The sequence below is a fragment of the Anolis carolinensis genome, chromosome 3 (assembly GCF_035594765.1).
Source record: "Anolis carolinensis isolate JA03-04 chromosome 3, rAnoCar3.1.pri, whole genome shotgun sequence".
Lineage (NCBI taxonomy): Eukaryota > Metazoa > Chordata > Lepidosauria > Squamata > Dactyloidae > Anolis > Anolis carolinensis.
The window spans coordinates 203,317,029-203,605,386 of NC_085843.1; the positions used below are offsets into that span (position 1 = coordinate 203,317,029).

Sequence of the window (288,358 nt, forward strand, 5' to 3'; positions counted from 1 at the left end):
CTATATCTCCCTGATGCTTTCAGATACTAACTGGGCTCTAGTTTGTTGACAAGATCTGCACAGCAGCGATTAAAATCTGGCGGTTGATGACTGATAGCACAGGTTATCACAAGCTAGGACTTCATACTAGCAGAAAATTGGGATTGTTAATTATAGTATGGATGTTTCTCCCTCCTCTGTTTGACTGGACTTCCCTTCCCTGTGCAACCTGAGCACCCCTCCCTATAGATTCCCTTCCCTTTAATTCCATAAATATTGTTGGGTTTTTAATATAATCCTGTATATGGCTTTTAGCTTAGCTTAGCTTATTAAGTTAATTATCTTAGTGACCTAACAACGATACTCTATTTTAAAGTTTTAAATCTCTTAACCCATAACTCTGATATGCTTGTACAGAACTATGTCCCTCTTCTCTCAAACTGGTCATGGACCATAATAAAGTGAACTTGATCTGAGTTCAAACTGTAATAGGCAGGGAACTGGATCCTCATCAATCCCAGTGGCTGCTTACTGGAAAGTTTGGGTTTTTTTGTTTTATTTTTCATGTCAGGAGCAACTTGAGAAACTGCAAGTCGCTTCTGATGTGAGAGAATTGGCTGTCTGCAAGGACGTTGCCCAGGGGACCCCCAGATGTTTTGATGTTTTACCATCCTTGTGGGAGGCTTCTCTCATTTCCCCGCATGGGGAGCTGGAGCTGATAGTGGGAGCTCATCCGTGCTCTCCCCAGGTTGGATTTGAACCTGGCAGCCTTCAGGTCAGCAACCCAACCTTCAAGTCACAAGGCTTTAACCCACTATGCCACCGGGGGCTCCTGGAAAGTGGGACCAGGTTATGCAGGATTTCATCATATTGTTCACATTTCCATGAACAAGAGATCCAAAAAAAGAATTAAAAGAATCCAATTACATTTTCATACAAATTATTCCAAGGTCTGCAACCTTATTCTTCTTTCGACAAATTTCTTTCTCTCCCAGTTGCAATCCCTATCACTATTGGTGGTATTGCATTAATGCATGCAGTCAAATGTGATTGAGATGTACTGGACTTTTGGGATTTTTTAGTAGGTGGGATTTACATGCTGAAAGTCACACAAGCAAGATGTGGTAAATGGACCATGATAAATCATACTGGCAATCAATGCTTACAAAATTGGTTTAGTATATTCAGTTTGAAAAGTTTAACTAGTGTTCATACATCAGAAGACTTGATTATTCATTCTTAAACATTATTCAGATTCTGAGTTGTAAATGTGCTAGCTCTTCACCATTTGAGGACTAAAGCCAATGACTGTTGTGCTCAATATAAGCATTTATTTTAGAATTATTTCTTAAAAACCACAAATCTTTGCAATTACATTTCACAAATACCATATATTACAGTGAAAAGGAAAATACATAGCTCTAGTTGTCAGTAAAGTTAATAGGAACAGGCTTGAAAAATCCATAAATTCTTCATCGAAAAGACTGCGCATCAGATCCTTGATTCTAAAAGGCCTGTGTGCTATTGTATACCACTGGAATGCAGTATTGGTGAAACATGTACAGGGGAAAGAAAATAGCTCATTTCATGTATAATTTTGACTGTATGGAACTGAAACAGACAACAAAGCACCATTCTAGACATTATTCAAGCTAAAGAAGGAAAGTGAATTCACACAGCATGTCCAGTGATACCTATGTAACAAGGGGTTTTTTGGTACTCATAGATCAGAAAGGCAGTCACTGTTCACTTTCAATGACATGTTTATATCCAAAATCATCCCCTGGCAGTGGAGAAATACTAACAATACAATTGAGCACATATTGGATGTAAAATGCCATACCCTACATAATTACAATCACCACAAGACAATCTTGTACGTAGATGACACAAGGCTTATGGTTGTCAGAAACTACCTACAGTGCAGTAGGTGGACAGCCTACCAGACATTTTCTGCCTTCCTTGAAAGAAAACAAGTGATGTTTTTTTATGCATTTCTTCCTATATAAGTGTGTCCTGGTGGACTTACATGCTGGCAGTGGCGGTGCTATAAATCAATGCCAAGCACCTGCCATTTAAATCATCCCAATAGAGCATTGTCAGACATTTAGAAGGCATCCCTCCCAGCAGCCTGATAATGTTATGTGCAAACACAAGATGTACAAATCTGTAGTTGCAAGGAGAGAGTGATGGTTTAGGGAAGGCAATGTTCATCATCATCATTCCCATCTAAAGCAGACCCTTTTCACTCAACAGGATTTATTTATGTGTAGACTTACCTTTCAACAATTGATTCAGTATGTCTACTCTAGTTGAATTAACCAAAGAGGATTCAGGATTTCATTATGGTGAGAATGGAAGCAGGGCTGACCCATGGTACAAAATGTTCCAATAGTAGAATTCACTTTTGGCAAAGCAATTACATCTTATGAAGCCTGGGAGGGTGGAAGAAAATTTGTAGGTAGAATACAGCCTAAATGGGGTATTTTTAGCCCCATTGGCTCCTTGAGAGACTTAAAAGAGATGGGAAAGTTAAGCACAGGCTTAATTTTCCCATTTTTTTATGTCAGGAGCAACTTGGCCATCTGCAATGGCATTCCCCAGGGGATACCTGGATGTTTTACCATACTGTGAGAGACTTCTCTCAGGTCCCTGCTTGGGAAGCTGGAGCTGACAGACGGGAGCTCACCCTACTCCCTGGATTCCAGCTGCCAAACTTTTGGTCAACGGTCCTGTCGGCACAAGGGTTTATCCCATTGCACCACTGGGGGCTCCAATTTTCCCATTGAAATCAATGGATAGTGGCTGAACTGAGATCTGTATGTTTCTTTATTCAGACAATACAGGTGTTAATCAGTTAATGAACCTTTTTTTCTTTCAAAACAATCCTTAGGCTGCCTGCGACTCAGTTCACCAGTAACTACATCTACTGGCTATACCAAGGCAGAAATGAATAGTCATCATCTCTAAATCTAGGACAAACACTCAACACAATGGTAGCTATGGGGAACATTCTTTCCACTTGGAAATACCAGTTGAAAATTCTACATTTTAAATTTGTGTTTGACGAATCTGTCACAGCAGATAAATAAGGGATACGACTGCCAAACCACTTAGGTCTGGGATTAAAGCTGGACTGTTTTTACTGTATAGTCTCTTGTGCTAATGCAACTGAGCAGTATATTCTGTGACCAGCTGGCTGTGTTGGCACTTGGATTCTATAAACATTTCTGCTGGCATGGGTGGCTACGCCTGCAGCGTAACATTTGGGGTTTTGTGCTGCACCAGAACAGCTGCTGGCATAGTGCAACCTAAAACAGTCTTATGTCTGGGTTGTTACATCTGTTTGAGAGATGCTCCATTACAAGTCCAAGGAAATGACAGAACTCTACCAAAATAGAACAGGTTCTACAGCTGAACTGTAGAGTGGACACATCGATTATCTGGCTACAGCCTGTAAATAATGGAATGACTGGTAGGAAAGCTTTGGCATCTTTGTGCCCAACACATTGTGCCTAGCACACCTGAATATCTTTTGTCGTGTGTTGAATGAAATTTTGTTTTAACACTGTATTTTTTTACCAGCCGCCACATAAAACTGTGGAAAGGTAAGCGTGTTTTGGTTGTTGCCCATATAAAACTGTGATAGACCTGTTATGTCATTTGTTGTGTGGGTTGGTATGAAGAGTTGATAGAAATTCCATGCTCATTTTTTCTGTAGCAGCAGAGAAATAGAAAAGATCTTGATACAGCACAGCTACAGAGGTAGTTGTAGCTTGAAAAGTAAGGCTGTAAAGATTCCTGCTTTTAGGTTGACCTTGGTTCAAGCCTGGCACACTGGCTTTGTAGCAGATGCCTCAAAAGGAGAGCAGAAAAAGGGTATCTTGACCCGAAAAGCATGCTAAGTCCACTTTCCATTAGGAAAACACAACAGAGATGCAAACAGGACAGTCTTTTAGACACTTGGTAACAAAACAGTTTGACTGAAAACAATTACAAGCCTTATAATACAAATATTTGCTGTCCTAGAACAGAAAGTTCTAAGTGTTTTAATAGTGACCTGATATCACTCTACAGCAAAGTAAGCCATTAACAATGCAATCCTATGCATATCTACACATAAGGAAATCCCACTAAGTTCAGTGGATCTTACACTCTGGTAACTGTGTGGAGGACAGCCGCCAAAGAGGGAAACAATCATTAAAGGCAATATCCACAGCTGTCACAAACATTAGATTTTTTCCAATTCTTATGCGACAACAGATGCTAGAAATTTATATACAATACTTTAAATTACACTTCGAACAATGTAAACAGAGAGAAGCATCAAGGCATCACTTCCGCCAAAATTAGGGCATCATTATCTAAATATCCTAACTCTACACAGGCAACTTTGTGTCCTACTCCTTCATAAGAACAGAGAAACACTTGTCTGTAGTCACATGCTTGTAATCTACTCAACTCCTTGTAAAGAAGTATAAATTTATGAATAGTTTTGGTCTGCTTAGAAAAGAAATAACCTTTTCTTAGTTAGTTTAGGAAAACACTATGCCATTTTAAATGTTCAGCAGCAAAAAGCCAGAGTTTGGCCCTAGGTTCAAATGCCTTGGAAAACACTTCATAACACCGAAACTAGACTTGTGGAGAGTTAAGCACCAGCAAGATGACACTCAATCTGTCCCTATAGGTGGTTTGCAGCTGTCATGCTCTGCAAGAACGCTCAGATATTCTGAAGCTACTAAGGGACAATCTTGCATGCATCAGATAGAGCACAAGGACAATACCATGAAAATGAATTTTCCATTGTTTTGAACTTTTTCCTGCCCTTGCCATCCCACCTTGCATGCTTTGGATGTATATTCCCTTAGACCTAAACTTGGATCTGGTTACCATCATTCACCACCTGAAAAAATACATTTCAGGCCACTATATGTCCTTACGAAAATAAAAGGAAAAACAAAGGAACGGTTTCCGCCAGTGTGTTGCATAGCAAAATATCAGGTAATAACAGGCAATCTTTCAAAACCATGAGTTCTGTAAGAACTATCTGCCTCTGCTGTGGTTCTACAGTGTTGGTTTTTGTGACTCCTTTCTTTTATTTTATTTTTTTGAATCTCAACTAAAATACTCAATGTACTGTCATCAGCTTGTCAGTACAACCTGAGAATGAATTATTCAGGAGATGTGCAAGTTTCATCTCAGTAGTCCTAGCTGCTGCCTGTGGAAGAACATACTGAGCTACACATATTCAGGTTGGAATTTTCAGATTCTGTTTCAGTCTCAGCTTCATCGGTGGTTTCAGGAGGAGAAATGGACTCATTCACTTGATCTGGACTCTTCTTCAATCTGTATAAAATAGAAGATGATATTGATTATGTCAAAACAGCAATGAAAACAGTGTGTTGTCAAAGGCAGGGAGCTTTCAAATGGATCTGTGGGCAATTAGGATGGTTTTGAATGAAACTCCAAAATCTTCTTTCATCATATTTTCTTCCATACATTTATTTTGTGTGTGCATTTTAGCAGAGGAGTTCAAGCTCCACTGCTGTTTCAAAGATCACACCCTGAATTCTGTTCTTAGTTTTACCTAAAGTATATTCATTGACTCAATGGGATTTGTCTATGTGTTGTTGTACCATTCAAAAATTAATCAGGTTGGCACTAACCAACGTGATTTCAGATACACCATGGTAATGGCATGCCTGTCATATGACAACATTCCAAGTGAGGTTTGGCTGTCACCCTCTGTGGACTTTTGGAGGCATGTGAAAGCCTTTTATTCACCCTATGGCTTTCAAATAACAGTACATGGCATACACTCCATGGTTGGCATTCTGTTAGAGAGTTATGAAGGAGCAGAGTGGACTCAAATCATTATTATTTTTTTTGCCCATTGAGGGGGTTGGAAGTCATTACCAACATCCAATAACCAAATTCCCCAAGCTTCCCTTTTCTCAATGACATTATTATAAACCCAGGCATTTTTTTTGGTCCATGCAGAGTGTTGGCAGCAGCAAACAAGCACCAATCTCATTTCCTTTATCTAAACAATTACATGTTCTGCAGTGACCTCTGGAGAAACCCTGTAAGTCTTTGCAGATGCTGGTGACTGTATGTCCAGCTATAGGAAAATTGTTTAATGTTTGTCTTACTGTCTGAAGGCCCTTCCACACAGCCATATAATTCAGAATATCAAGGCAAAATAACCCACAATATCTGCCTAGTACTGAAATATCGAAGTCCACACTGCCATATATCTCAGTTCAAAGCAGATAATATGGGATTTTATTCAGCTGTGGGGAAGGGGCCTGAGGCTCCTTGTGCACTGCCAAACATCCCAAATTATATCCCAGTTCAATGTGGATTTTATACAGCAGTGTGGAAGGGGCTCTGGTCTAAGGAAACCTTATGAAATTCATGGGGTCAACAGACAATTTGAATACATGTGTACTTTTTTTACTATTAGAATGCTAATCTGTTTTTGAGCAGTTAATCCAAGAGCAGTGAACAGCCTTTCCCTGTGTGACCCCATCCTCTTTCTGTGAATTTGAACTCATTTATCTTAGGAACCAAGCCAATGCAAACATTCACCCCCACCCCTGCATGACTCACATACCCAAACTCACTTCTCTCTGTTAAAGATTACAAAGTCTTGCTGAAGGGCATCAAGGCAGTCCTGGAGGTAGTCATTTTCCTATTAGAAAATACAAAACAATTAACATACTTTAAAAATCTAAACTGCGTTCTGCTTATCTTCATGAATGATATTTATTTGGGCAGTATGAATGTTTGGTATAGAACAGATGTAGAAAAATCATCTTTGAGTCATCCAGAATCATGGTTATTGCATGCTTCATTTTGTTTTGGTTTTCTTTAGATCACTTTAGAAATACATTTCCTGTAATATATTTTAGGAGCATGGTGTAGTACTTAAACCGTCACTCTAGGACAGGACTCTTAGTTCCCAAACTAAGGCCTGCAGGCCATTTACCCAGAGAAGCATTTGGCCATGTGCTGTAGCCAGACACAGAACAACAACAATGCTTCTCTGATACCTCCCACATCCCCTGGTCACTAAATGACTATGGAGCAGTGACTGGAGCAGCCAAAAGCTGAATCATGTAAGGAGTGAGAGAAGAGACATATTGTAGTATGCTATGCAACACTTTTACACTAACTCTCTCTGAAGAAGGCTCTTAACCCATAACAGTATTTCTGGTCTGTCATGTTTGTACTTACCCCTTTGTACATTTATATCATGATGTTTCCCTATAAGAACCTTAGAATCATAGAATCATAGAATCATAGAATAGTAGAGTTGGAAGAGACCTCAAGGGCCATCTAGTCCAACCCCCCGCTAAGAAGCAGGAAATCGCATTCAAAGCACCCCCGACAGATGGCCATCCAGCCTCTGCTTAAAAGCCTCCAAAGAAGGAGCCTCCACCACGGCCCGGGGGAGAGAGTTCCACTGCCGAACAGCCCTCACAGTGAGGAAGTTCTTCCTGATGTTCAGGTGGAATCTCCTTTCCTGTAGTTTGAAGCCATTGTTCCGTGTCCTAGTCTGCAGGGCAGCAGAAAATAAGCTTGCTCCCTCCTCCCTATGACTTCCCCTCACATATTTGTACATGGCTATCATGTCTCCTCTCAGCCTTCTCTTCTGCAGGCTAAACATGCCCAGCTCTTTAAGCCTCTCCTCATAGGGCTTGTTCTCCAGACCCTTAATCATTTTAGTTGCCCTCCTCTGGACGCTTTCCAGCTTGTCAGCATCTCCCTTCATCTGCGGTGCCCAAAACTGGACACAGTATTCCAGGTGTGGTCTGACCAAGGCAGAATAGAGGGGGAGCATGACTTCCCTGGATCTAGACGTTATTCCCCTATTGATGCAGGCCAAAATCCCATTGGCTTTTTTAGCTGCCGCATCACATTGTAGGCTCATGTTTAACTTGTTGTCCACGAGGACTCCAAGATCTTTTTCGCACACACTGCTGTCAAGCCAGGCGTCCCCCATTCTGTATCTTTGATTTCCATTTTTTCTGCCGAAGTGAAGTATCTTGCATTTGTCCCTGTTGAACTTCATTTTGTTAGTTTCGGCCCATCTCTCTAGTCTGTCAAGATCATTTTGAATTCTGCTCCTGTCTTCTGGAGTGTTAGCTATCCCTCCGAGTTTGGTGTCATCTGCAAACTTGATGATCGTGCCTTCTAACCCTTCGTCTAAGTCGTTAATAAAGATGTTGAACAGAACCGGGCCCAGGACGGAGCCCTGCGGCACTCCACTTGTCACTTCTTTCCATGATGAAGACGACGCATTGGTGAGCACCCTTTGGGTTCGTTCGCTTAGCCAATTACAGATCCACCTAACCGTAGTTTTGTCTAGCCCACATTTTACTAGTTTGTTTGCCAGAAGGTCGTGGGGGACTTTGTCGAAGGCCTTACTGAAATCTAGATATGCTACATCCACGGCATTCCCTGTATCGACCCAACTCGTAACTCTATCGAAAAAAGAGATCAGATTAGTCTGGCATGACTTGTTTTTGGTAAATCCGTGTTGACTATTAGCAATGACCGCATTTGTTTCTAAGTGTTTGCAGACCACTTCCTTAATGATCTTTTCCAGAATCTTGCCTGGTATTGATGTGAGGCTGACCGGACGGTAATTGTTTGGGTCGTTCTTTTTTCCCTTCTTGAAGATAGGGACCACATTCGCCCTCCTCCAATCTGCTGGGACTTCTCCTGTTCTCCAAGAACTCTCGAAGATGATTGCCAGTGGTTCTGAAATAACTTCCGCTAGTTCCTTCAATACTCTGGGCTACCTCTCCATTTTTATCATCACAACAGAAAGATAGGTAGGTTAGGGTCAAAGATTATGGACTGTTTAGGATCACTCAGTGTGTAGGACACACAGATATAATATTGCAATACATTAAATGTATCTTATCATATCATAACACTTCAATTTCTAAAATATACTGTTGGATTTGTGGTCAGTGGTTCCCTTGATGTATAGTAAGAATACTTTTCCTCTGGGTGGATCTTTGTTTTTACTCTCATGGCTTGTTCTTTGCCTTACAGCTCTTCTGATGTCTGTGGTGGAGTATCCATTGGCCTGTAGAGCCCAGTTGAAGGACGATTAAAATGTGTCCAGAGAAGGGTGACTAAAATGATCAAGGGTATGGAGAACAAGCCCTATGAGGAGCGGCTTAAACAGCTCAGCATGTTTAGCCTGGAGAAGAGAAGGCTGGGAGGAGACATGATAGCCATGTATAAATATGTGAGGGGAAGTCATAGGGAGGAGGGAGCAAGCTTGTTTTTTTGTATACTATTCACTTGAATTTTTTTCTGGATAAAGCTGAAAATGCAATCTCATAATGGATAGTCAGAATATGAATACATGCTCACAGCTCAATTTGTAAATCATGCTTAGCATTGTATTCATATATATTGGGTTGCTTATAGACTGCAATCCTTATGTAATACACATTTTATAGATAAACTTAAATATCACAAAATCAAGTTTACAGCAATTTAAGAAAGAAGGAAAGAGTTACAAACTGATGAAGATTTCATGAAACAGTCTCTACGTTCAAAGATCTTTGGATTTCTGAGGATTTTATGCCTTACTCTAACAGACCCTTTACCGCATATTCAAATGGGCAGACTTTATGCCTTATATTCTGATGGACTTGTATTTTAATTGACATCTCCATGTGATTCCACCTTTTGTTTAAATATTGGTTGGAGTACACTACACCTCATGTTGTGATTGTGTTCTAGTTATCATTATAATATTATTCTCTTAAAATATATTAGTTTATTAAATCTCTGTCTACTCTTATAAAATCTATGTGATAAAAGTTCATTGTTCTATCAGTTTTACATCCAAGTATTATATATGGTAAAAGGCATTGGCAAATAGATATAATGAATAACAGTAAGAAAATGATTGAATTTCTGCAGATAGATATTTGCCATATTTCTTAGTACCAGACTTTTCTATTTGTCCCTTTATATCAATGCAATTTGGAAATTTTCAATATATGGGCTTCATGCTCTAAATTCTCCTTGGGAAAAAGCAGCAACAGGAGCCGGTAAAACATACTGTTCAACAAAAGACTGGTTCCTTGCAAATGCAAACAATATTCCTTTGACAGTCCAATATGGGAAGGAATGACAGAACAGAAATTGAGATTATTGGAGACAAATGCCCTTCATTTTCATAAAAATTATGGGAAAAACAGAATAGCAAAGTTTGGTTTTCTATAAGAAGGTACAGTAGAGTCTCACTTATCCAAGCTCCGCTTATCCAAGGTTCTGTATTATCCAACGCAGTTTGCCTTTTGTTTTTGTAGTCAATGTTTTTGTAGTCAATTTTTCAATAAATTGCAAAATTTTGATGCTAAATTCATAAATACAGTAATTATTACATAATGTTATCATATAGTGAACTGCTTTTTCTATCCATTTGTTGTAAAGCATGATGTTTTGGTGCTTAATTTGTAAAATCATAACCTAATTTGATGTTTAATAGGCTTTTCCTTAACTCCTCCTTATTATCCAAAATTTTCGCTTATCCAATGTTCTGCCGGCCCGTTTATGTTGGATAAGTGAGACTCTACGGTACACTTATTCAGATACAATATATGCTAAAGGATAGCTGATTTTGCCTAGCTTTGGAAAGCTAAGGAAGGTCAAGCTCGGTGACGACTTAGACAAGAGACCACTGTCTGAAAGTATGAAAACTATTTACTTAGCCTTCAAATAACAACCATAGTTACTACTGTTAAAGACTTTATACATTTTTGGGATATGTTGTATATTCAAAGGCATCACTAGGGGAGTTTATGGAGGGTGTGAGCCATACTGTGTGACACCGTCAGAGGAGGTGACTATCTATAGCATATTTGTACTGTCAGTCAAATTTGGACCAAATTGAATAAGAGTAATTCAGTATAAGGCAGCTCCCTATGTACAAAAGCACAAAACTCAAACATTTTGATTTTTTTTGACAGCTACCAAGAGTCACTTACTGACTGTGAGCTGTCCTTGCTGTTATCCCTGGATTTATTCTTCGCAAGCCTCTTCTTCTTCTTGTGCAGGGGCCTTGACTCCAGGATCATCTCTTCCAGCTCAAAGGTGGGGTCGCAGTGCAGGCGGCCTTTCTATTGTAATCAGAAAAGGACATTGCTTCAAAGCCAAGTGAATGATAAATCAGATAATTCAAGGCACACAGTAAACCCATATAGGTTCACTACAGGAAAACCGTTGGCTTTATATCTTCATTGCAAATAACAGAGATCAAGGAGAAAAACAAACACATTCATTGCTTTGACTTACATTAGGAACAAAACCTGGCTCCACTTTCTTTTCGCAGATTTCATCCCAATCCACATTCGATAAATAGGAGGAAGTTTGGATATTAGCTAGACTTGAAAACCGATGCTCAGGATTGACCGTCAAAAGCTGAAAATAGGAAACAGTGAAGAGCGAGACAAAGCTGATCTTGACAAACTACTTTGGCATGTTTCCACAAAAGATGTGAAAGCGGATACAGACTGGGTTCCTTTCCCACTCATTTTAATTGTAGCATATCTATTTGTTCAATTTTTCCAGTCATTGAAATAGGAATAGAATAGAATTTCATTATTTCATGTTTTATTGGTTGTTTGTTTCTCTCGTTCTTTGAATAGAGGAACCAGCCAAACATCTGTTGTCTGTAACTTAAGTGTTTTCTGTACAAATGATATGAAACTTGGAGACATTCTATTAACAGACCTTAGGCCTGGATAGCCCTAAGATTTCCTAGAATGCTCTCCCTAAATGCCATAGACCTACTGTCAGACTAAAATCTGGAGAAGGCTCCTGCAGCTTTAATGTGTAGAAAAGGGATTTTCAGTAGGTGTTGCTTATTACTTGATTGTATATGAGGCAACACTTATTATAAATCCCTGCTGATATTTTCTGCAAAAATTTAATTATAAGAGCAGTATTTCATTTTATGTCTGGCAACCTTAATTTGGGGAGCTAAAAGAATTAGACCAGCTATGAGGAGGTGAGAGAGTGAACATTTGGGGTTGCACATAGTCATGCACAGTTCACCTTTGTGATAAGAAAATTGAGGTATATTTGAATGTGGCTACTTTCAAGCCACATTGCAAATTCCACTGCAACAAGATCTGTTGGGGATACATTCCCAGACTTCATGTGAATGCATGAAACCATGGATAATAGTGAATCTTATTATAGTGAACAACAAAAATACCGAGAAGAGGGTACAGCATGTACAGGAGGCCGTAAGTGAATAAGTTGAACTGTGAATAAATGAAACCACCACTATTGGTTCTATGTAGCTATACTGTAGTGCTGTGCTCCCACACGGTGCAGGTGTGTGACAGTCATACCACCTGTCAACTAAATATCTGAATCACTTTTAGAACAAAGAATACCACATGCAGAGCCAGTTGCACATTAAAAGCTGCCAGGCTGCTTTCCTTCCAAACACAGTAGCTGCTCTTGGATCTCCTTTACTTTCTCTGTTCTTACATTTGGGAAGAATAAGAAACTAAAGCATCCCAGGGTGGCTTTGACACAATGCCTCTTCTCTAACACAGCGACCTGTCTGCATTCTACCAGTGGGATTGTGCACAAAGGTAACACCATTTTCCTCACACAAGCTCATTCAGTGAGCTATGTGACTGATAAAAAACAAACACATTTGAAGCAACACTTATTAAAAATCCCTGATGATATTTTCTGCAAAAATTAAATTATAAGAGCAGTATTTCATTTTATGTCTGGCAACCTTAATTTGGGGAGCTAAAAGAATTTGACCAACTATGGGGAGGTGAGAGAGTGAACATACTGAATTAAGGCCCTTCCCAAATATTGTAAATTCTGACAAACACCTGAGTCTAACTTTCTGGTCAGTGTATGATTAAGTTTGACAGTAGCACAGCATCAAATGGTATGACACACAATCTGATTGGATCCAGCCTTATTCTTCCCTGCAATCAAGCCACAATTGGATTGCTTTGTCATTGCTGCCAGTATCTCGACCAATATGTAATATTTAACACCCACTTTACTGAAAACATGATCTCAGTGTCGCTGCTCATTTCAGATATGAGAACAACATATATTGGCCAGAAGCATTCAAATAGTCTCTAAAAATGCATGCATGTTTTCTACATGCAGATCCACTAAGGGTATATTATATTCATCTCCATTTACAATGTTCTGGAGCCATATTACTATACTAATCCAGAAGAGGGCATCTGTGCTCTGGCTGAGTAACTTTCCATGACATTGTTTCATAATTGAACTCTACTTTAAAACCAAACTTTAATTATGTATATTGTCCTCCAGACACTTTTGTATATTGGAACCCTTTGGCTATTTCCATTTTTATTAAGGCCCCTTCCACACTGCCCTATATCCAGGATCTGATTCCAGATTATTTGGTTTAAACCATTTGGATTATATGACTCTCCGCTGCCAAATAATCTGGGATAAGAAGATAATCTGGGATCAGATCCCGGGATATAGGGACAGTGTGGAAGGGACCATAGATGCATATCGGTTTACAGAATGCTGACACTTCATATCCAACATTTGCAAAACATAAAATTGCAAATTTCTTGTCTCATGGCAAAACATTACATAACAATACACATCATATTAGGTGACTGTTACCAGAGGCGGTTCAACCACCAGGCCAACTAGGCAGTTGCCTGTGGCGCCATCTTGTTGGGGGCGCCATCGAGGCAACTCCTGTCTCCTGTGGCCTGCCTCCGCAAGGTATTGAACTGCTTTTTCTGTTGATTTGTTGTAAAAACATGATGTTTTCGTGCTTAATTTGTAAAATCTTAATGTAATTTGATGTTTAATAGGCTTTTCCTTAATCCCTCCTTATTATCAAACATTTTCACTTATCCAACGCTTTTATTTTTCAGTTATTGGTTTGGGGGGAGCGCCAAAATTCTGTTCGCCTACACTTGAAAAATACCTAGGGCCGGCTCTGACTGTTACTAAGAAAGAAATGTGTCAAAATATCATGTATTGATCACTCACAGATTTGATTTAAAATATTTATTTTGCAATATCTAGATCAGTCATGGGCAAACTTACCTCAGGCCCTCCTCATTTTCCCTGTCCTCTTGGCATAAGGTCAAGGTGACCTACCACATCCTTATGTCAAAAAATATGTGGGAGGAAAGCACACACCAGCTGAGAGCCCTCTGAAGTGCTCTCAGCCACTATGCGTCTTACCCTCCTCCCGGCATAAGGACGGTACGAGTGACCCCATCCTTATGCCGGGAGGACGGCTCAAGGCAGGCACATGACAGCTGAGAGCCTTTTGGAGCACACTCAGCCTGTCTCTCCCTCTTCCTGGTATAATGCCAAGAGGACAGCCTGAGGAAGATGGGAAAGAGGACTGGGGAAGTTGCCATGTGTCTCATCTTCCTCCCAGAATAAGGATGGGATGAGCAGCCCCGTCCTTATGCTGGGAGGAAAACCTGTGGGTGACCTGGGCCTTGTCCTGCCCCCATCCTTTCCCGGGCCCCCCTCCCTCCTGGCCTGGCCCTCCCGGCTGAGCCCATAATGCAGCCCCAAGGCAAAAAAGTTTGCCCATGCCTGATCTCGATTCTGCAGTTCAACTCTATTGTTAACTTCTGCTTAAAACTGATCACAGAGACATGCTGGAGGACCCAGAGAGAATACCTTTCTAGTAATTTCTAGTTCTTCCAGTACAATCCAGTAGCAATATTTTTCCCACTGCTTTTCATTCTAGTAGATTTTTGGCAAGTGATTGAAATGTGAGACTTTTGATAGGGATATATTTATAGATAGATTCATGGAAATGACAATATTGTTACAGATCTAGCTTTGAGGTTTTAATTGTTTAATTGTATGTGAAATTATAATTTACCAGGGGCTCAGCTGTATCTCTGTTTGAAGTCATGCAATAAATCACTTTGGATTCTTGTATTGAGTAGGAAAGGCAGGATATACATTGTTAATTAAAGAAATACAATATACCTTTCAAAATTAAACCTACCTGTTTCCTTTATTCAGTTCAAGTACTAAAAAGAATCATTGCACATTTTATTTTAATCTCCTGGGGTTTGGGTCCAGGACCCACCATGACTACCAAAATCCATTTTATATACAATCGTTCAGTAAAATAGTGTCCCTTTTATAAAACAGCAAAAACAGGATTCGCTTTTTGGCCTTTTTCTAAAAAAAAAAAAATCAAGTTGGTTGATTCTGTGGATGCAGAATCCATGGATACAGAAGGCCAACTACATACTAGTTTGAGAAGCATGTGAGTAGAGATATTGAATTTGTAGTTCCAAACACTGCACCAATCACTAAGCAATCACTGATTCATGGATGCAAAAACGTGTGGGCAAATCATTGTGTGGTCACATTCCTGGAATAAGGCCCTTCTTGATAGCCTTGTACTAATGGATAATTCAAAGGACAGTCTTTTACCTTTCTCAGTAATGCCACCATGTCTTTTGACCATCCTGTTGTGTACTGGACACTCACGGTGCTGAACAACTGGACTAAAGATTCCACTGGGCTGTTGGAGTGGATGTCATAAGGCCTCTGAAGGGTGTGGGAAGGGGGCAGAAAGAAGAAACAAAAGTTCAGGAAAGCTATGCTTATTCTCATAGCTACTATGCATGTTAAAAATAAAGAACCTGGCACGTACCCATCCACGAAGGAGCTCATATGCCATCACTCCAAGTGACCACCAGTCAACTTCAAAGGAGTAACCAGTTCCACCATTCAGAAAGGAATGAAATATCTCTGGAGCTGAAAACAAAACAAAATGAAAGGTATTATCAAATAAAAGCCAGCATGGTGTAGTGGTTTGAGTGTTGGACTATGAGTCTGGAGATCAGGATTTGAAGTCCCATTTGACCATAAAAAACCCACTGGGTGATCCTGGGCAAGTCATACAGTCTCTGCCACATAAAACAATGTGATAGGTTCACCTTAGGGTCAGCATAAGACAGAAACCCCTTGAAGACACACAACAACACCAATTAATAAATCCCTCTGTTGCTCATGAAGTAAAATAACTTCCAAGTTCACTCAGAAGGAAATCCCATTCATTTCAACAGTTTATTCTCATAAAATATTGACCTAAGTGGGAATGACAGACACAAAATTAACAGCATTTTTAAGTAAGTAAGGGCAAAACTGAAATCCTCCAGAAGTGGGTGGATTATGACTCCAGTGTTCCCCCATTAAAGGCTATGATGGTTGGAGCTGTAGTCTAACCAGATCTAGAAAGTAAAAAACAAAACAAAAAAAAACATCTCATCCTAGAGTCTGTAAAAAGGAGGAAGAGTTGCTCTAGTTTAAAAAGAATAATATCTGAAACCCTAAATAACAGCTCCCTGTTAAAACTGGCCATACTGGGGCTACACATAGGTTCATCCACTATAAGGCAGATTTCAGTCTTCCTATTAAAGACATTTTTCCATATTAAGGTCAAGAGGGTTGGGGTTGGGAGCAAAAATTGAGTATTCTCCCCACCAAATCAGAATTCCAAAGCCTCATAATTTTTCTTCTTCCATCTTCCCTATTTTTAGCACTGTAGAAAGTGAGACATGGAAAATTGTTCTTATTTAGAACACTTATATTTGCTGGGTTTGCATTCCTTTGGTAACTTTCTCCTCCCTTTGGGTGGAAGCCTAAACTGTATTTCTGAATACAGATGAAGTTTTAAGTTATTACTATGTTAGAAATGTGCCCTGTGAAGGAAAAATGTCATTGTGGAGGCAGAATTCTTATCTGAGAGCTACAAACCTGGATAAGGTACATATTTTTATAAAGGTCTAAATCTTTATTTCAGGAGAGAGTGAGACTGAAGCAAACAAGTCCTGGGTGCCAAGATCCTGTCCACCTCCATATAACCATCCTGCTGTGCTATTCTCCCTCAAGTGGGAAAGTGTTTGCCAACAGCTGGAAATACTTTTGGTGCATTTTAATCCTGGAGCAGAATCATCTCACCACTGCTACATAATCTATTATAGACAAGAAGAAACCATGTATGGGCATCTAGCTCCCCTCTCAAAACTCTCAACTTCCAGTTGTGGATTTTGACCAAAATGGAAGGCAGGCTGCAGCTTCTTGAGGCATCCAAGTAGTAGAATCCCTTCCAATATGAACATTAAAAATACCTGTTCTTCAAAACTAGAAACTGACTTCAGGTTTTTTCAGTTTTGATAATTTTTTGGCAGCATCTACAGTCCCTTGAACAGAAAAGTGGTCTAGAAATTGATCCAAGCAAACATTTTATGAATTCATCCATTTCATGGCCTGCAAGATTACAGTATCCATGGAAGATATGTTTCTTAACTTACAGTTGAAATAGGAAACCATGAATAATAGGAAACAACACTTGAAGTTATTATAGGAATACATTGGGGAAATTTAGACCATTCCTTGAGACGACTTATTTTGTCAGATGCAGATATGTAAAACTACAAGTCCTAGTCCTGTGGTTATAGGGTTGTACTGTATTAGCAAAACTATATGCATATCTTCAAGTTTCCTATTATTGGGAAGAAACCATAAGTGGCAGATCCTCTTGTTCTTTTCATATTCAAATTATACATGCTAAAAGTGCACTGCTCCAAATGCATATTTTGATACGCCTTAGTCAACAGGGATAATGCATACCAAAATATATCCCTTGAGAGAAAATGCATTAAAAAGTCTATGCATTAGGAAATGTGCATACTAAAACAAATATCAATGGCAAATGAAAAAAAAAACCACTCTCAACCCAATGTAAAACATGAACAGAAAGAAAATGCAAGTGGTATTAAAAAGACATCATGAAATTAAGACTAAGAGCTTTTCACATCCCTGGTGTATTAATGAAGCTTCATTATATTTTATATTATAGAGGCACCTCCTTTAGAGTGGATTACTATGTATTAATATTTGAATTTATTTGAATACTGAATAATATTTCAAATTAGAAACAGGTAAAATAAAGTATAGGGGCCTTAATGTAGTGTAGTGGTTTGAGACCAGGGTTTAAAAGAGTTCCACTGGCTGCTGATCAGTTTCCAGCCCCAATTTAAGGTACAGGTGATCACCTATAAAGTCCTAAATGGCTCAGGACCTGCCTATCTTTGTGAACACATCTTTCCCTATGAACCCACTTGGGCTCTAAGATCTGCTGGGGAGGCCTTTCTCTCGATCCCACCTCTGTCTCAAGTGCAGTTGGTGGGGACGAGAGAGAGGGCCTTCTCGATGGTGGCCCCCAGGCTCTGGAACTCCCTCCCAAAGGAGATTAGATTAGCTCCCACCCTGGATTCCTTCCGGAAGAATCTGAAAACGTGGATGTTCACAGGTGCCTTTTCGTAATTGCCATGTGCTTTACCTAGGCCTTGGCCATTCCATGAACTTTATTACCTTTAGTAGCTCCCATTCCTAGTCACTGAAGAATATGCACTTTCAGGTTTCCATCTCACCTTAAAATGGCTCATGTCCTATTGTGCTTGACTACTGATTGGGATATTGTCTATGTTTTAAGTTATTTTAACTTCTGTAATATGTGTTATTATACTGTGATTTTATTGTGTTACTGTCACAGAATGAGCTTACTGATCCATGTGAGGCCCCAAAAGCTTCAAGATTCCCCATCCTGTTTTAAACCTTATGTCTTAGATATGTCATTATGTCTACAATTTGGGATGTAGCTATCTGCCACTATGAGCTGTTTTTGCCAAAATTTATTTTTGCATCCATACACTCTCTAGCAAGAATGGGAGCATGTTCATCACATTTCACCTTTCCCCTAGCCATTTTAGGCACTGGGATTCCCTTGTGCCTCTGAGGCAGCTGAGGGAGTCCCAATCCAGCATTCAAGGCCCAAATTAGTGGTGCATGCAGAAGGCCCCTAAGAAACAGAACAATGGGATCCTATTACAGGAGAAGAGATTCCACTTAAAAGTTAGATAGAACTTCCTCATGGTAAGAACTCCTTTAGAGTGTACTAGAGTCTTCTTCTCAAAATTTTTTTAATAGAAACTGGATGGCCATCTGTCAGATCTGCTTTGATTATCTGTTTCTGCATGGCAATTTCTAACTCTATGATTCACTATATAAGGAATATGATCAAATGGCCTATTATGAAAATGTCTGCATAGAAATGTCTTTACAAGAAAAGGGAAATGTTTACTTACCCATATACGGCTTAGTTCCAGCTAAAGCGGTTGCTCTTTCACCATCTCTTACGATTGTTGCAATATTAAAATCTGTTAGGTGTGCATGACCTTAAACAGAAAACAGGGACAATGTAAACTCATAAACCATTCATTATTCATAAAGAAACTACTTGATTAACCACTGATGTGAAGGCATTTTAAGATAGCTGTTCCCATCACCATGTTGGCCGAGAGGATTGGGTTTGGAAAGATTGCATGAAGGATTGCTATGAATGTATAATCTGTCCTCAGAGATAATGTGAAGCAGGTGGCATTATCAAGTTTTCACTGGAATAACAACATTCTGAAGAATGAAACTCTTTGGTACTTTGCAAGATTAAACACTGCTGACTGGACAGTTATCAGAAAAAGTACATTTATTCCTACCTGTATATTGTGCCAGCTGCATGCAGTTTTGTAGCCAGCAAGCAATGTACAAAGCCATAGCTCCCATGAAAATATGTAAAAGAAATTTGGTTATAGGCACTGGATATGGTGTTGGCTATAGAATTCAACAAACTGAAAATCCCAATTTTTGTTTTTAAAATATGAGTTTCTAGCCTTTGTGGGGAGGATGAATGGGTTAGGCAGCGATTAAAACTATCTGGTGAAAGTCATTCCACTGTACAGGAAAAGAAGGTTGCATATCTTTGCTAGTGACTTGGGATGCAGCTACCCTGACTCATATGAAATGCTCACACCACATTTTCACAAGATATTCTGTGAATACAGTATATTTCTACTCTTAGTTCCAGTTAGAAGAGACATATGGAATCTTCAGAATTTATTTATGTTTTGACTTGCGGTTGTGTGTCTTCAAGTCATATATGACTTGCAGTAATCTTATCGCTGAGTTTTCTTGGCAAGTTTGTTCAAAGGGAATCTGCCTTAATCATCCTCTGAAATTTCCTCTGAGAGAATATGATATGCCCAAGTGGGATATCATGATCCCACCAGTAGGGAGTCTATTTATTTATTTATTTATTTACTGTACTTATATCCTGCCCTGGCGGTTTATAAACTATGGCAAGAATTCAATGCCAGATGCAGACAATAAAGAGTCCAATCCTGGTCTCCTGAATGCTAGTCTAACACTCAGAACACTGCATCATGTGCTAACATACAGTAAAATACTACTACTACTACTACTACTACTACTACTACTACTACTACTACTAATAATAATAACAATAATAATAATAATAACTTTATTTATAGCCCACCATCATCTCCCTAAAGGGGCTTGGGGCAGCTCCCATTAGTTTAAATAGGCCTAAATAAATAATAATCCTTGTGATATACTGTGTCCCAATGTTTGCTTCAATAGAATGTCACATCTAATCCCTTTGAAACTGTTATAATGTGGCACCTGTAAAAACTACTCTTTGGTGTCTTTTTTCTCTTTTTCCTTGTATGACTAATAAAAAGGCAGTCTATTCCCAGATATGAGTAGAGCATCACCTCCCCCAAAGGGGAGTAAGGAGCCGTGTTACAGACAAAACCAGATCTGACTTAAATGTCTTCCTGATCAATATCCTGAGGTGCAAGCTATGACACCTTAAATACAAACTTAGCTTACACACAAATTCTTAGGATAAAAGCCTTTCAAGCAATCTGTGGTCAGAAAAAAGCACTGGAGTTTCAAAGTCACTGTTCTAGCAATTATCTCTTGATTATTATTATCTCTACCCTGCTTTGTCTAATGATAAAGCCAGCCTTGTGTGTGAAGTAGAGTATTTAGAAACCATTCAAAGCAGCCAAGGGCATGAGGCCCTGAACCATGCCCTACTTCAATGCTTTTGTACACAGATTCTCTGTTATTTGCTGCAGAGAGTAACTCCTCCGCTTGACCCAAGTGTGACCATGAAATATACTGAGCTTATACACAGTGTTGAATCCCATTCCCAAACTAGGTTGAATACTTTGAGCATTTCCTTTAAAAGTTCAGGCTATAAGTTGGGATAGATTCACCAACCCACTGGCATCGAAGGCCACAGCCATCACTGTTCTGTACTCATGACTAGGCATGGCACCATCATGTGTATTTTTGAGATTTTTGTTGTGGTCTGCAAAATGATGAATAGGAATGTCCTGATGTATGAGTCAGCACCATTGTTCTTTGATCCATTAGCTCAGACCAAAGCTGATCTCTTCTGTAAGTAGTAGTTTTAAAGTTATATTGCCACACAGATGACTATGTCAAATTTCATGCGTTAAGAATAATACCTCACTTAGACTACAATTAGGTGTACTGTATAAATGATGGCCAATCCATCTGCTCCCTCATGAAAGACTGGAACGAAATCCAGCATATGTTGTTTGTAATTGATCAAGAACTACTTTTAGAATTTGCCTGGGGGACAATGGTTTTCAAGCCAAGATAAAAACATCCAAAACAAATTCTTCTATTGCTCTTTGGGCTATTTTACATCTTGAATGTGGATCGCCTAGCTTTGATTTATGCAAGATTATGGAAAAAAAAAACACACTTACTTTGCCTCTTTCACTTTTGTATATATAACAGACAATGTTGATTAATGTTTGGAAACTGGAAGCTAAAAGTCTCAGGGTTATTGGTTCGTCTCATCTATGTTAGATATACTGAATCAGCTGTTCAATGGGAAGTCAGCCCATAGCTAAACCTGCCTGCTTCAATGGGTTTATTCTTGTAGCAGATGATAATAGAAATCAAGACAAAAAATCCTCATTAGGTCTTACTGCTTGCTGTCATTTTTCACCCATCCTCTACTTCCTATTTAATCCCCATTCTCACAAAAAGACACAAATTGTAAAGGACCAGAGAGTCTGGCAAATATCTGGAAGTGACTCATGAAAGTCATGGAGGCACCTCTACTAGGATAGGCCTCTTCAGTGACCCTCACTGGTGGACTGTACTGGGACATTGTTACTCAGTCAGAAATGGCATAACATTACTTCCAGTTCTTATTTCAGCCATCTTTCAGACCTTTGCTTTTGGCTTTTTCTAGTATTTTGGGAAACAGTGAAAGGGGAGCAAAGCTGCCATCTTTTGGAGGTTGATTTTGCAATTAAAACTCTTCGGGAAAAATTACATAATTACCTTTCAAGCTCACCAAAGGACATGGGAGGGATTAACTTCCGCCCTACCTAAAGATGCATGAAAATATGTATTGTGTACATGTGATCTCCTATTAAACTACAGAGTATTATTGGCTTGCTTTAATATACCCACCTTATTCTTGTTTCTTACTACCAAAGCAGGTAAATAAATTCCAGATTTGTGAAAAATGTGTAAATAAGTCTGCTGTACAAGATATCTGTATCAACAAAGACAATGCTTACCCCATAAGGCCTCAATTTTAATTGGTTTTGCAGAAAGCTACATTTATCAAAGGAATGAGCATTTGCAGAATGAATAATAGTAGCTACTAATCAATGTCGATTACCACTAATTCTTCACTGAAATGAGTCTTGACAGCTGATAAACAGAATCAATTCAGTCCCATAACCTTGTGCATCATTCACAGCCATGAAAATTGCCGTATAAAATTGGAACATGTAAATGAATGCCCAAGACACAAAGCACTGGAAAAAAGCAGACTATTCAGATGCAAAGGCAGTACAGCTAATTAGCATTTCCCTCCTTACCTTGTTCATCAAGGAGAATATTGTCTGGTTTCACGTCTCTGGAAAACAGAATGATGTTTTTAAAAAATGTAAAATATATTCTAAAATAGAAAAGGCAATGGTTTCTTATGACAATGTATGTGTATAATGCAACATAATCCAGGAAACCAGGAATCTATTAAATTATAGAATTATTTCTCAGTTCTGCTTTTTTTAAAAAATGTGTGAAACTCACAGACTCTCAAGGAAATTTCATTTAAAAGCAACAGATTAAAGTGACATTAAAATGCCATAATACGAACACAGTTCTGACTAGATCCGATTTTCTTATGGTTCAATTTTAGAAATGAATAGCATAAAGCTGAAAACATTGCCCCATGAAAATCTGAAGAACATAGAGTGTTAGGTCTATGCCATTAAGCAGATGGGTTTTGGTGTTGTTGGCGTTATGACCAAACATGAACAGCTGTCTAATGGCATAAAAAGGTTAATTTGTATTAACAACTAAGTTCAGTACTTTTTTCTATTAGCTTGGTAGTTTGAGGCTGGAAATGCATTGGGAAAACGAATTTTCCCCTCTTGCACAGTTCCCATTGTTGAGGGGGACAGGCAGAAAGGTGGGTTATGCTTGCACACTTTGATTTTCTTTGTTTGCTTCTTCCATCAGGCTTGCCTTCAAGGCATGCACCCTAGTCAAAAGACTCCATATGGACGGTGATGGAGGATTTGACCAGCCATCTGGGTAGGATTAGTTGTTTAGGGGACTAATTCTACCAATGTCTCTGGGGGGATGCTGGACTTTATCAATGGACTGCTCTTCCACTGTGTCCAATTTACTGCATCATTGACCACCAATAAAGCCTACATTACAGCAGTAACATGCTTTAGTGTTTACAGAATCAAATAAACTTTTAGGAAAGCTTAGAATTACACACAGTTCCAGCACAACCAAAGAGTCTGAGGATCTTATCCCATTTGCCAATGGAATCGCCACACTTCGCGGCAAATCACTGGTGCCTTGTGGTGGGTGGAGGGAACCTGCTGCCACACACTCGGCACTGTCCGGCTTCCCCTTACCTCATCCCATGGGGGGAAGCATCTGCCACCTAGCTCCCCCCCCCCCCCCCCATTGACCTCTATGCAACACAGGAATCCTCCCATGTTGCTGCCATGGCGGCATATGCCAGTTCCCCTTCCCTTTTTCTATGGAGCCCCGCCAGAAGTAGCTGTACATCACAGGTTGGGAGCTGGTTGGCACCGGTGTATGCCACCAAATTCAGTGAAGCTTACTTCCAGATAAGTGGGCAGAGGACCATATCCTACTGCAAACAAACAGCATCTTCAAAGAAGGTTTATTTGAGATTTTCATCAGGAAAAACATGGAAGTTGTCATGTCTGTTTGCCCAAACAAAGCAGAGAGTCTCCTCAGTGTAAAGACTGAAGCAAATCTGAAGTAACTCCACTCACAGTAACATCAGTTTGTATAGTTGTGCCAGTTCTCAACAGCAGGAAGGAACAGATTATGATGTTACCTGTGTATGATATGCTGACTGCGCAGATAGTCTAAAGCTGATGCCATCTCACAGATATACAGTTTCACTGTTTCCTCAGTAAACTGCACATTTTGTTGGAGATGATAACGTAGGTCACCACCGAGGAGCAAATCTACTACCATAAACATATCTTCTTCATCCTGAAAAGAGTACCTGCAGAAAAGGAGCAAATGTCACAAAATCCACCCTTTTCCTTGGCTCTTTTTTGCCCATTGACATCACATTCTTAATTATAGAGAAATCCACTTGCCTTATATTATTTTGTTTTTCAATGCTTATTAGATGAGCTGCCCCATTTCATACCTAGCTGGGAGCAGCTGTCCTAGTTAATTTTATCTTACCACAAAAAAAACCTTGCTGCTATATCTGGCACAGTCACATGGCTGCTGTAATATGATTGTTACACAGTCATTTTTTCCAGGCATAATCAATAATATACTGGAATATCAAGCAACCTGTCTCATTTCATTATCGAACAAAAACCAGTGCCATCAATGTGAATGACTCATGAGGAAAATTGTGTTAGCTTGAGCTGCCACTATCTAGTTTTTTAAAAATATAGTAGTATAGAGAAATCTCTAGCTTCATGTAATGTTACAGCCTGTGGATGGACTCCCCTTGAAACAATAGCTGTCAGAGAGATGGAGTAGACAACCAAATGACATTACTTGCAGTATGTTAATTTTGGGGGTAACACCATTATTAACCTTGTTACTGTTGAAATGTAAAACATCAACTGGTAACAGTACTACATTTTTCATACAACACTGTTCCGCATATGTTGTTACATTTGGAGAGATGCTCCCAAAATGCTTGGGGAAATGATTAAACAATTTTAAAAACACAGTGATACTAGTATGTAACATAATGGTTTATTTTTATTTAACTACAACTAGTCGCCATTTTTCCTACTGTGTGATCGCCTTCTGTAGTCCTTTGAAAGAACACACAGTCAATAATGATCTGGGCAGTTTAAAGTGCATATAATAATTATTCATCTCCATGTCTTCTGTTATAATCACAGAGAATTGGAATTTATTATCATTATTCCAACCTTGTCCAATGAACAAACTGAACAAAGAGTTTGACCTCTCTCTTCTAAATTCTCCACATAACTTAATAATTGCTGGTGGTTTCCTTGCCGATGGGGAAGTTACTTCACTCAAGGTTTTTTCTCAAGTTTTAAAGAAGAAATTCAAGATGCTACACCCTAGTCCCTAAACATGATCAGAACACTGGATAGCTTCTTCAGGGTTTCAACTAAATTTAAGTGAATTCAAGGCCCTATTGAACTTCTCCCAGTTACAACTACTGACCTAAAGACTTTCAATAAACTTGGCTAGATTATGTTGGCCTAAAGATCTATCCAGTACACTATATTGCCCTTTTCCCAGAATTTGTAAAGGAGGGTATTCGACTACAAGTCCCAGACTCCGCCAGGCAGTTAGGACAAATTTCTAGTAACTTAATTGGGAGCAAGCCTCACTGACATTCACAGGGGATTTATCTCTGAGCAAATACTTGTATGTGTATAAAACATATCCCAGAATACATCAGTGATGTAGAAAATGAAAACATCAGTTTAAACATGATAAAGCAATTAAATTTAAACTAAGTGCAATACACTGAGATTTACACTGTCATCTTCTTTACATGGTAATTAATTTTCACTGGAGCTCCTATGACATTTCCCATAGTAACCACGAGGAGCAGATGTATATCTGAGCATTATAACATTTCATGTTATGGAGCAATAATGATATACAGTAGAGTCTCACTTATCCAAGCTAAACGGGCTGGCAGAACCTTGGATAAGCGAATATCTTGGGTAATAAGGAAGGATTCAGGAAAAGCCTATTAAACATCAAATTAGGTTATGATTTTACAAATTAAGCACCAAAACATCATGATATACAACAAATTTGACAGAAAAAGTAGTTTAATACACAGTAATGTTATGTTGTAATTACTGTATTTATGAATTTAGCATCAAAATATCACGATATATTGAAAACATTTACTACAAAAATGCATTGGATAATCCAAAACCTTGGATAAGCGAGTCTTGGATAAGTGAGACTCTACTGTAGTTCTTGTTGGACTATGGCTTTAGAAACACAGAAATTGAGTGCATCTCTTGCTCACCACACCCCTTGAATGATAGGAGAGAAGAAAAGAGATTCACCAGAGATTCACCAAGAAGACGTGCTCTATCTCCTGCAGGATCTCCAGTTCTCTGAACACATTCCGAACCTCGTCTCTTTCGATGCACTGCTGCTTATTCATGTACTTCATGGCATACATTTTCTCTGTGTCTCTCTTTTGAACAATGCACACCTTTTGAGGAAGAAATAGAAGAAGAAAATATTGGTTGTGTCAGTCTTGTATGGCCTTCTTATATTGTCATTCAGGTGAGGAGTCCATTTTCATGGTTGCTCCTGAACTTGCCATGCATCTCAAATCAAGCTGCCCATTATGAATCAGATGGGACAACAGGGACAACTAGTCAAGCTAACAAAACCTCCACTCAGTAAATGCAGGTTTCCAGCTACTGCATATACCCTTGTATAAGGCAGCTTTTGAGGGGAACAGTGGATTTTGATATGACCTATGGATAAGCTATGGGTCATTCCATGAAGAAGGGAAAATGTCAACACTGTTTCAGGTGGCCAGCCACCTCTGGACACCAATTCCATCATTTTCCCACCCAGGCATTCAAAAAGGAGAGACGCTGTGCCATAGTGGAGAGAGAAGAAGAGGGTTGTCTGGGTTGACTTATCTACAGTTCAGTGTAAATACTGCTTATAAACTCTTATATAGAGTAGAGTGATGAAAGAGAAGAGCTTAGTGTGTCTGAGGAGAACCTAAAAGAAGTGCCATGAATGCATTCATATTTATTTTATTTATATAGCAGACTTCTCTTGGCATGGGATCTAAGATGGCTTTTGAATGCCTAAATAAAATAAGTTCAACACAATCAAGAAATCAACACACAATGTTGATTGTAAATGTAAACATGTGTTACCAATGGAAATTGTTCTGAAAGTTTGTATAATTTTACGTAGCACTATTTACAATAAAAAATGTTAAAAAAGAAAAAAGAAATCAACACACAATTAAACAATAAGCACATTAAAACATCATTAAAAATTTAAAAGTATAGAACCATATAGAAATCATATTATTAAACTTCAAAAAGAAACACACACACAAAATTTGGATGGACGGGAGAATGCTCTCAGTTTTGCATGTTGAAAGGATGAATATACTTAGATTTTTAAAACAGAATCTGCATCTAATTGTGTCATTTTATCCCAAAGGTAAAAGACTGCCAAAGTCATCACAGAGATGCCTGTTATATTCCAAGGTCCGTTGGGCTCTCCTAGCATCATAACCTTGAAATCAGAAAGTATAAACAAGAAGATAGCACTCATGAGGATGGAAGGGTCTGCATTGGTCTCTAACTGATTTGAAGGTCTTAAAGTGCTGGAGGAACCTCTAAGAAGTGTCACTTCCCTGGCACATTCTATAGATTTACATGGTTAGGAAACTCTAATGTAAGCACACTCTACTGGTACAAATCTATAGAGCACAATGAAGAAACAAAAGCATCAGCATTTCCTGAATATTTCTCCGCACTTGCTGCCAATCAGATAAGTTATGGATGTCCTTGTGTAGCTTCTATTTTGTTTGTACTTGTTTTTAAGAAAGGAGAAAGTAGAAGAGTTTATTTCACTTTTTAAAATTCCTATGTGCTGCTCTGGGGGAAGGATGCGGGATACTTGAAAACAGAATGGGACAAAAGAAAGCATAATCCTAGAAAGTACAATCCTCAAGGAAATGTGTTTATCCTCAGTACAGACAACATTAACAGTTGGCTTGTTATAGCATCACAGTGAGAAGCACAACAGGTTCATTTTCTGTTTGTAATATTCCATTTTATCCATACCAGAAGATTTTCAACATTTCCTTTTGGGTGCCTGAGAAAATATGATTAATCTAAGATCATTTTTAACTATTGACGGTTGAAGCCACTTTTCTACAAAGCAGGTGGACTCCACTTACTGAATGAAGATTCCTCTTATCAGAAAAAGAAAATTTCAAGACAAACACATTATTTCTTCAGAATACATGCAAGTATCCAGAAAGAAGTCAGCCAGCAGGTTTTAAAAAGAATATGTTAGGCTAAACTCTAGCTATACATTGCGTTTCCTAAAACAGCATAACCTTTGAGTCTTCAGTCCTAATAACCAATTAATTCCATTAGTGTCTGGACAACCAGAGTCCAGGTGCACTGCCTTTGAGACATCATTATCTGCACTGAGCTGAAACCAAGCTAGCAGTTGTTGGTATTGAAAAGTTAATTTGGTTCTTTTAAACAAATCTTGTGTTGAGAATAACAGAAAAAGTATATTTCCACTTATTATATTTCCTAACCAATGTATTAACTTTTGGCTGTATTGTATGTCTTCATAGCCTTCTTTCAAACACTTAATTAAAAGGTAACTATTTGGAAATGAGTCCATGGAAATTCTACACCAGCCACAATTACATCTCTCTTCTTTTAATTAGCCGATGTGTTTGAGTTTATGAAACAGAGCATGCATCTGAGAAATTAATCTGACATTTTATTCATCAAGAACAGCAGGCTGAACGTGACCTAAAGGTAACACCAGACAAATAGTTAGAAAATAGTTTCTCATAAGCTCATTGGATGTAAACAAAGAGAACAAGACATGAACAGGCAGGGCAGTGCAGGGGTTTGACCGCTGATTGTTAGTAATGACCATTAAATTGATAACAGCACCTAATAGGAAATCAGTGCAGCTGCATTAGAAATGGAAAGAGTAAATGTAATGGAGAGTTCTAATAAGCTGGATTGGGGAAAATTCATGTCTATTACCAGGGCACAAATGGAAAACATCTGAATTATTATTTTTGTTTTGTATGTGTTAAATAGGGTGCGGGTGTGCTAGCAACAAGTACCGTTTTACAGTGGGTTTTAAACCCTGGAATCTCCGGTTAGAAAACCATTAGACATAGGAAAAGCCCTCCTTTGGAGATAGGAACAGGAGAGGGCAAATCTGGTAGGCTAATTTCATGTCCTGTGAACCTGTCCAGAGTCAGAAGAAACAGCACGACTCAGTTTTAAAACTATGCATGTGCTCTCTATGTGCTTTGAATAAGAGTAAAATGTGGTGGTGATAAAGGTAACTTCCTTTTGCCACTGAATTCGACAGTGTCGAAGGTAGCAACCACACTAAAAAAAATGTAGGGCTGGATGTGTTGTCACCCCTGTTCTGAAGAATTGTTATCAAGAGAGAACAGAATGGCTGTTTTTTCTGATTCACAGCTGAGTGGCCCTGTGATATTTTGAAGATAATCGGGTATGGTCATCAATTCTTAACAATTTTTGCTCCAGTTTCTACTTTGGAGGTATCGGAGACCTGCCATTCTATCATTCAACACAGAGACAATAGCCCCTTCCACACAGCTGAACTGGATTATATGGCAGTGTGGACTCAGATAATCCAGTTCAAAGCAGATATTGTGGATTATCTGCTTTGATATTCTAGGTTATATGACTGTGTGGAAGGACCCTATGTTAGCCAGGCTAAGCATGATGTCATCTGATTTTGGATAAGTCCTATCTGCCCAATGTCTTCCTTTGGAGGAGGAGAATTCGTGAGGGATGATCCTGTGTAAGTGAGCATCATGGTGGAAGAAGTTCAGGCTCTCTCATTTTGGAGGAGAAGGCAGTGAACAGGAGCCTCTTCAACTCACATATGGCCTTCGCCCTTTCTAGCTTCCCATTTCTCACTTCATACATTAATTAACACATCCTGTCTTTCTTCCAAAATCATTGTTCTATACAATGTTATATTTTCCCCTTCCCTAAATCCTTACCACATCTCTGTGCAATAACTAAGCCAGTGGGCAGTGAGTGGCTCAAAGTATGCTTCATCACCAACAACCTCATCAGACGGGCTAAATTTGGAGGCATATAATGGTCCTACTTCACTTGCACCTCAGAGCCCGCCAGCTCCCATCCCACAACATCAAATTACTTCTGGTGGGGCTCCATGGTAAAAGAGGAAGCATTGTAAATCGATGCCACAACAACACGTGAGGCTTCCCATGTTGCATTGGCAACAATGGGGGGGGGGGGGGCGAAGCTGGGCAGCAAACGTTCCCCCCTTTAGTATGGGGTAAGGGGGAAGCCAGGAGATGTGGGGCATGGGGTGATGAGTTCCTCACACCTCACACTGGGCCCTGCTGAATTCATTATGATCCTTGGCAAATCTTGCCGCTAATGTGATGAGATCCCAAGTGAGGATCCAAACTCACATTTTCCCTGACAGTCTTGATAACAGCATTGGTTATCAAGGTTTGGCAAAAAAAAAAAATGCTATTGATGGTAAAGGGCAAAATTGTGCCCTTCTACATTCCATATGCATCAACATACAAATGCTAACTGGAGTGGCAAATATTATGCAAAGTTATTACATTAACTGTTAGTGAATTAGTTCATTACATTAAAAATATTTGGATTTTTTAAAGGTCAGTAATGAGATAAAGTATTGTGAAACATTGATAAATAAAAGTAAAAAAATAAATGATTTTAAAATAATTGTAGTATTTGTTGGGTTAACAAATTAGCTCTGGCTGAGTCTCATTTTGCCTAATGGTATGCAAATGTTTTAAGTTCTTTGTATATCTGGCCTTGGTGACTACACCTGCATCATTTTCTCCTTTTTCTCCAAGTGTTTGTCACTCTCTTTCTTCCTTGATACACACATTCCATATTTCTCGTATGCCCTTTTGTCTTTCAAAAACAACCATTTGATTTCAGTGCATATGCATTAGCTGCATATTTTACAATGGGGTTATCTTACATCTAATGCCCATGGCATGTATTTTATGTTTCATTCTGTAATCTCTGCTAAACAAAACATCCTTCACGATAAAAGAGTGATGATTTCCATGATAACACAATGCACTAGAAATTTATATTTACCTCTTCATAGATGATACCAGTTAATAATAGTTTAACAATTGCTTTTTTGTATCTCTTATTGTGAAGCATGGATAAGCAGCTCTTGAAATCTTAGCATACTTAATTTTTTTTATATATTATTTCTCTTTCAAGAATGATTTTTGAGAATAAGAGAATGAAAACTTGCAACACAGGGTGCATCTCTTGGAAAATACATACTGATATGAGTGAACAGCTAATGCTATAATCGTCATCACAGGTTTTCATGCTGCCTCAGAGTGTGGTGAAGTCTCCTTCTGTAGAGGTTTTTAAACAAAGGCTGGATGCCCATTTGTCAGGAATATCTTGACAGTGTATTACTGCATGGCAGGGGGTTGGACTGGATGGCCCTTTTGGTCTTTTCCAACTCTATGAGTCTGTTATTTAGTTTTTTCAAAAGCAAAGAACTAAAGAAGTTACAAAAATGTATGAAACTTTTTCCACATGAAGATGCCATCAAGATTTATGGCCCCTCAAACAGAATGCTTTGGAGGGCTGTTCTTGGAGGGCTGCCCCTTTGGCGATGCCAAGGGTGTAGGGATAGTCCAGGGAAATGCTATTCATTAAACCTCTACATTGCACCAGATTAAAATATATTATTTGCTACTCTTGAATAGTAGGAAGCTGAACCAAAGTTCTACTTTGAAAGCTGAGCAATCACTAAGGGTAGTAAGAATCTTCTTATGTGGTGAATCTGGCAGTGCTTGGTGGGGGGACCCATTGTGCCACGTCCCTCATCACCAGGCTTCCCCCCACCCCATCCCACAGGTGAGGGGGAAACATCCCCTGTCTGGCTTCCCCCCGTTGCAATGTGACATGGGAAGCCTTCCATGTTGCCATCACAGTGACATATGCTGGTTCCCTTTCCCTTTTGTGACAGCGCCCTGTCAGAAGTAGCTCCGACAGGCTCCGTAGCAAAAGGGAAGATGAATCAGTGTACACCGCCAAAAAGTATCCCCTCTGATGAGGTCAAAAGTGGTATTAGACTGCATTATTTCTGCAGTGTAGATCAGGGGTCCTCAAACCTTTTAAGCAGAGGGCCGGTCCACAATTCTTCAGACTTTCAAATTATCATTTGAAAAAAATACAAACAAGTTCATCTGCACACTGCGCTTGTTCTATTTGTAGTGCAAAAAACAACATCAATACAATATTCAAAAATAAAAACAATTTTAACCTACATAAGCCTATCAGGATTTCAATGGAAAGCGTGGGCCTGCTTCTGGCTAATGAGATAGCCAGGTAATTAGTGTTGTTGTTGTTGTTGTTGTTGTGTGCCTTCAAGTCATTTCAGACTTTAGGCGAGCCTAAGTCTAAAACTGAGGGAGGGCAGGGGCCAGGTAAATGACCTTGGAGGGCCGCATCCGGCCCACAGGCCTTAGTTTGGGGACCCCTGGTGTAGATGCGGGCCGGGCTGTGGCGCAGCTGGCTAGTAACCAGCTGCAATAAATCACTACTGACTGAGAGGTCATGAGTTCGAAGTCCGGGTCGGGTTAAGCCCTCGGCCATTAAATAGCCCGGCTTGCTGTTTACCTAAGCAGCCCGAAAGACAGTTGCATCTGTCAACTAGGAAATTTAGGTACGCTTTATGCGGGAGGCTAATTTAACTAATTTACAACACCATAAAACTGCCAGCAGCATGTGGAACGGGATAAGAAGTACAGCATTCGTTGTCACCTATGGATGATGAACCAACAGCTCCCCCTGTGGCTGGAATCGAGCATACCCTCATGAAGCTGGAAATGTTTAAATTGCTTCTCTGTGTGTCTATACTGTATGTTGTTTGTCTGATGGCATTGAATGTTTGCCATATATATGTTCATTGTAATCTGCCCTAAGTCCCCTTTGGGGTGAGAAGAGCGGAATAGAAATACTGCAAATAAATAAATAAATAAATAAATGCACCCAAGGATACTTCCCTTTAACATAGGATTGTACAAATTTGCTGCCAGTCACGAAATAACTTAGCCACAAACCACAGATCCTGAATCACAATAGTAAAGCCTGAATTGCTTTTTCCATATAAAGATTCTTCTCACCTCACTGGTGACATTTAACACAATATCTACCATATAGATTCTGCCTTTTGCCTGAAGAACTTCCTTAAGATTTCTAATGTGAGTAGCATTTAGCAATAGAATAAATATGCATTTCCTGGTCAAAAATGGAGTTTCCTGAAAGTCAGGGAAGATCAGATTAGCAAGAAATTCAAACAGTTTTCTGGTGATCTTTGAAAATCCAAAGATATTGTGAAGGAATTCTGTGGAGGAAAAAACATGAAAGGGTTTGTTTTCTGCGCAGGAAAAGTACTTTTTGTGCAGAAAACAGGATTTTTTTTTGGGGGGGGGGGGGTTCCAGTGCAGAATAACCCTACCACAGCATTTCAACATATTGGAATATATGGAGAAATATTTTGTTTTCTCTTACACCAGGAGAAAAGCTTGGTTAAAAGCTTGGATGGGTTTGTTGTTTTGTGTTCTGGGAAAAGCATTTAATTTCGTTGTATAATGTACAGTGACAATAAAGTTCTTTTATTCTATTCTACAAGCACGACATGGAGCAATAGGCCTCTCTCCTGTTGTTCTGCAAGTGGTTCAAGGAGGCATGCTTTCACCACACTTCAAAGCCATTCACTGCAAGTCATCACTAATGCACAGAAAACTGCAAACAGATACTGTCCTTTTTTTTACTCTGCTAACATCTAATCTCTTGTTTTGCACAGAAAATCCTTCAAGTAATGAATATCATTATTAGAAAAATTCAGTGTAATGTTGGCAGAATTAAGACTGCACAGACAAGGATAAGCTTCTGTGTCTAAGATCCTGTGTACAATTTAGAGTTAATAGAATGCCAAGTTCCCTTTAGGTTCAGCCTCTGCCAAATGATTTGTGCACATCTGTCTTCTCTTTTATTAAGTTAGATGCATAAAGAGCTTGGAAATTACTTTATTCAGGGTAAAAGCTACCTCCCACTTGTAATCACATTGAGGGACTCCAGCCAGTTTTTACTACTCTTTTATTTTTATCATGAACTGACTCACCAGATTCTATATTTTCCCCCATTTATTTTATTAACCTCATTTGAGGAAAGAATGTGTAATTAAGGCACTTTAGAAATCAGTTTATTTCTTTAAAGATACTGACAGCCCATGGAAGTTTTCTTCCAACTATATTCAATGCTCTTTAAAAGACCTATGCGCTTTTAAAAAAAGAGATGGTTCAAGAAGGCAATTTCTGAGGTTTTTTTATTGTGCCAGAAGTGACTTGAGAACATACTGCAAGTTGCTTCTGGTGTGAGAGAATTGGCCATCTAAAGAGATGTTGCCCAGGGGACGCCTGAATGTGTTACCATCCTGCTAAGAGGCTTCGCTCATGTCCCCGCAAGCTAGAGCTAACAGACGGGAGCTCACCTCATCTGACGGATTCGAACTAGCAACATTTAGGTCAGCAACCCAACCTTCAGATCAGCAGTTCAGCCAGCACAAGGGTTTAACCCACTCCACCACCGCGACTCCTATTTCAGATTAAATTATCTGAAGGGGTACACATATTAGCTCTATAGTCCAAGCACCCCATTCCTATTACCGATGACCACAATTCCAAATTTTAAGCAACTGAATTACTGCATTTCTAATAACATTTAATTAAAAATGAAATGAAAAAGACTAATAAAAAGCACATTTAGAGAGGAGGGAGAAAGTCCATAAAATGGTAGCAGCTGGCATGATAATAAAGCTATTGTTAGTAAAATGATCTCATTATTATTTGGGCTTCATTGTCGGCTACAGAAGCAATATGCAGAATTTAAAACATCGGATCATAAATGACTTGAAAGCAGAATAAAAATTGCTATTACTAGGAAAGAAAGAACAGAATGTCTTTCCCAATTATACTTTCAAAACACGAGCAATAAAAAAATCCTATAGTGTCTTTCTCTTTCTACATGATGAAGAGCTTTCTGTGACTCAAAATATTGTGTGTTTCTAAATCAGAAGGGTTTGATCAAATAAAAGATATTGCTCATCATATTTTATTTTTTTCATTATCTAAAACCAACACTGAAGCAACAGGGCTATATATCAATGTATTATAAAGTGCTCCTTCTTGAGGATATTGGAAGTTACATTGCTGGGAACCCTTTCCTTGCCAGTTCACCTGCTAATTTTGAGCCAACCGTTGTTGTTGTTGTTGTTGTTGTTGTTGTTGTTGTTGTTGTTGTTGTTGTTGTTGTGTAGTTTCAAGTTGTTCCCAACTTACAGTGACCCCTTAGGCCTCTTCTACACTGCCATATAAAATCCAGATTATCTGCTTTGAACTAGATTATATGGCAGTGTAGACTCAAATGATCCCGTTCAAAAGAAATAATGTGGATTACCCACTTTGATAATCTGGATAATCTTGCAGTGCAGAAGGGGCCTAAAATGAACCTATCACAGGATTTTCTGGGGCTAGGATGTATGACTCATCCAAGAGCATCCACTGGGTTTCTATCAAACCATGGTTTCTGTTGTTTAAGACCCCATCTACACTGCCATATAAAATCCAGATTAACTGGATTATATGTCAGTGTAGACTCACATAATCCAGTTCAAAGCAGATAATGTTGATAAAGTTGATAAAATGGATTATATGGCAGTGGGGAAGGAGCCCTAGTCTAACACTTAAACCCATACACCATGCTGGCTCTCCATTAAAGAACCAACCATGCATATTTCAGTGAAGAGTCTATACAGGGGTGGTTCAGCCGTTAGGCAAAGTACGCGGTTGCTGAAGGCACCGTCCTCTAGAGGGTGCAGTTGAGGCGCCTCCAGGAAGTGGAAGAAGGCTCTCTTTCTCTCTCTCTCTCTCTGAGAGGTCTCAGAGAGAGAGAAGCAGGGAGGGAAGGGGAGAGAGAAGGGAAGAAGGAGCCATGCCGGCTGCTTGCCCTTCTCCTCGCCCTGCCTTGGAGCCGGGAGTCGCCCCGCCCTGAGCCAGGTGAGACTCCCCGGTTCCAAGGCAGGGCAGGGCCCTTTCTCCTTTCTGCTGCACCAACATGCATTGGCCATTTTCCCAGTCACTGGTGGGTTTATGACTATGTTCCAGAAGCATTCCCTCCTGGCGTTTTGCTTGCGTCTATGGTAGGCATCCTCAGAGGTTGCGAGGTCTCTTGGAAACTAGGCAAGTGGGGTTTATATGTCTGTGGAATGATGTCCAGGGTGGGAGAAAGAAAGAAAGAACTCTTGTCTGTTGGAGGCAGGTGGTGTGAATGTTGCAATTGGCCACCTTGATTAGCATTAAATAGCCTTGCAGCTTCAAAGCCTGGCTGCTTTCTGCCTGGGGTAATCCTTTGTTGGGAGGTGTTAGCTGGCCCTGATTGAGGATTCCCTGGCGCCCTCCCTCTTCTCCCTCCTTCCTCCTCTCCCTTTCTGCCCTTCCTTCTTCCTTTTCCCCTCCCATCCTTCACTCTTTCCTTCCTTCCTGCCTTCGTCCCTTCTTTCTTTCTTTTCTCCTTCTTTTCTTCCTGCTTCTTTCCTCCTTCCCTCTCTTCCTCATCTCCTTTCTGCTACACTAACATGCATTGGCCATTTTCCCGGTCTCTGGTGGGTTTATGGCTATGTTCCAGAAGCATTCTCTCCTGACATTTCACGCACATCTACGGCAGGCATCCTCAGAGGTTGTGAGGTCTCTAGGAAACTAGGCAAGTGGGGTTTATATATCTGTGGAATGATGTCCAGGGTGGGAGAAAGAAAGAAAGAAAGAAGAAAGAGAGAGAGAGAGAGAGAGAGAGAGAAAGAAGGAAAGAAAGAACTCTTATCTGTTGGAGGCAGGTGGTGTGAATGTTTCAATTGCCCATCTTGATTAGCACTGAATAGCCTTTCAACTTTAAAGCTTGGCTGCTTCCTGTCTGGAGGAATCCTTTGTTGGGATGAATAATAATAATAATAATAATAATAATAATAATAATAATAATAATAATATTTTATGGTTGAATGTGATGGAGTAGCCTCATGGCTTCAAAACCTGGGGGTTTTTCACCAAGGGGAAACCTTGGTTGGCCAGGTTGAATAGCACTGAATAGCCTTGCTGCTTGCAAGCCTGGCCGCTTTCTACCTTGCAGGATCAGTGGTTGGGCAGATTAAATAGCAATTAATAGTCACGGTGTGGCAGGTACAAATGCTGCAATTAGTTACCTTGATTAGCATTTAATGGTCTTGCAGCTTCAAAGCCTGTTTCCTGCCTAGGGGAATCCTTTGTTGGGAGGTGTTAGCTGGCCCTGGTTGTTTCCTTTCTGGAATTCCCGTTTTCAGAGTGTTGCTCTTTGTTTACTGTCCTGATTTTAGAGATTATATTGTTCTGTGTTATTATACCACAGTAATTATTATATTTATAATCTTATATTATCTGCTTAGAATTTGATTATATGAGGCCCCTTCTACACAGTTGTATAAAATCCACACTGAACTGGATTACATGGCAGTATGGACTCAAGATAATCCAGTTCAAATCAAATACTGTGGATTATCTACCTTAGCATTCTGGGTAATATACCTATGTGAAAGGGCCTTGAGTCTACACTGCCATATAATCCAGTTCAAATCTGTATTTTATAGGCAGTGTGGATCAGGCCTAAGTGCACTCTGCCTCTGTCCTGGGTGACATTTTGGCTGAGGGAGTTGCTAGGATATGAAGGGGGCGGGATGACTATGTCTTTTGTGGCCAAATTTGGTGTGATTAAGTTCAGTGGTTTTGTTGGTTACTCCATAGTAAAACACCACATTTCATTTTTTTATATATATAGATATATAATATATGTCCCCGGTGGCGCTGCGGGGGCATATTGAACTTGCTGTTGAACTTGCTGACTGATTGGTTCGAATCTGGGGAGCTCCCACTGTTAGCCCCAGCTTCTGCCCACCTAGCAGTTTGAAAACATGCAAATGTGAGTAAATTAATAGGTATGTTGTCGACCGCGTTTTAGGGGATCGGGCCCTTAAGGAGAGACCCGATCCGGTCCTGAGAGAACGGACCTTGGCGGAGCCAATAGGAAAATATGAGCCGCAATACAACCTGAAGCCGAAATGAAGAAGGTCCGCCAAAGTTGAAGGAAAATCCGCCAAGGAGTCTTTATTGAGCAATTCAGCTGAAGAGGACTCTAGTAGCGATCATTCAGTCTACTAGGGTACCACATAATCAAAATAAAGCCATATTTATACAAAATTTCAGTCTGACAGCCCTTTGAATTTCCCGCCCCGCTCCCCCCGCCCATCTGATCGTTGATAGGCTAGAAGGTTGAACGAGGCGGGCTTTCGTTTCCCGCCTTGCTCCGTTGGCCCAATAGGAAGCTACCTTTTGTCTCTACTCGGGCCAATCAGGAAAGAGAAGGCAGGAGTTATTGGAACAATGGGGTGACAGGGCAGGAACTGTCGGATTAAGACCTGCTAGACCGATTTCTAAAGGGATTAATGGCAGCAATCAAGGGTGTCCGGGTTTCTGTCACGTATACAGATTTCAGATATGCCTTGGGGTGTCAGAGATGGAAGCAAAGATGGGTGGTGATGAGCCATATTGACAGGCTCTGCAGGGCGCCTTCCTGAGGTGTCCTGGTTTTTCCTTTGGGTGAGATATGACAATGTTTGCCTTGGGGCGAATCACCTTTAGGTCAACACTCCGAATTCGGCGACTCAAGCCCTATATTGTCCATGCAATCTGAATTTGATTGGGTTTAGCGGTGGCAGATTATCCTTTTGTTTTTGGGAAGGGAAGCCTGGGTCATAGGAAATGGGATAGGTTCTGGGGTTCAGGTTGAGTTCAAAATATTTCCTATTTGATTTCATGACTTGACAATTATATGAAATAAAATGAAAAAGATAAAATAAAGTTGGAATATAAACCATGCTGGGAAAAATACATATTTTCCGGGGATCCCAAAGAGTACAAATACATATAGGCAGACAGATAGATTTCATGGAAATAAGGGAGAATCCATAAAAGTGAGTTACATTGCCTAAAGGGGAATCATGAATGATATAAACAATTGAAAATATTTGATAAGAACGAAGTTCATAACATCTGGAGAACCCAGCATGGAAATTCATAAAAGTGGAGTTTTAGCAGCATGATTTTACAATTCATGAAGTTGTTATCTCTTGCCTCAGAGTGCAGGGATAATCCACAGTAAACTCCAGTAAAAAGTCTCAATCACCTTCTACTATAAATATATGGAATATAGAACATAAAGTCTTGATTTTTGAACTATCTTTTACAAAGTCCTGGGGGGGAGGGTGGTCACCTCGATCACAGGTACCACTTCTGCAGGAAGGTAACGGCATTCCATGCAGACATGCCAGACACATGACCTTGGAGGTGTCTACGGACAATGCCGGCTCTTCAGCTTAGAAATGGAGATGAGCACCAACCCCTAGAGTCAGACACAACTAGGCTTAATGTCAGGGGAAAACCTGTACCTTTACTATAGCAATATAAAAAGCATTATTGATAGGTGAAATCAAGCCTTGTGAGAAGTCCAAGATGCATTCTTACTACTGCTTGCTGGACAAAACTGAGAAGTTTTTGACATATCGAATTAATATTATTTCGTATTTTGGATATTTTAATAATACAATTTTTGCTTTCTAATCATAAACCCTTCTTCTGTAATAAGCAATATTTTGTGTAGACAAAAGTTTCACAGCAAAGTCATAAATGCAAAGAATCTCACAGCTGCTGATAATTTTCCAATGGTGTGTCTCAATGTTTCATATCAGATGAACAAAGAAGTGGGGGTGGGGGTTGAGTAAAACATCTTTTATAATTAAACATCAGTGAACTTTACCCTTCTGGTACTCATACTGACCTTATGTTGTTGTTGGGATTTTAGGTAATTATCTATTTACTGAAATTCACTTCTTTTAAAGGACATTTCCATCTTAGACATTGAATAACTCTTTACTTGAGAGTTTGGATTAATGCAATAAGCTAAGAACCTCACCAAGATTAAAGATGGTCTAATAATTGGATAACATGTCCTGAGCTATCTCACTGCAACTATACAAGCAGAGCACAGGAATTGAAAAAGAAACTATTTTGTATTCTGAGCAGTAACCACGAGCAGTAGCAAACACTGGAAAATAATTACTTGAGCAGTGCTAAGCCAAGATATCTTTCCTGCTTCTTTTGCAAATGTATCAGTAATTCCAACTTGAAATACATAGCAGTCCTCTTTTCTGTTTAGTGACATTTGTTGCACTTAAAAAAGAGGGATATTTGATCCAAAGTGCAATGAATTTTCTTTGTAGCAAATACAATTTCTCTCAACATGATAGCTCAGCATGGGCAGAACGTCCTTCCTCTTGCAGCTGCTCAGGCTTCTATGAGAGCTCTTCTTGTGTTGAATTTCTGAAAGGAGTAAGGCTCAGCATGCGGATAACCTATTCCAGCTAAGGCTAGTAGCTTCTCGACCCCTGTGGCAATGGATCCACCAGATACCTTGTATCTTGGTAGGAAGGAAAGATTAATCCAGATCATCCCCACTCAATTCATAGATCCCAGTCCCATGCTGTCCAGCTGTCCTAGAGCTCTTCCAAACAGGTCCTATATCCCAGGATCTGATCCCAGGTTTTCTGCTTTAAACTGGATTATGTGAGTCCCCACTGCCAGATAAACTGGGATAAACAGAAAACCTGGGATCAGATCCTGGGATATGGGGCCTGTCTGGAAGGGCCCCTACCAATGCTATGGGATCATGGGAATTGAAGTTTCACAAGGTCTTTAGCCTTCTCTGTGAAAGAGTGCTGGTGCCTTGTTAAACTACAACTCCCTGGATTCCATAGTATTGAGCCAAGGCAGTTTATGAGGCATCAAAGGGCATTAGATGCATCCTTAGTTTGCCAGGAACAGCCTCAGGTTAATCCTCTGGTAATCTATTTGGTCAGCTGCTTTTGAAATGCCCTGGTTTCTTTCCTTTTTCCTCCTTCCATGATTACCTTTTTTTCTTGGTTTGCTTTTGTTGCTTCCAAATGGAGTTCAGAGTGCAGAATAATTTGCACTCAATGTGTTGTTGAAGGCTTTCATGGCCAGAATCACAGAGTTGCTGTGAATTTTCAGGGCTGTATGGCCATGTTCTGGAACAGGCATGGGCAAACTTGGACCCTCCAGGTGTTTTGGACTTCTGGCTGTTAGGAATTGTGGGAGTTGAAGTCCAAAATACCTGGAGGGGAGGGTCCAAGTTTGCCCATGCCTGTTCTAGAAGCATTCTCTCCTGATGTTTCGCCCACATTTATGGCAGGCATCCTCAGAGGTTGTGAGATCTGCTGGAAACTAGGCAAGTGAGGTTTATATATCTGTGGAATGTCCAGGGTGGGAGAAAGAATGTTTTTCTGATTGAGGCAAGTGTGAATGTGGCAATTGGCTGCCTTGATTAGCACTGCATATCCTTGCAGCTTCAAAGCCTGGCTACTTCTTACCTGGGGGAATCTTTTGTTGGGGGTGTTAGCTGGCCCTGATTGTTTCATGTCTGGAATTCCCCTGTTTTATGAGTATTGTTAACTAACACTTTCCAACAAAGGATTCTCCCAGGCAGGAAGTAGCCAGTATACAAATAGATGATGATGATGATGATGATGATGATGATGATGATGATGATGATAATACAGCCCAGAAAACTCACAGCAACCCAGTTTGCACTCGGTTAACTCAGCAGGGAGGGGGGAAATGGGGGAAATCAAGCGCTTCCTAAATGCAGTACATATAAATTCTAGGATTTATCTTCTTAGAAGAGTCATTTTGCATAATTTCCACATTAATAATGTTTACCCCTTCTTTTTGCCAGACCATATCTTTTTGACCACACTTTGAGGTTGTTTTGTCATGCATATCTCAGTTTTCATCTGTAAAATGTTGAAGGGTATAGAATACTCATGATGCTGTTGCTGTTGCATACCTTCAAGTCATTTCCAATTTATGGAAACCCTAGTGTGAATCTATCACAGGATTTTCTGGAGCTGAGAGTGTGTGACTTTCTCAGGGACACCTAGTGGGATTTCGTGGCCAAAAGGGGATTCAAACGCTGGTCTCCAGAATCATAATTCAACATTCAAACTGCTAATTTACCTTCAATCCTGCTATTAGTCCTCTCAGAACTAGTGGGATTAACTGCATCTTGACTCACCCTTCAACAGATTGATTCTAGGTGTGAGAAACCAACAAGATGCCAAGCATAATCCATCTGAATTCAGTGAGGCTTATCTGGACGGACAGCTGACTATTCCTCAAATATAGAAAGCATCTTGAATCTGAATCCAACAAGCTTCCGTGCTTAGTACACCACATCCCAACATAAAAATGGCTCTGAAGTGCTTGACATTTATTTGACAAAAGCAACCAGAATGTCAATAACAACAGCATCTAGACAGCTAGAAAGGAGAATATGGGGGGGGGGGGGGGGGATTTAACAAAAGAAGTATAAAGGTCAAAAGATGAGTGGGGGAAAGTAGCAGTCTTTCTTCCTTTTCCTCTGGGGATGCTGAACCTTTTAAAAAGCTTCGCTGCCAGACAATTAAACAGCCTGGTGCCGATCTGGATTGGACTGTCATAAGAAAATGAAATATTAGTATGCAAGGCAGAATAGATCGCCCAGTGGGCAGAACAAGGGAGAGCTTGAGATAAGCTGATGCCATATTTGAAATGGGGACTCATAGGCCATATATGTGGCCAAGATATAGCACCATCAGCCTGATAAAAAACTGCTAAAACATGTGTTTGGAAAGATCAGAATATGAGGAAGCAGGACAACAATCCAGTAATGATTTTTTTCTTCCTTCTCCAAACCTTCATATGCTCTGGAACATGATCATGGCATAATGTGGGATAAGCCTTGGCTACTTGTATTAGGAGTATCTTTAGGTCTTTGTGAGACAAGTTGCAGCTGAGAAAAGGGTCATTTTAGCTCTGGTATCTCAGATGTGCGAGTTACTGGAGTTACTGGACGCTTTTAATGGTATCTTGGGAATAAGTGAAAACCTTTCTATTCTCGGGTTTCTAAAATGTATTGTTTGTTCTGTTTACTTTTGTATGATTGAATATCACATTTATTTTTCTTGGCTGAAATCCTATTGGGGATGTATCTATGTATGCATAAGCACTGAAGTTACATGGCTATGCAGTGATTCCTGTCATGATCACCGCAGTTCTCAATTACTAAGAAGCATCTGCTGCAATTGATGGGGGTATGTTCTTCTGTTGATCCGGAATCAGCCAGTAGATGATCCCAACCCCTCATGTGAATAATCTCTGGTGAAACATGGAAAGCAGGGTCCCTGTTGTATTTTCACTTGTGCCAGAGATCAATAGTGTGAGAGGAGTTGAACCATTAGCCCACTGGTTTCTGAATGACAAGGAAATAAACCCTCAACTATTGTTATGGCTGCTGCCTGGTAACTGGGGATTGGGGATTTTTATGGTCCTCATGTATCCTCTCAATTGTTTCCCCGAAAATAAGACATACCTATAAAATAAGCCATAGCAGGATTTCTAAGCATTTGCACAATTTAAGCCATATCACAAAAATAAGACATAGTGCTAGGCATGGTTATGCAGCGTACAATGTCGGCTCCCCCTGTCAAGTCCCAGTTGTTCTGTGCATATTGCGAGCTGAGCATAGAGAGAGTGATAGAAAGTGAAAGTATCCTCTGTGAAATGAGGAACAGGATGCTCTGTTTTAGGTATTTGTGTCCTCAGGGGGAAGAAGTAAAGCTGTGGCTGTTGTTTTACTCAGCACTGTGAATCTCTCTCCCCCAGCACCAACCAGAAACAGTCTGTGGATCTCTCTCACCCTCCACAAACACCAGTAAAACTGCTGTTCCCCAACACTGACCAGCAACAGTCTGTGGGTTTCTCTCACCACACACAAACACTAAAGGATAGGGGAAAGGCTTCAGCAAGCAGTCTGCTATTGAGCCCAGAGAGATCATCCCATAAATGCAGATTGTTGTACCATACTTAATAAAAAATGAGACATCCCTTAAATATAAACCATCGTGTGACTTCTTGAGAAAAAATAAATATAAGCCGATGCCTTATTTTTGGGGAAACACGGTATATAGGGATTGCTAATATGAAGCAATCACAGGTTTGTAACTCTAGATTACACTTTCTGCCAAGCAGGATTCTGGACGTAGTTTATTGTTGCAATGTATTTCAACCAACCAATCTAAAGAGATTTGTTAAAGTGAAGGGTAGACATCAAGTGTCTATCCAACCGGCCACTTAAGTGAATATTATAACACCAACAATTTTATACAGCACTAATAATTTTCTCTCATATTGTCCAGCCTAATGATGATAATGATTTTATGATTTTAATTAAACAAAAGTTTCATGGATAGAACCTATAATGCTTAAATTTTGTTTTACATCAAGTTTTCTGAAAAATTGACCAAACCCAGCAATTTTATGGGTTTACAATTAGTCTTGAATTTACAAGAAATTGACTGGGCTGTCAAGTATAAAGCTAATACTAAATGTAAAGGTTTTCCCCTGACATTAATTCTAGTCATGTACAACTCTGGGGATTGGTGCTCATCTCCATTTCTAAGCCGAAGAGCTGGCGTTGTCCGTAGACACCTCCATGGTCATGTGGCCGGCATGACTGCAAGAAGCGCCGTTACCTTCCCGCAAGAACAGTACCTATTGATCTACTCACATTTGAACTGCTAGGTTGGCAGAAGCTTGGGCTAACAGCGGGAGCTCACCCGGCTCCCTAGATTCAAACCATCAACATTTCAGTCAGCAAGTTCAGCAGCTCAGCAGTTTATCCGCTGCGCCACTGGGGCTCATATTTGGTTACAATTAATATTTTAATATTAATATTTTAATATTAGGTTAAAATTAGTTCATAAATGTACATTCTAGAGCAGTGTTTCCCAAATTCTGGTATTTCAGGTAAAAACTTCAGTTCTCACAATTTCTGATCATTGGCTGAGGTAGCTTAGGCTCCTGGGAGTTGGTCCAAACAAATGGAGGATGGATCGCTATTCTAGAATATATAGATGGAATCCAAAGTATTTGTGAGTTACCTGAAGAACCTGATGCATTGGCTTTGGTTCCCAAAACTTACCATGATTTTATTTATTTATTTATTTACTTTATTTATATCCCACCTTTCTCCCTGCAGGGACTTGAGGTGGCTAACAAACACACAACCATGATTCCACAAGAAAACACACTAAACATGGTGTCTCCGTAAACAGGCGTTGAATTTGTATAGCACAATAGACAGACACTTAAACCTTTTACACTTAAGTGTAAAAGAACCATTGGGAACAAAAGAAAAGCTAGGGAAAAATGAAGCCAGACTTTATCCCCTGTACTAAGGCCCGCATTTAAATTCTAATCTAATTGGATTGCATAAAAAGCTAAATGGAAAATGTCACAAATGTTTGGCAAAATTTTGAAGCCAGAGGGAGCAGCATCTTCACTGTAGTTGAAACTAATGTCTCTCTGAAGTACTAGTATCAGTTCTGGATGGCCCATTTTAAGAAGAAACAGACAAATTGGAAAAGGTCAAGAGATGAGAAACAAATTAATACAAGAAAAGCAAAAGGAATTGCATACATTTGATTAGGAGAGAGAAGAGGGAAGCAGAAAAGCATGATTTAAAGGACTGCCATATAGAAAAGGACGCAGAGTTGATCTCAACTGCCCTAGACTGCCATTCTGAATCTAATGGGCTTGTTGCAGGAACATTGCAACTCCATATTTTATTTATTTTATAGACTTGCAGAACTTAAAAGCTGTTTCAGATCAGAGATTTTACAGCTATGTACAAAAGGTCAAAATAACCAAACACTGAAAACTTTATTTATTTCGTGTCAAAAGCATTGTACAACAAATACATTTCAAATAATGGAAATTAAAAAAAAAAAGAAATCACAAGCAACTAAATAGTTTTGGACCAAAAACGGGCAACAGCAACTGCATTGTCTGTAGCTTTAAACAACTCCTCCTCCGTACATGAGGCAGGGCATTGTGGGCAAGCATACATATGCTGAGTTGTTTGTTCAGCTCCACAGTCACACAAGGTGGAGGATTCCTCCAGGTAGTGCCACCTTGCCAAGTTGTCTTTTGATCTGCCCACTCCGCTTCTGAGTCTGTTCAGGGACTTCCAAGTTGCCCATTCTTGGTTTGCCCCTGGAGGAAGACCCTCTTGGGGGGCCATCCAGTTAGAATTGCCAGGTTTAGCTGCCCAGAGAGACACCCTTGCTGTTGCTGGAGGAACATCAAGAGGAGTGGTGGTTCTCATGAAGCCCTTCCTTGATTTGAGTCTGGTGGGAGGAGGGTGATAGCCATGCAGTGGGTGGCTTTCACAATGTTTGACCTTTTTTCTCTCACCGTTAGCAGCAACTTCCCGTCGCACGTCAGGAGGGGCAATGCCAGCTAACTTGTAGAGTTTATCAACAGGTGTAGGTTTAAGGCATCCCGTGATGATTTTGCATGTTTCATTCAGTGCTATGTCCACCTGCTTTGCATGGGCAGACTTGTGCCAAACAGGATAGGCATACTCTGCAGTTGAGAAAGACAAGGCCAGGGCTGAGGTTCTTATTACTTGTGGGTCTGCACCCCATGCGCTGCCAGTCAGTTTCCGCAGGATGTTATTGCGTGCAGCTACTTTGTGCTTGGTGTTCATGCAATGTTTCCTATATGTTAGTGTTCGGTCTAAGGTGACACCAAGGTATTTAGGATGGAAACAGTGTTCGAGCTCTTGTCCTTCCCAAGTAACTTTCAGTTTCCTGTCGGCTTCGCGGTTGCGTAGGTGGAAAGCACACACTTGTGTCTTGGCAGGGTTAGGCTTCAGGTGGTTCTCTTTGTAGTAGCTGGAGAGATCTTTCAAGGCATTGGTGAGTTGCTTTTCAACTGTTTCAAAATCTTTTGCTTGTGTTGTAAGGCCAAGGTCATCAGCATATATAAAGCTCTTTGTGAGTGGTGGTTGTGGCTGATCGTTCGTGAAGATATTAAATAAGGTTGGTGCAAGAACGCTGCCTTGGGGTAAACCATTCTTTTGCCTCCTCCATCTGCTTTTCTGGCCCTGAAACTCCACATAGAAGCTGCGGTTTTCTAAGAGGGTCTGGACAATTTTTGTAAAGTCAAAGTCCCGGGTGATATGGTAGACTTTATGCAGCATTTTTCTATGTTGCACCGTGGATGAACACTGAAAACTGCAATAAATACAATTACAGGCATTCTCACGGTTCCATAGCAGGCATTCAGCCCTCCAGGTGTTTTGGATTTCGCCTCCCACAAATCCTGAAAGCCGATAGGCTGTTAGGAATTGTGGGAGTTGAAGTCCAAAACATCTGGAAGGCTGAGGTTTGCCCATACCTGTTCTATAGGTTTGTTCTTAAGCTGAATTTGTATGTAAGTTGAAACAGGTACATTTTTAAAGTGTAACTCCAGTAAAAATTGTGTTTAGCTTTGGATAGCATAGGGAAGACGTAACACCCCCGTAATGTTTGTTCTGCTGTCTGTGCCCCTGTTTGGAAGGTTTCATCTCACTTTCTGTCCTTGTGACAATTTTGAAGACCGGTGATAAAACTTCAGTGGAAGCACCTTTTTCATGACAACTCTTAAAGAAGTAATTTTCCCGTCATAGGGGTTGATTTTGTATCTAGGGGTCATATGTAAGTTAGATGTTAGTAACTCAGAGACTGTCTCTATATTAAAAAAAAAACTGTGGGGTTGGCAGGAAAGCCTTTTTCTTTGATGGAGATTGAAAAGGATGGTAAGTGTAGACACAAGCCTAAGGACATCAGGGAAAACATCCCATGGAACTGAAGCTGATGACACTAAAGATCCAAGTCATGAGGAGCTCTTGGATGTTGTTTTGTTGCTCCCCGCTTTCTTTTCCTCTTCTCTGTACAAGCAGAAGAAAGGTGCACTATGCCAGCAAAACAAACTGTTATATCAGCACCAGTATTCCAGTCTATGGGTTAACTATATCCCAACAAAAAACCCAAAAACCAATTCTGTAGAAGACTGTCAGTCTTAGTGATAAATTAGATGCATCCTCTATAGCTCTATTTATCCTCATGAGAATGAAGAAGTATCTTCTTTTGTTGTGATTGTACATGAACACGAAGTCCTGGTTGCTTTGATTAAACATCTCATCCAATCGGGGCTTTGTTCCCTTGAACAGTTTTGACAATAGTGTCACCAGCAATGTTATCCTCAAGTATTATCTTCAGCACCTAGAGAGGCATTTAAAATGAATTGGACATCTGTGGCATTGAATTCAGTAATGATCTGCATAACAATAACTACGCTCAGATAATAAAGTGAAGCAAGACATGGTGGTAAAATAGTTCTTATCCCTGGTGTGTCATTGATAAGGAAAGTGTTTTGCTCACTACTGTTTTAGTTGACAAAAGCTCTTAACCTATTAACTGCAGCTTTGAAAAAGAAGATCTGTATTGTGGAACTTGGAAAAATGTCATTGAATTTGTACAGAAAGAAGAAGCATTTCTTTTGCATGGATTTCGTGGTGTTTTTTTGTTGAATGGTGTGACAAGGTGTCTGAAATCTGAATTGAGAATTGGGGAAGGGGCTTCAGTAAATATAATTACTCCAACCAGAAAGGAAGAAGTGAGGAACTGATTACCCAAAACCTCTTTTCTGAGAGAGCTGACTCAGCTCAAAAGTTTATAGTGTCACCCCCCACCCCCCGCCCAAGAGAAAAATGGCAATGCAGGAGTGACGGAGATACAGTAACAAACTATAGATCTTAGACTCATGCAACTTCCTCTTACATAGAACAATTCCCTCCTTCTAGTCTTTGCTTTGTTTGTGGTAAAGTACCTTTCTCCAATGCATCCACATTGAGGTTCTCAAAGTGTTAAATCCACAAAGCCCTTTTTGAAGTAAAATTTTCTCTTGGAGCCCCAATAAACTTTTGGACGGGGGTCGCATTGCATTTTAAAATTTGACATATGGGCCAGGCCAGTGGCAGATAGATGAAGAATGTTTGTTTCCTATGCACACCACACATACCTTTTTTGTAGTGCAAAAGGAAAGAAAGAAAGAAAGAAAGAAAGAAAGAAAGAAAGAAAGAAAGAAAGAAAGAGCAATACAATATTTAAAATGAAGAATAATTTTAACCAACATAAACTTAACAGTATTTCAGTGGATAACCCCAAAGGCCATCCAGCCCTTGCAATAATAATAATAAAATTAATAATAATAATAATAATAATAATAATAATAATAATAATAATAATAATAATAATAATAAAAGGCCAAACAATAAAGTGTCACCAGCCAGAGGCCTATAAATATCTGGGCATACTACAGCTGGACAACATCAAGCATGAACATGTGAAAACTGTGGTCAGCAAAGAATACACACAAAGGGTCAGAAAAATTCTCAAAAGCAAGCTCAATGGAGGCAACACCATCAAGGCCATAAACACCTGGGCCATACCTGTCATAAGATATACTGCTGGCATTATAAATTGGACACAGGTGGAACTGGACAATTTGGACAGAAAAACAAGAAAACTCATGACCATTCATCATTCCCTGCACCCTCGCAGTGATGTTGACCGGCTATATCTGCCTAGAAGATCAGGGGGCAGAGGACTCTTACAAGTAAAACAAGCAGTCAAAGAAGAAGAACATGCCCTGGCAGAATATGTCAAGCAAAGTGAAGAACCTGCTTTGATTGAAGTCAAAAATCAGAAACTCCTCAAAACACAGCAGACAAAAAACCAGTACAAGAAAACCGCACTACAAACTAGAGCTGACAGCTGGCACAACAAAACACTGCAAGGAAAGTTCCTTGACAAAATTGAAGGAAAAGCTGACAAGGAGAAGACCTGGCTCTGGCTCACGAATGGGACACTGAAGAAGGAGACAGAAGGCCTGATCCTTGCAGTCCAGGAGCAAGCCATCAGAACATATGCAATTAAGGCCAAGATTGAAAAATCAGCTGATGACCCAAAATGCAAGGAAACCGACGAAACCATTGATCATATCCTCAGCTGCTGTAAGAAAATTGCACAGACAGACTACAAACAGAGGCACAACTATGTGGCCCAAATGATTCATTGGAACTTATGCCTCAAGTACCACCTCCCAGCAACAAAGAACTGGTGGGATCACAAACCTGCAAGAGTATTGGAAAATGAGCACGCAAAGATACTGTGGGACTTCCGAATCCAGACTGACAAAGTTCTGGAACACAACACACCAGACATCACAGTTGTGGAAAAGAACAAGGTTTGGATCATTGATGTTGCCATCCCAGGTGACAGTCGCATAGATGAAAAACAACAGGAAAAACTCAGCCGCTATCAGGACCTCAAGATTGAACTTCAAAGACTCTGGCAGAAACCAGTGCAGGTGGTCCCGGTGGTGATGGGCACACTGGGTGCCGTGCCAAAAGATCTCAGCCAGCATTTGGAAACAATAGACATTGACAAAATCACCATCTGCCAACTGCAAAAGGCCACCCTACTGGGATCTGCACACATCATCAGAAAATATATCACACAGTCCTAGACACTTGGGAAGTGTTCGACTTGTGGTTTTGCGAAACGAAATCCAGCATATCTATCTTGTTTGCTGTGCCATACAACGTCGTTGTGTTGATAATAATAATAATAATAATAATAATAATAATAATAATAATAATAGGAGCAACCCCAGAGGGCACCCAGCCCAGCCTATTTCTGTCGTGCAGTAACAGCACAAATCATAGCACCCCCAACAGATGACTATCCAACCTTTGAAATAATAATAATAATAATAATAATAACAACTTTGCCCTGGCAGAATGTGTAAAGCAGGGGTCCCCAAACTAAGGCCCGGGGGCCGGATGCGGCCCACTGAGGTCATTTACCTGGCCCCCGCCCTCAGTTTTATAATATAATATATTGTATATAAATATAATATTGATAATAATATTATAATGTAATACAATATAGCACTAATAATAATACCATATAATAATATTAATTATATATTCTATATTACATATAATATTACTAATAATATTACAGTATAGTGGTATAGTTCAATATAGTAATATATAATGCTAATATTGTGCTATGCTAACAATATATATTGTATGTACATATAATTTGTAAGCCACTCTGAGTCCCCTTTGGTGTGAGAAGGGTGTGATACAAATGTAGTAAATAAATGCAGTAAATAAATAATAAATAAATTTTAGACTTAGGCTCGCCCAAAGTCTGAAATGACTTGAAGGCACACAACAATAACAACAACAACAACAACAACAACCCTAATTAACTTGACTATCTCATTGGTCAGAAGCAGGACCACACTTCCCATTGAAATCCTGATCAATGTATGTTGGTTAAAATTGTTTTTATTTTTAAATATTGTATTGTTCTTTCATTGTTCTTGTTGTTCTTGTTGTTGTTGTTTTTGCACTACAAATAAGACATATGCAGTGTGCATCAGAATTTGTTTGTATTTTTTTTTTCCAAATGATAATCCGGCCCCTCAACAGTCTGAAGGATTGTGGACCGGCCCTCGACTTAAAAAGTTTGAGGACCCCTAATGTAAAGCAAAGTGAAGAACCTGCTTTGAATGAAGTCAAAAATCAGAAACTCCTCAAAGCACAGCAGACAAAAAACCAGAACAAGAAAACCACACTACAAACTAGAGCTGACAGCTGGCACAACAAAACATTGCATGGAAAGTTCCTTGACAAAATTGAAGGAAAAGCTGATAAGGAGAAGGCCCGGCTATGGCTCACGAATGGGACACTGAAGAAGGAGACAGAAGGCCTGATCCTTGCAGCCCAGGAGCAAGCCATCAGAACAAATACAATTCAGGCCAAGATCGAAAAATCAGCTGATGACCCAAAATGCAGACTGTGCAAGGAAACCGACGAAACCATTGATCATATCATCAGCTGCTGTAAAAAAATCGCACAGACAGACTACAAACAGAGGCACAACTATGTGGCCCAAATGATTCACTGGAACTTATGCCTCAAGTACTACCTCCCAGCAGTAAAGAACTGGTGGAATCACAAACCTGCAAAAGTATTGGAAAATGAGCATGCAAAGATACTGTGGGACTTTAGGAAAAACTCAGCCACTATCAGGACCTCAAGACTGAACTTCAAAGACTCTGGCAGAAACCAGTCAGGTGGTCCCGGTGGTGATCGGCACATTGGGTGCCATGCCAAAAGATCTCAGCCGGCATTTGGAAACAATAGACATTGACAAAATTATGGTCTGCCAACTGAAAAAGGCCACTCTACTGGGATCTGCACGCATCATCCAAAAATACATCACACAGTCCTAGACACTTGGGAAGTGTTCGACTTGTGGTTTTGTGATACGAAATCCAGCATATCTATCTTGTTTCCTGTGTCATACAATAATAATAATAATAATAATAATAATAATAATAATAATAATAATAATAATAATAATAATAACAGCAATCCCAGGGAGCATCCAGTCCAACCTGGTCCAGGCTATGAGGTCTACGCACCTCTGTTGCTGCTGGTATGGGCTATGGGACCTCTTAGGGCTATGGGAAGGCAGTGGGGCTCCACAGGCTGTGTGATTCCTAGGGAAGAATGAGCAGGGGGCCATGGGGCCCCTATGAAACTCCCGAATGTGCTTCGGAGGGGCCTAAGGGCTCCACCGAGCACAGTTTCAGAACTGCTGGGTTAAATTGTACTTTTCTTTCCAGGATTCCAAACCAAGGTCAAAACTGGTTTGCAGGCAAGTACAACCACACTTTATTCTTTGGACAAAATGGCAACATTTGGTTTGTCACAAACAACGATCTGGAGAAAGAAATTATGAAGCAGGAGGAAACATGTCAATGCAGAGCTTCTCAATGCTTACTTGTACAGCTGAAACCCATAATTTGTGATGGGGGAGAGCAAATGAACTTGATTGAATCCCAGCAAGATACAGTATTATAATTTAACAGTACAGTACAATTTCTGAGTCCACAAGGGTTATGTTCTAAGACACCCCCTGAAACTGCAGATAGCACCCCCCCCCCTTTTTTTTTTTTTTACTATATTTGGGCTGGAAGCATACTGTTGAATAGCACTGGAGGACCTAGGATTTCCTGTAGGTTATTCCTAACAGGTTTTGGTTGAAAATTAGCTGGTGTTGCACTGTAGCCCTGGAACTCAAATAAGAAGTACAAAAAGTACAAAAAGTAATTCCCAAAGAGATCAAGGGTTCATCAGCTTTGTAACAGAAGCATCAAAATGCAATCCACAGAGACTTGAGTTAACACAAAGCAAAAGAATCCTCAAGCAGGATATTGTTCAAAAGTTATATCCATAAACATGAAAACAGGAAGACAAGAAAGGCAAAACCTCCAAGAACATGAAGTCATAAACAGGAATCAAACCAAGAATCTTGAAATACAGGAACCAGGAACTTAGGACTAAAAACCAGGAGCTGTGTCCCCTTTTTACAACGTTGTTCCCACTAAAGGCCTGAGAACTTTAGTGGGAACAAAGGGGCTGGGCTGTGGCGCAGGCTGGTGAGCAGTCAGCTGAAATAAATCACTCTGACCATGAGGTCATGAATTCAAGGCCAGCCCGTGGTGGGGTGAGCACCCGACAATTAAAAATTAAAAATAGCCCCTGCTCGTTGCTGACCTAGCAACCCAAAAGATAGTTGCATCTATCAAGTAGGAAATTAAGGTACCACTTATAAAGTGGGGAGGCTAATTTAACTAATTTACGATTCCATAAAAAAAATAATCCAGCCGACGTTGGAATGAGGAAGTGCCGTCGCAGTGGATGATGAAGCAGCTGCTCCCCCTGTGGCCGGAATCGAACATCTCCTCAGGAGAAGGTTAAATTGCCTCTGCATCTGTCTCTGTCTCGATTCTATGTGTATTTGGGCATTGAATGTTTGCCTTATATGTATACAATGTGATCTGCCCTGTGTCCCCTTCGGGGTGAGAAGGGCGGAATATAAATACTGTAAATAAATAAACTTAGAAACCACTTAAAAGACCTCAATCCCTCCCATGACATCACTTAGCACGCACCTGATTTTTCTCTCTTTAAGTCTCTGAGAAAAACAAGTTTGCCTTCTAATTGATCTGGAAAAACATTCTGCCTTCTAATTGATCTGGAAAAACCTTTTTCTCCCACATTCTCCTCCAAACTCCACTTTGGCCTATTCTCATGGGAACCGATATCATTTTCTCCCGTTGCCTGGGAATGGCCTGGAGATTCCAAAACATCTCTCTCCAGGCCCCTGCTGTCTTCCACAGACCCCTCAGACATTACAGGTTGCAACTCCTCATCCGTGTCCTCATCCTCTGAACACTCAGAAAACTCATCCGATGCTTGCCAGGCTACAACAGCAGGATAGTTTTCTTGCAAATTTCAAAGGCTCTTGCTTTGCAGCTCCAAGTAACTTCACAGCTTGTCAAAGGATTTATCTAGGTAACCACCTTCAGCGTCATTGAGTCTACACTCTTGTTTGTTTACTTGCTTGTTTATTTTTCTAACATATACCAAATATGTCTTTGGGAAAAAAAGTTTAATATGTATATCCTAATAAGATTTCACGGTGATCTCCCAACTCATCCTGTACATTTCAATCAAACTAACATTGATATTCCATTTCCCTGAACCCTGTACACTCCCATCAGTGTCACCCTAAAATGCAATACAGTACTTCTGTTTTCCTGAATTTGTGATCATTCATATGCTTTCAATGTTCCTGAGCCATTTAGATAATTGGAAGTGCATTTTGCTGAATGGTTTTCATAATTCTGTTTTCTTCCCTCACTGAACCTAACATGTGAGGTGCTCTTATGCATCAATATCTCAACACTGCAAAATGGCATATGCTTCTGATGCCAGGAAATCTACCTGAAAAACAATGGGAAGGTGAGACACATCTAAAACAGGACTCTAAGGTAACAATTACAGCAACCTCACCAAATCTGGCTATCATTTCCCCTTGATTGCAAACTGTTGTTTCCATCTCCCAGGGACTGGTAATTAGAAATTGCTTTGCCAACTATTATTGGATTTCTATTTTTGGTACTTGCAAAAAAATTCTGAATACAATATGATGTCTTACGGGAACCGAGGTTGCAATAGCCTCATCTAATATCCAAAAAATGGGTGACTCTGCCAGTGAGATGAAAAGGAATGGGATCAAGATTTTGAAGTCCATAAGTCTACTTCCCCAAGATGCATAATATAAATAATGTATCACAATGTCTTTTAAGTACATCTTTCCAGTCTTAACAGAAATATCATCTATAACAGGACTTTAACTAACATAGATTTGTTTGCAAAAACCATTTGTTTTCTTAGCAGTTTTTTTTCACCGAACAGAATAGATATTCGAAGGGAGCTTCTATTAAAGTGGTTTCAGACAAAACTCTAAGCACTATAGGAATATCTTAACTTCTTGGTTGTTGTTTTTTTTTTTTGGGGGGGGGGGTTGGTTTTGTTTTTTACAAAGTGTCATTTTTACCAGTCCCAAGTTTCAGTTTCTACTAATATATAAATTCAGCCCTGGTTCTCAGTGGGTTCAAGAACCTTCACATTTTTAACAATTTGAATTTAATTCCTCTCTAAATACTTCCATATTCTAGTCTACAACTGGCTAGGATATCTAGAAAATATATCTCTTTGTTAAACCAGAAATGGCCTTATGCTATGTGATAGGAACCAGCAGCCATTACTACAGCACTCCTCCTTTAGATGTCTTCCTCATGTCATTCTACATCATAACAGTCCTGAGTATTTTGGCCAGGGGGACAGGTGACCATAGTCAGCTCTCCTTATTCACTTTGTTCAAGTTAGAGGAACAAGACCCCTGTGAAGGGGGGGGGGGGGAATTCAAAAATTGCTGGTGAGGTATATCTAGGGATCTCATCACATTGAGATTCTGAATCCAGGGGAAAGTGGGGGCATCCATCAGGCAGTGGAGCAAATCCAATGGGCAACATAGGAATCTATCACCCTGCATCGCCTGCATCAGAGTCTGTTGCAGGACAATTTCAATATGGAGCTGGGACGTAGCCCTGTCAGAAGTAGCCCTGTGTCATGTGATGGGCTCCAACTGGCTCTGTCCTAGCTCTGTGTAGAAATCTTCCTATGATGGAGCCATGTGATGAGGTCATAAGTTCTCTACCAGATCTCTATGATTTCTTTATTTACAGTATTTATATTCTGCCCTTCTGACCCCAAAGAGGACTCAGGGGAATCACAGAACACATATAGGGCAAACATTCAATGCCGGTTATACAATGACAAGAAAGACAACAGATAGAGGTATTATATAGGCCAGGGGTCCCCAAACATTTTAAACAGGGGGCCAGTTCATGGCCCCTCAGACCGTTGGAGGGCTGGACTATAGTTTTTTTAAAAAAAAAAAAACTATGAACAAATTCCTATGCAGTGCACACTGCACATATCTTATTTTGAAGTAAAAAAAAAAGCACTAGCAAAGCACCCCTTAATAATTAATTAATTAATTAATAATTAAAATACCATGATAAACCAGCAAAGCTTTGGAAGGCGCGCACCAGGCGAGAGAGGAAGATAGGAAAGGTGCGCGCCTTTCCCTCCTACCCTGCACCGCACGTGCCTTCCTCAGCTGAGGAAGAGGGGCTGCCGCTGCAGGGACCGGATAAATGGCTTCAATGGGCCACATGTGGCCCCCGGGCCTTAGTTTGGGGACCCCTGATATAGGCTTTCCCCCATCTTTTTGGCATCTTTGGCGGCTGTGCTGTTCCGGCCACAAGGAGATGGTGTCGCTCTATCTCCTTGCCAAAGAGCTTTTTCTTTGTTTGTAAACGTTTCCTCCTTTTTTGCTGTGCCTAAAATACCTGCCCACTTTAATGCAGTTCCTGTTTTTCTGCTTACATTGCTGTTTTTGATCCACTAGGTGGGTAGCGGATAGGTAGGGCTCAGGCCCTACCTATCTCTGTGATCGCATTTCCTCCTATGAGCTAGTGCAGACCTTGAGATCATCCGGGGAGGCTCTACTCTCGTTCCACCACCATCTCAAGTGCAGCTGGTGGGGACAAGGGAACGAGCCTTCTCGGCAGTGGCCCCATGGCTCTGGAATGCACTGCCAAAAGAGATCAGGCAATCCCTTACATTATCCAATTTCCATAAGGAACTGAAGACCTGGTGGTGTCGGCAGGTTTTTGAGTAATTACATTGGAATACCGCTGATCTCTGGGCCTGAATATATTGCACAAGATTTATCTAGCCTACAATGATACGTTTAATATATTGGGTTTATAGTTCCTGTCCCCTTGATCAGGTTGTGTAAGTGTTATTTACTGCTATATAATTGTATTGTTTTACCTTGCTTAATAATGTGTTATTATGTTGTTAAGAAATGTAAGTGTGGTTTTTATGATTGGAAACCGCCCTGAGTCCCATCCGGGAGATAGGGTGGTATATAAATAAAGTTTATTTATAAATAAAGTCATCCATACCTCACAACCTCTGAGGATGCCTGCCATAGATGTGGGCGAAACGTCAGGAGAGAATACTTCTGGAACATGGCCACACAGCCCGAAAGACATACAACAACCCTGTGATCCCGGCCATGAAAGCCTTCGACAACATAAAGTTTATTATTATTATTATTATTATTATTATTATTATTATTATTATTATTATTGTTATTATTATTATTATTATTATTATTATTATTATTATTATTATTATTATTAGGAGCTGGGTTGAAGGTCAGGAGCTCACCCTGATCTGGCTTCGAACTGTCAGCCTTTCAGTTGGCAAAATTTACTGCCGCTAAAGCCGGCTTCTGCTGAAAGCTAACCACAAAATTGCTCTGGAGGACCTAGAGATTCCCAGACAGAGGCTCTATTTAGGAGTATCTAGGCCTTCCAGCATAAATCCGTCATCAACCTCTGGAGGAAACTGACTACAAAATAACACTAGAGGACCTACTAATTCATAGGAAGAATCTGTGCATAATCAAGGCCACAAAGTCAAATTCACAAATGTGAAGGCTGGCTGTAGGTCTCATTGGTTCTCTCTATTCCATCAGGGGACTATTATCACTACCCGATGTTGTTATTTGACTTTAAGTGCCATGGCAACATCATATAGAATCCTGAGGTGGGTAGTCCAGTAAGACATTACAGCTCTTAGGCTGAGAATTTTAAATGGTCCTAAACTGCAAATTCCAATATTCCATGGGACAGAACCATGGCAGTTAACATGGAATATCAGCATTATAATTCTGCAGTATAAAAGAGTCACTGGTGCATACAATATCTGTACTTCCATTTAAAATGACATGTTCCAGCTTTCCCATCTTGTCTTGGAAGCTTTTAGCATTAACCAAAAGCTCCCAAGTAGTGTCTCTCTCCAAATGTGCCTGGCATTTCATTTCCCCCTGCAGCATGTTAGTTTCTTTAGTGTGAAGGAACAGAACTATGCTTTGCTCTGGCATCTTGGTTTTACAAAATAGGATTACACTCTAAAACTGTGTGCCTGTGCTCATGTTCCAGTCAATTTTGTGTTAGTAGTTTAGAAGCCAAACATTAAGATGTTTGGCCTAGAAAACAGGAGGGTAAACAGTTCAAGAATGGCCAAAAAAAAAAAAAAAGAACAAATATAAAAGACACCCAGATTAAAGGAACTGAGAAGACAATAGACTTAAAAACCAGAGAGAGAGAAACAGAAGTTTAAAAAGCTAAAAATAGAGCCAAAATTTTGAAGGAAAGAATCCAAATTTCTGGAATTAGATCAAGAACCAAAATCATAGGAAGAGTTGTGTTAAGGATAGTAAGATAAAAGGTTACCTTCCTGCCGGAGCAGTACCTATTGATCTACTCACATTGGCATGTTTTCAAACTGCTAGGTTGGCAGAAGCTGGAGCTAATAGCGGGCGTTCACTCCGCCCCCAGGATTTGAAACTGGGACCTTTTGGTCTGCAAGTTCAGCAGCTCAGTGCTTTAATACACTTCACCACCGGGGCTCCTAAGGATAGTAAGATACCTAAGCTTTAATAAAGTGGGACACCACTTGTGCCAAGGATAGTAAAATCAAATACTAAAGCTTTGGGCCTGGAAAATATAGTAATAAGGTCAACTGGATGCTTTTCTTTTTTGTTGTGCTATAATTCTATTGTGCATGTATGTACATGTGGAAAGTGGCAATCTAGTCATATTCGAAAAATGGTTTACATTGATTATTATTTCTTCTTCCCTGATATTATCTCTACTCATCCTGTACTTAAAAGGCAACCTACCTTTTCTGAAACAGATACTGAGAGATAAGAATTCAAAGTCTGGTTTAGCAGAGGCATAAAATAAGAATGTTCACATGGTAGAAAAAGCCCTAGGAAGGGAAAAGCCAAAAGGACATCTTTTTGCTATTTTTCTTCTTGTCAAGGGGATAGGTGGCCTGTTTTGCAGTACTGTATAAATTGACTGCATAGCATATTCCCTCAGAGTTGGGAATAATATAATAATATAATGATAACTTTATTCTTATATCCTGCCCCATCTCCCCGAAGGGACTCAGGGCTGCTTACAACAGGGACAAGCCCGAACAGTAACACAGCAAAGCATTACATACACAAAATTTAACAGTAAAATTAAAACATTTCAACAGTAAACAAAAACAATATAATAAAACAATACTTTAAAATCTGAGCAGATAAAATCAGAGTAAAGAAGAAGGAACGGGGGGACAGGTTCATTAAAGTGCTGTGTCATATGGAATAAGGAATGGTGATAAAGTGCCATACAGTTTTGTAAACATAGAGAAATAGTCTTATGACAAATCTGATGGGTTTATTCTTTCAAACGCGCTCCCACCACCATTGAAAATACACATCTAAAAATTCCTAGGAAATAATCATCCAATCAATTATCCTTAAGAGCAACGTTTTCCAATGTCAAATAGCTCTAACTATTGGGAACACCTTTCTTGGGTTGAGGTAGAATCTTTTTCATATAATTTGAATCCTTGGTTTTCTGCTACTTTGTGGAGTAACAGAAAATAAGCTTGCTCCATCTTTTGCCAGCTCTTCAGATACCCATTCTTGTACCCTTTCCCATTCCCTATACTTTATCAATAAAAATCATATCACAAAAATATGGATCCAATTTGAAATTGTTGTGTCTCTACAACCACGAAATGCCCATGAATAAAACTCTTACTCCTTGAAAGGGTGGGGCATAGAGTTTCAAATTATTACCACTAGATGCCTCTCCCAGGGCACAAACAGCCCCTAGACTCAGTCATTCACAAAATAGCAATGTAATGGCTAATGAGATATTATCCATTTGCAGAGTTTTTTAAAGATTTGTTTCTGGCTCAAAATGGTTAGTAAAACTTAATAATGTATTACATTTTTGTAATGTTTTGTATAATCGCAACATGTTGCCATTGTGAAATATTCTGCTTTGAAATTGGGCCCATCGTTTTGAGAAAGACAGAGACCTTGGTAAAAGCTTCTCTCTCTCTCTCTCTCTCTCTCTCTCTCTCTCTCTCTCTCTCTCTCTCTCTCTCTCTCTCTCTCTCTCTTCCTCTTACCTTTCAACATGGGCCTAATGATCCCATGATGTATATGTAATTAATTTGGCTTGACTTGTTTTTCAGAAACCCATGCTGGGTTTTAGTCATCACAGCATTCCTTTGTAAGTACTCAAGTAATGTTTAATGATCTGTTCTAGAACCTTTTCTAGTTCTGACGTCAAGCTGATTAGTGGCCTATAGTTGCTTAGGTCCTTTCATTCCTTTCAAAGATGAATATACTATTCAGTTTCTTCCTTTCTGATATGATCTCTCCTATTCTCCAAGAATTCTCAAAGATTATTCACATTGGATCTAAGGCTATATCTACTGATTTCTTTAATACCTTGGAAGACTGTGATCCAGTTCTGGAGACTTTAATTATTGCAGCTAGCTATTCCTGTACTACCTCTTTGCCTTTTATGAACCAGGGTGCTTCCAGACAGCGCCAAAATGCATGTTTTAAATCTGGGACAAAAAATTCCAGGACTGGCCTGTCAGTTCTGGGAAATTGTCCTCTGCTGTCCTCTCATCTTCTTTTGAAGTGGATTAAGATGGAGAGCAGATGGGGGAGATCCAGCAGAAGTATTAATTGCCAAAAAAAAAAAATCACCCTGTTACACACCGGACCTCATATGTGCACATGTGAATATCTTAATAAAAACACGAACAGATTTCCTATCTCTCTGTTCACCCAAATGATAATTCAAACTCTGTTTAATTTTATAAAGTTGAAAAGAAAGAGTTTCAGAGAGTTCTAATTGCTTTCCACTTGTGCTTCCCTTGAGCCACCTGTGTGTCCGTGACTCCATGTTTGACAGCTCAATCAGCTGATTGGCTGTTTTGGGCTTTTTAAAAGTGTGCATGTGCTAGAGCAGTCCACACAGGGGAAAGAGAAAGAAAGCACATATTTTGCTTGACTGCAGTAATATACAGTCATGTGTGCATTTTCCAGGTGGAATCAAGTTTTAAGTGTACTTTTTAAAAGACGTGCTTTTCAGCTGTTAACCCAATGATAACCCTATCATGGTATCATTTGCTCTATTATCACCAGGAGTCCTTTCTTACTACAGAATGATAGAATTATGAGTCCACTTTAACAGTTCTATGATATTGTGGGATTTGTAGTTTGGCGAGGCACTGCAGCCTCACCCACTGAGAAATGGGGATACTCTTTACTATACTGCAAATCCCCAGATTCCATAGCATATTACTATGGCTGTTAAAGTAGAACACCTTTATAGAGTGAAAGGACTCCAAGTTGAACAATGTTTTGCTTTTGGGAAATCCAAAGTATAGTAGGGAAGACAGAAACAAAGTAAAGACTTTCTGTATATATTTCAAATTTCAATATTAATGGCAAAATATGTGGTATGATTTTACATAGGACAGTAAAGACAAAGATCACTTAAATAAAAGAAACATTAATTATTAAATAACCAAGCTGCTTAGCCTTCCCTCTGTCCCCTTATTAACATTTCATCATCTTCCCCATTGAATTAACCTATTCTTTGTTCTGCCCATTGCTCTGATTAAATAAAAAACACCCCCCCCTTTTTTATTTTTTGCACTTTTCTAGCAAGTTTGACCTTGACTTGATCTTTAGCTTTTCTGACATTCTTCATACAACTAAACAAAAATGCCCAACCCTCTCCTAATGCCCAAATGGGACTTATATGCAATGCAAGTGCTTCAGAGTTCAACAGAACTTCTGGAGAACCTGGCCAGGATTTATGTGATTTTTTCCTTTCTTCTATTTGTACCTCCTACATCATAGCTGGTCCAGAGGTATTTATACATGCCCCCTGCATTTTTTAGACACCTCCCACATTTTATTCCTCATTTGAATCACGCACAATTACACAACCTTGCATGTTCAAGATTCTATGTAAGTATGAAGGATTCAGTAGTAGACATATTCTGGAAATAACTTTAAACCTGCTTAATAAGAGGCCACAATACTGAAGCCTGACTTCCTGGATATAATTGGAAAGAAACATTTCCCTATGAGGAAAAGCCATTCAGGGTGAAGAAAGGTTAAAGTATAGCTGATATTTTTTTTCCAATAGATTTAACAAAGTATCTTTGAGCTTTAACAGACTTCCCAAGCATAACTGCCCTTTTTAATTAACCTCATGAGAGGATGGAGGCCGAGTACTAAAGTGATTTGATTTAATGTGAAAACTTCTTAATTCAGAATGAACCGGAATGTTAAATATGTATGCTGAAGTGTTCACATTTTGTTTTATATTCCACCTTGCAAAGGAATGCAAATAGTACTGTTAAGGGACCCCAGCCTTAGATACCCAGATTTTATTAGACGTCAGGTCCAAGAAGTGCATTGTCAGTTATCAGTATTTGATAAGTATACAATTTGATACAGACAGTCCCAATTAACTTTAATTTAATATGTTCCAGTTTCTTTCTCCATCTTCCACTTTCCTCCCTTTGTCCTCAGAGTATTTCAATTGCAGAAAAAAGAGTTCAAAAAGTGCCAAAATAGATTAATTTTAATTAGATCCCCAAAGTGGATTTTTGCTCTTCCCTATAGATTTAAGCAAAAGGAAATGGTTGTGACCTCTCCTGTGTTGAAAACGATTCCCCATTCTTCATCACACTCTGACAGTGCTTGGCCACATTTATCTCAATTTTTATCTGTGAAAAGTTGGCCGGTTTGTGAGAGTTGTAGACTGAGAAGTTCTGCACATCAAAGACTGAAAACATTAATCCACTTACAGATGTAAAAATCTACTAATTTAAAAGATTTTCCCCTTGGTATGCACTTGATTCAATTACTACATCTCAAAACAGGCTTACTGCAATATTATAATACATTAAGTCTTTTACACTTGCTGGAGTTAGGGGCACAGGACCCTCATGAAAGTGAAAACTACAGATAAAGAAAGTACTGAATGCCTCTCTATGAATGTTTAGGTCTTCCAACACAACTTTTTGCTGGAAGCTGATCACAGAATCACATTAGAGATTCTTAGAGATTTAGAAATCTCTAGATCCACTAGTAAGACTGGAGAATGTTGACCATAGGGGAACACATGAAGATCTAGAGATTTATAGAGAGAACATTTTAAATGAAATCATGAATAATCAAATCTGCAAAATTCAAAATTACAAAATTAGGTCCAGGAAGCTTTCTGTTTGATCAGAAACAAGATGGAAAGGTTCTTGAAATAAAACAAGAATCTTACCAACAACGTCTCAGGTAGCTTTTTGCTATTTTCTAGGCCTTTAAAAAACTCTTTTCTTATCATCTATGACAGTTCCTTTCTTCTAATAAGTCCCCCATTTGGAAAGTGGCCAATGGAACTTAGATAACAAGCAAAATTATTCTCCAATGTTCAGACAGTGCAAGGATTTTCAAATATTTTAGCATGAAGATTTTAAGTAGTCTTCTGCATTTCGGGCAAATCTCTATCCATTTCTGCTTGCTGGATACCGGAAGCCCCCATATCCATTTTCCAGTACTTCCCAAAAACGGGTGCACTGCTGAATTGACGTTTTCGATCTGCATATGAAAAAAGTGGCTCTTTTCAGCCCATTGGTGGTAACGGGGAACTTACGAGGCTCTCCTTTCCCCTGGGAGCCTTTCCTTTCTTCCCTTCAAGAGAGCCTAGGTGGGTGTCAGCAAGGTTAAGAAAGCCCATTATAAGAGGACTTTTCACAGACTCCCCTTCCATATCCTTGATTAAGACTAAAAGAATTAGAGTGACCACTATTAATTTTCTGGATCTTTTCCCTTCTGTTTGTAGAAGAGAACTACTCCAGAAGAGAGTTAGGCAAGCACATTTTCTTCTCTCCCAGCAACAGCAACAGCACGCCACACAGCTTTCCAAGATATTTTAAGGAGGCCCAGGGAAGGAGAAGTGATGATAACCTGGACCTCAGTGGAGCTATCCTCCCTGGACTACCTTAAAAATCCTCTCTCTTGTCTGCAAGGCTGAAATCTTCTTTCTTGCTTCCTTAAACTGTTTCTACTTTCTACTCTAGAGAAGAGGTAGGCTTCTCTTTTTGTTTGATGGGATTACTATTAATTGTTATTATCTTTTAAAAGTATTTTCTGAAGGAGAGGAAGGGAAGGAGAAAAAGAAGCTTAAAAAGCTGAAAGTCCCCAAACGCATGCATGTGCATCCCACCCACCATCCCTCAGGTTCCCAAGTCAATAAAAAGTCAGTTCTGCTAAATTAAATGAATCAGGAAAATAAATGAAAATCAAAAAGATTCAACTGTAATGCCAAATAGGGGAGGAGTAGCCAAGACCGGCTCTCGCTTGTTTTCATGTCGGGTGGGTTTTCTTATTGGGAGGGCCCTTACCATTATGGGCTCCTGGAGGTACCGAAGGAAACAGAATCTATGCACAACTCTAATTTTAACCATGTTGTCACGTGTACATTAGGCTACACCTTGCCCAAGGCTACTCAGCTAATTTTATGATGGAGAAAAGATTTGGATCCTAATTTTCTCATACTGTCTTTAAGCCTCATTATAATCTCAGAATTGATTGACCTGAAATATGAATTTCTTTACATGAAAGATATGAATAATCCAATTATATACTCCATGTCTCTAAAATTATTTTTAAAGAAAGACTTTTAAAATGTGTTTTAATTTAAGTTCTTATTAATGTAAAAGTTTTTACCTATTACACAAACACTTTCAAATAAATAAGTAAACACTTAGTCGTCCTGTTCACCAAAAAGCTTTGTACTTCTTTGGAAAGGGTTCAATGTTTAAATTTTGTGTGAATGGATGGCTAGATAGAGGAAAGAACATTCTGTACAGATTTCAGTTTCAAAAGATAGATTTCCTACCGTGGCCTATACAGTTCATTAGCTCTTATCAGAGGTTTCCAGCAATCTCTTCACAGCAGAGCTCCACATTTATATTATTATTTCAAAGAGAGCTATTATGCAGCAAGGGCCAATGCAGTTCAACATTTTGTCCACGTCAGTGTGTTTCACAAAGATTTCCAGGATCCCCAGCCCTTGTCTGTAGCTGCCCTTAAAGCTGTCGTAGTTATTGGAAAGAAATAATGCAGCATTAGATAAACAGCACCAATAGCTGGACAGCTTAAAAGAAACTGTCCTCAATTGCTGTGCAGGGAAGCTAAAGTTATAAATAAAAGCTGGTTTACAGTGCTTGGCAACACAGAGTTCTCCTACAAGGGTCACAATCTGCCAGAGCCATTCTTGCAACTGTTCCTTTTGTTTTTAAGAAGCAAGCTGTCCAGTGGAGAGAGGTGGATGACAAATTAAACATTAAGGTTGCAAGCACTCCAAATGATGATGTTACTGAAACATGCTTTTGAGACTTTGATGAAGTGGCAGCTGAGTAAGAGGTGACGACACTTTTACTCAAGGCAGCTGAGTAAGAGGTGACGACACTTTTACTCTTGACAGCATCCTGTCCTGACAGCTCCCTTGCGGATGATGATGTCAACTGAGAAGTGGAACAACATATTTAATTACTGCCTGTGAAGAAACAAAATTGGGGGGTGGGAAGAAGGAACTTGGAACTACACTATGCCCTTTGGGTCAGAGAAGCAGTTACTTTGTTCTGAATATGAATAATAAAAATTATATAATATTACTCTTCAGATTTCTGCAGTGTTTGCCAGAGAGCTTTACAGAGGTCAATAAGCTGTGCAACAACCTGATTTATAGGGTTGTTGTATGTCTTTCGGACTGAAGTATTCTCTCCTGACGTTTCGCCCACATCTATGGCAGGCATCCTCAGAGGCTGTGAGGCATGGAGGATAATAAATCAGGTGAAGCACCTGATTTATTATCCTCCATATTATAAATGTCAGAAATAGCGCAGAAGATTATTAGCTTCTCAATGTCATTTACCAAAGTGAAATCATGGTGGTGGTAAAAATGCATCTCACACACTTTGTCTTCTAGATCAGCTGCCTAAAGACTGATTGGTAGGATAAAATATTTACTGGGCTAAAAGTGCTCAAAAAGTGCAGAGATGGTTGGCATTCCTTTGGAGCCTTCCCTGTATTCTCATTAAGCTTCACAGTTAACTCAATTATCTGGTTCGTCAGCAATGGAGAACTTCTCATCCATGAGATGATGCAGCATGTCAAGGTTCTCTGTGTAATCTGCATATTTTTTGTTGCTGTTGTTAAATAAGTTAACAAAGATAAGAGACCTTGATAAACTGCTGTTTGGCTGGTTTAAAATATAGAAAGCTGACAAACTGGAGTAAGCTGTGCTTTGTGTTCCTGAAAGCTATTGCACTAATGTTTCCTCCTCCTCCATATCCATGCCAAGTTTGGCCTTGCATACTTTGTTGTTCACTGCCATCAAGCTTGCTTTGACTTATAGTGATCCTATCAAAGTCACCTTGTTATCAAAGGCCCTGTTCATGTCTTGCAAACTCAGGGGGAGAGTTTCCTTTATGGAGCCTATCCACCAGTAACATGGTCATCGTCTTTTCCTACTGCCTTCCACCTTATCAAGCATTATTGTATTTTTGAGTATATCATGTTTTCTCACAATAAGTCCAAAGTACGACAATGTGAACAGAATCATCTTGGTATCTAGGAAGATTTTTCCTTTTCTGAATCCTGATCCTATCACTGGACCTTAATGAGGAGGAATGAATGGTCCATTTAAGCCACTGAAATCCATAAGATAATGTGCATATCTTCCAATTCTATGTTAATCAGCACGTAGTCAGAAGGACAGGCTACATTCACTGTCTCAGTGAATGCAGTTCACTGTAGTTCATTGCCTCAGTAATACTAGAATGGAAAATAGCTTCCCTATAATAAATCAGATGGTTGATCCAAGTACAGGTAGTCCCCGAGTTACAAACATCTGCTTACAAATCACTCATAGTTAAGAACAAGGGTGAGACAACAGAAAGTGAGGGAAATCTACCTACTCTTAAGAAGGGAAATTAACTCCTGAAAGAATTTTTCATGGGGAAAAGGTGTCTCCACTGAAGCTTTAGCACCAATCCTTGTTTCCACAACAAGCCCAGTTTTTCAAAACCCAATTATCACAGGGACTGATAGTGAAGTGAAATCTTCTGAACAGGGGCACAGACAACAAAATAGACCCCACAGGGGTGCTAACCCTTTCCTGTGTGAGCCAAAGTTAAAAGATGTATATTTTTGGCTGGTGTTATACTTGAAAAATGTACCTGTTCCAACTTACATATAAATTCAACTTAAGAACAAACTTACAGAACCTATCATGTTTGTAACTTGGGGATTGTGTACTGTCTCTAGAAACTACCCTGTTTCCCCGAAAATAAGACAGCACCGGAAAATAAGACCTAGTAGAGATTTTGCTGAATTGCTAAATATAAGACATCCCCTGAAAGTAAGACCTAGCAAAGTTTTTGTTTAAAAGCATGCCCGCTGAACAGAACACCAGAGCATGCAGGATCGGTAAATGTACGTACTATAGATTGTTGTACATGGAAATAATGGTAGTAATAAGAAATGCTTGTTAGGATTCACAGTTTGGCTGGTTATGCTGGTTTGTGATGACAACTACTGTACAGTATATAATGTTGGTTTTTTTGTTCAACAATAAATGTGAATTCTTCTTCATGGAAAAATAAGACATCCCCTGAAAATAAGACCTAGCACATATTTGGGAGAAAAAATTAATATAAGACACTGTCTTATTTTCAGGGAAACAGGGTAGTGTGCTTTAGCTTCATTTGTAATGTCAGAGATTGAACTCAGGAGTTTTGTCATTTAAAAAATATGTGATCTACCACTCAGCTAGAAAAGACAGAGATATAACTATGGTTTTTATGCCAACCTTCCTCAATTTGCTGCCAGCAGTCATGCTGGCTAGAGGTAATGGAAAATATAGTCCAACACCTCTGCAGTACACCAGATAGGGGAAGGTTGTTCTACAGCTATGGTCTCCATACTGTCTAGATCTGACATCTGTGGGATATCTCTTGCAGATTTCAGAATATAAATTGTAAACAGCTCAAACATCAGACTTACAGAGGACATCTAACTCTTCCCTGTGGTGTGTTACATAAACTGAAACATTTTAAATTATACATGTTTATACAACTGGCTGAGTTGGTTTATGTGATAATAGAATGTCTGCTGTTGAGTACGGTGCTGCAAAATCTATGTACTTTTCAACGCCTTCATTGTGTGAAGCCATGGGATTGCAAATTTCTATTAACAGAACACTATAAAAGAAGGGATTGGTTCGCAGTTTCCTTCCACTGCATTGTAATGTATAAGCTTTCTTGATACTCTGTAAGCTTTCTTGACATTTATAAGCTTTAATAATTTTTTTAAATCAGAAAAACTATTTACCTTCTACCTTAGAATAAAATAGTTGAAAGAGTTTTTATCTTGTTTGTGTGTGTATAAACAAAATTCAGATTTCTTTTGGAAAGTGAACCAAGTAAATGGCAAAATAGCACCGGAGATGTAAATGTCTTAATGAAAAACTTAAAAATCGTTCCCTGTATAATAAATCTTAATGAAAGAAAGAGAGGCCTGTTTCAACTGCAGGTTTTTGAAATTGAGAAAATGGCAAAAAAATAATCCACGTGTTTAAAAGTGATGAGCACAATAATTTAAGGTGGTAGTTGGTTGCTATGAGTCTTTCTGGCTGTATGGCCATGTTCCAGAAGCATTCTCTTCTGACATTTCACCCACATCTACGGCAGGCATCGTCAGAGGTTGTGAGGTCTGTTTGAAACTAGTGCCTAGTTTCCAACAGACCTCAGAACCTCTGACAATGCCTGCCATAGATTTGGGTGAAATGTCAGGAGAGAATGCTTCTGGAACATGGCCATACACCCAGAAAAACTAACAGCAAACCAGCAAACCATAAAAGGCCTTCGACAACACATTGTGCCATTCACAACCAATTGAGCAGAGATCAGATTTTGGTAGTAGCTCTTTGAAAGCAACAAGTTACAAATAATTGCAATTGATTTATTTCTCTCATTGAGAGTGAAATAAATGAAGTGAAATTAGAAAACCTCATTCCGTTTTTATTTTTTACATATATAACTGCAACATTTAAAGGGGTTTTCTTAGGGCCCTTCCACACAGCCATATAACCCAGAATATCAAGGTAGATATTCCACAGTATCTGCTTTGAACTGGGTTATTTGCATCCAAACTGCCATATAATCCAGTTCAATGTGGATTTTATACAACTGTGGGGAAGGGGCTGTAGTTATGGAGGGGTGGGTTACTAAATGGAAGGAGAGCAATATTACATCTAGGGTTATAACTACAAACATCTCAAATCATATATCATTTAAAACAAGAGAATTTCAAACTAGTGTGATGTTGTGATTTGACTATTGGACTAATGACTTTGAGAGACCAAGGTTTGAATCCCCACTCATAAAATCATAGAGCTGTAAGAAACCACAAGAGTCATTCTGCCAAGACAACCCCCATGATAGGTTTGCTCTAGAGTTGTCATAAGTTAGAAATGACATGTGTGCACACAGTAAAACAATTTGAAATAATATGAACTATGTCACTAAATAATTGCAATGAGCCACCACAATGATTGGTTAAGGTTATCCTTTTTAAATGCACAAGAATGTTTATAAAACGGTCACTATATGTACGTTACAGTCCCCATATCAACTGTGCATCTATATGCACTGTATATTACTATATTGCCTTTGTGATTGCCACTTCTATGTGACTATGTCCCCCTTTTGAAATAAAAACAATGTTAGAGAATAAATAACAGGGGTATTTTATTGCAACATTCATCTCCTCCTAAACAGAAAAATAATCTATTCCAACAGAAAAATAGTAACACAGCAATAGTGCAAAACACTGGAGACACAGTCCTTTTTAACATCAGTGGAAGTCGCTGGAACAGGACTTCAATTTTAAAAATATTTAAACAAAATCTAGAAACCTTCCTTGCATGTTAAAGTAGTCATTGCTCCTTCTCTGAAAATGACTGATTTTTCATATCCTTCTTGGTATTTTTGTCATGTCCATTGTGGTTCGCCAGGTCTCTTGTTTATCATCAGTGTGCAATTGCTTCATTGCCAAGGACAGTTTTGTAGCAGGTGTATGGCATAAAAAACTATATCTCTACTGCCAGCATCTAAATAGCTTGTTGACTGTTTTTACGTGAAATTGGCTTTTAGAAATATGCCCTAAGACAGGGGTCCCCAAACTAAGGCCCGGGGGCCGGATGCGGCCCACTGAAGCCATTTATCCGGCCCCCACGGCACAAAGGCAGAAGGGGGTCAGGCTAAATGACCCAAGGGGTCTCTTCTTCTCTTACAACCATTATTATTATTATTATTATTATTATTATTATTATTATTATTATTATTGACATTAAGGCTGGGTGGCCATCTGTCAGGGGTGCTTTGCTTGTGCTTTTGGTCCACAGAGGCAGAAGGGGTTGGACAAAATGGCCCAAGGGGTCTCTTCCAACCCTCTTTATTATTATTCTTATTATTCTTATTATTATTCTTATTCTTATTATTATTATCATTAATTAACATTGATGCTGGGTGGCCATCTGTCAGGGGTGCTTTGCTTGTGCTTTCGGTGCACAAAGGCAGAAGGGGATTGGACTCAATGGCCCAAAGGGTCTTCCAACATTCTTTATTATTACTATTATTATTATTAAACATTGAGGCTGGGAGGCCATCTGTCAGGGGTACTTTGCTTGTGCTTTCGGTGCACAAAGGCAGAAGGGGATTGGACTCAATGGCCCAAAGGGTCTTCCAACATTCTTTATTATTACTATTATTATTATTACACATTGAGGCTGGGAGGCCATCTGTCAGGGGTACTTTGCTTGTGCTTTCGGTGCACAAAGGCAGAAGGGGATTGGACTCAATGGCCCAAAGGGTCTTCCAACATTCTTTATTATTACTATTATTATTATTAAACATTGATGCTGGGTAGCCATCTGTCAGGGGTGCTTTGCTTGTGCTTTCGGTGCACAAAGGCAGAAGGGGATTGGACTCAATAGCCCAAAGGGTCTCTTCCAACCCTCTTTTTATTATTATTGCTATTATTATTATTATTATTATTATTTATTATTGCTCGGTGGCCAACTATAGTCCGGCCCTCCAATGGTCCGAAGGATTGTGAACTGGCCCCCTGTTTAAAAAGTTTGGAGACCCCTGCCCTAAGAGATGGATCAATGTCATGAACGGCTTGGGGAAACAAACATGTATGCATATATTACAGTTCTACATGGTATATATTCCTACATGGCAGAAGGTTGGACTAGATGGCCCTTGTGAACCACCTAGCTCTAGAACTCCAGGATTCTGTGTTGTACTAGATAGCTAAGTGCAATTGGTAGAGCATATTAACTTAAGTGCTTGCATAAACCACATGTATGGAAGAGCCTGGATGCTTGGAGTGCAACAGGAAGAGTCATGTTTTACATTGAACATGAGCTCTGACTCCATCCATTGACTACACAACTTGACTTCAGACATCATTTCTGTTACATTCCTCCAGAGTTCATCTTGTAACTCCTTTCCTTCAGTGTGATTTTGGAACCAAGGTACTTCAGTCATTCCTTCTTGTTATGTACATGTGTACTTGGATTTGGCTGCAATGTAGAAAGTGGCTGAATGCATGTGAAAAAACTGAGGTTGGATCTACACTGTAGAATTAATATAGTTTGATACCACTTTTAATAGTCCTAGCTCAATGCTATCGAATCATAGGAGTGGTAGTTTTATCAGGTCTTCAGCCTTCTGTCTCAAGCATGCTGGCGTCTCACCAAACTACAAATTCCAGGAACCCACAGCACTGAGCCATGGCAGTTAAAGTGGTGTCAAACAGCATTAATTCAACTATGTACATGCACCCCAAAACCAAATTTAGAAATATTGTCAGTTGTCAGACTTTGTGTCTCTCCATTAGTTACAAAATGCCAAGAATAAGCTGGAAATGTTGAATCTATTTTTACACACATCTTTTAAAAATGTTGTATTTTATGATCCTTTTACTGAACTGTATTTTCACACCTTATTTTTACTTGTTCTGAGTTTTACCCCACCATATATGTAAGTCATGTTTTTAAAAATCCCTTTTTGTTTACTAGTTCCCTCTTTCCCCTTACATAGGAACTCAAAAAACAGAGAGGGAGAAACACTATACAGAAGTTCAGCGGTTTGGAAAGAATTAGTAAACAATAATCCAAAGTAGAAAAAAATCCAAACAACAAGATTGAATATTGGCAGATAATGGAATATAAGTAATTTCTGCAGCTCCAGAAAACTACTTCATCTCAAGCTAGCTAGTGCTTTGAAGATGAAAAATAAAAAGCGGCCATTAAAAAGCAACTCCCTGGTCCATTTCCTCTCATCTTTTTTAAAACGTAGACTCCTCAGGTCAGCTGAAACTGGGATATATATTTTCAAACTGCTAGCTTTAAAGCATTAGCCATCTGTATACCTGAGAACAAAACTTCAACCAAGAAGCAGTTTTGGAAAAGTGGAAAATACCAAATACAGTGAAATAAAGTTACAGTGAACAGATCTCATTGTGGTCCCTTCTACACTACCATATAATCTAAATTATCAAATCAAATAATCCACATTATCTGCTTTGAACTGGATTATATGAGTCTACACTGCTATTTAATCCAGTTCAAATCAGATAGTCTGGATTTTATATGGTAGTGTAGAAGGATCTTGTGACATAATTGAAGGACTAGCTCCCATATTTATGGAAACCATAAATAGGGATGTAGATCCAGCCTGAGAAATATAGCCAAGTTGGTCGTTCTGAAAAATTACAAAAAGTTTTATGAAATCTTTCACAGAGTTACACTGGAAAATAAATGGAAATCTTTTCAGACTTTGATAGCTTGCCCATTCTTTTCCTAGGCAATATACCCGAGCACAATTATGCTCGCAATGCAATTTTTTAATAATTGTATTATATGCCTGTGCACAGCAAGGAGGAGAAACACAGTGGCATTTCTATGGCAACCGGGCTTATTCAATCTTAATAACTGAAATTGGTTAAATAATATTGTTGTCACACTTTAGCCACTTGCTACCACTTCAATCTGTCTAAACAGAAAAACACAGAACACAGGAAAAGAAAAGAAAAAAAAACCCTGCTTGACTATTAGACCATAGGACCAGGCTATAGGTTAAGTTACATTACCAATGATAAAAGCCTAGGTTCTGTAGATGTTTTTAAATAAATATCAAACCATCTTCCATGATAGGTGCCATAGCTTCCAACATTTCACAGATGAAAAGTGGGAGACATGTGGCCATGCAGCATCAGATTGAGATCAAGATGGGAAGAGTTATTAATGAGGAAGAACATACAAGCTTCCTAGCCTGCATAAGGTGGAGTCTTGCCCTTCCCTATAGACTCAGGGCCCTTCCAAACAGGTCCTATATCCCAGGATCCAATCCCAGGTTTTCTGTTTATCCCAGATTATCTGGCAGTGGGGACTCGTGTAATCCAGTTTAAAGAAGGAAACCTGGGATCAGATCCTGGGATATAGGGCCTATCTGCGAGGGCCCTCAGGGATGACCTTGGGCAAGTTATACTCTCCCAGTCTCAGAAGAAGGCAATAGCAGATCCTCTCTGTAAACATTTTGCCAGGAGAACCCTATAATATCTTCAAGTGAGGGTTTCCATAATTTGGAAATGATAGAAAGTACATAATAATAACTAGACATGTTGCAGAAATGTTAGATTTAATGGACTTCTGCTTTGGATCATACCACTAGAAAAGGTACAAAAGATCATGAATGATCTATTAGTTATGGTGGGCAAAATGGTTCTTAAATTTCTCAGACATTTAGTATAGTTGTTTTGTCTTATTTCTTACATTTAAAAAATGTTTTTATTCCAAAATTCATAGGTAAGGTAAAGAAAGGTTTCCCCTGACGTTAAGTCCAGTCATGTCTGACTTGGGGGTTGGTGCTCATCTCCATTTCTAAGCCGAAGAGCCAGCGTTGTCCATAGACACCTCCAAGGTCATGTGGCCAGCATGACTGCATGGAGCGCTGTTACCTTCCCGCCGGAGCGGTGCCTATTGATCTACTCACATTGGCATGTTTTCGAACTGCTAGGTTGGCAAGAGCTGGAGCTAACAGCGGCCGCTCACGCCACTCCCGGGGTTTGAACCTGGGACCATTCGGTCTCCAGCTCAGTGCTTTAGCGCACTTCGCCACCGGGGCTCCTTAAAATTCATAGACATAATGGTAATTAAAGCTTCGGGATTCTTCAGTTGTACACATTGGGGATTTCTCTAAAAAGAAAAAGAAAAACAATTTACTGATCCTATTCAGAAGGTGTAAAATCACAGTAATGGAGTTTAAATTGCTCAAGGAGGGAAAGCCAGTTAGTACTTTTTCTGCTTGTATGCAGCCTTTATAGACATGGTTAAGGTTTAATGAATATATAAGAATAAATGCTGCAACTGCCTGCAACCCTCACCAGCAGAACCAGTAGTAGAAAATGCAGGGAACTGGAGTCCAGAAATATATGGAAGATCGCATTATTTCAGCTCCTGGTTCAACTATATGAATGATGTACTCTGGCTGAGTGAAGAAGATGGGACTCTGGAATGCTGAATGCATTAATAGTTATTTTAGATCCTGTTGTACACCTATTGGGAAGTGGGGAATATTCTGCTTTTGTTAAACAATACTCAGTGTACACTAATGTATTAAAAGTATGGAACAAATACAGGAGAAGGTTAATAGCAGATGGTCCATCCTCCAGGAAATAATGCCCGGCTGCTCACTGGAGGGAAGGATATTAGAGGCAAAGCTGAAGTATTTTGGCCACATCATGAGACAGGAAAGCTTGGAAAAGATCACGATGCTGGGGGAAATGGAAGGAAAAAGGAAGAGAGGCCGACCAAGGGCAAGATGGATGGACGGTATCCTTGAAGTGACTGGGTTGACCTTGAAGGAACTGGGGGCGGTGACAGCCGACAGAGAGCTCTGGCATGGACTGGTCCACGAGGTCACGAAGAGTCAGAGATGACTAAAAGACTGAGCAACAGCAGGTTCAACAATAACCCCAATTATAATGGAAAAGAAATTTCCAATTTTTTAAAATATATAATGGATAAAAAGTTAAAGGAAAAGAACTTAAGACAAAATAGGGGATTGGATAAAGATTGGAATGAAGAAAGAAATGATTATGAAAGAATTTAGAGATCCAGGGTACCTCAGGTATGCTAAGGAAGATGTGTGGAATTTGAAATTTGAAAAACCCTCCTTGCCTTACACATAATGAAGGACTGGCATATAGTAGTCCCAGGCAAAAGGCCGTGCTGGATTTCTTCTACTTCCTTTTCTTAAGTGGCACATGGATTTTAGACAGTACAGAAGAGAAAAGGTGGATGAAGGATTCTTACTTCTAATCTTTCATGGCATTATTTTTGCTATAGGAGTCAGAGACATGATGCAGTTTTGAGGGGCCATATTTTGGTAGAAAGCAAATGGATTGCTATTTTTGTGTCACTTTGTCAAAAATGTTATCTGTTCTGTACAAATATCTGCTATTATCATGGTGTCTAAGGTCTAATTACACTGCAGCAGTTCAGAAACAGTATGACACAGAACAATGGTTGCTGAGAGCAACAGCAGAAGAATACATCCTCCTTAGCATACCTGGCATCCTGGGTCCCATGAAGACCATAGCATGTGGCCTCATTGTTAACAAATAGACCTTTTGCTAATACTACTACATAACTGTCTGAACATTTTTTTAAAGGAGGTCAGGGTAGAGTGTGGTGGAAGAGGCTTATTCTGGGAAGAGCTGAATCCGTAAAATAAATGCATCTATTCTCATGTGGCAGGTGAAGAGTTTCCTTTATTTGTAATTCATGCAACTCAAGCAGCAGACATGCAAGATCTCCCATGGTCTACCACTAATGCACATTTCATCCTGAAAATGCCCTGAAGGGAAATCTTCTTGGGGTAAGTGAGCAATTCAATTTTCATATCCAGTTAATCTGTGGATTTCTGCTGAGACTGCTAAAAGGAGGAGGAAGAGGAAAGCTTCTGGTTCATATCATCTTTGTGATAAAGTGCTTGTGGCTAAACACTTTTGTGCATAGAAGTAGACTGTGATCACAGTCCATTTTACTCAGGCTGCTTACCAGAGGATGGTTGTATTTGGCCAGGGGTGAGAACTGTGGCTTGCCAGATTCTTCACCACTGGCTATGCTGGCTAGGGTTGATGGTAGCTGCAGTCCAACAATATCTGAAGGACAACATAATGGCCACACCAATGCTAGATGGCACTTTCGACTTTCCCCTTCCTTGGAGAAGAGTCATACTTTAATATTGTCAAGGATTGCTTTTTGCATAACAAATATATTTTCTTGTTACTTCAAAACCTTACCTTTGAAGACATTTATGGGGAAATTTGATGTTTTTGTATTTTTAGGTGGTTAAAAGAAAACACAACACTTGTAATGAGTAACAAATTATTACCATCTCTTCCAATGACCCTACAACTCTTCTCCATCGATCCCTACCTTCAGTCTTGGAGATGGCTTCCCCCACTGACATCTATTGAACATGGGAAGCTTCCTGCATTGCAACTGCAGCATCATGCGCTGGTTACTTCATAATTTTACTACAGAGCCCTACCAGAAGTAGTTTTGCATCATGGGATAGAAGCTGGTGAGCTCAGTTGTAAAACTATCGAGGAACCAACTCATGCCATCAAAAACTACCCCATATGAAGTGAGGGGAGGCCAGCAAGGAAAGAGAGAGAAAAGAAGAGTTTGCAGGGAGCAGGAGGAAGTGGGGAAGAAGGAGCCAAACTTAGAGGGTAAGACAACAACCAGCCTTCCTAAATTCCATGTCCTCTTGCAATCTTTTGAAAGATGGATGGCTGGGCAGCTGTGTTGGGGATTGTGGATGATAGATAGATGCTCTTACATGTGCCCATAAGCCCAGAGTCACCCTGCAGAATGATGCACCACTCAGCTTTGCAGAACGAATGACACAGGAACTTTTACTGAATCCAAGAGATCAACAGAACAATGGTACAGTTGAGTCTCACTTATCCAACATAAATGGGCCGGAAGAACGTTGGATACGCAAATATGTTGGATAATAAGGAGAGATTAAGGAGAAGCCTATTAAACACCAAATTAGGTTATGATTTTACAAATTAAGCACCAACACATCATGCTATAAAACAAATTTGGCAGAAAATGTAGTTCAATAGGCAGTAATGCTACGTAGTAATTACTGTATTTACGAATTTAGCACCAAAATATCACGATGTATTGAAAACATTGACTACAAAAATTCGTTGGATAATCCAGAACATTGGATAAGCGAATGTTGGATAAGTGAGACTCTACTGTATTTACAATAGTCCATCTGATTGCTTACAGAAATCAGCACTCATGAGCAGTTCTTTCTTAGTTCATAAATCTCCTTCAGTGAAGGTCAGCAGCAAACAAGGCCTCAGAAATAGTCAGGCCTCTCTGAGTACAGAGCCATCGTCCTTCCAGTCAGTACTCAGAAGAGTCACACACACAGAAACAGAAACCTGTTCAAACCAGTTCTCCAGCAGCAGGACAGCAACAGTTGCAAACCAATTCCCAGGTCCTTGCAAACTCAGCCAATTGGCTTCATGAATTTGATTTTCCAGTTAACGCACATATAGTATCATTGCAAACCATGAAAAGCTGGTAGGCTCTGTTTGGTGCATGTGCTCCCTGGCTCACTGCCTTCTCTCTTCATTCACAACAATTTTCTTATTTATTTCTAAAGGTAAAGGTAAAGGTTCCCCTGACATTAAGTCTAGTTGTGTCCGACTCTGGAGTTGGTGCTCATCTCCATTTCTAAACCAAAGAGCCAGCATTGTCCGTAGACACCTCCAAGGTCATGTGGCCGGCATGACTACATGGAGCTCCGTTACCTTCCCACTAGAGCGGTACCTATTGAACTGCTAGGTTGGCAAAAGCTGGGACTAACAGCAGGAGCTCACCCTGCTTCTCAGATTCGAACCGCTGATCTTTCAGTCAGAAAGTTCAGCATCTCAGTGGTTTAACCCACTGTGCCACCAGGGTATTTATTTATTTCTACACTTCTCTAATTTCTAATTTTTTTCTCCTCCTCCCCCAGATATTCCATTGCTCCAGACACTGGGCCAAGATGTGGCTGGGCTCTGAAGAACCTGCTTCAGGTGCTACATGGTGCTGGGTCCCTGAGACTGTGTATGACAGTTCACAGGCCACGCTGATAAATAAGGAACTTGCTAAAATGCCGGGCTGCCCCTAGAAACCTGTTGAGAAAAAGGGATACTTGCCAGGGCCCATGGTGATGTGGGAGTTCAATCTGCAATAAATTTTGGGTAGCTTTTGGAAGAATCTCAAGCCTTTGTTGCAACAGGTGAAGGCTGTAATTTATGGTTAAGAACTAGAGGGACTCACAGCAGAGGAGGAAATCAAGCTCATAGAAATATCCACAGAAGCTGTTCTGAAATTGCAGGTATTGACTTACACTGGATTTGAACTAATGGCTTTGCAGCAGGCTTTTGCTTGCACTTCACCCCAAGTACTATATTCAAGTCCATCTCAAAACATGTCATGTACAAGTTGGTATTTCACATGGCAACTTTAGGACTGAATAAATTCTTTTTCTTTTCTTAAAAACCAGAAAGCTTTAAAAATGAAAACTTGCAGTACTTTGCCTCCTGCAGTGTTTCATTAAAAATCTGCTCAAAAACTGCTCCCAGTAGAGGCTCTATTTTATTTTATTTTGGATTTTTACTGACTGGCAAACATGAGCAGTGAGACAGAAAGACCTTGTTTCACTTATTACTGTCCAGGGAGAAAACTCAAGCTGGTAAACAGCACAGACATGCTCTTTTCCCCCACTTCTACCAACATTTGTGATGCACAAAAAAAAAGAAAAAAAGATTCAGCAGAACCAAACGAAGAGAGAGGCCATTGTTTCCCTATATAAGAATTCCCTTTCTCATGAATTCTTATAGAGACATGAAATTTTCCTTTTGTGCACAATATTTAACATTACTGTGGCTTAAAACTTCAGGTAAGCATTTAGAAATACAGCTTTGATATACAATGAAAAGGAACAAAGTTACCAAAGGAAATTAAATATGGGGTTTTTTTCGTGTCAGGAGTGACTTGAGAAACTGCAAGTCGCTTCTGGTGTGAGAGAATTGGCCATCTGCAAGGACGTTGCCCAGGGGATGCCCGGATGTTTTTACCATCCTTGTGGGAGGCTTCTCTCATGTCCCTGCATGGAGCTGGAGCTGATAGAGGGAGCTCATCTGCGCTCCCCCCGGGTTGGATTTTAACCTAGCAGCCTTCAGGTCAGCAACCCAACCTTCAAGTTACAAGGCTTTAACCCACTATGCCACCGGGGGTAGTGGTTAAAATACGGTAAATTTAAGCGTTTTAAGTATGTGTGAATTTTCAAGATTTCACCCTCTGCAATGTGAGAAATTTGGGGATGGAAAATGTAACTGGGGGGAGAGGAAGACACAAAGTTACCTTCTTACCTTGCAGTCCCCTTCCCTTGTGTAGAGGAGCTTTCTTTTTTTGCAACTCATTTCAATCCCTTATCCAAGGAATAGAAATCCACTGAGGAGAGGAAAAAATCAGTTTCCATTATCCCCCATTAACATAGACTTGCCAGTTGTGGGATTCTGGAATTTGTAGTTATTCCAATGGGAATAAAGAAATGGTATGGAGTCCTTAAAGTTTTCATCCAGTTGAACCATTTCCTCAGAATGGAGTGTCATTCAAAGTCCTGAATATTTTTGCATCAAAGATCTGGAATTGATACAGCTTACAACAGTCGATCCCAACCGCCGACCACCCGGTTACATCATGATATAACTTCGCTGCCACCAATCTAATTGTATTGGTCTGTGACCACACCATTCGCTCTTCCTTGTCCCACTGGCCCACCGACCACCACCGGAGTCAGTTCACAGAGCCACTCAAAAATGAAGGGAAACTCCGACGTAAAGAGTGATGGCTATTATGCAGACGGGGCCCCCTTCCTATATTGATGCACAGAAAGACACACTGAGTTCTTGTGGTGAAGTATAAACAGACTTGTGAAGTTCATTTGATCTAGAACAAGAAGGTTGCTCAGATATTTGGAGAGGTTCAGAAGCGCAATGGTTTCAGAAGATTACCAAGCAGTTTCCTTAAAAGAAAATGGTTCCTTAACTGGTCTTCCAAAGAACTATGTTCACTCACAGGAGAATTAATCGGGCTTTTCAAAACCCTTCAGTCCTCCCTTCCGGAGGCTCCTAATATAAGCCCTCTGTCCCTTAGAGTCACTCCAAAAATATAAATAGCACTTCTCCCCTGAAGGCTATTTATAATTCCCCCTCCTAGAGGTTCTTTTCTCCCAGCTCCAAACACTTCAATTTTCCTCCTCAGACTCCTCTCTCTGAATCCACTCTCTCTCCCTGGCGCCCTCTACTTTCAGTCGCTAGGCAACACTCTCCAATTCCCCCACCAATCAGGCATCACAACCATATAAGGCAGGGGTCCTCAAACTTTTTAAGTGGAGGGCCGATTCATGGTCCCTCAGATGGTTGAGGGGCCAAATTATCATTTGGAAAAAAAAATAAATTCCTATGCACATGTCTTATTTGTAGTGCAAAAAACCCCCCAACAACAATCATTTACTTATTTATTTATTTACTACATTTATACCCCACCCGCTCTCATCCCGAAGGGGACTCAGAGCGGCTTACAAGTTGTATGTACATACAATATATTATATTATTAGCATAGCACAATATTAGCATTATATATTACTATATTGTACTATACCATTATACCGTAATATTATTAGTAATATTACATTTAATATATAATATATAATTAATATTATTATATTATACAATATTATTATATTGTATTAATATTAGTATCATTATTATTAGCCACCCTGAGTCCCCTATTAGGTGAGAAGGGCGGGGGTAGAAATACTGTAATAAATAAATAAATAAATATTATATTGTACTACATTATATCAATATTATATGCATACACCATATATTATATTATTACCATATCATTCATTTACAGTATTTCATTTACAATATTGGTAAATGAAAAAACAATACAATATTTAAAAATAATTTTAAGCAACATACTGTAAACTTATCAGGATTTCAGTGGGAAGTGTGGGCCTGCTTCTGGCCAATGAGATCATCAAGTAGGATTGTTGTTGTTGTGCCTTCAAGTCATTTTAGACTTTGGGCGAGCCTAAGTCTAAAACTGAGGGCGGGGGCCAGGTAAATGGCCTTGGAGGGCCGCATCCGGCCCCCGGGCCTTAGTTTGGGGACCCCTGATAGAAGGAGTGGGCTGTCCCCTCCTCCTTTAGCTTGGATCGGGCCTTCTCCCCCAGGGCCTAGAACTTTTCCTACACACTGGCCTGGCAAGGTAGGCCCATTCCCTTACACAGCTCATTTTCCAGAAGCTGGTCAGTGCTTAAATACTGTTTCTTTAAAAGGTAGTGCAAGTAGGATTGGTGGGCAGTGATTATAAAGTAGTAGTGGACAGAATAATAAGCGAACGCTTTGTAACTAACCAGGATTTGTGGGTGATGCCATTGTGAAGAGAAGATGTGTTTTGCAGTCTGTGACGGATCTATAGTCAATGTGTGACTAAATTTAGGATTTGCAAATATTTAAATATCACAGCATTTGGCTCACCAGTTACTGCTGGAGTGCACTTTCCTCACTATTAGCTATCCTGACTGGCACTGTAAGGTGTCACAAGCAAACTACATCTGGATGATGTTCCCAATCCATAAACAAGGTAGTAAAACTGATGTGTAGATCTAATTTGGAAAAAAAGTTAGTTCACATAAGTGTCTTACAGATGTGCTTAGATTACAACCCACCAAATCGCATGTTCATAAGGCAGTAATGACTTTGGATAATGGAAGATGCACATTTTATGGACACTGGGTTGGGGAAAACTAGTGGGGAAAGCTATATAAAGCTTCTAAATCAATTAAGTGGGGTTTAATTTATATAAAAAAATCCAAATCACTCTCAGATCAGACTCAGAAGCCCAGAAGCACTTTTGATGCAAAAGCTGTTTTGCTGACTGCTGTACAGTATATCATGCATTGGAGCTGAAGTTTCTCTCTACTTTTCCACTGTAAATTATTCAACGGCATTTTATGCTCCATAATTTTGTGCTTGCTCTCTCTGTTCCAGAGCTAGACAGCAAGTCAATACAAGCCAAATCTTGCCTTTCTTTTCCCCGCCACTTTTATTTATGTTTTAGTCTGCTCTGTTGTACAGTCTCCTCAATCCTGGTATGAACTCATTCCTCTTCTCTCAGGAGAAGCAATGCATTTTGACCCCTTTTTCCTCTCTAGCAGTTTTTCAAAGGGCGAAATAAACATGAAATCACATTTTAAAAGTCATAAATCCATCAGCAGATCTGGAGAAGTCTGGACTGTGGACTATATTACACCTGAACAATGATATGGGCCATAATGAGGTTATTATCCCATATAAGATTGTGCTCAACATCGTCTCAGAAAACTCTTCTCTTTGTCCCATCACTCTCCCAGATACATCAAGTGGGGATTCTGCTCTTAGGCTCTGTAACCTGCATCGTTGAGAACTTCACCCAGCATCTTCTTTGACCATGTCTACATTCATCCAATTAACCCAGGGTATACCTCTCCAGAGACGCCCTGATGCAGCCCAGGAGAATCCTAGGAGCCCTTTGGGCACCAAATGGCCAAGGGTCCACTGGAATCAAGGCTGTGTTGCTGGACACAAGCAGAGACTTGCTGGTAACATTGCATTTCCTGGTCCCATTGCTGGGTGCCCTGGTGTGACCTCACCAAAAGTGACATTGCCAGTCAGCCAAGGATCTGCTTGTGGATGGAGATGTAATGGTGGTGATCTGGAGAGCTGGATTGGGCCAAATTCACTGCAGTCCAGCTGTCCACGTTTCCAAAATTCTGGGATCACTCCAGAGCTTTACTCCTGGAAGCTCTGGAGTAAATTTCATTTCTCTTAAGCTGAATTAACAACCGGATAAAGCACTTCTGCTATGGATCTAGCCATTTCTCATGTGGACACCTCAAAGCAGCTGAGATCTGAGTCCACATTATCTAACCCAGTGGTTCTCAACCTGTGGGTCCTCAGATGTTTTGGTCTTCAACTCCCAGAAATCTTAACAGCTGATAAACTGGCTGGGATTTCTGGGAGTTGTATGTCCCATTTCGACATATTGTTATCACTCTGTAGGCAGGTGAAGACTTCATTTGAAGACTGACTGTTCAAGAAAAAAGACACTACACGACATATTATCTGTTTTTTATATTATTTGTTCTGGTGATGCTTTAACTGGTTTTGATTTATTAATAATTTAATTACATGTTTAATTTTTGTAAGATATGTTTTAGAGAAAAAAGTGGGTAACAACAACAACACATCAGGTGCTAGGTCAGGAATGTTCAATGTGTGGCTCTCCATAGGTTGTTAAACTCTAATTCCCAGTGTTTCCTACCACTGGCTATACTGGTTATAGCTGATAGAAATTACAGTCCAAAAGATTTGGCAAGGTGCAGTTGGCATACTTGTGTACTAGAATGAAGTATTGGCACCAGGATATGGGGATAGAATTATACCTCTGTGAGTCAGAGGAAATAAGTATAGCTTCTCACTCATGATGCAGTATTCTCTCTCTCTCCTCTCATGACAAATAACAGCTGGTGTACAACAGAGAACAAATTAAGAGCCAAAGGGCAGCAGAGGATTAAAATTTCCGCAATATCCTTCTGAACTGGCTTACACATCCCATGCCGGCTATTAGCTTTGAAAATTAACCATGCAAGGACAAATACCCTTATTAAGAGACTTTTGGAAGATTGTGACTGCAAGGATTACCACACCAAGCTTATCAAAAATGATCCAGCAAATGCCGCACTAGCCATATTTGTTTGGAGGTCCTGGGAGTTTGAGATCAAGAAATTAACTCGTGGTAGAATAAATAGTTTGGGTTCTATCGTTTCCTTAAAACTGACTATTATAAAAGGGCAGATTCTCCATAGCAGCCTCAGAGTTGGGGAATGGGAAGATCTTTCAGTATCTTTCCTTATCTTTATCTTCCTACAGTCCCACTGCCATCCTCCTTTCTCATTTTCTGGAGCATACAGAGCATTAATCTTGCCAAATATCATAGGGAAGAGAGGAAGGTGATGTGGATGTCATATGGACTAAACATGTAGGGAGGGAACAAGCTGGAAGATGCAGCTGTGTTGCCCTGTTGCAGCTATTATGTTGTTGTAACCGCACAAGAAAGAAGGAGTTGGTGTGGGTGGGTTCTCCATTAAATGTCCTGTCAACCCAGTCTTCAAATAGTCCAAAACATGTCATATGTCTGAATTGTAGCTTTTACAAGGGACAGGCAGATTTGACCCTCCCTCCCAATGTTCCCTTTCCTCAGACTGATTTTTGCTGCTTTTAAAAACAATAAACAATGGGTCATGGAGATGAATTGACCCTTTACAATAAATAAATAATTTGGCATTTTAAGGTATTTGTATTGCTTTACTTTTTTGAATTTTTACCATTATTATTATCCACCTTTAAAGCAGAGGGTATTAAACGTTGGAACTATTATATGTCTGATGAGAGAAATTTTGAACCTAGCACACATTCACTGGAAAAATGTACTTTGGTAAACTGCAACATATAGCTATGTCAATCTGAATCACACATTCTCACTTTTATTTCTGCAAGATTGACTACGGACTTGCAAAAGCAGGGTACCAATCTGGAAAATACAGCCTCTAAACATGAATATTTCATGTTGGTGACATACTTTTTAGACATGCATCATTTTGCAACACAGAAATTCACATTTACTAGAAAAATAGAGGTTAACTAACCTTTTATAGGAGATACAAACATATACATAAATTAATAATGAAATGTATGGGGCTACAATGTAACTCATAAAAGCCTTTCATTTATATTTTAAAATATATTATTTGTACAATAATAACATACATGTTCAAGATGCATGTAAGTTGGTATTGCTGATTTCAAATAGACTCTGGGGTTACTCATTACGTTCATACAACACACCTACATACTGCAATCAATACACTAATGTGTCGCAACACACAATTTAGAAAGCTCTGCTTAAAATATATTCAATAAAATTGTGATAATCATTGTCTCCAGCACAGGATTTCTGTTCTGTCATCCACTGAAGTATCATGTCAGTGTGATAGCGACAGTCCATGTTAATCCTTTGTCATACCACTTTTTCAGCTGATTTTCTAATGTTCCAGTTTATCTCTTCTCCTTGCTGCATTTTAAGTTCAGAGTGCAAAAAAGTTTGTATTCCATTAACTCAGCAGAGAGGAATCTTGCACTCCTTGTAGCATCAGACAAAAAGCAAACTGCTGCAACCTCTGATAGCCTACTTGTTTTTGTTCATTAATAACTTTGCTCATCTTGACCACATCCTGATGTCAGTGACCACATGCGACCTGATTTTCATCAGTGTAATATTGAAGGATATGAAGCAAGAATGTGAAAGGGAACATTATAGTGTCCCTTCTAATTTCTGACATCTTTTCGACAATGACTCATTTAATATTAGGTCATTCCACCTTACAATTCACATAATTATAGCACTATGGTGCTCCTTTAACTGCCATGGCAAAGAATTCTAGGGGTTTTTAGCTTAAAAGAGGATATTTAGAATAATCAGTCAGAGACCTCTAGTGCCTCATGAAACTATAAACCACAGAATTACTTAAATGAAATCATGACATTTAAAGGGGATCATAATAATGTAGTTATCTAATGTAAACAGGCTCCCTGTCTCTAAGGATTTTCCGTTGATAGGCAAAGAAATTCTTATGTTTTAATTCATGTTAATGGGCTACTTTTACTGATGGTTCCGCTCATTTTTTTTTTGCCTTTTATTGTTTATGGTAGTTCTGTTGGATTTGCATTATTGCTCTCAACTACTTAGAGCACCATTTGGTGGAAATGGGAGGTGGAATACAAGTTTCTTAAACCAACAAATAATTATAAAGGATAGTTTATGTATTTATGTATTCCTCTTTTTAGTGCCTCCAAAATGTATTATTTGCCGTTCTTGCTTCAACCACCTGTGGCACTATTTTTTGTACTGAAAAGGCGCTTCTCCATCCTTCATCTACATGCATGAAGAAAGTTTGCTCCCCAGTATATCTGGATTATATTATGGACTTTATCCCATGGGCAGGAGGGGAAGGGGGGGGGGGGCAAGCGTAGGAAAGCATGGGAAAGCATCCTTAAGAATGGGGACCTGACCTCCCCAGCAAGGTCCATCTTCAGGGACCTTGCCATCCCTTGATATTTCCCCATCTTCTTCCGGCTTTCCTCCACTTCCCAATGCTATCTTCAATCAAGAGTATGGGAACACCTGACTCCTGAAAATGAAGTCTTCTGACTGTCTTTGCACGCTGGCAAGACGGATTTCCACGTACACCCAGCAGAAGTGGCTATGCATCATGTAATGACCTCCGTAGGACTCTGTTTCACCAGCGTACAAAGATGGTAAGATAAGGTCCTAGGAAAAATCCTTACCCAGACTCTGCTACTATGGAGACAAAACTGGGATTGATGGACCAATGATATAAGATAGCTTTCTATATTGCTTACAAAGATGAGCCTGGGATTGAGAGAGGGAAGACTTTTTGGACTCCACTTTCCAGAATCCACCAGATAGCAGTCCGCTGATGTTATTCTGAAAGATGTAATCTAAAAAGCAACATTTCTGAACTCTAAGGGGCCCCAAAAGAAGATTTCATAGGGCTTTTCTATAAAGATTCTTGCATCTGTGCTATTGATTTATAACATTATCTGTCTGGTCATTCATTCATGGCCCATGATTATATTGCACAGTTATTTTGTTTTTAAACAGGCTATTTTTCTGAATTATAATTTAATCACTACACATACCCTATTTACGTCTACTCAGAAGTAAATCTCACTGACTTGAGTGGGGTCAATATTTCAATACCAAGTAAGCTGGTATATACTTTCAGCATTCAGGAACAAAAATAAGGAGAAACAAAGCAAACAATGGGCACAAACATTTTTGAAAAATCAATACTTATCACTCTGAAGATTCTCAAAAGGCATTCATTAAGTACTTCAAGTGCACACTTGTCAGGGACCTGATCTATACAAGAGAAAATATTTTATAATTTATTCAAGGAGTGATACAATGATGGTTGCTAACAATGAGATTTTGTTTATGTACCTTGAAACCTCTATTATAAGTTCTTTCCTCCCTTTTGGTTTTGGTTTGTCTTGACATTTGTGTTTATTCATTTCTAACACATACAGAAACATATAAATAAATATATTAATTTCTGCAATAAAAGATGACACGTAACCTACACAAAAAATATTGGGAATGTAGATGGGGAGGGGAAGATATACTAAGATATGGTATGTTGGTGAGGATGCACTGGCACCAGAAGAAGCCTCTGTAGGAAGTAGCAGATTAACAACAGCACTCTCAGGTTAGCAGATGTTGTTTAACCCTTCCTCTATGATACAAAAATCCTGCATTCCTAATTTATAAAGAGAGAAAATAAGATCCAATGAATATGAGGATGTTGTCCATAGAGATTTGTCCAGTTTAATCTTTTTTGGGATTATACTTGTGCACATATTTTAAAAACAAACAATATGATACTTCAGTAACTCACTGTATTCTCGATAAAAGCCCAAACCACATATTAATTTATATAATCTGCACTCAAACTGAAATTAATACATGTGAGTGACTGTTCTCTGCCTGTTTTTCAAAGAAAACATAAAACATAGATACAGAAGAAACCAGGATATGTCTGCCCAAGCAACAGCAGAGTGCAGTCAAAAGACAAGTTATTAATCAGAATGAAAACATGAAAGCAAGTAGAAGCTCCAGCTGTTTGCTGAACCAACTGGGAAGCTCAAGTGTCAGTCTCCTCTGGAGAATTCATCTTCCTATGAAGTTGAAGACTTACAGAAGTCAGGTTCAATGTAATAGATAGCCAAGGCATCCTCCAGTTCAGCAAGAAGGGAAGCTGGAGGAAAGACATCCAAATTCATGTGAGCAAAGATGAATTTAGTATTCCACGCAGACCCTCAAGTGTAGTGAAAGGTTATATCCCACAGCTGTGATGCACTCTCTCTAAATACTATTGGGCATGTGGGCATGGATTGAGCTGAGTCTTGTTAAAAACAGGCTAGCATCTCTCTAGCTGGCTTTGTTCTGATTTATGGCTTCTAGGCCTCAGAATGTTTATTATTGAAGATTTTGTGCTTCAGCTTCTGAAATCTCATAAGATTCCATTCCTTCTCTCATCTCCTTTGTTCTTTCCCCACTGAGTTAATGGAGTGCAGACTATTGTGCTTTAAACTCAGTATGCAGCAACTGAAGTGAGTTGAAGACAAAGGGACAAGCTGGGAAGAGCACAGTGAAACTGGGATGTTTGAAAAACAGCTGAAAAGGTTGAATGATGGAAGATTAACCAGAAAAATTGAGACAGTCAGAGGGCATTAACTTAAAAAAAGCTTGATTCATGTTGCCAGCCTCAACTGACTATTGTTTGCTTGTACAGTAAGACTGTATCTGCAAGAGAAGTATCTGTGGTTTCTTTTATCTATGTTAGACAAAAATGTCCTCTCTTGGCATTTTCTGGGTCTTCTAGTGTGGTATTCTTGGGACGGAAGTTCTTCATTTCAATAGAGTTTGCTATTATTTTGCATATTCACATAACGTCAAGGGAAACCTTTACCTTTTGTATTCACATGAAGTCGGTGGTGTGTGTGCAGATACGGGGTTTGTACTGTAATCTTGCTAATTTGATTTTGCTTGAAAGTAGAGTTAAAAAATTCCATTCGACCTGTACATTTAGGATCAAAATTAGGTTAAAAATTGATTTTACATGTCTGGTTTGTTGACAAGCTTAAAGTAAAAAGCAATATTTCATCAGAATCAAATCTTAATACCTAACAGTATTACTGTCATACCCCAGCCACCTTTGGCTTCTGAACTTGATCTAGAAATGAACTATGACCAGGATGAAGCTTATTCTGACTTTTTACCTAGTCCACAGAGCTCTTTCCAATTACAGCTGCCGACTGTTGATAGCTCGGATGATTCCTTAATTGGGAGAGAAAGTGAAAATATTACTCCCATGGCGGAACCAGATGTTCTTAGTTCCCTAGAGATTGTGTCCTTCAACAGAAGGGAGTTTCTGCATCGCCAGAGATCTGAGAATCAAGAACTCTGCAGGAGTAACCGCTTGACATCTCGAGGGGATAATGGATAGAAGATTTTCCCTTGGGAACCTTTAAGGAGTTTGGCTTTCCTTGTTTGTGATCAATCTAAGTTCCATAAAAGTGTTTTGCACCGTGGACACTGTGTGGTGTCAACTTTGCTATTTCCTGAGAAAGGTTCACCGACTATAGCTCCTGTTTCTTTCAAGCCAAGTTTCCAGATCCTGGCGACCAAGCCGGGCCGTGACTCCCGAGTAGATCCGGATTAAGTCTACTTCCTTGCCTTGTTCCTGAACCAAGTTTTGCCTCAGCTTCACCACGTCCCTACCTTGATATCAAAGACTTCCTAGTGACTTTGGACTTTGTTATTCAGTCTTCCTTCCTTGTTTTTCCCCGCTCAAGAACTTTCCAACAGTTTTGAGCGTGTTTCGGTTTCTGGACTTTGGACAATAATATTGGACATTTCCCTTCAATTCTTTGGACTAATTCATACCTTTCCATAAAGGACTATTATCTGCTCAACCTTTCCACCTATTCATTCCTGGATTTATAATAGTTTTAATAAAGATATTAAATGTTTATTGGTCTCTGTCTGGTTTTCAGTGCTCACGCTGCCCTGGGGTGCAACAATTACTGATGTTCACTTGTGTGCTTGCTTAGCAAGACCTTTGCACAAACAACATCATGGAGATTTTGAACCCACTCTCCTTGCCCAGTCTAGTTGTCAAAGAGAACCATAGCAACTTGTCTAGCTGATGTCATTGGGATGCAGACCTATCTTGAATGCTCTACCAATATACAGATAAAAGTGTAGGAGGAGGAAAAGGCAGAACCACACAAGTGATTATCTGCATTCCCTATCCAGAATATACAATGAAGAGGATGGAAGGATGAGAGAATAATTTGATCAAGGCAATTTTCTAAGTCCAGCTTGTGTCCCTTCTACTCTGACTATTTAACACAGTTCAAAATGAAGAGGAGATCAAAGATTTGGGGGTCTCCCTGGCAGAGGAGACCCGTGCCAAGCTCAAAGAGTGGGTTCCGCAGCACCTGGCGAGCTTGTGAGAAGCAAAAATGAAGATTTCCCTATTCCCAATAAAAGGCTCACCAAGTTTTGAAGCAGAGGTCACAGGTTTATTCTGGTCCAGCTGGAACAGGGGTTCATGCAGGGAAAGGGAAAAGGGGTCCCTGATACCTAAGAAGTTCATAGGAAGGGGAAATGAATGGCAAGGGAAAGATTACACAGCACAATGTTTTCTCGGCTAACCTTTAGCCTAGATATGTAAATGTTTGTCAGCTCAAAAGGGAGTCCCTTTTGTTTGTGAGTCGTTGACTGAGATGGAAAACAATTAGAAGAGTCATTAATTCTTTGGCCCAGGTGTGGCCCAGATGGAAAAAGTCAAATAACTTTTGTGACATGGTTTCCAATAATAAATATGTTACCTTCTGCTATAAATATGTGAAATATAGGACATAAAGCCTTGATTAAATGTACACACTATCTAACATGGGAAGGGTCCCTTATTATCCAGCCTGATGTCCTTGTCCTTAGCAAAACTATAAGTTACTATCTTTTATTTGGGGGGGGGGGGGGGGGTCACCCTCGACTACAAAAGCTAGTTTCAAACTGCAGCAACCAGAAAACAAATTTGCACGAAAGTGTCCAAAAGAAAGCCCTTAATGTTCGTCAGTGTTCTGTGGTTCATGTAATCATCATCTGGGCCTCAAACTGGTTTCAGGATTTGCTCTGTATTCATCTGCACATCGAAAACACTGTCTTTGAAGCTGTACTAAATGGTCAGTGTGGATGGGGTCTTGCAGTAATACCATTTTAAGGCTAACAAAAAAGATAGCATTATAATAACAACATATTAGTGCTGATTTTTGGGACCAAGCATCTCTTAACAAAAAAACAAAATATTTAGAAAACATGTCAGTGGGGAAAGTGATAATATTAGAGTCTGCTGTATGCACATTAGTAGTCTAAAGAAATACCCCAAAGGTCTGATCCTGGAAACAGATTGTAATCATTAGGTTGTGTACATTTATTCAAAGTACACAATCAAAGGGGAAACAGATTGTAATCATTAGGTTGTGTACATTTATTCAAAGTATTTTCACTCAAAAGTATTTTCTTGCTGATTCCCCAAACCAAAGAACAGGGATAAATGCTATAAAATATTTGCCAGACCTGTTTCTGCCATATGACTGTTTAGAAATACAGTGGAAAGAAAAGCCCTGGTGCAGACACAAAAGGCTACCACTGCTGCAAGAAAAGGACAAGGCAGAAAGTGCAAGCCTTTAATTATGCTATCATCCTCCCTCCCCATATTTGTGCATCTGACAAAGTGCTGGCTCCATTAAAGCATTCCTGTGTAAACTGAAAATAGACATTTCATGTACAGCAATAGAACAACGATTGCTAATAGAAACTACGATACCAGAAGCCAACAAGGACAAAAAAGCAGTCACTACACAAATGAAACATCTCTGAATTTGTTCAACAGAGTGCTGATTCATTAACTGTCATGTACAGTATGGAACATATTAGTCTGTTTAATGGCTCCTTGTTCTCTTTTAATGCTATTTTGCTTGAAAAGATCTTGATGTGTGTGTAAACGTATAAAGGCAGTCCCCAAGTTACAAACAAGATAGGTTCTGTAGGCTTGCTCTTAAGTTGAATTTGTATGTAAGCTGGAACATGTACATTTTTAAATGTAACTCCAGTCATAGATAGATAGATAGATAGATAGATAGATAGATAGATAGCTTTGGATAGCATAGGAAAGGGTTATCACCCTTGTTTTGCTCTCTGTGCCCCTGTTCAGATTTTACCATACTTTCTGTCTATGTGTTGCATCCCAGCCAGAAATCACCTTGGACTCAACACCAGCCAGGAATTCAAAAGCAGTTGTAAAATACAGTAGAGTCTCACTTATCCAAGCTAAACGGGCCCGGCAGAAGCTTGGATAAGTGAATATCTTGGATAATAAGGAGGGATCAAGGAAAAGCCCATTAAACATCAAATGAGGTTATGATTTTACAAATTAAGCACCAAAACATCATGTTACACAACAAATTTGACAGAAAAAGTAGTTCAATACGCAGTAATGCTATGTAGTAATTACTGTATTTACAAATTTAGCACCAAAATATCACGATATATTGAAAACATTGACTATAAAAATGGCTTGGATTACCCAGAGGCTTGGATAAGTGAGACTCTACTGTAGTTTATTGAGAAAAGCACATATAAAAAGGAAAAGTCACCATAAGAAATAAGAAAGCCAAAATCCAATAGGTAATGAGAAAAATAGTCAATAAGTAATAAGCCAAACCAAACTGGCAATAAGAAGAAACACTCCAAAGGTAATAATCCAAACAGTTCAACTCGGTTCCACAAAGTAAGGTACAGAAATGCCAGAATCAAAACATGAACATGAATCCGAAAACCAGACTGTAAAACTTCTCAAACCATGAATCTAAACTCCCAAGACCTTGGACTAAGACATGAACTGAAAACAAGGCTCGAGATCCTCACTGTTATGCAATGTTGCCTGATCTGAATTTTAAAGAAACAATCCTCTGATTAAAGGTCCACAAAACATGAAGTCATGTCTGTGACCTTGACTTCCTTGCCTGTGAGATCTCTCATGCTGCTGTTTCTCACAGAGTCACTGTGACTTTCTTAATTCCCTTGCTTCTTCCCTAAGATGTAGCCTGAGATTTCTGCTGATCGCAGATGTGTTGTCAGGCTAACTTTCTTGCCCATCCAACTTCTTATCTGGAGTTGCCATGAGATGACTAAGTGAATAGCTTTCGCCAACCGGTGTATCCCCCTGTCTGCTGGACTCTGAGGCAGTTTCACTTTCCAGCCCATTCTCACAGACAGGATCTAAACTCCCCTCAGTTCCCTCATTTCCCTCATTGAAAAACCCATCCACTCTCCCAGGTTCTGGAATAACAATCCTCGCATTGTCATCAACTGGCTAAACCACAACACTCTGTGACAATTGCATTTTGAAAAATTTGGCTTGTTTTGAAAACAAGTAGTAGTGATAAAGTTTCAGTGGAGACACCTTTTCCCCATGAAAACTTTATCCGGAGAGGATTTCCCTTCCTAGGGGAAGATTTCCTTTCACTTCCTGTTGTCTCATCTCTGTTTGTAACTACAAGTTGTATGTAAGTCAGATATTTGTAACTCAGGGGCTGTCTGTAGAGATTTTTTTTTCATCTATGGCTTAATTGTAAAGGAGCCTAATTATGACAGTTTGAAAAATATTTTGAAGATGTTATGCTCTACCATATACTCTTTGACAGTACTATTCTGCACCAGGCAAAATCATCAATGTCTCTATTATTTGGATTCATTTCTTAGTATGTGGAAATATGTGTCTCATTTTCCTCTCCTTTGCAAAATGTGAGCTTATTCAAAAATAGAAAAAGAATCCGAAAGTAAATGCAAATTTTGCTGTTATATCGGGGGGGGGGGGATTAATTTGAACTGATGCAAAGGCATTTTTAAACAGATTATACTTAAAATATGTCTACAATGTAGACCTTGGTGACCTTTATCATAAGCAGAAAAAAACCTCCATCATTCTCAGCTGCAAGCTGTGCAAATGGTTAAAGCCATGCAATTGTAAGGTTGAATTACTTCCGAACAGCAAACAACATTAGAAGTATATGTACCTTCTTTAGAAAGGTCATACAGAAGCAGGGCCGGCCCCACCATAGAGGCCAGTGACGCCGCCGCCTCGGGCGCAGGTCCCGGGGGGCGCCGTCAGGCTGGGCGGGAGGCGGGGCACCTCTCTGACGGTGCCCCGCCGCCCGACCAGTGCGCCCTGGCCTTGTGGCTCCCTCTTTCGCCGCCCGGGAAGGGGAGGAGGGATCCCCTCCTCTCCTCCCCGGGCGGCGAAGCCTCCTTCTTTCGCCGCCCGGGAAGGGGAGGAGGGATCCCCTCCTCTCCTCCCCGGGCGGCGAAGCCTCCTTCTTTCGCCGCCCGGGAAGGGGAGGAGGGATCCCCTCCTCTCCTCCCCGGGTGGCAAAGCCTCCCTCTTTCCAACCCTGGCCGCGCCTCCCACGCTGCATGGGAGGCGGGGCCAGGGCAAATAGCATGGGAGGCGGGGCCAACCCTGGCCCCGCCTCCCACCCAGCGTGCCCTGGCCCCGCCTCCCACGCAGCGTGGGAGGCGGGGCCAGGGCACGCTGGGTGGGAGGCGGGGCCAGGGCGCAGGAGGCGGGGCCGGCGGGGGGGCGCTTTTCAGCACCCCCGCTTAATATTTAAATTTATCTCCGACCGGCCCTGTACAGAAGCCATCTTCTGCTGAGCTTAGAGAAAAACACCCTACACTAGAAAATCAGCAGAATTTGGAAAGTGATTCCTACATCAGTCAATTCAGTTGGTATTTCTGAATGTTTAACTCCACTACAATGTTGAAGATGATGTTCAGTGAAAACAAACTATTCTCCCCATGTTGCGTGAGAACTAAAAGTACAAGTTATCTTCTAATATTGTGGCTATTATCTGTGAACCTGACAATAATTATCAGTGCTTTAGTATAAGTTCTTTCCAACATACATTAATGTAGTTGTTTTAAATAAACCTCTAAACAAGAGAAAAAGTTACAGCTAACAAACTAAATATGTCAAGAGAATGAAGATGATAGCATGTCTCCACTACACTGTTGCTTGAATAATCAATTGCCTTCTGATTACTGAACGTTGTTCAAATTGCCACACTCACATTTCAATTAAAATACAATGTCCTATACAACCTATTTTCTCATTAACGAATTAGCAACAGTATTCATTTTCTATGTGAATTTATTATTTTTATGATGCCCCAATCATTAGTGCACAGTGCTCATTAATCCTCACTCTAAAAGGAAAAGAAAGTACGGTAATTCATATTCCTGCAGTAACGTTACAGAGCTACTAAACAGTGGCATCTAATATACAGTACATTACTTAAAAGAGGAAATCAATCAATCAGAGTTACATATTAAGTTTATGACTCAGAACAAGATATTGAAAACAAACCACAAATCTCGCAGCCCTAATTACTGTATTGGACTCCTTCATGATTATTGGTACTGTACCTGTGTTCATTTTAAATTGAACTGCTGTTTTATGATACTGTTTTTATTATGTTTGTTCATTCATGCCGTTGTATGTTGTTTTGACAACTGACTGTTTTGTACATGCTGGAAATCACCCTGAGTCCTCTCAAGGAGATGGAGCAGTATATAAATAAAGGTTTATTATTATATTATATTATTATTAAATCTATTATTGTACCTTCTGGTCTCAATTAGCCTCTGTATAAAATATAAGATTTACAAGTGAAAACTTTGTGAGATTATTGGATGTATGTATTTATGACCAGCTCCAAAATGCCATGATAAGGACAACAGGTCCTTCTCCATTGATGGATCTTGCCTTGCAGTAGTGTAGGGCAGCAAAATCAATTTTCTGGGGAGGAATGTGAAAAATTAATTTAAAAATAATCTGTTGTAATCCCACCTAGTGTAGATGTTTTGAGTTCAAGATGCAAAAACAAAATAGGCTAAAATTTACATTATGGACCTGAGTAGCACTGGGTTGAGGAGTCTAACTGACAATTACATTTCTCACAATAACCCAGAATGATGCTATGCAGAAGAGTAATCAAGTAATATTTAAATATTGATGAGAACTGGTCACTTAGTGAAGTTGAGCAAATGTCATCAGCAGTAGATCATGGGAACTTGTGATCCAGCAATCAAACAAAGTTGTCCAAGTGCTGACACTGGTCTGGCACCTTGATGCTGGGTTCCAAGCTCAGCATTATTCATTTCTCCACCCTCTTTCACTGGCTCATTCTCCTTAATAGTTTTGCCTTTTAATCTTTCCATTCAATAGTAAGGACCTTGGTGGTGCCCTTTACTATGAGAAATAATGGAGAAAATGTAGTATCATCCCTAACTATTAGCCAAGTGCCACTTGGAATTGGGATCAACTATAGCTTTCTTACTAAAGGGAATGAAGGTCAATTCTACAAACAATCTTTTAAATGGCATTATATGCTTTCCAGTGAAATGCCTTCCTTTTAAAAATATTTCTCATATATCTGTGTCTATACATTTATTTCATACTTGTTAATACATTCCCAACAAAACATTCCGTTAATATCATTTTCCATGACTCCTTTAACCCCCATATAACTATTTCCAATAGTCCTCAAGTGCACAGTATGTAAGCAAAAATATTATACATATAAGGCATATATCCAGAAAACAGTTTCCATGACAGGGTTGTTGTATGTCTTTCGGGCTGTGTGGCCATGTTCCAGAAGCATTCTCTCCTGATGTTTCGCCCACATCTATGGCAGGCATCCTCAGAGGTTGTGAGGTATGGATAAACTAAGTCAGGAAAGGAAAGAATAAATATCTGTGTAGAGTCCAAGGTGTGGCAAGAGTTCTTTGTCACTGGGAGCCAGCATTAATGTTTCAGTTAATCACCCTAATTGGCACTGGAAATGTTTTGTCCCTTGCCTGGGGGCATCCTTTGTTCAGTCAAGTCCTCATTGTGTTGGTTCCCATCTACTGTTTTGATTTTGGAGTTTTGTAATACTGGTAGCCAGATTTTGTTCATTTTCATGGTTTCTTCCTTTCTGTTGAAGTTGTCCACATGCTTGTGGATTTCAATGGCAAGAACAAGCCATGAGAGTCAAGACAAAGATCCACCCAGAGGAAAGGTGTTCTTACCATACATCAAGGGAACTACTGACCGCATAGGGAAGCTGATGAAGAAGCACAACCTACAAACTATCTACAGACCCACGAAGAAAATCCAACAAATGCTACGGTCAGCGAAGGACAAGAGGGATCCTCTCTCTTCTGCAGGAGTCTACCGGATACCATGCAGCTGTGGACAAGTCTACATAGGGACCACCAAACGCAGCGCCCAAACAAGAGTCAAAGAACATGAAAGGCACTGCAGACTAATTCAACCAGAGAAATCAGCCATAGCAGAGCATTTGATGAACCAGCCTGGACACAGAATACTATTTGAGAACACAAAAATGCTGGACCATTCTAACAACTATCATGTCAGACTACACAGAGAAGCCATTGAAATCCACAAGCATGTGGACAACTTCAACAGAAAGGAAGAAACCATGAAAATGAACAAAATCTGGCTACCAGTATTACAAAACTCCAAAATCAAAACAGTAGATGGGAACCAACACAATGAGGACTTGACTGAACAAAGGATGCCCCCAGGCAAGGGACAAAACATTTCCAGTGCCAATTAGGGTGATTAACTGAAACATTAATGCTGGCTCCCAGTGACAAAGAACTCTTGCCACACCTTGGACTCTACACAGATATTTATTCTTTCCTTTCCTGACTTAGTTTATCCATACCTCACAACCTCTGAGGATGCCTGCCATAGATGTGGGCGAAACGTCAGGAGAGAATGCTTCTGGAACATGGCCACACAGCCCGAAAGACATACAACAACCCTGTGATTCTGGCCATGAAAGCCTTCGACAACACAGTTTCCATGACAGTGGCATTTATTAAGAGTCATGGTAATTACTGAAAACATTTGCTGAGTGCATACATGTGCCACCACAAACATTTATTTACAAAATGTCATATGCAAAGATGGGTCGTTTAGAGAAAGACTGGAGAAAGTGTGACTCATGGGCAACTGACAGCCCCCATTTTAGTGCCTGAATGCATCTCCACGTCAATTTTGTAATGAAAAAAAACTTTAAATATTTTTACTGAAAATTTCCCCACTAGCTGGGGGATGGAGACGGTGTCATCATATTTTGGGTTTCCAATATTTTGGGGTTACAAGGCAGCCCACTTTGCTGCCAAACAGCTCTTACAGTAATATAAATGTTCTTGTTTAGGTGGAATTACTTTTCTTGTAATTTAAATCCATTTGGTTGGCGTTCTAGTCTATAGAGTAGCAAGGTTGCTCTATCTTCTACAACTGAAGCAGATTCACACACAGAGAGAGAGAAAGGCATTTGGAGGGTTTTTGTTAACATTTTGGGTGATGGGGCACATAGGGTAGCAGCCCTCCAAGATTCAGTGAGCAACAGGAATGTTTAATCCCTAGGTGAACTGAGAGTGAGTTAAATAATCCTCTCTTATGCTCTTGCTCTCTCTCAAACACACACTGTACACAGAGTTAGACTGGAAGAATCAGAGAATGAAATGTGGTAGGGTTTTAACTGGATTAAGGGACTTTCCAATATCTCCGCTAGAGCTCCACAAACTAATACTTATTTGTGAAATCTTTGAGTGCCTAGCACAAGAACAAATCCAGAACAAATCCAAAATAAGCAAAACTGTAGAATATCAAACCATCGCTTTTGCAAGCTGTTCTAGTGATGTCAGTAAAGTCTTATCTATTCATTCGAATTCATTTTATTTTAATAAAACGGATTGTGCTCAAAGCTTCGAATGCCAATTACATTATTCTGGGAGAATGGTTGATGGTTCTCATTACTTTAATGTGTTGCTTGTCATTCTGAGTAATTTCAAATGATTTTCAATTTAACAAATTATTTGATACATTAATTTCCTAAAAATTTCTTTAAGTTATAATAACATTTTAATGTTGCATCATCAGTACTAACATTTTCAAGCTCTAACCATTTCTGAACTCCTCTCTGCTTTCTCGGCTTGAAGAAGTTGACTCAGAACCTGGAACTGGTTTAGATTTTTTTTACACATCCTTATGCTATGCAAAAGCTGGGTTGCAGTTAAACGTCAAGAAAACCAAGATCATGGCAACTACACCTATTGATAACTGGCAAATAGAGGGAGAAAATGTGGAGGCAGTGACAGACTTTATATTTCTAGGCGTGAAGATCACTGCAGATGCAGACTGCAGCCAGGAAATCAGAAGACGTTTACTTCTTGGGAGGAGAGCAATGGCCAACCTTGACAAAATAGTGAAGAGCAGAGACATCACACTGGCAAACTACAGGAAAGGAGATTCCACCTGAACATCAGGAAGAACTTCCTCACTGTGAGGGCTGTTCGACAGTGGAACTCTCTCCCCCGGGCTGTGGTGGAGGCTCCTTCCTTGGAGGCTTTTAAGCAGAGGCTGGATGGCCATCTGTCGGGGGTGCTTTGAATGCGATTTCCTGCTTCTTGGCAGGGGGTTGGACTGGATGGCCCATGAGGTCTCTTCCAACTCTACTATTCTATGATTCTATGATTCTATGAAGGTCCGCATAGTCAAAGCAATGGTATTCCCCATGGATGCGAGAGCTGGACCATAAGGAAGGCTGAGCGAAGGAAGGTAGATGCTTTTGAACTTTGGTGCTGGAGGGAAATCCTGAGAGTGCCTTGGACTGCAAGAAGATCCAACCAGTCCATCCTCCAGGAAATAATGCCTGGCTGCTCACTGGAGGGAAGGATATTAGAGGCAAAGCTGAAGCATTTTGGCCACATCATGAGGAGACAGGAAAGCTTGGAAAAGATCACGATGCTGGGGAAAATGGAAGGAAAAAGGAAGAGAGGCCGACCAAGGGCAAGATGGATGGACAGTATCCTTGAAGTGACTGGCTAGACCTTGAAGGAACTGGGCGCGGTGACGGCCGATAGGGAGCTCTGACGTGGATTGGTCCATGAGGTCACGAAGAGTTGGAGACGACTAAACGACTGAGCAGCAGCAGTAATTAGAGGAATGAAAAATTATCTCTAGCTCAGATTCTCTAGTAAACAGTGTTCTGGGGAATAACCTTTAGGATCCAGGAAAAGAATGATGTAATATATTTAAGTAGGCAATTGATCTAAAGCAGAAAGGCATTTGCAAAACAACCCCTTTCATCTAGCGTAAATCACACTTTCAGTCACAGGCAAAGAATCTGTTACTAATGTTACATTTTCTGGGTTTTGAATAACTCTTATTTAATGCTATTAATCCATTATACATAGGCAAATCTTCTACTCTGTGAAGATGTATTTTTAACCTCTGCTCTGCCATGGGGTTGTGTGGCTTCAGTGACATTTTCACCCAATATCCTTGTTAGATGAGCACCTTGATTCTATGCTTTTTATATATAGATACTTCTTAATGAGATAACACTTTTTTAAAGAAAACACTGCTATTTCAATTACGTGCTAACTGCTGACGAATAAAGGTTTGGTGCCCATTCTGATATACAGCTAAACCCATAGCCTGCATTTCATTAGCTTCATTATCAGTCACTGAATTAAAAGGTTATGCAGTTCATAATGAAAATTGCCACTCATACGTATCAGCCATGATATGAGTCATGGAATAAACTGCATGCACCTCCGCAGATTCCAAGACAGTGAGCACTTTTTAACTTGAACTTCCCAATTATTTTTGGATGGGTAGATGAGTAAGGTATTTTGATCCCAAATATCTAATTAAAGAAGTGAATCTGAATTTGTCAGAACTGAAATTCAAATAATCTACCAGTATATGTCTTAGGTTTTCTATCTGAGATTCCTTCTACACTGTCAAATAATGCAGTTTGAACTTCATTATATAGTCACGGTAGACCCATATCATGCAGTTTGAACTGCATTACATGGGTCTACATTGACCATATAATGCAGCCCGAACTGCATTGTTTGGCAATGTAGATCCAGCCTAAATAAAGCTCTATATAAAATAATTTGGATTTTGACCCAGATTTTGATCTAAGAAGAGAGGAGCAGATAATAATGTCAAATTCAAACACTTGATATGACTCATGAGTTGAATCCATAAAGCATAAATACTTGTTCATAACATACAGTGTAATTTTATTCATGTATCAGCTGAATATTCCTTATCCAAAATGTTTGGGTGTATTTTGTATTTGAGGGAGGGTGGTTAGGATACTTGTATTTGTACATACATTCATCATTAAATATCTTGAAGATGGGACTCAACATAAACATGGAATGCATTCTGTTACGTATATACCTTCTGAACATATACAATATTTTAATAATTGTGTGCATGAAACCAAGGGCCCTTCCACACAACTCAGAATATCAAAGCAGAAAATCCCACAACATTTGCTTTGACCTGGATTATCTGAGTCCACACTGCCATATATTCCAGTTCAAAGCAGAAAATGTGGGATTATTCAGCTGTGTGGAAGGGGGCCATGTCTGTGTACACAGAAGCATTAGAAAGCAAAGGTGTCACTATCTCAGCCACCCATGTGAATAATTTAAGATTTTAAGGTATTTAAGATGTTGGAATTCCAGATAAAGGATGGTCAACTGGTATATGAAAAAGTAAGCTCTATTCTTTGATAATTAGGGAGAAATGTTTATAATTATTACAAAATCATATCGCCTACTTGTTCTCACTGTAGTGCACACCATACTGCCAAACCCATTCCATACTGGCCTCTTACCTTGCCAAAACTTCCTTTTCCAATTGCTCGAAGTATCTGGAAATGATCAAAGTTCACTGCAAAAGAGAGAGAGAGAGAGAGAGAGAGAGAGAGAGAGAGAGAGAGAGAGATAGAGAGAGATTTAAAAACCTTCTGAGCTTGTCACCAATGTATTTCGTAGTAAAAGATTGTGGTAATCATGTCATGTGGTATGTTATAATATTAGAGTGCTGAACTGTAGAGATCTGGGTCCCAATCTACCTTTTGTCATGAACATAGCGTAAGCCTTACGCAACACAGTTTTCCTTATAACAGTGGTTCTCAACCTATGGGTTGTCAGCGGGAATGATGGGTAGCAGAGTGAATTCCAAAAATTCACCATCCCGGTCTTCACCTCCTCCAGACTGTCTCCCCGTGTGGAAAAACAGCACTGGACAAACACACTCCAGCAGATGAGGGCTCGGTTGGAAATCCAACGGCAATAAACTTTTATTTACAAGACTATATACAAAATAGAGTAAATCAGTCCTTCCTCCATGAGTGCTTGACGACGCAACTCATGCACGCACACAGCACACTGCTCAACGCTGTTCTCCGGAAACTCCTCTGCATTCCACAGGAACAGGAAAGAAAATCCCGGTCAAAACAAACTTGACCCCATTGGTCCTGTGATACATCAATCATAGCAGACTCTCATTAACTCCATAATTGCTGAAAATGCCTTGCCGAAAAACAAACACATAAGGCATTTCTAATAACCCAGACTGATTTTAACATTTCACAATACACAATACCCTGACATGGGTCCCCAGATGTTTTGGCCTTCAACTCCCAGAAATCCTAACTACTGGTAAACTGGCTGGGATTTCTGGAAGTTGTAGGCCAAAACACCTGCCCCCTCCCCAGGTTGAGAACCACTGCTTTATAACATCAACAATACAATCCCATGCCTCATGCATACAGTCTCATGAGCCAGTGTTTAAGCCTTAGTAATTGTTTTAGAAAAACATTCAGATTTGAAACTTGTTTTTAATAATAATACCCTGCTTGAAAGTCCTTCTGGTTTTATTAATTATATTGTAACCTTTTTATTTTTATTTTTTTACTGTGTCAAGGAATTAGCCTGGCAATGTCATGGACTAATTTTTTAAACCAAATTCCAATGGATTACTGGGGTTGCAAGTATTAAGTCAATTAACTTGAAAGCTTTAATTTCATTTTCTTTCACTGCAAAATCATGAACAAAACACATTTATATAAATAAAAATATTCTCAGAGAAGATCTCCATTTTTGATATTAATGCAGACTCACAAGTCTTTAGACCTCAAGTAAAATGTATTCTTCTGCCATGTGGGGGTGCTGGTCATGAAACTTCTACAGTGACACTGTCTTTTCAAACTAATGGCAACTGTTTGGGCAAGAACAGGGAACTTCTATGGCTTGAGAGCCACGATGCTCTCCCAAAGGACTGTGGATGGATGTACAGTACTTCCATTGGCAATCTCCCACTGTACCCTATCACCCAAACATTATCAGAGGCTGACTGTGTTGCTTAAAAATGGCTAATATTAGCTTTTCTTGCCTTAGGAGTGCAACAATTCACAACACCAAATTTTTAGGGTTCAACCTTCTCTTAATTTTGTTGAGATCTATATTGGAACTGATTTGATTTCCTGCTTGGGAAAAATGCCTTTGTACTTCCCCAAAGGCATTAAAAAATGATAGCCTCCAACATCCTCAAACATGGCAAAAAAAAACCCCAGCAGGTACCTGTAGTCCATTGTAGTCACAAGTTATAATAAAAGGAAAAAAAGAAGTTTGACAAGTGCATAGGGGAGGTAGCTATGTACTGTAGGCTTCCTTCTACAGATGCCGGCTTCAACATATTCTAATAGGGAGGATGAGCTGACAGTGAACACCACAGGGAAGATGAGGAAAATATTAGTCACCGTTCCATTTTCCTTTTACACAGTTGTGAATTATTAAAAGAAAAATGCCCAACGTTTTTAAAATTACTATTATTTTCCATTTATTTGTTTTTCTACTCTAGAAGCCATTTGGGAGTCATTTCTAAGGTTGAGAGACAAGACACATCTTTTCTTTTAAAAGAATAAATACAAATTGTAGCTTGCAATTTGAATCACCTAGGACCTCATCACATTGAGGTTCTTGATATGGGGGGCAGCAGGGGAACCTGTAGGACAGCGGGACAAATTGTGGGGCAGCGGGGCAAATTTGTTGCCTGGTGCCCCTCATGGCCTGCACCATCCACTTGCCCATCATATGCCAGATGATCTTGCTTGTCTCCATGATTTTCTACCTGAACACGAGTAGCCTCCCATGTTCAGGTTTCCCCTCCTACCATACTTCCTCAATGTAGCCACCATGGAGCCTCACCAGAAGTAGATGTGCGTCATAGGATGAGATCCGATGGGCCCCATGCCAGCTGCATCAAGGAAGTGTCGTATGATAGGGCATTTATCCCATGGGATGAGGCCCCTTGACGAATCCTGTCTCTCATAGTTGTAAAGTTAACATAGGGCCATGTTGCTGATGAAAAAGTATGCTATGGATGTAAAATATAATTTACCAATAACAAGGATCCACAAAAGCATTCACTAGTTTGTCAGTGGTGAGTACAATATGATCCACATATGCATGAGGAATATGTTCCCAGACTTTATGCGGATATATGAAAATGTAGTAATAGCAAACATTATTTTCAATGGGATGAATAATGAGGTAGAAATAATATCTTTAAAAATGTACCAAAATTTATTTTTTACATAAAAATATCCCTGTGGTTATATATAACAACAACAACAACAACAACATCATCATCATCAACAACAACAACAACATTCACTTACATTTACTGCATCAATATACTTACAAGGCTAGAACAAAATGCTAATTTACTTTTTGAACCTTCTAATGCATATGCACTTTGGTCCGAGCTTTAATTATTACCCAATTATAATGATTTTATGAATCATGGTTTTCTCTATATGTGCTACAAACACACAATGTTGTTTTGTTGTTGCTGCTTTTTATAGTCACTGCTTTTTTCAGCTTTTTTTTGGTATTGTAGCTCCAATATTATGGTATGATCTGTTATGCGAACAGGTCCACAGAGATGACACCATGAGTTACCACACAGGGTGATACCAACCGTAGAGACATCACCCCCCCCCCCCACACACACACACACAAACATAAGAAGGTGGTTCACCACCCTTGAGACCTACAATGTTCTTGTCCAGCCATGATGGTACTTCTTGGCAGGGGATTGGACTGGATGGCCCATGAGGTCTCTTCCAACTCTATGATTCTATGATGCTGCTACTACCAGCCAGTGGACATGCTACTGCTAGCCTCCATTCACCCAATATGTGCTAGTAGGCAGGCCTGATATTTGGCTTCAAATCACGGGCTAACATCATCCTAGATTCCCTAACCACAATGTCTGAATTCGGTGGTGCACATAGAAGTATAGCAATTCAAGGATGAATTATTTGAATGCAGGATAGTACCTATCCTAACAAATTTACTCTGCCAATTATGGTATCTAATTATTAAATAATTGTTTCCTTAATGAAATTATAATGAGCCAAGGGATTAAGGAGAACTCACGAAGAGCTGATACGTTGCTTGCAACTGTAATTCCTTTCAACAAAACCCTCCTTCAACTATTGTCCAATACCTTCTTTGTACTGTAGCTACTTCCAGAATTATAATATCAATGCATATTAGATATTCATCTATCATAAAAATAAATAACATTATGCAAGCAATTTTAGAATAATGAGATTATTATTCAATTTGACAGGAAATGGCACCTTCACAGTTATAGTTGAAAGTAGAGACAATTTTGTTTTAAAATACATAAATAATGTGCTCTGAGAAACTAGAAATAAAACAAGTGCTGTTTGTCTTTTTACATGTATATGTTTGTAAATGAAATTACGTATTCACATATATTGACATGTAGATCATGTGGTGTACTGTAATTAACATTTCAACTTAGAACTGCATTAGAGCAGAGCAGAGAAACACGATTCCTTTTAAGCAGAGGCTGGATGGCCATCTGTCGGGGGTGCTTTGAATGCGATTTCCTGCTTCTTAGCGGGGGGTTGGACTGGATGGCCCATGAGGTCTCTTCCAACTCTACTATTCTATGATTCTATATTCCTTATCGGTAAACAATGAAGAGGAACATACATTTTGTTCAAAAATATTGTTTCCAAAATTTAATGAAAATCTATCTTTCTTATTGAATCATTTTTTCTATATTTTACTTCATGTCATAGAGCATAATATGTAAGTGTATATACCTTATAGTGTGTATCCATTGTATTACGAGCTTTCTTACAGCTCCGTATTTTCTAACAAATGCAATATTCGTTTTATCAATTATGATATTTTTTCTCTTTAATATTTCTTAATGGCCAAATTTTAAAATAATATAGATCACACTAAGCTCCTTGTAGGAACAATAGATAAACTCAACTAGCTTTTTGAAAATTTCTGTTTTTGTTCATGTGGGATGCAACAGAATCTTTCCAGATATGAGGCAGCCAACATAGTTGTTATTTCTGCTAGCAGGAAACTAATATTTGAGGAACAGGCCACTGGCATCTGTTCATTTGATTTATGGCTCCATATGAATTTTAGCTCCTAGCAAATTCCAGAGTCATAATGGAAAGTAATGTAGGGAAATGTGTTTATGTATTGCTTTAATTATGTTTAATATGGCCTGGAGCCACAGACAAAGCAACAACTACAAAATTACTGCTATGATCTTTAAAAGCTGCAGTAAGATGCTATATAATTCAGTCATCTAACTAGATAAAAATTATGCATTTAGAATCTTGCTTTAGATGTCAGATTGTATCAACAAAAGAACCCAATTTCAATTAGGCACTGAATTAAAAACAGGGATGTAAGGAATATAGGTAAATGCAATTTTCCATGTTCAATTGCTGTAAAAATTATTTTAAGGCTGTTCTGCAAATAAACAATTTGTACAAAACAAATTCCAAACATTTATCCAAAAAACTGTTTCTGTAAAAACATTTTGTGCAGAAGACACAATATTCTATACAAATTTCTGTTTTTAGCAGAAAAATATGTTTTGGTGCACAACAATGGCTTTGTAAAATAGTGTTCAAACACACTATTCACACAGGAGTCCTGAAATGTGAAATATCATTTTAAAAGGAACAGAAGTACCTAAAACATTCAATTATTTTTCATATATATGAGAACAAAATAAGCCAAGATTTCCAGCAGGTATCTTAAATTTTGATAATGGTGATGGTGATGATGATAATCACACTACTGCAAGGCCACAGTTGAGCACTTTCAGAGTTTGCAGAAAGGAAATATCGCAATCATATTTGGTGAATAAGCAATAGCATAACTTACTGGACAAATGATGACACATCTCTTTGAGCAATGAAACAAATCACTGCAAGCACACTAATGGAGATTTACATACTATTAGTATTTCCTTAGATTAGGCCAAGATCTAGGCTATTTTACAGGCAGTTTTTCCAATAAATACGATTATTATATACAATAAATGTTGCTATGTAGAATGCTGGGTTTTTACCCCCTCCTTCAAAAGGCCTCAGCATAGTCCTCAGTGTGGTGAGTGGTTGCTTTTTGCTCACATATTTTCTCCCCCTAAGCCTTACGTGTGTGGTATTGTCTTGACTGAGTACAGCTCTACACTTGGAGAATGATGATGATGATGATGATGATTATTATTATTATTATTATTATTATTATTATTATTATTATTTTATGCTTTTTATCTATTAAAGTAATGAAAAAGGGTAAAAACAATACAATATACAGATTAAAACCTAAATACTATAAATATTAAAATAGAATTAAACTTAGAATATAAATACTACTGCTACTACTACTACTACTATTCCTCCTCCTCCTCTTCTTCTACTATTGTATTCCATCTTTTCCCCAGTTCCAGTTTGGGATTCAAAGCAGTTTACAAGAGTAAAAACAAACTCAGTAAAAAAAAAATCACAGCACACAAAAGTAAGCAATGTATTGGAGCATGCGGTGGCCTCCCAACTCCAGGGATTATCTAACTTGACAGGGGTAGCATGTCTATGTTGGCCCTCCTGGAACTCTCAGTGGCTTTCAATTCCATTAACTATGGTGTTCTTCTGGGTCATTTCACTGGGTTGGTCAAGGTCATTTGGCTGACCACATCCTGTTGTACAAACTTGCCCAGGCCTTGAGATCTTCAGGAGAGGCCCTTCTTATTCATAGGCCGTTATTCCACATCAGTGATTTGGTTATGAATGGCTTAGTAGGATTTTGTTTAGGCAAGAATGCTGAGAGGCAGTTTTGCCAATTCCTTCCTCTGCAATACAGTCTGCAATATCTAGTATTTGTTTACGCAGATATACTTAACGAAGGACTTCATCAGATTACAATGGGAAGTGTTCAGAAGTGTTCAGAAGAAGAGAGTTCAGTCTAACTCCATGCCGTAATAAAAAGGAGTTTTTTTCCTACCTTACAATCACACTGTTTAGTGCACTCAGTTGTCTTGCATATTTTTCAGTGAAGAGGTTTCCCCGCCCACCATCCCTCTTGGTGCTTTTTGGTACATCAACTCTCACAATTCCCAACAGCCGAGAAGGAGAGAAAGAGAAAAGGGGTGGGAGAGAGGGAATTCCATTTGGATGGGCAGAAGCAGAGGCTCAGCTGGTGTTTTGGACTACAACTCCCATAATTCCCAAAAGCAGAGAGGGAGAGAAAAGGAGTGGGAGGGAATCCCATTTGGAACAGCAACAGCACTGTCCCTCCCAACACAGGACACAAACAAATCATGGAAGGAAGGAAGGAAGGTGCTCTAAAAGGCTTTTTTTTTTTTTTTTTGCAAAGTAAAAGCATTATGAGGTAGCTTACAACCAAACCTTCCTGCTTGGGGAGCAATAGGAAATGCTGGAAATTTCCCCAAAAAGTTTATTTTGACTCCTCCCCCAATTTCTCTTCCCACAAATTGGGTGATTCTAACCTGAGAGCAACAAGTGCTACTTCATTCGAAATTTGGCAAAACATCCGGAGCTTTGAGAAAAACCCATTTTCTCACCTCTTCCTGATACGGTGGAAAAAAATTGCTTCCCTCTACATTTAAAAGACTCAAAAACTGCACTTTAACCAAAACGAATATAGTGGGCCCACAGAATACCAGATTTGAAGTGCAGAACTCAGTGGAATTTAAGTACCTTCTCCTGCCTGGATCTCTCCTCAACCAGATGCAAATGTCATTCACCCATCCTCCAGTCCCTAGCATAATGGACCTCCTTATCCCTTTGCAGCTGATGGCCAGTAAAGTAGATTGGGTGATGAGGTTACAGTCATGTCAGTAGTGTTAGTACTGTAACTAAGTAGTGACCATAAATATGGAACAGTTAGCAAAGTGTTCCATATTTGCAATCACTACTTAATCACAATACTAATTTAACCAGGCATCAAATACAAGCAGAAAAGGAGGTCCATTCTACTAGTCACAACTCCATCCCAACCTATTTCATCAAGCATCAACTGTCATAGAGAGAAGTAGGTCAATTCTGCCTGCAATTGGTGCACAACTGAATGATGTCTCTATCAGGATTAGACCAGGAGAGGTTTCTTGGCTCAACATATCTAATTAAAAAGCTACTTAAAATAACAATAATAAATGAATATCCAGCACATTATGCAATGCCTATTTCACCTTAAAAATCAATTCTCAATGTACTGAGCATGACTGAGAATGAATTTCCTGCCATGCCTCATGACTTTCAAGGGTGGTTTGGCACTAATTGAACTATTCTGATGAAACACAAGGAAAGACGAAAATGGGGAATGATATGTACAATCCTTTACTGCTTTTCCAAGGGGCCCAATAAATCTACTTATTTTATCCTCCTTTCCTCTAAATGCATGATATTGTATTTTGGTAATGATTTTACAGGGCTAGGATTTCAAACTATTAAAAACATTGCTATATAATTGCTGCAAATACATTGGTACGTGTGGAGTTCACTATTATTCACTGTAAAAGAACTTATTCCTAGTGAATATGGGAGCTGCACTGTATTTTTGTTATATGCTTTTACAAATGACTTCACAAGCTACTTTAGGAGGATGAGCATCCTACCCATGGAAATATATATGTTAAAATATATTAGTATGAAGCAGCATTTGTTATTGTTGTTGTTGCTACTGCTGCTACAAGAACTGAAAAAACTGTGTAATGCCAAATTCCACATTTAAATTAAGAATAACTACCCACAATTTTGATTGCAAACTTCTTTTTCTTTAGACTGCGTCAGATGGCCAAGAATACAAGAAGCACCTAACTTGCAGCCTTTCTCTATTTCCTTTTCTAGTAATCACAGTGGTTCAGCATGGCTTTTTATGCCAAATGCACAACGTTTCTAAAATGATAACCTGTCTCTATAAAATATGTAATTATTCCAAAAATAGAAACTCCAAAAGTTGTTTGAAACAATACATAATTTCACTTTTTGGTGTGTGTCAGCGGACAGAGAAATGACTCAGATATCTTATCATTGAGGGAGGACTAGTAATAATCAAGTCACGTACAAAAGAGTACAGTAGTTTCATGACACTCTGTCTTAACAAGCAAAGAGATGACAGCTGTTGCCTATTCAGAGAGGGCCATTTTCACCCACCAATGTGCCTTTAGTGTGACATTGTTTTGACAGTGACAATCCATTCAATACAATAGAGTTTTTGGCATGAGAATTCCATGAAGACATCGGAGGGCATCAAATACTTGAGCGGGGGGGGATCTATAAATTTTAAAAAACATGGAACACAATGTCATATAAAATGAAAGTAATAAATTTAGACAATACTTAATACTGTTCATTTCTCCACTTTACTTTGATAGTTTGTATTCACTTGACAATAGAATCAAACATTTCCATTTGAAAAACATTAAGTGGAAAGCAGACAATAGAAAAAAATCTAGCAAACTGTGTGTACAAGCAAGCTATGCATCTGTAATGTATATTATCAAGAGGCAGGAAAGAAGTATGAGTGGCGCTTGCTTATAATTATTGGATTGGTTCTAGATTTAGTCATCCTTACAGCATAGCCATTAAAACGGCGTTGAAGTAAATGAAGACTAACAAGCCCCACTGATTTCAATGTGTACGTTTGAAGTATGACTACATCCAGAAACACCTCAATGCAACTAGCTTAAACTTTATTAAGTATAAGGAGATTTCAGCATGAGGACTTTTCATTAGATTAGGGCTTAATCTGACCAAATGCAGTATAATAAAAAGAATGAAGAGTAACCTTTTTATGCAAGTATTGTATCCCGTATCAACACTCTTTACAGCTCCAAAGCCCCAGGGGCATATTAACAGCTCTCAAAAACTAGAACAATGCAGATTTGGGGAAGCCAAGAAGAGCCTCAAGAACTAGAGAGGACATTGTAGAGGATGTGTATAATCCATAACTACAGGATTCCTTCACCTACTCTATAGATACAGGAAAAGAATATGTTTAAGTTTCCAAGTCAAAAAGAGAAAACTGAGGATGTGAAAATCTGAAAGGATTGCTATGGGAAGCTTATACCAGAGATGGCAACTTCTAGCTCTCTTAATATTGTGAAACTGCAATCTTCATCTCTCCTTAGTCACCCCGTTTAGTGGTGAGGCATAATGGGAATAGTCAGCAACAACTAGACAGCCAAATTTCCCACACTTTCTTTAGCGGGAAAGGAAACATTAGGCCTTTGTGGAGAAGTGAGTAGAAGACTGGCACACTAAAGGAGTGAGAAACAGTCACACATCTGAAGAGAAGGATTTACAAATTGATATTGGTGTCACAAAAACCTTTAAGAAAATGTTAACACATTTTGACATGAAAACTTATCATGGCTTCACAGTTTCTAAAATCCCCATGAGTCATCCAGTCATCGACACCTTGGAAATGGTGAAAAAAACAGCTATTCAAATATGAATGGATTTTGCGGTTATTTCAGTATATGTATTACACTACCGTTTGCCAACATTAATACTTTCCTTGGGTTATTTTGATGGTGAAGGATTTGTGGATGAAACTGTATATATGGAAAATAGATCAGTAAGACTATCTCTTGTCAAAATGAACATCTGCCTTGTTTAGAGTTTTGTTGGTCAAAACTGGATAGTATATGCAGTGTTCTTTGAAAATATACACATCTTTAACAGTGTATAATCCAAAGAAATTGCTATTTTTAAAATATATATATATATATTCCCTTAAAGACTGCAATAGTTGTGACGTGCCATGAAATCACAAGAGAAACTGTAGATGAGGTTTGAAACTCTGTGTTTCAACGATGTGAGCAGTGCATTGCTGTGCAAGGATGACATTTTGAACGTTCTGCAAAAAATGTTAATTTCAGATTAAATTTGTAACTCTGTTTCAATTATTATTATAACATTTTTTTCAATATATTTTACTTAACCTTCAAATAAACACCATGTTAAGAGTTGCATAAATTTTTGACACTCTGTATTTAATTAACCCTAATGCTGATCAATGTGTTGATAGTAAGGCAAGAGATCCCTATAATACTGAAGGGATCCACAGGGAATCAAAATTCTTCCACTGTCTAAAAAAAAGTTTGTATTCCCTCTGCTGTGCTTCAAATTCTCTGTTGTACACTTTGGAATATGTATAATAATATGCAAACTATAGGAAAGCTCATCTTTGCATTCTCAGATCTCAATTAGAATGACAAAGTCCCCTTTATCCCCTATATCCCAGGATCTGATCCCAATTATCTTCAGATGTGGAGACTCATATAATCTAGTTCAAAGCAGATAATCTGGAATTGAATCCTGAGATATAGGACAGTGAAGAAGGGGCCAAAGACTAAAAAGAAGAATCCAGCTATTCAGCTGCTACAATAATCAAAATAATATGAATAATAATAGGATTGTTATAACAGTAGTAATATTCTGTAGCTGCTTTGTTCTACTCCAAGGATGCAAAATAGTTCACTGGAAATGAAATGGCTCCTGCATATATGTAAATTATAAAGCATACGGTGGGATTCCATTGATAAAATGCATTAATATTAATACAGTGCATTTACTTTGTAAGTGAAACTCATAGCATCATCCTCCATCTAACATGTTCAGCACTTTATTTTAGTAGTGCAGGTAAATTAATAGACTTTTCAAATCAACACTGTTGTTGTTTATTTTTACTGTTTCCTTCCAGGGACTAAACAGTGAAAATGCTGCATTTATGGATATAAAACTTTAATGTATAACCATGCTAACCACAGATTATGATTTTGGCATGCTTTGTTACTTTTCCTTAAACCTATGCTGAATTTAAATACGTCTTCTATGTATTTCTATTATTATTTGCTAACCAACCATTATCTTCAAACAGTGTCACCTGGGAGTTTAATTCAATTCCTTTGGAGAGATCAGTTTGTGTGATTGGCAAATGGGTGAAATATTAAGTCTAAAGATTTGGTCTACCAGTTCCTAAGTGCATTGAATCAATCGTAGCAGCAACAAAACAATTACATCGAATAAATACAGTAAACTATAGTGCTATTAAATAACAAATGTGCCACTGAGACGAGATTATGATAACTTTGTGATGCCTTTGCAAGCAGATATGCCAATACGGAGAACAAAAAGTACCATGCCTAATAATGTTTTTAAATCCAAGCACAAGTGGTTCTAAGATTTTAGCTTTTCAATGTACTTGATCATTAAACATTTACCAAATGAAAAAGGGACCTTACAGTACAACACCCGAAAACCAGATCCTGGCATTTACAGCCCCAACATTGACACTGAAATACAACACCATCTGAGCTCTGTGAGTGCAGCATTTTTTTCAAATGAAATAGAGTATTTGAGGATTGGGTCATTCGTAGGGATACCAACATGCTTGTTTATAAAGCATCTTGGTCCTTCCAACTCTGTTATATACATGCGAAACAGGGACTGTCTACAAATGTCACTCTCAACTTCTGGAACAGTTCCATCAGCGTGAAAAATCCTTCAAATCTTTTGGGAAGACACGCAGACCAATGTCAGCATTCTGCAAGATGCAAAGACCACCAGGACTGACGTGATGATCCTCTGTCATCAACTTTGCTGAACTGATCATGCTTTCCCAATGCCCAATCACCATCTTCCAAAACAGTTGTTCTCCACTCAGCTTAAGAATGGAAAATGGAGTGCTGGTGGACAGCACTTAAAGAGGCTTAAGGCTAATCTTAAAAACTGTGGCATAAACACTGAGAACTGGGAAGCCTTGGCCCTAGAGAGTTCTAACTGGAGGTCAGCTGTTTCCAACAGTGCTGTGGATTTCGAAGAGGCACGAAGAGAGGGTGAAAGAGAGAAACATGTAAAGAGGAAGGCACGTCAAGCCAATCCTTGTCGGGACCACCTTGCATCTGGAAATTAATATCCTCACTGTGAAAGAACATGAGGATCCAGAATAGATCTCTACAGTCACTTACAGACCCATCGCCAAGACTTTACACTTGGAAAGCAATCATACTTGGCCACAAGTGATAGCCTATGATGATGACAATATTGCCTCTAATACATGGTTATTATCCCTGGATTAAACAACTAAGAGGGACTACAAAATGATACTTGTTTCCATCTAGTCCAATCTTGTGTACTCTGAGAATGATATTTGAACAGTTATCTTTTCAGACCTGCTCCCTGAAAACTGTAGAGAGCTCATGCTAGGAATCTATCTTAGGGGGAATTTTCTATGCAAAATGTTTGCTTTTCCATTGAGCTTTTGTTGTTGTTGTTCTTTTAGCCCCCCCCCCCCCCCGCACAAATCACATAATTTCCTGTGCTAGCCTCCATGTCAGACAATAAACCTCTTCATTGATCATTGAGTTACATTTCCATTAAGTGCCAGTGCAAAGAAATACATTGCATGCTATTACTTCTTGGAAAGGACTTATGTCCTCTTCCCAGAAGTATTTAGTTGGTCTAGTGGTTTGGAATTAGATTTCACACTTATCCTATACATATGTTTTATATGCTTAAAGGATGCATAGCATCATAACTAATTTTCTAGTTGACCGGGTGAGTCATGTAGAAAACAATTGGGCAATTATTGAAAACCATGTTGTTATTTTCTATAAGCATAACTTGATTAACAGAAAATTACTAGTTACTCATGCTGAAGGAATAATGATGGAGGAATAGCTCATACTAAAGAAATAGATAAATATAATTCCATCATAGATTCCATCTTTGTTACTCCCCTTCTTTGTTCCTAAGAAAATGGCAGCATCTTCAAGAACAAAGAAAAAAGACTATTGAAAGGCTAGAAAAGATTAGATAATTGGTCCTCTACTGAGGAGGTGTACTTGGCCATAATTCAGCCCAAAAAACTTGAGATGACATTCTTTTCATCTTGGTCTCCCTGGTGAACACCAACTATGATGAAGGACTTCTTTGATCAGTAAAGTGGCTTGAGCTACTTGTGCCTTTGCCTTGGATTGTGCTACTACATTCCATTTTATATCTCCAGGTAATCAATGAATCATTGTTTTGGTGACCTTTGACTACATTTCATTTTGAGTGGGAATTGAGTTGATCAGGGCTCTGCAACAGTTACATTTGACTTTTTGAAAGGTTTTCTGAGTAGTTAGACATTTGGGCTGATCTAGCAGAGCTATCTTTATGTTCATATATTCTTACTATGTCACAAAGCAAACTTTGCTCCCCATACCCTCAAAACAAAAGCAAACCCCTTTCCCTATGGAAAATTAAATACAGTTATCACAATAACAAAGGCAGGGAGAAGGGCTCTAGAATGAGCTTGATATTAATTGCGAAGCACTCAGCATGGCTAAAGGGAGGTCTTCTGAGGTCTCTAGGGAAAAATGGAAAGATCTAAAGATGTGAAAGAATAGCCATGGGCTTTTCATTTTGCTTACAAAAGGCCCCAGTAAAAAGTAAATACCCCCAGATGCTTGTGTGTTCAACTTCTGCCCACCCAATGGCAATACATAGAGATTGTCCTGGAAATTGGCTACTTACTCATGGAAAGGACTAATACACTCATGTCCTCTTTCCAGAAGTATTTAATTGGCCTATCAGTTTTGGAATTGAATTGCAGGACTGGATGCATTAGTTCTCTTTCTCACCTATCCCAGATTAATTATATGTATGCACGGAGGCAGGAGGCACGAAGGCTGCTCCCTTGAAGCCCGAAAGCCCTATACTCTTCTACAAGTACTTGTGAGAGTACAGGGCTGTAGAGATTCAAGGGAACAGCCTCCATGCTTCATGCCTCCATGCATACAAATAATCTGGGATAGGTGCAAAAGGGAACTAATGCATCCAGTGCCTGCAATCTTTGGTGCTAGTTCTGTTTTTTCTTTGTTATTTTCCTGGCCAACCACCTATCTATCTTATTTGCGTTTTCAAAGTGCTGCTGTTTACAAACTTGAGTTTTCTCCCCATCTCCTCCATTTGTAAGGTTTCTATATGTTTCTTCGCTATTTCTAAGTGAAATTGTATTTTTTTATCTTTAGGCTGCCTTTTCAATATTGCTTCTAGTCTTACGACTTGTTTTTCTAACTTTGTAAATTCCAGTTTTCTTATCTTGTTCCTCCTAGCATTTTGTTGAATTAGGTGACCTCTTATGTAGGCTTTACTGGCATCCCATATTACATCTATTGTTGTATCTTTTTCTGTATTAAATTTAAAGTATTCCTTCACCAGCTTTCTGTTTCTGCCCTGCTCCATTGAGTCTTTTAGAAGCTGTTTGTTTAGCATCCATCTGTACGTCCTACTTTCCCTTTCTATATTTTCGATCATCATTTCTGGATCCCGACCTCCAGGTTGAGAAACACTGCTCTGTAGCCAATGGGCTCATGTCCAGTTAAGTGGACATAGGACAGAAGCATTAAAGCCATATTAGAACGATGCAAATTGAAATGGCGATCCCTGGTTTGCTGCTGATTGCCAAGCCCTTAGGATATATTTGCCTTAATGCATTTTGGAAGAGGATTAGACATAGAAATGTGTAGAAAAAGGAGCACATGGGTGGCACTCTGTTAGCAAGGGAGAAAGTATGCATTGATCAGACCACTGGGATTAATAGCAACAGCCTTTCACACAAGGCCTATGGAATTGGGTGGTTTGGCATCCAAGATGCACCACAGCTTCTGTTAAATGACCACCTTCTGGTCATTCTCTGGTTGCAAACGACGACTATTCATCTATGACATACAAGGCTTATTGCCAGCTTTCTATTTTGAGAATAGGATCCCAAAGTGTAACATTGGCATTTGCTGTGCATGTAATTCAGGGCCATAGCCAGTAAAAAAAGGGGGGAAAGGGTTGAAACTTTTCTTTAGCGAATCATGAAGAGTAGTTCCATAATGCAAAGTAATTTAGAAATCAGGCTCCATCAATAAACTTCAGTGGACACTCAAGATAGATAACTTCAGTGGACACTCATGGGGATTTGGTTAACCAGTTAAAATTCATGAGTAAACCAGGTTTTTTTTAAACCTGAAAAATTTGAGGGGGGGAGTTGAACCCCTAACTCTCCCCCCCCCCTTGGCTACAGCTCTGATGTAATTATTATTATTTTCATCAGTAAGCATCTTCTTCTACAAGCATATATTTACCAGCATTTTTAATCAAGGAAAACATATATATTAAAATGTGTACCAAAAACATGCAAATATGAGTAGATCAATAGGTACTGCTCTGGTGGGAAGGTAAAGAGCTCCATGCAGTCATGCTGGCCACGTGACCTTGGAGGTGTCTACGGACAACACTGGCTCTTCGGCTTAGAAATGGAGATGAGCACCAACTCCCAGAGTCGAACTCGACTAGACTTAATGTCTAGGGAAAACCTTTACTTTTACTAACTACCAGAGATAAATAGCATCATAGGTGCGAGCAAGAAAATATACCCAATACTTAAAGCTCTCACAACTATTCTGAACGAAGTGTCATTTCTGGGAATTTTTTGAAAAGTGTAAAGTCATTCTGAGTTTTACACTGTAAAATAACAGCACTGTAATGCCAAGTAGTTAATTCTCACTTCTGACATGGAAAATGCCCCACAAAGGTAAAAACCAGGAAACAAACTGTTTTTGTCTAAGATGAGAATGGCCTCAACACAGCTGATTTATAAAGAGGAAAATTGAATTCTCAAGGAATAAGACCCCATGTATTCATTCACAGACAATGTTAGATAATAAACCCTTATTTGTAGCATTTCACATAAGCACAGATTGTAATTTAGCACAACTGCCATCTTTGCCAAACTGTAATCTGTATTTATGACAAGCACCAGGCAACCAGTTCAACTACAGGCAAAATGTAATTTGGGCTGTAAAAACCAACCAGCCAATTACTAGGAAAATTGCCCCTAAGATCAAGCTTCTGAAATGCCACATTTTCTCAGTCTAAAACTATATAGTTCAGGACAGCTGTGACAAAGGAGCCAATTTCTCTGGATTCTTCCCACATCACCATAATAATGATAATCCTATGTGGGAAGGATTGATTTCTTATTAGTCAAACAACGCTGTCTGATCTGGGGTCTTTTCACACTACACAATTATAGTCCTACCATCCCATTTCATGCAATGAACATTATAGTGGGATAGTTTAAGAGGGCTCAAACTGACCATGCCCTAATTGGTTGGCACCTTCAGACAAATAAGCATAGGGTGATGTGATGGAGAAACAATGTAGTGTAGAGAGATTCAGCTTATAAGGGGTATAGTGAGCAGCCCGAATGAAGCAATATCTGAAGCTACAGTAGAGTCTCACTTATCCAACATAAACGGGCTGGCAGAACGTTGGATAAGCGAATATGTTGGATAATAAAGAGAGATTAAGAAAAAGCCTATTAAACATCAAAATAGGTTATGATTTTACAAATTAAGCACCAAAACATCATGTTATACAACAAATTTGACAGAAAAAGTAGTTCATTACACATTAATGCTATGTAGTAATTACTGTATTTACAAATTTAGCACCAAAATATCACAATGCATTGAAAACATTGACTACAAAAATGTGTTGGATAATCCAGAACGTTGGATAAGTGAGTGTTGGATAAGTGAGACTCTACCCAAGCAGAAAGGAGATTGCAGGCAGGAGAGGGGATTTTTAAGGTAGTCCAGGGAGGATGGCTCCACTGAGCGCCAGGTCATTACTCTTTCTTCCCTGGGCCTCCTTAAAATGCCATGGAAAGCTGTGTGACATGCTGCTGGTGCTGGGAGAGAAAGCATGCATGCCTGCCGCTCCTCTAGAGTAGAACAGCTTTAAGAAGCATTAAACCCAGTCTCTTCCTCTACAAACAGAAGGGAAAGGATCCCAAAAAAGTGGTGACTCTGATTTTTTTTAAAATCCAGGTTTAATGAAGGAAATGGAAGGGGAGCCTGAGGGAAGTCCCCCCCCCCCCCCAATAATGGGCTGGATAGGGTGATTTCTTAATCCCATTGCTGTCACCCAGGCTTCCTTATCCAGGGAAGGTAGTCATGCACGTTCTCCATTTTTTGGACTGTCTATCCCAATATTCCTCATGATTGCCTGTGTAATTGCTGTGGCTGATAATAATTGCAGTCCTACATCATCTGAAGAGCTACATGTTGCTCGCACTTGATTTAATTCAGTGTCAGAAGATTTTTCTGCCAAGAGGTGGTCTGCCAAAGCTTTCTAGATCTTCCAAATGGAAAACATGTGCTTTCCACTAAGTCATTTCTTCCTAGTAGCAAAGCCATATATGCTATCTCAAAATATTAACACACATGTACACATTGGTGCATGTTTCTTCCTGTGCTATACGTTTGTAATAGAAAGAGTGCATAAATGAAGCAACCTACATTCTGTGCCTGTGAGAGCCTATTTGTCTTTTGGTAGTGGATATGTGAGTTTTCTTTTTCTTCTTCTTTTTTTTTGCCCTGTTTTTTGTGCTCTTTCTCAGAATGCACTCTGTAATTCTTCATGCTCCCTTGAACCTAATTCATTTCCTCTCTGTAAAGGGCATTTTGTATTATTTGGGATTCCCTGCATTCTTGGTGCCTTTAAGCTATACCTTCCTGCCAGAGCATTCTTTGCTCTCTCGAGTGGCCCTAATGGCTTCTCTAATCACCCGCAGTACTGCAATCAGGAGTGACAGCAGAGAAAAGTATCCGAGTTTCCTCTATTTTTGTTGTTCAGGCATATTTTCTGTCAAAATGTGACAAGAAGCATCTCTGAGAAAAAGCACTGATAGCATGCTGAAAAGGTAAGGAAATGAAAGAATGGAAATGCAGGCAGCTCTGCCAAATCACTTAAAATAGGCCCAGCTTTTAAATTTTCATTAGCCCCAGAAAAAAGAACAATCTTTGAATAATACAGTGGTTATCTGGCATAGTTAGCATCAATCACAGACCAGCTACCTCTCATTTCACTGACTTTCATGAAATTGTAAGGCTCTTTTATAACACTTTAGAGCAGTTATGTAGAATTAATTGTTGGACACAGACAAAATTTATTAACAAAACATGTCCTATTGAAAACAGTGGGAATTAAGGGGTGACTAGGGGTCCTTTCAGACAGGCCCTATATCCCAGGATCTGATCCCAGGTTTTCTGCTTTAAATTGGATTATATGAGTCCACACTGCCAGATAATTAGGGAGAAAGAGAAACCTGAGATCAGATAGAATCATAGAATAATAGAATTGGAAGAGACCTCATGAGCCATTCAGCCACATCTATGGCAGGCATTCTCAGAGGTTGTGAAGTCTGTTGGAAACTAGGCAAGGGAGGTTTATATATCTGTGGAATGTCCAGGGTGGGAGAAAGAACTCTTGTCTGCTTGAGCATATTATTTGAGAAAACAGAAATGCTGGACCACTCTAACAACTACCATGTCAGACTACACAGAGAAGCCATTGAAATCCACAAGGATGTGGACAATTTCAACAGAAAGGAGGAAACAATGAAAATGGACAAAATCTGACTACCAGTATTTAAAAAATAGCCATATGAATGGTGGAGGGAGTCACTGAAATACTGTGTGATGCTGGATGGGTATCTGAAGGAGATGTGATAAAATAACTAGATATGTGTAGAGTGCCAAGAAACTATTGTCTCAGAACTTTGAATTACCTGCAGCAAGCAACAAAGGTAAAACAATGCTGCTTTCACAAGAAAACTTTTAGTACAATAAGCCATTTTTCTGAAAGTATCATAGAAGCTGGCATTTGAGGCTATTTTTGTCTTTTCATAAAACATAATTGCCTGCATGAGCCATTTGTATGGTTTAAGGGCCACTTGGCTGTGTTCTGGGGACTTCATCCCACACAATAAGTAAAGTGTTGGGGATCATTGTTTTTCCCTTAAGTTTCACAATGCCCAATTTGGAAATTAAACAAATGATTTTCCTACCTCCATCACACTTTTTCCTTCATTCAGCTTTCTTTTCAAATTATCTGTTTGCCTTCTCATCACACGGAGACATGCTCCTCCCACTGTCTTCTCCCCTGATTTCTTTTATTTGAAGAAATCCTCTGTGTTTGTTCTCATGGAAGTACTTTTTAATGTCAGATCCTTAAACAGGCTTTCTTCTATTCTATATTTTTCTATATTACAATTTGTAAGTACAGATACCTCTCAATTCAAAAGGTAACTCTATTGAATTTACACTGTTGGCAAAAGATATAAAGTACAGGTCCTTCCTCCTTGTTTCTAAAGTTTATGGCAGAGGAAAGGATTCTATACTGCCCATCTCGACATCTCCCTCCAGAATGATGTCATCATTACCTTTGCAAGTGCACAATGAGGAATTCCCATAACACATTAAATTTCACATTTTTACATGTCCCTATGCGGGGAATTAAAAAAAGAAGTCAATTGTCAAACAATTTAGGAAGCGTAGGGAGAAAAAAAACCACACTTTCAAAACTGCAAAATACCTGGAACTCACAATACGAGCTTGCGTCATTCAGGGAGATGGTGGTGGGATTCAAATAAGGTTTATCGTTATTATCATTTATTAAATGTGTAGAAACACGGGCTTTATTGCATGTGATGAAGTTCTGGGAAGCCTCTTGAACCCAGAGGTTTAAAGACTTACATGTCGTCCAATTGTTTCCTTCCAGCCAGGAAACTATACATCTATAACACTCTGAACTATAGCTCTATAACATGTTTCAGAAGCCTTCCTGGAATGCTAATACAATCCAGCAAGTGTCTCAAGAATTTAAAGAAAGCGGGGGAAGGGAGCGACCTTTAAAGTGTCACTGTGTGCGGGTTATAGTTTTTAGTGTGAGAGAAGGAACGGATTTGGCAATTGAGAAGTGAAGTGTTGAGGAGTTGCATACTATAGAAAAAGAAATATTGAGGGATAAAAATGGCTCCAACCCCTTACAAACTAAACATAATTAAGAGGCTGTTTGAATGGTTAAGAAAAATGTTATCATAAGGTAATCCAACAAGTTCTAAAGCCCTTGGTAGTAAGGGTTTATTTATCCACCATATACCGGAGAACATAATAAGTAATTGAATGAATTTCTTTTCTCCAATAATATTCTAGACTCTGCTGATGGCACTTGTGATGTTGTAAGAATGCTTGTTCTCCAAAGGAAATGAAACACTGTTGAATTTTCAATATTGAGATGCCAGCAATGGCCATAATAAAATCAAATGTATAAAAATGCATATAAACAACTGAAAGAATATCAGATATAGTCTGCTGGTAATGTTATAGCAGCCATGCTGAAGCTGTGCAAGTCTGGCTCTAGCACTAGACCATCCACCTTTCCTAATTTAGCAGAGACCGTCCTGGCTAAGCCTCTGACATCTCATGTTTTCATTTACTTTAAATATCTCCCAGCTTTTCTCTCCTCTTCCTGTCTCCCCCCTTTGTCCTCACTTTGTGTCAATTCCTGAAAAATGAGTTCAAAGTGTAGAAGTAGCTTGCATTAAATTAACGCAGGGGAAGAACAGAGGAGGAGCAGAATCTCCCTTCCCAGTAGATTCAGGCAAAAGCAAACTCTCTTAGCCTTGCTTGTCTTGCATGCCCTTCATTAATAGGTTTTGTCATCTTGGCCACACACATATTGCTTGGAGATTATATCCTCTGGTTCATATGTGTGAAAGAGCATGTGGCACCACTCAGTATGTGCATGAGGATAAGCAATTGTAAGCTATCCTGTGCTTCATGAAAAATATGGGAAATAAATGCGGAGTAGCCTCTCAGTTAACTGGAACTCAACCAATCAGAACTCTCAAGCAACTGGCAAAAGCCCCAAAGAAATAATTATCTAAATAAAAATTAAAATACATGTATAATACAATACTGTTTATCTTTGTCTTTATTTGTATTTCATTATTAACATCAGGGTAATCTATCCCTCAGAATTCCTTTCTAAGGGGTAGATTACCCTCACTTTCTGTTGTCTCATCCCCATTCTTAACTATGAGTCATTTGTAAGTTGGATGTTTGTAACTAGAGGACTGCCTGTATTTTTATGTATCTGGATTTTCCCAAACAAAGGCAAAAGTACAAAAGTATGTGTACTGCTTTCCTGTTCTTCATTGCAATGACTCCAATGTTGATATAGGTTTTTTCACTGAAGATATAAATATTAACAAGTAATGCTGCCCCCAGTGGCACAGCAGGCTAAACTTCTGAGCTGCTGAACTTGCCGACTAAAAGATCAGTGGTTTAAATCCGGGAAGCATAGAGAGCTCCCCCGTTAGCCCCAGCTTCTGCCAACCTAGCAGTTCGAAAACATGCAAATGTGAGTAGATCAATGGGTACTGCTCCGGCGGGAAGGTAATGGCGCTCCATGCAGTCTTCCGGCCACATGACCTTGGAGGTGTCTACGGACAACGCTGGCTCTTCAGCTTAGAAATGGAGATGAGCACCAACCCCAAGAGTTGGACACAACTAGACTTAATGTCAGGGGAAAACCAACCAATGCTGACATCCTTAAATGCAGCATAAACTAAGCAGGTGTAGCTGGAGCTACGCACATTGCCATTGTATGACTGATCCTTTGTCCTTTTTGTCCTGCTGCACATGATGATCTAACACACCTGGAAGACATTGATTTGAGAAAAGTTGTGAATCTCCTCTTTTTGTTTACATTAGTCTGTGAAGCACCCTGATTTATTGTGCAACATATATTGATGACCATGATTATGTTAGCACTCCCAAGACACTGCAGAACAGAAAGCTCTGGCAGCATGTAATTTGATATCCAGCAGACATGTCTGATAACCTGCAAAACTGCACTGAAAATTCACCAAATTGATGCTCACTCACGAAGCCTTTTCACCAGCTATTAAGCAGCAGTTTCTAGACCAGGCCTCCATCTGCGGCGAAACTGCTTACTTATGAAATGAAATATTCATTTTTTAAGGAGCAGACTGCATGAGTTCACAAAGCTGGCAGCATAAAAAAAGCCTTTGCTCCAATGAAAAGTAGGTCAATAGCTACCCCACAGACTGAATAAGTCAATGAAAAATGGGTTGACCAAGGTGTTTTTTCCCCTTTTCCCCACAGATCCTATTTTTAGCTCCATTTTCACTTGATGAAGGACAAAAATAAAACCTCATGCATTTTTCATGGAGTACCGGCGTGCCAAATCCAGACCCTAACAATGTGCCCTTGGTTTGATACATTTTTAATAAGCTGTACCCAGCAGCAAAACAAACAGGCCCTTTATCCCTCACCTTCTGAGTAACCCATCTGGGCATACTACTAGTTAGGGTGCAATCGTATGCACACACCTCAGGAGTAAGCCCCAATGGGATTTTCCGTATATGAATATCTCTAAGTATATACAGTTTGCCCTCCATATCCATGGATTATGCATCTGCAGATTCAATCACCCACAACTTGAAAATATTCCCAAAAATTCCAAAAAGTAAACCTTCATTTTGCCATTTAATATAAGGTATGCGGTTTTATTGTGCCATCGTATTTAATAAGATTTGAGCATCTACAGATTTTGGGACAAAATCCCAGTGTATACCAACAGCAAACTTCATATTAATAACATCACCACACCTAGACCAGGAAAGGGAACATGTGCCCTTTCAGATGTTTCTGGACTGCAGCACCTATCAGTTCTAGTCAGGATAGCCAAGGGTAAGGGAGAATGGGAATTGTTTCCATTTTCCTATCTCTTATCTACAATATGCACAGAAAGTTGTGTCTCAGCCACAAATAATAATTTCAAGGTGAAACCAGGATGGCAACATTGGTGATTAGAATTGTTTCTCATGTTTATAAAAACTCAGACTGGATCTAGATTTAGGCAGGTACCAGTACATGGAGAGAGCGATCTTGTCCTCAAGACAGCCAACTATGAAAATCCGAGAACCATGACGAACGGGAATGCTTATGGTTTGAAGAGAACAGGAGCATCTCTGTCCTGTTCTCCCCCCCCCCCCCCTCAAAAAAAAAAGTCAGGCAACTTTTGACAGTGCAGCACTTGCCATGAAGACGAGGAGGCAGGAAAGTCAGCTTCCATTAGTTCACTTGCATGTGCTTAGCTCTGAGTCCAACTCTGCGTGTTTTAGCCAAGCAGTGGGGTTATTCTTATGGTATTATAGCTGCCATCTTTGTTAAATAAAACCAACATAACAGTGGACTTGGGAAACGATATTTTTTCTCCATTGTTCAAATCTTCTCAATCAATTCATCATCAGTGAGATGGCTGATGACAGGAGTCACTGTTGTGACCTCATCACACAGGCAAATTTGCCCATCCTACTGCACTTCCACCTCATTCTTGGGATGGAGCCTGCCAGTTCCCATCAGACAATGTATATTGACTTCTGGCTGGGCTCCATCCCTGAACTAAGGTGAAAGTGTTGTAAGAGAGAGCAACCAGAACACGGGAGACTTCCCGAGTTCTTGTTGCCTACAACGGGGTGAGTGCGGGGGGAAGCTGGGCAGCAACACTTCCCCTATGAGATAAGGACCAATGCAGATGATGTGGGGCACAGGGTGACAGGTTCCCCAAACTGGCCACCAGATTCACCACAATGCATGATGAATCCCCCTGCTATCGTCCATCATGTGGACCTCAATTTGACAAAGTCCATAGAATGGTGGGATCCCATATATCCCTCTGAAAAAAAATCTGGTTCTGGAAGTTTGGAAGCTTCAGCCTTAGTGTCAATGGTTCCTCAACGCAGAGCCAAAAGTTCACAACTACAACTACAACTTTTGAAGAAAAGTTCCACAAAAGACTTTTGCCCAATATATAGTATGAAGTCAAAGATTTATAACTTCAATTAGCCTTAATATTTTACTTCTTAAATAGGACGCCTAACCTAGGTTGGCTTCTATATACAAATGGAACTGCTGTCCAAACAATTGGAAGTTTTCATGGACAAGACTATTTGATCTGCTTCTTTACATGCTTTAAAGATACCTGAAACATTTATACACATTGGCACTCATCATCTGATCATTTTGACCAGGTCACATCCATGACTGAATGAGCTAGCTATTTCAACATGGTTTTTGAAACTTCAAATCTATATACCAAGTTACTCATATTGAGTATTTCTGGAGTGGATGCTAATTTGGTTTTTCTCCCAGAAGAGTTCTGCACTGACCTTCTTCACAGAAATCCGAGGTTTGAAATGTCATGGTTTTTTTCTTTACATTTTGGAAGCAATGCTAGTCTAAGCAGGTGTAGAGCTAAATTGCTCAAATCTCCCATAGAGTGGAACAGACGGATTTCACGACCGTTTTCTGATTGATTTATTTGATATGCTGCCACCCCACTCAACCTCCCTTTTTCTCTAAGAAGTAGGAAAGACTCCTGCTGTGGGTGTCTCCTCAATTTCTTACCAAGAGATGGGATGATACTCCAAGATCCTGGATTGCTTCCCACCTTCTTCAATCCAGGAAAGTTCTGGATACATGAACAAACAGCCAAAGAAACCACAACAGGTTTTGAGATGTAAAAGAAAATGCTATGCTCTGTTCAGTACTCAAATAAGAAAGAATTATATTGACATACTTGGAAGTATTTTGTAAATATCATTGGATCTCAGAATGAGTCCCTGCTGGGCTTGATTTAAATAGAGAGGAATTATATGCCAGCATGTTTAAAAGGTTATCAGCATTAAAGCAATGTGAAAATAACTTACACATCTAATTAAAATTTTCTACATACCCTCTATCATAGTACCATACTCCTACTGGGTTTATGGATTCTGGTCTGATGACAGCAATTGCCCTACGACTTCCTTCAATGTCTGAAAGAGGCATGAACATTAACTCTACACTGCCCATTTAAATATCTCTTATATCTTTGGCCACAGTTGTGACTAGCCGTCTCATAATAATAATACCAGATTTGCACTGAGCCAGTTTGTGGCTTGTTCAGAAAGGTGACAGATCAGATGCACAGTTATCCCTTATTGTCTCTTAATATAAACTGCTGACTAAAGAAGGCTAAAGATGGTTTCTCGCAATTAAAAAAAAAATGCCCACGGCACTAGCAAAATAGGCTTAGTTTTTCAAGGCTGGCACATATATCACTGATGGAGTGGCAGCCAATTTCTATCCTTCCAAAATGTCACCCAGACACCATCATGGGCTTGATGAGGAAAGTCTTGCAATTTTTCCCCCCAACATTGCGATTACTTTTACTTCATCTTGAAAGTGAGATCCTTTTAAAAAAGCAAATAAATTTAAAGTACCACAGATTTTTTACATGTTTCTACTATATTCTTGCAGAAATTCTAGATCTGGTTTCTTTTACATCTCACTTCTGCAAAGAAAAAAAAATAATATATTGCATAATAAATGGTTTCCATTCTCTCAAGCCTAAAGGAAGAAAGTATGGATGCATAAAGGCTTTCGATGAATCAAGGATGAATAAAGTCCTTAAAATGTAAAGGTAAAGGTTTTCCCTGACATTAAGTCAAGTCGTGTCCGACTCCGGGGGTTGGTGCTCATCTCCATTTCTAAGCCGAAGAGCCGGTGTTGTCCATAGACACCTCCAAGGTCATGTGGCCAGCATGACTGCATGGAGCGCCATTACTTTTCTGCTGAAGCAGTTCCTACTCACATTTGCATGTTTTCAAACTGCTAGGTTGGCAGAAGCTGGGGTTAATAGTGGGAGCTTACCCTGCTCCCTGGATTCAAACTGCCGACCTTTAAGTCAGCAAGTTCAGCAGCTCAGCGGTTTAACCCACTGCGCCACTGGGGGCTACTTAAAATATCATGACAAAAATGCAGTAGATGGATAGATAGATATATTCATAATTTATGTGCAACAGGCTGACTAATGGCTATTACTTCTCCTTGTTCCAGCTCTTTCAACCACCATTGCCTCACAAGAAACCACCTCAAAACAAATACACAATTTATCAGTGTTACATTGCAAGAGAATTGAAAAAGGCTATTTTTTTAAAAAAAAAACGGGAAAGGTGACAAGATCTTAAAGGACCTACTGTGAGGATGTGTATTTTTTTCTGATGTAAGAAGCAGATGGCAGTTTTTATTTTTATATTATTTGATACAGAAAACAAGAATCACTTTTTGCTTAGTTAGTAGAAAGCATCAGCAGGGTGCTAATAAAAGCATTCTGCTTTCTGTGTTGGTTTAAGCACTAAGCCACTGTCGAATTGTAGGGCTACCATAGTCAACAGCTTACATTAATTCCTTGTCATTTTAAAGAATATATACTGAAACGGCATAAATTCTTAATGCTGGAGGACTTAATACTTCTTACTCTGAACAATATTACAAGGCATTTGAGAAAAGCTCTTGCTTAGTTAAAGTTAAGAATGCACTTTTAATGACTTCAGCATGTATGTGCTCATGGAGTTAATTAGGGCTCCTATAGAGTTTTCCTCAAACTAAAAACACTGAGAAAAGCCCTGCTGAGTGATCTAGATGCGAAATAAGCCAACTTCCTTTCTTTGTATTGCCAATAGCTCTGGCTTGTTTCCAAGAGGTAAAAGAGGCAAACCCTATTAGAAAGGTCATATTAGGATAATAACACACCCTCCAAATGTCCTGATATGGCAGAAACTGTCCAAATTAATCCTCTGTTCCAGTTTTTCAGCCATTTTAAAAATGTCCCATTGTTTCTCCCTTCCACCCAATTTCCCCTTTGTTCCCAGTGGGGAAGGCAGAATGTTGTCCTTCCCAGTAGGCTCAAGCGAAAGCGAATTGCTACAACCTGTCCTAACTGGTGGTGTTCTTTGAAATCCACAAGCATGTAGACAATTTCAACAGAAAGGAGGAAACCATGAAAATGAACCAAATCTAGCTACCAGTATTAAAAAACACCAGAATCAAGAGCGTAAATAATGATCGCCATTCAGATACAGGAGAATGTCAGGCAACAAACAACGAAGGGCTAGTTAAAACAGCCGAAACAGAGGATGCCTCCAGGCAACAAAGACCGTGCTACCTTTTGTGCAGATTTTATTTATTCATTTATTTTCATCATTTCTACCACACCCTTCTCACCCGAGGGGACTCAGGGCGGCTTACAAACTGGCAATTAATGCCGATACACCATAATACAATTAAAATAAAACATATATTACAATATTCAAAGTTTAAAACAGTGCAAAGTGCTTATGCCAGATACCCTCACTGATTGACTTTGCAAACATTATGGCTCTACAAATGCTAATTCAAGTTTACTAATTGCAACATTTACACTTGCTGTAATTAGACATGGGTTGTTTCTCCCACCCTGGACATTTCACAGGTATATATACATTCCACTTGCCTCACTGTCAACAGAACCTCTGAAGATGCCAGCCACAGATGCAAGCAAAACATTAGGAGAGAATACTGTTGGAACACTGGCATATAGCCTGAAAAGCTCACAGCAACCCAATATTTGCTATCTGGACCACATTCTGAAATTGCTTGGCCACATGTGTCCTAATTTTCATCTGTGAAATGTTGGAAGGTATGTAATGCCTTAAACGCAAGCTCAAAGAACCCCCAAAATCACATAGCAAGTAACTATTTTTATAAAAACAATGTATCTCTGAGAAAATTGGGTACTATTCTTTATATCTGTACTCCTTCTGAATCATCTCTCTTTATATCTGTACTCCTTCTGCATCATCTCTCTAGAACAGAGCTTTCCAAACATTCTGGTTACACATTTTTTAGCCACGCAACATTTTGCGTAATTCAGTTTTACTAGCAAACTAGGGGGTAAAAAAACCTCTTATAAATTGTAATAACAAAATGTATAGGGGCACAACATATCTCATGAAAATCTTCCATTTATATTTTTAAAAATACATGCTTTATTGCACATAAATTCAGAGGTTTCTCATTCTGACCCTACCTACACTGCAGTTTGAACATTATTGGTCAGTGTAGACTCATATAATACAGAATGAACTACATAGAACTGGATTATATGAGTCTACACTGCCATATAATCCAGTTCAATACTGTCATTCTGCATTCTGAAACTGCATTATATGGCATTCTGTTCGAATGACACATCTACACGCTGTAGCCAACATGGCAAAGTTGAAAAAAGGTGGAGCAAACACTGCGTCAATGTGTTGGCCATCACTCTTTGTAAATCCTCATGGAAAACAGAGTTTTCTATTCCCATTTCATTCTCAGGGTGCATTATAATTTCTTTTGATGACACTTTTGTGCTCATCTCAACATTATGATGTTGCCAAGAGTGATTTATGCTTGTGTGTGTGTGGGGGGGGGGGGGGATTTTAATATAACTAAGTAAAACTCCCATAACTATTAAACTCATATCCACATTTTCATTTGCCTTCACCCAGGGGAAAATAGCCTCTTTAGGAATTTGGTAGGTCCTCCAGGCAATTCTATAGTATGCTTCCATGGGAGGTTACCATAGAACTACCCTAGAAGACCTAGCTAATTCCTAAAAAGTATAGCTCTGTAGAAATGTATTGGTCTTCCAAGCAAATCTGTGGTAAGCTAAGACCAGAAGTTGGGTAATGTAATGGTGCTTTCTGGCTAAAAACATATCCCCCATGCCTATGGATGTTTTCGTATGCGTATTTCTCCACCACTCTGGAACAGCTCTCACTGTTTACATTTCTTTACCTGTTTAAACACACATGTGGAACACAAGGCCCATGGGCCGAATACAGCCCGTCACATCATTTTATGTGGCCCATGAGGCTTTCAATGTCAGGACAACATTGTTACATTTATACAGTCTTACAATTACAACTAATTCTTGAAGCAAACAGAAGGCTGAAGTGGCCCTCAGAAAAATGAGGTTGGCAGCCCTGTTGTAAAAGCTTGAGGAATGGGACAGAATGAGGGAAGTTTGCCTCAGGAAGACTTTTCCTGGTTTTCATTTGACATAATTATATAAATGAAGACAGGACACTGAAAAGCTCCTCCTGGAAATCTTGTAATGAAAAGAATGCCCCATTTATGGGAATTTCACTGACATTTTATTTATTTATTTAATATACTGCTCTTCTCCCCCAGTGGGACCCAGAGCAGTCTTACACAATGACAGAATAAATTCCGCATATAATACAACATGTAGTAAAAACCAAACATAAAACACAAATAAAAGCCGGTATCCAAATTAAATCAAAACAATTAAAACCATGTGACCATTAAAACAGGGGAAGTTTTGAGTCAAAGTCAGAGCCAATCCGTGTTCGACTTAATATTAATTCACAGAATTCATCAGGTCATATCAACACATATCTTAGGATGGGCCAAAAGCTTGGTCCCACAGCCAAGTCTTCAGCTGCTTCCTGAAAGACATGAGTGAAGGGGCTTCCCTAATCTCCTTTGGCAAGGAGTTCCACAGCCACGGAGACACTACCGAAAAAGCCCTGTCTCTCGTCCTCATCAACCGCACCTTTGACGGCAGCGGGACCAAGAGCAGGGCCTCACTTGAAGATCTTAATCTGTGGGACGGCCCGTAGAGGGAGATACGTTCTGAGAGGTAGGTTTTCCCCTTTGAACATTTGTTTAGCATTTCTTTCAATCTCACTGCTATCATGGATACATTTGGGAGATAATATTTGCAGTGGCTACGTTCAAACTGTGGGATTTCCTGCCATGGGTTTTAAGCTTAGGCCCTTCTCTGCTCGGTTTTCATCAGTAGATGAAGAGCTGTTGCAGAAGGCCTTTTAATTGGGGTGTTGGATTGGTATTTTTATCACCATTATATTTCATCTTCCTTTTCAAAACTGTTTTGAACTCATATTTTTAATGTGATTGTTGTTGTTGTTTTAACTTTTTCAATATCTATTGTTTCAACTGTACATTGTTTCAATTCAATTGTGAGCCAACTTGGGTCCCATATTTGGAGAAAGGTGAAATAAAAAATACAGTAAGGTAAAGGTAAAGGTTTCCCCTGACGTTAAGTCCAATCGTGTCCGACTCTGGGGGTTGGTGCTCATCTCCATTTCTAAGCCGAAGAGCCGGCATTGTCCATAGACACCTCCAAGGTCATGTGGCCAGCATGATTGCAGTACAGTAGAGTCTCACTTATCATCATCATCATCATCATCATCATCATCATCATCATCATCATTTAATTACTTATTAATCGCCCTCCATCCACGATGCTCTAGGCGATTTACAAGATAAAATTGTAAAGGATAAAAATACATACATGCAAATATTAATAAAATTAACATAGATTAAAAGCTCTAGTAAAGAGCCAGGTCTTGAGTGCTAGGGTAAAAGGCCCTAACTCCCGTATGGCTCTCATATAGGGCGGCAAGGCATTCCATAAGGCAGGGGCAGAAATAGAAAAAGCTCTGCGTCTGGTCCTTTCCAAGTGCACTTCTCTAGGACCCGGTACATAAAGTAAGTCTCGTTGGGATGGTCGTTGCGACCTCCGATGAAGGGAGAAGGAGTGACGGTCCCTAAGGTACGATGGGCCCTGGCCGTAAAGAATTTTAAAGGTCAGAACTAGCATCTTATATAGACCACGGTAATCAGTTGGAAGCCAATGCAGATGCTGCAGCACTGGTGTTATGTGGCATTTCATGGGTGTTCTTGTGAGTAGCCTGGCTGCCGCATTCTGAACAATACGGAGCTTTCGGGTCGTGGACATCGGAAGGCCAACATACAGGGCCTTATCCAACATAACTGGGCCGGCAGAACATTGGATAAGCAAAAATGTTGGATAATAAGGAGGGATTAAGGAAAAGCCTGTTAAATATCAAATTACATTATGATTTTACAAATAAAACACCAAAACATCTGCAAAACTATTCCAGACTCTTTGGAAAGCAAATTCTATGGCCAGTTTCCCAGCTAATCCCCCTCCCAACAAAATGACAAATGCAGAATCTAATTATACAAACGGTGGTCAGTGCGTTGTGCCAGAGGAGAAAGCTTGCATTTGTTCCCATGTAATCATGAGACCATTTCCTAAACCATTACCCTTCGGATAGCAGCAATTTTGCATCATGATTTTATGCTATTATTACAAGAGCAGCTACAAAATTACAAGTTTAATCTCATTAGAAATCATTCAGGTGTAATACAGAAATACAAATAAGATTAATAATCACAAAATACCAAACAATGTTATTGTACTGAGCCTTCCATAAAGAAAAGCGAGCAAGAATATGTGCACTATACAATGAGGTAGGCAACTGAATAAAGAGATGCTGCACCAAGATGAGCTAATTAACACATATGTCATGACAAAAAGTCAAATAAGACAAAGACAGCTAAATTAGACTGCTTTCTATTTAAAATAAAATATTTAACCTCTAGTCCTGAAGAAAATGTTATTACACTTTCACTTTGCAAGTAGCGTTGTTTGCCAAAACCTTCCTCCACACTTTCCCCCCTGAAAATCAGATTGAAATGTCAGATTTGGGGACTTCATATGTGTAGGTTAGATTTGCTTTGCTTTTTTCCTACAGTCTTTGATCATCGCAAAAAAAATTACACAGATCTAAACAGAATACCACTGGAAGTGTTTGTACATTCAAAAGATAATTGGGACATCCTGCAGCATATTTTGCTACAGTTTTTCAATGAATCTCATAAAGTCTCAACCAATTCAATATAGTTTGTGGCAGCCACAAAAACAAAGTTTCTGGAGTAGAACAACTAATTGCAAAGTAAGTACCATGCAATTAAACAGGGAATAACCCTTACAAACTAGGAATAGAAAATGTTTCAAAATTTTTGATAGCTAGTGTTATAATATGCAAGAGACCAGAAGGAGTATTGGTGCAATAAGTGGATAATGTATAAATTTAAATCTGGCACATCTTATGTCAGCTGCAGCCTCTATTGTCCCAAGGCTAGCACTGCATTTAGTTTCTCATTCTAGTGTGAAATACAAACCCAAGAATTAAGATGATATTACCTGAAGCATATCTCATCTATAAGAAGTCATGAAAACCTACGAAGAACCTTGCTAGATCATACCCAAGGCATCTCCACTTCAGCATCCTGCTCTTTGCGGTAGTCAACAAAAGGTCCATGGGAACCCAAAAGCAAGACACAAATATGACCTGTTTATCTACACTGACATCTAGAAAATTTAGAAGATCAAAAGTCAGAAAAAATACAAGTCAAATATTGCTTATTGAGTACTGGAATAAGAGCCAACCTTGCCTGTTTTCACTCTATTATTCCATCACGTTCTATATTTTCAAACCAACTGCTGGTGTTCAATCACAGGACTTGAAGAATCAATAGCAGATTCAACTCTACTATTTTTTCAACTGCATCTTCCTGGACAACTATTGTTCAAGAGGCAAAGCAACACACAGTGTAGTCAGCACAAATATCTGACTAATGGACTGTTCACAAATTGTTCCCTTTCCACAAGAGCATTTACAGGTACTTGTGGGAATGCACCTATGAATAAAAATCACACTCTATGTTTTAAATCCTGCTACACAAAGCATTCTGATTCATAATGACTAGATGGAGACCTGGTGTTCTTTCTGACCCGTAGTTTAAAAAACGGTCAAACTTACTAGTCATTTGTCTGTACAAAAGCAATACGAAATGATACATTTGAAATGATATTTTTATACCATTTGGTTTTTAATTTTTTTAATATGTCAACTATATATTCTTGATATACAATCTCTGTATACATGAGGGATGCATTTCCCAACTTTTCATGAAATACTAGACTTGTGCGCGGATCTGTTTTTAGCCATTTCCTTGGGCCAATCCAGCTTCATTGGTCTGTTCGGGTGCACGAATCAGCAAGGACCCATCTGTCATGAATTCCCCTCTCTAATGGGACCACCTGACACCCAATCTCAGCTCCTCCTCTCCATTCAGCAGTTTAATCTTTTTTATTAATCCCAACAAACAAAAAGAAAACCCTAATTCCCTGAAAATTACTACCACCTAGTTGAGTCTCCTCTACTAGAAAGTAGAAACAGCTTTAAGGAAGCATTAAAGCCAAAGCAAAAAGGAGATTAAAGCGGGCCAAGAAAATAGAGGGGTTTTTAAATTAAGTCCACAGAGGATACCTCCAAGAGGTCATTGCTCCTCCTTACATGGAAGCCTCCTTAAAATGCCTTGGAAAGAGTGTGTGGTGTAGTGCAGGCCCGGGAGAGAAAGAGTGCCTGCCTGGCTGCAGCGCCTTTCATCCTCTAGAGTAGAGAAACAGCTTTAAGAACTTGCCTCCTTTAAATGCCTTGAAAAGGGTGTGTGGCATGCAGGGCCGGGAGAAAAAGTGTGTGTGCCTGCCTGTAGCACCTCTCCTCCTCTACAGTAGAAAAGGCTTAAATGCCTAAAATGGTGGGAAGGGGAGCCTGGGATGCCCCCTCCATAATGGGCTGGATAGAAAACAAATCGTTTGGCTCCACGGAGTGAAAACAGATTTCTTCCCTCTCAGATTTGGGAGGCTCCTGAAAAAATGGATTGGGGGCCCACCGAAACTCGAGACACCAAAACAGATTGCGGTTTACCCGGATTGAACGAGCCTAATGGATACATTAAACTTTAGACAACAGTAAACCCTCTGAGGATGCCTAACATAGATGTGGGTGAAACGTCAGGAGAGAATGCTTCTGGAACATGGCCATACAGCCCAGAAAACTCAAAGCAACCCAGATACATATTATTTATTCTTTCTTTTAGCCATTCGGTGCTCAATACCTAAAAGAAAGAATGAGAAGCAAATACAGTAAAATCTCACTTATCCAAGCCTCGCTTATCCAAGTTTCTGGATTATCCAAGCCATTTTTGTAGTCAATGTTTTCAATATATTGTGATATTTTGGTGCTAAATTCGTAAATACAGTAATTACTATGTAGCATTACTGCATATTGAACTGCTTTTTCTGTCAAATTTGTTGTAAAACATGATGTTTTGGTGCTTAATTTGTAAAATCATAACCTAAATTGATGTTTAATAGGCTTTTCCTTAATCCCTCCTTATTATCCAAGATATTTTCTTATCCAAGCTTCTGCCGGCCCATTTAGCTTGGATAAGTGAGACTCTACTGTACTTTCAAAATATGAAAAACATTCCCTCAGCATAGGTCATGTTATCATAGGTCACATTCAAAGTGATGTAATAATAAAATAAATTTGCTTTCTGGTACTTAAGTAGTTAGTTGTTTAGGGTAGCAATCCCTCTGCTGTGTCTAAATAAGCTGGGTCTGTGTTGTTTTGATGTGTGAGACGTTCTTTCCATGATCAAATGTCAGCCCTATCTGAATTTCCTTCCGTGATCTATGTGTGATCTCAGTTCAATCAAGCATGAAATTAGACAGTGATGACATTAAGTTCTTAGAGGGGAAAAAAGGTCATATCCATGATACTGAACCACTGCAGTCATCATCAGAGTATTATATTACTGTAGTTGGCATTCTATCTGGAAAAAAATGGGAACAATCATCAAAGGAAGAAGCCATTGCTTCATATATCTGTGGCTCTTTCTCCAGTCCCAGGAATCCATATGAGGAGGCTTGACAGAAGGCTAAAAGAAATCTTTTGAACTTTTTATTATGTCTTTGGTTGATTTTAATTTACCAAGAGAAAAAAATATTAGATGTTATGGTGAAAAGATGCAAATCTCTTTCATACACATACACACACATTAAGGCAGAGTGTAATTGGTTGTTATTTGGATGTCTTTTAAAATCATAGCAAAAAGAACTTTTGAGTGGAATAATAATAATAATAATAATAATAATAATAATAATAATAATAACAACAACTTTATTTTTATACCCCGCCTCCATCTCCCTGCAGGGACTCGGGGCAGCTAACAGATAATCACAATAAAACAGAATAAAATACATACATAAACACGCATAATCAACGAAAAATTTAGACAAAATGAAACACCATTATAAACAATAACGTAGTGATTAAATGAAAGCTACCTTGTAAAAACAAAACAGAGATTAAAATAAAAGGAGAACTGGGCAAAAGTGCAAGGAGTATATAATTATGAACCTGATGAGGCAGATAATAAAGTGCTGTAGTATTTAATGGGAGATTCGGAGGTGGGATAAATGATGAGATCATTACCAACTGAAGGAGCAGAGAAAAGATAAGTCGGACAAGGTGATTGTCAAAGGGGAGGGGGGCTGTCATTGTAGTCAATTATTGAAAGGCACACTGGAAGAGCCAGGTTTTTGAATCTTTCCTGAATGCTAACAGGGTGGATACTTACCTGATCTCCCTGGGAAGGGAGTTCCAGGGCCGAGAGGCCACCACGGAAAAGGCCCTCTCCCTCATCCTCACAAGTCGTGCTTGTGACAGAGGCAGGAGCAAGAGATGAGTCTCCTCTGAAAATCTAAGAGATTGTGCAGGTTCATAGGAAAATGGGTGGATGGATGCCTCCACATCTTCCTTTGTGACATTCCTATTACCTATTTTTTTTGTGAAGAGACAGCATTCTTTATGGCCGTTAACATAATAGATGGGTGTGGTTTCCCATCAGGGAGAAGTTAAATCTTTTGCAGAATGTTGAAACTCTCTGGAGTATAAAGTAACCTTGAATTGCCATCCTTGTGGGGAAAGATTCTAAGCCTATTTCACAAAATACATGAAAAATCCTCCTTCAGACTTACATTCCCACTGCCAGAAATTTGAACAATGATAATTGGGGAGAACAGCTCCCAACATCTCCAAGCTACCATGATTGCTGGGCATCCTGTAGCTCACAAAAGTCACTTTTGCAAATTTTGTACAATGTGCAAAGGTCAGAGTAATAGCTAGTGATGACAGAGATGCCATGCTGGCTTACTCCCCTGCTGTGCATTGTTTGAACACATGAGAGGAAAAGTTCTGAAGGGGGTATAGAACACATTTGCTTCAAAATCTTGCAGAAGCTAACATTTATAACACAGACAAATGGATAATTTCATTATCCCCTATTTGATGTTTCCCCTCCTTCAATTGAGCTATTTCTTCACATTTGGACTTGGCACACCGATCCATGATCTCCCCATTGCCACTCTAGAGCCAAAAAGGATTCAGGGTCTTTTTGAACTCTACCGAAACTGGACTCAATTTCCAATTCATTCTCCCAAGCTGCATGGCAGAGAGGTTGGACGAGATGTCCCATGTGGTCTCTTCCAACTCTGTTATTCTATTATTCAATGACTGTCAGGTTTCCTTAACTAGTGCTTAGTATTCAATAGCAGTGAGAGAGAGAACAGTCTCCCTTTTCACTTTGTCTCCTTGTACCTAGAGCACTGCTTCTCCTACATCTCAGAGTCAAAGGAAGAAAGTTTTGGGAAAGACTTTTCTTTTGCTCCTGCCAGAATACTACAAAACATCCAGTAGAGTCTGGGATATAGGAGCTGTCCACTTGAGGACTCGAGCATTGCAATTGTCACTTCATATAGAGGGCAAGCAACAGGAATTATAAAAAAATGTTCCAAAGCAAGGAATGATGGACCTTGGTGAGCTTAGGAGAAGGTATTTTGTGGTTTCTCCTCCCCACACCCACATTAGCCAAAATGATATGAATGTGCTGATTCAGCTAGAGCAGGGCACTGACAGGCCCTCCCCTATCTCTTCCTTCTGAACCACAATATCATTTCCCTTTGTTGAATGATAGAATCACACAGTCCATCTTGTACCCTAAGCTGTCAAGGTAGCCTCCAACTTAGGTGAAGAGTGCATCCCCATTTCCATTATTCTTGACATTCCACAGAAAGGAGGAGAACATCTTGTTCTTTCCACCATGCAACAAATGTATGGGGCTGGTCCTGAATGCCCACAATAATTTCTGAGTGAAGGTAATAATAATATTATAATAATAATTTTATTCTTATACCCCGCCCCATCTCCCCGAGGGGACTCAGGGCGGCTTACATGGGGCCAAGCCCGAACAGAACAATATAAAAACAAAACAATAAAATCAATCAATCAGACAATAAAAGCAAGTCATAAAAAACCACATACAAGATAAAGTGTTAAAATCATGGATTGGGTTCAAAGGATCTAGGCCAAAGTGCTAAAAGTGCAAATATATCATGTCATCAGGGAAGGGTGGTTACTCAGCTATGATGACTATAAAGTGCCATTATAATACTGGGGAAGGCATACACATGGACAACAGGTCGATCATACAGAGATCAGTCACCAAAAGCCTCTCGGAAGAGCCATGTCTTCAGGCTCGTCCAAAAGGAGAGGAGGGTAGGGGCCTGCCTAATTTCCCCGGGGAGCGAGTTCCAGAGCCGGGGGGCCACGATAGAGAAGGCCCTCTCCCTCGTCCCCACCAGTCGTGATTGTGAAGGTGGTGGGAGCGAGAGGAGGGCCTCCCCCGACAAACGAAGAGGTCGTGTAGGTTCATAGGGGGAAATGCGGTCTCGAAGGTAGGTGGGTCCCAAACCGTTTAGGGCTTTGTAAGTGATAACCTGCACCTTGAATTGGGCTCAGAAAATGAACGGCAGCCAATTGAGCTCCTTAAGCAGTGGCGTTGGGGGTCACACTTAGTAGGGGCCACAAGGAATTGGATGGAGGAAGTGTTCTCTGAGATGTTTTTTGTTTTCAAAGCTTGGAAATATTTTTTTAAAACCAAAAACTCTAGAATCCTTCAGATGGTCATGCTGGCTGTAGGATTCTGGCAGCTGTATCCCCCCAAAATAACTTTTTCTAAGCTATAATATCTTGTTTTCTCTTCACATTTCAAAGAAAGCAAGTTCTTAGGATGTAGCTTTAGGATGGCAAATGTGGTAGAGAAGAGCTACCGCAAGAGTAACGTTACTAAAAATGACACATTTTGAACCAAGATAGTGTACACAGTGTGTGTTAATTAGCTTTATTACCGGCACACTGCCTAGAAAAGGAAATGTTCTGGCCTAATGATCTTTAAACTTCCTGGGATACTTCCTTTTAAAAAAAAAACAGCTGTTTAATGAAGAAATTATGTAGTCTAAACTGGTCTAAATTAACAGGCCGGAGATCAGATTGCTGCATGTTAACTATTAATTCCAACTGTAGAACTGTAGACAAAGAGTTATGTATAGTTCTTTAATAGGTGAAAAATTGTAACAGCAAATGAGCAAGCACCTTTTCTCTTCAACTGGCTATTAACCTAAAGAAGAGGCAAGCAAGCGTGCAACAATGTCCTAAAAAGAACTGCACGGTTTTAACAGAAAAACAGAGACACTGGCATAAGGGGAAAGGACTTTGTTCCCTATATCTTAGTATTAATGCACACAGATGCTGGAAACATATGTAGGTATATATTGACTACATAGCTTCCAAGAGTCTTCCAAGCTAAAGGGGCCTTTTGCTTTGGACCGTGAAGGTTCCTTGGTTGAGGGAAGACAACAGCTAGCTGGTAGACCTTGTCATGCAACTTTCTTCCACTCACATGTTTGCCATTGAATCCTATCCTGCTTCATTTGAATTCTGAGCCCTCCCTACATCAGATGACAAATATATGGTACTACTGGAAGAGACTTTCTGTTGAAAAGGTTTCAGACTCTGCTTGGCTGTCACATCACATTTCTGACTTCTGTTCAGCTTGTGACCAACTAAGGCTGGATCTACACTGCCCTACATCCCAGGAGCAGATCCCAGATTATTTGCTTTAAACTGGATTATATGATTCTACACTGCCAGAAAATCTGGGGTAACCAGATAATCTGGGATCAGATCCTGGAATATAGGGCAGTGTAGATCTAACCTAAGATACCTTTCCCATGTATTGTTGTCAGGCCAAGTGTTGCCTATCCTATATGTGTACATTTAATTGCTTCCTGTTGGAATTCATCTTTTTAGTTTTGTTAGTTTTGGCCCAGCTCCTTAAACTGTTATGGTCATTTTGAACTTGTATCCTGTCCTCTGGGGTTTTAGCTACCCCTTCTAATTTAGTGTCATCTGCAAATTTGACAAGCATGCTTTCTATTCCACCATTCAAGTGAAATAGCACTGTGATCTGGACAGAACACAGTGGCTTCTCACTACAGTAGTTACCTTTCTTCAGGATGAAGACCACCTTTGAGCTCATTTGGTCAACCAATTGCAAATTCACCTCTGAAAGTTGTATTATCCAGCCCACATTTTAATGCTTGTGAGAATATTATGGCAGACCGTGTCAAAGGCCTCACTGATATTAAGATATCCTACATCCACAGAATTTCATTCATATATCAAATTTGTAACACTAAGGGTTCCTTTTGAGAAACCTATATTACTTGACATGATAATTGCAGCATTCCTTTCTAAGAGCTTACAGTCTGTCTCTCTAATGATATGCACTGGGGTCTAGAATTTTTCCTGAGCAGGAATTGGTTGAATCCTATTTTCCCCATTTTCCCCTCTCTCTTTACTGTTGCTTCTCTCCTTCTGGAATGTTATCTATCCCAGGAAAACATCATCTGAGGCATCTTTTACACTGCCAAATAATCCAGATTATCAAAGCACATAATCCACATTATCTGCTTTGAACTAGACTATATGAGTCCACATTGACATATAACCCTTCTCTTCCTCCTTTCCTGCTCAGTTTATTTCTCTATTTCTATTATTACATTCCGATCTTGAGACCCATATCACCTGTTTTCATCATATTATATTTGCTTTGCTGTGTTAAGAGTTTAGGTTCTTCTTGTTTGTTTCCTATGGTATGCTCTCTGCATTGATGTAGAGACATCTAAGACCTAGGTGATTACCTCTAGCTGCTTGTTTAAAGTTCCCCTCCTATGGTTGAGTTCTTGTACTGTTTACCAATTTCCCTTTATAATATTCAAGCTATTATCTTCAGTATGATGAAGTCATGCCCTCAAGAATACATTTTCCCAACAAATGTGCTTTTACTTTGTCACTTGTTCTTTCACATCTGAATAGATTAAACAGAGTACAATTTTTAACCATGACATTTTAACTACTGCTGCTTTGAAAGTAATCAGTAATAGGAGCTAGGTTAGGTTAAAAACAAGTAAAGAAGTTTTTCCTTTCATCAAGGTAGCTGAATCACAAACAAATATTTCTATTTCTAGAAAGATGAAATGTAGAAATGTTTATATCAGCTCAGGCTTGCCAGATAACATTCAGGAGTTCACTTAAGAAGCAGACATAAATTAGCAGCCTGCATTGTAGAGAGATCCCAGAAAAAATCAGCCAGAATTATATATACATTATTTAGGACTTTGTAGGTTGGGGCAGATAATATAATCAATATATTTTTGATCTTGGAAGCAGGACTAACAAGAGAAAAGAAAAGTGGTCTAGGAAAAGCCAAATTATCAAAATCTTCCTTCATACAATCCAACATTTGGCCTCTTTATTATCATAGATTATGTCACTCACTATCAAGAACCTCAGTAGGCATGGAGCTCCATAGATAATCACATTTGCATCACTCACAATGAATAAAGGGCATTAGTTTGTGCAGGAGCTAAGAGAGCACCAATTTTGCCTTGCACATAAGGGCAATGGCACATCTGGCATGCAATTTAGAATAGTGGAAAATGGAGACAAGAGAAGGAAAACAACTTTTTGCAGGAAGTTGCTATCTATGTGAGAAGAGATGTGGAAGTGATCGCAGGACTTCTGCATTCACCTTCCTTGCTACGCATTCCTAAGTTAGTGTGCATCAAAGCAACTAAACAAGGCTCATGATGAGATCAGGCTCTTTTAGATGAATGCATATTGTTGATCTGACACCAGAAAACATTGCCTTCCCCTGATTTTCATCCCACCCATACACCTACACGAGAGCATCTGTTGACGATCTAATTGGAAAGTAAAAACAACATGGTCATGGATACCATCCCTACAATTTTCATGAGGTATTGATGACAAGGGACAATTATCTAAATTGGTACAAGTCAAGTGTTCCTCTTTAAAGAACTTTTGCAAACAATGTGTACCTTGAGTCTTACATAAAAGACGCAAGGCCAAAATTTACATAATGTCTGCTGAAATCTTCTATTTAGGGAATTGGACCTTTAGCTCAATTCCATTTGCAACTGACTGAAAACCTGTGATTACCATCTGAATAAGATGGGCCTACTTTTTTTAAAAAAAGCAGGAAGAGCAAGATGATACAGGAAATGGTAGAGTTAAATTACTTTTCTAGATTTAGTTCCGTTCAATGTGCAATGCTCTGTGTGTATTATTTCACTATAACGAAAATACACTGTAAAAACATGAATTATCAAATAAGCAATTACCAAAATTCTGGTTTAATCCATGTTGGTACACTTGCTTGTCTAATTAAATCACAAGCAGTAGCTGAAGATGGAGAAGGACCATGAGTACATCAGCCATGGGTACAACACACTGGAGGAATAGCTTGCTCTGAACCAATACGTTTCCTCATCATAACTAGATGATCCTGGACAAAGCAGATCTTCCTCTAACTTATTGTCATCTTCCATCTCCATTTAAAACTGAAAGATGTGGTGATCATATCAAGACAACAGGTCAGTTAGACAGGGATATACTCAGTATACTTCTTTGGGACAAAGTAAACCTACAGAGGCTACTGTTGGATGAACAATAAAACCTGCTCTTGACTAAGGGTGCATCTACACTGTAGAATTAATGCACTTTCACACCACATTAACTACTCAATGCTATGGAATCCTGGCAGTTGTAATTTGGTGAGGCACCAGCCTCTCTTTGACAAGGAAGACTAAACACTTTGTAAACTGACAACTCTTATGTTTCAATAGAATTAGGTCATGGCAGTTAAAGTGGTGTCAAACTACATTAATTCTGGAATGTAGCTGCCCCCTGAGAAACTGGTAATGTACTTGATTGAGTTCTTGCATCACCATTGTGGTTTGCAAATGTGAGTAGATCAATAGGTACTGCTCTGGCAGGAAGGTAACGGTGGTCCATGCAGTCATGCCGGCCACATGACCTTGGAGGTGTCTATGGACAATGCCGGCTCTTCGGCTTAGAAATGGAGATGAGCACCAATCCCCAGAGTCGGACACGACTGGACTTAACGTCAGGGGAAACTTTTACTTTTACCTAATCACCATTAGCAGCATTGTCCAGTAGTCTGGCCTGGTTTACAAGGATGCTTCACATGTTTCTAAAGTACTGTGCTTCAAGATCAGGGCATGGGAAGACTACCGACCTACTTGAGGGAGTTCCAGTCCCCAAAAGTGATTTTTCTAACCTCTGTTTAGCACACAGTCACAATGATGACAAGGCAATTCCCTGCCAGGACACCGAAATGCGACCACACTCATTGAGGAGACTCCAGAGTGTGCAGCATGCCTCTGTGCACATTCCAATTTCCTGCTGCCATTCTTACAATACACAATTACCCTCTGGTCTTCTCTCTAAACTACCTATCCCAATAAGAAATGTTTTGATAATCAACCTATCACTGAATTTAATTGAAAGTGATGAAAAGGGTAAATGATATCTCCAGACAAGGAGCACATCAAAGACACTATTAATTCTTGAATTGCAGAGTTTCCAAGCAAAATGGGCAATGAACACTTGTTCATATGGTAAACCCATATTCATTAATAACAATTGGGATGCTGCCAGTGTCATTCTTTGACTTGTCCCAATTGGCTTCAGAGTGACAATAGCAGCTCATGTTTCCATGGAAACCACGAACAACGGAAAAATACTTAGAAGTCAATATGCTCCAGAATTCATTCCAGTCTGGGGCATATCAGTGTCACCAAGAGTGATATAGAGCCTCCTATAATATGTTATATCAATGACATACAAAAGTATCAATACTGTATCTATGCTACTTCCTACCACCATCTCCAGCTGGAACTACAGTGCTCTATATACCAGGATCTGATCTCAGATTATCTGGCAGCTTAGACTCATATAATCCAATTCAAAGCAGATAATCTGAGATCAGATCTTGGGATATCGGGCAGTGTAGATCCAGCCTATGGCTCAGGAAATAGAAAACTGGCACATAATGCATTCAACATTCAAAATGAACAGAGGAATATTTAGGCCCATCCAGACAAGCCTTAAAAGCAAGATCTGTCTGGGTTTTTTACTGAGGGCATCCAAACAATGCCCCTGATAAAAACAAATTAATTCAGAATACAATTAAGTAAATACCCTATTAAAACCAGGTCAAATGGGGTATTGGGCCCGTGGGGACTAACTACCGGGTAGTCCCAACGACTCCCTATTTGCCATCCCGAACCTTTTGTGCTCCTGGAGATTTTGTTTTGTTTTGTTGGTTTTTTTTTGGGGGGGGGGGGGCTTCCCTTCCTGGGAAAGCCCAAGTTTTGGGTGGGTTGTGGCAACAGAAATGCAAGCCAACGTGAGTTGTAAAAACCTGCTTTGCCACGCATTTCTGGCTTGTGTAGAAACGCCCTTTGTAGCCAACTATGGGCCCTTCCAGACATCATTAAATCCCAAGAGGAACTGGGATATTATATCCTAGTCCTGCCTAGGATTTAGTCCCCACTTCCAACCCAAATCCTGTGCTTTCCCTGGTGTGTTGGTTATATGCCCTACCGGGTCAACCAGAGGTGGACCCGGGAGGGCTTCCAGCCAGTCCCTAGCCCCCATTTAGTCCCAAAACTTACCTGAGGTGCCTGGCTGCATGCTTAGGCCCCTCGCACCAGGAGCTCTTGACGAAGGGGCCTGAGCATGCAGTCAGGCCCCTCAAGTAGGTTTTGGGGCTAAAGAGGAGCTGGGTGGGGGTGCCATCCTACTCCTTCAGGCTCCAGGAGCCTGAGGATTCAGGATTGCTGTGAGGATTAACCTCTGGGATAGTGGAAGTGATCCCAGGAGTCAATCCCTACAGGGCCCACATGTGGAAAGATCCGGACCTTACATTAAGGCCCAGATCTTTCCAGATGATTAATTAATCCAGAGGAAATCCCAGTTTACTCCAGATTAATTCGGGTTTACCTGAGACATCATTTAAACACCTCAGGTAAACCCAAGACATGTGCCATATTATGGGCCTGTCTGGAAGGTTCCTACAATGAGAGCGTATAGGGTTGACTTTAAACATTTTGCTGCCTGTGGTAGCACATGATGACTTTCTACAAAAATGCATGGTACCCAGAGCCAAAGTTATTTTTGCATGTAAGAAAGAAAATTCCATATTTATCTCTCCCCATCTGTAGCAGCAGAAATATAATAATAGCCAATTAATTAGCTAACAATTTGTTGTTTTCCATCATATGCAAAATCTGCGCCTGAAGCAACTTCCTTGTTCTGCAGGATATTAGGGCTGGCCCAAGGAAACTCATCTCCCATAAATTTTCTGGCATAATTTCAAATCAATTTTAGAAAGTAATATTTTTATCATGTATAACCAAATCTGAGCAATGTTAACTAATGGCCTATAAATGTTCAAACATTCAAACGTTCAAAATTCAATATTGTTTCATAAAAACAACACAGTGTTATTGTAATGAACTGTTTATATGTAATTTGGCCTAAATACCCTAAAACAGTGGGTCCCGACCTTTTTTAGACTTGGGGTCACTTGACCAGGGACCACTATCCAACATGAGTACGAAAAGGGTTACAAATCAGTTTTTGGTCAACTTTAGATTGAGTTTGGTTATTTTGGGGGGGGGGGGGTGATTCAGAAAATTGCATTGGATAGACCACATCAGCTCTAGTTTCTGATACAGAACATATGCCAACCAGTAGTCTCTATCTGCTCGTCCACAGAAAACCATATTTAATCATCTAGAGTTGATGTGGTTATCCAATGCAATTTTCTGAATCAGCACCTCAAATAACCCCAGGAACAGGCCTAAAAAAGAAGACACCAAGGTGCCCCGCTTCCAGGCACCACATGGAATGGTTCCACTCAGGGGGAGGGAGGGGGAGGAGAAGCAGCAGTCAGAAGGCTTGTTGTTACGCCTTTTGTGGATAGTCAGCCTCTCCCCTACCAACATTCCCATTGCCCCACCACTGTAAGAGGATTTTGTGAGACCAGTTACTCTTGTTGCAACCCCACACGGGGAAGGTGAGGCCATGGACCATATTTTAGTTCTTGGGGACCACTAGTGGTTCACAGAACACAGTTTGGGAACCACTGCCCTAAAAGCACTAGATCATATCTGATTCTGAAAGATAAGAAGAGTTGGTCCTGGTGAGTATTTGAATAGGAGACCAATAAATACAAAGTGCTGTAGATGAATGTGGTTAAATTGCATTTTGAAACTGCATTATATGGAACTGTAGATGGGGCCTGAGTCATGGCACTTAAAGTGGTGTCAAACTGCATTAATTCTACAGTGTAGAGAAATACATGTTCTATTTCATCATATAACCCATAGCATGTGGATCACTACCACATATCTCCAGTTCTGAAGCACAAGATACATTAGTCTTCAGAAGACAAAATTTTAGTTGTGCTGTTATATAATGTAAACCTCAGTTCAGAGCTCAAAAAGATTTTTTTTGTTAAATTACATGTGGCTGAGAAATTATAGAAGCTGCCATTCAAAAAAGTAACTTTTCCCAAGCTTTGCTCAAGCTACATGGTCCACTTTGTGACAGAAATAGAATTGTAGGCTATAGCTGGAATACAATTATAGAAGAATAGTTGTTGCCGTAATCACTATTGACGTGATCTCCTGTGGCAGCAGCAGCCCTGAGCCACACTTTTTCTTGGAGAAATCTTGATTTTTGTGATTTTTTTATAATACAAGAGCTTCTAAGAAAGGATAAATCCTTTGTGGGAATTTTCATCTGGTTACAATATCCTAGATAACTCATTTCAAATAATGAGTTAGAAGGGGTTAGGTTTTAGGGTTATTTTGAGTTGACTTCCACAAGGAATAAAGTATTTTATGCTTAAGTCATTTCCATTAAAGTGTTAAGATTAGATATTATCTGGGAACTCATTAACAGTGACTACTGACAATAAATATTCTTCCAGAACTATATTTCAGGCTTACCCTATAATGGTACAGGTTTGGTATATCTATATAAAATGGGGAGGGGGCTATGATGTGCTCTCTTGTATACCTTGTGGCATCATTTCACATGTTTATTGCTTTATTTATTTAATTCATTTATATCCCAGTTTGGGGAGCACTTTGTATCATCTACTTATATCATCTGCCAATTGGGAAGCTGCTCTGAGTCCCTTTCAGAGTTGAGATAGAGCAGAGTAAAAATACAGCAAGTAAGTAAGTAAGTAAATAAATACTTTTTTTGCTTTCACTGAATTCCACTGAATTTCTCTCTGGCCCCTTCTACATTGCCATATAAGATCCAGATTATCTGATTTGAACTGGATGATATGGCAGTGTAAACTCATATAGTCTAGTTCAAAGTAGATAATGTAGATTATCTGATTTGATAATTTGGATTATATGGCAATGTAGAAGGGGCCTCTGTCTCCTTCCCACCACCCTAATAATTTGAATAAGGGCTGCTCCATTGTGATTCTTTCAAGTTCCATTATGCTGCCAATCCGTTCAGTTGCAATTCCAAATCAACAGTGAAATCAGAGAGCATTTTTAAGACAGATCAAGAGCCACTGAGCAGTGTGCCTGCATGCTGGAGTAGCTGCATAAATCAATACTTAGAAGGCACAACAGTTTATGGGACTATCCAACAGAAAACATATCCTCTTCACAATTTAGATCTTTCCTATATCTAAATTATTATTCTACTTACCATAGATACTCAGCAATATGTCAACCCCATGTAAAAGTCGAGGTCAGGTTTTGGGATCAAAATTATGGATTTTTTATATAACCCATGGATTTGTCAAGGGCCATTCTGTGGAGAAGGGGAAGCAGCAATGCTGCCTCGGGGTCAGGTGCTACTTGATTGCGTTTCTCAAAAAAGGGGCTGGAAAAGATGTCCCTTTGGGTTCCCTGCTACTTGAGGAAAAAAGAGAGAAAGGCATATTGGACATGATGTTGTCTGAGATAATCAAGGGCAGAAGAGAGATACCAGCTGCTGAGAGCACGAGAACTTGAAACAGAAAAGTATAGATTTTCTGATAAAACTTGGATTTCTTTCTCCGAGATTGGTATAAACCAGCTTGAAATAGAAATGATGCCAGAATCTTATTTTTTTAAGCAAAAACTAGATGAGAGCTCTTTATTTCCATCAAAATATTCACCTCTAATTTTACATTAATTTTTTGGGTACTGTTCCATTACCTGGGCAGGGGCCACAAGGGGGTACTAGAGAGAGAAGGATAGTCCATTTTATAGAGGGGAGGAAGGAGGAAGCCCATTTCCCCTATTTTCACTGGCTATTCTCCCTCCTCACTTCCCATATCATAAACAAGGGCTGTTTCCACGAGGGAGACATAGGTAGGGGACAATAACAGGAAAACAGGGGGAAATGGTTTTAGTCCTTCAATCCTCCCTCCCCCCCCCCCATAAAATGGACTATCCTCCTCTCTCTAGTGCCTCCTTGTGGCCTCCACCCAGATAATGGAACAGTACCATTTCTGGTTATCTGGGAATTTGTATAATGGGGTTGTTCTATATACGTACGTGTTTGTGTGTGTGTGTGTGTGTGTGTGTGTGTGTGTGTGTGTGTGTGAGAGAGAGAGAGAGAGAGAGAGAGAGAGAGAGAGAGTATACTGATTTTAATGCATGTGTATATTGTATTTGTATGTTTATGTTGTATGGCACTGAATTATTGTCTCTTTGGAAGCTGCTCTGAGTCCCCTTCAGGATGACACAGACTGGAGTAAAAATATGGACAGGTTGCTTACCTGTAACCATGTTTCTTCGAGTGTACTCTGTGAATTCACACTAATGGAGAAGCTGCGCCTGCGCAGGTTCCGACGGAAACTTCCAAGCTGAAGTTCAAATTTTGGCGGTAGCCACGCCCCCCTTCCCAAGGGGCATATAAGGCAGCCCCAGGCACCCGCTCTCCAGTTCCTACGCCGCCAAGGCAACGAGAAAGGGAGAGGTTTGCCAGAGGGGAAGGAAGGGCGGGTTTGTGTGAATTCACAGAGTACACTCGAAGAAACATGGTTACAGGTAAGCAACCTGTCCTTTTTCTTCGTGTACTCTGTGAATGCACACTAATGGAGACTGACACGCTAAGGTCCCGGATGGTGGGACAAGGCAAACTCGACAACCAGTGAATGTCCAAACATAAGTTTATTAGGACACATTGAAATAACAGTCCCAAGAGACCAGTGCAATAAGTTTTCCGAAAGGACCAGTGCAATGCCAGCATGAGCATAGTACAAGAAACCAGAACATATTAGGAAATACTGAATAAACGTAATAGAAACACAGAAATTGCGTATAGTGCATATAAACGCTCTCCCAAGGGAAGAGGGGAAAAACATCACACAACTTGACACACCCGTCAGGGCCAATAAAGTGTTACAGAGCAACAGAGCAACTGCCCAACACAATCAGGGAAAAAACATATCCCCAGAGGTAGGTATGGGGAGAAAAACTGGCCCATAACTTGAAGGAGAGGTATAGAGAGTCACCTGCGGGTGAGTATAGGGAGAAGAAGGACGTTTGAGAGTCAGGATAGGCAAGATGAGAGTACTGATCTTGCGAAGGCCGAGTCTTTTAGGGCTTTATTGTCTAGCCTGTAGTGAGAGACAAACGTAAGTGGGTTCGACCAGATTGCCGCTTTACAGATGGAGTCAAGCGGGATACCTCTGAGGAAGGCGGTCGAAGCCGAGAGGCCCCTCGTTGACCTCGGACGGATGGATGGAGTGGGAGGGCGTTTGGCCAGCTCATAAGCCAACTCAATGGCCTGAGCAATCCAATGGGACAACCTTTGGGAGGAGATGGGATTACCCAACTTGTCCGGGGCATAGGCGACAAAGAGTCTCTGAGTCTTACGGATGCCCTTGGTACGGTCCTTGTAGAAGAGGAGCGCCCTGCGAACGTCGAGAAGGTGCAGTTTTCGCTCGAGAGGAGAGGAGGGGTTAGAGAAGAAAGCTGGTAGAACAATGTCCTGATTGAGGTGGAAAGCTGACACTACCTTAGGGAGAAAGGTAATGTCCGGGCGAAGGACAGCACGGTCGTGGTGGAAACGTAGGTAAGGCTCATCGACCCTGAGAGCAGCAAGCTCAGATGGCCGTCGTGCCGAAGTGATTGCCACTAGAAAGGCCAGCTTCCACGAAAGCAAGCGGAGATCAGTTGAGGCTAGTGGTTCGAAGGGAGCAGAAGTGAGTTGAGAGAGTACGAGTTCGAGGTTCCAGCCCGGCGTAGGTGGTAGCGACGGTGGACAGATGTTGTTGTAGCCTCGAAGAAATGTTTTGATCAAGTGGTGAGAGAAGAGAGACGGCTGACCATGGCGTTGAAAAGACCAGGAAAGAGCTGCGAGGTAAGCCTTAATAGAAGCGAGAGAGAGTTTCCTCTCGACGAGAGTCATAAGGAAGTCGAGGACCACCGATACCGAGGTTGGAAAGGAGTCGATATTACGGGATCGAAGGAAGGCATGAAAGCGAGAGAGTTTGTAGGTATAAGCTTTGGTTGTAGACGGCTTATGGGCTGCCCGAAGAACATCTTGTAGGTTTTGCGGAAGGGAGGTTAGGTAAGAATCCTCCACGCAGTGAGATGAAGAGAAGGAAGGTCCGGGTGAAGAATTTGACCGTCCTCTCTCGACAGAAGGTGCGGCGAGGGAGGCAGAGGGCGAAACGTTCCTCTGGAGAGGCGAAGAAGGGCTGGATACCACGGTTGGTGGGGCCAGGCCGGAGCTATGAGAATCGCTGTGACCGAGATCGAGAGGAGTCTTTCGAGGACTTTCGGTATGAGGGGAATGGGGGGAAAAAGATAAAGCATCTCCGCTGACCAGTCCAGCAGAAAGGCGTCCCCTAGGCAGCCGGGAAAGGAGTTCGGGGGAAGCCTCGCTCCGTAGCGGGGTAGCTGAGCGTTCTGGGGGGAGGCAAAAAGGTCCAGAGTAGGTCGCCCCCAGTCGAGGAACAGATTGTGGAGGATCTCGGGATCGAGCTTCCACTCGTGAGAGGAGGATGTCATCCTGCTGAGGGCATCTGCCAAGTCGTTTTGGGCACCCGGAAGGTGAATCGCGGAGACCTGGATGTCGTGGGCTATGCACCAAAACCAGAGGCGGGAGGAGAGGTGCATCAACTTTCTCGAACCCGTACCGCCCTGTTTGTTGATGTAGAATACTGCTACCAGATTGTCCGATTGAATGAGGATGGATTTGTGGCAGATGAGGCGGGAGAAAGCTTTCAGGGCTTTGAGGATGGCGAGAAGCTCGAGAAAGTTTATGTGGTTGGTCCTTTCGGATGGGGACCAAAGATCTTGGACCGTCAGGCCGCTCATGTGGGCTCCCCAAGCGTAGGTGGAGGAGTCCGTGGTTATGGTTATTGAAGGTAGGGTTGGATGAAATGAAAGGCCCCTGCACACGTTCCGGTGAGACGTCCACCATGAGAGGGACTGGCGGACGTTTGATGGTATCGACAGGTACTTGGAGTTGTGGTGGTAGAGCGGCTTGAAAGTGTCTATAAACCACCTTTGTAGAACCCGAAGATGCAGCCTGGCGAAGGGGGTCGTGAGAACCGTGGAGGCCATATGGCCTAGAAGGACTTGAATGGCACGGGCTCGGACCCTCCGGGCGGATCGACATAGGGCGATCTGGTGGCGGAGAGCTAGGAATCTGTCGAGCGGTAGCGAGACAGTCTCTGTGACGGAGTCGAAGAGAGCTCCGATGAATCGGATTTTGGTCGACGGGGAGAGATTTGACTTCTCGGCATTGAGTTGAAGGCCGAGAGATTTTAGGAGACGCAGCGTGAAGGAGACGTGGCTCTCGAGAAGAACAGGGTCGGGCCCGACCAGAAGCCAGTCGTCCAGATAAGGAAAGACCGTGATGCCATGCAGCCTGAGGTGGGCCGCTACGGCGGCGACGACCTTGGTAAAGACCCTTGGAGCCGTGACAAGACCGAAGGGTAAAACGGTAAATTGGTAGGTTTGGTCGAGGACTTTGAAACAGAGGAAACGTCTGTGAGCCTCCCGTATCGCCACGTGGAAGTAGGCGTCTCGTAAGTCTATGGAGGCAAAGTAGTCTCCCAGCTGCAGCATCGGGAGAATAGAGGCAATAGAGACCATCCTGAATTTGGAAGGGCGAATGAAGATATTGAGGGCCCTTAGGTCTAGAATGGGGCGTAGCCCGCCCCCCCTTTTCGGGACTGTAAAGTATCTGGAGAAGAAACTTTGAGGATCCAGTTCGGGAGGAGAGGGACGGATGGCCCCTTTGGCCAGGAGGGCATCGATTTCGGCCAGTATCTCTGGAGAAGGAGTTGAAGAGAGAATGTGACCTGTAGGTGGGAGCTCTGTGAACTCTAAGGCGTAGCCCTCTTGGACAATGCGAAGAACCCAAGCATCTGAAGTGATGGACTCCCATTGATTGTAAAAGGGGGCCAGGCGGTCGGCGAAGGCACAGGAGGGTCGAGGCAGCGTGGGCTCTACATCAGTAGCGGACGAGGAGCTTTGGCAAAAAAGGATGGCGTCAGGTACGCCGGTTAGCCTGCGGAGGAGCGGGGGTGGTTCGACCCCGTTGCTTTTGCGGATGAGGTCCCCGACGGGGTTGGTGATGGCTTTGATTGCTCGAGCCCGAGGGGCGCTTGAAAGATTGGTGCCGGAAAGATTGCGGCGGGAAGCGACGGAAGCGGTGAGGGAACCAGCGGGTGCGCTGTGGCTGCGGTTGGTCGCCACATTTAGACGCAAGAATTTTAAAGTCATGATTAGACTTGAGTTTGTCATCGGTACCGGAGTTAAATAGTCCGAGTGCATCAAAGGGGAGGTCCTCAATGACCTGTCTGGAAGATGAGGAGAGACCTGACGACCTCAGCCAGGCGTGGCGACGGATGGCGATCGCGTGAGCAATCATCTTGCCCGCCGTGTCCCCGGTATGTTTCGCCATCTGGATTTGATGGTGGGCAAGCGAGTCAGCCTCCTGTTGGAGGGTGGTAAGGACGGAGCGGTCTTCGTCTGACAGTTTAGCGAAGAAGGGCTGTGCCTTCTCCCAGATAATCTGTTGGTAGGCACCCATGCAGGCTCCATAGTTTGCCATCCGGCAAAGTAAAAGGGCTCCGGAGTAAAGCTTTCGACCCACAGCGTCGAAGAGCTTCCCTTCTCTGTCGGCCGGAGTGTTCGACTGACGGCCTGAGGATTGGGAGGCCTTGACGACCAGGGAGTTGGGGTCGGGGTGGTGTTTCAGCCACTCCAAGGTATCGTCGTCGGTACGGTACCAAGTCTCGATCCTCTTCGAGGTCGGAGGAATGGAGGAAGGGGTTTTCCAGGAGGCGTGGATAACGTCCAAGAGATAAGGCAGGAAAGGGAGTAGCGTGGCCGGCGGAGCTTGGGCCTGCACCCTTTTGAAAACTGGATCAGACACTGCTTTGGAAGTCTGCTTGATCTCCAAACCCAGGGCGTCGGCCATTCTGACCAATTGATCAGAGAAAGCACGAATATTGTCAGTAGGAGAAGGCGGGTCCGCCTCATACGCATTGTGAGGAGGAGAGAGGTCGAGTCCGAGAGAGACTACCGAAGCCGAGAGGACAGAGTCTGGGCGGTCAATGTCAACATCTTCCTCCTCAGTCCCTTGGGGGGACTGAGGGGGAGAAGAAAGCACAGTCTCGGGGGGAGGCATGGCCTCACAGGAAGAGAGGGTCGGGAGCCGAGGATCTTTAGAGGCTGAGGCCTGGGCTGCTCGAGCCAGGCGAGCCGTTTGTCTGCCACGCTCCGGTGTCGAGGTGGGAGGGAAGAGCTGTTGGCGCGAAGAGTGAGGCGGCGCAAGAGGCTCCGGCACCGGCACCCTGACCACCGTTTGGGTAGAGTGGTGGGGTGAGTCCTGCAGCTCCCCGTCAGACAGGGGGTGCAATGGAGATTGAGAAACATCTCTAGGCCTCTGGGCTGGCACAATTGGAGAAGACCTTCTCGAGGAGGTTGCCGAGGAGGACGGCGGGTCTCTCCTTGAGGAAGCCGAGGAAGAGGAGCGCTGAGTCAGCCGTTTTTTTTGTCGGCGGTTGCTTGGATGCAACCCTCAAGGACTTGCCAGGTGTGGGAGGAACCACAGCTGAGTCAGATTGCGCTCGACGAGACTCCTCGTGAGCCCTCTTAAAGGCTATTTTAATAGCAGAGGAGGACGGAGGGGAGCCGATACGAGAGCGGATCGAGGTCACCGAAGCCAGAGAGCTCGACGTCGAGGAAGGCCCCACCTTTCCGGAGCGGGTCGACACGGTAGCCGTCGTCACAGTACACGGTGGCTTGACCGGTTTAGCGGCCCTGGAGGTCCTGGACGCCCTGGACGAGACCGAGGAGGCTTTAGCTGTCGGAGGCTTAGCTGGTGGCGCCGACATTGCTCTCAGAGATGAAGACGACGACGTACTCGACGTCGACGGAGTCGGTTCTGGCGCGAGAGATCTTTCGTAGAGCGCCGCTCTGAGCCTAGCGGCTCTGTTCTTTCTGGCCTGAGCCGTGAGAGCTAGGCAGAAGCGGCAGGTACCGACCACATGAGCCTCGCCAAGACAGAAGAGGCACTTGGCGTGGCCGTCTGAATCAGGAATTTTAGCAGCGCACTGCGTGCAGCGTTTGAAACGAGTAGTAGACATGCGAAGAGTCCGAAGTGAACCTTGCGGCGGAAAAAAAGGAACTGGAGAGCGGGCGCCTGGGGCTGCCTTATATGCCCCTTGGGAAGGGGGGCGTGGCTACCGCCAAAATTTGAACTTCAGCTTGGAAGAGTTTCCGTCGGAACCTGCGCAGGCGCAGCTTCTCCATTAGTGTGCATTCACAGAGTACACGAAGAAAAAAGTAAATAAATAAATAAATAAATAAATGATGTTGTTTTCAGGCTGTTTTCACAGTCAATTTTATGTAAATAGAGAAGGTTATGAATTCCTATTCAAGTTTGCATGCTTCAGACAAAACTGGGCTTCAGAATGTTGTTTTTAACCCAGCTTTTCTGTCCGTTTCACAAAAAGTCAAATAAAGGCTGCAACTGATTTCCTATATTCAGAATGTTTTATACAAAAATTCACAGCAGCACTGTCACTACCATTTTCCCATCCAGAAGAGGCATTGCAGCAGAGAGAACACATGAGATCAATGCTTCTTTTAGGTTCTCCTGAGATGGACTAGGCTCTTGCCTTTTGCTACTCTACTCGAAGAAAGGGATGGCTCCCTTTTAAATAAGAGCGAAGGCACAGTAGTCACACCGACCCATGGACAGGGCCGGTTGGACATATGAGGCTGCTGAAGCGGCGGCCTTGGGCGCTGGCCGCTAGGGGCGCTGTCGAGGCGTCGACAGCAGCCCATAGCGCCACAGCAGCGATCGCCCAATTCGCCCTTAGTTCCTAGACGCGGCCGCAGATCGCCCTGGTGACCTGCGGCCGCGTCCAGGAAGGGAGAGAAGGGAGAATTGGGCGATCTCTGCTGTGTGCACGCACACAGCAGAGATCGCCCAATTCGCCCGTAGTTCCTGGACGCGGCCGCAGATCGCCCTGGCGACCTGCGCCCGCGTCCAGGAAGGGAGAATTGGGCGATCGCTGCTGTGTGCACGCACACAGCAGCGATCGCCCAATTCGCCCTTAGTTCCTGGACGCGGCCGCAGATCGCCCTGGCGACCTGCGCCCGCGTCCAGGAAGGGAGAATTGGGCGATCGCTGCTGTGTGCATGCACACAGCAGCGATCGCCCAATTCGCCCTTAGTTCCTGGACGCGGCCGCAGATCGCCCTGGCGACCTGCGCCCGCGTCCAGGAAGGGAGAATTGGGCGATCTCTGCTGTGTGCACGCACACAGCAGCGATCGCCCAATTCGCCCTTAGTTCCTGGATGCGGCCGCAGATCGCCCTGGCGACCTGCGGCCGCGTCCAGGAAGGGAGAATTGGGGGATTTCTGCTGTGTGCACGCACACAGCAGCGATCGCCCAATTCGCGCCCTTAGTTCCTGGACGCGGCCACAGATCGCCCTGGCGACCTGCAGCCGCGTCCAGGAAGGGAGAATTGGGCAAGCAGGAGGCAAGTGGACAATATCAACAGAAAGGAGGAAACCATGAAAATGAACAAAATCTGGCAAACAGCATTTTAAAACTCTAAAATCAGGACAGTAAATAAAGAAACACACTCTGAAAACAGGAATTCCAGACATGAAACAACCAGGTAACACCTCCCAACAAAGGATTCCCACAGGTAGGAATCAGCCAGACCTTGAAGCTGCAAGGCTTTTCACTGCTAATCAAGGTGATTAATTGCAACATTCACACTTGCCTCCAACAGACAAGAATTCTTTCTCCCACCCTGGACCTTCCACAGATATATAAACCTCTCTTGCTTAGTTTCCAACAGACCTCACAACCTCAGCGGATGCCTGCCATAGATGTGGGTGAAACGTCAGGAGAGAATACTTCTGGAACATGGCCACGCAGCCCGAAAGACATACAACAACCCTAAAGGGTAAATGTTTTTCCCCTGACATGAAGTCCAGTCATGTCTGATTCTGGGGTTTGGTGCTCATCTCCATTTCTAAGCCAAAGAGCCAGCGTTGTCCGTAGACTCCTCCAAGGTCATGTGGGATGACTGCATGGAGCAGCGTTACCTTCCCGCTGGAGCAGTACCTATTGATGCACTCACATTTGCATGTTTTTGAACTTCTGGGTTGGCAGAAGCTGGGGCTAACAGTGAGGGCTCACTCTGGTCCCCCAATTCAAACCTGCTGCAGCCTTTCAGTCCAGAATTTCAGCAGCTCAGCGCTTTCACATGCTGTGCCATCAGGGGATATTATTTCTTAAAGGTTGTGAATATACAATATTTCTGATTTTTTTTTTGTCTGTTAGAGGCAAGTATGAATGCTGCAATTAGGAAAAATGATAAGGATGTAATGGCTTTGCAGATTTACAGCCAGGCTGTTTCCTCTCTGAGTGAATTTTTTGTTGGGAGGTGTTAGCTGGCCCTGATTGTTTCCTGTCTGGAATTCCCCTGTTTTCAGAGTGGTGTTCTTTGCGATATGGTAGGTGCTTCTGCCGTCTGTGGCCATGAGAAAACAGAGGATTTACCAGACTGTGATGATGGGAATACTTTGTTGGGAGGTGTTAGCTGGCCCTGATTGATTCATGACTGGATTTCCCCTGCTTTGTTACACCCATTACAATGGTCCACGCTGGCGTGGCACTTCTGAAGGACAAGAGTTCACTTCCTGAGAAAGGAAGTGTCTATTCTCCTGGGGCTGCGTTCTCCCAAACAAAACTGATCTGAAGCTAGTCCGAAGTCTGAAAAATCTTCTGAAGAGATATCATGACCAGGAAACCTTTGTGTAGTACTTGTAGACTAGAAATAACAAAAAAATAAAATTGTTGCAAAGTTTATTAAAATATTTATTTATTAAAATGCAAGATTGGTGTTAATTCTATGTAATGTTACTATATGAACATAATGTTGTTAATAAACTTCTGGTTGTAAGGTAAACTCTTTTATCCATTCTATTCACCTCTACCTTCTACCTTTTATTTCTCGGTGATTGGGTTTTTTTTTGGGGGGGGGGGGCACCAAAATCCTGTTTCGCTTACACTTGAAAATTTCCTTGGGCCGGCCCTGCCCATGGATAAGTCGATCCAGTTTTTTTGGAGTTGATTTTTTAACTAAAATTTCTAGATCCTGGAATATAGGGCAGGGTAGATCCAGCCTCAGAGGTAGTTTTCTCAGTTCCTTCCTCTGAAATATACCACTCTGCACCTCGCATTCATTAGCAGTCTCCACTAGATTCTAAATAAGGAAATTTTGTTGCATTAATCTGTCCTATCTTTAACTGAATTAATGGAAATTTCAAAGCATACATTGACACTTAAATTCATCTCTTTGTTTTGGATAGATGGCATTGTTTCTCAGAGCAGACACAGAATTTTCGTCTACAGGAATAGCTGGAGGCTTTATCTCTTTCTATTAGGAACCTTTCCATCAATGACTGTACAGAACTCCCTGTTATACAAAAATCAAAGAGACCAGTTTGAGAACAAAGCTCTTCTTAACCTTTTTGAAAAACATCCTGTACTTGTATCTAATCAAGTAGCAAGCCAACAGACACTATTTATCATCCTGATGCCTACGCAACTGACAGCAAATACAATGAAAGGACAACAAAATTCTCCTGAGAACCAACACTGAAAATAGAGCCTCTCTGTTTTCTTGGATAAAACTTCAGATTCAGACTAGACTGGAACATTAACATCAGGTCTTTCCAAGCAATTTAAAGAGGATTATTTTAGTGCATGATTAGATTTTGCCAGTCTATGATTTTTAGAAATAAATGCTATCCATTTTTAAAAAACTGTTAGCTTGTTCATCTTATTCCAGATACCAATCCTACAGCTCTTCATTTTTGATGGCGAATGCGAATGCATTTGATGGCGAATCCTATATCCCAGGTTCTGATTCCAGATTATATGACTTAAACTGGATTGTATGAGTCACCACATATGCAGATGATACCACTTTGATGGCTCAAAGTGAGGAGGAGCTGAGGAGCCTTATAACCAAAGTTAAATGAGAAAGTGCAAAAACTGGGTTGCAGTTAAACATCCAAAAAAAACCAAGATGATGGCAACCAGACTGATAACTGGCAAATAGAGGAAGAAAACGTGGATGCAGTGACAGACTTTGTATTTCTACGCCCAGGGATTACTGCAAACGCAGACTACAGCCAGGTAATCAGTTGACGTTTACTTCTTGGGAGGAGAGCAATGACCAATCTCGATAAAATAGTGAAAAGTAGAGACATCATACTGGCAATGAAGGTCCGCACAGTTAAAGCAATGGTATTCTCCCTATTAACCTACGGATGCAAGAGCTGGAGCATAAGGAAGGCTGAACAAAGGAAGATTGAAGCTTTTGAACTGTGGTGTTGGACGAAAATTCTTGGACCACAAGAAGATCAAACTAGTCCATACTCGAGGAAATAATGCACGACTGTTCACTGGAGGGAAGGATATTAGAATCAAAGATGAAGTACTTTGGGCACATAATGAGAAGACAGTAAAGCTTGGAGAAGATAATGATGCTGGGGAAAATGGAAGGAAAAAGGAAGAGGGGCCAACCAAGGGCAAGATGGATGGTATCCTTGACGTGACTGGCTTGACCTTGAAGGAGCTGAGGGTGGCGATGGCCGACAGGGGGCTCTGACGTGGGCTGGTCCATGAGGCCACAAAGAGTCGGAAGTGACTGAATGAATAAACAACAAATGCGTCACCACTGCCAGATAATCTGGGATAAACAGATAATCTGGGATCAGATCCTGGGATATAGGGCAGTGTAGAAGGGACTGATCTAGACCAGGGCTCATAAGACTGGATCAACACTGTATCCCAGGATCTTATCTCAGATTATCTGCTTATCTCAGATGATCTGGCAGTGTAAACTCATAATACAGTTCAAAGAAGATAATCTGAGATTAGATCCTGGGATTTAGAGCAGTATAGTTCCAATATTAAAAATTTTCCATTTGGGAAAAAAAATTGTACACTACCATGGGTATATCTATATATATAAAAGAGTGATGGCATCACGGCAATTCACAAAACAACAAAAGTACAGGCCCCCCAACCTCAAAATTTGACAACACAACCCATCATCCACGCCTCAAGGTTGATACAACAAAAAGAAAAGAAAAATAAAGTCCTAATTAGAGGGAGAGCAATAATTGTTTTTATCCAATTGCTGCCAGTTTAGAGGGCTAATCTCTGCCCACTTGGTTGCCTAGCAACCAAGGGACAGCCAGGTTTCAGTTAGGGGACAGGCAGATTTAGGCCTCACTTAGGCTTCTTCCACAGATTATCAGATTTGCACTGGATTATATGGCAGTGTAGACCCAAGGCCCTTCCACACAGCTATATAACCCATTTATAATCTTATATTATCTGCTTTGCACTGGATTATCTTGACTCCGCACTACCATATAATCCACTTCAGTGTGCATTTTATACAGCTGTGAAGAAGGGGCCTCATATAATCCACTTCTAAGCAGATAATATAAAATTAGAAATATACAGTAGAGTCTCACTTATCCAACGTAAACAGGCCGGCAGGATAAGTGAATATGTTGGATAATAAGAAGGGATTCAGGAAAAGCCAATTAAACATCAAATTAGGTAATAGTTATACAAATTAAGCACCAAAACATCATATTATACAAAAAATTTGACAGAAAAAGTAGTTCCATGCGCTGTAATGCTATGTAGTATTTACAGTAGAGTCTTACTTATCCAACACTCGCTTATCCAACGTTCTGGATTATCCAACGCATTTTTGTAGTCAATGCTTTCAATATATCGTGATATTTTGGTGCTAAATTCATAAATACAGTAATTACTATATAGCATTACTGTGTACTGAACTACTTTTTCTGACAAATTTGTTGTCTAACATGATGTTTTGGTGCTTAATTTGTAAAATCATAACTTAATTTGATGTTTAATAGGCTTATCCTTACTCCCTCCTTATTATCCAACATATTCGCTTATCCAACGTTCTGCCGGCCCGTTTATGTTGGATAAGTGAGACTCTACTGTACTGTATTTACAAATTTACCACTAAATATCACAATGAGTTTAAAACACTGACTACAAAAACATTGATTATGAAAAGGCAGACTGCGTTGGATAATCCAGAACATTGTATAAGCAAATGTTGGATAAGTGAGATTCTACTTTAATATGAAATAATTATGGGATAGAATAATGCAGAACAATATAATCTCTAAAACCAGGACAGTAAATAAACGGGAATTCCACACAGGAAACAATCAGGGCCAGCTAACACCTCCCAACAAAGTATTCCCATCATCAAAGACTGGCAAATCCTCTGTTTTCTCAGGGCCACAGACAGTAGAAGCACATAAAATATCGCAAACAACATCACTCTGAAAACAAGGGTATTCCAGACAGGAAACAATCAGGGCCAGCTAACACCTCCCAACAAAGTATTCCCATCATCAAAGTCTGGTAAATCCTCTGTTTTCTCAGGGCCACAGACAGTAGAAGCACATAAAATATCGCAAACAATACCACTCTGAAAACAAGGGAATTCCAGACAGGAAACAATCAGGGCCAGCTAACACCTCCCAACAAAAAATTCACTCAGGGAGGAAACAGCCAGGCTTTAAAGCTGCAAGGCCATTACATCCTAATCATTTTTCCTAATTGCAGCATTCATACTTGCCTCCAACAAAAAAAAAAAACCAATCAGAAATATTGTATATTCACAACCTTTAGGAAATAATATCCCCTGATGGCACAGCGTGTTAAAGCGCTGAGCTGCTGAACTTCTGGACTGAAAGGCCACAGGTTTGAATTGGGGGAGCGGAGAGAGCCCCCACTGTTAGCCCCAGCTTCTGCCAACCCAGAAGTTCGAAAACATGCAAATGTGAGTGCATCAATAGGTACTGGTCCGGCAGAAAGGTAACGCCGCTCCATGTAGTCATCCCACATGACCTTGGAGGAGTCTACGGACAACGCCGGCTCTTCGGCTTAGAAATGGAGATGAGCACCAACCTCCAGAGTCAGACACGACTGGACTTAACGTCTGGGGAAAACCTTTACCCTTGACCTTAACTGCCACCAATTCCTCAATACTTTATTTCCCAGACCACCAGACTTCGCCACAGCAACGCGTGGCCGGGCACAGCTAGTAGGTATATAAAATAGATATAAAACCCAAACATTTACTGATTACTAATCTGCATTTGCAAGGCTTGCTAAAGAGGCTGATTTTCCTTTCTATTAAGTTAAACTGAAGCATCTTCTGCAGAGATCACTGTAAACACTGCACAATAGATATGTGTAAATGTCTAAGGACCTCATCACATATAGACCTTGAGGATCGTCTGTCTAGCAAAGGGAATTATAGTGTTAGATCCCCAATCTTCCCATTTCAAGTTCTGTTTTCCTATCACACGTGAGTGACTTGGAAGGTGCTGAACAGACTGTGCTCTGGCACCATGAGATGCAGAGTCAACCTTAAGAAATTGGCTACAAAGTGGAGTTCATGACATGCGAATGTGGAGAAGAGCAAACTACAGACCACCTATTACAATGCAGTCTGAGCCCTGCCACATACACTATGGAGGACCTTCTTACCAGAGGCATTCCAAGTGGCCAGCTACTGGTCAAAGGACATTTAGTATTATGGCCAGTTGTTGTTGTTGTTGTTGTTGTTTGTGTTTTTTGGGGGTTGTTAACTTTGTATTTTCAAATACATTACAACTTGTACCCTTGGTTTGCTTCTGACACGATAAATAAATACATAAATAAATAAATAAATAAATTACACATGTTTCTCTCTTCACGTTTTTGCCCATTGTTGCCTTAGTTCAGAACGATTACATGGGGAATCCTTTTCTCTCCACCCTCTTTGTATAACTTTTTTTTAAAAGCAGGGCAAACGTCAATATCTGAAAGCCAAGAGATCTCTTTCCCTGCCCAATGCCCCCTACATTAAAGGAGACTGACACCACTTTCAAACCTCTTTTTTCCATGGGATAAAATTGCCCTGCCCAAAGCCCGTTACATTAAAGGAGATAGGACACTGTTTTAGTAATTCGTCTTTAAATGGAAACCCTTATCCTCTCCAAAGTTCTGCACAGCAGGTGATGTCTCTTCCCATGCCACAGTTTTAAAACATTCCTTTCAATGGGATCGTCCCCTCTTCTGTTTGAATCCCCTGCCCCTTGAGTAGGCCTGTAGAATTTAAACTCCACTTTTCAGGAGGAATGTCAGATAACCGAAACTTTTGAATAATAGGGAGGCCCTATTATCCCTCCTGGTAAGCCGGGTGCTTGCCGAAGGGAAGAGTCATGTCCCTCCGGAAAGCACTCACACTTTGGAGTAGCCCAGTATGTGTTGTTAAGCAACGCGCACTGGGCTTCTCCAAAGTGCAGACACCTGCTGGAGGGACAAGTCTCGTCTCTCTGGTAAGCGCCCAGCTTAGGGAAGCCTGAACCAGGTGCTTGCCGAAGGTAAGAGTCTCGTCCCTCTGGCAAGCAGGTTGGATAATACAGTAGGTCAGATAACCGGAACTCTACTGTAGTGCGAATGCCCAAACTACAAATTCCAAAGTCCCATGGCATTGAGCCATGGCATTAACATGGCATCACACTGTGTTGATTTTACAGTGTAAATTAGACCCCAATCTGGCTAAGGTCATGTTTTCAAGCTGCCAAAAGCAACTGGTTGGTAACAGCATATCAGACTAAATTAAATTTGGGTCTAATTTGGATGAGCTGCTTTTAGTTCAGTCATAATCCTGGGAATCACCTTAACTGTTTAATAAAATACAGAGTTGCGCTTCATTAAAACATTGTTCTTGGTTTGTACATACTGCAAGACATTCACTAAAATATGGGGAAGTGTGAATGTAAATTGCATGTCAGTTGTCAAAAGAAAGGAACTATGTATAGATCTTGACACGTTATCTTGGCTTTTCAGTTAGGTTCCTCTCACAGTCTTCTGCAAATTCACATGTAAGATGCCTATGCTTTGAGAGTGTTGGCTGTAAGACAGGTGATACAGAAGTGGTGGATTGATGGCTACAGGTTGCAGAGACATATTTTGTAGTCAGAAGTAATATTTTGTAATCATATTTTGTTCAGAGATACAAATTGCTGAAAATTGGGGAATAAATCAATGATAGGAACCAGTAAAAAGGTAAATGTTTCCCCTGACGTCAAATCCAGTCATGTCTGACTCTGGGGGTTGGTGCTCATCTCCATTTCTAAGCCAAAGAACCGGCGTTGTCTGTAGACACCTCCAAGGTCATGTGGCTGGCATGACTGCATAGAGCGCCGTTACCTTCCCACTGAAATAGTACCTATTGATCTACTCACATTGGCATGTTTTCGAACTGCTAGGTTGGCAGAAGCTGAGCCTAACAGCAGGAGCTCACCCTGCTCCCTGGATTTGAACCACCGACCTTTCGTTCAGCAAGTTCAGTAGCTCAGTGGTTTAACCTGCTGCGCCACCAGGGGCCCAGGGTAATAATAGTAACTGAATAATTAGCTTCTTTGGGAGGAATCATATTTCCTCAGAAACAGCACATTGACATGTGTGCATATATAGATACACACATATACATGAATACACACACACAAAGTCAGTACCAAGGAAATTTAATTTCCTCTGTTCCTAGGGCAATGCTTTGAGAAAAACCATCTCCCAAGAAGCAACCACAGCCACTGAAAAGATGCTAATACACAACTGTATTCACTTTCACAACTGGTCTTTGTTGCTGTTGTTGTTTACATGACTCTGTGCTATGCATATATATTAGAAAAATGGGAAGACATCAAGAAATGGTCTATGACAGGCAACTGAGACACATGGGTATTTCCACAAGAAGCTAACTAAAAAGAGCACAGTAACTAGTAAGAAGAAATGGAAGGAAGGAAGGAAATTGATAAAAGGCAAAGAGGAATGGTGGAGGAAATCCATGCTCTTCTATCCTCAATGGAGATTAAAACAAGTCCATGCTTGTGAAGTCACCTCCCCCGTTCTATGTTTTGGAGACTGGAAGAGGAGACAATCAGTGGTATGTTTCCTTAACCCTATATTCAAACTTCAAGCAAGAACTGTTTTTCTAACTGAATATTTTTGGTGAAGTTAGAGGCATTTTTGTCCTCTAATCCCACTATGTATTATTTGATCACTCCAGAGAATTACCAAGAGGATTTGATGCGTTAATTAATTGAGGATAATTAGCAGTATTAATATCTTCAACCTCTTCCCTGAGAATATATTTGAGTTGCTTAAACTAGATCTATAAACAGGAGTAAGAATTCACTTGCATGTAATTGCCATATTAGGTTGTATACTTTATATCCAAATAAAGTGTGTTGGGGGGGGGGGGCACCCACCACATCTTGTACCCCTGAGTCCAACAATATCTGCAAGGCAACAGTCACCTACCCATGAGCTAACTGCCAACATTGGTGTATTTCAAGATATGCTCATCCAGCAAACTTCTGAATTCTCAGCTAAAACTGGCATTTCAAGCTACAGTAGAGTCTCACTTATCCAACACTCACTTATCCAACGTTCGGGATTATCCAACGCATTTTTGTAGTCAATGTTTTCAATATATCGTGATATTTTGGTGCTAAATTCCTAAATACAGTAATTACTACATAGCATTACTGCGTATTGAACCACTTTTTCTGTCAAATTTGTTGTATAACATGATGTTTTGGTGTTTAATTTGTAAAATCATAACTTTATTTGATGTTTACTAGGCTTTTCCTTAATCTCGCCTTATTATCCAACATATTCGCTTATCCAACGTTCTGCCAGCCAGTTTACGTTGGATAAGTGAGACTCTACTGTACAGTGGAGTCTCACTTATCCAACATCCGCTTATCCAACGTTCTGGATTATCCAACGCATTTTTATAGTCAATATTTTCAATACATCATGATATTTTGGTGCTAAATTCGTAAATACAGTAATTACTACGTAGCATTACTGCCTATTGACTACTTTTTCTGTCAAATTTGTTGTATAACATGATGTTTTGGTGCTTAATTTGTAAAATCATAACCTAATTTGATGTCTAATAGGCTTCTCCTTAATCTCTCCTTATTATCCAACATATACGCTTATCCAATGTTCTGCCGGCCCGTTTATGTTGGATAAGTGAGACTCTACTGTATTTCTTTTTAAACAGAGCAAGTCATAGTTGTGTCATACCTACAAAAAACAGCAATCCTACACAACCTGTCCCCAGACCTTACTAAACTACTTAAGTACAAATAATAATGAGGCAATTATGAAAGCATGCCACAGTTAAGAATTCATGTCATCAAGTGTTTGTTAATCATTGATTCTTCAAGAAATGACACCAAGAATTTGTGTGAAAAAATTGGGAAAGGAAACAGAATGATGCACAGAATCATAGAATCAATGAGTCACAGGATACTCCAAGGGAAATCCAGACCAACCCCGTACCATGCAGAAAAATACAATCCAAGCAACAAAAGGCCATCCAGCCCGTTTAAGGAAACTCCAACACTCCCTCCTCCATATGACATCCTTTCAGATATCTAAACATGGTTGTCATGTTCACTCTCAGACTTCTTTTCTCCAAGCTAAACATACCCAGCTCCCTAAGCTCCCTAAGCTCCTCAGATGGCTTGGCTTCCAAACCTTTTACCATTTTGGTCACTCTTCTCTGAACATATTCCAGCTTGTCAATATCCTACTTGAATTGTGGTGCCTAGAACTGGACACAATATTCCATGTGGGATGTTACCAAAGCAGGATAGAGTGGCTCTATTACTTTACTCGATCTAGACTGGGGTTGGATGACCCTTTCACAGCGTCCGCCTAAAACCATCAGAAAACACATATTTCCAATTGTTTTAGGAACCAAGACACAGGTAACTCTTCCATTTTAGGAGGTAGATACAGGAACGACGGAGGTGAGATTTGCTTTGGAGCCAAGAGGGATGAGGAGGGAGGGAGGGAGGAGGAGGAGAGATGTGAGGGAGGGGACCTGGGGGGGGGCTAGGGAGGGGGGCCTGGGGGAGGGCAGAGCTTAGAGAGAGGTGGAGTGGCCCCTTCATGGCCAAATCCTAGGGAGAAAGAGAAGTAACAATGAAAATACATCCCACATATCAGATATTTACATTACAATTCATAACAATGGCAAAATTACAGTTATGAAGTAGCAACAAAATAATTTTGTGGAATACATGAGGAACTGTATTAATAGGTCACGGCATTAGAAAGATTGAGAACCACTGATCTAGACACTATATTCACTATTGTTGTAGCCTGGAATCACAGTGGCTTTTTTAGCTGCCATATCACAGTTAATTTATGTTCAGCTTGTTGTCTACTATGAGTCCTACATCCCTTCCACATGTACTGTTGTCAAGCAAGATATCATCCATCCTACATATGTGCATTTAATTTCTTTTACCTAATTTTCATAGCTTACATAGCTCAAAGCCCACATAAAACCTGATTATAGGTTTGCTGCTACAATTACATTGTGTTCAACAGGATTTGTTCTAAGGGCCCTTCCAGATAGGCCCTATATCCCAGGATCTGATTTCTGTTTATCCCAGATTATCTAGCAGTGCAGACTCATATAATCCAGTTTAAAGCAGAAAACCTAAGATCACATCCGGGGATATAGGGCCTGTCTGGAAGGGCCCTGAGTTACCCTTGCATAGGACAGGAGTCTCAATCATCTAAATTTCTGTACTTTCTTGTTCCTGGAGAGAGAGAAAATTATCCTATTTTCATTCATTTTCTTCTTCCCATGAAGACATGTGATGCTATAAATATTTTTAATAGCATAGACAAAGGAGGAATACTTAATATGATCCACATAGGCTCTGGCAAGTTTTTGTATAGAAATTTGTGCTCCCTACATCCAATATATGGATCAACCCGCTACCTGAGGAAGGTGGAGAACAAAAATAGCTAGACTTGTCTTTGTAAAACAAGAAAAGGAAGGAAGTTATTCATCCTCTGCATACAGAGCAAAGCCTGTTAAGACAGCAATGTTTTGAAAACCTCAATAAGAAAAAATGCATTTCCCAAATGAACTGTCTCAACGTAAAAGGGACTGAATTATCTCTTCATAACAGAACATTATTTTTGGCTCCTCTCCCATCAGTCTTGCATTTCCACCCACACTCCTTCTCCTTTGAACTCTCTCTTCCCAATCTCTAAATGTCCCAGCATTATTCATGCCCTTGTTCTTGTAAAAGTTCAAAACAATTAACAGGTAATACTCTTTGCTTGTTTCAAGAGCATTAACCGTCAACCTCTTTTCAAGCTGAGAAACTAGGCAGAACATTTGCAATGAGTTCTGAGAAGTGTCTCAAGCTCGAGGTTTTAAAACCAAGTTTTGTAGAATGTCGCACTAGCTCTCAATTGCTAATCCAGGAAAAGCCAATAACCCAAGCTCACCTTCATCTAGCAAACAATTCTGGTTTCTTTATTTTTCTTTCTGATGCTAGGAGGGTATTCTTCTTTGTCTCTATCTCAGCCTGGCATCTCACGTTCTTCCTTCTGTGACTCCAAGTCTTTGTTCTATGTCTGCATAGCTACTGTTAGAGATGTAGCTCAGTTATAGTTTAATTGTATTTCTCTATGTGTGTGTGTTTTGCATGGAAATGCATGCACATTTTAACACATTTTTCATAATATGCATTGTCCCTACACATATCCCTATTCATTGAAGAGTGCTTGTATTTTCCAGTTATATGCATTCATAGTTGTTCACAATTTGGAGCCATGGAGAGGAAGAACTCAGCAAGTTCCTGGACCACCTTAACAACATCCCCTCAAACATCCAATTCACCATGGAAAAAGAAAAGGAAGGAAAACTGCAATTTCTAGATGTTCTGGTCATCTGCAAACCCAATCAACAATTGGGCCACACAGTTTACAGAAAACCTACACACACAGATAGATACCTTCATAAAAACTCCAACCATCACCTAAGTCAAAAAAGAAGCACAATCAAAGCCCTGACAGACCGTGCACAAAGAATCTGCGAACCTCACCTCCTCCAAGGTGAACTAAACCACCTAAACTGGGCTCTACAGGCCAATGGATACTCCACCACAGACATCAGAAGAGCTGCAAGGCCAAGAACAAGCCATGAGAGTCAAGACAAAGATCCACCCAGAGGAAAGGTGTTCTCACCATACATCAAGGGAACCACTGACCGCATAGGCAAACTGATGAAGAAGCACAACCTACAAACTATCTACAGACCCACAAAGAAAATCCAACAAATGCTACGGTCAGCAAAAGACAAGAGGGATCCTCTCTCCTCTGCAGGAGTCTACCGGATAACATGCAGCTGTGGACAAGTATACATAGGGACCACCAAACTCAGCGCCCAAACACAAGTCAAAGAACATGAAAGGCACTGCAGACTAATTCAACCAGAGAAATCAGCCATAGCAGAGCACTTGATGAACCAACCTAGACACAGTATATTATTTGAGAACACAGAAATGCTGGACCACTCCAACAACTATCATGTCAGACTACACAGAGAAGCCATTGAAATCCACAAGCATGTGGACAACTTCAACAGAAAGGAGGAAACCATGAAAATGAACAAAATCTGGCTACCAGTATTAAAAAAAACTCTAAAATCAAAACAGTAGATGGGAAGCAACACTCTGAGGGCAGAGGAGCCCCAAGGACGGCTAATGACTCTTAACAAAGGATGCCCCCCTGGCAAGAGACAAACCTTTCCAATGCTAATTAGGGTGATTAACTAAAACATTAACGCTGGCTTCCAACTGACAAAAGACTCTTGTCACACCCTGGACTCTCCACAGATATATATTTTTTTCCTTCCCTGCCCAGTTTATCCATGCCTCACAGCCTCTGAGGATGCCTGCCATAGATGTGGGAGAAACGTCAGGAGAGAATACTTCTGGAACATGGCCACACAGCCAAAAAAAAAAAACCCTCACTTTTGGAAAAACTGTTGAAATTATTTTCCATCTCTAGCTGTAGCTGGTTGTGGCTCTGACCTTCTGCACTTTTATCTCTGTATGTCTGTGCATAGAATTACAAGCTCAGCTGTATTTTTCTAAAGTGAAAACACCAACACATAAAACAAACACTCGTTGGCAAGGTGCTCTATGCGTATATACACCTTCAAATCACCCGTTGACTTATGATGACCCCATTAATTTCATAGGTTTTTCTTAAGCAAGGAATATTCAGAGATGGTTTTACCAGTTCCTTCTTCTGCAATATAGCCTACAGCATCTGGTATTCATTGGCAACCTCTCATCCAAGTATTAACCAAACCTCACCCGCTTAGTTTCCATAATCAGACAGGATTTGGTGCCTTTAAGCTATTTATAAGACCATTTTTGGGCCAATTATATCTGGCCTTCTGTTTCTTCCAGCCAGAACTCTGTATCCCTTCATGTATTAACTTCTGGAAACACTGATACTCCATTGGAAAAGATACAAGGACCAGTGAAAGGAGTTACAATATTGTCTCCTTGGATATTTGGAATGGGAAGTTTGTTTGTTTTTTCGTGTCAGGAGCGACTTGAGAAACTGCAACTGAGAAATTGGCCATCTGCAAGGACGTTGCCCAGGGGATGCCCAGATGTTTTGATGTTTTTATCATCCTTGTAGGAGGCTTTTCTCATGTCCTCGCATGGAGCTGGAGCTAATAGAGGGAGCTCATCCATGCTCTCCCTGGGTGGGATTCGAACCTGGCAGCTTTCAGATCAGCAACCCAACCTTCAAGTCACAAGGCTTTAATCCCTTACGCCACCAGGGGCTCCCAATAGGAAGTTAAAACTTAAAAAAAATTTTTTGAGGGTAATGTAGCAGGAAATCGCATTCAAAGCACCCCCGACAGATGGCCATCCAGCCTCTGCTTAAAAGCCTCCAAAGAAGGAGCCTCCACCACAGCCCCGGGGAGAGAGTTCCACTGTCGAACAGCTCTCACAGTGAGGAAGTTCTTCCTGATGTTCAGGTGAAATCTCCTTTCCTGTAGTTTGAAGCCATTGTTCCGTGTCCTAGTCTGCAGGGCAGCAGAAAACAAGCTTGCTCCCTCTTCCCTATGACTTCCCTTCACATATTTGTACATGGCTATCATGTCTCCTCTCAGCCTTCTCTTCTGCAGGCTAAACATGCCAAGCTCTTTAAGCCGCTCCTCATAGGGCTTGTTCTCCAGACCCTTAATCGTTTTAGTCGCCCTCCTCTGGACGCTTTCCAGCTTGTCAACATCTCCCTTCATCTGCGGTGCCCAAAATTGGACACAGTATTCCAGGTGTGGTCTGACCAAGGCAGAATAGAGGGGGAGCATAACTTCCCTGGATCTAGACGCTATTCCCCTATTGATGCAGGCCAGAATCCCATTGGCTTTTTTAGCAGCCGCATCACATTGTTGGCTCATGTTTAACTTGTTGTCCACAAGGACTCCAAGGTCTTTTTCGCACACACTGCTGTCAAGCCAGGCGTCCCCCATTCTGTATCTTTGATTTCCATTTTTTCTGCCGAAGTGAAGTATCTTGCATTTGTCCCTGTTGAACTTCATTTTGTTAGTTTTGGCCCATCTCTCTAGTCTGTCAAGATCGTTTTGAATTCTGCTCCTGTCTTCTGGAGAGTTAGCTATCCCTCCCAGTTTTGTGTCGTCTGCAAACTTGATGATCGTGCCTTCTAACCCTTCGTCTAAGTCGTTAATAAAGATGTTGAACAGAACCGGGCCCAGGACGGAGCCCTGCGGCACTCCACTTGTCACTTCTTTCCATGATGAAGACGACGCATTGGTGAGCACCCTTTGGGTTCGTTCGCTTAGCCAATTACAGATCCACCTAACCGTAGTTTTGTCTAGCCCACATTTTACTAGTTTGTTTGCCAGAAGGTCGTGGGGGACTTTGTCGAAGGCCTTACTGAAATCCAGGTACGCTACATCCACAGCATTCCCTGTATCGACCCAACTCGTAACTCTATCGAAGAAAGAGATCAGATTAGTCTGGCATGACTTGTTTTTGGTAAATCCGTGTTGACTATTAGCAATGACCGCATTTGTTTCTAAGTGTTCGCAGACCACTTCCTTAATGATCTTTTCCAGAATTTTGCCTGGTATCGATGTGAGGCTGACCGGACGGTAATTGTTTGGGTCGTTCTTTTTTCCCTTCTTGAAGATAGGGACCACATTCGCCCTCCTCCAATCTGCTGGGACTTCTCCCGTTCTCCAAGAACTCTCGAAGATAATTGCCAGTGGTTCTGAAATAACTTCCGCTAGTTCCTTCAGTACTCTTGGGTGTAGCTGATCTGGCCCTGGGGACTTGAATTCGTTTAGAGAGGCCAAGTGTTCCTGGACAACTTGTTTCCCTATTTGGGGCTGGATTTCCCCCAATCCTTCGTCTATTCCGTGTTGCTGAGGTTGAAGATGGCTTTCTTTTTCTGAGAAGACCGAGGCAAAGAAGGCATTAAGTAGTTCTGCCATTTCCCTGTCCCCTGTCGCCATCACCCCATCTTCTCCTTGCAATGGCCCTATCGCCTCCTTTTTCTTCCTTTTTCTACCAACGTAAGCAAAAAAGCCTTTTTTGTTGTTTTTTATGTCCCTGGCAAGCCTGAGCTCATTTTGCGCTTTAGCCTTGCGAACCTTTTCCCTACAGGTGTTGGCTATACGTTTGAATTCTTCTTTGGTGATTTCTGCCCTTTTCCACTTCTTGTGCATGTCACTTTTGAGCTCTAGCTCAGTTAGAAGTTCTTTGGACATCCATTCTGGCTTCTTTGCACTTGTCTTATTTTTCTTCTTTGTTGGCACTGTTTGCATTTGCGCCTTGAGTATTTCACTTTTGAAAAACTCCCATCCATCCTTAACTCCCTTGTTTTTTAATATCGGCATCCATGGAATGCCGCTCAGTAATTCCTTCATTTTTTGGAAGTCAGCTCTCTTAAAGTCCAGAATGCGTGTTTGACTTGTCTTAGTTTCAGCATTCCTTTGTATTGCAAACTGCAGGAGCACATGGTCACTTGCCCCTAAGGATCCAACCACTTCAACTGTATTGATCAGGTCTTCCACATTTGTTAAGATTAGATCAAGAGTTGCAGATCCCCTTGTTGCCTCTTCTACCTTCTGGACCATAAAATTATCTGCAAGGCAAGTGAGGAATTTGTTGGACTTTGTACTCTTGGCTGAGTTTGTTTTCCAGCAGATATCGGGATAATTGAAATCGCCCATGACTACTATATCTCTTCTTTGTGCCTGTTTGGTCAGCTGTTGACAGAAGGCTTCATCAAGTCCTTCATCCTGACTCGGCGGTCTGTAGTAGACACCCACGACAAGATCTTTTTGAGTCCCGGTTCCCTTGATTCTTATCCAGATGCTTTCAAGCTGGTTTCCCGGATTACAGTCTTGCATTTCTTCTGCAACGTAACTGTTTTTGACATATAAAGCTACTCCCCCTCCTCTCCCCTTTGTTCTATTTCTGTGAAAGAGGTTATAGCCCTCAATGGTTAAATTCCAGTGATGGGAGTCATCCCACCAGGTTTCAGTGATGCCTATGACATCGTATGTGTGGTGCTGTGCTAGGAGTTGGAGTTCGTCTTGCTTATTTCCCATGCTCTGAGCATTAGTGTAAAGACATGTAAGCCCCTGTGACCTCCCCTCGAACTGTTTATTTGGGATTATTGTGCTCTCTGTACTTGGTCCTTGCTGTGTTTGTGCAGTCCTCCGTTTAGCCTTTCGGCGGTTCCCTGTGGTCGTGGGTAATATAGTGTTCGCCAGGCTGTTGTTCCCCTCCCCCAGTGGATCTAGTTTAAAGTGCGCCTGATGAGGTTTGTGAGTCTGTGTGCAAAAAGATGTTTTCCTACTTGTGTGAGATGCACCCCATCGCTTGCCAGTAGTCCATCCTCTTGGAAGAGTAGACCATGGTCAAGGAAACCAAAATGCTCCTCTTGACACCATTTTCTGAGCCAGTTATTGACCTGTACTATTTTTCCGGCCCTTGTAGAGCCGTGTCCTACAACAGGGAGGAGGGATGAAAAGATCACATGTACATTATACAGTTTTAGCTTTGTTCCCAGAGCTCGAAAATCATTTGTGATCTTTTGAAAAGTATGCCTAGCGGTGTCATTGGTACCTACATGAATCAACATAAGGTGGGGAGGGTGATGGGGCTTTAGGAGCCTGCTGAGCCTCTGAGTGATATGGTGTATTTTTGCCCCCGGGAGGCAGCATGTTTCTCGAGCCATCCCATCCGGTCTGGAAATGATGGCTTCCGTTCCTCTAAGGAGGGAGTCACCTACTACCAAGACCTGTTTCCTTTGAGGATTGACAGGGTCCCTTTTGTGCAAGACAGTGTGTATGTCCCCTGAAGAGTGTTCCTGTTGAAGTGAATCATGTAGGTGTAAAGTGTTGTCCTCCTCCTCAACATCCCCAGTGCATTCATCAATGACAATCCATTGAGATACATCCGAGAGCCCATTACTTTCCCAAGGATGTTCCTGTTGCTCCTGGTCTATGATTGGGGATGGAGCATTTGCATGATTACATAAGTGTGCCTGTGGTGATGCACTGTCCCCGTCAGGGCTATCCCCTGCGCATTGATCCAGGGTGGTCCACTGAGTGGTATCTAAGAAACTGTGGTCCTCCACAAGATGTGTTTCCTGATTGTATGTTAATGATGTAAGAATTTCAAATCTGTTGTGTAAATGCAGCTGAGCAGAGGAGTTCTGCGGAGGCTGCCTGGTCCTGCGTCTCCTTCTATGGGTGACCTCCTTCCAAGCCTGAGGGTTGTCTACCTTTGAGTTGATCTCCCCATAAGGTTCCTGATCATGGTCTTGGTGGTGTTGGTGTGATGCAGGCTGCTGATCTACAGCAGCGTGTTGTGCAGTGTCCAAGAAGAGCTCGAGTGCCTGAATGTCCTTAAGGGTCTTAATACGGTGCTCGAGCTGTTGGATCCTCTGCTCCATCAGAGTCATCTGTTTGCATTTGGAGCAGATGTAGTTGTCTAGTTTTTGTGTGAAAAAGCGGAACATGCCACAGCTGGTGCATGTGATGGGAATGTTTTGCTTTTTTTGCATCTCTTGGTGAGCGTGGTGGCCAAGTAGGATCTTTGTACAGTTAAGTAATATGCACGCACTTTATGTGTAAACTGCAACAAACCACCTCTTTGTGTATTTGTTTATGTTGCTTTGTTTCCTGTATGTACTGCAAAGGATAGTTAGTAAAGGTGCCTTTTTTGTGCGCGCCATCAGGCGCGCACGACACTGGCAAATAAAGCTTTCCCAGAAACTCAATTAACAGGGGACAATGCCTGCTGTCAATCAACTTAAGTACCTGGCTCTCTTTCAACACAACAGTCACACAACAGTTAGACTTTGACCACAGGAGCCAAGCCCACACTCAGTTTAAAATCTTAGCCAAATCTTAGCCAAATCCTACCTGAAGCCAGGGAGCAAAAATGTCCTCCTGCTGCCTCTGCTTCTGCGAGAACCAACTGCCCTTCTGGGATCAGGCTCTGGCAGAAACTCACACTGGCAAATAAAGCTTTCCCAGAAACTCAATTAACAGGGGACAATGCCTGCTGTCAATCAACTTAAGTACCTGGCTCTCTTTCAACACAACAGTCACACAACAGTTAGACTTTGACCACAGGAGCCAAGCCCACACTCAGTTTAAAATCACAGGCATAGGTATGTTTTAATAGGAAGTTAAAACATATCTATGTCTATGACTTAAAATAAAATTGGTGTAAAATGATGTACCAGTGGTACATTACCCTCAAAAATTAGGAAAATGTTACAAAAATGTGAAAACCAAGTGCTGGAAGAGTGAAACACAAGAAGGCACATTCTACCACATGTGGTGGACATGCCAAAAAGGAAAATAATATTCACAAAAGAACTAATATAAATTAGATACAAAGATACAAATGAAACCGGAAACTTACTTATTAGGAATCACAGACAGTAAACTAGATGAGAATAAAGAAAAACTCTTAAATTACCTAACAAAAGCAGTGAGAACTGTATACGCAAGAAATTGGAGAATAAAAGAGATACCATCAATTCAACAATGGTTAGTCAAAGTTTTAGAAATAAGGAATATGGGTAAATTGACACAGTTGTTGACAAAGCACCAAGGAGCTTGGAAGAAAGAAACAGACTGGAGTCCAGTAAAGGAGTACTTACTCAAGGAAGAACAAACAAATAGATTAATTAAAAAAACAACGCCCTAGATAAATACTAGAAATGAAAAAATTACTGTCCAAGAATGAGAAGAAAGAAGAGGAGAAACTCATAATAATAAATAATAAAACAATGACTAGAAAGAAAAAGATAAAGATAAACATGATGAAGAAGACCAGAAGTGCAGAACATTTCTTTCTTTCTTCCCTATTTCTTTTCCTTTTTTTCCCTTTTTCGCATTGTTGTCTTTTTTATCATATATTGTACATGTAAAACCTGAATAAATATTATATTAAAAATATTGTCTCCTTGAATTATCAGTGCCAAAATTCCCCCATCTCCTTTTGTCCAATATAAAGCAGGGACTCCAACTGTAAGGCCACACAAACTTAAAAGCCCAGGTTGCATGGTTGATACAGAGAACAAAAAGGTATATAGTCATTTCCTAGAGATATATGCCATGTATAACTACACAAAAAAAATACAAGTTTTATATTTTTATGGGGAAAAATATTCAGTTGTTATGAAAGTTTAGACATTGTGTGCTGGTAACATGGACAGATTTATGTCAGATGTAATTTTTCCACATGTATATACCCTCCAAAGAAATCTTTTAAATATATGTTAAAGCTATCTGGATGTTTGAGTGATCTTGTTAAGTACTTTTACATATCTTTTTTCATGTATGCATCACTGTGTGTTATACTATATTCAAACATTTTCCCATCTGAATATGTATATATGTACATTATCATTAATATGTATTTATTTATTTATTTATTTATTTATTTATTTCCATCATTTCTATCCCACCTTTCTCACCCGAAGGGACTCAGGGCGGCTTACAAAACTGGCAGAATTCGATGCCAATATACAACAATACAAAAGAATAAAACATAAGCAATTAAAAACAGATTTAAAATAATACAAAATACTTGAGCCATTCATCCACAAAACCTTGTACATAAACCTTAGTCCAGACCGAGTAGAAGCCAACGAAACTTATTCTTTGTCTATATAATTATCCGAAAATGATAGCTAGCTTGGTAGTCTACAATTTGCATAAAGATAATGTTTGTATGCAGGAAGTGTGTTTGTTGTATGAGAGACACTGGTCTGAATCGTACTGGTTAGTCCTAACTATTAATGCTGATTCACTGAAGCTAAACAACACCATGCTCAGGAGATTACTCCAAGGAAAAATCATTAGTTGAGGAAATGAAGAGAAACCTTGTGAGCATTCTCTGGATTCTGTTTGTCAAACAGTCAAAAGTCCTACCAATGTCTGGCCCCACTTTCTCTGCAAAAATATTGTGGAAGACCTGAGTAAAAAGCCTTACCGAAATCAAGATATAATACATTTACAGCATTCCCCTGATCTATGAAGCTTGTAACCACAAAAAAGAGAAGATTAATTTGACATGACTTCTCTTTGAGAAACTCATTTTGGGGTTTAATAGTCAAGCATTCCCTTCTAAGTGATCATAGACTAACTATTTAATGAACTGCTGTAGAACCAATCCAAGTTCTGATGTCAAGCCGACAGGTTTTTTTCCTCCTTTTTGAAGATAAGGACAACATTCATCCTCCTCCAGTCTGCAGTGTAATGCCTCATGGGCCTTGTAGTCCTGCTCCCAGTGCCACCGTGGCTGATGAAGATGAAAACATGGGGTTTTTGCCGGCTCAGCAAGAGTCGGAATTTTTCCAGATGCCTGATGTTGATGTTTTTGCCCAAGAACCCATCAAAACAGACCTTGAGCAGCTCTCACCCCCTTTTGCTAGGAGACAGTCCTATGCTGCGGGCAGGGGAGAGAAGGAGCAGGTTCGGAGGAGTTTGAGACTTGCAGCTAAACAAGACACTGATTAGCCATGTTCCCCTGGGAAAATCTAGGGAGTCTCACATCTGGAGAGAGCTGTGTTTCGTTTCCTGTTCTCTAGGGAAAGAGAACACTGGACACCTGTTTTGCAGGAAAACGAGACCCAGTTAAATGTGCCTGGCACGGTAGGTTCTGTGCGGAGTCAACAGAGCAGCTTCAGGAGTGATTTCGTGTTTCCAGCCTAGTGTGGACTTCGCAAAGTCCGCAACTCCAGTTCCTTGCCTTGCCTTGTCTAGCCAAGTATTCAAGAAATATCTTGCCTTGTTTCCAGACTTGGACCTTGCATCTAGTATCAAGCTTTGTTTCTACCTTTGCTGTGGACTTACTTTGAACCTTGGAAAGAATTTGGACGTTTCCCCACTCTATTGCTTGCAAATAGAGTGTGTTTCGGTTTGGATCTTCAACTTTGGACTGTAATATAAAATATTGGACAATATAATTTTGGACTATTTCTGACCTTTCCTGAAAGGTCTTTTATTGGACTATATTTCCTACTTGTTTTTATTATTCTTACATATTTCCTTAATAAAGATATTAGATAGTTATTGGCCTCTGTGTTCTGTTCTTAGTGCTCCGTTGCCCTGGGCGTGACATGCAGAGACTTCCGTTCTCCAAGAATTCTCAAAGTTGATTGGCAGAAACTTTCAGATTATGTCTCTAATTTCCTATGGTACCCTTGGAAGCAATTCACCTGCCCCGGGGACATGGATTTGTTTATTACAGCTAGATAATCCTGTAGTACTTCTTTACTTCCCCACTGCATCTTTTGTTCTCTTTCTACCAGTTAGAGCAATGGAGCCCCCGGTCATTCAGTGGGTTAAACCCTTGTGCCGACAGGACTGATGACTTGAAGGTAGGGTTGCAGACCTGAAGGTTGCCGGTTCGAATCCAACCTGGGGAGAGCACGGATGACCTCCATCTATCAGCTCCAGCTCCATGCAAGGATGGTAAAACATAAAAAACATCCAGACGTCCCCTGGGCAATGTCCTTGCAGACAGCCAATTCTCTCACACCAGAAGCGACTTGCAGTTTCTCAAATTGCTCCTGACATGTTTTCCTTTTTTTGAAGAAGACTGATGCAAAGAAGTTCTGGAGCGATTCTGTCTTCTCTCGGTACCCTATTATCATTTCATCACCATCTATTTTTCTTGTTCTTCCAAATATAGCCAAATGCCCCATCTTTTTTTAAAAAAAAAAATCACTAGCAAGCATTCTTTCATTTTCTGACTTTCTCCTGAAAGACAATACATCTCTCAAGATGTTATGACAGGCCTGCACACCACTATTTCTGTTCCTCTCAGCAAGAAATCACTTACCGATGAATGTCCCCCAGGAACTGACAGAAATCATTCAATCCACAGAATCTCCAAGACCACCTCTGTGCTCTCTGAGGAGTTAGAGTATTGTTCTTGAGAGAGCATTGTTCTGTCCCTGTACTTTATCATAACTGATCAAGGGGAGAGAATGGAATCAACTGAATACTTCCAAACTCACAGCATGGCTCCTGATATTGCAAGTATATTTCTCCTGCATCTGGGAACTATTCCCTACAGCTAATATTATAAGATAATGATGATGATGATGATGATGATGATGATGATGATGATGATAATAAAATAAAACTTTATTTCTAGATCACCCTCTCTCCCAGAAGGGACTCAGGGAGGCAAACATTCAATGCCCAAAATAATACAAACACATCAAAAATCAAAGTAATACACAATAATAACAGTAAACTTATAGCAAAAGAATTAAACAGTATAAAACAATCCAACAGACTTTTTTCATGTCGTGAGCGACTTGAGAAACTGCAAGTCACTTCTGGTGTGAGAGAATTGACCGTCTGCAAGGATGTTGCCCAGGGGACACCCAGATGTTTTGATGTTTTTACCATCCTTGTGGAAGGCTTCTCTCATGTCCCCATATGGAGCTGGACCTGATAGAGGGAGCTCATCTGAGCTCTCGAACCAGCAACCTTCAAGTCATCAGTCCTGCTGGCACAAGGGCTTAACCCACTGTGCCACCAGGGATTATCCAATAGACATGATAATACTATTAACATGAATTAACATAAAAACATATACCCTGTAAGATAATTAAAATACATTAAAAATATGGTTGAAATTAAGATTTTTTAAAAAATTGCAGCAAATAGCAAGAAGATGGTTAAATGTATTGCTAGGAAAGACTTTGAACTGGTAGGGGGGATGCCAATTTTAATCATTTTTTTTAAAAAAAAATGCTTGCTTTAGCATTTTGCATTAGAGAAGTTCACTGTCCTCTAGGCTAAGTCTTTCCCAACAGAGAGTGTCACAGTACTCAGAGCCTTCCCTTTAAATTCACACATGAAACTCCCACACAGAACATCTCTTGTCCTAGAGCAACACTGACCTGTCCTGACTGATCCCTCCTGATCTTGTCATAGCAGTGGTGGAGTCGCGGAGGTGCTATGGGTTAAAACCTTGTGCCAGCTGGACAGCTGACCTGACGGTTGCTGGTTCAAATCCTTGAGACAGGGTGAGCTCCCATCTATCAGCTCTAGCTTGTGGGGACATGAGAGAAGCCTCCCAGCAGGATGGTAACACATCCGGGCATCCCCTGGGCAATGTCTCTGTAGACGGCCAATTCTCCCACATCAGAAACGACATGCAGTATGTTCTCAAGTCACTTCTGACACAATTTTAAAAATAGCAGCGGTCAGCAGGAGTGACTTGACTACCATCCATCGGTCATCACCTGGATTGACAATGGCTGGGGCACCAAGGTAATATGAGAAGGGAGAGAAGAAAAAGCGAGGGAGTCCTCCTCTCCCCCTCCCTTTCCCTCCCCTCTCCCATGTAGCTCTGGCACCCAGTCCATGTTGCTCTAGGTGATGAACAATGGACACTAGCAGTATCGTGCCCTCTAGCCAGCAGTACAAGAATCTACTAGAGTTAAGTTTTATGACAAAAAGAATAGATTTTTTGATTATAAAAAAAAACAGCAGAGATAGGGTAGGAAGCATTTTTTGTTGTTGTTGTTCAATCACTCAGCCATTTCCGACTCTTCGTGACCACATGGACCAGTCCATGCCAGAACTCCCTGTTGGCCGTCGCCACCCCTAGTTCCTTCACGGTCAAGCCAGTCACTTCAAGGATACCGTCCTTCCATCTCGCCCTTGGTCGCTCTCTCTTCTTTTTTCCTTCCATTTTCCCTAGCATCATGATCTTTTCCAAGCTTTCCTGTCTTCTCATGATGTGGCCAAAATACTTCAACTTTGCCTCCAATATCCTTCCCTCCAGTGAGCACCTGGGCATTATTTCCTGGAGGATGGACTGGTTTGATCTTCTTGAGGTCCAAGGTCCACTCTCAGGATTTTCCTTCAATACCAAAGTTCAAAAGCATCTCTCTTCCTTTGCTCAGCCTTCCTCATGGTCCAGCTCTTGCATCCATAGGTTACTATGGGGAATACCATTGCTTCACTATGCGGACCTTCGTTGCCAGTGTGATGTCTCTGCTCTTCACTATTTTATCGAGGTTGGCCATTGCTCTCCTCCCAATAAATAAACGTCTTCTAATTTCCTGGCTGCAGTCTTTAGGGCTGCATTTGTTTTGGCTTTCTATTTTCCATTTCTATTTCTCAACTTTTCTATTGCTTTTCTTTCAAAACACTGTACACTCATTTTTCTATCCTTCTGTTTTAGATTAGAAAAAAAATACTCTTTTTTCTTTTCTTTTTTAAAATCATAGAAACCTTTTTCAGTATTAGATAACAATGGAAGAAAACGAAGATGTAAGATGTTAAAATGCTCTTGTTCCATAGCTACTCTTCCCTGACCAATTAATTTGGAGTAACAGGGCATGATCCCTTAAATGCTGGTTGCCTGTTCCAATTGCATGGCTTTCGACAATTTTATGGAAAACATGTCTTTAAAGCAGTAATTGTTATGCAGCACCAACTGACAGTCATGCTCGGGGAATGTGTTGAACTACCACCTGCATATCACCACATTCCTAATACTTGTCAGCTAACAGAAATATTTCATTATTTTTCTATTGTTCTGCCCACAATCAGGTATGCAGGATCGTTTTCACTCTGCTGTACCATTTTGATGAATACACAAAGCTGTGGCTATTCATGTGGTGCCAGGAGTATTTTGAGGCTTCCTGAGCATAGCAGGTTTCAAGTTTCCAAGTGTCGAAGGGCAGGCTTTTAGAGCTCAGCTGGCTGTTGTATGCTCACCTGGGGACCCAGCGGCAATCACACGGCAGATGCCTCACTGATGCGGTAATTGCATCCACTGCTGTTTGTTCAGGAAGAGGATAAATAGGTAACAGCTTTTGCTGAAGCCAAATTAAAAGGGTCATAATGTGCCGGCATTGGAAACCAATGGAGTTGGCAGGAGCATTTTTGGAATACGCAGATGCCCCCGGCGGAACAGTTTAACTCCCCACTTCTATCAGTGTAAGAGTTGCCAGTATTTGATGGCAAAGTTCCTCTGCCTTCTAAGAACTTTGGGAGGGGAAGAAATTCAAAAGAAAGAGCATCTTCTAGCATAGAGACAATACAACAGGAGAAGATGTGCTCCTAGTATGGTCATGTAGCTGACCAATTAGTGTTATATATATATATATATATATATATGTGTGTATATATTTCCTGCAAAACAAAGCACTTTTATTTATTTATTTATTTGTTTGTTTGTTTGTTTACAGTATTTATATTCCACCCTTCTCACCCCGAAGGGGACTCAGGGCGGATCACATTATGTACATATAGGGCAAACATTCAATGCCCATAAACACATCGAACCGAGACAGAGACAACAGACAGACAGATGCAGAGGCAATTTAACCTTCTCCTGAGGGGATGTTCGATTCTGGCCACAGGGGGGAGCAGCTGCTTCATCATCCACTCTGATGGCACTTCCTCACTTCCTCATTCCAATGTTGAAAATTAGTTAAACTTGCCTCCCCACTTTTATAAGTGGTACCTTATTTCCTACTTGATAGATGCAACTATCTTTCGGGTTGCTAGATCAGCAATGAGCAGGGGCTATATTTTATTTTTAATTGACAGGTGCTCACCCCGCCACAGGCTGGCCTCGAACTCATGACCTCATGGTCAGAGTGATTTATTGCAGAAGCTGTTTACCAGCCTGCGCCACAGCCCGGCCCCCCTTTTCAATTCCAGGAATCCTGGTCCACCCACCAATTTAGGATCATGTGCCAAGTAATGCATAGATATCATTTAAAGATATAGTAGCCCCCGGTGGTGCAGTAGATTAAACCCCTATGCTACAAGAATGGTATCATTAGAAAAAACTTAAATATATATGTTCTCATACAAATTTAAATGTGTGTATTCATATGACAGTATTCTTGTATTGATAAGTATTTTCTTTACAGTCCCAACTGGGTACTATCTTATTATGTAGCACATGAAACAAAACATACATCAATCTCAAATGGAAAACAGTCCAAGAATATGATGTATATACATACACAACTATACAACAACAAGTAAACCCGGGTACAATGTCCTTGTTTCGGGGGATCCTTAACCTCGGTAAAGGTTAAGTCCAGTCGTGTCCAACTCTGGGGGTTGGTGCTCAGTTCCATTTCTAAGCTGAACTGCGAGGTTGGCAGAAGCTGGAGCTAACAGCGGGCGCTCACTCCACTCCCCGTTTTCGAACATGTGACCTTTCAGTCTGCAAGTTCAGCAACTCAGCACTTTAACACACTGCACTACCAGGGGCACGTTGTACATATTTACAATAAATCTTTAACAGTCTTTTGATGTATGGTTATTGTCTTCTTAAAACCGAGGTCTCAGAATCTTCTCATAGTAGACTGCGGTATGTTGTTATGGAGGTATTGCTGTCTCTCTTAATCTTAATTACACTTGCTTTGTCCTGCTCCAATGCAAGGTCTTTCTGCGCTACTTGTATTCTAAATATAAACATAGGCACATATTTATAGTAACTGCAACTGTAATTGTTGTACCAAAACAGATATGTGTAAACACCCCATATGTTATCCAATTCTAGGTCTAGTATACAGAAATATAAATACATTTACAGAAATAAAATTGACCTCTCAAAGAGCCCTGGAGATCTCTGAAGAGGCCTATTGCTATGTGTCCAGCTACAAGAAAATAGCTATAAGCTTGTCTACCATTTTCTCTGCCTTCTGATAACAGAGTAGTGATCAGGAAACTATCCTAGCTATAAGCAGGAAAATGGGCCTTGGTGTATTATGGCAGGCAGATATATGGGCAGGCTTATTACTTCTGTGAAATGAATATAAATACCAGTGATCTACAGGTGAGTTTGGGTTTTTATCTTTATTTGTTATTGAAAAATGTATTAGCTTGTGTAATAGTGCATTGTATGTTTTACAGAATTTATGTTCTTAACACAACCAACCCAATAAATAACAAGAAAAGGGATCAAACATCAACAAACAAAGGAAAGGAAAAGGTTAATAGAAAACATTGGACTAGGAGGATTGACTTTCATGGTCAAAGAACCATTATTTGAACCAAGTGTGTGTTTTCTTTTATAAGGGACCTTCAGTGATCAATTGGAGAAGCACCATCGAGCATCCTTCCAGAATGTTTTCTTGCCAAGGTATGCTGCTGCTAAACGGATGTTCATTTATATAATGAAGATAAACCAAGCCTCATGAAACATCTTGATTTTCACTCATCCATTACATAGTTTAGTTGTGTAGGAAAGTGTTTTCCATTAGTCAGGTGTTCCAGATTCTTTTCTACCATTTGTTCAGCATAAGTTCTCCTGATTTCCAGTATTGGGCTATCTCCGTTTGGGCAGCCATGGTGAATTAATTTACAGGGGAGTCTGTGCAAGTCACAGATTTTAAAAAAGAAAAAGTTGAGGAAGACATAGATGCAATCCAGTGAATTATGTTTCTTGAGTAAGTGCTTAGATATTTGTTTCCAATGTAAAATGTCTATATTAACTTCAATGTCACATAATCAGAATCAGAGATATGCATGTGGTGCTATTATGCATGTGAATTTAGTTGTGCATCCATTTGTGTAATACTGTTATTCAAAGCCAATGCCACCTTGCATGTTCTGCTCATGAGACTGTGAATACCTACACTATACCACCCCAATGTTGTCTAGTGCCTCGGCTCATGCTCCTGGAGCGGCTCTAGAATGATTATTTCAGGAGAGCCATTTGTTGTCGAATCGGGCTAGTCTCATCAAAACAGGCAATCAAGAGTTCAAAATAATATCAGAATCAATTGTTGACAGACATCATCTTCCTCCTTTTTAAAGACAGCCGCAGTGTAAAACACATTTGGCAGCTTACATGACTTCTCAAGTTCAGTTCCTGAATAGCAGAGGTGTAATAGCGCAGTGCAGGAAATTAATGCTGGCAGAGGTTCATAAATGCTAGTAGAGATATCTCCAAAAGTGAAAGACTATGAATATGGGAAAGGAAAGGGACATTAGAAGATACGATCTGAATCCCAATCATAAATACATCGATTTAATTCTAAAGCTTGTTATGAATCTCAACTAAAATAGAAGCATGAATCAATGGTACAAGCCAACACTTACGTAAGTTTCCTATAGGAAGAAAACAAAATATTCCGGCCTTACATCAGACTTCCAGATATTATTGGACTGCAACTCCCACATGTGTAGCTATGCTGGCCAGTTATCAACAACATTTGTGGAGCTGTCCAATTTCCATCTCTACATTGCTCTCTTATAAGTGTTCACTCAGACATTTATTTGTGTTATGAGATTTAATAATAATAATAATAATAATAATAATAATAATAAACTTTATTTATACCCCGCCACCATCTCCCCAACGGGGACTCAGGGCGGCTTACATGGGGCCATGCCCAGAACAATACAATATAACAGATTTACGTAAGAGATTTACTCTTACTTTACAATATTAAGGAAGTTATGTGGAAAGGAAGCTTTTCCATTCCTTAGCCATTGTGCCAGCCATGTTCTCCTATAGCTTCCCATTCAAAACATTCTTGACAGGACCTTCTGAATAATGTAGGATGCAGTGTTGGAGCATGGGCAAGTTTGGTGTACTGGAGAATCGTTCAGAAACAGACTAATTTTAAAAAAGATATGTTGATTTTACTTCTAAGTCAACAAAACAAATGTATCAGTCTTCTGACCCACATCCTATAATTTTCAGGAGGGACCTGGACACTCTGAGCAAGCCTTACAGGAGCCTATGCAATTAATCAGATGTATCACTGAGGGAAATAAAAATATCTATGACAGATGAGGTGTGTTTCTACTTGACAAGTGAGATTCCGCAATCAGTAATAGGTGATGCTTGTAGAATATTCATTATATAGTAATCCGGTTCATCTAATTCACATCTATTTATTTGCTCAGCTCACTAAAGTATTTTATCATCTATTTAATGTCACCCTATAGCATCTAATACGCATTGTCCTCTACCCAGTGTTCCCCATCCTTATCTGTCAAATCAACAATCCCCAATGGATGAATAAAAGAACAAAAAAAGACTTGACTTTGCTGCTGATATTCTACAGCCTGCTGCTTTCCTTAATTCTTCTGGTCTAGACCTTTCATTCTCTAAGTGAAATTCAATGAAAATGAGAATCCTGCTACCTACACAGCTGGTTCATTCTCCTTCATTTGCCCTAGCTTTTTGGTTTATTTTAATTTTGGGGGGGGAAGGGTTGCTGGTCAATGTAAGAGCTAAAATAGCTAAGGCAGCTGATCCCAGAACTGCATGAAAAGAGCCAAGAGAGCATTGAAAAATCAAGCTGCCATATTGAATGTAATCATAATTCTATGCTCTTACATAATCCTCTAATGACAGTGGGTGAGTCCCTTTTCAATGCAACACTGCATTTGATCTGGTTTTAGTCTGAACTTTAAAGGTGCTACATATATTTGAGGGGCTGTGATGTCTCATGGGCCTTGTAGTCCCGTTCCTAGTACTATTGTGGCAGACGAAGAGGAAAACATGGGATTTCCACCGGTTCAGCCAGAATCGGAGCCCCTGCACCTGGAGGATGTTTGCCCTCAAGAAGTCAGCCAAACAAGCCTTGGGCAGAATTCTCCCCCGTTTTCTTGAAAGGACAATTATAATAGAGATAGAGGAGCTAGGGAGGTGAATCGCCGGAGCCTCAGAATCGCAGCCAAACAATTAGCTGATTAGGTCTGCTTCCCTTGGGAAATTCTAAGGAGTCATGCATCTGGACGGAGTTGGGTTTCACTTCTCGTTCTCCAGGGAAAGTGTTCTTCTGGCGGGAAACGAGACCCTATTTAGGTGTTTTGCCGCAAAGGAAACCTTGCGGAGTCAACTCGTCAGCTTGAGGAGTGAGATCGTGTGTGGACTTCGTAACACCAGTTCCTTGTTTCCAGGACCAAGTTCCAATCCTGCCTTGTTTCACGTTTGCCCGCGGACCTCGCCACGGACCTTGTTCTTGCTTCTTGTTTGCCTCGTATCAAGTCTTGTTTAGCCAAGAATCTAGTTTGTTTTCCAGCCTTGTTGTCAAGCTTCAATGGACTAAAAGACCTTGTCATCTCCCCACACTATTGCTTGGCAAAGTGTGTGTTTCGGTTAATGGATTATAACTTTGGACTCTAATATCACATATTGGACATTATTTTCCTGGACTATATTTGACCTTTCCTGAAATGTCTACATCTGAACTATATTCTTCACTTGTTTTTATTGACTTTATATATTCCTTTAATAAAGATATTAGATAGAATCCGGCCTCTGCGCATGGTTATTGGTGTTCTGTAGCCTGGGTCCTGACAGGGGCTAAGGTTCAGTATTTCATAAAGTTCCTTCAAAGTTTAGGCAAAAAGCAAGAACAAACTGTCAGCTTCAATGGGCTTCATTATCACTGTCCCAAACCCACTCTGCATTTCTGCAGACAGATATCAAATTATCCTAAGAGAAGGGGGAAGAGATAGACTAAGAGCCCATCCAGACAGATCCAAAACACAGAACCTGTCTCGGTTTGTATCGGAGGCATTATTTGGCCCTGTCTGTAAAAGCAAATGAATGCGGAATAAATGAAGGTTTCCCTGGTTTCTTCTGTATTAATTAAATACCTAATTAGATCTGGGCTTTACTGAAAGGCAGATTAGGTAAAGGTAAAGGTTTCTCCTGACGTTAAGTCCAGTCGTGCCCGATTCTGAGGGTTGGTGCTCATCTCCATTTCTAAACCAAAAAGCCAGCGTTATCCGTAGACACCTCCAAGGTCATGTGGCCAGCATGACTGCAAATAGTGCTGTTACCTTCCCGCCAAAGTGGTACCTATTGATCTACTCACATTTCCATGTTTTCAAACTGCTGGGTTGGCAGAAGCTGGAGCTAAGAGCGGGCGCTCACTCCACTCCCCAAATTCAAATCTGTGACCTTTCGGTCTGCAAATTCAGCAGCTCAGCACTTTAACACACTGTGCCACTGGGGGCTCCTGAAAGGCAGATTACTTTAACCCATTTCAGTGTAGATTTTAGTGGTGCCTGGAAGGGCCTTAACATTGTTTGTTAACATTCTTCTGACCATAAAAAATAGCTTGTGCAACAGGGTCAGGAAAACTTCTAGCAGCTTGCTAAAAGTAGAGTAAATGCATTTTTATGCTTCTAGAGCCAAATCATTCTTCCAAGCTTTGCTCCTCCATTAAAAGGCTTGGTCTCTGGATTAGATTCTGGCATGCCTCCTCATTTCTTGACAATTTCTTACTGGCATGACACAGATATGTGGTTTCCAGTTGTGGATGAGAGTAATTCTTCAAGAGATGTAAGCTCTGACTCTATGAATCCTTTTTTTGTGTCAGGAGCAACTTAAGAAACTGCAAGTCACTTCTGGTGTGAGAGAATTGGCTGTCTGCAAGTACGGAGCCCAGGGGACGCCTGGATGTTTTGTTGTTTTTTACCATCCTAGTGGGAGGCTTCTCTCATGTCCCCGCATGGAGCTGGAGCTGATAGAGGGAGCTCATCCGAGCTCTCCCCGGGTTGGATTCGAACCTGGCAGCCTTCAGGTCAGTAACCCAACCTTCAAGTCACAAGGCTTTAACCCACTACGCCACCGGAGGCTCCTATGAATCCCTAAGGGCCTGACTCAGAGTTTAGGAATTCCTGATACAACTCAGATCCCTTCAAATTGCTTAGCTGGGAGTAGGGAGTAGCACTGGCAAGACAGAAGTCTCTGGAAGTTTTTCGCTTCATGGAAATGCTGGTGCGATTGCCACTGCTACATCTGACAGATATGAAGTGGGAAAAGGGAAGATCTAAGAAATTAACCAGGAAATATTTTCAAGTTGTCTTGGCAAAACAGGACATGGTATTAGGAAGAAATATTAACTAGGGTGTGTTATACTTGATACTCCTATCATGAGCCCAAGGAATCTTAAGGTTGTAGTTTGGTGGGGCATCAATGGAGCTCTCTAGTAGAAAATTCTAAAGGAATACGGTGTGAGCAAGCACTTCTTCTGAGCTCTTTTCTGCTGAGACTCATTGGGTTAAACTGTAATTCAGTAGTACAGGCAAACATGACCAATCACTTTCTACCCAAACCATATATGTTTTTTTTAAAAAATACACCCCTTCATTCTTCAGCTTCTCCACTAACAGAAGCAATGCTACAAACCTAATTGCTTCTATTTTCTTTTCTACTGTTACCCTATCCATCTCAAAATCAGAATTTTACTTGGTGTTCCAAGCGTGGATGTCCTGGAGTTTCATGCAGGAACATTGAATTGGCGTAACAATTTTCATAATATATTCAATTTTCTCCCAATCAAAAAGCAATTGGAATAGAATTTGGAAAATGAGCAAGAATTGGTTCAGTATATGTTAAAAAATACCCTTCTTACTTTCCAATTCAAGTGATTCATATTCCTTAGAAGAAAAAAGAAAACTTGAACTCATTATTCACAAGCACTTTTAAAAGGCATTTCAAATAGTTCTGATTGGTTCTCATATAAGAGCTATATGGTTTAATCCACCTAATTTTAAAGTCAAAAGCAACAATTCCAATTATTCCTAAGGGGGCAGAAAAACATATATCTTCAAGTAAAAAACCAATTTGACTAAAGCAATGAAGGCTTAAAGGCAATCTTCAGAAGGAATACATTAATTTTCAAGGCTCAATTTAACAAGGCTGCAATTCAAAAACTATCTTTTATCAGCTGAAATTTTCATTTCAGTCAGTGCTAATGACTGAGATTTTTTACAGTTAAACATTCAATGCTAGGAGTACAATCCTATGTTCAAGATATGGTGGGTGGAAGCAATGGGAGACACTAAAAATCCCCATTACACAGTCAAATGGAGTTAGAGCAGTACATCTGAGTGTTGGTGTATCTGCTTACAATGACATAGATCTGCCAGCATCCAGCTGTAAATAGGGCAGAGACACGGACAAGTCATAGCCAGGGCACATAAGAAATAAGTCCTCTGCATCTTCCGATCCCATCCCAATCCCCTGATCATTACACTGACCAAAGGGCTGGCCTAAAGGAAATATTCATACTATTCAATAGAGAGAAAAACACAGCACACATACACAGTCTTTCCAACCCCCAGCTTTTCCACACAATTTGCAAGGATGGATTACACTAGGCTTTGATCTTCACCCAAATGCAGCACACAAACTGCTGCATATAATCCCTTACTAGGGAAGCCCTAAGCAAATGATAGGTTATGTTACATGTCCCATAGTGTGCACACTTAGAGCACACAAGGGAAATCTCCAGTAATGGGAACAACAAGAGAAAGGAAAGGGCACTTAGCATGAAAAAGGGCTACTTTGAACAGACTGCCTGCCTCCAAAACACTTATACGCATTCCGCCTTAGGCATATATCTACGTCTGTATTATAATGCTCATACATACCCTCACCCTCACCCTCACCCCTGGAGGCATCTTGTCATATCAGTACGGATGTACATTTCCATGCAGGACCTCTCATGACTAGAACAAGATTGGGTTTTATGTTTAGACACACATACACACACATCAAAGGATTTTAAAGGTTTCTAAAGGTTACTGTTTACACTTATACCCTCCCCACTTCCCAAAGATGTGGTGTGGCCTGCATGTAAACAAGATTTAAACCCACAATGTTTTTTAGAACAGATAAGGGAACACCAAGGATACACAATTGCCATGTGCATGTATTTGGAATGGGAACAAACAAAGCTGCCATTGCAATGTAACACAATGCATAAATAAAAATGATTGGCATGTCACAATTTTGCCACTGGGATAGAAATGGCTGTTTTTGCAGGGGATTTGGCACCTTTCTACAGCTAACACTTTAAATGGAAAGCTGCTAAGTAGTCAAATTTCATCTATCCTAGGGTATCACATAATTTGGTTTTTTGGCAAGTATTTTTAACAGCAAATATATTTTCATTATCAATGCTTTCATCACCATTTTCAGCAACCATGATTTTTTGTGATTTGCAAGTTCGTGCTCAGCCTGCAGTGACAACATAAACAAAAGACGGGTATTTTTCAGGCTGTTTTCATGACCAATTAAGTGTGCAATGAGGTATGAAAACTAAACAGGTCAAGGGCAAATCCTCAGGTGCTTTACTATACTACTGAATATTACGTAATACACCTGAAAGATTCATCAAAAGGTGTCAAAGTGAAATGAAGAACAAAGACGCATGAGAGGTGCCACGGTCCCGCTTTCATTCATTTCCATTTTTCTATTATACATTTATTGTCTTCTCAGAAAAATAGTGACTCACTATAGCTGAATCAACTGATAACCCTCATGTTTCTTATGCAACCGGAGTATAAACAAAATGTGGTATTAAGGCCACATGTTGCCTTCCAAGCTGTTTTTGTGGCCCTTGATATCTCCAGATTCACCCCACTTCCCTCTTTATGGTAAAAAAAAGATAAACTGTCTTTCCTAGAAGATTTCAGGAAAGACAAGTCATTTTGAGAGGGCTACAGTAGTTATTTTAAAATTGGTGTTTCCCAAAACATAAATGGATTTCTATTCACTTTTGGAGAGGTGGCAATATTTGGCATCTTCAATGCTCCCAAGAGCACGAAATTGGTTCCTGGACCAACTACAGTTGCCCACCTCTGAACTTAACTTTTCTATATTGAATCTAAAGTACTGGTATTGAGAATTCTCCAAATGGCTTGGGAACTCAGTACCTGAAAGAGAGCCTCTTTACACATCTACCTGCCTGACAACTGAGATCTGTTAGGAAAACCCTCCTCCATATCTCACTGGTGGAAGCAATACATCATTTGCAGATACAGATGAGGTCCTTCCCTGCTGTGGCATCCCACTTATGGAATGGAGGCCTGATTAGTGCCAACACTGGATTATTTGAACAACAACAACAACAACAACAACAACAACATCATTTTATTATGGTCCAAAGACCCTTATTGCACCATAGGTGTACACAGTATGCAGAATAATGAGATTAACAACGCACAAATGGGTAAAATTTATAACAGTTAAAAACTGGTTTAGAACACATTGACTAAAAACATTGGTAAAAGACTACAAGAAATGTTGGTGCGTCTCAGCCTGTGTCTAAATTTGGGGATTTTCTAATCCTGGCTACTTCTGAAAGGTCACATGGGAAAGGTCATCACCAAGTAAAAACTTCACATAATTTTTTACCAGACTAGCTGATAAGTTTCTTAGTAGGGGGTTGATTATGTGTGTTCAGGCTTGTTCATAAAGACCGCATGACAATAGAATCTGGTAGATGCATTCTACTTCCTGTTTGTTGCATGGGCAGAGTCTTTCATTATATGGGGTACCTGCAATTCTCCCACGAAGCAGTTCAAATGGGAGCACATTACACCTTGCTTTGGAAAAAAGCTAACAGTATTTGGCCACCATCAAGTTCTTTAGATAGTTTGCTGAGTAAAAAAGTCCAACATAATGTATGGACAGGGCACTAGGGGAGCAGGATACATAAGAATGAGAGCACAGCTCACAAAAGGCAATGTCCCACAGTCTCTGTTTGATTGATTTGAGAGCTATGTCAAAACCCAGATGAGTTAGGAGGAATGTGGAAAAGCCGATGGAGGAGGCTTTCTTAGAATTGATCTTAATGAGTACATCCTGAGCCAAGTGATGAATCAAACTGGATCCTAAACTAAACACTCTCATCTTGAGCCAGTATTTAGATGCTCACCACCAGGCTCTTATTGACAGGGTTGCTTCCCTGGATTCAAGTAATAAGACACAGGATGGTACACAACTGGGGAGCTGGAAAAGAGCCCTCAAAACTCTATTTGCTGTTGATCTATTTTTGATGTTAAGCTACCACTGGATTATTTAACATGCCTTATTCTTGATGCTTTTGGGGATCAATCTCTCTCTTTTTAACAGATATGTACAAGGTTTTAACTGTTCAAGTCATTTCTGCAGTTCTGACTTAGTGATTTGCATAATGTGCTTTTATCCTATTAACGTTATTTTATTATTCTTATTGGAGATAGTTGTAAATTGTGTATATTGTTTTCACTTAGATCTCATTATAGACAGAAGAACAGAAACATTTTAAAAATAAATAAAATGAACAAATAAATACTGATTATCTTAAAGGGCAGGGGAGATAACTTTATTTTTCTACTCAGTGCTATGTACAGTACATACCGAAAGTATTCGAGGTTAAATAATGAACATGCTCATTGTTTTTCAACAAATGTGAAAGCTAGAAACGTACATGAGATAAAGCTTTAAACACATGGCTACAATGTCATGGCTACACTCTATTTCCTGATCTGAACCCCCCACAACCAGTCATAAAGTCCAGATAGATATTCCAAGAAATGGAGTTGCACTGGCAAGCACTGTGCTGATTGATGGATAATGCATTCAGGAAGATAGTGGAGGGTGATAAGAATTATAACCCCCAGGACCCTTGATTTTGCTGGGGTACTAATAGTGGGGTAGCTGCTAGTGAGCTACAATGTCCAGCCCCCTCATACCAATGAGATACAGTACAATTAGGAGATATCACAAGACACGCACACCAAAGTACCCCTGATTGTGCTGGTCATATTACCACTCAAAGGCTTGTCAATGCCAGTCCATTTCTTGGGACATTAACCTGGATTTTATAGTGGTTTTGTGGGGGCTCCTATCAGGAGACAGAGTGTACGCCGCCCCAAGTCCCTTTGGGGAGATGCAGGTGGGGTATAAAAATAAAGTTGTTGTTATTGTTGTTGTTGTTGTTGTCATGACAGTGAAGCTCTGTGTCTGATGCATGATCTCAACCAATGTTTCTAGCTCTCCTATTAGTAAGACAGAGTGACAAAAGGTAGTTCACAGTCAATGTACTGTATTATAATCAATGTATGTTATAACTAATAATTTCAATGGGATAAATTTAGGATGTGCCTAACTGTCCCATTCCAACCACTGGGACTTTGAGATTTTGAGCGGATTGTGCCAACGTTTTAAAAATGGATGGAAATGTAACTGTGCTTTTGCAAGTCAGGACTTCGTGAGAAAATCTTGACATCTCTGGTTTGTTTGTTTTTTAATCAGTTTCCAGATTTCAGAAACAGTAATGACATAAAAGGTGCTAAAAACCGAAAGAGATAAGGAAACAGTCTAAAACTATAATACTGGGCAAATATCAGAAAGCTGTGTCAAGACCTCTCAGAAGGAAGGAGGAACAAGGGTTGCTCACATTTTGAACATAACAGTTTCAGAGTAAAGATCACACACACACATACACATACACACACACACACACACAAAGCAAGCTGTCCACCATCTGTGGTTTAGCAGTCAGGAAAGTGATAAACAAATTATGTTAATTGGAGGCATGTGAAACAAAAAGATTAGGCCCATCCCTCCCAATGCCTTTCCCAATATGGCCCTTGGCATTAATGCAGTCACTTCCTTCAGTTACATAGCTGATGGCAGTTTATGTCACCTTAACATGCCAACATAATTTAGCCCACGGTCACACAATGGAATGTAATAAATACTTTTTTGCAAGAGATCTTAATGCTTTGCCCTGCAGAGCAATTGGGAAAGGATGAGTCAGTAAATTAATGTTACATACATAATGCCCATTTCATGGCAACGCTCCAATTCAAAGCTGAGCTGCATATGGATAATTGAGTTTGAAGTGACAACTGTATCAACAGAAAACAGCCAAAAGCCTAACCATTTCTGATAACCCAATGATCCTGATTCAAATGCAATGCTCTCAAGGAGAGAATGGTGTTATGGAGCTGTCATGGCAGTGGTTTGTGGGTGTTGGCAATATGTTCTGATGCAAAATGTGAAACTTTTGTAATAATGCATTTGCTACAAAGCCCTCGTTCTCAAAGTGGCCAAGATAAATTTTGAAGAAGCACGACTGAGGGAGGAATATTTGTTTTGGTGATGGGGTTATTGTTGTTTATTCATTCAGTCGCTTCCGACTCTTCGTGACCTCATGAAAAAGGCCACACCAGAGCTCCCTGTCCGGCGTTGCTACCCCCAGCTCCTTCAAGGTCAAGCTAGTCACTTCATGGGGTTGTTATTTCTAACTTAAAGGAAAATTAGAGGGTTCTTATGTCTTCCTGGGATGTTTAGACTGTGTTGTCCAGGGCTATGATTTTTTTTGCCTCATAATACAGACATCATTTTGTCTGCCAGTTGCTAATCCTTTCTGTCTATTCACTGTCCTCTACTGGTTGCATTTGAGTGCTACATACAAACATACCTGTAGGCCAGTAGCTAACCCTTTCTAGCTATATATTGCAATCTTTTAATCTGTAGACCCTTGCACCAAAATGGGGGTGGACTTTTTAGCTGAAGTTGGCAAATGCAGGGTGTGTGTGCCAAGTTTTGTTCAGAACCACCAAGTCATGTAGGAGCCTTTGTGGTACAAGCAACACACATACTTTGACATATATAGAGAGGGGAGGAATGGATTTTGTAGTTGCCAAAGGCTTTCATAACTGGAATCACTGGGTTGCTGTGAGTTTTCCGGGCTGTATGGCCATGTTCCAGAAGCATTCTCTCCTAACATTTCACCCACATCTATGGCAGGCATAGCAGAGCACTTGATGAACCAACCTGGACACAACATATTATATGAGAACACAGAAATGCTGGATCATTCTAACAATCGCCATGCCAGACTACACAGAGAAGCCATTGAAATCCACAAGCATGTGGACAATTTCAACAGAAAGAAGGAAACCATGAAAATGAACAACAACATCCCAGGAAGGATGCTTCCTTAACTCCATTCTTCAAACCCAGACTCTCTTGAAAGGAAGATAAGAAAGGGTCCAAGGAAAGATGCTTCCCTAACCCAGTTCTTTAAACCCTTGAAAGGAAGATAGGAAAGCATCTGTGATGTCTCATGGGCCTTGTAGTCCCGTTCCTAGTACTATTGTGGCAGACGAAGAGGAAAACATGGGATTTACACCGTTTCAGCCAGAAACTGAGCCCCTGCACCTGCAGGATGTTTGCCCTCAAGAAGTTAGCCAAACAAGCCTTAGGCAGAATTCTCCCCCTTTTTCTCAAAAGGACAATTATAATAAAGATAGAGGCGCTAGGGAGGCGAATCGCCGAAGCGCCAGAATCGCAGCCAAACAATTAGCTGATTAGGTCTGCTTCCCTTGGGAAATTCTAAGGAGTCATGCATCTGGACAGAGATGAGTTTCACTTCTAGTTCTCCAGGGAAAGTGTTCTTCTGGTGGGAAACGAGGCCCTATTTAGGGGTTTTGCCGCGAAGGAAACCTTGCGGAGTCAATTCGTCAGCTTCAGGAGTGAGATCGTGTGTAGACTTCGTACTCCAGTTCCTGTTCCCCGGATCAAGTTTCCAGCCTTGCCTTGTTCCACGGACTTCTATGGACTCAGTTCTTGTTTCATGTTTGTCTTGTTTCAAGTTTGATCTTGCCAAGTTTCAAGTCTTGCCTTGCCTTGCGTTTTAAATACGGACCTTGCTTCCTAGTTCCAAGCCTTGTTTTCCAGCTTCCTTCGGATTTACCTTAAGCCTCGAAAGACTATGGACAGTTCCCCACACTATAGCTTGCCTAATAGTGTGTGTTTCGGTTAAGTGGATTATAACTTTGGACTCTAATATCACATATTGGACATTGTTTTCCTGGACTATATTTGACCTTTCCTGAAAGGTCTACTTCTGAACTATATTCTTCACTTGTTTTTATTGACTTTTTATATTTCCTTAATAAAGATATTAGATAGATTCTGGTCTCTGCGCATGGTTATTGGTGCTCTGCAGCCTGGGTCCTGACAGCATCCCAGGAAGGATGCTTCCTTAACCCCATTGCTCAGATCCAGGCTCCCTTGAAAGGAAGAAAGGAAAGGATCCCAGGAACAGAAAGGGGAGCCTTGTAAGTTCCCAATTTCCGCCGATGGGCCGGATCTTCCTGGATCTTTTGGTTGTGGGCTGGAAATGGCTATTCAGTAACCCATCTGTTTTTGGGAGATGCACAAAAACAGATCTGTGGGTCTCCTGGAATTTGGCCAGCAGAAATGGATTGAGGTTCAGCCGAAATACACAAGCCTAATAGGCAGTACTCAAGTTATGAACAAGTTAAATTCTGTAGGTTTGTTCTTAAGTTGAATTTTTTACATTAAGTATAATCCATCCAAATATATATAGCTTTGGATAGCATAGGGAAGGGCTAACACCTCTGTGGGATATGTTTAGCTGTCTGTGTCCCTGTTCAGAAGATTTCACCTCACTGTCCCTGCGAGAATTGGATTTTGAAAAAAAAAAGGTTTGTTGTAGAAATAAGGATTGGTGAGAAAGCTTCAGCTCAGACCCCCTTTCCCCATAACATTTTTAGGAGTGAGTTTCCCTTGGGGGGGGGGGGGTAAATTTCACTCACTTCCTGTTGTCTCATCCCCGTTCTTAACTATGAGTCATTTATAAGTCAAATGTTTGGAACTCGGGGATGGCCTGTACTGACTTCTAACCCACAACATTAGGAAGTCCTTGTAAATTGCAAGGATTAAATAGAACATTTTGTTTAGACTCCATGCTTATTTTTAGAACAGGTTTGATTTTGGCTATTACATTAAACATTTGTTTATCAGTTTATTTAAGGATCGGGGGTGAAAAGATCTGACTGGCAGGCTACAAGCCTAACATTCCTTATTTACCTATAAAATACAGAGAGTAAAAACGCCCATGGTTTGTTTGATTTCTTCATTTATTTAATGTATATCCCACCTTCCACCAGCACAGGACCAAGATAGGTTCTAAAGCAAACCGCTAAATCTTTCCTTCAATGATTTGACATTAAAACAAATGACCTTACATTAGAGAAAAGTTTGCATATATCCAGAGGCAACAATTGATGGTGACTGATGTTAATTAACATTCTGAATGTGTGAATCCACCCACGGGCTGTGGGATGCTGGATGAGAGGCTATGAATTTTTTTTATGCAGAGGAGCTAAATAGTAAACTATATAAAATTTAAAAGGTAAAAACAATTACAAACTATTTTAAGGTACTGCTCTGTGCCAGTCACTTTCAAACTGTGTTCTGCAGAACCCTAGGATTCCTCACAAGCATCATAGGAATTCCACACAAAAAAATCTTTAAAAAAAAATAAAACCACATGAAATCAACTATTTTATTTATAGTCTCTGCAATAGATACCATGTTTTCCCCAAAATAAAACCTACCCCAAAAATAAGACCCATTATGATTTTTCAGCATTAATGAGGATGCTTGAAAGATAAGCCCTATTTCAAAAATAAGCCCTAGACATAGTTCATTTAAAAAGTCAATTTGGAAAAATAAGACTGCCCCTGAAAACAAGTCCTAACGCATCTTTTGGAGCAAAAATTAATATAAGACCCTGTCTTATTTTGGGGAAAACAGGGTATTTTGTGCTACAACTATTGCTATTACGTATGTAGTTACTGGAGCCCTGGTGGCGAAGTGTGTTAAAGCACTGAACTGCTGAACTTGCAGATTGAAAAGTCCCAGGTTCAAATCCCGGGAGCGGAGTGAGCGCCCACTGTTGCTCCAGCTTCTGTCAACCTAGCAGTTCGAAAACATGCCAGTGTGAGTAGATCAATAGGTACCGCTCCAGCAGGAAGGTAACGGCGCTCCATGCAGTCATGCTGGCCACAGGACCTTGGAGGTGTCTACGGACAACGCCAGCTCTTCAGCTTAGAAATGGAGATGAGCACCAACCCCGAGAGTCAGACATGACTGGACTTAACGTCAGGGGAAACCTTTACCTTTAATGTAGTTACTAGGTATACATTTCAACATTTACAACATGCTTTTCCCGCATGGAAACTTCCAACTCTAGGATTCTATAAATCCATTTGCATTAGTCCTAGAATTCACAAAATCATGCCATTAATTAGGTCTGCCATGACCAGGATTGTCACATTCATTTCAGTCCTGGAGAAATGACTGTGTTGATGAAATTTTTCATTCAATGTAGAGAATTGGCTGCCTTTGCTATTTAGATTATATGTGCCCCAAGCCAGAAAGATAAATGAAATTATAGTTTCAGTTATAGTGCCACTGGCATACTTTTTCCTCTAGTGTGATAGCTGTAAGGAACTAAATTGTCTATACGGAACCATAGCCTCAGAAGTACATATATAAACACTGGCACACTCCCTCTAAACTCTTAAAAGCTGAAACTATTATTATATGGAAATATAGCCAATCGCCTTCAGATGGCTCTTATTCTAAGCATGCACAAGTGTTGTTGAACTAGTTGAAAACAGTGACCGCAGTGCTACTAAACTTAATTTATATGTAAATGAGAAATTGCTTAGAAAGCCACATTTGATGAACAAAAATGAGGTTGAGAAAAGCATTCTGAAAAGAAAAACCAGGCTATGAATCCATTAGAGCTGCACACTACCTCTGATACAGCCATACAATTTTTATTGTGCAGTGACAACAAGTGATTACCCCACCTCACTCACAATAATTTACTTCTTACCAAGATAATTTTAAATCAAAGTGGGAATCATTTGGTTATTCAGCTATTTCTGAACTGTATTGCCCAGCATTCTTCACTATCAGGTACATTTGGTAGCTTCCAATGAGCAGTGCAGTGAATCTTCCCTAGGTTTTGTTCCATATTTTAAAGGAGCTATCCAGGGCCCTGATCCCTGTCTCCAACATAGAATTAGGATATATGACAGTGGATCCACCACACCACTGACTAAGAGCTTGAGGCCACCCCAATTAGCACTAGTTATAAAAGTAAAGACTCCTGGGAGTTGGGGTTCAACATCATACAGGGACCAAACAATTCTGATCCTTGAATTAAAATAAGTATATAGAGTGGTCTACCTCAAGGCAGCATTCTTGCACCAACCTTGTTTAACATCTTTACTAACAATCATCCACAATCACCACTCACAAAGTGATGACCTTGGCCTAACAACACAAGCGAAAAACTTTGAAACAGTTGAAAACCAACTTACTAATGCTCTGAAAGATCTCTCCAGTTACTACAAAGATAACCACCTAAAGACTAAACCTGCCAAGACACAAGTATATGTTTTCTGTCTACGTAATCATGAAGCCAACAGAAAACTAAAGGTTACCTTGGAAGTCCAAGAACTTGAACACTGTTCCCACCCTAAATATCTTGGTGTCACCTTAGATCAAACACTAACATTTAGGAAATTTACTAATAGCACATGGGGTGCAGACCCAAAATTAATAAGAGCATCAGTCCTGGCCTTGTCTGACTCAACTGCTGAGTATGCCTGCCCCGTATGACATAAATCTGCCCATGTGAAGCAGGTGAATATAGCACTGAATGAGATATGTAGAATAATCACAGGATGTCTTAAACCTACACCTGTTGATAAACTCTATAAACTAGCGGACATTGCCTCTCCCTACCCATCCACCCTCCAAGTGTGCGATGGGAAGTTGCTGCCACAGACAGAAATAAGGTTGAGCACTGTGAAAGCCACCCACTGTATAGCTACCAACTCTTACCAGTAGACTTAAATCAAGGAAAAGCTTCATGGGAACCACCATTCCTCCAAATGTTCCTCTAGCAATATACAATGGTGAAGTAAAATTGTATTCCTTGTATAAATGGCAAAATCAAGATTTGCTCTATGGATTTTTAAAAAATATTTTCAAGCTGTGGGTGGCTGATTGTACCTTGTTTGCAAACAGAATTGTGTATCTAAACTTCTTTTACAAGGTTAAAAAGTTTCCCCCTGTTTTAAAACATATCTATCTGCACTCACCGCTTTTGTAAAAACCAACAGCACTCTAGGAAGTTTCTTGAAAACACAACAAGGACTGCTAACAAGGTGCATAAGGAATGCCTGCATTCAAAGCAAATCAGCTAATGCTATCACAAACTTTGGTCAGCTGCCAGTTACAATTCCTGGAGTAGCTAAATCAGCAGGTAGCTAGTGGATCCCACATTGGGGGCAGCAAATCTGCTCCACAACTTTAAAGGATCTATCCAAAGTGTTTGAAGCTATTGAGGTACTGGGTTCAAGACTTGGAATAGTTCCGTTAAAGTTCAGACTACAACCTGGAGCAGATACTTCCTTCCCTGTGGCCTTCTCCTGTGTGTTACAAATGAGAAAGCAAGTAGCACACTGGATCCTGCTCTAAGAAACATGGGAGTTTTGTTCTTGTTTAAGACCAAAAAAAAACTTTCACCAGTTTCATTCAATGTGGAAGGCAATGTTCTTCCCATTATCTTAACTCTAAGGAATAAAACTATTCCACCAAAAAAGGTCACAGTTTGGAAAATAATTTCATTACTTGCAGAAGGATTATCACTGTAGCCTTGTTAGCATAAAGCATAACTCATTGCCAGTAACATTGTTATTTGTATCCTGTTGCCTCCAAGCACTGTGTAGGATACTTAGAACACTCTAAAGTGCCACACATTCCAAGTTTTGCTGTAATCACCAGCTCTTATACCCCATTCCTGTTATTAGGCAGAACAGGGAATGGATGGCCACAGCACATGGCTCCAATGCTGTTGAGCCAGGAAGAAGCACTGTGGCTAACATCCAGCACAATTATTTTACAGCACATGTTTGTTGAATGTGCAGGGATGAATTAAAGTGGAGCTGGGAATGATTTCTTTATATCACATGTGCCAAATGCGGCCCGCCATGTCATTTTATGTGGCCCTCTAGATGCTGGACCACAACTCCTATATTCCTCATCATTACACATCATGGCTAGAGCTAATGGGAGTTGTGATACAGTAACACCTGGAAGGCTGCAGTTTGTTCTGTTTAGTCAGGAGAGTGGGGTTTGAATGTATATTTATATGGATGTTTTAATTAAAGTTATTGTTTTTGATTGTAATTGTTTTTACATCCTATGCTTTTTACTTGTTGTACAGCATCTAGTGATTGCTATTTGTAAGGCCACCCTGAGTCCCCCCTCGGGCGTGAGAAGGATGGGATATAAATGCACGCAATAAATAAATAAATAAATAAATAGGTAGAAGAATGTGGATATGTCTGACTTTAAAAGGTTCTTTAACCTTTCCCCAACCTCAGAGTCACAAATGCTGTTGGGTTGCATTTCCCATTATCCCCATTCCACGCAGTCGGTAATCAAAAGTGAAAGAAGCTGTTGTTCAATAACATCTCAGGATCCAAACTGGATAAAAACTGAAGAATACAGACCACTATGTAAAAGGTTATCATTGCCCTCTGGTTCCATGGATTCTTCGTCCATGGATTCAACAGGCCTTTGAAGGCAACCGTAAGAATTTGTGGCCCTTGATGAAAATGACTTGGAAACCCCTGCTCTATACTCTGATCCAGGGGTCCCCAAACTTTTTAAACAGGGGGCCAGTTCACGATCCTTCGGACCGTTGGAGGGCCGGATTATAGTTGGCCACCGTGCAATAATAATAAATAAATAAATAATAATAATAAAGAGACCCTTTGGGCCATTGAGTCCAATCCCCTTCTGCCTTTGTGCACTGAAAGCACAAGCAAAGCACCCCTGACAGATGGCCACCCAGCCTCAATGATAATAATAATAATAGTAATAATAATAATAATAATAATAATAATAATAATAATAATAAAGAGGGTTGGAAGAGACCCCTTGGGCCATTTAGTCCAACCCCCTTCTGCCTCTGTGCACCAAAAGCACAAGCAAAGCATCCCTGACAGATGGCCACCCAGCCTCAATGTTAATAATAATAATAATAATAATAATAATAATAATAATAATAATAACAACAACAACAACAACAACAACAACACAGGGTTTTGGAACACAATATACTCCTGACCTTACAATCGGGTTAAAAACAAAGTATGGATTGTTGATGATGCCATCCCAGGTGACAGCAGGATTGAGGAGAAACAACTGGAAAAGCTGACATGATTTGAGGATTTAAAGATCGAATTGCAAAGACCCTGGAACAAGCCAGTCAAGGTGGTCCCAGTGGTGATGGGCACACTGGGTGCAGTGCCTAAAGGCCTTGGCCTGCACTTAAACACAATCGGTGCTGACAAAATCACCACCTGCCAGATGCAGAAGGCTACCTTACTGGGATCTGCACGCATTATTCGCCGATACATGACACAGTTCTAGACACTTGGGAAGTGTCCGGCATGTGATCCAGTACAACAGCCAGCAGAGTGTCTGCTGTGGACTCATCTTGTTGTATTTATAATAATAATAATAATAATAATAATAATAATAATAATAATAATAATAATAAGTAAGGGTTGTAAGAGAAGAGATCATTGGGTCATTTAGCACAACCCCCTTCTGCCCTTGAGCCGTGGGGGCCGGATAAATGGCTTCAATGGGCCGCATCCGGCCCCCGGGCCTTAGTTTGGGGACCCCTGCTCTGATCCTTTCTAACAATGTAAAAAGGCACAGTCCTGAAGTGCACCAGAGTGGGGGTAGGGTGCTACTGAAGTTGATAAGCACTGATCATTTCACAGAAAGACAAGAGGATGAATAAGAGCTGTAAGACACTGGAAAATATTGCCTAGGGCTGTGGTGGAGTATCCTTCTTTGGAGGGCTTTAAATAGAGGACTGCCATCTGTCAGGACTGCTTTGGTTGTATACCTCTGAATAGGAGAGGGTTGGACTGGAAGGCCCTTGTAGTATCTTCGAATTCTATGACTCTCTGTTCTGTTTGCTGTTTTAGATCCCCAAGCCCATGTTACGCCATCTGCCCACACAGTGATGCATACTTTTAGGCACCTGTGGTTCTGCAACCAACAGAAGTCTTTGGAGATGCTAATGTAGTTTAGTGCAAATTATGAAGATGGGAGTATTTTCTTCTGCTCAGTTATCTCCATAGGCTCCTCTCCTCCTTGCAACATGATGTAGAAGTGCAAATATCTAGTTAGAAACCCTTCCCTCTTCATGTCATTGGGGAACTGTCTACATCAAACATGCAGACAGAAAGATACATTTCTACCTTTTTGCAAACATATTGCTATGCAACTGGGATGCAAGCACCATAAATAAATATAGCAGCTGAGGTCCTACATGGGGAGATGTAGCTACAGAGATACAGCTACATCTCCCAATGCTGTATCGCCCACACTAGCAGTGCATCCCTACAGCCCCCAGTTGTACAGCTACAAGAAGAAAGCTCATGGGAATAGCCAGTTTGAGTAGTGGTTGTGCTGCTGAAAGGGTAGGCTTGGGGTGGAGAGCAATAGGGTGGGGAATTACAATAACATAGGACAAATATAAAGCAAAAGGTAAAGGTTTCCCCTGACGTTAAGTCCAGTCGTGATCGACTCTGGGGGTTGGTGCTCATCTCCATTTCTAAGCCGAAGAGCTGATGTTGTCCATAGACATCTCCAGGTCATGTGGCCGGCATGACTGCATGGAGCGCCGTTACCTTCCCACCAGAGCGGTACCTATTGATCTACTCACATTTGCATGTTTTGAACTGCTAGGTTGGCAGGAGCTGGGGCTAACAGCGGGCGCTCATTCCGCTCCTGGGATTTGAACCTGGCACCTTTTGGTCCGCAAGTTCAGCAGCTCAGCACTTTAACGCACTCTGCCACCAGGGATTAGACTTTCATTTAAAACACTGATTCCTAGGTCAAACCAGTCCCAAGGGAAAAGCCATCACTTCATATCTAGGGCAGCAATAAAGGGAGAGGGGGAGCACAGTAGAAGAGGGGAGGTTTCAAATTGATCCAGCCAGCCATGAAGTGAAACATTTGGCAGCTTTCCAGGCAATAAATCTGTCAACAGGGTTATGTAAAAAGACTTTCCGAACCAAGAGAAAACAAGATTGCTACCTTAAAGAGCTTCATTTGAAGAAAGAAAAAAAGCTGCAGACAATTGGAGAGGTGGGGAAAGTACATAACCATGTTTCTCTCCTTTTTTTGTTTTTCAGAATGTTCTCTTCCCCATCATTAAATATTATTTTGTGTGTAAGCTTACAGACAGCCCATCATAAATCAGAAACATTGCATAAACTGCACTTTAATAGTCCATTGATCTATTGGCAAACTAGTTGCTTATAACCTAGCGTATTCTGTAAATACGTGGGCATATATGTGCATGTCACACCCTCCTTCTTGTTCTCCCTGATCCATTCCTTTCATCTGTAGGTTGGGAGAAGAGTGGAAATGCTTGCTACTTTCCACATGCTTCAGAAAGACACAGTTGGTAAGCTGCTTGAGGGGAAAAAACAGCATCCTGTGTCACAGAAAGAAGCCAGTCACAGCAGTAGATCAACATCTGATCCTATCTTCGCACCTGAAAACTCTAGACCTGCCAGTGCATTCGTCTTTCTCTTTGGTCCTATTTGACTCTTGATTCAGAAGGGATTGTAAGATTTCCTGGGGTTCAAAGTGATGCAGATTTAAGCCTGGTTCCAAGTGTTGATGTAGATGAGCTTCAAAGAGTTGAAGATTCAGGCCAGAGAAATGAAACTGTATCTGACCAAGATCAGTCACAGGAGCCAGAAACAACATCATTAAGTGAAATGGAAAACATTCAAGGAAAATCACTTGGTGTCATGGAAATAAGCAAAACTCTTCATTTAAAGATTAGAGCAGAGAATCAACTGTATCGGTCCAAGAGACTTAGTGGGAAAGAGATAGAGAAATTTCATGGGAAACATCATGATTTCATGACTGCTTATTAATAGGTAGTTGTTTATGTTATAATTCATTCAGGCAATGTTGGCTTTCAAGTGAGACACTAGGCCTGAGTTCTTGTGTCAAGTCAAGGCCTGGTTTTGGATTCTTCTATCCTTATATTATGAATCTTGTTCAAGTTCTCTAACTGTACCTTTTGGTTTTGGGATTTAGACGGTACTTGTGGGTTTTGACTATTCCTGGATTTTTGGATTTTTGTGAGACATTTGGATTCCTGTGTGGATATCACCAATTGCTAAACCCTTTTTTGGATTATATCTCTTCTTTCATATTTCCTGCTTTTTCATATATTTTATGTGTTTTTATAATAAACTGTTTGTTTATACTCTGGACTCTTGTGTAGTGCTGTGGTCATAGGTGGCTCCAAGCCTGGAGTTCAACAGAGATTGCTAAAGAGGTGTTGTCTCAGGGGAAAAAAACATATAGTAGTTTATATAGTAACTTTTTTCCATTTTCACAGGGTCCTGCACCCCTAACCCCATTGAATATGGAGGGCTGACTGTGCTAGTGAAGAAGATCCTATGAGAGCCAGCGTTATGCAGAGATTATGAGAATTACAGTCCAACAATATCTGAAGGGCCACTTACTTCCCACTTTTGTCCCCTACTTTGCTTCTACTCCAAGTGCCTGTAGATCATCTCTGGCTTAACTGTGTCCTCCAGCCTCATCACTTCAAGAGACCTCAAAACAGGAAAGTAATTTGCCAAAGCAGAACCAAGGCACAAGGGTATCAGCAATGTGGATTGCTTGGAGAACTGCCACTGATATCTGCTTAGAAAGTCCTGCTGATTTTGCCTGGAACGTGCACTGTGTTTTACCTGCAAATCACTGATAGATTTACAGAAAAACAAGCAGGCACCCTAGAATATGGAAATCAATTTCAACAAGAGACAGAATGCAACAAAAGGACCAGCTGGGTAATCTTCCATAAATCTACCTGGGGATTTTCTTCCCTTTCATCACAATCCAGAGAAGGATTAGTGCTTCCTCGGTCCAAAGAAGCTCCTTTGAAACAGAGCTTTGAAGTAGGAGTCAGAGGAAGAAGGTAGCACACAATTTCCCAAGGGGGTTCATGGTACTAAAGCAGCCCTGAAAACAAGACTTGTATTAGCTGAATTATATTGTCTTCTTTGGTTTAGGAAGTCAGCAGAACTCATGCATTGGAGAATAATGAGATCCAAATAATTTGAGAGACTGCGAGGAAGGCTGGCACATCTTAACCACAGCCTGCTGTCATAGCAACCATGATGTTGATAGAAAAAGATAAGATTCAAGATATAGGGAGGAACAGCTGGAGAAATTCAAGAAGTCACATGTGCCCTGAAGCAGAGCTTGAAAAGGTTACTTTTTTTGAACTATAACAGCATCCATGATGGCTGTGGTAGTAGATAAAATAATAGGAGTAGTAGATAAAATATAATATTTCCAAGTCCTGTGCTAAAGTTTCCTCAGCAGAACACAGTAACAGGATGTTTATGCAGGATGTTCTGGCATGCCAAGCCAAAGCTAGATAAGTGCAAAAAGTCACAGTCTTGTAAAAAGGTAAATGGACCAATGGGAAAATATAAACTGAATTGGGATATATCAATCCTCTAGGATGATTTATGGTACTGGTGAATAATGGCAGCTGGTGACCTGTCCAACAGCTGGGTTGTCAATCTGCTTGGGGTTTTAATCTAGTTTAAGGAAGCTCTCCAAGGTGCTAACTTCATAAATTCAATATTTTAGATAGCTCCTTTAAGTACTAGACACACACCTGAATATTAACCACCCCACTATTATGGAAGCCACCAGCTGTCATTGCTGGTAAAACAGTTGCAATGCCCTATATAAATTGAACTTAACCTATCTAAGGGACCATCTTCTGACCTGAACTCTACACCTCTGCAAATTTAGAATTCTCTACATTCTGTCACCCCATGAGATAAAATATTTACTATCACCTTGGGGTTAAGTTTCAGTTTCTTTCTTCATCCCAAATAAGTGCAGGTCCCCTGACCTATTTTGTAACCACCTGAATACAAGTGGAGAAGTTATCTTCTCCAACTGATTTCAATTCAGAGATGAAAAATGGAGAGACAAACCTCCATTAATATCAATGGCTTCAGTCTCCAACATGGACATTTACATTTACAGGGAAAACAAGTGGTAGAGCTTTATGCCTCCCCATCTAAGTGTGATGATTCTGACCTGGACCTAACTACTTGCATGCTTACCTGGCAGTAAGAAAGAATGTGATGTTCATACTCAATATAATACAACCTAAATACCCTAAAGGCACCAGATCCTGTTTTATCTTGGAAGCTAGCAGGGTCAGCCCTGGGGAGTACCTGGATAGGAAACTATCAGTGAATACCGGGTACTGTAGGCATGCAAGTTTCAGAGGAAGAAAAGAACAAAAGCACCTCTGAGTATTCCTAGCCTAAGTCATAAGTCAATAGACAACTTGAAGACACAAACACACACATATGATAAGTCGAAGTGCCACAATCCTGGAACTCATCCCAAAGCAGAATGTCTAGCCTTATACCATTTGGTCAAGACTGTGCATTGGAAAACATATTGCAGAGTTTCTATATGGTGAAACTATGGACAGCTGAGAAGCAACTGACTATGGGACTATAGCCAGATGTGCAAGGTTGATGTTTTGGTTCAGAATCATCAGAGGATTCCTGAGAGGTTCTGGAATATTTATCAAATTATATTCTATTTCACTGTGATCTGGTCTGTTCTGCCTATAGTCCCTACTGTCCCACATTCTCCAACCACTACATGCTCATTGAGGGGGAGGAAAGTGGGGAGGGGAGTTTTGTTGTTGTGTGAAGGAAGAAGAGAATTACACCTCTGCAAAAACTAAAAGAAATATAATAGGCCCCAGCGTTTGCAGGGGTTAAGGGATACAGGACTCATACCATGATGTCAGTCTTCATTGTCATGATCAACACTATTGCTAATATTTGCCTTAAGTTTCTTGGTAATAAAAAGAAAAGATACACGTTAGTTTTTGTCAAAACAAAATGTAAGCAGAAGCGGGATGTCTCTCGTTCTGATGTTTTTTATTTCCTGCGTCGTGCTTCAAACTAAGGTTTTGAGAATTGATATCTCATTTATGGAAACATTTGGCTTTGGATTTCACATCCAAGCAATACTGTCACAACATAAAATATAGAAAGTATGTTTGGGTGGGAGCTGTGTGTCATCTTTAAAATAAACCCTGATTTTTCAAACCAGTTATAAACACCTCACTTTTGGGTTCAGCTCTACCATATGATCACCAGAGATATAACTGACTCAAGGAGGTTCACTTCAGTTCATCCTCACATTAGACTTTTATTCAGTGAAAAATGTGGTTATTATGATGCCTACTGGCTTCTACCCTACTCCTCCTATTTCTGCCACTGAGTGAAAGGAAATCTCTTAACTGTATGAAAATAGAGCAGATTGGATTTCTTCTCTTGCTAACCAGTTTTGCTTATCATGAAAACATTTTCAAGGTGTCTACCAGCATTTTGTCACATCCCTGACTGCATTTACAGATTTTGTGGAGGCTTTAAAAATATTTCAAAAAGAACCTGTAAAGAAAAAAACTTTTTTTTATTAAAAACCATTTTACATAAAAGGACCATAACCAACACCCATCACCATCCCATCAACTCTATGTGTTTCAGAAATAGAGGATACACCCCTGTAAAGCAGCACAAAACTGCGGGATATGATAGCTCTGATGGAGTTTGCATTGCTGTCTTTTCTAAGAGACCGAGATACAAATTTCCTTCAAGGCACTATATCCTTTGCAGTTCATTCAAAGGAACTATCAGGTTTCAAAGACTTTCTTCAGACAAGAAACCCTGCCTCAGAAAAAGAAGATACGTTTATGTGGGATTTCTGGGAAGAGGCATTTAACTGCTACTTGCTGAAGGATAGGACATTCAGCACTAAGAAGGAGAAGCTAGAGACTCTTCCCATGACCATCTCACCAACTCCACCCCTAAAATTTCCCAAACATTTCAATTTGTTCTCTGCTTGTGCTAGGTGTTCCAGAGCTAAAAATATAATAACTAAAAAGTATGCGGAACTGCATAACATCCCCATCCACTCAGCGAGAGCTAGAGGTTCCCAAGTCCATACGATTTGAGGGACAGAATTCAGATTTCGGTTTAGATAGCTCCTTTACAGTTTGGACTAAAAACTGAAGTGGATGTATCACTTCCCTTCATCTGTTGCCACTTCGCAATATTAGAGTACAGGCTATCCCCAAGTTATGAACAAGATAGGTTCTGCAGGTTTGTTCATAAGCTGAATTTGTATGTAAGTCAGAACAGGTACATTTTTAAGTGAAACACCATCCATATATGTATGTATGTGTGTGTGCATGTATATGTGTGTATATGTGTGAGTATGTGCATGTATCTATTTCTCTATCTTTGGATAGGGAAGTGTTAACATCCTAAGCTGTTTGTTTTGCTGTTTGTGCCCCTGTTCAGAAGATTTCACCTCACTTTCTGTTCCTGTGGTCATTAGATTTTGAAAAAAAAAATGGCTTGTTGTGAAAGCAAAGATTGGTGAGAAAGCTTTAGTGGAAACACCTTTTCCCCATAGTAACTCTTTCAGGAGATCATTTCCCTTCCTAGGAATAGATTTTTCTCACTTCCTATCATCTAATCCCCGTTCTTAATTATCAGTCATTTGTAAGTCGGATGTTTGTAACTCAGGGACCGGCTGAGTAAAAATGTTACTCTTTAGCCCAATGAGAAGAATCACATAATGAGCCTACTGACTGAGACTAGTCTTGACTAAAGGCCCTTCCACACAACCCTATACCCCAAAATATCAAGGCAGAAAATCCCACAATATCTGCTTTGAACTGGATTATCTGAGGGCCCTTCCACACAGCCCTATATCCCAGAATATCAAGGCAGAAAATCCCACAATATCTGCTTTGAACTGGGTTATCTGAATACACATTCAGATAATGTGTGATTTTCTGCCTTGATATTCTGGGATATAGGGCTGTGTGGAAGGTCCCCAAGGCTAGATATACATTGCCTTATATCCTAGGATCTGATCCCAGAGTATTAGTTTATCCTAGATTATCTGGCACTTTAGACTCATATAATCCAGTTCAAATCAGATAATCTCATATCTGATCCTGGGATAAAGGGCAGTGTAAATCCAGCATAAGCAAATTCAACTGTATTCATGTGGACATTGTTCCAAAAAGAAAAGTAGGCTTAACATGGATGAATTGTGAAGCAAAGCCAATTACATTCCGTCAGCACTTTTGGAGCTGGCTAAATCCCAAGGTTGGGTCACATTGGTTTTCAAAGTACCAGCTGGAATGCAAGTGCAGGGAATGCAAGAAGAGAGTAAAACAAGGAATATGAATGTAGGGAAGATGAATGTACAAAGTGAAATCAAATGTTGAGTTCAGTGGTTCCTGCACTATCTTACACAAATACAGGAAAAAACAGTAAATCAGGTCATTGGTTCTGCTAACCCAGTATTTTCAATTCTGAATGACAGAAAAACCACAGGATTCAGGCAGTATATTTTCTTAGAACTACTAATGTGCCTTGATGGTCTCCCCACCATGTACTATCCTAGACTTATCTTAACTGGATGCTGAAATCAGAAATTGGATGTATTCAGGGCAATTTTTTTGTGTCAGGAGCGACTTATTTGTGTGTCAGGAGCTGGAGCTGATAGAGGGAGCTCATCTGCGCTCTCCCTGGGTTGGATTCAAACTGGCAACCTTAGGGTCAGCAACCCAGCCTTCAAGACGTCAGTCCTGCCAGCACAAGGGATTAACCCATTGCACCACCGGGTGCTCCATTCAGGGCAATACGGTGATCTCAATGTTACCAGAAGGGAGTTAAGTCAAACTACAATATTGCAAACATAAGAAGCTACCTTATACTATGTTAGATAGAAATGGCAAAGCATTTCTAATCATAGAAAAAAATATTGATTGATGAACATGTGGTATATTGATAGCACCTGGGTAGTGACTGTGAATGTCATCATGCAATACCTAAGGGGGTGTGGTAATGGCTGAGTCATGACTACCATGTGAGGGTTACTACAAAGAGGTTGCATCAGCCAGTGTGCCTTGCTGATGACCTTTCAGCAGGTAGCTATATACGAAGGATGACAAAATCCATCTCTCTCTCTCCTGTGTGACTTGGTGTGAGTATCTGCCTATGTTGTATGTGACTATCTGATAACTGTGATTGTTTGCAAGTACAAGGAATGAGGATCTGCGAATCCTGATTGCATATTTGTATATATTGCAAGGGTGAAGATTAAAGCCTCTGAATATTTTGGATGAAAACCTGAATCCATGAGTTTAAGGTAAAGGTTTCCCCTGACGTTAAGTCCAGTCATGTCTGACTCTGGGGTGTGGTGCTCATCTCCATTTCTAAGCCGAAGAGCCGGCGTGGTCCGTAAACACCTCCAAGGTCATGTGGCTGCATGGAGCGCCGTTACCTTCCCGCCGGAGCGGTACCTATTGATCTACTCACATTGGCATGTTTTCGAACTGCTAGGTTGGCAGGAGCTGGAGCTAACAGCGGGCACTCACGCCACTCCCGGGGCTTGAACCTGGGACCTTTCGGTCTGCAGCTCAGTGCTTTAACGCACTTTGCCACCAGGGTTTACAGTGTGTAAATACTCAGATGTTGGTAGTTGGATTCTGCTGATAGATAAGTTGAAGCATGTTATTGTTGTGCATTTGCTGCATTTTGCTTGCTTCTGGGGCACTTTCTATCCATCTTGCAGTGGTTCAAGGAGGTCATGCTTTGGAAATTACAAAACACTTCACGTACCAGCATCCTGCAACATACTGTCCATCTAGCCCAGTATCATCAGGCTAAATTTATTCCTACAGTTGGTCTTCCAGCCAGGTACATACCCATCTCTCATAAGCTTCTGAAATCAAACAAAATCTAATGAGTTCAAGGTGCTATGGTGATGACTGGTCTTCCTCCTGATATGTTCACTTCTGAAGGATTTTTAGAGGAGAACAGAACTGATGAATCTCCATGGCTAAAAGGGGGAAGTCAGGAAGTCAGATCAGGTCTTTAGGATGGAGGTGTCCTCTCCTAGTGTATAGAACGGCGATCTAAAGACTTTGGTGAAGTTCACTTCTGAGTAAATGTGCTTGTGACAGTTTAGAACTGCACTGTTAGGAGGCTTATGCATATTTAATCAGAAATCAGATGAGCTAAAAACCATGGAAATGAGTTTAGGGCATAATCCACCATGGGCTTCTTCCTTTGCCCATACAATTTGGACAGCTCTATGTATTTCAATATTCTCTTCTTAGGGAAATATCCCAAAGCAGTGTACTCTCTAATAATACTTTTCCTGGGCTAAATACAGTAATGGTTATGCTTAAGTTCCACCGAAATCAAAACGATGCCTTAGTTGTGTTTGATTTATGCCACTTAAAAATTTAATGGGACCTAAATGTCTCTAACACACTTTAGATTATCATTACCATTATTATTCATTAAACAATTTCTTTAGAATTCTCACCCTATTATCCATATAATTCTCAAGATTAGTGACAGCATATTTAAAACTATCTAATAAGAAATAATGGTAACATAAAAAGCTGAATCTCAAAATGAATCCAATACTCTATGACTATATCTAAATATTTATATTACTTTGATTCAAGATAGACTAACTTCCAGTGAGTTGTGGTAAACTTATTTGCTGAATAGGTAAAACTGCATACACACATAGTGTGGTGTGGAAAGTCAGAAAAAGTAACTTTTTTGGACTACAACAGATAGTGACCATGTTGGCTGAGGAAATCTAGGAGTTTTAGATTTTTAGTATACTAAACAAAATAATCAACTAAATTTCCCCATGCTCAGCTCAGCTGTGAATCTTGAGGAGGAAGTCAGTCAATCATCAAAATGTCTAGACAAATAAGTGAGTGACAAACAGAGCTAAATTAGCTTCTTAAATGTTGATGTTTCCATTTTCAGTAACTCAAAGCTGTTATGTTTTCAAAACAAGCCTTTTGTTTTGAAATTCCTATTATATCTTAGTGATGAGGGAAGAGGCTGAAACATTTAACAATACATCCATTTGTTAGTTGCATGCATACAGTGGGAATATTTGTTATCCATTGGGGTTTGGTTCCAAGCCCTCCCTGGATTCCCACATCCATGGGTGCTCAAGTCTCAATTTTATACAACGACATAGTAAAACTGTGTCCCTAAGGCAAAATTGCAAAATAAAAGTTGGTTTTTTAAATATTTTTATGTTACTGAATATTTTTTTCAAGCTGTTGATAGTTGGATCTGTAGATGCAGAATCCATGGATACAAAAGACTGACTGTATATGTGTTGGACTTAAAAGTTTTTTAAGTCTATCGATATCTGGTGAGCCACAAATAGCCAATCCCAGAACTAAAACTTAGCGACAATTAATGTGAAAGTGGCATTTCTATTGAGTTTAAAGGTCCTGGTCATGAGCAATTTTTGCCAAACTGACTGAGGCTGTTGGCAGATATAGTTTATAAGGATGGTCCCATTGCTTCTTGTATCCCAGGCTTTGTACTTCCCATAGACAGCAATATCTCTTGCACATGGATGATACAATGTATCTCATATCTCCATGAGTCACTTATAGTTTTTCCAACAATATAATATAATAAATATAATATAATATAATAATACAAGCCAATGATGTATATTTAATCTTCCAACCTACTGTCACTATATTCAAAACTGGAGATTATTTTAAGCACCTTATCTTGTTCTTCTCTTCCCCCCCATATTTCTCACAGGTTTCCATGGGAATGAGAACAGCATTATGACAGTCTAAGAAGCGCCTCTAGTGAGAAATAGCAAGAGCTATATTTCAAATGCTACATACAAGATTTTAAATGCCCACAGGGTCCAATATGACTCCTGAAGCCTGGAGTACTCTAAATGTGTCAAAGGAAGTAGACAAGAAAATGTCTTCTGGATGTATATATATTCAGCAGTTAGACAGGGAACTATATCAAATTAACTGCTCCTTCCTGCTGAACTGGTCATCTTGGCTTTTTCATAACGTTGAATGTTTGCTCAAATATTGCAATGCAGGAGAAATAAAAGTGGGTGCTTTAGATCAGAGCATCTGAACAGCCGTTGTTTCATAGGACTACCTTATTCCAGTCATAAGGTAGTAATTTTTTTTTCATGTCAGGAGTGAGCTGAGAAACTGCAAGTTGTTTCTGGTGTGAGAGAATTGGCTGTCTGCAAGGATGTTGCCCAGGGGACGCCCAGATGTTTGATTTTTTACCATCCTGTGGGAGGCTTCTCTCATGTCTGGGCATTGAATTTTGCCAGTTTTGTAAGCTGCCTTGAGTCCCCTTAAGTGAGAAAGGCAGGGTAAAAATGTTGTAAATAAATAAATAAATGATGTCCCTACATGGGGAGCTGGAGCTGACAGAGGAGAGCTCACCCCACTCTCCCCAGAATCGAACCGCCAACCTGTCGGTCAGCAGTCCTACCGGCATGAGGTTAAATCCCATTGCACCACCGAGGGCAGAAAAAAGAAATTCCAGCAGTAACTGGTTTTATTTATATGTTTGTTGTGATTGTTTCCCTCTCATTCACAGTATTATCGCATTGGAGAATTTATTTATTTATTTTTTATTTCCAGAATTTATACCTCGCCCTTCTCACCCGGGGGGACTCAGGGCGGGTTACAACAGTTGGCAACATTTAATGCCAAGAACATAATAATAAAACAAAAACAGTACATATAATCAATTAAAATTATAAAAATACATCATTAAAATACATTATAAAAATTAAAACATATGTAAATTAGATCCATTTGTCTAAAAACCTCATGCTTCAGCTTCATGGAGAAGGCCTAGGAAAAAAAATAGGAAGGTCTCTCTGTTCAGGGTGGCTTTTAGCAGCCTTCCAAAGCAAGGAGAATCTCTTCTACTGATTCAAAGAGTCTCTTAAAGCACAGCTTGAAATGACAATCCGGTGTTTTATATTCTTCACTTTGTCTCATATGTATCAGAATGTGAAAATGAGAAAGTGTCCATTTCTATCACCCAGATCAAAATCAAACAGCCCTCCTACTTCTAGTTTTCCCATACTGCATGGTGAATGGTGAATGGGCAAGATAGGTAAGTGATCCCTAAACAACTACTTGCTACCAGTCTGAGGACCAAGTTGTCAGACTCTTGTTGCCAACCCTATAGGGAAGCAGGAGCCAAAATAAAATTAAGACTTACAAATTATTTATTTATTTATTTACAGCATTTATATTCCGCCCTTCTCACCCCGAAGGGGACTCAGGGTGGATCACATTACACATATAGGCAAACGATCAATGCCTTTTTAACATAGAACAAAGACAAACAAACATAGGCTCCGAGCGGGCCTCGAACTCATGACTTCCTGGTCAGAGTGATTCATTGCAGTGACTGATTGCAGCTGCTCTCCAGCCTGCACCACAGCCCGAGTTACAAACATCCGACTTACAAACGACTCATAATTAAGAATGGGAGTGAGACAACAGGAAGTGAGAGAAATCTATATCGCTGTAGGGAAATTCACTACTGAAAGACTTATCATGGGGAAAAGGTGTCTCCACTGAAGCTTTATAACCAACCCTAGTTTCCACAAGAAGCCAAATTCTTCAAAAACGAATTGGCTGGAGCTATACAGTAGAGTCTCACTTATCCAACATAAACGGGCCGGCAGCAAGTTAGATAAGCGAAAATGTTGAATAAGGAGGGATTAAGGAAAGGCCTATTAAACGTCCAATTACATTATGATTTTACAAATTAAGCACCAAACACATCATGTTTTACAACAAATTGACAGAAAAAGCAGTTCAATACATGATAACGTTATGTAGTAATTACTGTATTCATGAATTTAGCACCGAAACACTGCAATATATTGAAAAACATTAACTAAAAAAATGGCTACTAACAAATTGACTACAAATCAAGATAGAATTGCATAAAATGAACTTACAGTAGCAACATTGTTGGAAATTAAATCCATAAAAAGTTCAATCCTTGCTGCCTAGAGAAGCAGCTGTGGATTGGGGTGGGAGGCAAACTGCGTTGGATAATCCAGAATGTTGGATAGGTGAATGTTGGATAAGTGAGACTCTACTGTACTTAAACAATTTACCTGTTTCAACTTACATAAAAATTGAACTTAAGAAGAAACCTACATAGCCAAGCTTGTTTGTAACATGGGGACTGCCTGTATATTGGACTATTTTGCAAGGAAAAAAAAACAATTTATAAAGTTTAGGAATCAATAGGTTATATTTTTTGTTACTGAAACTGCAGGACAGTATGTACCTGAACATTTAAAGATGTATCTTCTACAAGACAGCTTAAAAAAACATTTTGTGAACTGGAATCACTTCTTTAATAAGAATGGTCAGTCTCTGTGAACCAACTTCTACAATAATTTAAAGAAAACCACAAACATAATACATACTAAAATAAATAGCTGTTCAGATAGGTTACAGAGAAGACCCCAATCACATAACAGGTGAATTCAGATATTTAGATCCAGAGATAGAGTTGTGTCTCAATGGAATAGATCTCAAGTGAACTGGAACATTTCAATGCATTCCTGCTCTGGAGCAATTCAAAGGTTAAACTGGGGAACTGCAAAAGGTTTTTTAAAATGCACACCATAATTAAAGACAGCACTAAGAAGTAGATTAGTCAAGGAGCAGGTGCCTCATTGCTATTTTATAATCAATGCTGATTAATTTCAATAGCAAAGAAAAGCAATACAAAATGAAACAAAGAGTACACCCCAATAATCCTGCTTTAGGGAGGCTAGGAAAGATGCTTTAGCCCTTCCATCCACTTTGATGCAGACAGTGTGGTCCTTCACCCTTTGTGGGCCAATTGACTGCATGCATAGTTATTGCCATAAAAGGAATATCTGGTTATCACAACCAGACCGCGCCCCCCCCCCCCCCAACCTTTTCTGGGCACTGACTCTTCTTGCTCAGCTATGAACAACCATAGCAAACCATTTGCCTTAGAAACTCACAAGCCAAGCTCAACTATTTACCAAGTAGTATAGTCAACTAGATTAACATAACTGAAAGTCCACCCTTTTATGAAAAACAGATGAGTTTGGATTCTCACATTGCTTTCAATATCACTATATCTCACTGCTCGCAGCATGGAAGTCACCCCAGTAGCTGCTCAATACAGTATTCCCTCACTACTTTGCGGTTCGCTTTTTGTGGATTTGCTGTTTTGCGGTTTTTCAATAAACTCTAAAATAATATTATGAATCATAAAAAATTACAATTTACAGCCTAAGGAAGGGAGGAAGGAGAAGCCGAAGGGAGAGATAAGGAGCCCAAGCAGCAACGGGAGGAGAAGGAAGCAATTTATCAACACACGATTGGTTGATAAAGACTTAAAATAGTGTATAACTACTAAAATAATGTATAAATATATAGCGTCCCTACTTCACGGATTTTCACTTATTGCGGGTGGTCTTGGAACCTAACTCTCGCGATAAGTGAAGGAACACTGTATAGGTAAACTGGCCATTTAATATAGTGTGCTCAAGATCTGGTATCAAACGCAGACCACATAAAGCTATCTGTGGGATCCTGTAAGGTCTCAAGACCAACCTGTAGTCCTCAAAATCCTTCAGAAACAAGTGACGGAATTGCACACAGCCCACATGTATTAAGCTGTCTTTTTCTCACTCCCTTTTGTCTAGAAGCATTCTAGCACTCTAACACCATATTCAGCAAAACAATACAGAACCATTTTATCTGTTTGTGACCTTGGAAAAATGATAGGTTATATAGACCAGTCTTGTGAGAGCTTTAAGTTGAACCGTATTGTAGGACAAACAAAAAGAGGCCTGTGTGACCAGCCACATGATGTATGGGGATGGATGATGTGGCTGGAATATAAAATTAGCCATTGAGACACAAACTATCTCAAGACACAAGCTGGAAAGTTGTTGTTCTGGAACACAGGGTTCTTCCAGCAGAAGTCTAGATTTGTATGTATTAACTCAATTGTTGTTTGGTCCACTTGCTTCACTATCTATCTCATTTTTCAACACAACATCTCATTCACTATAAGATGGTTTGCTTAAGAAGTGATAAACTGGAGTAGGCTGGTTAGTTCTGTGGAGTCAAAATTACACAAGAGACAAAGCTTGTGTCTGAAGAAGTTATTCCTGTTCATAGGGAAGCTTGCCACACGAGCATGAACCCCAGAGAGGCAGGAAAATAGAAAAATCTTGCTATGAACAGGAATTTCTCTTCTTTTGATAAGTGACTTTCCATGAAAGTGAGGATAGAGAGGGCAGGGCTAGATAATATCTTGTGACATTAAGAAGAGTGTGGAGAGTAACGCCCCAACAAGGCTGGGATTTTATCCCAATTCTTCTCACACACTTTGAAGAACGATTGCCTTAGGCCAAGCAATACTATAGTTCCAGTAACTACTGGTTATCAGCTGAGGTCCCTTCCACACAGCTGAATAGAATCCCACATTATCTGCTTTGAACTGGAATGTATGGCACTGTGGACTCAGATAATCCAGTTCAAAGCAGATATTGTGGGATTTTCTGCCTTGATATTCTGGGTTATATGGCTGTGTGGAAGGGCCTCCAGAATATCAAGGCAGATAATCCACAATATCTGCTTTGAACTGGATTATCTGAGTCCACACTGCCATATAACCCAGTTCAAAGCAGATAATGTGGTATTTTATACAGCTGTGTGGAAGAGGCCTGAGTAACCTTATGGTGAGATAAAGCAGGATATAATAATAATAATAATTAATAATAATAATAATAATAATAATAATAATAATAATAGGTAAAGGTTTCCCCCTGACATTAAATTTAGTTGTGTCCAACTCTGGGGATTGGTGCTCATCTCCATTTCTAAGGTGAAGAGCCAGCATTGTCCGTATACACTTCTAAGGTCATATGGCCAGCATGACTGCATGGAGCGCCGTTACCTTCCCGCCAGAGCAGTACCTATTGATCTACTCACATTTTATATGTTTCCAAACTACTAGGTTGGCAGAAGTTGGAGCTAACAGCGGGAGCTCAGTCCGCTCCCTGGATTTGAATCGCCAACCCACTACGCCACCGGAGACTCCTTAATAGTAATAATAATAATAATAATAATAATAATAATAATAATAATAATAATTCTGAGCCAGTTTCAAGCATTAGTCATGTGAAGGTGGTAAAAGTTCCTATCCCCAACATTGTGCTGCTCTGTGGCACTGCCCAGTGTTTATGCATTTTGTGCCTGAAACTGAGAATCCTGTGCATATAGAGCTTAAGGTAGATAAGCTTCCACCACGTAATCGGGCTTCAGAGAGGTGTCCCCTATTCAGATGTCCATGTACAAGATATAGATGTTGGGGAAAAGGTGTCCTCCAATGTGAAGGGAAGTTCTGCTATCCGTTTGGTATCATGTAGAAAACGTATCAACAGATTTTAGGATTCTTTGAAGAGCTGATCTAAGTAATAACAGTTTCAGTACCTTTATGTTCATGTGTTCTCCAACTCCAGCAGATATACTAAGAACCTCATCACACTGAGGCCAGGTTTCGCCATGCATTGTGGCAAATCCAGCAGGGCCTAACAGAGAGAACACGTCGCCTCACACCCCAAATCGACCAGCTTTGCCCTCACCCCAACTCCACAGGGGTAAACATCTGCCGCCTAGCTTCCCCTGTTGTTGCCTATGCAACACAGGTAGCCTCCTATGTTGGCACCATGGAGGCTTACAACACTCCCTCCTCACTCACTTGTAACACGGAGCCCTGCCAGAAGTAAATCTATGTCATGGGATGGGAGCCAGCGGAAAGTGAAGAGGGAGCGTCATATTACAGGCAATTTTGCCCATCTGATAAGGTAGTAAGGATTCTGTAGATTGCATAGGGGCATAACTGTCTGCTCCTCTGAATAATCCAATGGTCTGAGGCACATTGAAGAGCTGTTTCACAAACAACTAGGCCATGTTACAGCCTGCTTGGCCACCATCTGCTCTCATCAATGCCTGCCTGCTTCTTCAGCAACTTGCCCAGCTATCAAAAAATCAAACTAAGCAAGAAAGAGAACATGAAGATTACTTCAAGTACAAGTTTTTCCCCTTTAGCAGAAAGTGGGACTTAGGCTGCCCTTCCACTCTGCTTTCATGCCTCCCATCTCCCTCAAAGGAAGCAAAGGAAAGCCTTAAAGCCAGCAGGGAAACAAGCCTTACCTTCATATTTTGTCAAGAACAGATCAAAATGCTACCTCTGTGTGTCTATTCACTGTGGTTTTAATATCTTTTAGAAAACAGATCCTTACAGTTTTCAATGTGTTACTGTTTAGCCATTTCCCGAACCTTGTTGCAACCTTCCGCAGCCCAAAGGTCTCCAAATGAGTTTCATTGCAACTCCCATTGAAGGGACCATAAGCCAGAAAATAGTAAACTTTTGCATATATAGCTTTGCCTCTGCATATATCATATTAGCTTTTTTATATAGACAATGTAAGTTCCTTGCATGAACCAAAATTGTACATGTAAAAAAGGACCTGTGCCCCTCCCTTTTGAGCTGGTGCCTTTCTCCAGAAAGTTCCAAGGAGAGAAGCTAACTCAGAGTAAACAAGTTAAGTCACAGATACCACCTGTGCTAAAGTAGGTGTGGAGGTGAAGAAGACCCTCCGTAATTGGTCAAGTTTAGATAAGCCAAGGTATATATTCTTTGTTAACTGAACCACGCTTTGCAGTGGCAATTTGCATGTACAGACCTTTGTGTGTGTACGGCTGTTTTGTCTTATCATAGCTATGATAACAATCAATACTTTGCTTTTGTATTCTCTCATAGGACTGATTTTCTGCCTGATCGCCTCCTGAGCTAGGACCCTTTTAGATAATTGCCTTATATAAACTGGGGGCTGGTACAGGATTTGGCACAGTGACGGTAGGAGGCAGAGGGTTCCAGGGGCCGTTGCGTCCATTCTGGGCAGACGGTTGACACCACCACGGTGACAGGACCCAGGCTGCAGAACACCAATAACCATGCGCAGAGACCAGAATCTATCTAATATCTTTATTAGGGAAATATATAAAGTCAATAAAAATAAGTGTAGAATATAGTTCAGAAGTAGACCTTTCAGGAAAGGTCAAATATAGTCCAGGAAAACAATGTCCAATATGTGATATTAAAGTCCAAAGTTATAATCCACTTCACCGAAACACACACTATTTGGCAAGCAATAGTGTGGGGAACTGTCCATAGTCTTTGAGGCTTAAGGTAAATCCGAAGGAAACTGGAAAACAAGGCTTGAATCAGAGAAGCAAGGTCCGTGGTTTAAAACGCAAGGCAAGGCAAGACTTGAAACTTGGCAAGATCAAACTTGAAACAAGGCAAACATGAATCAAAAACTGAGTCCATAGAAGTCCATGGTACAAGGCTGGGCTGGAAACTTGATCCGGGATCTGGGAACTGGAGTACGAAGTCTACACACGATTTCACTCCTCAAGCCGACGAATTGACTCCGCAAGGATTCCTTTGCGGGCAAACACCTATATAGGATCTTGTTTTCCCGCCAAGGAACACTTTCTCTGGGGAACAAGAAACGAAACCTATACTGTGTCCAGATGCATGACTCCTTAAAGTTTCCCAAGGGAAGCAGACTTAATCAGCTAATTGTCTGGCAGCTATCCTGGCGCTCCGGCGAGTCGCCTCTCGAGCGCCCCTATCTTGATTATAATAATCCCGGCGAGAAAATGAGGGAGATTTCTGCTCAAGGCTTGTTTGGCTGACTTCTTGTGGGCAAACATCTTGCAGGTGCAAGGGCTCCAAATCTGGCAGAAACGGTGGGAAACCCAAGTTTTCCTCTTCATCTGCCACAATAGTACATGGAACGGGACTACATGGCCCATGAGTCATCACACGCGGTGCATCAAAGAAAACCGAGAGGGCCTGAAAATAGACCAGTATCATTGCTCGTCCTGGTTGGGGGAGGATCGTCTGCAAGGAATGCCCGTTTTTAGCCATCCTGATGGACAATGAATGGTGTAGTTCAACACATTTGGAGACTGCTAACTTCCAGGAAGCTACCCTATAATGTTTCCTTTGTATAGCTACTTTAAAAAAGTATTTCATGACTGTTACTATCCGGTCATAACGAGATCACATGTTTCACAATATTATCTTTCTCCTGCAAAATGTGAAGTATTAATTGATGTTTTATTTAAGGATATCCCCAAAATGTCTTAAGGGTCTCCATAGCAACCATGCTGTGCCAGTAAACAGGAGCAAGCCAGAATAATGCTATAATTGCTTTTTGGATATACCAACAGGCAATTAAAAAAACAAAATAAAAATAGGCAATACAAAAATATATTTCAATGGAATGTTAATATCCTTACATGTTAAGGTTTAAAAGATCTTGGCACAAAATTTTTCTCTGTGGCCCCTTTCCTTAAAAAGACTAGCAATGCTTCCTCATTTGAAAGGTAGATTTCTATCATTTGAAAGTGCATATTTTCAATACAAAGATTAGCTTGGGTTTGACTGAACCAATTGGAAACATCACAGCTCCAGTTTTCTTTTCATATTCAGGACAGATTACAGAGTGAATGAGGTCTGTACTGCAATGTATAAATTCCATATTTATTCAAATGTTCAAGAGAAATGGAGTTCAAAGTGAAGAACTGAATGCTCTGGGTCTATTAAAATGATACCCATTTTTGAAGCATTCACAAAACTTTGATTCTACAATTGGCAATGATGATATGTTATTCATTCGACAGTGATAATTATTTTGAATGGCTTCTTGAAAGCCTGTTAGCCAGTTCTTAAACATGCCAGGGAGTGTCTTCTTCAGATGGCAACAACTAAACAAGTAACCCTGATGTCACTGTGTATTCTCATTTACTCAGACAACATTAATATTTATTTTAAAAGTTTTACAACAATTTTGTCTAATCCTCTTAATATACTGCTTTCCCTCCTTGATGACAGACTATAACTGCCATCATCCTTGATCATTGCCCATGATTCATGTTGGTGAAAAGAGTTGAAGTCCAAAACATCTTGAGGCCACCAGAGTAAAGAAAGCTGCTTCAAAGGTCCTTTCTTGCTAAAGGTTTAGCATAGGTGACATTTCTTTCTCTAATGTAAGAATGAGGAAGTCTGACCCTCTAAATACTATTGGACTTCGTTTGGCAAGGCTAACTATGTCTGATGAGAGTTGCAATTCAATCATATTTAAGAGACACTTTTCCACTCAACCCTACTCTAAATTAATTAATGTTTTCGAACTGCTAGGTTGGCAGAAGCTGGGGGTCACAGCGGGGGCTTACCCCGTTCCCCCGATTCAAACCACCAACTTTTTCGGTCAGCAAATTCAGCAGCTCAGTGGTTTAACCCGCTGTGCCACCGGGGCTCTGACTATGAAAACCCAGTTCAGATAAGATAATGTGGATTATCTGGCAGTGTAGAATGAGCTTAAGGCCACATCTACACTGCAATATAATCCAGTTTCTGAATCCAGATTCTCTGCCTTGAACTGGATTATATGGCAGTGTAAACTTATATAATCCAGTTTGAATCAGATAATCTGAATTCAGAAACTGGATTACATGACAGTGTAGATCCAGCCTAAATCTCCTCAAACTAATTCCATATTGAATCATGGGTGCTAAAATGGAATCACGGAACTACAACTGTGCAATATGGAAAGGCTTGTTTGCTTTGCAATATGGAAAGGCCCCAGAGCTTCTGCCAGTTCTTTGCTCAGTTAGACCTCACAGGTCCCTTCTACACAGCTGTATAAAATACACATTATCTGCTTTAAACTGAATTATATGTCAATGTAGAATAAGATAATCCAGTTCAAATCAAATAATGTGGATTTTCTGCTTTGATAACCTAGATTAACTGGTAGTGTAGAAGGGACCATAGGCAGCTCAAGGAAGATTGAGGCTGATGTAGGTTACATGTATGCAGTTCATGAACAGAGAAGTTGGGGTGAACATAATTCGTCATCTGATTTACCCAAGCAAAAGCTGTTCCACTGTCCCAGCAAACAAAAGCTTCTGTTCCTTCTGCTCTCCCTCTCTAAAGTTTCAGGTCCACATTTTGCCAGTTCACATTAGACTGACAGAAGCTATCACAGCATCCAGAAGCTGGAAAATCACAACAAAACAGCTCTTGAAGAGAGATGTTGGACAACACAAAACACAATAGGGGTGCATCTATAGAGCACAGTGAATGCAGTTTGACTCCACTTTGTTTGCCATGGCTCAATGCTATGAAATCATCAGAATTGTATCATCAGCCCCCGATGGCGTAGAGGGGTAAATAGTGACTTGAAGGTTGGGTGGCTGACCTGAAAGCCACCAGGTTCGAATCCCACACGGGGAGAGCGCGGATGAGCTCCAGCTCCATGCAGGGACATGAGAGAAGCCTCCCACAAGGATGGTAAAAACATCAAAACATCCGGGCGTCCCCTGGGCAACGTCCTTGCAGACGGCCAATTCTCTCACACCAGAAGCGACTCAGGTTGCTTCTGACACGGAAAAAAAAAATCAGAATTGTAGTTTTGTAACATCTCTAGCCAAAAATGCACCAAGTACTTCCAGGATTCCATAGCATTGAGCCATGGCAATCAAAGTGATGTCAAACTGCGCTAATTCTACCTTGCAGATGTGTCCTAAGATACATTGGCTCATCTTGATGATGATGCAAGATACATTGCATTATCTTGATTTTTCACACCAGATCTTGGAAAGGTTATTTTTGAGAATGACCACCCCAGAATCTATGGCCATGGAAATTCTGGAAGTGGGTGTCCCAAAGGTCAACTTCTTCAAGCTCTAGTCATAGGAAACAGGGGATGGCTAAATTTGGGTTTGAATCCAAAGCTTTGAAACATTAATTTTCTATTACACTTTCCTCCTTCTAAATGAGTGTGGAATTGTTCCCTCTTTCAAAAAAAAAAAAGAAGCAAATACCAATATCTCTAGTTAAAACACATGGTGCTGTCAAATCAAAGAAAAACCTTTCCTCTGTGTGGGGAAATGCAACCCTAAAGGAACCAAAAATAGAAAATGCCTTCCCATCCATGGAGCCTGATTATACAACATACGTTACAGCATGGTAAACTAGACGCATCAGAAATAGAAACACATGGCCTATGCAGTTAAAAGGAGTCATCATCCTTCTCCTTTAAACCTGTTTACTTCATTAGGGCTAGGTAACTTGTTGGTGTGTGGGGGGGAGATAATTCTAACTCATTCAGATAATTTGCTTTTATATTTCATGTTCCTCATTCAAATCAAGGCGTTCTTGCCCTCTTCTCGCATGAAGAAACTCATATACTAAACTCCGATTTTTGACAAATGATGCTGGGCAGGTATATATTTCCAACAAATCTGAAAGCATTGTTTCATGGCTCACATAAAACAGGCGGCTATCTGTGATTTCCTTAAATATCATGTAGTTATCCAGCTAGACTGAATGTAGCTGTCTTATCGAAAAATGGAAATTATATTCATCTCACCCTAATTCTCTCTACTTGTGCTTGTACTTTGGGATGACATACTTACAGAACACCAGAAAGATATGCAGGCATACATTTTAAAAAAATAATAACCTGCAATAAGTCTTTCTGTTTTATCTTTTCAAAAGTGCTCTATCAGGCACTCCCAAATCCACTCAGTTGTAAGTGGAGGGGAAAATTGGTGGGGGGGGTATGCTACTGTTGGAGGAGAGCAAGAGTCAGAAGGAGAGGGAGAGAAGCAAGAAAAAAAGGAGACGCTAGCATGTTGCCCTCACTCTCACTTTCTCGGCCTTGAGAGGATTCCCAGGTTAGGGCAGAGAAGACTGACCTAGCGGCACACACGAGAGAGCGAGAAAGAGAAGGAGAGTTCCCCAAAGCTATTATTATTATTATCTCCCATTGCCACACATCAGTTGTAATGGGAAAGCAGCCTTTTGTAAGACCCTGTTTAATCCCAAAGTAGTAATAGTAGTAGTAGTAGTAGTTGTTGTTGTTACTATTATTATTATTATTAGCTCCCATTGCCACACATCAGTTGTAATGGGAGAGCAGCCCTTTGTAAAACCCTGTTTAGTAGTAGTAGTTGTTGTTGTTATTAAAGCTATTAGGGACAGTTTTTTGGGTCTCACACTCTGCTTTTTGTATTTTTTTTTCAACCTCCGCCCCCTCCTCTTCCTTTTTTTTTTACACGAGCATTAACAAAATCCACGGATAATAGCACAGTCCAACCAAAAGAAATTGTCTTGGTGTCTTTGTTTTTAGGCCTGTTCCTGGGGTTATTTGGGGTGCTGATTCAGAAAATTGCATTGGATAGACCACATCAGCTCTAGATTATTATATATGGTTTTCTGTGGGTGAGCAGGTGGCGACTACTGGATGACATATGTTCTGTATCAGAACTAGAGCTGATGTGGTCTATCCAATGCAATTTTCTGAATCAGTACCCCCAAATAACCAAACCGAATCTGAAGTTAACCAAAACTGATTCGTAACCCTTGTGGTACTAACATTGGAGAGTGGTCCCTGGTCAGAGTGGTCCCTGGTCAAGTGGTCCCTGGTGAAAAAAGGTTGAGAAATACTGTTCTAGTTGGACTCCTGTTCCCATCAGTCCCATCCAGCATGGATTTGAAGGTTATCATGTGCCTACAAGACATTTCCTAGACCAGACCAAGGTGAATTACAATGCTACTCAGATAATTCAGTTAGTTCCACTGTTGTAAGGGAGTCTCAACACCAAGAACAGTTCCTATTTTATAAAAGCAAGACAGTAAATGCATTACTGCTTTCATAGAAATATTCCACAATCCTCCCCATGCCCTCATGTCATTCTGCTCATCTAAGTAGAGGAAAACAATATCTATCTACCATCTATCTATTTCTCTATCTCTCTATCTATCTTAGTAGGAAAGGGATGAAGACTATATGTTTGACCAATTTCACAGGATCATAACTGCACTAGACCTACCGAACATAGCTAACAGTAAATTATTATTTGAACTCTATTCCTTGCCTAAGAAAACCCTATGAGATTCATTGGATTGCTATAACTGAGCAGCAGACTCAAAGGCACAAACACACATATACAATACCACCTCTGCAAAACCACACTTTTCTCATCCCTGAAGCAGAATATGTCATTTTTAGTGAAGTTGTGTTCCAGTGTGTCAACAAAATAGATTGTCATGAAAGTTTTCAGGGCAAAACAAATGAACACTCCAGTATACGTGACACATTACAGCAAACAAAGACTTGTTAAAGAAGTGTTACACTCCACCACCACTTTGGAGATTTGCTTGGCTGTTAATTTGCACTCTGGCATTCTGTCTTAAGGAACACTGGAAACAAGCTTCAAACTAAGAAAATTAGTTCAGTTTCTCTCATTCAGTAAGCCTACTGGGAAAAGGGAGTCCACAAGCAAAGAGTCAATCAAGTTCTAGCCTTATACAGAAAGCTGGAAGCAAAGTAACATTCAAAGATATTGGTGTTTTGCATTTTTTTGACAAAACAAAACTGACCTTAATATTTCTCTGCAGAATTTTAAATTTTACCACTTATTACACACTTTGGTCATCAAAACAGAACGAGAAGGTTAATATTTCCTCCACTGTTTAGGTGTATTGACATCATATCATTCTATCAGTTCTGTACCATTTTGTCATAACTCTATCTTAAGGAATCCTGATGTATGAGGTTTGATGAGATAGTAAACTTTCTTTGCTAAAGAACTTTATTCCATTCTCTGGACTACAATTCAATTGAGGATTATATTGGTTTAATTCTATAGTGCAAACAGTCACTTCAGATACCTGTTGAGTGAGTTAATTTAGAGTTCTCTAAGTACAAAATCCAAGAACTGCTGATATAACTGTGTAGTACAAATATACCCAAAGTTGCTAAGTATGTATATTGCAGGAGAGACCTGAAGTTCATAATAAGCCAGCCTGCACACAGACGGTCCTAGGTTTCAATCCTTAGTATTTCTAGGTAAAACTGAACAAGACCTTTGTCTGAGATGCCCTTCCAGTTAATATAGACAGTATTAAACTATATGGACCAGTGGTCTAATTAGGAAAAAGCAACCTTGCATGGAAAACAGTAGTTTAAATGTATGTTACTCATTGAAGATTCACAACCAGAAGAACAAAAGTTAAACCCTGTGTGGTGTAATGAAAAATAAATTTCATAAATGGATCTTCAAATACTTCCATGTCTCTATCCAAGGTGAAATCTGTAGCAACTGGCTTGCATCTGAGTTCGAGAAAAGCGCAAACAGTAACACGTTTAGAACTATCCCACTATGTGTTAAGTAGAACCTAAAAATTGTGGGCCCTCCAATATCATGAAAGGAGGAGAAGGGCTAAAGACAAGCATTGGAAACATTCCAAGAGAACGGGCTACAGGGAAATGCACATAGCAAAAGAGATTCTTAATTTCCAGAAAGGTTTTGATTAGGAATGAAATTCAAGCAAAATCTGTTGGAAAAAAAACCAGACAAATTGAAATTGAATCCAGACAAGACAGAGATCCTCCTGGTCAGTCGAAAGACCAAAAAGGGTATAGGGTTATAGCTTGTTCTGGATAGGGTTACACTCCCCCTGAATACGCAAGTTTGCAACTTGGGAGTTATCCTAGATTCATCACTGAGCATGGAACGCCAGATTTCGGCGGTGGCTAGGAGAGTATTTGCACATTTAACACTTGTGCGCCAGTTGCGCCTGTACCTTGGGAAGTCAGACTTCGTCACCATGGTCCACGCTCTCATTACATCTCGTATAGACTGCAATGCATTCTACATGGGGTTGCCTTTGAAGACAGTTGAACTTCCAAGTATAGTAGAGCCCTGCTTAACCGAGCTCCGCTAATCCGACATTCTGCATTATATGAGGCTCCCCGCACCTCGCTTGCTCACCTTTGAGGAGGAGGAGGATGCAAAGGAGGAGGTGGTGGTGGAGAGGGAAGCAAATGCATCAGCAGAGGCAGTGGCAGAGGCAGCCATGGAAGAGGAAACTCCAGTAGGCTTTTTGAGAAGCACAGAGCATGCTGCTAAGCAGTGGCACACCCCCTGCTTACCTGGGCCAGGGCGCCTGCCAAAGGGAGAAGTTTCCCCCCTCTAAAGGCGCCTGGGCCTTTAGAGAAGCGCGGAGTGCATTGCTAAGCAGTGGCACACCCCGCACTTCCCTAAGCCGGGGTGCTTGCCCACAGACCCAGTTATCCGACAGATCTGGGTATCCGATATTCGGTCCGCCTGTTTAAATCGGATAACCGGAACTCTACTGTACTCCAACGGGCAGGAGCCTGCATGCTAGCTGGAGGGGCATACAGGGAGCATACAAGCCCCATGTTACCTCAGCTCCGCTGGCTGCCAGTCTGCTACCGAGCACAATTCAAACTGCTAGCTTTAGCCTATAAAACCCTGAATGGTTCCAGCCCAGCTTACCTGTCTCACTGCATTCCCCGTATGAATCAGGATGAACGTTAAGATCTTCTTCGGAGGCCCTGCTCTGGATCCCACCTCCTTCGCAAGTGCAGCTGGTGGGAACGAGAAGCAGGGCCTTCTCAGTGGTGGCCCCTAGACTACAGAATCCTCTTTCTAGTGATGTGAGATCAGCCTCCTCCTTCCTGGCATTCAGAAAACAAGTAAAATCCTGGCTCTGTGACTGTAACTGGAATGACTAATGGACTCTGATTATGGACTTTGTGGTTGCTTTGATTGCCGTTTTAAATCCTGTTTTAATTGTATTTATATGTTGGGTTGTTGTATGTTTTCTGGGCTATATGGCCATGTTCCAGAAGTATTCTCTCCTGACGTTTCATCCACATCTATGGCAGGCATTCTCAGAGGGTGTAAGGATGCCTGCCATAGATGTGGGCGAAACGTCAGGAAAGAATACTTCTGGAACATGGCCATACAGCCCGGAAAACATACAACAACCCTGTGATCCTGGCCATGAAAGCCTTCGACAACATATTTATATGTTATCGTTTATGTTTATGATTTAATGTTTAATGTATTTATAATTTGTTATGTCTATGTTTTGATGTGGCATCAAAATGTGCCAAGTTGTAAGTTGTTCAGAGTCCCCCTTGGGGTGAGATAGGGCGGGATAGAAATACAGTAAGTAAATAAATAAATACCCTTCAAACAACCAAGATCTTAAACATCCCCCTTTCCAGTTCTTTTTACAACTTATGTTGTTATTTGCTGGCAACTCTACTTCAACCTACAGATACCCTATGAATCCATGAGCCCAGATTATCAGGTATTGCAATTTGGGATATGGCTTCCATTATCAAGTTAATCCATCTGTAATGTGGTTTCTCTCCTCTCAAATTGTCCTTTACTTTAGCAAGCATTATCATATTTTTCAATGAATTATGTTGTCTTGTGATATGTCCAAAGTATAACAGGCTCATTTTGACTTCTAGGCAGACAGATCAACTACGGGTATGAAATGAAATATGATCAATTGAGCAATTCAGAGGAAATTTGCTAACAGTTGTATAATGTGGAGTCTTTGAAATGACTTGATCAATAAGGTGGGGAGGGGGCTGGCTGTTTTCTAACACTTTTGTTTAAATCAAACACAGTAAAGGTGTTTTGTTCAAAGGAAATCTATATTCATCTTGGAAAATATTATTTGCCAGCCTTCTTGTTTCCAAAATGATAAATGGTCAGTATTTTAAGACTTATTTGTTGTCTTCAGAATCTAATGGTTTGTGTAAAGGTTCATTTTTCTTAGAATTTTATATTTCCATTTCTACTCCAAATTGTCACTGAGCTGGTTTCTGCATGTCACGAGTGATTTATGATATTTTCCCTAGTGTTTCTTATCACAGAAATAGCCGTAGTAATAGCATACGACAAAGAAGAACACAGAAGATCATCGGGATGCCTCTTGAGCTAGCGCATGTGTCTGTGTATTCAAGCCACCTGTTGACTTATGATGAGTGATCCTATGCATTTCTTAGGGTTTTCTTAAGCAAGGAATATCCAGAGGTGGTTCCTTCCTCTGAAATACCCATTCATGATTTTGCAGAGGAAACAAATAATATAAGAGTCAGATAAGGAAGCCTAGTTGTTCATAATATGTTCTGCCCTAGTCTGTATGTATTTCTTTATGAAGCTATTCCAAATTGAAGTGTGCCTCTCGGATTATTTAAACAAGTCTGAAAAGCCATGGATATAGATTATAACTATGCAGAAGCAAGAAGAGAACACATGAAACAATGTGCTCTGTTTTCTTTGTCTGTGAAACTTTAGAAGAATCAGTGTTTATTTGAGAAAGGGGAAGTATATGGTCCATACAACCATATTCTTAATTATAAAAAATAATCTATATTGTTGGGTTGCTGTGAGTTTTCCCAGCTGTATGGCCATGTTCTAGAAGTATTCTGTCCTGACATTTCACCTACATCTATCGCAGGCATCCTCAGAGGTTGTGAGGTCTGCTGGAAATTAGGCAAGTGGGGTTTATATATCGGTGGAATGTCCAGGGTGGGAGAAACCATGAAAATGAACAAAATCTGGCAACCAGTATTTTAAAAAACCTCTAAAATCAGAACAGTAAATAAAAAACAACAATCAGAAAACAGGGGAATTCAAGGCAAGATACAATCAGGGCCAGCTAACACCTCCCAACAAAGGATTCCCCAGGCAGGAAGCAGCCAGGCTTTGAAGCTGCAAGGCTACCCAATGGTAATCAAGGTGGCCAATTGCAACATTCACACTTGTCTCAAACAAACAAGAGTTCTTTCTCCCACCCTGGACATTCCACAGATATATAAATCCCACTTGCCTAATTTCCAACAGACCTCAACACCTCTGAGGATGCCTGCCATAGATGTGGGCAAAACATAAGGTGAGAATGCTTCTGGAAAATGGCCATAAAGCCCAAAAAACTCACAGCAACCCAATGGTTCCGGCCATGAAAGCCTTCAACAACAAATCTATATAGCTGCTTCTTAAACTATTATTATTTTTATTTTATTTTATTTTATTTTATTTCTTATCCGCCTCTCCTAATGGCTCGAGGTGGGTCACAGGCAGCACAGTCAAAACACACAAACATTGCAAAAGATTTATAAGCGCACATATCAAAATGTGAGTTTATAAAAGATACCTAAACAATGGTCCCTGGCCCCAAATTGAGTCCCGTTAGTTCAATGTTGGAGTCATGAAAGCTTTGGCAACAATAAAAGGTTTGTGAATGCCATCCATTTGCACAAACCTGTTAGCAATAAAGTGTAGTGTTTACAGTGGACTCTGCAGAAAATTCTTCAGCTAGATTACACCAAAAGGAAAATCTGTCTGTTTAACAAGCCTTGCAAATACTGATTTATTATCAGTAAACACTTGATATGTATACTTATTTTATATACCTACATACCTGGGATCTCATAACAATTTTGAGGTGGGAAAAGTTTAAGAAGTGCTGGTCTATATAACTAAAATCAGTTTTCAAATGAGGTCTATACAGTCCAAACCCCACTACCAAGCCTTCACAGTTCTTCCACTTTATAATTCCCTGCCATTAACATGTGCAAATGTATAAACCTATTAGCCCTTAACGGTTTTATTCTGCAGCAGTCAAGAGACAGAAACGACAGTATCACCCGTCTGGGAGAAGAAATACGGCTGGAATGTTCTTAGATTTGGGCAGCTGGCATCTTTGCACCAAGGGGTGCCAGTGTGGTGTAATGCTATGACTCTTTGACTCTGGGGACCGGAATTCGAATTCCTTCTCAGCCATGGTGACCCTTGGGTGGCTTTCCACCAGTCACACCCTCTCACGGACACACAGAGAAGCAAAGGGGAACCGTCCTCTGAACAAATCTTGAGAAGAAAACCCTGTGATCAGCACACTTGAAGGCACGCAAACAATGAAGGCCATCTTCAGGTCTGCATCTGATAGGGATGCAAGTTTCCGAAAAAGCTAGTTGTGCCCTGTGATGAACACACACTCAGATGCTTCCTTAAGACTGGCACGCACATCCTGACAGAGGAAGTGGAGTGAGGTCTTTGTCCCCCTCAAGAGGCAGAGAGTGTCAATCCCGACTTGCTCTTTCAGGATGCTTCAAATAACATCTTTTTGTAAAATATATTTCTCGTTACTAGTAGTCAGCAAGTGGCTATTTTCTTTGCTCAGGGATCGGAGTATCTCAGACACTTGTCCCTTCGATTCAAGAGCGTCCAGAGTTTGCTGATACAGTACTTCTGACTCTGGGTGCATCTACATTAGAGAAGTAACACAGTTCAGCACCACTGAAACTGCCCTGGCTCAATGCTGTGGAATCAAAGCATGCTACGGAATGGTAGCATTGTAGTTAATTATTATTTACTACAATTCAGTCTGAGCTGAATGCACAATGCACAATGGAAGACCTTACAGCAACACTAGAGACACTTGAAGTGGCCAGGTTCTAATCAAAGAAAATTTAGTATAATGCCAAGTTTTAAACTTTGTGGTTTTTTAAATACATTATAACTGTATTCTCAGTTTGCTTCTGACACTATAGTTTATTATTATTTATTTATTTATTCATAAGTATACAATCACACACAACTTTAACACACAACGTGCAATAAATCAATTCAATGATTAGTCATATTTATTTTAATACATTTAATCTCTACGTTTACTCACCACCTTGGGTACATGGATTAATTCATAATATTAATTATTCTTATACTAACCTCTTCTTCCAAAATGCTACTACAGCCTTCGACAACTACTCCATGTTGATATGTTTTTATTCCCTTTTCTTTGACAAATATATTCTAAGATTTCACCCTATATTGCCTCAAAATAATTTATTTTGGCATTTTATTTCAAAAGTCAATTTATTGGGTTGCTATGAGTTTTCTGAGCTGTGTGGCCATATTCCAGAGGCATTCTCTTCTGACATTTCACCCACATCTATGGCAGGCATCCTCAGAGGTTGTGAGGTATATTGGAAACTAGTCAAGTGAGATTTATATATCTGTGAAAGGTCCAGGGTGGGATAAAGAACTCTTCTCTGTTGGAGGCAAATGTGAATGTTGCAATTAATCACCTTGATTAATATTGAAAAGCCTCCCAACAAAAGATTCCCCCAGGCAGGAGTTAGCCAGGCTTTGAAGCTGCAAGGCTGTTCAAGGTGATTAATTGCAACTGTGACACTTGCTTCAAACAGACAAGAGTTCTTTCTCCCAACCTGGACATTCCAGAGATGTATAAACCCCACTTGCCTAGTTTCCAACAGACCTCACAACCTCTGAGGATGCCTGCCATAGATGTGGGCGAAACGTCAGGAGAGAATGCTTCGGGAACATGGCCATACAGCCCGGAAAACTCAGTGGTTCCGGCCATGAAAGCCTTCGACAAGAGTCAGCGTATAGTTGATAGCGATATTCCACCCCTTTTTGGGCCAATCCTCAAGTTTGACAAGGTCTGCCAAAGCGTGCTGGTCTTAGCCTTGAACCTGGGCAGTTCATGTGGTGTCAAAATGAATGAACCCTACAGTGTGGACGGCGCAGCCCTTGTTCGCACGTCTCCCCCAGCCCAGCCTGCATGCTTTGGACTCACCATCCTCCTTCTCGTCGAAGACGGGTCTCTTGGAGGAGGACGAGAAGGAAGTGCTGGCGCCCATCCTCTTCTTCCACTTGCTCCAGTGAAACATTGGCGGCGGGGGCGAGATGGCATGCCCTCCAAAGTCCCCGGGAGCTGCCGCCAGCCGGGGTCGGCGGCGGAGGAGGCGGAGATCGAGAGAAGGGGCTCCAGAAGGAGAGAAGGAGCGAGGGAGATCCTCCCAAGAGTGTCCGTGACGCTTCTGAAGGGGCTCAGCGCTCGCTCCCTTTTGTCTGAGACCCGAAGAGGAGGAAGAGGAGGGGGATGACCGCGCTCGCCAAAGCCTCCCCGACTTGCCTGGCTCTCTTCTCACCCAAAATCATGGAGACGGACCCTCCTGCCCCTCCTTCCCTCCTTCTTCCCCGCCCCTAAATCAAACGGGGAAAGCGAACAAGGCAACGGGGAGCCTCCTGGCTTCCTTGAAGCGCCCTAACCGGGGAAGAAAGGCACCGCTGGGTCCCAAAGGCGGGCGGGCGCGCCCTTCTCTCCTCCGCCCCCTTTCGCTTTCTTGGAATGGCCAGGCGCTCCGGAGAACGATTCCTTGACCCGCCGTGCCGTGCGCTGCCCGCCCGCCCGCGACTCGCCCTGCCTCCCTTGGCGGCTAGGGGGCGCTCGAGAGCGGCTTACCTTTAACCTTCTGAGATCACGGAGACGCTGCTTGCTGGAGGACGAGGAGGAGAAAGGGGGCAATTCCTGGGAGAAGCATTGGTTGGGATTGTCCTATGACTTTCCTCCAAGGTCCAGGACTAGTCTATGGAAAAGTGGACCTAGGAAATCCTTGTCTGTATAAAGTAACACATTTAGATTGCCTTGCCATTTAGGGATCGCCTTGTCGCCTACAATTATCTCTATAGCACTTTATTCTACTCTTTTTATGCCTTCCCAAGCACTTTATTTGGATAATGGTTCTGGTACCTACCTCTCCCCTGATTACATTTTACATTGCACTACACGCACTTTCTCCGGCCCAGTCCTTTTTTAGGCGCCTACCCATATAATCCAGTTCAAATCAGATAATCTGTATTTTATAGGCAGTGTGGATCAGGCCAGGAAATCAGAAGACGTTGACTTCTTGGGAGGAGAGCAATGGCCAGCCTTGACAAAATAGTGAAGAGCAGTGACATCACACTGGTAACGAAGGTCCGCATAGTCAAAGCAATGGTATTCCCCATAGGAACCTATGGATGCGAGAGCTGGACCATAAGGAAGACTGAGCGAAGGAAATAGACGCTTTTGATCTCTGGTGCTGGAGGAAAATCCTGATAATGCCTTGGACCGCAAGAAGATCTAACCAGTCCATCCTCCAGGAAATAATGCCTGGCTGCTCACTGGAGGGAAGGATATTAGAGGCAAAGCTGAAGTATTTTGGCCACATCATGAGGAGACAGGAAAGCTTGGAAAAGATCACGATGCTGGGGAAAATGGAAGGTAAAAGGAAGAGAGGCCGACCAAGGGCAAGATGGATGGACGGTATCCTTGAAGTGACTGGGTAGACCTTGAAGGAACTGGGGGCGGTGACAGCCAACAAGGAGCTCTGGCGTGGACTGGTCCATGAGGTCACGAAGAGTCGGAGACGACTAAACGACTGAGCAGAGGAGAGGGAGGGAGTTGAACCAAAGAAAATGAACATTTATTATATACTGTTGAGTAGTTGTCATCACAAACCAGCATGACCAGACAAACTGTGAATCCTATCAAGAATTTCTTGTTACTGCCACTATTTTTATGTACAACAATCTATGGCACGTACATTTACTGATCCTGCATGCTCTGGTGGCATCCTTCCAAACAAAAACTTTGCTAGGCCTTACTTTTGGGAGAGGCCTTATATTTAGCAATTCAGCAAAAGTTCTACTAGGTCTTATTTTCAAGGGATGTCTTAATTTCGGGAAAACAGGGTATGTACCTTCAAAGGTTATGGCACCTACACTTTACCTCTTCTCTTGGAGAAAGCAAGAATAAATTAAAATATCTAAGTAAACTATCATGTGATAGCCCAGCTCTAGCTCCAGATGATATTATTGATAATCAATCCCGCACTTCATTAGGTCCCTATCTCTTATGCACTTTAACTATTATGCTCAAGAACGGGAAACGAAATGTTGGTGGGCAGGAAAAGAAATTTAAAGATGGGCTTAAAGCCAAACTTAAAAACTGAGGCATAGACACTGTCAACTGGGAAGCCCTGGCCCTTGAGCACTCTAATTGGAGGTCAGCTGTGACCAGCAGTGCTGCAGAGTTCGAAGAGGCACGAATGGAGGGCTTAAGGGAGAAATGTGCCAAGATGAAGGCCTGTCAAGCCAACCCTGACCGGGGCTGCCTTCCACCTGGAAACCGATGTCCTCACTGTGGGAGAACATGCAGATCAAGAATAGGTCTCTTCAGCCACCTAAGAACCCACCCCCAAGACACCAGAAATGGAAGACAATCGGCCTCGAACTACGAGGGATCGCCTAAGTAAGTAAGTAAGTTTGTATTGCTATCTTAGTCTCCCCTCCCATGAAGACGATAGAAATTGTGCCTGGGGGTTGGTTGATATTATAAACTACTGTTTTAATATTTTGTTTTATATTGTACTGTTGTTTTTACCTAGGTTATACTGTGAATTGTACATTATGTTTTTGTCTACTCTATTTTAATTGTGTTGTTGGGCCTGGCCCTATGTAAGCTGCCCCGAGTCCCTGCGGAGAGATAGTGGCAGGATATAAAAATAAAGTGAAGATGATGATGATGATGATGATGATGATTATTATTATTATTATTATTATTAGGCCTCCAAGAGCTGTTCCATAGGCTCCGACATGTCACAACTGAAAAGCAGGATGCCTCTGTCCGAGCAATATGGCATTGTGGTCAAGATGCATGGAGGTGTTGGGGAGGTTCTCTTAGTACCTTCCTCCCACTCCTCTTCCAAAGCTCAAGATTAGTTTATGAAAAATTGGATCCAGTAAATCATTGTCTCTAGGCTAACAAGAGCTGTTACATAGGATCCAACATGTCACAAGTGAAAAGCAGGATGTCTCTGTCCAAGCAATATGGTATTGTGGTCAAGATGGCAAATGGTAACAGTGTGGAACAACATACAAGCTTAAGTCCCATTGACATTGCCATGTAAAATCCAGATTTTCTGCTTTGAAATGGATTATATGGAAGTGTAGACTCTGATCATCTGGATTATCTACTTTGATAATCTGGATTACATGGCAGTGTAGACCCAGTCTTTGAGAGGCATGGAAAAGGTGTTTGGGAGGTCCTCTTATGACAGTGGTTCTCAACCTGTGGGTCCCCAGGGGTTTTGGCCTACAACTCTCAAAAATCACATCCAGTTTACCAGCTGTTAGGATTTCTGGGAGTTGAAGGCTAAAACATCTGAGGACCCACTGGTTGAGAACCATTGTCTTAGGATCTACCTCCAAACTGCCTTTCAAAACCCCAAAAGTAGGATGCATATAATAATAATAACAACAACAACAACAACAACAACAACACTTTATTTAAAACCCACCCTCTTTCCCTGAAGGGGCTCAGGGTAGTTTCCAAAGAATAACAAAAATGGCAAACATCCAATGCCTAAAACAGACAAACAGCAATTAAGACATAAATAAAATGAACTCAATATAACTTATAGAACTTAACCAAAATTAACCAAGGAATTAAACTATGTAAACATAATATAACATAAGGAGTCATGCCAATTAAAACACTACATTAAGAGCATAAAAGAGTATAGTAAATCAGCAGGCTGAGGTAGCATATAGCCAAGCAATATCAGATAGTGGTTAAGATGGCAAAAGGTAACATTGAGGAGCAACACCCAAGCATGGGCTCCATCTACACCAGTGGTTCCCAACCTTTTTTTTGACCAGGGCCCACTTTGACCAAGGACCTCTCTCCAACATTAGCACCAAAGGGGTTACAGATCAGTTTTTGGTCAACTTTAGATTTGGTTTGGTGATTTGGGGTGCTTATTCAGAAAATTGCATTGGATAGACCACTTTAGCTCTAGTTTCTGATACAGAACATATGCCATCCAGTAGTCGCTATCTGCTCGCCAACAAAACCATATTCAATAATATAGAGCTGGTGTAGTCTATCCAATGCAATTATCAGTTCTACAGAAAGGAGCGGAAATAAAATGAATAAAATAAAATAAGAGGAAGGAGGTTCACAGACCGGATTTTTGTTCTCACGGCCCACTGATCAGCTGTGGCCCACAGGTTGAGAACCTCTCATCTACACTAACCATTTAATGCAGCTTTGAGAGGCATGGAAGAGGTGTTAGGGAAGTTCTCTTAAGATCTTCCTCCAAATTGCCTTCCAAAGTCCAAGATCGGTCTATGAAAAACTGGATCTAGTAAAGAATTGTTTGTATAAGGCCCCCAAAAGCTGTTCCATAGGTTCCAACATATCACAGCTGAAAAGTAGAATACCTCTATCCAAACAATATGGTACCGTGGTCAAGATGGCCAAAGGTAGCAGTGAGAAGCAACACACAAGCTTGAGCCTCATCTACGCACTGACCATTTAATTCAACATTGAGAGGCATGGAAAAGATGTTCGGGGGTTGTCTTAGGACCTTCCTCCCTTTCCTCTTCCAAAGCTCAAGATTAGTTTATGAAAAACTGGATCTAGTAAATCATTATCTAGGCTACCAAGAGCTGTTCCATAGGCTCCAACATGTCACTGGTGAAAGGCAGGATGCCTCTGTCCAAACAATATGGCATTGTGGTCAAGATAGCAAAAGGTAGTTCTAAGATGCACACTTGAGCTCCATCTACACACTGACCATTTAATGCAGCTATGAGAGACATGGACTAGGTGTTGGTGGGGTTGTCCTATGACTTCCCTCCAAAAACAATTACTCTATAAAAACTGGACCTAGTAAATAACACTATGTAGAACTGTGTTTGTTCCTTGGTTATCAATGTCATTTCCTAATGGTTCTGTCATAAAAACATGGGGAAAGTTTATTAAGTTGCCAAAACTTTGTTTTTGTGAGACATTCGGCAGCACGTTTTTCTACCAATTTAACATAGTTTGTTGAAACACAAAGTTTCTGGAGTATAAAAACTACTTTTGAGCTAAGTACCTTACAATTAAATAGAAAATAACCAAGAACAGCAAAGTTTTAAAATTTTGTTACATGGTGTAATTGTCTGTATAAGGCCACTAAGAACTGTTACATAGGATCCAATGTGTGCCGGTGAAAAGCAGGATGCCTCTGTCCAAGCAATATGTCATTGTCGTCAAGAAGGCAAATGGTAACAGTGAAGAGCAACACACAAGCTTGGTCTCCATCTATATTGACAATATAATGCAGTTTTGAGAGGCACAGAAGAGGTTTTGGGAACGTTCTCTTAGGACCTTCCGCCCACTCCTCTTCCAAAGCTCAAGATTAGTCTATGACAAACTGGATCTCATAGAATCCTAAAGTTGGAAGAGACCCCAAAGGCCATGCACCCAAAGCACTCCCAACAGATGGCCATCCAATTCTTAGTTAAAAACCTCTTGGGAAGGAGAGTCAACCACACACTCAGGCCCCTTTTACACTGCCATATAATCCAGATTATCAAAGTCTTCAAAGCTGCAGAAAATAAGCTTGCTCCCTCCTCAATGTGACATCCATTCAAATATTTGAACATGACTCTCATGTCCCCACTAAACCTTCTCCAAGCTAAACCTACCCAGCTCCCTCAGCCATTCCTCATAGGGCTTGGCTTTCCGAGCTTTGATCATTTTGGTCACCCTTCTCTGGACACATTCTCTAGCTTGTCCATATCCTTCTTGAATTGCAATGCCCAAACTGAAAACAGCACTCCACATGGGATCCAATCAAAGCAAAATAGGGTGTTGCTAATGAATCGTCTGTACAAGGCTACTAAGAGCTGTTATATACCCTCCAACATTTCACAGATGAAAAGCAGGATGCATATGGCTAAGCAGTAAGAGCGGCAAAAGTTAACAGTTGGTGCATCTACAATTTGGAAATAATAGAGTTTCACACCATTTTAACTGCCATGGCTCAATGCTGTGGAATCATGGGAGATACAGCTTTACAAGATCTTTAGCCTTCTCTGCCAAAGAGTGCTGGTGCCTCACTAAACTACAAATCCTAACCTTCCATAGCATTGAGCCATGGCAGTTTAAATGGTCTCAAACTGCATTACAGTAGTCTCACTTACCCAACATAAAGGGGCCTGCAGAATGTTGGATAAGCAAAATGTTGGATAATAAGGAGGGATTAAGGAAAGCCTATTAAACATCAAATTACATTATGATTTTACAAACTAAGCACCAAAACATCATGTGTTTACAACAAATGGACAGAAAAAGCAGTTCAATACACAGTAATTACTACGTAGTCATTACTGTATTTACGAATTTAGCACCAAAACTTCATAATGTATTGAAAAATTGACTGCAAAACATTGACTACTAAAAGGCAAACTGCGTTGGATAATACAGAACGTTGGATAAGTGAATGTTGGATAAGCGAGACTCTACTGTATTTCTACAGTGTAGATGCAACCAGTCATGAACTGAGATTGGCTGGAGCAGTTTGTTTTTTCAAGGGTCTACTGGGAAGGGCAGGATTTGATCATTTCTCATCCTTGCCCCCTCTTCAGTTGAGTGACAACTACTTGTGCATCTTGAACAAGTTTGCAACAAGTAAGCCAAGTATTAACAGGGAAAGGAGGAGTGGAGAAACTGGGACATTTTAAAAGCAGATGAAAAAGTGGGATGAGAGAGGATCGGTTGGGACAATTGGGGAGATATGCTGTCAGGCATTACAGCATTACCTTCATCATCACAAGTAGTACACTTCTCAGGCACGCTTGACTAGCCAGTAGTTTCTTTACTCATGGCATGTTGGTGCAGTTCTGTAGGCATCTGGTTGGTCACTGCAGGAGCAGAAAGGAAGCTGGGATATTTAGATTTGGGATCTGATAAAAGTCTGATATAAAGTAGTCCCTCCGCATTTGGAGCTAGAAATGCCTAAAGAAGTGTTCTCTATAGGAATTTCTAGGTCTTCCGGTGCAATTCTATTATCAAGTTCCAGCAGAAGTTACCAAGGAATTGCACTGGAGACCCAAGAAATGCTTGGAGAGAAGAGGATTGTTGTATGTCTTTCGGGCTGTGTGGCCATGTTCCAGAAGTATTGGAAATAACTTTTTATGCTGTTCCATATACAGCAACAGTAGAGGTGGCAGCAAATGCAATAATCTGCAAATAATCAAATCCACAAATGCAAATGTGGAGGGACAACTGTACAATAAAATCCAACGTCTGCAATGAAATCATATCTTTATTGGCCAACTAAAATACATGACATGCACTTTTAAGCTTTCAGTGGCTTCTTAATCAGATAAAGATGTTAACAATTTACAGCAGAAGAAAAGCAACAGTGTTAGGCCCTTCCACACAGCTGTATAAAATCCACATTGTACTGGATTATATGGCAGTGTGGACTCAGATAATCCAGTTCAAAGCAGGTATTGTGGATTATCTGCCTTGATATTCTGGGTTATATGGCTGTGTGGAAGGGCCCTCAGGAGCTACTCTTGTTGTTCCTGAAGATGGTCTGGACGGATTGCAATGCAGGCAGAGCTTCTTAAATAACTACATTATTCATTCTAAAAGGATGAGGGGATTAGCTGTTGTTAAATAAAAATAGATTCGTTTTCATTTTCCATTCTTTAATGCTTGTAAAAATTTTGGATAGGTAGAAAGAAACAGCACCTCCATATTCTTTCCAAATAGGAACAAGAGTACACTGGAATGCATTAAACCAAAGATGATTAATGATTTGCCCTGATTATAACTACTTTTCTGAATGGCAAAGCAAATACAATGTGACAGAATGGGATTCAGCAATTAGCACTCTTCTCTTGCCTGCCATTTAAGAGAAAAACAAAAGAAGCACAAACTGGGAAGCATCCAATTAAATCCACAGAAGAATAAAGAGATACAGCTTCATATGGCCAAAAAGATTATTATTTCATTATTACAATTTTTTAAAAAAACAACACATTTCAGCCTGTGTATACTCTTCAAGAATATTTTTAGGGAACATTTCCTAATACACTAAAAGTCTACAAGTGTATGTATGTGTGTGTGAGAGAGAGAGAGAGACAGAGAGAGAGAGACAGAGAGAGAGAGAAACGAAAGAAAGACTAAAGAACAAAATAAAAGGTGAGTTCCATTCTTCCTTTTTGTGGCTATAATTGCCCCTCAAATTAAAAATCTATTTCCATGTTCTGTTCTCAACAATCAGATATATATTTCTTCATCCCAATGTTAACGTGTTAAAATATCATGCACTGTCTTTCTATAACACTATCAATAAATTAAGACATTACATCATAATAAATAATGATCAGTTTTTTCATCTTTAATATAAACATATTACTAACATAACATTTCCTTGACCATATTAACTAGGCATGGACAAACTTCGGCCCTCCCAGTATTTTGGACTTCAACTCCCACAATTCCTAACAGCCTACCAGCAGTTAGGAATTCTGGGAGTTGAAGCCCAAAACACCTGGGAGGCCAAAGTTTACCTATGCCTGCTATTAACCATAAGATGTTATTATATCCATCTCGTTCTGGTTCTCTCTTTCAAAATAATTATCCTGAGACATCATGCATTCCATTTTCGTCTCTATGCCACCCCAATTTTCTACCACCTTCTCAATTTTACAGGTTAATCCCTTCATTGAATCAACTTGAGTTGGTTCCTCCACGTGTATAGATTTAATGTATACCATTATTGGATTAGTCTCCCCTATCTCCCCTCAATTTGCTTTGTAATTCCCATTTTAACATTCCTTCTACCCTCTTTTCAATTTTTCAGGCTAATTCTTCCAGTAAATCGACTTTAATTTGGTCTTCCATTCAGTTTTCCATATCCATCATTTATAGATTAGTCTCACCCTTGTCTCTCAGCTCCTTCCAACGCATACCCCCAACAGTTTTGTCTTCAAAATTTTAATTCCAAATAATTTCCTGTCTCAGATGTCACACCTTCTTTCGATTTCTTCACCATGTTTGCAAATTATTGAGTTCTCAACAAGCAAATCTTCACCAGCAACTTTTACAAAAAAAAATATTAGGAAAGTTCCATCTTTCTTCAATTGCACAGTTTAAAATGTGACATCCCAATCTTGTAAAACAAACTTTGCTTACTCATCTCCTGGTTGCACCACTTTAACTGGAATAATTATTCACTTGTATAATCCAAAGGTTTTATTTAGGAATTTTGAGAAAGTAGGTTGTGGATTTACAGACGTGAAATCAATTGGCTACAGTCTTGCTCTCGGCAAGATGTTGCTCCTTGCGTCCTTATTCATTTACTCACAAGCAATGAGGATTCATAGGAGAGCTCTTCACTTAACCTTTTATTAAGAGTTTCACCAGCCAAAGGTCCCTCTGGCTGGTCTTTTACTATGAAAGTCCTTCTCATTGTGGAGCGCCAACGAGTAGCATCAGCCTTCTATTTTTTCCCTGCCCAGAGGCAGAACTGTTTCAATAGCCCAAAAGTCTGGCATGTTTCAGTCGGTGTATACTCCTAAGGTCTTCTTTGTGTGTGTGTGTATGTGTGCGCCTCAAGTCACTTGTCCATTTATAGCAACCTTATGAATTTCATAGGGTTTTCTTATGCAAGGAATACTCAGAGATGGTTTTGTTGCTTCCTTCCGCTGAAATTTAGCCTACAGCACCTAGCATTCACTGGCATTCAAGAATTAATCATGGGTGATCCTACTTAGCTTTCAAGATGAGGCTATTTTGGATTTTTTCCCCCCACATTGACAAGGACGCATTTAGAAATAAATATATTTACATATATACATATTATATAACAAGTACTGAAATGTAAAAAAATCCAATTCTCTCTATATATTAGAATTCAGAGGCAGCACTAGCAGACAGAAGAATGTGTTTGTGAGCCTGTTACCTAAACATTCGAGTGCTAGAAGGTCCCTGGTACAGCTAATGGACGGAAAGTGGACCTCTCTCTTGACAGGTCAAGAGAGGCCCCGTGATTGAATGTGCTCTGTAGCTGAACACCTTTTAGAGTGCTTTTAGATAGAGAAATGTTGATGTATGCATATATACATCCCACATATATGTTAGAAAGGAAGAATTTGATATTTTTATGACATAGAATGACGGTACAGCGTTCCCTCACTAGTTTGCGGTTCACTTTTCACGGATTCGCTATTTTGCGGTTTTTCAATAAACTCTAAAATACTATTATAAATCATAAAAAATTACAATTTACAGCCTAAGGAAGGGAGGAAGTAGAAGCCAAAGGGAGAGAAAAGGAGCCCAAGTAGCAACGGGTGGAGGAGGCGGCAATTTATCAACACACAGTTGGTTGATAAAGACTTAAACTAGTGTATAACTACTAAAATAATGTATAAATATTAAAATAAATATAGTGTCACTACTTCACGGATTTTCACTTATTGCGGGTGGTCCTGGAACCTAACCCCAGCAAGGGAACACTGTATATGTAACGTTACTTGCCTGTGTCTATAAAAGCAATTGATTTCCTTTGTTCAAGTAACTGGTTTGCTTTTGGCAGAAATTCCACACCAGGGTCTCAGCTAAAAATAAACCCGTACTTTTCTGCCTCAACAAAAGGCCTCTCTGACATTTCTTCTCCATTTATCATCCACAATAACATGAAGCCATTGTTTCATTACAGTTGTGCTATCAATGATAGTGGATACATACTGGGTTGAGTACCTTTGATAGCACACCTCTTTTCAAGTCGTGCAGTTGCGCTGTGCTCTTGTAATCATACTTCTGCATGATTTCATAACACTATAACTATTTCTGTTTTTTTTTAAAAAAATAGAGCCAACTTTGAAAAACAAAAAAAGAAAAACATAACTAAAATATAAAATAAATGAAAAATGACAGCTTGAGAACAGCGGGGGGGGGGGGGGGGGAGAGAGAATCCCACTCTTCACATCATTTTACTGCCAGCACGACAGCACAAATGCAGAAGGGACCCATTGCTCCAAGGTGGGTGACAGGAATGTTGCATGATTGGAAACTATTGATGGCTTTACCCATCAATAGTGTTGAGGCTCAGATGCGATACCCTTTTTAAAGAAGGCAAACCTTGTACAACCCCCTAGTGCCAGTTTTCCAATAAAGGAACTAGGAGGCAGAGGATAGAAATACACAGATTTATTTGCAAATAGAGCTGCGGGTGACCATCATGAAAGGGGGTGGCACACTAACTGAGATTTCACATAGTGTTTTTATAATATTTGCAGGTACAATTCACTTCACAAACATCCTTGTTCTCATACCCCCTCCTTCTTTCATCTTGTTTCATCCTGCACATGGCACCATTTAGTCAAGACATTTATCAAAACAACAAACAACAGATGTCCATCTATCAAAATCAAACTGAAACAAAACACCATCTCTGACCCTCACATCTAAAACTGTTGTTCCTGAGGTTTTATTGCCCAATTGATTTTCTTTGCATTCCCAAGAAAGGTGATTGGCTTGTTTATTGCTGCTATCGGTGGCGTTTTTTGGCACCCCCTCTTCTAACACTTAAGAAGACTATTTATTTAATCAAACTATTCTTAATACCATTGTTATTTATGAATCAGATTAAATCAAATTAAATCAGGCCCCTTGTGTCCCGTCAATAGCTTTGGGCTTTACCCATCAATAGGGATGGAATAATCACAGAGAGACTTGCAAGAATATGCCTATTAGATTGTGCAACAGGAACCATCAGCCAGTGACAGAGCGGCCAGGGTGTCAGCTTGCCCAATAGCAAGTAGGCCCTCTTAAATATTAGATAATATGTTTGAAATGACTTCCGGTGAGCGCTGAATGGCGACAGACGTGCACCATCGGAGCTCCTGATGGTGCACACGAGATCGCGTCCATTCTGAGCCTCTGGCTCAACCCTCGCCGCGGATCGATACGGAGAGGGCTAGCAAAGTCCGCTCTGTCCACCGATGGCCCCAAAAATCAGCCACCCCTCAAGGGTGGAGGATTGAGTGGGTCCGGAGGACTAGGACAAGCATGGAGCGGCTCGTGCGCTAGAGAGGGCTACCTCTCTACAAGCTGTTTGCTGCGCTCGCATCAAGAAGGGATAAATTGTGTAGTGTAACGAGACTCCAGGCATGGGGAAGCCGGAGATGGAAGCGTAAGTTCAAACAATCGATTGGGCTCACTATCGGCTGTGGAGGATTTTGGCTGTAACGAGTAGGCTATAAGAGTATTGTGTCCAGAGATTATGAGGTAGACGTAAGACAGCTCCCCGGTACCCAGCACACAGTGCAGGGTTTAAACGCAGGATCTTCTTGTAATATAGCATATACCCAGTTGGGAATTAAGTGATTTGTTGGGGTTCTGGAAGTGCTAGAATTGTGAAGAGTTGTGAAGAGACCGATCGGGACCGATCGGGACACGGAAAAAGAGACTGTGTAAGCATGCTTGGAAGTGGCTTTATGGACGGCAGATTCTAAAGAGAAGAGGCGGCGTTATAATACAATCTCATTTTCCGAACGGGTTCGGTGAAGCGGGAGAGATTGGAAATCCACTGACCTTGGAACAAGTTGTTGTTGTGTCTGCAGCAGCCCTCAGGAGATAAGCGGGTGCTCGCGAGAGTTGTGGGGGAGCCTGCAGCCCTTGCGAGAACTGCTGAAGAGAACGGAAGGAACACGGAGGGAAAGCCTTAAGCGACACACACAACGAGGAGGAACTACGCAGAGGGAAGTGGTCGATCTTCCGGTGGGAAACAAATAGGATCAAACCCGTCCACGACTAGTAAAGACTAGTAAAGACTCCAGCGGACCATCGCAGGAACCAAAATTCGTAGAGAAGACGGGCCGTGTAAGTAAAATAAGGGCATCCCGGATAATAGGCCCCCCGGTGGAGTTGGGTTGGGAGTTACGGAGCGTATTGACAGCAGAGGCGGGGAGCGACCCGATAAGCAGGGGGAGCTTGGATCCGAGAGGAGTAGTGCCTGAAGAAAGGGTGTATGGTCTCCACGGTGTTTTTTTTTTTTCTTTCTTCTCTGAGTAATTGTACTATTGTATTATTGAGTATACCCCAGGCTGTGTCTTCATTACAGGGAAGTGAGTAGAACAGGCACCAAAGCAAGAGAAGAGGAGTTTCTTGGTACTGGAACCTGAGCCTGAGGACGTAACTATCACACTTAGTGTGATTCCAGGGAGATAGTCTGAGTCAGTCGGGGGTCGTGGAGACCTGGAAACTGTATGAGTGAAAGCGTGACGGACCAGACTCAGAGCACCTGAGTCATATACTGGCGGAGAGATTGATTCATAACGACAACATAACAACATAACAACAAATAACAGCACGTAAGAGAGGAGTATGGCAACCTTCAAGGGAAAGCTGGATAAAGACTGGAAAGAGCTGAAAACAGGTCAAAGAAGGAACTCGGTCTCGGGCCCGGATGAAGTAAACTTGAAAGATCTTTTGAGAGAGATCCAACGGGTCTCTGAGAAACAAGACCTGCTACAAAAGGACATTCAAGCCATTGCCAGTAAACAAGACTTGCAACAAAAATTATTTCAAGAAGAACTGACCGAGATAAAAAAAGAGTTGAGAGAGGAGATGAGCACAATCAAAAGCGAGGTGCAAAAAAATTCAAAGGACATTCTTGAACTGAGAGATGAGAAAGTAAAAGAGGAAAGAATACGAAGTAAACTACAAAGGAGAGTAGAAGGGATTGAAGCTAAGAATAGCAAATTAGAAAAATTACAGGAAAAAATGGAATTAAACGAAACGGAATTCCAACTGAGATTTAGGCATGTCCAGGAAGAGGCTAAGGAGAACATCAGAAGCACCATAATTAGATTAGTAGCAAAAACTATGAATAGCAGCGAGCAGGAAACTAGTGCTCAGATAGATAGAGCATATAGAATAAACACGAATTATGCAAAAAAAAATAAAGTGGATAGGGATGTAATCGTTCACTTTGCAAGGAAAAACTATAGAGACGAAGTACTGAGAAACAACAAAAGCAATCCAATTTTCCACAAAGACAGAAGAGTTGCAGTACTAAAAGAGTTTCCACTATCTATATTAAACAGACGCAGGAATTACTTCTTTCTTACGGATGAACTAAAGAGACTGCAAATAAAATTTCGGTGGGAGAAATACGAGGGTATTATGGTGACCTACAAGGGTGAAAAAAATTGGATTACTTCTGAAGAGAAAGCAGACGAGTTTTACCGAAAATTGAAGAAAGATTTATCCCAAAAGAAACAACTAGAATCTGCAGAAAAGGAAAAAAATCCCAAGGACACAAAAAAAAGAAGATATGACTCTCCTAAAGAAGTTGAGGAACTACTGATTCAATTTTCAAAGGACAAAGAGACTGGGGACTTATCGGACAGCGCGGAGGAAGTAGAAGAGGAGATAGCGGCAAATGAATGATTTTAATCAATCAATAAAGTTTTTCTCAAATAATATCAACGGTCTGAACGCGCCCACAAAGAGAAAAAGGGTATATAATTATCTAAAGAAGAATAATTTTGAAGTAATTGCTCTACAAGAAGTGCACATCAAACAAAATCATGCCAAATATTTGATTAATGATAACCTGGGAAAGTTATACCATTCTCTAGATCGGGAGAAGAAGAGAAAAGGAGTGGCCCTGTATATTAATAATAAATTAAATTCATCTTTAGAATTTAAAGATAATGAGGGCAGAATAGTAGCAGTGAAAATTGAACTAAACTCAGAAACAATATTAATTTGTAATATTTATGCACCCAACGGGCCAAAAAGAAAGTTTGTCAAAAACTTAAGAAACCAGATCAGGGATAGTGATTTTAATCACATTATTATAATGGGGGACTTCAATGGTATATTGGAAAAAAATAGGGATAAAAAAGCATATAAAAAGACCATAACAAATAACGTATTACCACAGAATTTTATAGATTTAAAGAATGAATATGATCTCCACGATTCGTGGAGATTGAGAAACCCCACCCAATCAGATTACACTTTCTATTCGAGTCGCCACAATTCGTGGTCAAGAATCGATATGATTTGAGTGTCTAAATTATTAGCCACCAAAATAAATAAGGTAGAAATTCTGGCCAGAGATTTATCTGATCACGGTGCTATGTTAATGGAAGTCAACAAGAAGAGAATAAATTTGAAATGGAGATTAAATGATAATTTAATCAAAAGAGAAGAGGACATCATTAAAATTAGGCAAATGACGAAAGAATATTTTAAATTCAATAATATTCAAGAGTCTGACCCACTAATTATATGGGACGCCTACAAGGCAGTGGCCAGAGGGTTCTTTATTCAGCAAAAGAAGTTGAAAACGAGAATGAGAAAGGAGAATGTAAAACGATTACAAATTCAAATAGAGCAAAAGGAAAAAGTGTTAAAAATGAATCCGGGTAACAACAAAATAAACCAGCAGTTGGCCATTCTTAGGAACCAGAAAAAAAACCTCGAATTAGATAACTTAGCAAACCAGGTAAAGTGGGCAAAGCAATATTCATTTGAAAACGCTAACAAGCCTGGAAAGTGGCTTGCCAGAATTTTAAGGAAGAAAAGATATAGTCAACAAGTATTAAAAATAAATTCGCAAGGGAGAACAGTGTATACCGATGAGGAAATAAAGGAAGAATTTAAAAAGTATTATGAGCAATTATATGAAAAGGAAGGGATCAGCCAGGAGGAAATAGTAAAATATTTATGTAAGCAAAAATTGCAAAAGATAACAGATGAGCAACGATTAGATTTAAATAAAGCAATAACACCCGAGGAAGTGAAAGAAGCGATAAAAGAAATAGAAGCAAATAAAGCGCCTGGATTAGACGGGTTTATAGCTGGGTTTTACAAAATTGAGCAGGAGGAGGTTATTGCACATTTAGTGCAAATAATGAATTTGGTATTAACAGAAAGTATTATCCCAAAAACGTGGAGTGAAGCGGAGATAATAATGATTCATAAGGAAGGGAAAGACCAAAGCGATGTTAAAAATTATCGACCCATAGCGTTGCTAAACACGGATTATAAACTTTTTACAAAAATTATGGCAAAAAGGTTATCAAAATTTTTAAATAACTGGATTGCAGACGACCAATCAGGCTTTTTACCAAACCGCAGCACAAAAGATAATATCAGGATAATAATTGACGCAATCGAATATTATGAGTATAATCACCAAAAGACAGTAGGCTTTCTCGCACTAGATGCCGAGAAGGCTTTCGACCAGTTGAATTGGGATTTTATAAAATTGTTACTACAAGAATTAGACATGGGGGCCCAATTCCAAAATACTATAAATGCCATATATACTCAGCAAGAAGCTATTATCAGAGTAAATGGACAAACGTCGGGAAAGTTCAATATTAATAGAGGGGCTAGACAGGGCTGTCCACTCTCGCCGTTAATTTTTATTTTGACCTTAGAAATCTTATTGCGTTCCATAAGGGAAGATAGCCAGCTAGCAGGAATTAAAGTAGATAGTCAGGAAATAAAAGCCAGAGCATTCGCGGATGATGTAATCTGCATAATAGAAAACCCCAGGGATAATATCAGAATTTGGCTAAATAAAATTGAAGAATTTGGAAAATTGGCAGGGTTCAAAATTAACAAAGATAAATCAGTGTTGTTGACAAAGAATCTGACATCACAGGATTTGGAAACAATAAAGAAGGAAACAGGACTCCAATTAGCAAACAAAATTAAATACTTAGGTATCTGGATTGCGGCAAAAAATAATCGCTTGCTGGAACTTAATTATGTGAGGAAATGGAAAGAAATAAAAAAAGATCTGGAGGAATGGAAAAATCTAAAAATATCCCTGTTAGGCAGAATAGCGACAGTTAAAATGTCAGTCCTTCCAAAGATGTTGTATCTATTCAGGAACATCCCTATAATAAGGAACAATCAAATATTTAACAATTGGAACAAAGACATAAGAAAGTTTGTGTGGAACAACAAAAGACCCAGGATTAAGCTCTCGACGATGCTAACCCCCAAAGAAAGAGGGGGGCTCGATCTGCCAGACCTTAAATTATATCACGAGGCCTGTGCTTTAGATTGGATTAGGGATTGGGCGAACCTAAAAAAAGTGAAAATCTTATCATTAGAGGGCTACAATTTAAGAAGGGGCTGGCATGGGTATTTATGGTATGGTAAACATAAAATTGAAAGGAATTTTGGTAACCATTTTGTGAGATCGGCGCTACTAAAAACTTGGATCAAGTATAAAAGATTTTTCTATGAAAAGACTCCGCTGTGGCTTTCGCCGCTAGAAGCATATCAGAGACGAGAACTAGGATGGATATCCTGGCCAACGTATAAGGAGGTATTAAATTGGTCAAATAGGAATGGATTACCAGAGATAAAGAAGTTAGAAGAAATTCAAATTAAATATAAGAATATGTCATGGCTACATTATTATCAGTTAAGAGATTGTTTTAGGGATGATAAAAAACAAGGTTTTAGTCCATCAGATGTGTTTTGGGACATTGTTTTACATAGAGAGAAAAAGGTATTAACTATTTTATACAATAAACTAGTGGAGTGGACCACGGAAAAGGAAGTAACAAAGGAATCAATGCTAAAATGGTCAAGAGATATAAACAGGCCAATTTTAATAAATGAATGGGAGGCGATTTGGAATAAGAAAATTAAATATTGCCGGGCCATTGACCTCAAGGAAAACTGGATTAAAATTATTCATAGGTGGTATCTGACACCTAAAAAAATTGCCATAATGTACAACAATATAGATAACAAATGTTGGAGATGTAAAGAGCAGGTTGGGTCTTACTTCCACATGTGGTGGAGCTGTAAAAAAGTTAAAAAGTTCTGGTCTATAATTAATGAGGAAAGTAGGAAAATTCTGAAAATAAATTTGGAATATAAGCCTGACCACTACTTATTAGGGCTATACAATATTTTTGAAAATGAGAATAAAGTAGAAGCGAAAAATAAGGAGAATTTAGATAAAATCTATACTTATTTAATAACGGCTGCAAGACTGGTAATTGCCAAATATTGGAAGCACGCAGAAACCCCTACGAGAGAGATGTGGCTAGACAAAGTCATGGATATTAAGAACATGGATAAGTTAACCTTTTTGATTAAAAAAAATACAGGAGGAATAATGAAAGAAACGGACTGGACACTCTTTGAAGATTATGTAGAAGAAGAGCTAAGAAGATGAACCAAACAGGACGACTAACAGAAGATAGTAGAGCGGAGGTCCACCCCACCCCCCTATCCCCATCCCATTTTAGGGCTCCTTACCTATCACTTTCCCTTTCCCTCCCCAACGGACTGGTTTCCCCACGTACTACCCACCCCTTCACCCCTTCCCAATTTCCTGTCCCATAACCAACCTCCCCTCCCACCTTTCCCCCTAGGTGACAAGTGTTATCTGGAAATTCTTTAATAAAGATCATTTCAAAAAAAAAAGATAATATGTTTGAAATGTTAATGACCTTTTAATAGAAGTTCCAATATTATTACTGTATACAACTAAAATGTACACTGTATTACAATTCTAATAAAATATTTCATAAAATCATTTTTGAGGATACTATATATTTAGGAATATAATAAATCTCTAAAAATAATTCTGAAATTATATTTCTGGATCAGGAACTCTGTTATACTCTTTCTCTGAAGAGATAGATACAGCACAGATTAAAAACCAATGACACTTCTTACAAGTTTGCCCAGGGTCCCAGAAGAATGCAGTTACTTGTTATATCAATATTGATATTGATATCAGCCTGATTAACAAACAAAACTTAATAAATAAATTAGCAAAGTGTTTCATATTCTGCCCTCTTCAATTGCTCAAAATTCATACATACATTCCATCCTGGAACTTTACACTGTAATTAATGCCTGGGCCAGTGTCACTCATGGCTAGTTAAATAGCCAGCCTTGAACAGAGAAGAAGGAGGAGGAACTTAGCCACCCCATTGTGGGAAAGGAGATGGAGGGAGGAAGTCAAGTTTCTAACGCCCCTTCCACACAGCTGTATAAAATGCACATTGAACTGGATTATATGACAATGTGGACTCAGTTAATCCAGTTCAAAGCAGATATTGTGGATTATCTGCTTTGATATTCTGGGTTATATGGCTGTGTGGAAGGGCCTTAATAGAAACAAAAAGTGGAGATTTCCCATCCAGCACTTGTGCTGGAAATTCGATGATAGTAGGGCACAGTGTGGTCAGGTCACACCTGCTAGTGCCATCCAGCTCTTGGAGGACTGTTGGTGAAATGCAGCCTTGTCTCACAAAATGGTTCACTTGTTCTTCTCAAAGCTCTTGAACATGTGGAAGCAGAGCCGGTCCAACAATGAGGTGAATTAAACGGTCGCTTCGGGCGCAAAACATACGGGGGCGCAGTCGAGACTGCTTTTTCTGTTGATTTCTTGTAAAACATGATGTTTTGGTGCTTAATTTGTAAAATCAATGTAATTTGATGTTTAATAGGCTTTTCCTTAATCCCTCCTTATTATCCAACATTTTCACTTATCCAATGCTTTTATTTTTCAGTGATTAGTTTTGGGAAGGGGCGCCAAAATTCTGTTCGCCTACACTTGAAAAATACCTAGGGTCGGCTCTGCGTGGAAGACCTTCTTTCTTATGCTCTGGGATTTTTCCATCTTTAACACTGCTGTTTCTATCTGTCCCTGCAATTATACCACTTCCCTGCCCTCTATGACAGTCATGATCAATATGTGAAAGTCCACCACTGAACATTTGATTTGGGCCCCAGACAGAACAATTATCTGCACAAGGGAGAGGAATCAATCAGACCTCCAGACATGATTTCAGCTTCAGTTGAGTGATTTCAGCTTCCGCAAGAATCACAGTGTACCTAGCTCCAAAGATCAGACAAGACACGGTGGATTGAAGGCAAAGGAACAGAGGCTTTATTCATTTCAGCCAAAGTGGATGCCAGCAGAGTCTGTACTCTCAAAATTTACATGAGCCATTTAAAATGTACAGAAACATTTATAGTTTGACAACAGTTCAAAACAAAGGATTTTTGCTGCTCCTAATGCTTATTGGCTCAGGCCAGGATCAGATAGGATTCGAGCATTGGATGGCTGAGATGCATTGCCTGGTACTGCTGTTGATTGGTTTCTGGGTCTGGTGGGAATTTTATAATCTATCATTGCTCAGTTTTAAGATTTGTGACTGTTTCTTGGTCCGCCTCTCTTAGGCGAGTCGGTAAAGGGAATGTAGGTAGAGTTTGAGTTAATGGGTGCTAATGGCTTCATTCCTATTTGCCCTGAGTGGAACAATGAGTCTTGACTGGCTAAACCATGGATGGCAAAGGGTGTAGGCATGTTTTGAATGGGTTCCCAGGAATAAGGTCTGGCAGGGCATTTGATAACTTTCATGTCCTTTTGGTTTGAGTCCATTGTAAAGTACACAGATGATGTTATTGCCTAAAGGAATTGTTGATTTTGCCCTGATATGTGTGTGTGTGTTTATGCAAATTGGTAGATTCAGACTGAAGGTTACCTAATGAGGTAGCTGAACTGGGTTTTTTGGGGAAAGGTCACCACCAGTTCCATGTCTTGGCAATGCTGGGGTCGCCAATGTTAGGGTCTGTTTTATGGGTCGTAGGATTTCAACAACATTATTGAAGCACACCTTCCACCATTTTCCTAGTTCTGCTTGGAGTTACAATGATGAAAACCAGCTCTTTGAATAATTATATAATTCAGTCAATTTAATGTTTTCTATATTTTAAACTCTTGCAGTAGGCTGAAAAACCACCTTTTCTTTTTTACAAAGTTCAATACGTGTTTCCAATTAAGACTGCTAATTAATTCACAGCGGTTTTCTTCTTCTTACTTAATTGTTCATTTTAATTGCATGCTGTGCATATTAAAAAGCATGAAAGAGACACTTTACAGAAAAGCGGGTTTCAGTTTAATATATAGACTGGCTTTCTTCATTGACATGGTCTTCGCATATGTTTATTTAGATCTTTTCAAACTCCCAAGTAGCACAAAAAAGATAAAGGCTTTATAATGTTTATATAATTTCCCAAGCAGCAAAAGAAGGATCCAAATTAAATGTCACTTTGAGCAATACAAAGAGAGAGAGATGTCGTCTTTCTTGCATTCCTAGCATTATAATTCAAAGACACGAGCAGAAAACACAGGAAATTGGCATTTTATGTTTAGTGGAATGCATCTACACTGGTTGTTAGGAATTGTGGGAATTGAAGTCCAAAACACCTAGAGGGCTGAAGTTTGCCCATTCCTGATCTACGCTGTAGAATCAATGAACTCAGGGAGCACTTCAAGTGCCATGGCTCAGTGCCATAGAATCCTGGGAATGTAGTTTGGTAAGGCACCAGAACTCTTTAGCAGAGGAGGCTAAAGATCTTGTAAAACTACAAGTGCCATAATTCCATGGCATTAAGCCATGGCAGACAAAGTGGGGGTCAAACTGCATTAATTCTACAGTATAGATGCACTTGTGGCTTCCACAAAGAAATTATTTGCCATTAGACCCATTACATTCAAAAGTGTAATAGAAGCCTTGCTGGGGCTAGTATAAAAATCATTGCACACATGGTTGCACTTTCACAGAGTTTGTGTAAGTGCTTTGGCTTGGTGCATAAGGACCTAATTGACAACTGTACATTGGCTGGTAAATCCGGTCAGTGCACAGCTGAACTTAAGGACATGATACATGATTAGTTTGGCAATGTGGGTTCCAGTGTAACTATGCATATTTACAGTACAGTATTTCCCCCTTACACATGGACTGGTAAGCATGGTTTCACCTATCCACATCTGACAAGGTATGCCCACAACAGGAATTTTCTAGGTCCTCCATGACAACCCTATGGTAATTTCGAGTAGAAATCATTCATTTCAAAAGGCCTTTCTGTTATTCATGATTTCTTGATTCCACAATAAGTTCAGGAACATAGCCTTTATGTATACAGGGGCCATTTTGTATCATGAGAGTTTGCAGGATCCTGAACTACAGTAACAAATCATTAAAATTATTTCTCAAATTAAGTCTACTGGCATTATACTTGCGCTACAAAATTTTACCAGAAGTACATGAATTGCTTGTGTGCTATTACTACTAGAGAAATGTGAAAGAGCCAATAGAACAAGTTCCAGAAAGGGTGTTTGTGTCATTTGGCACTGAGTACCAAATTTATTGTGACATGAGCTTTCATGGAGTCACATCTACTTCATCAGATGGAAAAATGATTTTGTAAGCCGCCTTGAGAAAGGCGGCATAGGAATTCCCTAAATAAAACAAATAAATTGATACATAAAAACTCTCCAGCTCAGTGGGCAGATTCTATACACACAAAGGTATAGCATGCAACCCAAAGGTCATAACATGTTGGTGCTAGCAATAGATCTGAAGAGCTCAAATGTGCATGATAAAATAGTGATCTTTGAAAGAAGGCAATGGTCACTATTTATCATGCACATTTAGACTCTTCAGATCTAAATCTATGATAGGGTCACTGTGCCGTCGCGCCTGGGGCTGTAACTCTTAGTGAAAGAGGCATGGATGTGACATCTTTTCCCAGGGGATTGCTTCTTGCCCTCCTTTAGGGAAACTGGAACTCCCAAGGACCAAACACTGTAGATAACTAAAAACTGGGTTTATTGCTCACAAAGGGGGTAAAAGAAAATATACATTACAGTCTTTGATTGTTTTAAGTCCGTGGAGCTTTTCCAGATCCCACTTTCTCTGGCTGTGAATGCCGGAGCAAACTCAGCCTCAGTCCAATGACCTATGTCTGAAAACACAGTCTTCCTCTGTTGCCAAAGGACTGATATGAAGGCGCTTGAGACTCCTCAACGTCGTTCAGGTTGGCCCTGAACATGAAGTGTAAGTCCCAAGGGTAAGAACCTCAGAATTGGTGCTGAGAGGTAACTTTTCAAGGGCTTTCAGAGCCAAGTCTCTCTCTCACGTCCATCTGGTAGAGAGCTTGCTGATGGAATGAAAGGAGGAAACACTGTCCTACTCCAAGAAGAGGTGGAGCCAAACAATTGAGCTGAGTGAGCAATATAACAGGTGCAAACAACATTGATTGACATATAAATAACCAATCCAACTACATTTACAGGGTAAGGGCAAAATCAGGTATGACACAATTCAAATCTTGCAACTTACAGATCCACATATAGATGGCGCCACTCGCACTGTCACAGTCACCATAAATTGGAAATGACTTGAGGGCATATAATAACAAAAAACAGAAACAACAGCAAAAGCAACATGATTTGATAATGCTACCTTTCTAGCTATGCCAGACTAACAATGTCCACAATGTAGAAGGCAGATAAAGTCTCAATAATGACAACTGGTCAAAATAATCAAGTAACATCATGACTTGTATAAATGTGGAAACATAGCCCCCCCCCCCACTCCCACCCAATTTGGTTTAGGGAAGTAAAATTTGAAATGTAGCATATCACAATAAGTTATGGTTACCACAGACACTTACATGAAGTTCAGTTGCTAGTTATTAGGTATAATAGCATCATTAAGTCAATTATGGAAGGAATGGTCAACATAGAAGTAAACCCAGTTGATTAAGTGAGTCTAATTTAGTTGAGACTAACAATAAGTTTTATTATTACAAATCGGCTACATGGACAGGAAAACCTGGATTCACCATGAGTTGACTCCTGACTGTCCCCACAATGTTTTTCCACTTCTGCTGAGTCCTGCAGATTAAACTGGATTAATCCATCTTTGCACAGTAAAAATTGGCTGATGTTCTGGCATTTGCCAGAAACTATGGAGCATCCCGTGGCTGTGGGGCAGTGTGGACAGCAAGATTGGGTTCAATTCAGACTGGTCCACTGTCCATATGGGGCACCAACGGCATCAACTTTCCCCTGCACGCAGCAGCACAAGGAGAAGGGGACAGATTGTTGTGGTCTGTAAAGTCATCATTATGTATGGGTTAACTGGAAAAGTATGTGTAAGAAGCTGATTGGTTGAGCCTACGAAGAGCCCGGTACCTGATTGGTTATTTTCTCTGCCATGCCACTAGGGAACCAGTTTTGAGCACGTTTACCTCAGAGTGAGCGTGTGCATGCTGACTGGAAACAGCCAGGAGAGAAGATGGCTGCCAATTTTCTGAGGCCTTGTTATTTCTAAGGCATTAAGGTAATTTTGTAGACTTTAAAAGGACTATTTATTCCTACTGTTCTCTGTAAGCAATCAGAGAGGCTATTGTAAATATCATTGCTCTGTTTGATCTTTTGAAGTTAGTAAAGTTCCTGTTACTTGAACTACAAAGCTGAGTGGCACGTCATTACACTGCAGGGTGACTTTGCTTCACAGGTCGACGTAAGAGCTTCAATTTAACATCGTCTACAATCTTTAACACAGATCATGCCTGTCTTGCTACCATTGCTGTTCTCAGCTATTCACAAAGCTCCATGTGACTCAGCTGGACTATTTCTGCTCCGGCCTGACATTGGATTTACTAGACATTGCAAACCCAGCAAAAATATGTACAAAAGGAAACCAGGATATATATTTTTTCTTTTAAAAGAACTAACAACTTCTATTGTGAATTTGATAGCAAGGTTCTGCCTGTTAATAGATACAGTCCAGATGTTCAGTGCTAGTGTGACCTTTTATGAAAACCTTTCTCCAAGTTTAATTGCATGAGTTTCTTCTATTTTTCACATATCGCATAAAGCCCCACAATATTTGTCAAGAAGAAAAAATAGGATTTTTAAAGCAAGTTTCTTCACTTCTTTTTAAATAATTCTAGTTGGAGTTATGTCTGAAATGGAACGGTGATTGAATGACAAGTTATTGAAAGCAACCTTGTCATTGCAAATGAGCAGCTTGAAATTTTATCTGGAAGGATAGTGGGAGGAAGACACTCTGGAAAAGATTTCAACATACTTCAGTATATGCAGAGTGAATATTTCAGCATAAGATGCTTGTATGTTTAGTGTTATTCAAACCCCGAAGGAACAATATACTCTCATTAAAATAATATTGTAGTCTGACTGCTATATTTCTTTAATCTGGAAGTATTATTGCACTGTTTGGTGAATAAAGACAAAAGGAGTGCTAAGGTGAAAATGTATGTGAGGTGTCCCCTTTTTCAATATAGATTACTTTAGTTAGTTTTTTGATACTATTATTTCACCCCCAATTTACTTGTTTTGTTCTAGTGGAGCTGTAACAAAACTTTTCATGCATTTTGTAGTGTTTTGATATTACTCTGTTTAGGAGAGGAAGTAGTTAATATGTTCTTACAATCTTACAAGCTAAATTATAGTGATCATTGTACATTTCCCAAAGGAGAGCAATAAAAGTTATTTCATCTTTTGAATGTACTTAGGAAAAAAATAGCTTTTAAAAATAATAAGCTGCATGGCTTTTAAGCTTGCAAAATCATCAAGTGTGTACTTCATATCTGAACAACAGATCCCCTATGAGCTAACTATTCATCACAACACATATACAACTATAATGTCAGAAATATGACTGTATACAACTTTTTCCAACAGCAAAGCCCTCTAAAACACACTAGAGTAATCTGGCCCTTGAGTCAAATTTCCATATGCATTAGGGCTACAGAGGTGGAAGTGTGATTTATGAGATACATGTGGTTCCAAGGCCATTTTTGTGGCTACTTCAAGACTGTTGGAAATAGCAGCCTTCTCAAGCCTCCACTAATAATTTGTTTGTACATTATTCTGTTTGCTTACTGTATTGTATATGTATGTTTTGGTATTCAGCTTTCCCGTTACTCTATGTTTCTTGAGGCTGTGGGGGGGGGGGGCAGACCACATGACCAGATCTGGGACTGTTGAGATCTCAGACTCCATTTTAAAATACACAAAGATGCTTTAGTCATGAGACTGTTTAGATCAGTGGTTCCCAACCTGTGGGTCCCCCAGTGTTTAGGCCTGCAACTCTCAGAAATCCCAGCCAGTTTACCAGCTGTTATGATTTCTGGGTGTTGAAGGTCAAAACATCTGAGAACCCACAGGTTGAAAACCACTGGTTTAGAACTAAAGAGATGCCTAAGACTGCTTGGAGCACAGGCGTCATGAGATGCCATGCACTGTCATGAGACTTTGGACTGTTATGTTGCTCTTGATTATAAGAAAGATGCCCTGTGTTATCTGCACAGAGAAATTACTTCAAACCTCTCTGTAACTTGATTGACAAGTTATGTACCTGTATGCTGAATACATGAAGGCTGTGAGTAAACCAGATATGTTACTTTTAACAAAGTCCACTTTATTTTTGTCTCTTAAGCAAACAAGATAGAAACAAGATATTTTATGGGAGAGTAGAAGTTTTTGGGCACTGAAAAGAAACACTTCTGAAGGTCTGCTATATTTTGTGCTTTGGCATAATTTCTGTTCCTAACGGATCAAAGACAACTAGGTTATCAGTCTAGGTTATGATTTTCAAGTGGTTGTAAATGTCATTTTTCTCCAAAAGGTTATGGAGATTGTGGTTTTCCAAAAAGTTACGATCTCCAACAAGCTTATGCCTTTCCAAAAAAGACTACCCACCCCAATGGAAAATAACTCCATGCATTTTTCCATTCTGAAAAAGTCCTCAGGACCAATTCTGAAAGCAATGGGTTGTAGGAACCCACAATCCCAATCCCAATGAAACCATAGATTTCTGACCACTTCTGTCATGATTTTACCCATATTTACAGGTTTATTAAGCATTCTCTCATTGACTGAAGTGAGAGACTGACTAACAAAGAAAAAAGAAAATGAGTAACAGATCTAAGCAAACTGTTAAAAGTTAAAAAAAATTGCTTCCACTACCAAGAGACAAATTGCATGACATCAGAGTTTGGAAAAGTTTGTTTTTTAATGACAAATTCCATAATTCCTTAGCTAGCATAGAAATGTTGACTTGGAACTTTGGAAGTTGAGAACAAGTATCTTATTCAAGTTCCCCGGGGTGTGAAAACACTGGGTAAGGTCATGAGGAGTTTTAAATACAGGTGGAATGCTATCTTTCTTTGGATGTTTTGTAATAAAGATGTGAATAATATTTGGGGAATACCTCTCTTTCTAGCGTGTAATATAAGCATGATTCTAAAGAGGTCCTACACAGGGCTTTCTCACAGAGCTAGAACCTTGGTCAATCGTGCATAGGATGGCCTTTCATGGGTGCTGGTCATGCATTATCCAAGAGTATAACTGATATATGTATTTCTATCTAAAGGACATAGCATGACAGGTCATCCTCTAAAACCTCTTCACATCTTCTGTACACACATGTTCTGAATGACAAAACAGTGTATTTAAAATACTGTCAAAGACTGTATAGCTTCTGTCAAAGACTGAGCATTCCTTTTCCAAAATGCTGGGAACCAAAAGTGTTTTGGATTTAGGATTATTTTAGATATTGGATTTTTGATACCTGTACTTACGTATATGTAAATAATGAGATATCTTGGAGATGGGCCCCAAGTCTGAACATGAAATTATTTCAAGATTCATTTACACCTTGCACTAAATATTTTTAATAATTTTGAACATGAAGGAAAATTAGTGTAGATTGAGCCTTCAAAAAGTGAAGATGTCATCATCTCAGTCACCAATGTGGACAATTTGGGATTTTGTTTTTTTTATATATATATAATTTTTTTATTTTGATTTTGCAAATAAAAAAAACTACAGTAGCAGTGTGTGCACAATGAATTGTAAGAACAAAGGGAAAAGAAATACAATGAAAAACAAAAAGAAGAGAGGGAAAAAGGTGAGGCAAAAAAAAGGGGGAAAAGAATAATAGGAGCATATAACAAAACATATAAACAAAAACACAAAACAAAAACATGTGTAGTAGTAAAATTTAACAGAGTGACTTCCATCTCTTACACAACTACTTTAAGAGGTTTGTATTTTTACCTCTTTTTCCTTTCTTCTTTCTGTTTGGTGACCACATCTTCTTATATCTTTCTATTAATATACAAGTCTTTTATATAGTTTATTTAAATAATACAAATTATATTAGCACCTTCATTTGCATTTCTAACAAGTACTTTTTAACCGGTTCCCAATTGGTTTGTTTTTTTGGGATACTGTAATTGTTTTTTAATAAGTATGTTAGTTTGTCCATGTTCATTATTTCCGTGATCTTAATTAACCAACAATCTAGTTCCGGAGTTTCTTTCTTTTTCCAATATTTGGCATATATAATTCTAGCTGCCGTGGTGAGGTAATTGAAGAGCGTTTCTTTGTTTTTATTATTTTCAATATTAAGCATTCCCAGGAGAAAATATTTTGGGTCTAAGTCTATTTTAATTTGCAACATCTTTTGTATTGCCTGGAGATGGGCCCCAAGTCTGAACATGAAATTATTTCAAGATTCATTTACACCTTGCACTAAATATTTTTAATAATTTTGAACATGAAGGAAAATTAGTGTAGATTGAGCCTTCAAAAAGTGAAGATGTCATCATCTCAGTCACCAATGTGGACAATTTGGGATTTTGGAGTATTTCAGATTTCAAAATTTTAGATTAGAGGTGCTCAACCTGTATTGCTCTCTTTCAACGCACTGTTCTTGAAGCAACAACCCTCAACTTATAAGTCACCCTTGAAAATTCAGACTGAATTGACAAGAATTTAATTAACCTGGCCATTGGCTTGTGGGGTCCTTCAGAGCTCTGTTTTGTCCCCTATACTATTTAAATATATACATGAAACAGTTGGGAGAGATCATCCAGTGTTTATATGTCCCATCCCAAGCCAAGGAGGCTGTTCTAACGCTAAAACAGTGTCTGTCATCAATAATGGACTGGATGAAGGCAAGCAAGTTGAAACTTGAATCCAGACAAGACAGACGTGCTCCTGGTCAATCAAAAAACAGATAAGGAAATATGGATCCTGCCTGTGCTGGATGGGGTTACATTCCCCTTGATCTGGCTATGATGGTACATGCCTTAGCTGCACCCCATTTGGATTACTGTAATGTTCTCTACTTGGGGCTGCCTTTGAAGAGTGTTTGGAAACTTCAGCTGGTCCAAACAGCTGTGCAAATATTAATAACAACAACAACAACAAGTCTAAGAAATCTCACAAAATTTCACATCTGATGTACATGGATGACCTGAAGCTGTATGGGAAAACTGAAATTGAAATGTTAGTCTCTGACTAACACTGTCCGAATCTTTAGTGCTGATAACAGAGTTTGGTTTGGAAAAATGTTCAACAGTGGCACTGAAGAAAGGAAAAATAATTGAAAGTGAGATCATAAATATGCCTAATGGCCAAGCGATAAAGTGTCACCAGTCAGCCAATATCTGGGCATACTACCACTGGACTACATCAAACATGAACATGTAAAAACTGTGGTCAGCAAAGAAAAATTCTCAAAAGCAAGCTCAATGGAGGCAACCCCATCAAGGCAATAAACACCTGGGCCACACCAAGGGAACCACTGACTGCATAGGCAAACTGATGAAGAAGCACAACCTACAAACTATCTACAGACCCACAAAGAAAATCCAACAAATGCTACGGTCAGCGAAGGACAAGAGGGATCCTCTGCAGGAGTCTACCGTATACCATGCAGCTGTGGACAAGTCTACATAGGGACCACCAAATGCAGCGCCCAAACATGAGTCAAAGAACATGAAAGGCACTGCAGACTAACTCAACCAGAGAAATCAGCCATAGCAGAGCACCTGATGAACCAACCTGGACACAGTATATTATTTGAGCACAGAAATGCTTGACCACTCCAACAACTATCATGTCAGACTACACAGAGAAGCCATTGAAATTCACAAACATGTGGACAACTTCAACAGAAAGGAGGAAACCATGAAAATGAACAAAATCTGGCCACCAATATTAAAAAACTCAAAAATCAGAACAGTAAATAAGAAGCAACACTCTGAGACATGGGAACTAGGGGCAGTTAACAAAGAATGCCCCCAGGCAGAAAGTAGCTAGTAGATGTAGGCATTCAATGCAAATTAGGGTGATTAACTGGAACATTTACGCTGGCCTCCAACTGACAAGAGTTCTTCCCTCACCCTGGACTTCCCACTTAGTTTCTCCATATCTCACAACCTCTGAGGATGCCTGCCATAGATGTGGGCGAAACGTCAGGAGAGAATACATCTAGAACATGGCCATACAGCCCGGAAAACATACAACAACCCTATAATAATTCTAATTAGGCCAGCACCTTCTGACTCAGACACTACGTCAGCCCTGTCGCAAACTGCCTTTTTATGTTTAATGTTTTAACTGTTTACTAATATTAGATCTATTAGTAAACATGTCCTAAATGTTTGATTTATATATTTAAATTTCTAATTTTGTTATTTTTGAGTTGTTCTATAAGTACACATGATGTTGTTTATTTTATTGTTTATGATTTAATCTGTTTGTTATGTTTTCACATGTATGTTTGGCATTGAATTTTGTCATTATTATGTTGAAAACTGCTTTGAGTTCCCCCAGGGATGAGAAAAGCAGTATATAAAAGCAGTAAATAAATAAAATTTAAAACATACTTGGATCTGCACACATTATTTGCCGATACATCACATAGCCCTAGACACTTGGGAAGTGTCCGACGTGTGATTCAATACAACAGCCAGCATAGTGATCTTGTTTGCTGTGTACTAATCATGTTGAGTGTCTAATAATAATAATAATAATAATAATAATAATAATAATAATAATAATAATAATAATAATAATTGTGTGGTTCTCTGGCATTGTATATTTCTGCAGCTTCTGTGACTGATCATTTGTATTTTGGTTCTGTAGCCCACTTGTCAATGGACGTCCAGAATCAGCAGCATCCACCGCGGTCCGTTTTATCCTGGTCGACGACTGAGCCAGCATAGCCTTCGTTTTGGTTTGTTTCTCCATAATGCCAGCAAATATGGAAATCACAAGATTGGCCATCAGATTGGAAAAAATCAATTTATATCCCCATACCAAAAAAGGGAAACACTAAAAAATGCTCAAACTTCAGTACAGTGGCACTTATTTCCCATGCCAGTAAGGTAATGCTCAAGATCCTGCAAGGCAGACTCCAGCAATGCATGGAGCGAGAGTTGCCAGATGTACAAGCTGGGTTCAGAAAAGGCAGAGGAACGAGAGACCAAATTGCCAATATCCGCTGGATAATGGAGGAAGCCAGGGAGTTTCAGAAAAACATCTACTTCTGATTTATTGACTATTCTAAAGCCTTTGACTGTGTGGATCATAATAAACTATGGCATGTTCTTGGTGGTATGGGGATACCAAGTCACTTTGTCTGTCTCCTGAGAAATCTGTATAAAGACCAATTAGCCACAGTAAGAACAGATCACGGAACAACAGACTGGTTCAAGATTGGGAAAGGAGTGAGGCAGGGCTGCATACTTTCACCTTCTCTATTCAACTTGTACGCAGAACACATCATGCGACATGCGGAGCTTGAGGAATCCAAGGCCAGAGTTAAAATTGCTGGAAGAAACCTTAGGTATGTAGATGATACCACTCTGATGGCTGAAAGTGAGGAAGAGCTGAGGAGCCTTATCACCATGGTGAAAGAAGAAAGTGCAAAAGCTAGTTTGCAGTTAAACGTCAAGAAAACCAAGATCATGGCAACTACATCTATTGATAACTGGCAAATAGAAGGAGAAAACGTGGAGGCAGTGACAGACTTTATATTTCTAGGTGCGAAGATCACTGCATATGCAGACTGCAGCCAGGAAATCAGAAGACGTTTACTTCTTGGGAGGAGAGCAATGGCCAACCTTGACAAAATAGTGAAGAGCAGAGACATCACACTGGCAACGAAGGTCCGCATAGTCAAAGCAATGGTATTCCCCATAGTAACCTATGGATGCGAGAGCTGGACCATAAGGAAGGCTGAGCGAAGGAAGATAGACGCTTTTGAACTCTGGTGCTGGAGGAAAATCCTGAGAGTGCCTTGGAGCGCAAGAAGATCCAACCAGTCCATCCTCCAGGAAATAATGCCCGGCTGCTCACTGGAGGGAAGGATATTAGAGGCAAAGCTGAAGTATTTTGGCCACATCATGAGGAGACAGGAAAGCTTGGAAAAGATCATGATGCTGGGGGAAATGGAAGGAAAAGGGAAGAGAGGCTGACCAAGGGCAAGATGGACGGACAGTATCCTTGAAGTGACTGGCTTGACCTTGAAGGAACTGGGGGCGGCGATGGCCGACAGGGAGCTCTGGTGTGGACTGGTCCATGAGGTCACGAAGAGTCGGAGACGACTAAACGACTGAGCAGCAGCAATGCAAATGGGTTAGGTGTTCTTAGTTCCACTCCTTTACTGAGACCTCTCTGGCTTGGTTGGCCATGCCGGTAGTTACATTACTGTTAGCACAGCTCTCAGCATCCTTGGAGCACTTAAGCTCCCCCACCACCATCACCACCACCACCACTACCACCACCACCACCACCACAGCAAGGTGGGACCCATTGAGTGGGATCTGCACTGTATTGGGATCTGCATGGATCATCCGAAAATACATCACACAGTCCTAAATACTTGGGAAGTGTTTGAGTTGTGATTTTGTGATACGAAATCCAGCATATAGATCTCGCCTGCTGTGTCACACTAATGATAATAATAATAATAATAATAATAATAATAATAATAATAATAATAATAATAATAATAGCAGAGTGTGGAAAATTACTTTTATGGTAAATAAATATAATGGCATGCTGAAGCCATCCACAACTCAGCAGTGGTAGGATAATCCGTAGGATCCAGAGTCAGAGATGGTTTTAGGATTTTATTATATTCATTAGTCTTAAAAGCTCAGAGGATGTAATCGATCTGTGATTTAGTGTAAATGATTTCCAGGCAGAAAGGAACATTTGAAGTTATTCAGAAAGCCATCATTAGTGATGAAAATATAATACACATCTCCTCGAGGTCAGGAAAATGTCTAAGACATGCTCTTGGACACATTCTGGCCAATTTATTGCTTTTCTGATGACACATTTAAAGTAGAGTGTTTAACTTTGGAAGGCATATCAATTTCTTTTTTTAGGTAATTAAAGTGGGAAATTGCCTTTAGATAAGCCTACATATCTATCTTTGAGAGAGCACGAAATTTCTTGCTAAAATATTGTAGCATGGCACTTCATGCTGCCTGTGATCGGTGTTTCTGAAAATACTGCAATTTTAGAAGATGATAACAGTGACAGCTCTTTTCTTGTTTTTTCTTGATATGTACATATTAGCAGAGTTAATAAAATACTATTAGCCTTGCCAACTGTAGAGGCCATAACTAAAACTAAAATCTTATCTGAAGGAAATACGAATTTAGATATTTTGGAACGTACAGGAGTCCATTGCATGATAATTTTTATGAAGAGCAGAAATTTACTTCAGATCTGCAGTGGAGAACCTGTGGCTCTCTGGATGCTGCTGAATGAAAACAGCTTAAAACACAATGCCCGACAATTAGTTATGCTGGCTAAAAGAACTGGGAACTAAACTTCAGCAATATCTAGAAACCCAATAATTCCCCATTCCTCCTTTTATCTATTAGATAAAGTAGCCTACTCTTTGCAGACTGTACACAAATGACTTTGAAGGTGTATTTGTTGACTTTGATGATGAACGTTCATAATATTTTGCTAGTACAGTAATAATTACAATGCCCACAGAATTTAGCTTAGCCATATATCCTGCAAAAGGATCCGAGTTACTATTATGTACTTTCAGATTTACTGATTCATTGTAACCATATCCTAGGTTTTTTTTAAAAGATGTATCCATATGTGCAACCCATCATATAGAGCGGTATTTGACCCCAAATGTAAGATTAACAGTTTTCACTGGTGAAGAAGGCAAATTCTAAGTGTCAGGAGAACATCTTTTCCCACCTGATGTAGGATGAAAAATGCATCTTATGTGGACTTGCAACGCATGCTTTTTTGTGAGTAGGAGAGGGGGAAATTAGAGTTATTCTCTTGTGATTTCAGCCAGAGAATATTTTCTGAAATTGTAAAATTATCCATTCCTTAATGTGAGAAGGCATATGTTTATGGAAGGTGTATGTGCATAATATACAGTTCAAAAGAGCAGTAAGTCCTGTTAGATCTGCTGCTAAGCATGAGCAAGTTTGAACATGATCACTAGAAGTGAATTGAATATTACATAGGCTCCTTTGGGAAAACAGAAGGCTGATTCCTGGGGAAAATAACTTTTAAAAAGTTAGTTTTACTGTTTTTAGGTTTTGTTGTGATTCACTCTGCTATTAGTTTTTTATTGGCATTTTTAAATATAATTAGATCCTACTGGTTTTAGATTCCATTGATTCCATTGTGTGCAAGCATTCAATGAATAAGTGCTATATTGCCATGGTCTGAATTTAGGTTTATGTGCAATGGTTCCTTGGAAGAATGGTATTAAGTAATTATATGTTTTAAGCTTGATTAAAGTATTTTATGGATTATTGTTAATGGTTTTAAATGTGTTACTGTTTTTACTGATCTGTTTGGCATTTAATTTTGCCGGTTGTTGTAAGCCGCCGTGAGTCCCCTCGGGTGAGAAGGGTGGGATAGAAATGTTGTAAATAAATAAATAAATGTTATTTATGTACAGATTTTCCTCAATTATTTCATTTTGTATTACTGTAAGCTATATCTATATGCAAAAAAACAGAAAGATCTACATTTTATAATAAATAAATAACAGCTTATTATGTATTTATTATATAAATAACATACAACTGTTTCCCAACTGTATGTTATTTTAAGGCATTGAATTGTTGCTGGTATGTGAGGACGCTCTAAGTCCCCCTTGGGGTTGAGAAGGACGGGGTACAAATATGGAAATAAATAAATATATATATTTAGCAGATGTGTGGATACAGTTCATATGTATAGTTTTAAAATTTGGGATTGAGATTGCAGTGTGATTTGAATTCCTGCACTTTCTTTGAATCTTTGGAGTGGCTATTAGCCCTAGGATGTTATCCTCCATCAAAACCGCTTTAGAGTATAATTTTTATTGTGATCACAACATAGTGAAAAAGATTAAATAGCTTCTAGCTTATAAGATTCATCCATCCCTAACCGGATTATTAGGATATTTGGCTAATGATTCCAGTCCTCACGACCATGGCTGGTTTGTAATTGTTATTTATTGTCTATTTTAATTGTATAGTTGTATTTGTTTTAATATTGTCCCTCAATTCTTGACTATGTAATGTATGTTGTTATTTTGATCGGAAACCGCCCTGAGTCCCCTCGGGGAGATAGGGCGGTATATAAATAATAATAATAACAAAAATTATTATTATTATTATTATTATTATTATTATTATTATTATTATTATTATTATTATTATTATTAGACTGCATGAGTCTTGATACCACAATTTAGGAGAAACTCTGGGCAGTGGGGCCGCAGAGAGGCTGTTGGCAGAAACCCGGACTGGAGTGATTTAGCTCTGATGATTTCAGCTCTGCCAGTTCCGGGCTGCCCAAGTAGTTGAGGAGCTCTGCTTGACGAGCGTTGAAGAAACCCAATGGAGATAATCAGCTCAATAAGCACAGACGAACCTCAGCCAACGAGGAATTTATTCACATGAATAAGATGCTAGAATACAGAATACAGAGTCCCAGCTTCTTTTATACAGAAAGATTTCAAATTTTCCTGCCGAGGCGGCATCAGCTGTAGCAAAAATCATTGGTTAACAAAATCTCGCGAGAGCCAGCGTGAACAAGAAGCCGGTTCCAGCTAGCCGTGCCTCCCAATTCTGACTAATCACAGAAAGGGGCTTGGCTCACCGGCTGGCATGGGCTGGGACAAGGGATGATTAAGCAGCAATAAATGAGGTTCCTTTTTTATTGAACAGGAAAAATAACAAAATGATTGAGGGCATCTCTGGCCCTACCCAGGAATGCTATTGGCTTTATGGGATGGACATGATCTGGTCCATTAAGAGGGCTGATATGTCGGTCCCAGATCACAGAGAAACAAAACATCATATTCTGACATAATCGTGCAAAATGACAGAGGTTGGGGTTTGGCTGTAGACATTCAGATTCCTTCCAATGTGAGCGGTCCCGTTCATTAAAGGAGCAGGGTGGTGAAATCGGTTCTTTCCCAAGGGGCAGGGAGAGGTGATTGCCCTGCCCGAGTAAGTTATTGAGTTACAATGTCCAGATGAAGTCCAAAAGATGGGTGAGGCTGGAAATTGATGAGGAAATTCCCAGCTCGGTTTCGTCCCCGCAGGCTATATGATTACGTGAGATGCAGAACTTCTTTGGGGTCAGGAACATGGTTTCCTGCCAAAGGGAAGGGAATGGGGTCTCAGAAACACAAGACAATGAGACAACATAGCACATGGGCAAGCAGGAACACATAGAAGAAAATACAGAGCTTTTAGGGCAATTTTATAAACATTGGAGATGTAGTTTCCCAAAGTACCTTAGCAAGCCAGACTCCCTGGCGCATTAGTCCTTATATGGCAGTGTAGATAGGCCCAATGATATGTTTCTGACCCATGTATATCAAAATATAGGGTATGCTATTATCCATGGTTTTAGCTATACACAGCAGGTTTTGGAACCTATCCCTTGCAGATACAAGGGTTGCACTGTATTTTAAGGTTAACTGACCAAATGAAGAAGAAGTGCCTTTTTCGAATGAAGCTTTAATTAATTCTGATCAAATGTAATTACATTGCTATAGCCAATTAAGATTCTGCAGATTGGAACAAAATTATCTGCTAAAGATTCCGTTTTGAACTTACTATGTGCCCTTTTCACTTAAGCATCCTATAAGTAGTATGACATACCTTTTTGCCGAGAATACCTGTCCTTGCCATTTGCATCTATGTGCTATTGCTGAGGTTGTCTTATGCCTGCAGACCATTTGCATTCATGTTACATGTAAAGAAATGCTCGAAAAGTAGAGAGATAAAATCTCATGAAAAAACATATTGCTAGTCATGTGTTGTTTTAATTAGTCCTTTTATCTTGTTAACAGTCCTATTTACTTTTTTCTTTTCATAGTCTTTCACTTAGATATCTATTTACACAGTATGTGCATTCTCTGTTTTATGCAAGGATCAATCCAGGTGTCTCATTAGACAACTTGGGACATATGTTACTTGTTTTTAGTTTGTCATTCATTGGTATTTACTCACCAGATGGAGAACAAGGAGCATCCCTTAATGGCCTTAATTTAAGAATTTATGCTTGAAATTATACACACAAAAATCCTCCCCCATTTCCCCAAAAAAATCCTGGCATTCTTTAAAATAGGAAAGTAAAACTTAAGACTTGCTGAATTACTGTGACAAAAATCTAACATCATTCTCAAATGTTTAGTAACTACGGTAGCAGCTAATTCCTATCTTTTCAGTTTGAGCCGTAATCTATGGAGCCCATTTAAACTATAGTGAGGATAGGTTAAAAAAAAAGAAAAAAGAAATTAGAGATGGAAAAGAGGTAAATGTTCCTTTTTCATGGGATGTTTTGATAAATGATTCTTTGTTTTTCTTTTGAAAACATGAAGCAGAAACCATGACATTCATAAAAGGATAAATTGTTTCCACTCAGATGCTGTGAGTTTTCTGGGCTGTATGGCCATGTACCAGAAGCATTCTCTCCTGCCACAGATGTGGGTGAAATGTCAGGAGAGAATGCTTCTGGAACATGGCCATACAACCCAGAAAACTCACAGCAACCCAGTGATTCTGGCCATGAAAGCCTTCGACAACACATTGTTTTCACGCAAATTTCCAGTCCTTAAATTCTCTAGCAAGTATGTATCTGTCTTACCATCCTATGTATATTTCTCCAGTCCATATATGAAGCATTTCCTCCCACTTTTTTCCAATACTGATTAATTTTTTGCATTCCACTACTGACTACAGTTCACAACATAATCCAATCCCCAATACATCTGTTCAGAAATAAGTCATTTTGAATTTGGTGGGATTGCATTCCAATCATGTAAGCATATAAAGGCTTGGACATTGATTTACAATCCATGTGGGAATGGCTAACAGAAAGTGAGAGACTGTCTGTCTTTAGAAATATAAAGCCGCAGCAATTGGGAATACAGTAGTGCTTAAGAAATAATTTATTCTCTCAGGATTTGGAAGACTGATTCCTTATGAATGACAAAGTTTTGTGTATGTGCTATAAGTAAGGCAAACAAAGAGCACTTAAAAAGGGAGAAGTCATGTTGTAACATTAATATTATTGTTTTTCTAAAAGCTTTTATCAAGGTTTATTTAAAGTTCTGCTTATCTTTTAGTGGTTAAAATACTTTTGTGCAAAGGATTTTAGAAATTATAAAACTAATAACAGCATTAGGCATGTAGCTCTGGCTACTTGTCGAGTGCAAATAATGGTATTGTACAGCTTGAAAGAGCAAGGATTGACGTTATGATGACATTGGCACAGAGAAGAGGATACATGGAGTTATTCACTTCAACATGGCATTTTAGATACAACATACTCACTTTTCATCAACTCTCTTCAAGGCTAACATGCCTCAGAGTTTTGACCTAACTGTGCAAAGATATGGGAGAGTGATTTTGGTCCAAATGCATGGGGTTTTTTTAATCCTCAAGGCTTTTGTGAAGAAAGGATTCCCTTACTATATAAACCAATTGTTTCAGTCTCCTTGTAAAGCATACATTGGGAATTGGGAAGACTAGGAGCTACATTAACACCTCCAGAAGAACATGGAGGGTTATATCCACCACTGTACCTGCTCTTGCAAAAAAAAAAAAATAAGTCAACTTTCTTTGCACTAAGAGACAGAGAGGCATTTTCTCCATCTTTTTCCTAGTGCTACTCCACCCTCCACCCCTTTTTATAAATGTCTGGAGATAAGTAGATACTTGTAGATATAACTTCCTGTTTGCTTCTTAACCTTGGGCTTAAATTGATGGAAATGCCCCTTCCATGTCTTCTTAATAGAATAGAATAGCTTTATTATCATTGTACATCATACAACAAAATTAAATGTCATCCCCAATACACATTATATATGTAGAACTACAAAACAAGATACCCATCCTTCCACATTCTAATCATTATTGCACAACCCCAAATGCCACATCAGTGTAAACCCATAGAGACGAATACAGTCACAGCTCTAGGATAAAAGCTATCTCTCAGCCTACTTGTCTTTGTTTTTCTCATCCTATACCGTCTACCAGATGGTAATAAATAAAAAAAGAATATCCAGGGTAAGATGAATCCTTAAGAATATTTTGAGCTTTCTTAAAGCAGTGGGAATTATAAAGGTCCTCCAAAGACTTTATAATAATTACGATGAAAATGATCCTCGACCTCTCTCTTACAATTCATTTTGGCTTGCCGAATGCCTGTCTTGAGATTAGCTCTAGCAGCACTATATTGTATCTCATCACTAGACAGGAAAGGATTATTTCTGTCATGAAAAAGTCGCTGGACTTTCCTAGTCGTCCAGGGTTTCTGGTTGGAAAAAAATCTGGATGCATTTAGGAAAAAGGAAATGCTTTCACAAATTTGTAATTTGTTTTATTTGACCAGGGGAGAGAGACCCCACATACCTGGAATATTTGGGGGGGGGGAGGATTTGAAGCAAAACACATGTGCCCACTTCTGCTTTAGAAGGAATACATGTACTACTATAGAGAAACTGTTGGTCAAGGGAACAATGTCTAATGTCCTGTGGTAAGTTGAATGTAGAGTACCGTATATACTCAAGTATAAGCTGACCCTAATATAAGCCGAGGCACCTAATTTTACCACAAAAACCTGGGAAACTTATTGACTCAAGTATAAGCCAAGGGCGGGAAATGCAGCAGCTATGGGTAAATTTCAGAATGAAAATAGATCCCAATGAAATTATTTTGAGGCATCAGTAGGTTAAAGGTTTTTGAATATTTACCGTATTTCAAAGAAAAACAGTAAATTAGCCCTGTAAGTGGACAAGTAGGGTCAACAAAAACAATATGGCATTAACAATAACATAATAATAATAATAATAATAATAATAATAATAATAATAATAATAATAATAATAATAAAAGCTTCATTTGTAGCCTGTCCTATCTCCCCCTGGGGACTCAAGCCAACTTCCAACATAGTAACAGACAAACATTCAATGCCAAATAAACAATGCAGAGCTAGATACAGATCTATAATTATATATACTAATTTCACATATACATTTCCCCCTGAAACGTTTGCAAATCCTTTCTCTCTATATGTGCATTTCCTTCCTGCAATATTTGCAAGCCCTATATATGTATATTCATATATATCTATATAGACATATCTCTGTATATAGATAATTATATCTGTATAGGATTCGCAAAGACTTGCAAACATGTGCGGGGAAAATTCATATATAAAATTAATGTAGATAGACAGATAAATACAAATACAAAGGTACATAGGGATTGCAAAGGCTTGCAGGGAGAAATGCCTACATATCTGTAGCAGAGATTAACAAATATTTCAAAGGAAAATGCTTTTATAAGATTAATGGGCATATATATATTATTCTTCCTGACTTGCAAAGGCTTATTTTCCTTTTCAAAACATTCCCTTGGTTAAGAGCAAGGGAGGCTTTTGAAAAGTAAACACTGATAAGGGAGGGTAAGATGAGAGAGAAATAGCTCATATGCTGCAAGCAACGGCCTCCAGGCTCTGCTGCCGGCTTGATCTTGACCCAATTATAAGCCGGGGGAGGCTTTTTCAGCTCATAAAAAGGGCTGAAAAACTGGACTTATCTTCGAGTATATACGGCTCCCATTGTCTCAAGGAAGTGTCAATTTTCTTTGCTACATCTTCATTCATTCATCATTAATAAATGATTACACTAAGGGCTTTGAATTAGTATCCTGCCTCAAATTTGTTTTGGCATAGTGTGCTTGATCAGGCTCTACTATATCACATGTAATAAAATAGTAAGACAATAGTACCATCTAGTTACGTGCCTGTCTTTCCAAATGGTCTAGAGGAGAATCACTGTCGTTTGGAAGCTTGCTTTAATGATATATGATGAAAATATATTGTTCTAGCACAACCCCCTAAAACACACTCCACAATGAGTTGTAGATCTCCTTGGTCTCTTTTCAGAAGAGTACTAGTAGTATAAGGGAAGAAAAAAGGGAAAGATCCATTGCATAAGTAGATTCAAGTTGTAGAAACCGATTTCAGCTCATGAATTTAGTACTCATATTGGAAAAATATGTGCCAGCCTTTTCCTTAGGAATTATTTTACACAAGTGTTGTTTTAGAAACAGGTAAATAACAACAGAATGAAAATGCTAATTCATATTTAATATAACTTCTACCTTGTATGATTTTCAGAAACTGCATTTTAATGTGTGGATTTCTATGTAAAGTAGCTCATAGACATCTGAAATACTTTTCTATGTGAATTTTCAGCTTTGACCAAACTTCTATGGTTTTGGAATCAATAAAGCTGTCTTCTTAAAATCTGTAAATTTTACATTTCACAAAGATTACTCAGGAAGTAGTCTTAATTTGTTTTATATCAGCTGGTTATGTTTTATTGAAATCTGTGTATGCATGAATGATAAAAAATAAATTCAGATGTGCTATAAAGTGTTTATAGTAATAACCTGAACCAAACTATAATGTCACTTGTTATGTGATTTCATATCTACTAAATTGTGGCTTTGGGGCCCCTAGAGTATCTAGCTTCCCAGAAGTCAGAATGAGACACAGACGGGTTGAAGGTAAAATCAAAGGCTTTGTGGCTTTATTCCCAATGGTCAGAGAGGATGTGAGCGGAGATCATGCTTCATAGAATTGACATGCTGCAATTGCAAATGCAGAACATTTTTATTTCATTTGACAGCTATTCAGGAAACCCGCACCAGCTCCTGATGGTCCAGAAACAGTTCAGCTAGGATTTGCTTCCTGAATGGCTTGGGACTCTGTCACACGTCATCATTGGTTGGCTCTTCATGATGGTGGGAAATTCAATTACCTGTCATTGGAGAATTTGAAGTCTCAGTCCATTTATTGATCTACCTCTGAGAGAGGCACAATTGGAAACAGTCTAGCATAAGGAAATGAGTTCATGATGGACTTAATGGGTTGGCTTCGGTGAACACAATGGGGTTAGTTCAAAGTTTACAATGGGTGCTTGAGGATGATGACCATTTCAATGGGTGAGGCTGGCTTGAGGCATATGATAGCCCCGATCTTATCAATGGGAAAAGGAAATAAACACACTATCTCTGACGCAAATTCATTGATTGCTCCACACACACACATACCTCCCAGTTCCTTGTGAGGAGATTATGGAAATTAAAGGAAGGGGTCTGGGTGTGTTCAGACAGCATTTAGGGGCAATTCATAACAAAGGTTACTATGAGACAAGGGACGCATGCACCTACTATGTCCCTGGTGGAGCCACTTCCCATATTTTATATACGTCCATATATTTCATATTTTGGGCGTCCGATTTTTTGATATTACATTCAGAAGTCAACCTCATTGATTCTGGAGCAGCTGACTTCCAGGTAAGAAGGTATGAGATTGCAGCTTGGGCTAACAATGCATAGTTGATCGCTTAAGAGTTCCAAAATGCTGGAAATGAAAATCAATAACACTTGCAAAGACAAATCCTTGTGATTTATATGTCAGGAGCTCAGCTAATGGATGAAGAGATTTTCCATGAGAGGAAGGTGGTAGCCAATTTTATTTCATATTTAGAATTTTGAGGTAAGAAATTGTTTCAAGTTTGAAATAATTTTTAGGGGTAAAACAACATGACAAAATAGTGAACCTGAAACTGTTCTAGGCTATCGATTTAGCACTCAGGCTTAATCTAGCAGTGCAGAAAGGAGTCTCTGCTGAGCTGCTGAACTTGCAGACCGAAAGGTCCCAGGTTCAAATCCGGGGAGCGGAGTGAGCTCCCACTGTTAGCTCCAGCTCCTGCCAACCTAGCAGTTCGAAAACATGCCAATGTGAGTAGATCAATAGGTACCGCTCCGGCGGGAAGGTAACAGCGCTCCATGCAGTCATGCCGGCCACATGACCTTGGAGGTGTCTACGGACAACGCCGGCTCTTCGGCTTAGAAATGGAGATGAGCACCAACTCCCAGAGTCAGACATGACTGGACTTAACGTCAGGGGCAGAGGCGGTTCAACCACTAGGCCAACTAGGCAGTTGCCTGTGGCGCCATCTTGTTGGGGGCGCCATCGAGGCAACTCCTGTCTCCTGTGGCCTGCCTCCGCAAGGTATTGAACTCCTTTTTCTGTTGATTTGTTGTAAAACATGATGTTTTAGTGCTTAATTTGTAAAATCTTAATGTAATTTGATGTTTAATAGGCTTTTCCTTAATCCCTCCTTATTATCAAACATTTTCGCTTATCCAACGCTTTGATTTTTCAGTGATTGGTTTTGGGGAGGGGGGCAAAATTCTGTTCGCCTACACTTGAAAAATACCTAGGGCCGGCTCTGGTCAGGGGAAACCTTTACCTTTATACTTTGCTTCACCCACTAACTGCCCGCAACAGTTTTATAATAGCATCTACCTGGCAAATTAGTTTTAGAACATCTTCTATCTTCAGCAATTTCATTTTTGTCTCATTGGAATTACAGGTAGTGGTAAATCCAATTATTCACAGATTACAGAAGGCTTATCTAAGATTAATATAAGTTTGTTATGTTTCCATTTTTTTTCATTGTCTTCATTTAGCCATGCAATGGATTTTGATCAATCCCCATAAATCCTCTTGAAAATAAATCTCCTGTTTCATTCCTTACTGATCTTTCTTACTGCTATGCCTGTCAGTTTTGTATTGTAGGCCAATAGATGAGACAATGCTCCATCTGGGAAAGCTATGATAGGTAGGAGTGGAAATGATGGCTGCTCCTGACTGCATAGTTCATGTGTACTTAGTTGCCACCATTATGTTTGATTGCCATATAGATGAATTAAGGCAGAACTTGTGCTTGTACAGGTTTGGTGAAATCTCAAGATTTTGTTGCCAGGCCGTGACTGCAAAAACAGAAGGGAAATTACATCAAGCACTTGGCAAGCCACATACATAGCTGAAGACAGACTACGGGCCCTTCCACGCTGCCCGATATCCAAGGATCTGATCCCAGACTATCTGTTTTAAACTGGAATATATGTGTCTCCAATGTGAGATAATCTGGGAAAAATAGATAATCTGGGATCAGATCCTGGAATATAGGGACAGTGTGGAAGGGCCCTAAGTTTATCCTGGTGAGAGATATAGAGGGCCACTTTTATAATTACAGTAGAGACTCGCTTATCCAACATAAATGGACTGGCAGAACACTGGATAAGCGAAAATGTTGTATAATAAGGAGGGATTAAAGAAAAGCCTATTAAACATCAAATTACATCATGATTTTACAAATTAAGCACCAAAACATCATGTTTTTCAACAAATTGACAGAAAAAGCAGTTCAATACACTGTAACATTATGTAGTAATTACTGTATTTATGAATTTAGCACCAAAACATTGCAGAATTCATTTTATAATATTTCATATACCAATTCGACATTTTTGTCCCCTCTACAACCAACACAATACAGAAAGAAACATGTAATTATTAGAGATGTGCGTGAAAATTTTTCCTTCGTTTCCTTCATGCTATTGTTTCATTTTGACTGTTCGTCTACACAAAACGAATGATGACATTTTCGTAGGAAATGAGAGGCAACACGAAAATGAAAGCCGCACAGTTATCATGCCTGCTTTAGTTTTCCTTTCGTTTCTGCCCCATAACACTAAGCACGTAGTGACAGAGGGCTGCTTTCCCATTACAGCTGATGTGTACCAATGGGTGTTAATAATAATATTAATATAAATAATGATAGTTATTCTGGGACTCTAAGCTGAGTCTGGGAGAGGAGTGCCTCCCTATTAAATCTGATGTGTGCCAATGGGTGTTAATAATAATAATAACAACAACAACAACAACAACAACAACAACAACAGTACTCTGGGGAAGACCGAAACGTTTTAAAAGTTGGTGGGCTAAAATTGACCAAAATGCCCTCTGTGTGTGGTGATTTTCACCCTCCTAGTCCAAAAACCAGGGGGGGGGAGGGGGAGGTGAGCCTCAGAAGCCCTCCTATTGCCGCCAATGGCACAAAAATTTTCATGTTTTTCGTTAGCCAGACAAAAATTCATTTTGTATAGGTGGCCCATTTTTGTTAGCGGGAACCAAATACGAAAACGAGATGACACGAATGAAACTACACAAAACGAACAGTAATTACATACAAAAGCACAACATTAGTAATTTTTTCTTTTAGAATAGATAGTAGTCCTTTCAGTATTACTTTCCAGAGACTAGGGGTGCACCTACACAGCAGAATTAATGCAGTTTGTCCGCATTTTAACTGCCATGGACTCAATGCGATGGAATTATAGGAGCTGTAATTTTACAAGGTCTTTAGCCTTCTCTGCCAAGCAGTCCTGGTGTCTCAACAAACTACATATCCCAGGATTCTATAGCATTGAGACATGGCAGTTAAAGTGGTGTCAAACTGTATTATCTCTGAAGCTTAGATACACCCTAAGAATAACTCCTAGTTGGACTTTCTTGGGGCTGTCCTGCAATTGGCCAGAATAAAGCTACCCTCTTGGTTTACAAAGGTACAAGCCCTTCTAAGTTATTGCCATTTCCCTCTTGGAGGATGTAGGTCCCACCTACACTGACTATTTGATCCAGATTGAAGCTAGCTTCAAATTGCACTGGCCAGATAACAAACTCCCAGAAAAGTGCACAAAAGAAAGCCCTCATGTCTATCAGTGCTCTGTAGTTTATGTAATCACTATCTGGGCCTCAAACTGGTTGCTGGGTTTCCTATGTAATTATCTGCACTAGGCTTGAGCGATCCATGAAAAAATTGATTCTAAACTCGTTTCAAAAGCAGGGGGCGCTAGCGTTTCGTTTCTGATGTGATTTCTGAATTTTGCCCCCCAAAAAATTCGAAATTAACGAAAATTCGCAGTGGCCCAAAACAGCCCAAGGGGGGGGGGGCTTTTATGGGGCTCTCCTGTACTCATTTTTTCAGCTATACTGATCAAATTTGGTACAGTGGGAGAACACAATCCACCCTGCTTGCTCGCTAAATTGCAGAGCGTTTGCCCTTTCCTAAGATTTATTGCGCAATTTCATAGTTCATATAAAAGAACTTAATTTAACAATTGCAGAAATCTGTTCCTGCTTTTGAATTGTTATTTCCTGTTCAATAGGGGTTCCTTCACTGTGAAAGTCCTTCTTCTACTTGTGTAACATTGTTGCAGTGCACGTAAATCTGTCAAAATGTTAGGACATTGGTGGCCATTGGCCAAGAGACACATTGTGCTGCCATCCGCAATGACTTTCCCCAGGCATCCAGATAGGAGGCCATTACACCACAGTGGTCAAGCCCCTCCCCCTCCCAAAAAATGTTAGATTTGTGCGACGTTGGTTTGATTTATCACCTGATGGCAAAATGGGGTCCCAAGCTCCACTCACCAGGGGGGCCGGCCACCGTTGGCCGGCCCCACGCCAACACCCCACCACCCAAGGGGAAGGGTGTGGTGCCTTTGAGGCAGCTAGTGAAATGGGGTCCCAAGCCCCACTCACCAGGGGGGCCGGCCACCGTTGGCCGGCCCCACGCCACCAACCCACCACCCATGACATCTCACCCAGCACTGCCCATTTCTGCCAAGCAGCAGGAATTTCCTTCTTGATTGTCTCTCTCATACCACGGTCTTTGTTGCATCACCCTGGCCAATCGCAAACAAGATCAAAGCCTTCCGTTTGTCTGGGCACCACACTCGCATCAAACGTTGAAAAACTTGTTGAGATCCCCCGGGTGGGCTCCATTCCACCATGTTTCCTAACCAGACTTCTGTGTCAACCAGACCAGAGCCCCAAAGTCTCTAGCCGCCAAAAAGGCACACTCCCTGACAGCAAACCTTCTGTGGCCCTGGCCGCAGCCCTACTGGATGGACACAATCAAGCTGGCAGTCCGCAGGGTAGTCGTGGCCACCATCACATCAACAATTATAATAATAATAATAACAACAGTAAGATCTTCATGTGTTTCCCCCCCCCCCCATCTTCCCGGAGGGACTCTGAGCGGCTTCCATGGGGCATGCCCGTCAACAATATCATGGCAGCAATTAAAAAAATTTTTTTTGCATCAATAACACATAAAATAAAAAAGCTGTCACAGTCAGCATACAGCATTACCCGATTAAAAAACAGTGGTGTAAAAACACGGCTCTGGGCCGAGGGATGAATACTTCAACAGAGATGAGGTAGTTTGACAGTTAAAAATCAATACAGTGCGAAATACTCTTGGCCTGCCAACCAATCCTTCAACTGGCAGCGATCCACCCCACAGTCCTCGAAGGCTTTTTGGAAGTGGAAGGTTTTAAGGGTCTGATGTTAGGTTCATGTTTCTATGGAGTTGCACATGAGGGAAGACTTGTGTGTGTCTGGTGTTATTAAAGATCTCTACCAGCTGAGCTGGAAAGAGGGATATGACTTCTGTTGGTATATAGTTTCAGTAAAGTTGTGGATTTAAAAAAATGAAAGATACTGTCGTATGGAGTAGAAATGAATCCAAAGAACTAAAAAATAGCACAAATGTTGAGACAAAGGAAACCATGAAGACATAACTCATTGTTTTTAATAGCAATACAGAGTTTCTGAGTGCTTTGTTTCTCTACTTATGGGTCTGTGGAGGATTAGCATCACATACTTCCCCTCTGTGTCTTAGCCTCTCAGACACACGCATAGAGAAAAAACTTGTCGCAGACAATGGCTGGGATCCATTTAAAAAAGGTTTCTCCCAGTCAATGTAGGATTTCAGTTATCCCATATTGTAAAAGTATTGTAAAGGGGTTGGAGATAAATAAAATGTTTCCGTTATCCTAAACGACAAGAGGCTTTAGGCAGGGTGTCCCACATATAACGATGGCTGGGTAAACTAATTTGGCTTGTAAGCCACCTTTCGTCTCATCCGTCAAAACGCAGTCCTCATTATCAAATACAAAACGCTAAGAATTGTCCTGGACTGTTTCAGCACAAGTGTTGGAAAAGTGCACCTGATACGTTTGCACAGCAGACATTTCTGCAAGTACCATAATATTTTAAGATGTCAAGACATAAAATTATTTTATTTCTTTCATTTAAATATATATATATATATATATATATATATATATATATATATATATATAATTTTCTCCTCACGTTGCTTGGGCCGCTGCCCCAAGTAATCCGGACCGAGTCCACGCAGGGAGATGTTGTCGGGAAATAGTAATTTTTTTAATCATTTAACATTGATTGTTTTCATAACTCTCACATAGTCCTCCTCGCTTCAAAGGGATTTCTGATAGTCCAGGACCAGAAGTTTGGTCTCAAGGAAGCATATTCTCTGATTGGTCAATCAGCAAGCTGCAGCAAGGGGTCACACCATCGTTGGCTGTGTTGAATACTCTCTTCAAAGCCTTGAACTGCTTGGAGGGTAATTAGTGGAATGAGCTGGGTTATTTGGGAATTCCAAGTCACCTTGTCTGTCCCACGAAAAGTGTTTGTTGACATGCTGGGAACAGAAAACGGATCAACCACCGTTTTAATGATTGCGAACGGGTTGCGGCAGGGCCGCATAAGTTCAGCCTCTGGAATCATCTACTTGTTTGTGTGGAACATTACATGCGACATGCGTGCCTAGAGGACCTGTAGGCAGGATTTGAAATTTATGGAAGGCACATTTACAACCTATGGCATGAGATTACAGGCTGCTGGCTGAAAGAGATTAGGGGCAGAGGAGCCTTCTCTCAAAGGTGAAAGAAGAAAGGACCTAAGCTTGGTTGTAAGAGAAGGAAGCCAAAGGGAACCACACACACAGATTTATAACTGTCAACAACATGGATTGGATGTCGACGGCTTTACAGACGTTTTATTTATTCTTGCGACATATCACTGTAGGTGCGGACTGTGGCCTGGAAGTTAGTTTAGGTTTTGCAGAGCTATGTCCACACTAGACAAAATAAGAGCAGAGACTTCACCCAAACATAGGAGGACCGCATACTCGCATTGTCATCGCAATGCCATAGCCCAGAAACCTGAGGATGTGAGAGCTTGACCGTAAGGAAGGCAGAGCGTGGGAAGAATGGCACTTTTGAAAGTAATTGGTTTTTGAAAAATAAGACAGTGCCTGGGAGTGTTAGAAGATCCAACTGGTCCATCCTCCATGTTTTAATGCCCGTCCGCTTCAAGGAGGGCATAGCATCAGGATGGCATGGACTTGAAGGAAATGTCGCCGTTGTTGTCCAACAGGGAATTCTTTGGTGAATCCGTCCGAGAGTTCTCCATAGATCGGAGAAGACTACAAGTCTTAGCTCAGAGTGTAAGACTTTCTGCGGTGTGATTCCACCCTCTTCTATCGTCCTACCAACAAACAGAACCTGCGCCCACAGGTCACTAGCAGCCGCAAAGGCACACGCCCTGACGGGCAAACTGCACCGTCCTCGGGCGCGGACAGAGGGCGAGGGGACCCTAAGGCGGCCGTCCCTCGGCAACAGCATCGACAACCGCCTCTCAAGGCGATGGGACAGTGGAAGAAGAACATTTTGAAAAGTGGTGGACAAGGCCGAGGTGTCCAGCTTTCTGCGGTGCGTTGATTCTACCCTCTTCGATCGTCGCTGCCAACAAGCCAGCAAGAAGCACTTCCGAAGCCAGAGAACCTGCGCCCAGAGGTCACTAGCAGCCGCAAAGGCACACGCCCTGACGGGCAAACGGCACCGTCCGCGTGCGCGGCCAGACGGCGGGGGGAACATAAGGCGGCCGTCCCGCGGCCACAGCGTCGACCACACCCGCTCAAGCCGATGGGACAATGAAAGATGAAAATTTTTAGAAGTGGTGGCCAAGGCAGAGGTGTACTAATTCATGCGGTAAGACACATCCACAAAGGTTCTTATGGACCGTTATCTCTGTAAAGTGAGACTCTGCCGTATTCCTTCACCAAATATGTCTTACCGAAGGATCCACATCAATTCTAATAATGTTATTTCTGTACAGGAACAGCCAGGATCTGGAGAAGACCAAACATTCATGGCTCATTCCCGAAATAATTTTGGACCAAAAAAGGATAGAGATTTGATAGTAATCCGTTCTGAACCCAAAGCGGAAGCATTTCCTTCCTTGGCTTTTATGGACTAATTTTTTCCCCAAGAATATCAGAATCATTATTACAGGAGACAAAACCTATAGGAACCTCAGGGATCGACCCCTAGAGATTGATTTACCCAAAAACGAAAGTGGGCAACGGTGTGTGATGATAAAGACGAGAACGGAAGGGAAGAGAGGAAGGAAAGCATGGTAGGATAGAGGAGAGAGTTGTTGGACAGAGGCCAAAGGGGCAACCCCCCCGCCCCCCAACAGAAATAGCCATAGCTAATCAGAAGCAGAGCTGCTTAAAGGATGAGAACTGTTGTTCTAGGAGCCGTCGGACTCAAAATCCAAATCGGGGAAATTCAACACGGGGAGGTTGGCCTTCAGGAAGACCAGTTTCTCTACTGTTTGAGGGTCCAGCAAGCTGCGGTGGGGCGTGACTACATCTCCTGCTAGGCTGAAGACCCTTTCGCTCTGCACGCTGGTGGGTGGACAGCTGAGGAACTGGCGGGCTACGTGCGACAGATCCTGCCACATGTGTTCACGTGAAGCCCAATAGGCCAATGGATCACAAGATATTATCTCAGGAGGCTCCTCAAAGTACCTGTTGACCGAGCCTTCGGCCGAGTCTACCTTTTGAGCAGAAGCCAGCAAATAGGAATCTTCCGAGCAGGCTAGTATGGCCACCGTCTCTGCAAAGAAAGTGTTTCCTGGTCGCGGCTGGAAATCCGTAACCCTACGGCAACCCCCTGCCGGCTCCCCGGGACTATCACTCTCGCCACTAGCGCTAGTGCTGGGGGTGGCAGGCATTTCCGGTATAGGTAACGCTGTGCCCGTTTCCCCCACCCTGG

General features: G+C 40.3%; 1 protein-coding gene and 1 long non-coding RNA gene across 3 annotated transcripts in view; both read right to left on the minus strand.

The window, feature by feature from the left end:
* Positions 1 to 1,288: 1,288 nt before the first annotated feature.
* stk32c (serine/threonine kinase 32C) lies at positions 1,289 to 237,897 on the minus strand. Of its 2 annotated transcripts, none has more exons than XM_062976100.1 (12): positions 237,269 to 237,896; positions 102,625 to 102,680; positions 26,556 to 26,707; positions 24,350 to 24,523; positions 22,839 to 22,876; positions 19,191 to 19,280; positions 15,692 to 15,795; positions 15,469 to 15,585; positions 11,311 to 11,436; positions 11,004 to 11,135; positions 6,606 to 6,673; positions 1,289 to 5,325 (listed from the first exon to the last, which is right to left on the minus strand). In XM_062976100.1, exons 1-12 carry the CDS (start codon positions 237,360 to 237,362, stop codon positions 5,187 to 5,189), a joined length of 1,290 nt encoding a protein of 429 aa, XP_062832170.1. In that variant the 5' UTR covers positions 237,363 to 237,896; the 3' UTR covers positions 1,289 to 5,186. The 2 variants fall into 2 exon arrangements, with proteins under 2 accessions (XP_062832170.1, XP_062832171.1); XM_062976101.1 differs by having other exon boundaries at positions 5,187 to 5,325; positions 6,596 to 6,673; positions 237,269 to 237,897.
* Positions 237,898 to 279,157: 41,260 nt separating this feature from the next.
* The window catches only part of LOC134298089 (uncharacterized), a 13,034-nt gene continuing 3,833 nt past the window's right edge, over positions 279,158 to 288,358 (minus strand). Inside the window, exon 2 of the long non-coding RNA XR_010005063.1 lies at positions 279,158 to 279,324. This is a non-coding gene — a long non-coding RNA (uncharacterized LOC134298089). The remainder of the gene's footprint in view (positions 279,325 to 288,358) is intronic.

Coding starts and splice junctions, on each gene's coding strand:
- stk32c (XM_062976100.1), bottom strand. CDS start 237,362: ATGTTTCACTGGAGCAAGTGGAAGAAGAGGATGGGCGCCAGCACTTCC. Junction 24,524..26,555: donor GTCTTCTTGGTGAATCTCTG/GTGAATCTCTTT, acceptor CCTTTTCTGCAG/GTACTCTTTTCAGGATGAAG. Junction 5,326..6,605: donor GTAATCTTTAACAGAGAGAA/GTGAGTTTGGGT, acceptor TATTTTATACAG/ATTGAAGAAGAGTCCAGATC.